This window comes from Lepidochelys kempii, chromosome 1 (genome assembly GCF_965140265.1).
Source record: "Lepidochelys kempii isolate rLepKem1 chromosome 1, rLepKem1.hap2, whole genome shotgun sequence".
NCBI lineage: Eukaryota > Metazoa > Chordata > Testudines > Cheloniidae > Lepidochelys > Lepidochelys kempii.
In genome coordinates this window covers 153,843,139-154,131,496 of record NC_133256.1, presented here as the reverse complement: position 1 = coordinate 154,131,496, position 288,358 = coordinate 153,843,139, and the positions used below count along the sequence as shown (strand labels likewise).

Sequence of the window (288,358 nt, the reverse complement as noted above, 5' to 3'; positions counted from 1 at the left end):
TCCCAGTGTCCTGAAAGCTTCATGAGACAACAGGCTGGGTATGTCTCTACTGCCGCTGGGACTGTGTTTCCCAATGTGGATAGACAGATATGTGCTAACTCTGCATGAGCTATCATGTAGCCAGGGGTTGCTTGCCTGGCAGCTTGGGCTAACTACCAGAGTATGTACCCTGGGGTCTGGCCTGGGTGAGTTTATAATCAGGAGGCTAGCCCGAGCTGCCCCCCATGCTACCCCTGCCTCCACTGCTATTTTAGTGCAGACATAGCCCTAGAGTTAAATGTTGTCTAAAATTTTCCTCTTTAAAGAATTGCTCTTAGTTTCTGAATGCCTTTGGGGGACAAAAGTCCCCCACAACATAGTTGACGTAACTTTTTTCTCAATACTCAATGAAAGTGCTGCTTAAGGTGGCTTATAACTTTGTCATCTTTAACTGTTTGGGCTGAAATACTCCACTCTAGATATCTACTTCTGGCTGAATAATTTGGGAAAATGTCAGTGAAAAATGGTGAAGCCATTTCTGAGAATGCAGTAAGGAAAATAGGGATGGTTAAAATCTCCCTCCCCCACCTCCAGTCATGTCTTCAAAGAACTCTGATATCTCCAGGGGTTAAAGCAGAGACTTGAAATGAGTCTGGGGGAGTAGTCCTGGCTCAGAGAAATGTATTTTGTTGTCACCATAAAAAATCCACCATCATTTGGCCAAGTTCTGAGCCTCTGAAAATCATAGAATCATAGAATATCAGGGTTGGAAGGGACCTCAGGAGGTCATCTAGTCCAAAATGGCCATTTGTGAATGCCCAGAGCTTGTTAGAGACATGATGCTATGTTACCGGAACATTCCCTCAGCACTAACCATGCTCCTGCTCAAGGGCTTCCTATGTGCCACTGTAACCCATACACCTCCTGGGTGTGGTGTTCTGTCCCCGCTAGTGGCATCAATACCACTTAGGGATTAATGAGTCTGCTACAGCCTTAGCAAACAGCTAGGGGACTTTTAGCTCACACTGTAGAGACTCATGCATTTAGCTCCAGAGGTCCCAGGTTCACTTCTGCCCACCAACAACCGGGGTCTGTTGGTGTTACACCATCAGCGCTGAGTGTGCTTCTAGCCCCCCATGAAAATGCCTATTTGGTACGCACAAAGCTGGAGTGCTAAATAAAGTGAATTATGGTGATTGATTGGTGCTCTTCCCACCACTACTTTCCTCCTCTGGCAGAAGGAAAGGGTACTGACTTTGGAGCCAGAGGCAATCATGAGTTCTAAGTTCAGCTCTTCCACTTCTTGTTGTTAATAAGGAGGACATTATATTAGATTACAAGAACATAAGAGTGACCATACTGGGTCAGACCAAAGGTCCACCTATCCCAGTATCCTGTCTTCTGACAGTGGCATTCAAGAATATTAAGAATGCAAAGTTAAGCATTCAAAAGTTAGGAAATACCAAAATTAAGATTGTCCATGCAATGTTAATTTGGCTAGTCTTTAACTAAACAATTATGTAGTATTTGTTCTAGAGGGCCCCTGCCTCATTCAGGGCTTGACTCCTTAAAGTCAGTGGCAAAGCTCCCATTCACTTTAATGGTGCAGCTTCAGAGCCTCAGTGGACAAGATGGGCAGTGAATGAGGCAGAAGATTGCATGAAGGAAAAGGCTATTATGTGTTAAAGACTCTGTACTGGAACCCAGGACAGCTGAGATCTTCGAGTCCTGGCACTGCGCCAGACTCCCATTATGATGTTGGGCAAGACTTTCATAATGCATATGCATGCAAAAGGGGGTTAAATTAAGTTGTTTTTGTATGTAAACTATTCCAAGACTATTAAGGAAAAGAAGAACAGGAGAAACTCTTGCTACCCTTGAGAAGATTTGTGTGGTCTCTAACAAAAGTAGATCTTCACATCAGCACTAGCCCTATCTTTCTTGAAGGGTACTTTGAAGAGACCTAGGGCCTTTTGTACTTTGTGGATCTGCAGCTTACAACTTGCTTTGCATTGGCTTGACCTTTTTTATTATATAATACAACCTTGAAGAAAGAAAAGCAAGCCTGAATCCTATGATTTATAGCTGGATATTTAGTTATTCTATCTGGGAGCAAGACCTAGTCCAAGAAACAAAATGATATTGTGTGCCCAGAACAAAAGACACACACTTAAGCACTAAATGTGTTTTTCTTGGAGCTCTCTCCCCACTGGCTTTAATTGGAAAACTGACCGTTTGCTCACCCCGTGGGTGTTTCCAAGCTCACGTGCTTTTCCTTTTAAATTTCTCTCTTGGAAAGTTATTTCCACTTTTATCTCGTGGAGCTAACTCACTGTCCCTGCTGCTCTGTGCTAGTGAGAACCACACTGCTCCCATTTATGCTGAAGAAAAAAACACCTCTTCAATAAATTAAGACAGAACTATGTGATGCAGGAGCATCTGGTGTTCCCTGGTCTGATTTATTTCTGCAGCAACACACACAACCCCAAGTGATAAATGATTCAAGGTAGATGGGCCCTTGGAGAGTAGGGCCATGATGAATAGTCAGCAGTTGGCATCCTACATAACACTATCTCCCTGTGGGCTCCCTAGGGAGGCAATAGGGGGAAAAAAGGGGTAAAGCCTTTGAAGGAAACAGCTGGTTGGAATGTCTTCCTTTGAGTAAAAGATTATTTTGATTTTAATGCCTTATTTCAATAATGAGAAATTGGATGAGTAATCAGTTTGTGATAAATAGTGAATACGAAGCTCACTTTCACCTGCAGGCTAATCTGAGATGGGATGGCAACAAAGCAGAAAATTGACACATTTTTCACTAAAAAGGATGGTAGCTTCCTTATGGGATATCTGTGTTATCAGACCAATGTACTGTGGTTTCCAGGACGTGGACATTTACAATATGTCTTTCCCCAGAACATAAAATATAGAATATGCTTTGTTATTTTCCTTAAGAAAGTCAGAAGTCCTTTTGAAGTATTTTAAGAATTGATGTTTGATGACATTGGGAGCACAGCTCAGAAAGGGCAAATGTGAACACAGTCTCTCAATTATTCTGGCTACTTAGGATTTTCACTGCTCGTATTTTTGATGCCCAATAAATGAAGGGGAAAATATAGTGGTGACAAGCCACGCAAATGTAAGTTCTTTAATTGATTCTGAAGCTTGTAGCGATGGTGAAGATCTTGCACTTTAGTGAATCTGATCGTCATATTCATTACCGCTGGCATCCCAGTTCTGGGTATGGAATATAGGTCCATCAATGGTTATTAGCCAGGACTGGCAGGGATGCAACCCCATGTGCTGACTGAACCTAGCCTCTGTTTGCCAGAAGCTGGGAGTGGATAACAGGGGATGGATCACTCACTGATTGCCTGTTCTGTTCATTCCCTCTGAAGCACCTGGCACTGGCCACTGTCGGAAGACAGGCTACTGGGTTGGGGGAACATTGGTCTGACCCAGTATGGCCATTCTTATGTATTGAATTCTTAGTGCGATCACGACATATAATCTTACATTGTACATCTTCAAGTATGAAACAACTTGGGAGGAGGAGGGAAGTAAAGGATGCAAGATGTAGACTATGTGATGGATGTATGCTTTGAAATAGTAGTTTCACTGAGGGCTTAGAATGTCACAAAGTTTGCTGTAAATCAAACAAATTATTGTAGCAGTTTTTTCTAAGTCTGCATCTACAGTGAAATTTTCAACAGTAGCCTCTGAGGTGATGTATTCCTATATCCTGCGAACAGCAGTGTGGGAGCTAAAATGAGACCTGCGTCTCCAGAACTGACAAACTAGGCCCAAGATGGATGCCCAAAGTTAGGCTCCTAAGTCTGTCCTTCTGCACACAAATATAAATTACCTGATTTTGAAAAGTCCACATGCAGGTGTTTTAATTTTTATTATAAATGGCTCAAGAAGCCACTTTTGGCCACTTTAGTTTGTTTTGAAAATAATGGTGGAGATAGCAAAACTCCATGTGTGAAATTGGACTGGCTGACTGCAGGGACTGGGAATAGCATATGGTGCCTGTCACCTCTATGTCACTGCTTCAGATCAAGCCCAGATCAGTATGACTTAAAGTTGTCACAAGGTGATGGCTGTTCAGTTGGCTGTATGAAATGGTCTCAACCGGGTTCCTGGGATATTCTCAGCAGCAAGGCCAAGGACTGGCTGAATCATCAAAACTGAACTATCTTCTTTGCCTTAGAGGTAAGTCTGCCTGCTTTACGGTATATTCATAGATTGGAAGGTGTCGTTATAGTCATCGAGTCTGACCGCCTTCATAACACAGGCCATAGAACCTCAGCCAATTACATGAGAACTTTGCCTGGTGGTTATTATGGCAGGGAGTGGGGAGAAGATGGCACAGCAATTGTACCTGCTCTAATGATGGAGGAGTTCAGTATTAAGGATGCCGAGCTAACATTTTCACTCCTGCAGTACATTTTAGCCCCATGCCACCCTCCCACATGTGATTTACAAACATCTAATTTCAGATAAATCTAATGCTGAGCCATATAAATATCAGCTTTATTGTATGGTGTGAATCAAACATTTGGTCTTTTTAATTGCATTTTATTCCCCCTCTTGATAAGAAGAGTGGCATATTATTGCCATTTCCACTCCTGACGTGCTTCATGTTCCCTGTGTGATTCCCAGTCAGGCCTCTAGTTTATTTAATCTCCTGTCCTGCTGGGGTCAGTTTAATGTATCAAAAATCGACCTGACTTACATCTGTTTTGCAAATCATCAGTGGCATACTTTTAAAATGGTTAAATGTCTATAACGACTTCTTCCTTGCCTCCCCCTTCACCCCCACCCCCCAATAATGGCAAGATTTATTGAATCTGAAAGTCCAACAATGACCTTGGCTCTCACTCACTAAATCTGAACCTCTTGGGTCTACAAATCTTTATGCATGGTTCAATTCATAGATGCAAACATCTGCTTATCATACAATATTTAGGTCGCAGGTGTATTCCGCTAGTAAAATAAACACATGAATTCACAACCATGTAGGCGCAGCACATTAGACAGATGTTAAAGAGAACACAATGGTATCATCAGTGAGAAAACACTTAAGATGTCTAGATGAACACACACCATCGACAAAGCTGATGTGCAGTGGTGGGAGAGAGGCATTGTGTGATGCACAGTACCAAGAAACAAAAGCGGCATAGCATTATCCCAAGGCCCCAGATTAACCATCTCACTGCGTGGAGATTGATTGCTCGTTGAGTGATACACAAACAATTTAAGTGAAAAATGCCATGCCCTCCTCCTCATACATCCTGAATTTGGTTTGGAAAACTCTTGTATGTGTGATGAATATTTACTACCTCCATATGAAGGTCAATAAGACGCACAAGCTTAAAACAACTTCAGCTATTTACTTACATGCTAAGAAATACAGCATGTGAGATAACTCTGATCACCCAGATGCAGAAGAGTTACTGCTCAGCAAAATGTGTGAAAGGCAATAAGGAAGAAATCAGCCAATGAAGGAGCTCAAGAGGAAGGCATTCCTGGGTGATTGACAGATTCAACTACAGCGTCTCTACTTGGACTGGTGAATGACTGAAAATGAGAGCTGGTTGGTGGGCTGTGTGTTTCTAGGGCAATGTATTTCCTGTTTGCGGGATGAGAAAGCAGCCAGAGGCTCTAAATGAGGAAGTTAGAATGTTATGGATTTCTGATATCAGTTACCATGTGTGATTTGAACTCCACATAGAAAGGAATGGGTTTATGGAACAGAGTAGTAGAAAGATGACACTTCAGGAGGACAAGTGTCAGCAAATTAAGAAATATACTGTGATGAATGTGGTGCAGTGGGAAAGAGAGGGCATTCAGATACCGTGGTGATGGGCACAATATAAGAACCTAAATAGACAGTGAGAGATATATTACAATCCATGCATGAGGAAGGAGGCTGGAGAATCCTACCCCACAGCATAATTAATGTGCTACAGACTACAGTCTGACTCAAAAAGAAAAATGGAAGGAATGAAAAGCAGCTGATACCTTTACTGGGAAGCAAAAAAAGGGACATAACCAAAGAAGAATAGCCAGAGATAGTTCGGACTCACCAGGAAATATAAGGCAGCACAAAAGTAGCATGAGGTAATAAGCCAGAGGAGTTAATAGGAGCAAGAGAGCACTTACAATAAAACTAGGAAAGAAAAATCCAAGAGGTATAGCAATTTCATGACTAAATGAGGCAAGAGATTAAATGAATGACTCTAACATGGCAGAGATTTTGAACTACTTTTGAAAACCTACACTTTAGAAGAAAAATAAAGGAACTGTATTTGGATAATTAGGCCCGAATTCAGGATGGTACTTAAGTGAGTGAGTAGTCCCACTGGGGTCAATTGCTGATGTTAGTTCTTAGACAGAAACAAAGACGTAAAAGAGTGGGAGGATGGTCTTGTGGACTGGGATGTGGGGAGCAAGTTTCAATTCCTGGCTCTCCTACATATATATTTTGTGACCTTGGGCAAATCCCTTAATTTCTCTGTCTCTTGATCCTCCGTCTGTAAAATGGTGATAATACTTCCTGTTTCCCACCTCTACTCTGTTTTGTCTATTTAGATAGTCCATGCTGTAAGGGCTTACAATCTCTTACTATGTGCAGTGCATAGCACAATGGGACATTGTTCTCAGCTGGGGCCTCTAACCACTACCAGAGTACATATAACAATAGTAAAAAAGCAGGCAAAGGAATACTTGGAAAATGTGAATATATTCTGATAAGTGTATCTAGGTACCTTGCATCTTCTGGTGTTGAGGGAACTAGATAATTATTGTTCAAAGCCAACAACCATTATTTTTTAAGAAGCCTAGAGAACTGGAGAGGTGCTAGAGGGGTAAGGAAGAGCAGTGATGACACTGATGTTCCAAAAAAAGAAAGGAGTGTGATACTGACAAATATTGTCAAATTGCAATCTCTAATGAAATAATGAAACAAATATTGAAAAACACCATACCTCTCCATCTCTGTCCACAGACGATCAAGGAATCATGGACAATAAACAGCCTAGGTTATTATACAACAGGCCAGATGTCTGCTGTTTCTAGCTTCTACTGTAGTAAATATCGCCAGACAAACAATGCATTTTTCAACGAGAATTACAAAATTAGGCCCTAATCCTGCAAGCATTTATGCACAAGTGTTTAAAGGGTTGGGTTATATTTGACAAAAGGAAAGAAGTCAATGTCTTATAGCTGTACCTCAGACAAGGATTTGTCACTGTTAGAACTGGGTGAAAACTTTTGCCTGAAACTTTTTTTGGTGAAAAATGCAGATTTAGTGACTCCAAAATGTTTTGTGATTTAGCTCCAAATTGTTCATGTTGAAAACAAAGAAAGAAACAAACAAAATTCTGAAAAAGTCCAAATGTTTCATTCAGATATTTTCAAAACAAAATGTTTTGATTATTTGATTCAAAATGACTTTGTTTCAAAATGGCCTTAATATTTTTTAAAGTAAACAACATTAAATGTTCTAAATTGAAACAAAATATTTTGTTTTGGGTCAAACTAAATGAAACATTTGACCCAAAACAATTTGTTTTTTTACTTTTCAATTCACCAAAAATTTCAAAAATTTCATTTTCAGTTTAACCAAAAATAATTTTTTCTCAATTTTTCAGAATTGCCATTGAACCAAAAAAAGAGAAAAAAGAAAAAAAATCTTGTTATTCACAGTTATTCCCATTTCCATTGCATTCAGTAATTTATACTTCACATGTGTGGAAAATTGGTATCAGTATATCTAACCACATCATAAAAGATTGCCCCTCTGACAGAGCGGCTACATGAGAGGTGTGATCAGCTGGGGAATTTTTGCAACTGTGTCCAGATTTTAACAACTGGGGACTGATGGCAAGGCCTTTGGCCTTGTCTACATTAGAAAGTTGCACCACTTTAACTATTCTGGTATAATTAAAGCAGTACACCTCTCCTAGTGTGAACGTAGTTGTATCAGTATAAAGGTGCTTTATATTGGTATAGCTATTTCTATACAGGAAGGTGGAATTTAGCTGTGTTAGGTCGATTTAAAAATGACTGCGTCCACACAACCAACCCTGTTCTGTTGACCTAAAGGGCTCTTAAAATCGACTTCTGTACTCCTCTCTGAAAAGGGGAGTAGCGCTACAATTGACCTTGCTGGGTTGAATTTGGGGTAGTGCGGCCGCAAATCAACGGTATAGGCCTCCGGGAGCTATCCCAGGGTGCTCCATTGTGACCGCTCTGGACAGCACTTTGAACTACGATGCACTAGCCAGGTACACAGGAAAAGCCCCGGGAACTTCTGAATTTCAATTCCTGTTTGGTCAGCGTGGCGAACTCAGCAGCACAGGTGACCATGCAGTCCCCCAAGAATCGCAAATGAACTCCAGCATGGACCAAAAGGGAGACACTGGATCTGATTGCTGTATGGGGAGAAGCATCTGTGCAGGCCGAACTCCGATCAAAAAGAAGAAATGCAAATATATAGGCCAAAATCTCACAGGGCATGGTGGAGAGAGGCTACAACAGGGACACACAGCAGTGTCACGTGAAAGTTAAGGGGCTCAGGCAAGCCTACCAAAAGACAAAGGAGGCAAATAGTTGCTCTGGGTCAGAGCCCCATACATGCTGCTTCTATGATCAGCTGCATGGCATTCTAGGGGGGGACCTACACTACCCCATCACTGTCTGTGGACACCTGCAAGGGGGGAGTCTCATGCAACAGGGAGGAGGATTTTGTGGAGGAGGAGGAGAATGCGCAGCAGGCAAGCAGTGAATCCATTCTCCCCGGCAGCCAGGACCTTTTAATCACCCTGGAGCTAATACCCTCCCAAGGCGGGATCCCTGACCCTGAAGCCGGAGAAGGCAGCTCTGGTGAGTGCACATTTGTAACTATAGTACAGGGTTTAAAAGCAATAGTGTTTAATGTTTGATTTGCCCTGAAGAATTGGGATGCATTTGCAGCCAGTACAGCTCCTGGAAAAGTCTGTTCACATGTCTGGGGATGGAGTGGGAATCCTCCAGGAACATCTCCATGAAGCTCTCCTGGAGGTGCTCTGAAAGCCTTTGCAGAAGGTTTCTGGGGAGGGCTGCCTTATTTCGTCCTCCACAGTAGGACACTTTACCACTCCAAGCCAGTAGCAAGTAGGCTGGAATCATTGCAGCACAAAGCTTGGCAGCGAATGGTCCTGGGTTTTGGTCACATTCAAGCAATGTTCAGTCTATATCTTTCTGTGTTAGCCTCAGTAGAGTGATATCATTCATGCTCATCTGGTTGAAATAGGGGAATTTTTGTATGGGAACAGTAAAAGGACCCTGTTCATGCTGGGCTGTTTGCGCTTGGCTAAAAGGGATCATCCCAGAGAATAGCCATGTGGCGGGAGGGGGGGGGGGTTAAAGGGATCATCCTGGAGAATAGCCACGCGGTAGGGTGAGGGGAGGTGTGTGCTGCACATCCACCCAAAAACGCAACCCATTGCTTGCTCTGGGAAACCCAACCCATTGCTTGCTCTGGGAAAGGAGGGTGCTACAGTTTGAAACCATTCCCATGTTACAAAGACGTAAGAAGCCAACCCCATGTACCAATAGGCTTACCATGGCTGCCTGGAAACAGAATTCTGTTGCCCAGCCATGTGTGATGTGTCACCATACCAGCAGGCACTCAATATAAAAGGCAAAATGCGACCTTGTACCTAAAGCACATGTGCTGTCTGCTGTGAATTGCTTGATTCACTGTGAAAGAGTCTCCCTTTTGTTCTCAGAAATGTATCATCTTAAATTTTACTCTCCCTTTTTATCTCCCCCCAGGTGCAAATGTTTCTACGCTCCCCCTATCATCTCCATCCCTGAGGTCATCGCAGACTAGAAGGCGAAAAAAACGCACTCGTGATTACGTTTCCAAGCTCACTCAGTCTTCCTTCACTGATAGGGCACAGCTTAATGCATGGAGGCATTCTGTGGCAGAGGCCAGGAAAGAATTAAATAAGCGCGAAGAGAGGAGGCAGGACGCAATGCTGAGGCTAATGGGGGAGCAAACGGACATGATGAAGCATCTGTTGGAGCTGCAGGAAAGCCAACAAGAGCACAGACCCCTGCTGCATCCATTGTATAACTGCATGCCCTCCTCCCCAAGTTCCATATCCGCCTCACCCAGACACCCAAGAACGCGGGGGGCGAGGCTCCAGGCACCCAGCCACTCCACTCCAGAGGATAGCCCAAGCAACAGAAGTCTGTCATTCAAACAGTTTGATTTTTAGTGTGGCTACAATAAACAATGTGGCCCTGTCCTTCCCTCCTCCCCACCCCACCCGGGCTACCTAGTCGGTTATCTTATTTTTTTTAATTAATAAAGAAAGAATGCATGGTTTCAAAACAATAGTTACTTTATTTCGAATGGGGGAGGGTGACACAACTGTCATCAATCATGAAACTGGTTTTCAAAGCCTCTCTGATGCGCAGCGAGCCCTGCTGGGCTCTTCTAATCACCCTGGTTTCTGGCTGCTTAAAATCAGATGCCAGGTGATTTGCCTCAACCTCCCACCCCGCCATAAATGTCTCCCCCTTACTCTCACAGATAGTATAGAGCACACAGCAAGCAGCAATAACAATGGGAATGTTGGTTGCGCTGAGGTTTGACCTAGTCAGCAAACAGCACCAATGAGCTTTTAAACGTCCAAAGGCACATTCTACCACAATTCTGCACTTGCTCAGCCTATAGTTGAACTGCTCCATACTACTGTCCAGGCTGCCTGTGTATGGCTTCATGAGCCATGGCAGCAAGGGGTAGGCTGGGTCCCCAAGGATAACTATTGGCATTTCAACATCCCCAACAGTAATTTTCTGGTCTGGGAAGTAAGTCCCTTCTTGCAGCTGCTTGAATAGCCTGGAGTTCCAAAATATGCGAGCGTCATGCACCTTTCCCGGCCATCCCACGTTGATGTCAGTGAAATGTCCCCTGTGATTCACCAGTGCTTGCAGCACCATTGAGAAGTACCCCTTGCGGTTTATATACTGGTTGGCAAGGTGGTCCTGTGCCAAGATAGGGCTATGTGTTCTGTCTGTCGCCCCACCACATTTAGGGAATCCTATTGCAGCAAAGCCATCCAGTATGACCTGCACATATCCCAGAGTCACTACCCTTGACAACAGAACGTCAGTGATTGCATTGGCTACTTGGATCACAGCAGCCCCCACAGTAGACTTGCCCACTCCAAATTGATTACTAACTGACCGGTTGCAGTCAGGTGTTGCAAGCTTCCACATGGCTATCGCCACTTACTTCTCAACTGTCAGGGCAGCTTTCATCTTGATATTCCTGTGCTTCAGGGTGGGAGAAAGCAACTCACAGAGTTCCAGGAAAGTGGTCTTACGCATGCGAAAGTTTCGCAGCCACTGGGAATCATCCCATACTTGCAACACTATGCGGTCCCACCAGTCTGTGCTTGTTTGCCTGGCCCAGAATCAGCATTCCACTTTATCAACCAGCCCCACTGCCACCATGATGTCCCAATTGCCACAGCCCGTGCTTTCAGGAACGTCTGTGTCCATGTCCTCATCAAAATCCTCCTCATGCTGGCGTCTCTTAGCCCGGTTCTGCACATACTCCAGGATAATGCGCAAGGTGTTTACAATGCTCACAACAGCAGCGGTGACGGTGAGCTGAGCTGGCTCCATGCCCGTGGTATGGCGTCTGCACGGATAACCCAGGAAAAAAGGTGCGAAACAATTGTCTGCCGTTGCTTTTACGGGGGGGGGGGGCAACTGACGACATGTACCCAAAACCAACCGTGACAATGTTTTTGCCCCCATCAGGCACTGGGAGCTTAACCCAAAATTCCAATGGGCAGCGGAGACAGCAGGAACTGTGGGATAGCTACCCACAGTGCACCGCTCTGTAAGTTGATGCTAGCCACGGTAGTGAGGACGCACTCTGCCGACTTAATGCGCTTAGTGGGGACATATGCAATCGACTGTATAAAATTGATTTCTAAAAATCGACTTCTATAAAATCAACCTAATTTCATAGTGTAGACATACTCAAAGGGTAATAAATTATACCAGAATAAATCACCTTTACACTGGTATAACTATGTCTACACTAGTAGTTGAACCAGTATGACTCTATTGGTAACCCCTCCAACCCATCTAATTGAAATAGTTATACTGGTACAACTTTCAAACGGAGACCAGGCCTTAGTGATGGGGTTTTGGCATTGGAATTTGCTTCCCCTGTTGGTCTGACAGATGCCTTCTTTGTTGACTTCCATGTTGTGGTTTAATGTCCATTGCCTGTGGGTGTGATGTGGCTTCCACTGAAGGAGGGAAAGGTATTTGAGGTTGATGGTCAGTAAGCTGCGCATCTTGGTTTTAAACGAATGCCTATCTGCTTAGAGAATGTCCAGGAGGATAATTTTCTCAATGTAAAATTAAATGCTGAACAAATAAAAGAAAGTCTTTTAAAAATTGAATGGTGCAGTGCCAGTGCACTCCTGGTGAGAGACGGACACACAGGGATGTCCTGGACATTGCTCTCCTGGTGAGACTCGTGACCCAACTTGCCCAGTTAGACTTCAGCTGGGGCATGTGTCATTAGCAATAAGTGATGCTCCAGGCAGAGCTGTAGGAAGCCGAGCTTTATTAAATACGCTGAGAGGCCTCTGTTACATGCTTAGGCTCTAGAGTTTCGGAGGTAGCAGCCTGGATCTGGCTAGCATTGCTGAGCCCTCTGGTGCCACACCAAGCTATGTCCTTCTGCAACTGACCCTCTTATTGCAGTTCCACTCATCATACTACTGGGTTCTTTAATTTGCCCTAGCTCTACCCTTGCTGATTAACTAAATGAAAGTGCCTCTCAGCACTTCACAGTGTCTGAGACGCTGTTCTGTAAAGATCTACTGCTGCTGTGAAGCCCCCTACAGGAATGTGCTGATTGCTTATGGATGCTCCTCAGTGCTCTGCTGGAGCTGTTAGGATGCCCAGTTAGACCCAACAGCTCTTGATTCAATATCCCCGCCCCGCCCCGCCCCGCTGGAGTGTGCACATGTTCACTGGGTAGCTAGTGACACCAGCATCGCTGCCCCCCAATCACTGCTTTGGGAGGGCAATTCTGGTCAGTGGAACAGCTGTGTATGCTGCAAAGCTTCTGGATGTGTAACAGGACACGGCTTCACTCCTATCGTCCTGCAGAAACTGCGCAGGCTCCACTAGTTGTGCATTCACAGGGCCATTTATTTTGAGTTCCCTCCACCCATACCGCTACGGTCTCCAGGCAGCAGTCTATTTACAATCTCTTTTATGCTTTTGGTCCTCTCATCAGAAGCTGAGGACCAACAGCGGTCTCCCTTCCCAGACGCCTCTGTGTGAGTGGGCTCAGCCAACCCTTTCCCTTTGTTTCTTTTTTTCTCTCTCTTCCCCAACCAGCACTTTCTTGCTGTGACTCTTTACCAGACGTGGGCTGTTGGGCTAACTGGCTCTTTATCCCACCCAACCCACTGGTCTGATTGTCTAATTACCTCAGGTGGTTTTCTCTGGGGAACTAATTGGCATCTAAGTGATCAGAGTGCAGGCTCATCTATCCACTCCCTGCACTCTGTGTCACAATGTGCATGTTATTTTACTTGAATTTTATTTTTACATTTGTCTGCATGGGGCAATGTCCATATGGTAAAGCTCTCTCCCCAGTATTTTGGAGGAAAGGTTACTGTACTCTCACACCAGTTCACAGATTGGGAAAGAATGGGGGAGCTTAATATATATAATCGGATGTGCCTGAAAAAAGGGGTGTGAGAGTTTATGGCTTTACTTAGTTTGTAACATCCATTAACTTCCATAGTTGCTTCTCCCTCTCCCTCCAGGTTAGCCACCCCCAGCCATGATTTAGCATGAGGCATGAACATCCTCACTTATTTTATCCATAAAAGAAGAAAATTGGGAATTTGTTCAGATTGCCAGGAATCTGGAATTTGTTGATGAATGGACATTTGGCTGAACACAGTGAATTCCCAGCTAATTGAAAGCAGATAACAAAAGTAATGCATTCACCTCGAAAAACATGACTTTCCTAATAAATAATTGAAAATGGCTATTTTCTGACATATGAACTAGGAAAAAAAACCTAAATAAATTCAGGACTAATTCCTGTCATATATATTATACTGTACTTAACAGTTGTAGTACATGAGAAGATTAAAAGCCATAAATCTTTTTGTAGCATAGTCTAGACACCACTGCAAATCCAGAAAGGGCAAAGAGCTGTAGTGGTGTCTGGCTTCAAAGATCTTCAGTCTGCTTTTATATCTGCACTTACTTTATTTATGCAAAGTAATATAGGCTTAAGGGGAAAATCCTAATTAAATAACATGAGTTGTAAATGAAGAATATAAATGGGTCTGAATTAAAACACTGATCCAAATAGTGTGAATTTTTTGTGCTTGGAATTTGAGGACACAGTAGGTCCTGACCTTAGCATCTGGTTCCTCCTGTCTTTATAGTGGGCCAAAATATAATTCCAGATCTGAGCCCCACTGAAGGTTAGAGTTTTCAGAACTGAGTTTTATGGCATGGGCCTATCTCTAATGAAACATTTCAGGCAAATTAATTCACTATTTGAGCCAAGCAAAATGTTCACAATGAGATTTGAAACCTCACAATTTTTTACTCTGTCTAAACCTCAAACTTGGCCATGTTCACTGGAAGGGTTGTCAATCCCGCTTAATTTCTGATCAAGCTTTGAATGAATTTGGAGCAAATTGTGATTTTGAGTAAACACCATGGGAGACTTGATAGTTTCACACAGTTTTAATGAGAAAACAGAAAATTCTTGGCTATTTTGAATGAGTTAGGATTTAAGCTTTTGGACTTGTTCAACCTCAAAGAGAATTCATGGGTTGCAAAGCCATGTGAACTACAATGGAAGAGTCACTGCAAACTGAAACTCTGCAAATGAAAGCTGCGAGATTGCATTAAGATATGTTCCAAATCAGTTCTGCATCCATTAAACCAGAAGAGGTATAATCCCCTTCTTCATAAAATCATCTTGCAAGAAATATACACAGGGCCACCAAAGGGAACTGAACAGTGAGAAGGGCCTTGATGAAAGGCTTGTTATGTGTGGCCCCTTTACTGTTAAACTCACATCAAAGCATAAAATCCATAACTGCCACTAGAGCTGAGGAATTGAGATGTGCTCAAAGCAGAGGTGAAATAAATGAATGGAAGAAGGTTTAATAATGATCGAAAAGACATAACACAGACATATATTGCATATTTGCATTCATCCTTCCTAGCAGTGTCAGTCTAGACCATGCAAACTAATGATAACATATGGGAATGTTACAGTGTCCTTTGTGTGCACAGATGTCCTGTTGAGCTTCTTGGATTGAGAGGCAAAGTTGTGCCTTATGTGAGACACAAATGGCTAAAACCTGGTTTGTCCCTGGTTATCTTTTACATAGATTTTAAGGTCAGAAGGCACAATTGTGATAATCTAGTCTGACCTCCTGCATAACACAGGCTATAGGACTTCCCTAAATTAATTCCTGTTTCAAGTCCAATAGCTATGGTTAATCAAGGATATCCTCTAGAAGAAACATCCAATCTTGATTTTAAAATTTCCAGTGACGGAGAATCCACCACAATCCGTGGTAAATTGTTGCAATAGTTAATTACCCTCCGTGTTCAAAAAATCTTCCTTATTTCTAGCCTGAATTTGTCTAACTTCAACTTCAAGACACTGGATCTTGTAGTACCTTTGTCTTCTAGATTGAAGAGCCCTCTATTACCAAAATTTTGTTTCCCATGTAGGTATTTATGGACTGTGATCAAGTCACTCCTTAACATTCTCTTTGATACAGAGCTCTTGAGCCTATCACTATAGGGCATGTTTTCAAATCTTTTAATCATTCTTGTGGCTCTTCTCTGATTTCCCACTTCAATTTCTCAACATCCTCTTGAACTGTGGACACCAGAACTGGAGACAGTATTCCAGTAGCAGTCACACCAGTGCCAAATACAACGATACTGTAATCTTCCTACTCCTACTCAATATTCCCATTTATGAATCTATGAATCTCATTAGCCTTTTAAGTCACAGAATTGTACCTGGAGCTCATGTTCAGCTGATTATCCACCATGATCCCCAAATCTTTTTCAGAGTTACTGCTTCCCAAGAAAGAGTCCCCCATCCCATAAGCATGCCCTACATTCTTTGTCCCTAAATGCATGACCTAAAGTTTGGTCATATTGAAATGGTATTGTTTGCTTGAGCCCAGCTTACCAAGTTATCCAATTTGCTTTTTATCGGCGACCTGTTTATCCCTCTCCCAATTTTTGTGTCATCTGCAAACATTATCAGTTGTGATTTTATGTTTTCTACCAGATCATTAATAAAAATAGCTTAGGGACAAGGAACAATCCTTGTGGGATCTCACTAGCTGCAAGCCACTCAATGATGATTCCCTGTTTTAAATTACATTTTGAGACCTAGAGACACAAGGTGGGTGAGGTAATATCTTTATTGGATCAACTTCTGGTGGTGAAAGAGACAAACTTTTGAGCTACACAGAGCTCTTCCTTAGCTCAGGGAAAGGTACTCAGAGTGTCACAGCTAATACAAGATTGAACAGATAGAAAAGCAAAAGTAATTAGCACATATTCTAAGGGACTGTTCAAGGTGCTTGTCTCTCTCACCAACAGAAGTTGGTCCAATAAAAGTTATTACTTCACCCACCTTGTCCCGCCAATATCCTGGGACCGACACAGCTACACCAACACTGCATACATTTTGAGACCTATCAGTTAGCTAGCTTTTAATCCATTTAATATGTGCCATATTGATTTTGTATCATTTTACCTTCTTGATCAAAATGGCCTGTGGTACCAAGTCAAATGCCTTACGTAAGTCTACCAGTACCTCTCTCAACACCAATACCTTTATTAACCAAAAGTGTAATCCCATAGAAAGAGGATATCAAGTTAGTTTGACAAGATCTATTTTCCATAAGCTCATGTTGATTGTCATGAATTATATTAACCTCTGTATCAGCAGTTCCATTCTTTTAACCAGGGTCTGTGTCAGCCTGACAGACATAATTATTTGGGTTGTTCTATCTATCCTTTTAAAAATTTGGCACAACATTAGCTTTCTTCTAGTCCTTTGGCACTTCCCCAGTTTTCCTAGACATTAAAACAGGTGCATAAGAAATTGGTCATTCTGTTCTCTGATGTTATCTGGTGGTCTGTAGCAGACACCCACTAATGCCCCATCCTATGCTGTATCTGTTAAGAACATTGGTCCATAACCATTCAAAACCATTTGCTTCCAAGTTGCCAATGACTTGGAAAGACGGAATGCCATTTTTGAGGTACACTGGCACTCTCCCACTTTTTTGCCCACTTGATTATTTCTAAAGAGGGTGTAACCAGTGATTTAACATTACAAACATGGAAATCTTCCCACCATTTTTCAGTAATTCCAACTAGGTCAAATTTATTTTTGTAAATGGGCAATTCCAATTCCTCTTATTTGTTACCCAGGCTCCTACCATTGGTGCATAGGCAATTAAAGAATTTCTTCTCTTTGTGTCCCTTCATTAATTTTGTTCTTGACATCTTGATTTATTGCTAAGTGAATGCTCATTTGTCCCACCCTTTTACTCCACCTCACTCCTCTTTTTTTTTAAATTTAACACCCTCCTAACTAATCTAGTCAGCCTGTCCCTAGAAGATTGGTTTCCCCTACTGAGATGGAGGTCATGTTGTATACAGAACCCTCTCTCCATAGAAGGTGGCCAGTGTTCCACAATCTGTGGATTATTACATTTGACATTTTAAATAGTAAGTGGTAATGCTGCCAATAAGACAAAACATCTCTTTGCTTTCCATATTATAAATCAATTCATTAGCAAATTACTACAATACAGTGATCATTGTTTTACCACTTATAAAAATCAGTCCATAATATAAACTATATCAAATGATAAACATAGACATTTGCAAGTAAAACTAAGATACAACACCTTCTCCCTCAAAAGGCATTAAGGTCATGAGTCTTAACACAGCCATACGGAAATAGAGTGCTTTGAAAATGTATGATAAAATAGCCAAACATAAAGTCATTCCTACTTCTTTGAATGTCTAATTCATGCATTTGATTTATTGTGCTAGCCTGGCTGGTTTTCATGAGCATTTAATAGAAATATTTCCAGTGAAGTTCAGATTCTTACACCAAGATGGTGGAGCAATGCTTATATCCTTGTTGATATTTATTTCTATACAAAAAAGTGAATTAAATTACCCTCCATATCAGCTGCTCCATTATTTTACTCAGCATCTGTGTCAGACTGCTTTATCAGTTTCTTTATATTACCAAGTTTGAGAGAGATACTAAACCTCTGGCAGCTATTCCCCTCAAGCTGTCCTGATTGATTGAAATGTTCTCCAGCCCTATGCACTGTACACTAACAATGAGATCATTGAGAGAACCGGCCTACAGTCTATGCAGACTATGCTGGATGCTCACAGGATTCACTGGCTGGGACACGTGGAGCATTTGCCTGAAGATTGTCTGCCGAAGGCTGTGCTCTGTGGCCAATTCAAGGACTGCCTGTGATGCAGAGGAAGGCCAAAGCTCTGATACAGCAACAAGATCAAGCAAGGTCTCAAGAAATTCAGCATTCCCACTGACAACTGGGAGAATCCTGCCCACAACTGCTCAGTCTGGAGAAGCCGGGTTAAGGCTGGTGCAGTCACCACGGAGAGCCATCAGAGAGTCCAGGCTGAGGCCCGAAGGTAAGGTAGGAAGCAGAGTGTGCTCCAACCTCCATACAGTGAGTGGACCTGTAGCCACTGTGAGAAGGTTTGCCACTCACACATCGGGCTCTTTCCTCACACTACTGTCAAGCACCATTGACTGACTGACTTAGTCATGTTTCTTTTCATCTGTCACGATGTTGGATGGTCATAGACAAAAAAGTGCAGAAGAAATAAGTTAACTGAAAACTACATAGTGATCTAATGGGTGAAGAGGGTGCTCTGTCCACAGTCTGTTAAAGGTGCTCATTCTGTCTACCAAAAGCCCCAACTGATGTGTTTATTAGGAGATAATTACAAGACCACACTGTGCCACTCATTTTTAAACAGACATCTCCATTGGAGATGTGAGTTCCAATTGAGAATGGTGGCATGATATAGCTTCTGTGTTGGAATCTTTTTCAACTAATCAGATCACAGCTTTCATCCACACCATTTGTATACTACACATATACTTGTTTGTCCAATTATAGAGTGGAATTCATCAGTATTTTTCTTATCTATAATGTGCCATCAATACTCCGCTGATTGCCAAGATCCTGATTCAGTGGCCTTGCAGAAGTGTATTCATACTGGGCCCAATCTTTAGCCCTTTGAAATCAGTGCTGAAACCCCCTTTCCATAACCAAAACCAGGACCAGGCTCATAATGTGCTTCTAGTTCCCATTTCCCCGGAGGCATGCTCAGCTCACTCAAGGGTTTGCATAACAAGAGGACATTGAAAATCAGATTGACCGAAGGCCAAGAGGAACTTAGCAGGCTCCAAGCCCTGGCTTATGCAGCACACTTGGTGTATTAACTCTTGTTGTTCCATTTTCTAGGTGGAACTGGTTGTGTGTGCAGTCTTCCAGGGGCTACCCATAAGACTAATGGCCTGATTCTGATCTCACTAATACCATTGTAAAACTGGTGTAACTCTATTAACTTCCATGGTCTTACTCCTAATTTACACCAGTGTCAGTGGGGTTAGGATCAGCCTATGAGGAGGGCTGGGTGCTGCTCCTTCCATAGTCTGTTAACACTGCTCATGCTGTCTCCCAAAAGGCGATTGCCAGAGAGTGGAAGGAAATGCTCCAACCCCTATTTACCTAGGGAATGAAGGACTAAAGAAGGCACACAAACTTGAATCCCTCATGTATGGCCATTAGACTATTCTGGTTTCACATAATCTTACTGTTTAGGGACCCATCCTTACTCATGTTGAGTAGTGCCATAATCGGTGAGTAGTGCCATCATTTTAATGAGACTGCTAATGGAATAAGGTCCTATTTGGGGTAGCAGACGGTAGCTGTAACCGGGCATATTTCAGAATGAGTGCAAGGTTGCTTTACCTGTTTCTTTATATTACCAAGTTTGAGAGAGAATACTAAAACTCTGCCAGCTGTTGCCCTCAAGCTGTCCTGATTGAATGGAATGTTCTTCAGCCATTTGGGAAACGGTTATTCTGAAATTAAAAGAATGATTACTTTGACTTTGGCATTCTGGTTAGGGCCCTCACTCAAAATCTGCATTATTATCACAGCTGGGTTTACCTTCCCTTAAATGTGGCTGATAAGTGAAGTGTTAGATGGGTCTTTTATAAAGCACATTCTCTTATTAAAACACATTTAAAGGGCCTTGTAAACCCTGGAGATTAACCCCAACATTTATAGAGAATTTGAGGATACTAATTCTTGCATACTTGTCATTCCAGAGCATGGCCTGGTGGTGAACAGTCCTTTTCTTCACAAGAGCATGTGCATCAGCAGGATCTGTCCATGCTCTGATGTCTTAGGGGAATGAAATGAGATGATGGGAGGGTGAGGAACATAGGAATTGCCTTTCTGGGTTGAACCAGTGGTCCATTTAGTCCAGTATCCTGTCTCTGACAGTGGCCAGGACCAGATGCTTTAAAGGAAGTATCAGGTAACCCCATAATGAACAGTTATGGAATAATCTTCCATATGGTAAATTTCTGGTTAAAACCTGTCAGAGGTTGGCTTATACCCAGAAGCAAGAGGGGTTTTATTCTTTCAAAACAATTTAAAAATATTATTTAATGTAATTGTGGATGTTCTTATCCATACATATTCATAGCTCGTCTTTACTCCCAATCCTACTAAGTACTTGACTTCAGTGATATCTGGTGGCAATGAGTTCCACATACCCTCAGCTTCCTCATCAACTAAACATCTATTACCTCACTGGATCTATTGCCAATTTTTTCTCCTCCAGGATTAGTAGATTGTATCATCTGTTAGAATACTTTTGTTCATACCTCAGAGAAATAGAAGTCTTGGCCAATGCACTTTGTAGGTCTCTGCAGAGTCAGTCCTCCCAATTTTCGGAAGAGGTGTGAGAAACGCCTCTGGGGGCAGCACTTCATTGGTAAAGGGCAGATACGCTAATTAAAATGCCCAACAAACATACACAAAATCCCCACCCTTCACTGTACACACCAGAGTCTTCCATCACCTCACATCACCCTCTCTACCATGCGTACCCCTCAGTCTCCTTCACTACACAGTTACATTCACACAAGCCACAGTTTTCGCTGCTTTTTCTTCTTCTTCCAGGTTGCTGGTGCTATTGCTGCCCAGGTCTCCTTTAGCTTCCTCCATGTGATGTTCCTCACTGCTGTGCCTTTCTTTCCTCAGGCGCCAGGTGATGGCTTGTGCTGCTCCTCACGGCCCACTCTGAGCCTCTTCTCTGCCAGTGGTTACCAGTCCGGGGATGTCCTTTTCTGTTTTCTCCTCACTTCTGTAAGTCTGGGTGCAGCAACAGCACCAGCGACTCCAGACCTCCCTGTGGCTCAAGTTGTGCTGTGCTGCTCTTGGTCTTCACTGTCCTGTCCTGTTCATGCTCACATTCCTGTCTTCTGGCTCTCCTTCAGAAACTGCACACAGCACGTGACCTCTGTGAAGCACCAAAAGCAGGACTGGCTCTGGGTCTATGACTTAAGATATTACTTCCTTGGTCAAGCTTTTGGGGAAAAACTTACAACTTCTGAGAGTACCTTTTAATTTTTTCCACAGCTAAGATTTATATGTCATCTTCTTCCTGCTCCTCCTAGAGGCAGTAAGTCATGTCCAGATCACGGTAGTGGGGAATGAAGTAGATGTCTCACAGCAGCATCTACAATGTGAAAGGCTGAAAGGCCATTGATTTACATGAAAAGCCAGCTAAACCTTCTACCCTGAGCTGAAACGGCAAGGCACTGTGGCCCAGTGGGATCTCTCTATTATATCTGGCTCCTGCTTCCTGGCTCCTCAGGTCTGGAAGCAACAGAGAGTCAGGAACAATCATGGTGCAGAGATGCTGAATGAGAGGGGATGCTAATAACACTTTGCTGACCTGAACTAGAGAATTTCGGTTGCAAGCAGTGCTGTTGTGTCTGATACAGGAAACGGGTTCAGAGGGTTGTGCTTTGCCAAGCTGCAGTGATCCCTGGTAGACGGGGATGAAAAAAGCATGAAAATTATGGACTGTCTGGAAGCTGCAAAGAGCCTTGGCCTGATCCCTGTTGTCTAGAGCCTGTCTTGGGATGGCTGATTGTTTTTATTGACACAACCACCCATTCTATTTGCTTATTATTAGGGCTGACCTTTTACTTGCTGTTCCTACTGAACAGTGGCGGCCACCACAGCTGTTTGCATTTGAAGTGGCTGTGCCGAATGTTACAAAGTGCCATGGCAAAGGGACAAGTTGGTCTTGGTGAATGTCAGAACAATAGCAAGCCGTGGATGAAATACACTGTAGTCTGACCAAAGGAAGACTGGCAGATGAGTGACATTTCATTAAACTGAATGGAGAAGCTTTCAAAAATAAGGGAATACATTTGCAGGACTGGGGCATTACAGCTGTGGAAAGTGGGTGTGAAAAACTGCCATTCTGATATGGCAATTTTTGCACTAACTCTGCACGGGTATAACAGACTGACTGAGATGACAGCCAGCGGAGACTTGGGCTCTCAGCATCCAGGGAAAATAATGAGGCTTCTAAATTTAATCAGAATAATAAAATAAGTCACATCAGGTTGTTAGGGACAGTATTTTCCAGCTGAAATCTTCACCCATCACCACTAAGAAGGGGAAAAGCACTCACTGTCCATATTTAAGGTCTGACTTATTTCCCTCCTAGTCAAAAAAATTAAAAGATAGTGATAACTCACTATAAAACATGTGGCCAGGGAAACTCACTGGTAGTACAGGTGGCTCATCATAATGTCATGGGAGACATTGAATTTTAGGGAACAATAGGCTCTCTCACTTCCATGGTTGGCCGCTCAGCCTCCTGGGAAGCATGAGGGAATGCAGCACCTGCTCACCAGTTACCAGTTTAGAGATTTACGCTGCCCTCAGTGCCGTACTGGGTCTCTTTTCAGATAAGTGAAGCAAGACAGCTGATTAAACCCCAAATCATATTTTCTTGTTTGGATGAATACTAGACAACAAGGGACGCGGATCATGAGAAAGCAGAGTGAGCCTCCCAGAATGAGCAAATTACTCTGATTTCTCTCTTTGATTGTGTAAGGTTCCTTCAAACTTCAATATATACTATTAGCAGCCTAATTTTAAGTCATATTGTGGGAAGCCTTCAAACATATCACACTTTAGCTGTAGTTTCCCACTTATTTTCCTGCCATGTTTGACACTTGTTTTTAAGCAAGCACAACTCTCCCCCTTGGGCATTCTTCCAATGAAACATTAACGTGCAGTTCTGCTCTGAAAAGTGACTGTCTGCTCCCTGTGTTCATTCAAAGTCATGCTGGCTGAGATTAGTGACAAATATAAGTTTTTACCACTTTTTCCTCCTGTTAATTCTGAAATGCCAGCACAGCTCTGTGAGAGTGAGCTGGAGTCTATTCTGGTTTGTACATCATCCAAATAATTGTTAACAAAATTCCATTTGCAGAACCAGCTGTGCAACCCCATTGAAGATGATGGCTTTCCACAGGTGTAAGTGAGCACAATTCGGCTTATAGACTCTTGAGCTGTTGATGATGACTAAGCCAGAAAGAACCCAGCTTGATTTTCAAGTAAAGTTGCGTAGGAGGCAGTTTGGAAATACACACAGGGTGAAATCTTGGTACTACTAAAGTCAGTGGGAGATTTGCCATTTATGCTAATGGAACCAGGATTTCACCTGCCTTCTTTTATATATAAACCAAGCAAATTATGGGCCTGATCCAATTTCCAATGATTTCATTGGAAATTGGATTGGGCTCTTGATCTGTGAGACTATAAACACAGAACCCTCCCATGCCACTTTCAGAGAGTCACTTTTCAGAGTGGAATCACACTTACATCATTTCCATGGCAAAATTATCAAGACACAAATGCTGGATTCTTACTTCACTGTAGGATCAAATTGAAGGAGGAACTGGATTATGAAAGAACAAATTCTAGTGCTACTTACATCATCTGAAGCAATAGCAAAGGAAATGCAATTATTTGTATGCTGTGCATATACATTTTTAAAAGTTGGCAAGAAAATAGAAATCTTCCATGAAAACAAAAATTTGTGAAAAGATAAGAAAAAATGTGATATATAACCATTGCACACCCATCGCATTTTAAACCAGTCCTTTACTCTCCCTAAATTCAGTCTGTGTTACATAAGATGTGACTGGAATATCTGACGCACACAACTGCAAATATTTCTCATGTGATAATCACCATTTGTTTGATATGGTAATATTTTTCAGCACCATTAGCTGTGCATAACAGTGAATTAGTTGAATGAGAGTCTACACTGAACAGAGACAGGCTTTGAAGAATTAGAAATAAATATACAATGAGCCTGACAAATTTCTCTTAGGATATATATGCCATAGATACCACTCTCCTTTAGGGGCATGCTAGCAAGCAACACTTTACAATTGTATATATTTAACCTTTCATCCCCAAGTTCTTTTTTTACCACATACAAAATGTGCTGCACACAATATACGGACCTGAGAGGTTATAGGTTAATTGAGGAACAATCATAGTCCCTATCTCTTTTAACCATCCCCTTCCACAAAAACCCTTCTGCTGCCCTCTTTTCTAAAGCATAGTGTCTGACTTTGCTTGTAAGGTATGACTTTCGATGTGGCATGTTTTACAGCTCTCAGGACTAAAAGGCTCAGTTGGTTTCCTCACTCCTCTTTGGGGCACTAAGCTAGGTGTGTGAAGGGGACAGTGGGAGGGGCTGCGAAAGGCGTGTGGAACTGCTCTGACCAAACATTTGTGTTCTGTGGCATTCTGACTGTATAGGGCAGGCAGGGGGAATATACCCCGCATTACATGCCTTTCAGCTGCATTTGAAAAGAGCAGGCTTAGCTCCCATTAGTGCCTTCTGCCCGCTGCTAGCAGGTGTGCAGGGAGTGGCCATCAAAACCTGGCCAGGCCTTCAATCTGGAGTGATATCCTCCCCACCCGCCCCATTGTCAGGTATAGGTAACAGCTCCACTGTGGTTGGGAAAGGAAGAAGCTTCCTATACTACTCTTCTCTCCAACCCCTCACCTGTATGACTGGAGATGTAGTGAAACGGTGACATCACAACAACCAAGAGAGTGACAGCTGAGGGACTGAGAGGGGAAAGGATGCCTCATTAGAATTCTTTGGGCCATATTTTCTGATGGTATAAATGGGTTCTACTCCATGAATTTACACTTTTCACCCACGGACACCAGCAGAGAATTTAGCTTTTTGTTTTTAGTTAACTTATATTGAACTTCAATGATTACTTAACATTTTGTACAAAAGTAGCCGCTGTAAAAGAGCCAAACCTTGCACCCTTTCCAATAAGGTGTTAGAGTTCACTAAAACCATCTTTATTCCCTAAGGCCTTGAGGGTCTTCCAACAAAACCAAGGAAGACCAAATCTAACATTTCTGATATTTCTAAGGTAAGAAATAAGCAGAAAAAAATCTTCAAACTCTTTCTGGCCTTTCTTATACATCAGAAGTTAAAAGGGATAAAAGCCCAATTTAAAAAATAATCCTGTGTAAGCAGAGCCGGCCCACAACATTTTGGCACCTGAGGCGGGGAGCTCAAATGACGCCCCCATGCCCCCTCACTTGGGCCAAAACTTTGAAAGGTCTCAATTCTGCCTTCTTCCTGGTCTACTCCTCTCATGGTACTGCTCTGCTACTTACCCCAATAAAGGAGAACTAACAACTTAAAATGCCTTGTTCAAAATTTTTAAGTAACGCTTAACTTTCAAACGCCTGAAGAGCAAATGTAACTTTTCTTGTCTGCATAGTAAACACTGACATTTTTAGCTGTTTGAATAATCAAAGTGGTGCTTTCCATGCCTTCTTGGTTGCAAAGATTTGAACTGCTTCCTGCTGAAGGTCCACAGTTTGGGCCAGCCCATGCTCTACTGAGATGGTTGCAAGACTGACCAGCCTCTCCTGTGTCATTGTGGAGCGTAGATGTGTTTTTATTAACGTCAGCTTGGAGAAGCTGCGTTCTCCACTGACAACTGTTACAGGAAGTGTTAGAAGTATACGCAGAGCAACAAAAGCATTTGAAAAGAGGGTGGTCATCTTATTTGTGCACATATATTCCAGAGCAGCCTTTGGAGTTGACCCTGCTGAAATGTATCTTGAAAGGGCTTTCAGTTCATCACCTAAATCACTCGTGTAGGTCTTCTTCAGGTATAGTGAGGAGTTTTGGAATATCCTACAACATCCCAGATATACTGCTGTGTTCCTTGAGCTGCATGAAACATTCTTCAACTGACTGTATTGCACAATCTAACACCTGGTTAAAGAATTCAACTTCAAATTGTTGTTTGGGGTCTCTTATGGGATTATCCCATGCCTCGTAATCAAAATGTCGTCTTCTTCAGTGATTCTTGTATTCTTGAATGGGTGGGAAAATAGCTTCAGTGTGAAGTTCCTCTGCCAACTTCTGTGCACTCTTCAGAATGTTTTGAAATCCCTCATCTGACCAGTAAGACTGTAGGGAAGACTTTGCTTTGTCCAGTTGTTCTACTGCTCCAGATATATCAAGGTCAACACCTTGGAGTCTCTTGTTTACAACATTTATTCCAAACAGTATGTCATGCCACAACAGTAAGCTACACAGAAATTTGAAACTATGTATTATTCTGGTGATTCCATTTCCCTCTGCCACTGTTCTCCCACAAACAGTTCCTGTCATAGCATTATCCTCCATAATGGCAACTATGGCATCATCTATCATCTCAATTTGGTGTTTGATAGGCTTTATCGCCACCACTCAACTTTCCCATCGTTTGGCACTCAGTGGTTTCAGTGTCAGAGAGGATGTTCCCAGATGTTGCTTCAAAATTTGCCATCAATGAGTTGATGCAGAGAAAAATACATAGAAGCTTTGAATTACATTAAAAAATTCAGCAGCCTCACTAGAAGCTGATGCTGCATCACTGACCACCAAGTTCAATGAATGAGAACTGCATGGGACAAAAAAAGCTTGAGGGTTTAACTCACGGATCCGTGTCTGCACGCCTCTCTTCTTTCCTCTCATGTTGGCACCATTATCGTAGCCCTGACCTCTCATGTCAGCTATCGCAATTCCCGTTATCTTCCAGCTTTTTAAGAAGCACATTTGTCATACCATCTCCTGTAGTATCATCAATGTCAATACATTCTAGAAAATGCTCTCTGACAGTCACCATTGCAGGGACATTTTCACTAGGTTCTGTTGTTGTTACAAAACGCACCGTTAAAGTCATTTTTTCCATATGGCTGATGTCAGGTGTGCAGTCCAGAATAACAGAGTAATATCTTGCTGACTTCAGATCTGCCACAATCTTCTGTTTTGACTTTTGTTGCCAGTAACTGTAATGGTCTCATTTCGAATTGTTTTTCCCAGGTAGTGGTGTGTGTACATTTCTTGGGTGGTGACTCTTCTTAGATGCTCCTGGAGAACAGCATCAAACTCAGCCATCAGCTCCACAATTTTAAGAAAGCTTCCATTGTTTGGCACATACAGCTGATCTGAAGTGCCACGTAGTGCTAGGTTTTGGGTAGCAAGCATTCTCAGAATGGCAATGAGCCTTTTCAGAACATTTTGCCAATAAAGAGACTCTGATGCAATCTTCTCTTGATGCTGATCATCTATGGTGGCCTTTAACCTTAGTCTCATCTCAAGCTCTTTCCATCTATGGAATGCTCTGTGGTGATTTGCTGCCTTCTCATGGCATGCCAGATTTCTAGCCAGATTTTTCCAGTCCTTTGTTCCTGTAGAACCCAATGTGGCTGGAACATTAGACTGGAAGAGTTTGCAACAAAAACAGTATGCAGCATTTTGGGTTTTTGAGTACATAAGCCATGGACTCTCCACTTTGTCACCATTGGGGATGTCACGCCAGCAATGTGTTGGATGGAAACTTCTATTTTCACTGTCTTTGGGGAACATGAAGTTTTTCACTTGCTGTGGCCCATGCAGTACAAGGAAGTCCCTCAGGCTACTGCTCAAGTTGTCCCACAGTCCTGGATCATCTAGACTTAAGGAACTAAACTTAGCAGCAGCTGTTTCTTGCACCTCTACCACATTCCTCTCTTATCTACACTTTTCTTCAGGAATGTGCATGGTTACATCCATTTGAGAAGCAGATATGGATGCTGCAGTAGCTACCAGGTCACCTGCACTCTGACTAACTGGAAGATCAGGTATCTCCTCACTACTCACATCCTCACTGTGGCTAGAAGGCTCACTGTGAACATTCGTGTCTATGTATCTCAGGAGAACTCCTTCCTGCTTAGATAGAAAAGCTTCCTTTGCTTTCTTTCTTTTTCTGAATTGTTATGAATTATACCTCACTGGTCACGCACACAAACTGCTGCGAATTATACCTCACAGGTCACTCACACAAACTGCTGCGAATTACACCTGATAGGTCATGCACAAGAACTGCTGCGAATTATACCCGATAGGTCACGCACAGTTCGAGTCTAGGCTGAGGCACATGAACAAAGTCCACAACTGCAGAGTTCCCAAAGATACTAAGTTTATTACTCTCGAGCATGGTGCCCCCCTGCTAATCAGGAGGGGACCCCGAATGCAGGTTATACAGAGATTATATACCTTTTAGCAAAGCATGTTGGCCTCGTGCATTGGAAACCTTAGCCAATAGACAAACGCTTTCCTTATCTACCACCTATCCCTGCTAAGTGCATCCCCCGTGCTAAACCATTACTTCAACTACACAACATGGTCCTAAAGCAATGCACCAGTAGCCTTTCTTATCAGGATGGGAGGCTTGCATCAAGGCCAGGAGGCAGGGAGTTAGGAACAGACAAAGAACAGAAACTGGGAGTTGAGACAGGCTGGAAACAAGGGGGGGTGGGTTTTCACAGGAATGCAGTATCTAAGGAACACTCCTCCTGGTGCATGATGTGTTTGCTTTTAGACAATGGTGGGCCCCAAACCAAAATGAAGTCACATATGCACATATGCTAACTTTTCCTTAACAGAATGCTGCCCCAGAGGGGTGTTTTCTTCTTTCACTTATGACTGCTGTTCTGTGCCAGCTATAGTGGCTCTCAACACTCAATTGAAGGGGACAAATAAGCAGGCTGGTAGCAGGGCCTGAGTGAGGGAAGATATCCGCATCTTAAGGGCCTAACTGGCTCCTACTACTTCAGTTGACTGCCTGTTCTTCTCAAGTGGGTTCAGGGAAGCAGCAGGAAACAGGAAGCTCTCTGAGAAGCTGGTGTTAATCAGTCCAGGTTCCTGGGGTGCTAGAGAGGTACATAAAAGGCTCCTCCTCCTCTCTCTCCCTGCAGCTCCTGCTGCTTTCTGTTATTCCCTCTCACCTTTTCTCCTGCCTGCCTGTTATGTCTCTTGTGCCCTCCTTCCTCCAGCACAGCGCTCCACCATCTCTGTGCATCTAGAGCAGAGAGAATACATATGCGCCAGCACCAGACACAATTTTCTACACTGTGGGTCCTAGTGGCACCCCCCACCACAATCTGGGACCTGAGGCAGCTGCCTCCATTCGCCTTATGGTAAGGCCAGCTCTGTTTACAGGTCACCTTGAATTTAGTCATAACTGTATTTCAGTCAGGTCCTAGAGAAGAAGAAGAAGAAGAAGAAAAAAAAAGAATACACCTATGACTATGCCTTTATATGAAATGTGATATGCAATGGAAAGTTACCATACAGTTATGGGATTTTAATGAAAATTAATCAATTGGTTATTAAAAATGTATAATGCATATTGTTTTACACAATACATATTTTATTGTATAATGCATATTATACTGTAATATTTTATATATATTGTCGGGAAAAGAGCTGTGGTAGAAGGAGAAGGAAAAGATGACCTAATAGGATTTTTTTATCTGCAATTTATATTATTTTTTGATTAAAAACTAATGGCCTGACTTACAGTTTTCACAAAGATATCTGTGACACCATTTGATTTAAGCCTTTTCCTCAGACATGTAATATGGAGACAGAAGGATACCTACACTGGAGGATTAACTTATCTGTCAGCTTCATATTTCCTTTTGGTACATCAGTACATTGCACAAGCTCAGACCCTCAGCTGGTGTACATCAATGCTGCTCCACTGACTTCAGTGGAATGACTCCGGTATACAGTGAGGATCTGCCTCAGTGTGTTCTCTCTGTGCACCATTAAATGAAGCACAAGAGGAGCATAATACCACAACAAAACAAGCTCACAAAAAGGAGAGCAAGGAACAGTTGTTACATAATCCTGAATATTTAATCCACCACTTGAGTGCAGAGATGTTGCCAGGAATGTAAAAGGAATTCTGCCATACCCCAAAGGGAGTTTTATATAGCACCTTAATCAACTGGATGAAAGGACTTTATTAGAAACAGCATCTGTGTTAATTGTGACTCCTGAGCTGTTTGGCTAACCTTACTGATCTATGTCATCCCTGTTTGCTTTTGCTCAATCCAGGGTGTATCCATGGACTGTGAGGTCCACAATGCTCTCTGTTTATTGGTTCTGTCCTGTGGTAGTAGTACCCACACACAGTGGAACAGGATTCTGAGAATGCTAATCAAATCTTTGGCTTGGTCTGAAATGGTGGACAGCTATAAGAAACAAACACATAAGATGGGAGGTAGAATAAACAGATACTGTGCAATATCACATACCTCTTTTCTGTTTTGAAAAATCCTGGTAATATTTTTTATTTGGGCCTCATCTGCAGGGGCTGTTTTGTTCCTGAGGAAGAAAAAAGTGGAGGGTATTTCGATTAATTGAGGATATTTTTGCTACTTATGAGTAGAAACCTTTTAAAGGCATCCAAAGAGATGCACAACCCCAGAATTGTGTATTAGTGGTAATACATGATGCTTTATGTAACCCTTCTGCCTGTCAGAGTTGGCAGCAACAAGGGCCGGGTTCAATATCTAGGGGATCCATTCCAATAACACAATGCAAACTGGCTCGAGCCACCACCCAGTGACCTGGGACAAATATATACCACCCCCGCTGGGCGCCTCCAAGAGGCAATACTTCCCCTCTCGCAAGCACATAGTCTGAGTGTAGCAAAAAGCCTTTTAATAACAGAGAGAAATAATGTGGCATTACGTTGGGGAAACACCACCAACAGGATTCATAACACAACCCATGAGCAAAAAACCCACCCCAAGCAAATTGGGGCGTGTCCTTTCCCTTTGGTTCTTGAGTCCAGCAACCCAAAATCACCCAAAGTCCCAAAAGTCCAACGACCCAAAAGTCTCTGTCCCTGGCCAGGGCAGCCCCAGAGTTCAAAAGTTCATCTGCAGAGCTTTACCTCCCAACCTCGGTGGAGATGGGGGGAGGGGAGAGAGAGAGGTAAGGGGCACCTTACATGATCTGAAGCTGACCACCCCACAGCTCCATAGGCCTTTGCTACGCTCCGCCAGCCGCCCCACGAACTGCTTCGCTCGGCTCCGCTCCGCGGCCCACAAGCAGCTCCTGCCATCCCACAAACTGCTCCGCGTCCCACAATATATCTTCAGCCTCCCCCACTACTTAACACAACACTCAGCAATTTCAGCTCTTAGGTGAATTCAGCTTATAGTAGGGGAGCCCCAGTGCTGGTGCACCATTAGCCCAAAGTGAGCTCAGCAGCCTGTAACTAGACTCCTAATAGAATCAAAATTAGCTCTGATATTCCACAGTGGAGAGAGGGGGAAGTGCAATTAGCGTGTAAGGCCCTCACCAAGGGGCCCATGCCACCAACTATTAATACTTGTCCCCAGCCTCTCTCAATTCACAGAGTTTTGGAACCCATGACCCTTGCCTAGCGAGTGCTACTAAGTTGATGGTGAGTCCCTCCATAATAACAAAAGGCCAAGTACAGTTCCCTGTCCTTGATTCCCATAATCAGGGTAATAACAATTTATTCTTCCTGCCCCAATAACAGAGACACTGGGGATCCCACAGCAGCCAAAGTGACCATTTGGGCAGCTATGGCCTCATTCTAGGCGGGGTGGGAGTGCCTAGGCAAATGAGATTGGCCCCTGAAGTTCTTTTCCACAACTTGCCACACCTCACCACCAGATGTCAGGGTGGAGCCCATCCTGACACTGCTTACATTTACATAGCTTAGAAGTGCAGATGATCTGTGGAGCCAGTCATTTCCTTTGATGGGAATGACATGTTCATCCAATGTAGGATCACATCTTTGGCCATACAGATTTACAGCAGAATCCTGGTGGTTTCTAGGAAAAACCGAGCTTGGCTACATGTGAAACAGTACAGTGGGACAACTACAGTAGTGCTTCAATGTAGACACTACCTACGTTGATGGGAGAGGTTCTTCTGTCGGCAGAGGTAATCCACCTCCCTGAGAGCTGGTTGCTAGTTCGATGGAAGAATTTTTCCATTAACCAAGCGCTGTCTACTCCAGGGGTTGGGTCAGCTTTTTTTCACACCTGTGAGTGATGTAGCTGGGTCGACCTAACTTTTTAGTGTAGACCAGTCCTGAGAATTCTGAGAAGGTCTGCACTTGCCTCGGGCTATAGCAATATCTGAGTGAGATGATATTCTGCAGTCTGACTCCATTCTAGAATAAAGAATAGAGCTGCCCAGAAAATGGCAATGAAAACAATATTTTGATATAAATCAGAAACAAAACAAATGCCATTTCTTTTCCATTTTCAGACCAACTGTTCTGAGTGCCTTCTGAAGCTCAGTCCTTCTACATTATTATTTCTATGACGGCAGCATCTAGACACCCCACTCTGGGATCAGAGGTCCATTGTACGAGGCAAATATAATGAAAAGACAGTTCCTGCCCCCCAAATCTTACAGTCTAAACAAGACAAGAGACGACAGAAGGATGCATCAAAGAGATGCAGAGAGCACATGGTATCTGTAAGACAGTTATGATTAATCAGCTGCAGTCCCAGTTATATTAAGTTCCTACTATCCCATCGTAAAATAGAACTTTAGTTCATGGTATATAGCTGTAGTGCTTGCCTCAAGTCTGGAGACTGGATAAGGAAGAGAAATATTCTCACAACATGGCATAGGAAAACTGTTTACCCTTTCATGGATACCTTTTATGCAAAATAAGGTCCTGATCCTGGACCCTTGTTCCTGGACACTACCACACTGAAATCAATCAGGCTCCACAGTCCACCTGCATGAAGCTCTTTGTAGGATCAGGACCTGAGTGAGGACTCAGAAATGGCTGAAATATTGAACTTTTAAAAATCTGTCTTCCTCCAGAATAACAGAGACAAGAAATTTAGCTATTTAGTCAGTGTGAAAGACTTTATAAAATAGCAAATGATAAAGTATATAAATTTTTGAACATGTACAATATGTCCAGTCCAGATACTATACATCCTAGATTAACAGATGTAGCAAACAAATTCATTGTGTGGTTGAAAATTATTTTTGCAAAGTCATGGAAAACTGAAAAAGTAATGGAAGGCTGGAGCTAAGCAGATGAAATACCAATCTTCAAAAATAAAATAAAGAGGGAAGTGTGATCCTGGCAATTACCATAATATAAATTGAATTTCTATCCCAGTAAATTAATGGATCAAACATTAACAGAAAAAATAATTTAAAATCTAGAGAATAATAGTACCTTGAACAATAAGGATCATGGGTTTATAAAGAACATACTTTAACAGACTAATCTGATTACTTAATTACAGAGTTAATATGGTTCCCTCCCTGCTTGCTTTCAGAGAGAGGTAATCAGCTCCTGCCCTTTACCAGTAAGCAGACTACTTGTCCCCCTGCACCAGCTCAGCTGTGCTGGTTGGTACTTTGAGGGGCAAAATCAAGTCTCTATCTTATCTGTGTGCCTATCCGCCTATGCTCTCTCCACCTGAATGGGGGATGGAATGGGTCTCCTGAACTTGTTGTGCCCCCTCTGAGTGGTGAACTTGGGAAGCCACATTGGGGGAGTGTAGAGGATGTGTCTTAGTCTCTCCCACACTCTTAGAAAGCTATATAATAAACCCAGGCCATCGTCTTTGCTCTAAAAGAGTGGATGAAGGGAAAGCAACAAATATAAAGTATTTGGATTTCAATTTTAAAACTGCATGAAATCTCACTCTCAAAATTAATTCACATCTGTCTAGATATGTGCACTGTCCTGTCAACTGGAAACCTGCTAAAGGACAATAAGCAATACCTAATGAATAAGTACAGGATCCTTTCTTGTGGGCAGACCTCAGGCAACTGTGTGTTCCTAAACCGGACTATGTTTCCCTTCAACACACAGCAGATAGGCTCTCTTAGAAAGGAGGACTGCTCTGAATCTTATTCTTTCTTCCTCTCCTACACCCCCAGATTCTGCTATTTATTTCAGTCTTGTGTTTGGATGTTCAGACTTTGAGAGTCATGTTGATGGATTTGGCTTCTTTCTCTATTGTTCTACATAAAGTTTCTCTAGGTTTTCTCTTTCCAAGTGGTGTCCATATTACCACTTGCCACAGAAGTCATGTTGGCAGCAACCTTAAAGCGTATCCTAAATATGTTATTCATCATCGTCTTACCATATTTAATATTTTAGATTGGTTTGCTCTGCTTAGAATTTCTGATGTTGCAAGAAACTCTTTCCAATGGACTCTGAAGATCTTCCAAAGGCATTTACTTTGGAATGAGTTGATCTTCTTACCAATTTCCATTCTAGTTTTTCATTACTCTGCTCCATAAATAGAATAGACATGATGCTGGGTTAAACATTCATATTTTTATGTCAGGGCCAATCATGCTGCTTTTCCAAATCTTTTCACGTTTATGAAAGTTGTTTGCTGCTTTTGATATTAATTGCTTGACATCTAGCCTGGTGTCACCATTGTTGCACATCTCACTCTCTAAACAGGTAAAATGATTGACTTCTATTAATGTTTCTCTGTCCACGCTAATGGTTACTTTGCGGCTATTGATAGCCATATAGTTTGTCTTCCTCTTGTTGATGAAAAAACCAGAATATTGCTACAGAATATTGGAGTCAAGTTCCAGTACATAAATCTGAGTGCTGAATTTTTCTAATTAGGGCTGGATCAGTACAGGATAAAGTGTAATGCTTTGATATTGGAATAATTTCCATGCTGATCAGTCAAACTGCAGGAGAACGCTACACTTTGTCGAAAAATGTCACAGGGACTTGACTCTCCTAAAACGTTTATGCAATATCCTTCCCTTCACCACTGGTGGAATTAGCCTGGTTCACTTGAAACTTATTTCTGAATTTGAGAGAGTGTAATTTACTTGATGTTATCCTGGTTCCCTCAGCTTCCTAATCCATCACCCACCTTACTGTAGTTTTATGTGCTATATCTATACAACTGCTATTTTAAAAGACAAACATATGTTATAATAATAATAATAAAACACCACATTACTCTCAAAGGCATTCACACTCATTAACACTCATCTGGATCTAGGCAAACTCATTTTATACCTAGGATTTGATTTCCAAAAATGCTAAATTTTTACCTGTGCTCTGGAATTTACCCAGAGGTAAAGTTTTTCTATATGAATTGGACCATTGGTAAACTTACCATAGTGCATAATACAAGGTGCAACAGAAACATTTTTTGTCAGGGCTCTATGCTAAAAATATACAGTACTGACATAATGCCCCTTGTCCTATGCAATGACACAATTGACATACTAATATTAGATCACAGAATAAATATTGACTATTGGTTGTGCCCATTTCTTTGGTAATTGGAAATTTTATTCTATCAATTACTTTTTTTAAAAAGTGATTAAATGACATTGTAATGTAATAAGAAACAGACTAACACGGCTGTTACTCTGAAATTGTAATGTAATGTGAATTTGACACTTCTAAAATTTGCTGCATTGGCAGTACTAAAATTGATTCCTCTGTCTTTCTTAAGAGAAAGTTGAGTATGGACATCTATGGTGCAAGGCTCTCTGCATAGGCTTCTGTCATAATTTATTTGTTCAGCATTAATAAAGAAGAATGATCATTTCCTGTCTTAGTCTATTAATGTCTGTATTTATTTAGCCCAAAATCACTGTTATTGCCAGATAACATTTGTTATTATTATCAGTTCATAGCTTTAGGAAAGGTAAGTGCTCAGTAGACAATCACAGAGGGGCAAGTGGACAATGGAGAAAGAACACTCCCTCAGAAGAGTGAGTTTTCAGGAGCTTTTAAAGTGCAGTGAAGGAGGATGCTTTTCACCCATTAATGGGAAGATTGTTCTCGGGGCAGGCCTGTGCCAGCGTGACAGAAATTGTGAAATTATGAGGGGGTGAAAATGATGAAGGTGAGAGGTTGGGGCAGGCATGTCAAAGCAGGGAAAGGCATGGGATGAGACAAGAGCCAAGTCTAGCCTGATTTTTAATATCTGTGGCAATAATCCTGGGGTCACTTCCCTTAATGCTACCCAGCTGAACGTTCAGAGAAGAACATTTTCATAGCTTCTTATCTAGGTTTCCTTTCTTAACCATTGTGTCTTGTTGTGCCACCTTCAGAGACGGAAGCATTCCTTTTCTGTGTGTATGTTTCCTGAAGGTATGTATAGATTCAGCTCAAGTCCCCATTGCGCCTTACCTTTCCTAGATTATAGACATTTAGTTCCCTCAGGCTCTTATTGTCTGTCTTACATTCTAATCACCGTATCATTTTGTAATTTCTTTGTAATTTCTCAACGTTTTTCTATACCCTTATTAAACTGTAGGGACCAGAAACTGTGTATGGTATTGTCTGTGCTGTTGCACAAGAGCTATGTAGAGTGATGCTATTAAAATGTTTATCTATATTCAAATAGCATTGTTTGCCATGACATTGTACTGCACGTTCATACACTGATGGCTATCTTCTATCACGTCCCAATCTGTCTTGAACTCACTGCATGAGGGCAGGACTGAAAAAAGTCCAGCATTGTCAGCTCCTTAAAGAAAGAAACTGCATCTTTAGTGAATTTTAGTATTCACCTAGGGCATGCTCATCTTCTCTGTGGGTCTCTATCAGCACCCCAAAGGGTTAAATCTCTCATTGTCTGGTCCGGGCCCATACTTCTTGGTCTCGTCTCTCTCAGAGAAGCAGCCTTTAACCATTCTCTGGGTTTAGAGACTTGAAAGCTGGCTCACTGCCCACAGCTTTTTGTTAGAAACCGGAATCTTTTCTCCTTTCTGAAAGCATCAGTAGAAGAGCTGCAAGTGTGCCTTGCCTGACAATGTACCAGCTGGATGGTGGTATATCTGTTGTTCAGAAATGTTTCTGGTCTGGTGATTTGCTGCTTATCTGGTGAAAGCACTCAAGATCCAAGATATGACATTTTTTATTGGAGTCCAAGCAGATACAAATCTTTTACTAGTGGCTCATTAAGTAAAATGTGTTCTTAACTAAGAAGTGATTCCCCACAGATCTACTTACACGGGATACAGAGTCTGAGAGCATGTAACCTATCTCCAAGTGGTTTGTATATCTAAAACAGCCCTTTTGATTCTGATTTATAAACCAGTGCACTTTCTGGGCCAAATTCTCTGCTGGCATAATTCTATTATCTACCATAGACCTAGTAAAGTTCAAAATAGCTGTAAGCTTGCAAACGAGAGCAACACCTAGCAGACTAGTCAGACCACTTGTCCCATGGAGATTAGGCACAAGGGTGGGGGGACGACACACTGAGCCAACAGAGAATTTGGCCATCTCTGTCCGCCCCCTTTTTCCCATTCTCCACAGGGGAACGTGAAAATGAGTCCTTCAAGCTTACAGATTTGCTTTGGACTTGGCAGGTCTAGTATTGGCATACGGACAGGTTAGAGGCAGGCATGCCTATGCAAACATTAATACAGATGCAAATTCAGATTACTTTTTCTTTTTTTGCTTCATCCGGGATAGAGGCTCATTCCTAAGAGTAACTGGAGCACCACATTCTCCATACATTTCAATCAATCTACTGCAATCAAGACTGTGTGGATGCAAAAATGTCATCTCTCTAGAGGGAATGTGCCCCAAAATACTGATTATTATTAATATGTTATTGTGTTCCTTATATAATGTCGAGGTGTGCCTGATGCTTTCAATATAGATTATAGACCTTATTCATCACGGCATTACTCCATCTTTCAGCCAGGGGAACTCTATTGACATCAACACCGTGGTGAATCAGGCCCAATTTTTGGTGCAGCTCCCATATATTAATGATTCACATGTCTAGACTTGCCAACATTGTTTTTTTTATGGACAGGCCTGTGGACCCTTCTATGAAAACTGCAGTGTTCTTGGCTAATGTACTTAGAAAACAGATCTGTTGATAAAAATTAGGCAATTGACTTGTTTTCCGATCCCTTACGTGCGAGCGAATTGTTGAGAGCTGGTATTTCACTGACCACAATACTAAATCAGGGGACAGTGAGGATTGTTGCTATTTGCATTTCCTCCATTCTTCCACAGTCAGAATAGGCTTTTTTGTTGTTGTTTTTTTACAGGTCATGAGCCACGTAAGGCACCAGCGCAGGGTTGTTCAGAGGCCCCATCATCACACAGTGCATGGAGTTGGCCGGGAGAGCAGCCACTGCTGGCAAGCTCCTTTCCTTCCTGTGCAAGAGGGAAGGCAAATGTGGGGAATGGGTGGAATTTTGGGTCTGTCCCCATCTGCACCAGCCAGTCTTGCTTGGCTAGCAGGAGCAGGGGAGAATGCAGTGTCAGCAAAGGGCTAGGCCAAGTTCTTCCCCCTGGAGCCAGGGCTGGAAGCAGGGACCAGATTCACAATTTGGTCCCTGTTCTGCTCTGGGAGGAGTGTAACTATTTTTTTTTTTTTTGCAAGGTGCCCATCCATCCCTATAAGATTAAATCACACCTGCCTTTTCTACAGAACATAACACTGTTTATCCACAGCTGCTCAGTTTGACACTGGGCCTCGTAGCAAAGCTCATGTGTGGCTGAGTTTTTCAGCAACAGGCCAAGATGAGCTGTCATGGTATGAAGGGTATATACACAAAGGGTGTGAAGTACAGTATTCCAAATGCATTACTGTATTGGTATTTTTTTCTGTCAGGGGAAACCTCATTGACTATGTGGCTTCCATAACCCCGTGCAATTGAGCAGCTGGCTGACATCCTTCAGGAACCAAAATCCAAGAACTAAACAGCGTGTGTGTGTGTGCACGTGCACAGAACCGGGTGTCGGGTCTTTGGCCTCGCAGCTTCATTTGACATGCTGCATTTCTCCTTCTTTACGCTCATCCTCCACCCCCTCTAGAGAAAGTCTACTGAGGGCTCCCTGCCCAGAAGTGGTGCTGAAACAATGTCCTTCAGCTGAAAGGAGGAACCATTTTGAGCACAGCTTCCTACTAACTTGGTTAGGAGATGTCATCATGGTAGTGGACAAAGGTCTCTCCCCCACCCCCCACCTGGCAGAGAGGGTAACCTTTGCCGTGTTCAAATCCACATGGCACCGGAAGTAAAAACGACGTGCTACCATCAACTGAACATTATTACGCTCTCTATGCCTGCGGCAGTGAGACGTGCAAATGAACCCCTGATTTGCACCAGGCAATCTAGAACTTACTTGAAAGGGCAGCACTTGTTCTCATTTATTTAAGAGCAACCAAAGAAAGCTTCAGTGCGTTAAGTGTCTTGGCACAATGAAGCTGTGACTAGTGCTCCTGGGCCTCCCTTGCAGCAGAGCAGATCTGTGCCGTAGGCCTGATGGGGGAGATATTTCCAATGATCAGACTCCAAGGTGTGGATGAGTCTGTTTATCACAGAATATATGCAATGGTTTTGCAAACACCCTAGAGTTACTCTCAGAAACTCTAGGAAGAAGCTGCAGCTGGGTACTATTGATTACTGAATACTGTGGCGTTTCTGTCTGTGTGCCCCTTTACTCCCCTAAAACAGAGTGTATTCCTTTATAATCCAGTGACTGAGGAGTGAGCACTGACACACAGACAGAGGACGTTATGCTTGAATCTGCTATTTAAAATCCCATTTAGTTAATTGTTGCTGTAAACAAGGAATGCATCTGTTAGTTAATGAGACCCAAGGGTAAGACAGTAAAACACTGTATCAGCCATCATACACAACTAACCAATCTGCCCTGGCTCATTCAGTCACCTCCACCCATTGCTGACTTCTTGTTTGTTTTCCTTTTGTCCAGCATTTGTATCCGCCCAGGGAGGGGCTGCAGTCATCTTTCCTGTAGCATCTGGACAAACTGAAGAAATGGTCTGAAGGAAATAGGATGAAATTCAATAAGGACAAATGCAAAGTACTCCACTTAGGAAGGAACAATCAGTTGCACACGTACAAAATGGGAAATGACTGCCTAGGAAGGAGGACTGCAGAAAGGGATCTGGGGGTTAGACTGGATCACAAGCTGAATATGAGACAACAGTGTAACACTTGCAAAAAAAGGGAACATCATTCTGGGATGTATTCGCAGGAGTGTTGTAAGCAAGACAAAAGAAATAATTCTTCCGCTGTACTCTGCGCTGAATAGGCCTCAACTAATCCAGTTCTGGGCACCACATTTCAGGAAAGATGTGGGCAAATTGGAGAAAGTCTAGAGAGGAGCAACAAAAATGATTAAAGGTCTAGGAAACATGACTTATGAGGGAAGACTGAAAAAAATGGGTTTGTTTCGTCTGGAAAAGAGAAGACTGAGTGGGGACATGATAACAGTTTTCAAGTACATAAAAGGTTGTTACAAGGAAGAGGGTGAAAAATTGTTTTTCTTAACCTGTGAGGATAGGACAAGAAGCAATGGGCTTACATTGCAGCGAGGGTGGTTTAGGCTGGACATTAGGAAAAACTTCCTCACTGTCAAGGTGGTTAAGCAGTGGAATAAATTCTCTAGGGAGGTTGTGGAATCTCCATCATTGGAGATTTTTAAGAGCAGGTTAGACAAACACTTGTCAGGGATGGTCTAGATAATACTTAATTCTGCCATGAGTGCAGGGGACTGGACTAGATGACCTCTCGAGGTCCCTTCCAGTCCTATGATGAATGGAACTAGAGAAAGAGAGCAAGGTGTCAGGAGGGATCTACTGTGGTGTGGAACCAGAGGACTCAAGTGTGCAGAGGCCTGACTGCCTGCTCTCAAACTCTATTACATGAGCATATGATATTGGCCACTCAGCATGCCTAGTAAAGAGCTTTTTCCAACAGCTCTGCCTGTCACATCACTTGTTGCTTATGAATAGTCTTGGAAGGACTGGATTTTTGTTAGCGTTTGATTCAAGGATATTTATCTTATATATATTTGACATGTGGTATTTACAGCCATTAAAGCACCAGTTGTCAAGCTTTAACTTTTTAAATCTCAGTGGATGCTGTCATTAAATAATTATTGTCTGACCAGCCTCCCAGGATTCTGTACAACCATGAAAATTGAAATGGATAAAAATAGAGAAAAATGCTTAAAAATAAACATCAATGTCTGTCAAAATGATAAAAATAATAATTTTCCAATTTTATGAAACTCTTCTGCCCATGCACAGAAGATGCTCCTCTACACTGTATGCCTCGATTCTAATATGCCTGCCTCCTGGGATCTCTCGTTCAGCTGTAGACTAATGGGTTGCTTTCCTGTGTCTTGTCCTTGGTACTTACAGAATGTGTTCCTCATCTCCACAGCTTTACTATCTATGCTGTTGTGCCAGGGTTTCTGGCAATCTGATGGGGGAGAGAACATGATACAGGGAGTTGCGTGTTCCTTGCAGCCTTTAGGTTTGCACCTTTCTGCTGTGCCTGCTGCTGCATTACCAGGTGGGCCAGTGTCTTTACGTTCAAACATCTTTAAACCCCTCTGCTCCATTTTAGATCCTGGTGCAGAGGACTCCGCTAATTTCCCATGACTATAATAGAAAAATATGATGAAAGACCAAAATATATTTTAAAATAGACCATGAGGAGTAGAAAGCAGGAACAGTGTACGTTCCTAATTCGTGCCAAGGGAGGGAGAATGCAATGGAGTAGTTGATAATCTGCCTACACCTGATTTTTCCCTTGGCTACCGCTAAATTTTCTGAGTGCTGAAGTGAAGCTCTGTGCAATTACCATGCTGGTGACTCTTCAGGGTATACAGAAGATGCATAACAACACTCCTATGTAGTGTTCAGGCACCTTGCCTATCTTTACTTAAAACATGGTGCAAGGCGCCCCTCAGTAGACACTTGTGCAGAATATATGGCCAAGGTGAATAAAGAGCCAACCTTTGGCAGTGCTACAGCCAATACCCTGATCTCCCAGCAGGTATGATCACATATAGATTGTAATAGTACTGATGTTCTTTTTCTTACTTGGTTCCCAGCATCTTTTTTAGTGCATTTAGTATTGCACCACTCGCGTCTTAGAAACGTCCGATATGCTATTTCTCTCTCATTTGTCTTGCATTTTACAACATAAGACTTAAGAGAGAGGTAATAATAGTAAGGAATAGTAATCAACCTCTCTCTCTCCCCACTCTTTGTTCCTGCATCCCAGCTCTGGGAGTTCCCTCCAAAAAAGCCATCTGGTAGCAAATCCAAAATCAAACACCTGTATGCCAGATGTAAACCGCTGTCAGTGTAGCATTCATGATCTAGCCACAGTAAAAGCTACATGTTGGTGGTTCTGCTTAGGATAGAAATGGTTAAGAATGGACCCATTAAAGAGACAAAGTCAACTGCAAGTTAAGTGCATTTTCTACCCCTCTCCTTTCCTGTTTATTGTCGGAAGGAAGCGTGTATGTGATTGGGCGAATAGGAGCTGGGTGTTGTTAACCTGGCCCCAGTTCATTAAAGCACTTATGCCTATGCTTAACTTAAACACATGTTGAAATGGTTTCTTGAGGAGGGATGCTTTCCTGCCTAAGGGCCCTGTTACTTGTCTTTAGTAATACTAGTGGGTAGCCTGCCAGGTTGGATATTTCCGACATGCCCCCGCACTTATGTTTATCCAGTCATGTATAATATTACATACTATGAGAGTTTTTGATAGGGAATTAGGCTAATCAGCTGCAATTTGCAGGCACCACAGGTTTCGTAAGGGCATTGCCTTCCGGCAATATTACCTGTGTAGGCTCTACTGTCTGTAGATTGAGATGTGTTAAAGGCAAAAGGTACCAAAGTATAACAGACCAAATCTGCCTTTCGTTATCCTTATAGATTAACTGACTTTTTGATGTTTGTTTCCCTTAACATTTTGCATATTCAGAATATTGCGGATTCATATAATAAGTTTTGGTGGTGGTGTTTTGTTTTTATTTTTAGCCTGCAACTTCTTGTCCTGTCCAAAGGGCACCACATGGAATGCCCTTTCCAATAGTCTGTGTTTACATGCCTCTTCTTGATTTAATCAACAACCCCCGACCCTTTGCTGACAAATTCAACAAATATATGAATTTCAATATGGATCATGGGTTTTTTATATAATTCTCGCATTCCACTAGACAGTTTACAGTTTGACAATACTGCTATCATTGCTTTCTATTTGTATTTTTAGCAAGCTACTAAACAGTTTAAGCTATATCAGATCACCGTGGTCTCTCTGTAGTTCTCTTATTATAAGCCCCCAAGGCTTGGCTCAGGTTTGATGTTAAATCTAGGTTATAATAAAAACAACCTGTGCTTTTTTAAAAAATTAAAGTGTGACATATATTTGTTCTTATTTGTCATGTACTATAGGAATTTTGAGTTAAAAGAAAGCTGCAAAGATGTTTTCATGCAGGTAATGTATAGTCTAATCAGTTTGCTGCAATGCATTCATAGCCACAGGCAGCAGGATAAAAATGTAAATGAATAAATAGAAGTAAACAGTCATCTGTTGCTTTTGCAAGTGAAAATTGAGTGAATCTCAGAGACAGTTGTAGAGTGAAATATTTTTTGTTTTTTTTTTCCAGTAAATTTTTTTGTTTTTTTTTCCAGTAAAGCTGCAGCTGAGTATTATGGGTCAGATTCCTCAAAAGGGTGGATCTAATTGTTGCCTTTTAATTTTTTAAACAAATAAATGGCATCTGTAATTGTATCCCTGTTAAAATGTGAGAGTAAACAAAATCATAAATAGTTCCAAGAATAATGGTTAAATGTCTATTTTATCCATCCCATACACATAGAAACCTAATACAAATACAAAACAATAATAATTAAGCAACTACACATGGGCCCCATTAAATCAGTTGCTCACTTGAAATAGTCTTCTTATATTGACTGAGAATATTTTGAGTCTCTTGCTTAAAACAGGAGATTACCTAATAACTGTAGTCTCTTGTACATATGTATATTCCATGCCATATTTCCAATATATTGCTATGGTTTTGCTTATAGTGACAAGTCCTAAGAAGGGGTGGATTGGCTGGTGTCTGGTGTCTCTTGGTCCCGTCTAATTTAAATATCACTTACTTAATCTTCAAATGTCAAAAGAAAATGTCAAGCTGGGCTGGTAATGACAATTTGACATTGGATGCTTGAGAATTAGGGATCCAATAAATAAAATTCTGTGTTTTTTTCCCCCTGCAAAACAGTTCATTCTCAGAACCCCAGGAACAAGATAAACCATTCTGAGGTTGCCCGAAGGCATTCTCACAGCAAATTTCAAACTTGAACGTCAGAAATCGGAAATCTGAGAAAAGTGGACAAATGAAATATATTAGCTTGGAATTTTGTCTTGTGAAGAAATCTGGATTTGGATAATGTAATTTACAAGAAAAATCAGAGAAACAGAAGATGACATTTAAGCATGTTAGTGCCTGGACAATTTCCTAACATGCAAAAATGACTCTGATTTCAGATGAAATCTGCTGCATCAACTCTGGAGCCCAGCACCAGAAAAAATAAACAACAATAGGTAGGTTGGGCTTCCCAGCAGAAAGGACTAAAAAAGCAATATCTACTGGAAAAAGCAGCTGACTTGGCACGGTTGAGTAATCTCCATTAATGGTTACTGACACTGTGCTTTAGTGTAATTTAGAAGTGTCTGATGTATTGTTCTGTGTGAAAATATCACAGCATGCAGGAAGGGAGGGAAGGAGAAGTTAGCCTCTCTTTTTATTTGATCTAGGGGGCAGCTTGAATGGAAACAGAAGTGAAGTGGTTGAACACAGACCAAGTTTTTCAAAAATAGATGTCCAAAACTGGTCTCCTAAATACATATTTAGATAACTAAATAAGTGACCTAATTTTCAGAAGCACTGAGAGACTTACTAGCTTTCACTGAAGTGACTGGGAGTACTGAATGCTCAGCACCTCTGCTCAATGGGGTGTTTGGACCTCCATTGGAAGGGATGGTCACTGAAGTCATTCCATTGGAAATGTTAAAACATGAAGTAATTCCATTTACTCACCCTTTCCTGGATGGCAGGAAGAGCAATCATTTGAACAGGCCATACAGGTCACATCACAAGTGGGAGCCTATCTGATTAATTTTTAAAACTGCATATTCTTTTCAGTTAGTGGATCTGGACATCAGAATCGCATTCACTATTTTGTTGGTGATAACAGTCCTGATGAACGGCCTGGGGGAGAGCAGTTGAAGCTGTTTTTTTACTGGTACGTTCAATCATGGGGGAGAGAGCAGTTGGCTGATACACCTGGTTAACAGTGCCAGATTTTCATCAACTTGTACTGGTCTAACATTGTGGGGCCCTGATCAGATTTTTCAGCATGATGGCTGGATCAGTCCTGAGAAGACTTTTTTTCCCCTTGTACAAAGCAGAGGAGAGGAGATACCTCTGGAGAGACTTTAAATTAGATTCACAAGCTGTTGCCATGTCTCCTACTACTGCTACTACTAGAGGAGATCTGGAACCAAGCATGGGCCTGCTATTTGAAGACAGGACGTCATGTCATAAGCCCAGATATAAAAGCACAGACCGTGCAGCACAGAACAGGAATGAAGAGAAGCCCAGAACATACAGACTACTACTATTTCTGCAGTTACTAAGATTACCTCTGAGGTTCTCTACAGCAAAACCCCACCTCATAAAGAACGGCATGGTGCCTGCACCAGTTGGAACCAAACAGGTACTGCTGGGCAGCATTGAAGGACACTCCCCTCTCGTGCACTACACACCAAGACAAGTTACAGTATTACAGCGCGAAGTTTGGAAGGGCATGAGGACACCAGGTGTTGCAGTGGAACCTGAATGTTATGAGTTGCCCCCGACTAAATCCTAATATGACAGCTGCTTCTTCCATTGTGAAGAGAAGTTGAAAACTCCCTCGTGATTCAGATTTGGGGAGGAAGTGAGAAAAGTGCTCTAAACCTACAAGACGATCCATGTTCTAGCGTGGCAGCTTGCCTTGCTTGTGCAGAGATCTGCAGGGAGTTAGGAGGTCTGAGGTCAGATTTCTCTGAGAGGAAGATTTAGCCCTCCAGGGCAAATCCTGTTTGCACTCCCCACATCAGGTATAGAGGATCCTGACAGCAGCAGACCATCTGACTGCAGCAAAGTTGAGCTGAGGTCAACAATGCCTGCGCACCAAGTTAAAAAGCTGCTATTTGCAGGGTTGCTCAGAAGCTGTGCAATGGCTATCTTTCTCACTCCCATCGCCTCTCCACTGCAGCCTATGCAAGTCCCAGAGATGGAGGGTGCTGAGCTCATAACATTTGGCTTCCCCTTCCCCAGCACCAGCCACTGCTTTTCCTACTTCCTGTCTAATCTGGCCCCTGCCTGTCTTGACATTGGTGAAGGAAAACAGGTTTTATCTTTTAGAACTTATTACTAATTGAGTGGCAACTGTAACTGAGGAGTTAGAGAGAGAGACTGTTATGAGCTGTGCATATGAATGAGCGCTGCAGCTTGCTTTCTGTTGTTTCTGATGTTTCACCTGCCTGTTCTCTTGTGTTTGGAGAGATTGTGCTGGCTGTGTTTGAAGACCTGTGTCTTTTGTACATGAACAAATTGCTAGCTTTATTTGCTTTATTTTTCACTCTCTGATTTCTAGTCTTAGGTGGATCTTATAGCTGTTTATCAGAGTTTGTAATCTTTCTTTTCCTACCATTTTAACTGTCATCCTGGCTTGTCAACCTCAACAAGTCCTTGTCTTTTGAGCTTTAGAAATAAAGGCACTCTCGAGGTCCTGGGAACAACAGTTGTTATGGAAGAAGTAATTTCTCCTTGTTAAATCCCCTTCATAACTGAGATTTTTTTTATGCCTCCTATGAAAATATTCTCTGATTCCACTCCTGTGATACTCTGATTGGCTCTCTTTTCTTTTAGAAAATATCTGCATAAAGAAAACTTCAGATGATCTTCACAACATCAAAGCTAGTGGCACGACTTCCCACAAGCCCTTGTTGATGGAATACTTTTTGATTCAGAAATCCATAGGTTTGAAGGCCAGAAGGGACTTGTCTGACCTCCTGTATAACACAAGCCATGAAACTTCCCAAAATAATTCCTAGAGAACATCTTTTTAAAAAACATCCAATCTTGATTTTAAAATTGTCAGTGATGGAGAATCTACCATGACCCTTGGAAAGTTGTTCCAATGGTAAATTACTCTCACCATTAACAATTTACACCTTATTTCCAGACTGAATTTGTCTAGTTCCAATTTCCAATCATTTCTCTGCTAGATTGAAGAGCCCATTATTAAATATTTGTTCCCTCCCTGTGTAGGTACTTATAGACTGTAGCCAAGTTAGCTCTTAACCTTCTCTTTAGTAAGATAAACCGATTGAGCTCCTGCAATCGATCACTATATAGCATGTTTTCTAATCCTGTAATTATTCTCGTGGCTCTTCTCTGAATCCTCTCCAGGTTATCAACAACCTTCTTGATCAGTGTGCATCTCCTTGTGCAAGGAATTATGCTTCAACAGGTTTATAGTCGCTTACATTGGGCCGTCATAATGCCGGCATCACAAATGACATACATGTTTTAGCAAGGTGGCTGCCTTTGCTGGAAATCAGAACTGGCAATTTTAATTAATGCAATTTTAGAGATGTGTTAATGCTCATGCATGGTAAGGAGTTTGAGGCTGCTATGCTTAATGAAAATAGGACAGCTTTTCTTTAATATGTAAACAATTGACATGGAAATGTGATTTGGATACGCCTGTGAATATGGAGCCAGATTCTCAGCTGCTGTAAACTGGCCCATTGAAGTAAATGGAACTGTGCTGATTTGCATCAGCTGGAGATCTGACTTGTAGTTTTGTTATCACAAAACATTAGAGTTGGTCAATACTTTTTATGTGAACAGTTTTCCATCAGAAAATGCAGTTTTATTGAAATCGAAACATTTTGCAGGAATGTGTCAATTTCAAAGAAATTTTTGATAGGAAAGAGTTGCAATGATTTGGAATTTCTTATTTTGTTTTGGCAATGCTGAAATATTTTGTTTCAATAAGATAAAATGTTAGCTTTAGCTTTTTGTCATTGTAATTAATTACATCTTGACTTTTATATTATATTAAAATATCCTATTTCATGTTTAATATTATAATGTTTCAACATTATTGAAACAAAGCATTTTTCATGGTCAATAGAAACTTTTCAGAATATGAACCTCACAGGAATTTTGAAACTTTGGCTTTTTGCTCTGATTTGGAAAGTACTTTTTTTTTTTCCCCCAAAATATCGGAATGTAACCATGGAACAAAATTTCATTTTCCAACCAGCTGTACAAAACATGTGAATGAGTTTCCATATCTATTATTAGGATGCCCATGGCTTCTGAACTTTTTGAAGAAACCTAGATCTTGCTATGATTTCCTCTCAAATCTGCCATGATAAACCTCATCTTACATGGTAAATCTGGGTCTGTCTTACCCAAAGAGTATAACTGCTCCTTTCCTTTCATTCTGATTTATTAGGCAAATTTATATTGAAAATACCATCATTCAGTGGATCTGTGTATAGACAAAGGGTCAGATTCTCAGCTGGTGTATTTGGCAAAGTTCCACTGACTTGTGTAGCCCCACTCATAAAGTGTGGCTCAAACCTCCTGCCTGGTCCTTGCTCTTTGGAGTGACTTCTCCCCTCTCCTCACAAGGGATGGGTCCTGGGTTCGTTTTTGTGCAGCCTGATGCCTCCTCTCAAGGTGACTCCTCACGGTGCACGAGGGTGCATGAACAATGCTATCACTGCTGGCAAGAAGTATAAAACCCAGTACCCGGGAAACAACAAAGTACTTCAACACAAACCCTAGCAAAGAAATGACACACCCAAAATAACAGCATAACAAAGCGGGGACTTTAGTGGGAGCAGGAAAATAGGGTCTGGGAAAGGTTTAGGTTAACTAATAAATACTAAACCATCAACAAATCAACCAATTCCTCTTCTCCCACCACTCACACCTCTCCCCAACCCCCAGCTCCCTCCTTTCTACCTTCCCAGGTCGGTGCTACACTGAGGATGATTCCGGAGATGAATGCTGCAGCCCTGTGAATGTTGGCCGGCTTAAACAAAAAAGGGTCCTCTGACAGAGTCTTCACCCTGGGACGGGCAGGGTCCTCTCCTGTATCTCTGGTCTGGAGTCCTGTGGCAGTCTCAACCGGTTCTCAGTAGCTGGTGCCAGGTCAGATCTCTGCTACTGTGGCCGCTGGTCTCCACAGGGCTGGAACTGCCTGACCCATGCACTAGATCCCACAGCCATTCAAAGTCACCTTTTGTGGGGAGGGGAGTTAATCAGAGACTCCCTGAGCTGTTCTGCTTCCCCCTCAGCTCCCAAACTCAAAGCTGAAACTAACATTAGTGGCTTTGTCTCTGAGTCTGGCTGTTTCCTGCCACTGAAGGGCTGAGTAGCCCTGGCTCATCTCTGGCCCAGCAAACTGCTTGTCCGTATCACACCAGGCAGAAACATCCCCATTGGCCTCAGCAGGAGTTTCATAGACTCATAGACTTTAAGGCCAGAAGGGATCATCATGATCATCTAGTCTGACCTCCTGCGCGTCGCAGGCCACAGAACCTCACCCACCCAGCCCTGTAATAGACCCTCTAGCCTCTGGGTGAGTTACTGAAGTCCTCAAATCATGTTTAAAGACTTCAAGTTACAAAACTCCCCCCACTATTTACACTAGTTTAAACCAGCAAGTGCCCCGTTCCCCGTGCTGTAGAGGCACGTGAAAAAGAAACCTGGGTTGCTGACCTGAGGGAAAATTCCTTCCCGACCCCAAATATGGCGATCAGTTAGACCCTGAGCGCCAGCCCGACACCTGGGAAAGAATTCGCTGTAGAGAGCCCTCCCCATGTAGGGTCCCATCACCGGCTGTTGGGGCTATTGGTACGAGCAGCCGCAGATGAGCCTCACGCCATGATAGGCAGTCTCATCATACCATCCCTCGAGAAACTTATCAAACTCATTCTTGAAGCCAGTTAAGTTTTTGCCCCCACGGCTCCCCTAGGAAGGTTGTTTCACTTCACTGCTCTGATGGTTAGAAACCTTCATCTAATTTCAAGCCTAAACTTGTTGATGACCAGATTATATTCATTTGTTCTTGTGCCAACACTGGCACTTAACTTAAATAACTCCTCTCCCTCCCTGGTATTTATCCCTCTGATGTATTTATAGAGAGCGATCATATCTCCCCTCAGCCTTTGTTTTGTTAGGCTAAATAAGCCTTCTTAAGTCTCCTCTTGTAAGGTAGGTTCTCCATTCCTCTGGTCATCCTTCTTTGCACCTGTTCCAGTTTGAATTCAACTTTCTTAAACATGGGAGACTGGAATTGCACACAGTATTCCAGGTGAGGGCTCACCAGTGCCTTGTCCCTACTGGAAATAGCACTTCCCTGTCCCTACTGGAAATACCTCGCCTGATGCATCCCAGGATGCCATTAGCCTTTTTTTCATATTTGCATCACATCAGCAGCTCAGAGTTAGCCTGTGATCGACCAATACACCTAGTCTTTCTACTCCTTTTTTGCTTCCAACTGATATGTCCCCAGCTTGTAGCAAAAATTCTTGTTGTTAGTCCCTACATGCATGGCCTTGCCCTTTGCACAATTACATTTCACTCCATTTCTACTACTCCAGTTTTCAAGGTCATCCAGCTATCTTGTATGATAGTCCAGTCCTCCACCGTACTGGCAATACCTCTCATCTTTGTGTCATCTGCAGATTTTATTAGCACACTCCAACTTTTTGTGCCAAGGTCATTAATGAAAATGTTAAATAAGATTGGTCCCAAGACCCATCCCTAGTCCATTCTGCCCCCACCCATGACTACAAGCCTGCTGGGAAATGGTGTCAAACAGCTGTGGTAGCCATTATTTTTTGTAGTCAGTAGGGTAGGGACTCCACTCAGTCCAGAGTTCCAAGAACTGGCAAATCTCAAGTGGGTATTACACTTCAACAGAGGTAAACTGATTTACACCAGATGTATATCTAGTCCTAACTGTTTTTCAGCCTTAAGGCCAAAACCTGCTCACCTTATCCTCTAGATTTCCCATTGAATAAGGAGAGCAAAATGTGGCACTTCAAAAACATTTTTTTTATATTCATCAAACTATTTGTGTTGGATGTGTAACACTTTATTCCAAGCTTTAGTCTGGTGCGAATTTTAAGATCAAGTTATAAAACTCTGAAAAATGTCATTTACTATGAAAATGCTGCTGATCTAATCTCAGACGAGGGGGTATTCGATACGTTTTTAGATACACTGGGCCAGTTTCTCAGCTGAGCCCGAGGAACAATGGGCAAATCTGAGAAGGAGCGGAGGATAACATGTGCTTTTTGCACTCCCTTTGATCTTTGGACCGGATCTGTTCTTATCCAGTCCAGGGTACAGAGCTGCTCAAAACTATGTTTAAATTAAACAGCACCCACCGGACACTGTTCAGTATCCTGGGATCACCGAGCTGCAAGGATGCCCCTGCTCTGCCCCATTTTCCCTGCACATGCCCACTACACCAGAGGCAGGAATGAGGGCTGGTGAAGGAGCTACTACGGTGGCTCCGTGCCACCAGAGGAGTCTCCTGCACTAGGTGAATCCTCCACTGAATAGCTACACTAGCTTTAGGGCAGCTTTTACCTCAACATCTCCTCTCTGGGATACTGAAAGTGTATGTATTTAGTTGTCCTTAACGGAACACTTGAAATGGGTTGTTTTCTTATGAGATTTGCGGTGCACCTCACGGAGAGAGGGATTTAGAGCTAGCTCCAGCACAGTGGTCAGCACCTTGTGGGAGATACCGAGGAGTCCTAATGTTAACTGTCATGGGGCTTGAGGGCCCCTAGAACCTCTCAAGACATGCACAGCTCCTCACAGGATTGGCCCCTTAGGAAGCCAAAAAGGATGGAAACCCACTAATTTCTTAAAGTCACAACACGTTGGTTTTTTTTAAAGCAACCATGTGGCCTTGTTTTAAAGTGCGCTTTTTTTTTTTTTTTTGAAGTTCAAAGATACCTACATTTATAGTCACGTGAGTCTTTATTCTGGTTCTCTTCCTAAAGCCTGTCTCTGATTTATGGCTGCAGTTTGAGAGGTACTCTGTGTCAAAAGGAAAGATATTCTTCCTTTTCTTTGAAAATTGAAAATTTCTCATAAAAATTGGACAAGCTGCCAAAAAAGGTCACTCACTCGAAATGAAACACAGAACAGCTTCTACATTGTTCTAGGCTTATATTATGATGTAGTAATTAAGTTCACATTTTTATTTTGACTGAATAAATTGAAATACTCCAAAAGAGTTCAATGATTTTCACCTCTATAGGTATAAGAGTATCCAGCAGTCACAGAGAAAACAATGGCCATTGTCTTCAGTTGGTGTAAAATTCCACGATTCTGTTGAAATCAATGAAGCTTTGCTGAGTCACAATGTCATCTTCTATAGTCTGAATCACTAAGGGACAGATTTGCAAGCTTGCCATTATGTGCAAATATTTGAGCATATCAAGCTCATGTGTGCAAAGGCAAGATGTACACAAATTGAGGCCCTGATCCTGCAAACAGTTATGCATGTGTTTAGTCCATTTGACCTCAGTGTTCTTCTCCCTGCATAAAGTTAATCTCTTGCATGATCATCTGCAAGATCGGAACTTTGTGAATTTGCACACATGCATAGCCAATAAGGGGTGAGTGAAAACCTGGCTGTATTAAAGTCAATGGGAATTTTGCTGTTGACTTCAGTGGGGCCAAGATTTCTCTCAGTGTGCCTTACTGGCCATATGTGTGTGTACAAGTACCTGAAGGGCAAAGGCTCAGTGTGTATTCACATGCACAGGTTACACACATATATGCCTAGTGTGATTTTGGAAGTCTGACAATTTAATTTCAATTATTTTTAATAGTCTAAATAATATTAATAAATACACTATAATATCAACTCACTTAAAGGATAGACATTTCCTTTCCTCTAATTATTTTACATTAAGTACAAGTGTGCACACTTGATATCAGCTGACAATAAAGATGTTCCCATTTAATGTCAATTAAGAATCACTGACTTCCTGCTCCAATAGCACTTCATGTCAATGATTGTAGGCAGTGCAAATGGGCTATCAATTTTAACCTGAATTATTTAACTGAGGCTGATTTTAGTTTTCTGTTGAATTGTATGGTTTTGTATGTGCAGCAACCATGTGAAACAGAGTCCTGGACAGATTGGAATGGTGATTTTACTTTCTGATACTAATGCCTCCACCATTTTGATTATTTCATGGTAACTTCAGGAAGGCGACATCAGTTGAATAGTGGAAGGGAAAACGTGGCATAGTGAGGTTGTAGAAGTCTCAGTCCCCTATTCATAGACATGCAGTACCTTTTTCTTTCCCCCATTAAATGAATAACACAACAATGATCAATGTGGGAATCGTAATCATTATATAACAGAAATATTGGCCAACATTTGAAATCTGTGTGCCTAAGATTAGGCTCCTGAATATGGCTTTAGGAACTTAACTTTAGGACCCAAGTCTTGAATTTGCAGTTGAAGAAGACTGGGAGCCAGTCAAAGATGCAGAGCCACAGGGGTGATGTGCTCATGGTGGCTAGTCCCACTGAGGAGGCAGACTGCTGCATTGAGTTCAAGCTAAAGACACTTGCTTCACCTTCAGCCCCAAATAAAGAACCTGACTTTAACAAATGGGGGACAGAGGCCTTTGATGGGAAGGGAGGTCAGCAACTTGGCTTGTTTTCCAAGACATTTTCCCCTTCTGATTAGCATGACCTCCATCTTGCCTGGTTCAGTTTGAGCCAGCAGTTCAACCTAGAAAGGCTAGGGAAGCCAGGAGCTGAGAGGAGTCTCCCTCTAGCCAAGGAGGGAGATGGGCCTAGCTGCCGGGGAAGCCTAAGGGTACCTAGAGTGAGGCGGGGCTGGGGAAAGGCCAGAGGGGTTGGTGAGCTCCAGGCCAGCAACTCCCCAGTGTGCAGGGCCTTGTTCAAGGCCCCACAGAGGTACTGGGTTCCAGAGGAAGGCAGCCGGTCCAAACCTCCCTTGCCTATGATGACTGGCTTGTACAGACTGCAGTTGGCCCCAGAGAAAGGGGGCTAGATGGTGACTGGCAGTAGCCCATAGGCTGAGGACCAGTGGGCATAGAGGATGTGGGAGGATCCCCAGGGAGGGGAGACCCAGGAAGTGTGTGGGGGTATTGCAAGGGGGCAACACCCCAAGTAAAAGGGCACTGGGGTCCGGAAGGGACACGTGGGCCAGCGATGGCAGGACACCAGCAGAGGGTGCTCCGGGGCTGGAAAGAGCTAATTCCCTGGACGACCGGCAGGCGGTGCCACAGGGTGAGTCCCGCCCCATCACATAGACATTATGGGCCTAGTGAGGAGGGTGCTCCATCTGTCTTTACACACCAACACCCAGATCTTCATTTGTATCCTTTGGCCAGCATGTCCCATGCAAGGTGTGAATAACTGACTCCCTTGTTCCTGTCTGAAACAGCAAATGAAAAGCCTCTTTCTGGAAGTGATGGAGCCTCCTTTTCAAAGGGAATCTCAGTTAGGAGATTAGTGAAAGTGGGTCTGAATTATAAGTGAGAAACAGGTGGAGTTTCCAGGTATCTGGAAAAGGTAATAGGTATTCTTGACTTTTGTAGCAATACAGGCCCCTGTACTAAGAAAGCAGTAGTAAGAACAGACCCAACTTTCACACCAGTGTCATCCAGGGCAATCTTATTCCTTGAATAATAGGAGATGTATAGACAGCTAAATAAATTCTTCAAAACACTTTCTTCTACCGAAGTTTTGAAAAGTAGACGTCTCCCCTCGGAAACTCATAGACGTTCAATGCATACCTGTGGGCCTGTACAAATAACTGAGGCCTAATTGGATACACAAAAATTCATGTGCAGTTGGGGATCTGAATATACATGCAACTATACTGCAATTTAAATGAGAGTGCAAACTGAATGATACAACTTTTACATGATTATCTAGGTTCCTAACTAGATATTTACACCTGCCAACATCTGACTTGTATACATGGTCGTAGCAGTTGCATGTACAAGTGCAGATGTGGAATGTTATTGTATTTATTTATTTGGATCTATAACAATAATAGAAAAGAGCCCATCCAAGAGCACTGCGTGCCCTGCCATTATTTAGATATACAAATTAAACAAACTTCAGAACCCTAACCCAATCCACCCTTTATCAATTCAATAACAAACCAGTATTTCACTCCACTACATGTCTTACCCGTCTATATCCTGCCATCTTCAAATGCTTGCACCAATTGTACACACATTATTTTCTGGGCATGCATTTTTTTTCTTGGCATAAGTGAATTTCTGCATTTTAAAAAACGGCTCTGTATATCTGTCCAATTCTTGGCCTTTCTACTGATGCAACCAATAAGTGTATGGATTAACAACAGTTATGATGGTGCTTTGGATGCTGTAGAGATCTGCTGTTCTCTAACGAAAGAAAACACCAACAATATACTGATTCCATATATTCCACCTTGGGAAAAACTTTGAGTCAGTATTGACCTAGGATGGATTTGAATTAGTGATTTAGAGTTGAAAGGCTCCTCAACTGATAACTAGTTATCTGAATCCTTCCATTCTCTGGGCTCTAAAACCTATGGCTGTAGACTAGTCATCAATTGCTAGAGAGAATTGTTTGCCTCCCCCCACCCCGCATCCTCCACAGTCTGATTTTGATCCTTCCATAATGGCATGAAGGTTACAGTCTAATATGATGGTGATCAATCTGACAACTTTGAAATCCACAGTGGTGTCAAACAGGCATGTCTATCAACACTCTTCATTCTTTTCTCCGCTGCTTCACCTAGCATTGAGGGTGTACATTGACATACAACATCAGGTGGAAAACTGTTCAAAATTGTACTTATCGGAGAAAAAAGCAAAGTCAAACACCTGCTGATAAGAAAGTTGGTTTTTGGTGACAATGCAGTGCTTATCGCACACAGTGAAGAGGAGTTTCAGCAACTTTGCAATAGCTTTGTGGTACTTTGTGATGAATTTGGACTTAAGCAGCAGTCTAAAGAAGACAATGATGATGGCACAAGGTGTGTTGACTGCTGCAGTGATTTCAATAGCTAACCCCATGATAGAAGTTGTGCACAAGTTCTGCTATCTATGATCAACTGTATTGGATCCCTTATCTCTAGATGACTAGCTTAATTCTCACATCAGAAAGGCAGCGACCACGTTCGGCTAACTGACCAAGTGTGTACGTGGGATAACATTGAAAACCAAGAAACAGGTCTACCAGATGTGCATTTTGAGCATTCTTCTGTATGGTGGCAAGACCTGGACTACCTGCAGCAGGCATGAGAGAAGGCTAAACACCTTCCACCTTCTTATGTTGGCTGTATTCTAAATATCAAGTGGGAAACAAAACAAAGTCCATGAGAAAGTAAAATTGCCAAGTCTAGTCCCTACTCTCAAATACAGATGTCTCTTTTGGCTTTGTCATTGGATGGACATTGGACAGATTCGAAAGGATCTCCTGTGTGGAGAACTTGCAGATGTTCCAAAGCCACTGGGTTGACCTAGCCTCAGGTTCAGGGGCATTTGCAAGAAGAAATTGAAAACTTTCAGCGTCAACACCTCAAGCTGAGAAGATGCAGCTTTGCTAGCTGGAGTGTTGCACTGTGCCAGGGAGTCAAAGAGCCTACAAGAGGAAAGCAAAGAGAGGAGAGTACAGTAGGCCTCAAACTAGTAGCATGCAGGTTTCATCCTCTGGCCTTGAGCCTTGTGCCTGAGCTATTTGTGGCAAGAACGGTTGCTCGAGAACTGGACTTTTTAGCCACTCGTGATACTGCAGCATGACAGAGTAACTGAATTGCTCCGGCGCTTACACCAGCGTCTTTCAAGATGAATGGTTGCCATCTGAGCACACCTGGTATTAGTTCTGAGAAATAATTCCATAACTAAAAAGAGATGTTACAGCTGAGAGAGGAAAATTGCCACAGGAAAGGGTTTGGAATGGCAACGTAGGAGACTACTTGACATTAAAAACAAATTGATTTGTCTGTAGAAGTCTGAATGCATACCACAATAAATCTGTGGCACAGAAGGTGAAATCCTGGCCCTGTTGATATCAGTGGGGACCAGGATTTCACCCTACTGTACTATAGGCAATTCTGAAATAATGACTTTCTATAGGTTAATATGAGTTGTTTATTACAAGTACAAGAATATGCCACAGAAGAATGTACCGGAACAGAAAATAAGGCCCTGATCCTGCAAGAAACTCCGGGTAGACAGAATCCTTTCAGTCAGTGGGACTGCGTATGGATGCAGCGTCCACCACCAGAATGTTTATTGCAGGATCAGGACTTAAATTGCCAATTTTTTCAGATAGATTTCAATGGGCATTAGGCATTTAACCTACTTAAGTGCTTTTGAAAATCTTACTAGCCATCCATCTGCATCTTAGGTGCCTAAATACCCTTAGAAATGCATCCCCAAGTCCTTGAGGCTTCCTTTTTAATTTGTTTCCTCCTCATTTCCTTTTTTATATGGTAGGACTAGCACCAATGATTGATGGTCATGAAGAGCTAGGAGTTGTAAACAAATATGGACCATATTTTTAAAGGGGATTCTAATTTTGTGCTACTAATTTTGTCCCTGCAATCATCTAGAAATGCAATTCTGGGATGGCAAATTATCATATACTGAGTCTTAACCACATGATTTTCAAGGTCAGGTAGGTAGGTAAATGTCAATATGTTCTCATTTGCGCCCAGAAATAGATGCTAAATTGGAGGTGAAAAATTAGAAACTTTTTTTAAAAATTAGGTGAAAAATGTCAGCAATACTGACACCCCTATTATTATTTACTTAATACCATAAGTGTGCATGGCACTTAATAGACAACTATCAGTCAATGTAGATAGGCTCTGCTATAGGATACATGAAGGTTCCATACCAAGATAACATCAATCTAGGAAACAAGAATCTAGGAAAAGTTATTTTTAGTAATGATTGTCTCATGAGTTTCTGATGTCTCATGAAAGATTTCATTCTTATAATATTTAAATAGTTTCTCATCTTCCATATTGCAATTCCTTTGTGGCAAGCAGCCAGAGCATGGAAACTTGTACCACTCTCTTTCCATTGGAAAACTGAAGAGACCTGAATTTGTATTATAGATCTGACAACAATAACAAGAAAAATCTTTGAGTACATTTAGTTTTACAAGTTTATAAGAACTATATTAAATAAAAATGGTAGGTTTAGAAAACAACATAATCTATTCTAGTCAGGTTAATTGAGGTACCTGAGCATCACTGAAGTACCAGCACTCATATAAAACGAAAGGTGCTCTAGATAGAGATTCTAGGGTATGTTTTCCATCTTCCCATACTGAGGTAATCAATGGAACTATATTGGCGACAGCTGGGAGGGAGTCACAGAGTTTGTTCACACATGTTAATTGTCAAGAAGGCATCAGAGAGAAATGATGGGCTGATGTAGAGAAAGGAACAAATAAGAAACAAAAAGCAGGCTGAAATTCAAATTCTGAGGATATAAAGCTAAAGTCATTTGTTGTTTAACCTCCAGCCAAATCTGACTCCAAGGAAAATCAAGCCAAATACTGTTTATTGTTGCCATGATGCTTATTCATACATCAATCATCCCCCTTTTAGATTATTCTATTTTTAAGGCATAACTTCCATCTGCTGTTTGATCTTCTACAGCATAAGACATTTAGCTAATAACAACATCCATCAAATCCCAACTTTCCTTTAGTGTTTAAACACTATCAACTCAGGACTCCATCCATCTTATCGTCATTGATTCTGATCAGGTACATCTTGTGAATGGTTAGGTGTGCTCCGGAACCATAGCCAAAGTTATCAATTTATTTTTAATTAGCAAGATAGCTTTGTTGTTATTGTGCATTGTTGTACTTCTGTAATGTCATAGGATTAATAATAGGGAACCTAACATTCTGTGGCAGTGGAATGAAACATATATTTTACCTTAGGGGAAGGCAAGACAATGATTTCACAACTACTGAAATGAGTGTAACTAGACAAATTTATGATGCGTTTGTTATTTGTGTCATTTTTTCAGTAGTTTGGATCTGTCTTCAGTCTCTCAGGGAATGAATGGTTATGTTTGCATGTCTCAGACAGAATGCCTAAACAAAACAGACTGAAGAATCACCATTTAACAAAGGTTTCAGAGTAGCAGCCATATTAGTCTGTATCCACAAAAAGAAAAGGAGTACTTGTGGCACCTTAGAGACTAACCAATTTATTTGAGCATAGCTGTAGCTCACGAAAGCTTATGCTCAAATAAATGTGTTAGTCTCTAAGGTGCCACAAGTACTCCTTTTCATTTAACAAAGGTTACACTCTTCAGAAGAGGGTGAATAATGGAAAATTTAAAAAAATGAAAATATTTGTTTGCAATTTTAAATAAATTCACTTTGGCAATGCTTATGTCCTTTATGCAAGCATTTGAGGGCAAATTTCAAAATTGCAGGGAAGATTATTTGCAGAAACTGAATTTTAGATTGGTACACACATGTATTTATTTTGGAAATACTTGCCTGCTCATTCAATCAGAGAACACAGTGTGACTTATCTGGCCAATTGCAGTAAAAACACACAGCTTGAATTTAGAATATCTGGAGTCAGTCCGTAGAATAAAAAATTCCAAAAAAAAATTTTTGGCCAAAAAAAAAAAAAAAAAGGATAATGAATAAACCCAGGGAAATTCAATTGTCTTGTGGATGTTTTCCAAACACAAACAGAGGCTTAAGTTGTCAAATTATGTATTTCAAAGCTCTAATTATCTTACACCTCATGCTCATTGTATTACCTCAGCTACTGTACGTTCATTTAGGAGGGAAGTAAATTCAGGACATTTACTGCACTCCCTTTTATGCCACAACAAGATAGCGCTTGAATTTAAATGAGAAAAAGTGCATTTACTTTTCTTTCCTGGCTCTCCAATAAGAAGTCCCCGAAGAGGCGAGCTTGGCTGGTGGTGTTCAGTGATTTCTCAGATAACAAGAGCTTCACATTTCTGTGGAATTCCCATTTGCCAGTGAGCTGCTGCTGCCGCTCGCCTGATTGATATATGACTGCAATGGCACTTTTCCATTTGACATTCTCTCTCCCTCTCTCGCTCCCTCGCTCTCGCTCAAACAACAGCCCTAACTTTTGTGTGTTGCAAATATAAAAGGCAAGCCATGTGACAGAGGGACAGAAGAACAAAAGCATTTGGAAGTAACAGGACCTCTCTTTCGCTCTCAGAAGAGTGTGAGGGAAGGAAGGAGAGGCACATTTTCCAAAGGTAAGCACACAAATAAGCACTTACTCATATTTTGGGTATTACTAAACTGAGCATTTAATTTATTTATCTGACAAATACATGTTCTCCAAATAGCATGTTTGAAATAAAGTGTATTCATTTAAAAAATGACTTCAGTTTTACTACCTACATCATCTTATTATTATTTCCTTAATTACATGTCTGTCTGAGGATGCCTATGTGAAATCTCTGGGAAGAAAAACAGGCAGTGTACTGTGGTTTTGGATAAAATGATCAAGTACATTTCTTTCTGTAACTTTGCATTGATTCTCATTTGTATGAATTTGGGAGGAAGGGAGGCACTCGATTCTGTCCTGAATTCATAGAAAGAACTATAGTATCTCCAGGACTGTCTTTGTCCCATTACAATAGAGCTCTATGGACACAGGCAAGCCTGCTAGTTTCAAATGGAACTGTTTACTTTTATTACTACTTATATATGCTGCTCTCTTGCCAGTCATCTGCCAGAGTGCTTAGAATAATTTGAAACAATAGGCAATATTTATTTCTAGCTTTGTGTGTCATGCTTTGCAGGGGCAATTTTAATTTGCACATTATTATTTAACCAAACTTCTGGGAAGCTTTGCCATGGATTGCATAGCACTGGTTATGGATTAGGATGGATTTAATGTACATATTTGATTGGCTAAAAGCGACGAGGAAATCCACAGTGTTTGTCTTGGCTGGAGCACAGAGGGGTATATTTAGTAGTCAGCTTACCCCTTCAGCACAACAAATAATGCAGTGTGGATGTGTGTTCAGTAGCTCCAATTGGAGGATGCTAAGGCAGGGCACTGCTTTCAGTGACAATCTACAAGACCTCAAAACGCTTGCCAGGAGGTATAAAGGATCTTTCAGTACACTGAAATCATTGCTTTGCAGGGTAAAATTTCTCTTTAAGAAGAGTGTTACTGTAAGAAGCATGAACATAACTGTTGTCTATGTGCTTGGGACAAAAGAAGACTATAGCTGTGAACCGAATAATATATCAGAATACAGTATAACTGGCGTCCATTGTAATGGATAAAGTCCAATTAGAACTTGATTAAAGAAAAAAATCCCACGTAGCGGCGGAGATTCAGGTGAGCGCAAGAATTCTGGGAAGGTTGAAATCAGCAGATTAAATAGCAATAATCACACTAACAGAGATGTACAGCTGAAAATGTGGAATTCCATTTTCACCTTAATTATATTAATGAAATTACCTGCAATTCATGAAGCAGCCCTGCAAAGAAAGCTTGGGTGAGAAAAGTGTTTTACGTGGGTTGACTATTCATTTTTGAGAGAAAGAGAGAGAGAGAGAGAGAGAGAGAGAGAGAGAGAGAGAGAGAGAGAGAGAGAGAGAGGTGGTTTGGCAATTAGGGCATGGGACATGGGGCCAGAATTCTAATCTCGTTCTGAAGCTGATTTAAACTCTCTACTTCAATTTCCTGGTCTGTAAAAAAAAGGGCATAATAGTACAGCTCTACGGTACCTACCTCATCGGGGTGTTGGGAAGGTTCATTTGTTAATATCTGTACTGCTTTTTAAAGAAGAAGAGTGTCATATGGCTGCCAAGTATTATTAGCAATTTGTAGTAACTTCCAATGCAACCTGTCATAACTGGTGCATGCAAGGGACAGTGTGTACTGGAACTAAAGAGCACATTTCAAGTGATAAATTAAAACAACAGGTTTCAGAGTAGTAAGTACAAATTCACTTCATACCAGTGCTGCATCATGTAATGATTTCCTAATGGAAGCAGCCCAGATGCCTGTTAGGGTCACTACATGTGGGTATAACAGATACTGTTCTGGCATTTGTCCTTATTTATAAGAAAAACTTGTTTTCGTGGACTCTACTTTTTTCATTGCTAGTACTACTCACTTTGCTCAGATTGTGACTCATGCTAATGAGCAGCTATGCACATGAATAGCTCCATGGACCTCAATGAAACTACTTTGGTGAGTAGCTGCTTACCAGCTTGAATTAGAGATTCACAATCTGGCCCATATGACATATAAAATGACATTCTCTTGCTGGAATAATGAAATCTTAGTTCTAGGATAAATATCTTATTGAGTATCTTTCAGATAAAACATAAAGGGGATTAAATAGATTTTGTTGCTACAAGTTTACATAATGAAAATGGAATTTTATTATTATGAAGCCAATTAACTATGGATGTCAGCCAGCTACTGTGCCACTCTTTTATGAGATCATTATTCAGATCATCGCCTGCCAGTGCTGCTTCTTAGAATTCAGTTTTTTCACACACCACTTATTTTTAAACAGATGCATGTATGTAAATTACCCTTGCTTGGATAGCATAGCAATATCACCATTCATTATATCCAGTACTGTTTACTGTTTATAGTAGTAGTTTTCCATTCAGCCATCTAAGCATGGGTAATCTGCACAGTAGCAGTCGGTCTAACCCACATAGGTTCAGATGTGCCTTAGGGGGTCAATGAAATCACCAGGTTATCCTTGCCTTCTACTTTGATTGGTGGGATTGCAACACCATTCCTTTAGGTGGGAGGGATGTAAGGCACGCTCAATGACTCATTCAACAAGAAGTGCTCATGTAGTCAACTCCATTCATTGTATCCCCTGAGGTCTGATCACATCACCTCTCTGATTTATCTGCTCTGAAAAGAACGAGGAAGTGACAAGCTCGAGATTGTTCCTGAACCTGGATGTCTCTGACACGAGCTTGCAGTGCAGTGCTGTTGTTAAGTCATCAGGCCATTTATCTTTACAAATGTTATAGTAGATTTAAAAAAACAAACATATTTTTCAAATTGAATTGAATTGAAAGTCCCTGTGCCTCTAATACCTTGCACTTTGGCCATTTTCGGGAGATAATTGGCACTCTTGGTTTTAGTACCATAGGAATGATCATTCTGGATTGGACCACTGGCCCAGTTTATTGGGTATTCTGTCTCTGGCAGAAGCTAGAGCCATCTACTTCAAAGGAAGGTATCAAAAACTCCGTAGTGAGCAGCTATGTAATAACCTGCCGACAGGGAAAGTTTCTTCCTAACTTCATCAGTTAAAGGTTGGTTTATGCCCTGAAGCATGAGGGTTTGTAATCCTTCCAAAAAGTCTTTAAAAATCTTTATTATTATAATGCTGGATGCTCACATTAGCTGTATAAATGGCCAAAACTTTCTTGAACCCTTCTTAGTTCTTGGCCTCAATGATACCTTGGGGACTCGAGTTCCACAGGCTGGTTGTATGTTGTTTGTATGCTGTAAGCGTGTTTCCTTTTCATCAGTTTTAAATTTGCTGCCTTTCAATTTCATGGAATGTCCTCCTGTTCTTGGCTCATGTGAGAGTGAATAGTAGTGCCCAATTCAAATTCTCTCTACCCTTTGTTATTTTGTTTACTGTTGTCTGACTTTTCCACTGGATGCTTATTGCATTCTAACTCATGTTAATTCCTGGATAAAAATTTGGATGCAATCAGATTAATTCATTCACATGTCTCTCTGCGGATGACCGGATTGTCCTAATTTCCCACAATTCTGTACACGCATGTTGAGAGGTGCTGTCTCCTGCTCTGACTCTGATCAGCTGTTATTTCCTTTTTATCTGTGTCAGTGTGGAACATATTAACATTTCTCAGTAATGGTATGTTTGGAATCCCTCTGATGCCCCATCTCTAACTTAGCAGAACAATAAAAGCAAGGTTGTAGTAAGCCTTTGAGCAGCTGGCAGTCTATATATTCCTTCTTTTTTCACATAATCCAATTCAAATAGAACTCGGGTAGCACTGGTACTACCACTTCTAAACACCATCAGCTCTCATCCTATTTACTGGATTTATACGGCGTGGTATATCTGACTAGAGTCCCCGTCTATTGTAGGCAACATAGTCTGTCTTCCGGTATCACACCATTTGTCTGCAAGAGTACTTAGACCAGCTGATATAAGGGAAACACAGCTATGAGAAATTCCACAAGACCAATATTATTCTAGTAACGTGTTTTTTTACATCAATCATTGTTAAGGTTTCTGCTGCTGAGATCTGCATGCGTATTATAACGGAGCTGTAAACCACTTTAGAGTGGCAATGTAGAGGCGGTGTGGGTTATGCTGCCCTTTAAGACATGGGAGTTTAGGATTGGAGTTAATGCTCCAGCTTTGGTTTGGCAAAGGTTAAACATACCAGGACAGTGATACTTGCATCACTGTCATAGCAGTGGGATTCAAATTGAGTGGGAACTAGATGGTCCTCTTATTACAATGCATGAATTGCTATCCTGAGCCAAATCCTGCAGTTCTTAATCAGTTTTTTATTCACTTGGTCAAATTCTTATGGACACTAATGGGAATTTTTCCTGAATAAGGACTGAGAGTATTAAGGAGTACAGGATTTGGACCCGAACATGTTAGGGAGAGGATAGAAGAAAAGGTGTTTCTGATGGCTGCTAATAACTAAAGATCGGAACCTAAAAATAAATAAATAAAATCACATCTTTCTGAACAGGCATCTAGCCTAATAAATACCATAGAATCAGAAATTCCCATCTCTTTGTAACACTCCAAAATAAACCATACACACGTTTGAATGCCGTCAAGCAGTGCTAGGCCTCAGGGCAACTTTTAACTCTGTCAACAGTATTTTTTCATGACATTATTATTACTATTTATTAATTGTATTACCATCACACCCAGGACCCTCGGGGCACCAGGACCCCATTGTGAGAGGCACTGTACAAATATTATGTTGAGCTGTTAGACTAAAGTAGAGGCAATTATAGAAACTAAAGCCAAAGTAAAAGTTTGGATGTGAATATTTTCACTAGGAGAACAGACACTTGTCTGAGTTATTGTAAAGAAGTGTATTCAATGCAGGGCTAGAATTCCCTATTAAAAAAAAAATCAATCCTATGCACCGAGCTTCACCCATAAATGATGCTGTTCATTTCCTCTGTACTAAAAAGTGTGAAAATGTATTCTTCCCTTTACTTTTCCTCATTGTGGGAGCTGGATCACCCTTTACTAAACTGCCCCAAATTCATTCAAAATTAGAATAATACAAGTATACAAGTTTAGTGCATCTCTATCAAAATTAGCACTTGCCTGAGGCTTTGCCACAAAGCTCGACCAGCTCCTGGGCTGTAATGGGAGTTATTGTATACAAGTCACTAGGGGAATCTATTTAAAGACTCCTGGCATCATGAAGGGAAAGGGTAAAAATACAACCCCTCTTTTGTCCACCAATGGTTTTCTTTGGGAGTATATTAAAACCCTTTCTACATTTCTGTCTGGCTCTGTCCACTGGCAGTGTGCCAGCTCATAGTACCCACTTCTGGTCACCATTTCAAGACTGCAGTCACGAAGGACTGTATCTGTTTCCCACAGCAACTAAAGGATGGGCAATACCCCTGCAAACTTAAAAAGAATGCTATTCAGCTGGTTCCAGAGCTATTCACCTTAGTTTGGCCCACTTCAGGCACTAGGCCCCAAACCTGTAAACACTTATACTTTGTCTTTGGTAGTAGTATTGTTAAATTCAATGGCACAACTCATGTTCATACAGTTATGTGTATGTGTGTTTGCAGCACGGGGATCCCTGTGCTATATTTGCTGCAAATACTGTTCACTTTTCCCTCACTCCTCTCAGTGTAATATGACAGTGTCGTTAATGTTTCTAGTCCACGTGTATGCACTGGTATTTTGAACTGCAATATTAGAATAGCAGATAAGCCTTGAATCAGAAAATGAAATCTGTGAGGTTTCTTTCAATTACTGTCATAACATTCAAGTTTCTGAATCTTCAGCATTAGAGTCCATCATTTCTTCCCATTTTTAAAAGCCCAGCATTCTACATTTACTGTTTGGTACGATGAAAATTATGGTACCGTCGCAGTACTGCTAGAAGATGTATTTCCTTTGCTAGAGGAGACGATCCTTTAGCCCATTTACCTTTCTCCTGTCTTTATTTGTCTTTCAAGCTCTTATTTTCTCTGCTCTGGCTTTTCAATTAGTGGTCTTTTCCTTATTGAGCCTTTGTGCCTTTTTCACTATTCCATTACACTGGTTTTCTGCTGGTGGCATTGAACTCAAACTGGTACAAGAGGATGGAGACTGAGGCTCTCGGTATCCCTCACTAGATTCCTAATGATACCGAGACGGACTTTCAAAAATCACAGTGCTCAAAAGGCTTTAATGTGTCTAACATTTTCATCATTCCATAGCAGGGGGCTTTAAAAAGTATTTTAAAATGAGTAGCCTCTTTTTCTACAGTTGCTGGACCTGATTCTCAGTTACGCTAAGGCCATTTTGTATTACAGGGCGTTAAAATGGAAGTAAATTATTTATACCCAACATACGGCCCTTTACATGGCTAGGGCATTGTCAGTTGTCAAGTGGCCTTAGTGCAAATGAGAATCAGGCCCACCAACTTCAATATATTAAAAACAAAATCATGGTAGGAATGTTGAAAAGCAGACTACCGAGGAAAATGAAATCTGTTTATTAAAACCGGAGCAGGGGTAGTCACAGAGAGCAGAGTGGGCAGAAATCAGCAGATATGACCTTCACATTTGGACTGTCTAAACAAATGTGCATTATTAAAAGCAGTGATACTCAGACTGAGTCTTGCAAGCTGCAAGTGCCTCTTTAATGTGTGTCCTGCCGCTCTTTGCAGCCCATGATATTAAAGCAATGTGATTTCATTATTAGCCAACTGTAGTTAATAGATACTCGGTCAGCTATTCTGCGGCGAGAATTATATATATATATATTAAATAAAACTATGAATTCACACTACTGTGGTTCTTTTGGGTAACATTGATCACTAATTTGGTTCCTGAACCACTGAGGGCTGAGTATTGCTGATTGAAATGTTGTATACAATAGGTAAAATCCTTGCTCCATGCAATAAATGGCAAAACTCCCATTGACTTCAATGAGGCAGGGATTTCAACCAAAATTTATCCTGGATTGCCATTTGTCAGTGTGGGGCCAGTATCTCAACTGATGTAAATGAGTATAGGCCTCGTGACATCAATGAAGAGATGCTGGTTTACACCAGCAAGGATCTGGCCTCAGATGTTTAATTTGGTATTTGCATACATTTCAGGTAGGGGCGAAAAACTATCTAAGTTGTGAATGGAAATCTTTTTTATACCATGTCAGTTCTATATATTCACCTGTTTCATGCTGAGTGTAGCACAGCTGATTTAAGATGACCTCATTGGGCATTTTAAAATTTGACTCCAACACAGGACAGGGGTTTTGACTGCACTGCTAGGATCACATCCCTGACCATATAGAGACTTGTAGGGCATAACAATTTGAAATGCAAAAATAAATAAATGGAAGGACAGCATCATCTATTTATAAAACTAAAAAAAACCTCTCTGGGTCCATAGAAGTCAATGGGCATTTTGCCATCAATTTAAGGGAGGGCAGGATTGAGTACAATATTTTAAAATATAAATGCATATTCACGGAAGCAGACATATGCAATGACTCCCACCTTAAGTGGATAACTACTGAAAGAATAAATCTGGTAAGGGGGAAATTCTGCTGCTGCTGCCCCCTTGTGGTGATAGAAGGACCAAGTGCAGCAGTACAGTGGTGGGAGTAAGGCTATAGAGATGCTGCAGCTGGGGACTCTGCAGCCATCACAAAGCTGAGTCCCAGTAGCTCACTGTGGGAGCATACAGGGCAGGTTGGAGTGCAGAGTTGTGGAGGGCCTTCTATAAGTCTATCAGCCGCATAGATCAACTAGCCACAAATCCAGTTTATGGGGGCTCAACGGGCTATGCCACTACTGGGGGCTAATTGACTGTAACAGCAACTGTGGAAAGGGGTATGGTTATCCCATGTCCTGCTTCTATCTATCTCAACGTCTGTATAATTTCACTCTCCCTCCAATCCCAAGCCCATTTAATTGCTCTTTGCATGGGAACTGAGAATTGCACCCTAAAAGAATGAATTATGATGCAACTTGATAATGCCTATTTAACTGGCCTCGCTCTTGAAATAATTATAGCTATATAAACTATATATTATATAATTTAGACAGCCTAACTAGTTCCATTCTCACCCAGATTTGGGGAGTTTATAACTTTCCAAAACTTTAATCTTTTTGATGTAAGCTTTTCCAGGCTTAATAAAATTGCCCGTAAGTCATTAAAAAAAAAAAAAAAAAAAGTCTGACCAAAATCAGTGCATCATTTCTGAGTATAAGAACAGTGAAAAATATATTTTTTATATAATAACGAAAATGTTGTGACATTTTTTGTTTCTGTACAGCTGTAGTGTTGACACAACTCTGAGTAGTGTCTTGTCTTTTGCTGTGTACACAACAAACTCAAAATGAAAGAACCACATGGCATGATGGGATCCAAATAACTGTGTCTACTAAATATACCCAATATGCAAGGCCTCAATATGAATACAAACTGCTGCTCTGGCTGCGTTCTGCCAGCTTCTAAAACCTAGAACACACTGAGTGCCACTAGAAGGCTCACAAACTCTTAAAAGGAATAATACCAAAGTCCTGTAATACTACAAGCAGGGAATTTAAATTTGGCAGGGAACTAGCCTTTATTGAGAAGTGCTTTTGACTGCTCCATTGAAAACTAGTTTTAATCAGATATTTTTCAGGTATGAGTTCATAGCTTTAGTTTGTTTTTTAAAATATGTACTTCTACATACATCCAAATTAAAATGTAACTTCTTGTTCCAGTGTAGCTGTGTCTCCAGGATTTCCTAAGATAGTTGCTCCCCTTTTATCACTTTATTAGAGCTATATTAATACAAACTGAGAGCTATATTACCATTTTGCATGGATAGTGTACTATGTTGGTACAAATAATGTGTAGGCCTCTTCTTCCTGTCCCCTGCCTATCCTGTCCCAGGACAGAAAGGTATGCAGGGGTCCCAAAAAGGTGGGGGTAGGGAACAGTTCCATGCAGGCTGCTGAATTTGGACACAGGAGGGCCTAGGTCTGTGTATACTGATGACTACAGGAGACTTCAGTTACAGGTAAGTGATCTCTGTGTGGACAATGTGGAGGGAGATTCTAAAATATCCTTTTATTAACAGATTTTCTCCTTTCCTGTTTTTCCCCCTTCATTCCAATCTATTACTTTCCATGATACTGGCTTACATGAGTCGTGTTTTTCTAGTTAGTCTCTGTGTCCTCCAAGCATCTCTTAAAAAACAGGGAGATGGGCCTTCACAAATCAAGTCTGGACTTTGAGTCTTAGCCATAGTTATTAACTTCAACAGTCATACCACTCTACATGCAAAGCAATGTGAAGACATGGAAGGCAGCTCGTAGGTGGGAAATGTGTTGGGACCCATATAGTGGAAATTGAGGCCCTCTGGGCATATATTTACTGGGGGTGCAAATGGGGGTGTGGGGTTAGAGGTAAATGTATTTGGGTGGAGAGGGAATTTCTGGGTGAGTAATACAAGTTAATTATTTTGGAGAGAGACCTTTCCAAGAACAATATATTGGCCAGCTTGGTTATGTTAGGTAAGCAGAGGGAGCTAAGAAGAAGAGTAAAAGACTGCGTGCTCTATTCTTTATGATAAATAATGCTCAGGGATCATCTTAATGACAAACAATGGCACATTCCTATTCTATGCAGGGATCAGCTCAATGTCTTGGATTTCGTTCATATCTTGCTAAATTCTCGGCAAATGTTTCATTGACATCAGTAGGACAGTTCACAAACAAATCTGAGTTCCTAAAGACTTTAGGGTTTTAAATTTTTTCTTTGCTTGTACAATATCTCTTTTTCAATGTCAGTTCTCGTCAGCTGAAAACCATTTGCTTGGGAAATATCTCAAGGCAAGGGAAAGAGTTGGTGTCTGTAACATATGCAAGTTTACATTAAAGTTATCCTTCCTTTTCTTTATCAGCAAGTGAACATTGCCGTGAAAGCAAAAAAGCATTTTTTCCCTTACATCTAATACAAGAATAGCCCGACTAATATTTTTCACATTTTAGAATTACATTTCTTTGTAGGTAGAGACTTCATGTGTCCAGGTTTAGCCTGAAGAACATTGGCTGCAAACTTATATAAACTCTGGAACAGCTTACCACAGCTATGCACTCGCCTTTCTTTACAAAAGTGTAAAAGCAGCCTCTAAGACTACACACAAACACTTAGTTCTGCAGTTCTTCGATGCCTTTCAATTTCATTTCATATTGAAATCTTTTTAACAACATCCTTTAAACAAAATAGTCAGCAAAGCAGAAAGGCAATAAAAACCCACGTTATATTATCAAATGGGCAACAAGCTCTGTGAGAAATATTTTTTTTATCACATCAACTATATCTGTTCAGAAAGTCCACCTATTTTAATGCTGCTTACCAGCTTCCTTTGCTATCTAAAGTTATGTTTAGTCCATCAGGTTATATCTCTAATAAATATAAAATTAAATGGCCAGCTCAAGACTATTGGCTCCATAACAGATCTTTCAAGGGATTGTGATGGAGAAGTTTAGGGAAGTGTCATACTTACCTTGTAAGGACATTGTTCCAGACAGTTTTGGTGGGGGTGCTATGTTCTCTTGTCCAGGGGATTTCTCCTATTTTCCAACATGGACCAGAAATCCAGATGACCATGTGGCTATCTGTGTGACTTCATCTGCAGATATGTATTCCCAAAGCATCACTGGGATGTACTTGGAGGTTATGCAGTTCAATGTATTTTTCAGATCTTGTTCCTTAAGTAATGGCAGGGAGAGAGTAAAGCTCAGGAAGCGCAACCAGATGAGCAAACAAGTAAAAAAAATTAAACCTTTCTGTGGGTGAATTTGGTGCTCATGAAAGTGAAGATCTAAGACCACTAACCAGAACCAGATATGTGGGTAGGTGCTCTGCAACCTTCCCTGTTGGGTATCTCTACACTGCAATTAAAAACCCCTGACTGGCCCATGCCAACTGGCTCAGGCTAAGGGGCTGTTTAATTGTGGGGTAGATGCTTGGGCTCAGGCTGGAGTTTGGGCTCTGGGACCCACACCTCCAAGAACCCTCAGCAGGGGAGGGTCCCAGGGCCTGGGATCCAGCCTGAGCCTGAACATCTACCCCACAATTAAACAGCTTCTTAGCCCAAGCCCTATGAGCCCGAGTCAGCTGGCATGGGCCAGCCAGGGGTTTTTAACTGCCGTGTAGACATACCCTGAGAGCACACTGCTAATGTAACCTCAGCTTTGACCTGCAACATCCCTCCATTCCAGTCACAGGCCTCTCTTGAATAGAGACTGACGCTTATTCCAAATTGTGTGATGGCTTGTTGATGTGGATGTCTGACCACTAGAGACGGGGATGAGACCACCAAATACATTTTCACATGCTACCTGAGCCAGAATTTCCATCTTTTAATGCAGAAGATAGATTATTTTAGTCCCTTGAAATATGCCCTTCAGCATTTTAAGTGAAGGCAGGCTCTTTCATTCGCAGAAATCCTAAATTGTGTTACAAACCATCAGTATTGAAATGAACCCACTGGAGACACTATAAAGTAAAAAGCGTTGGTATTACTTGTGATAATGAAAGTTAATATCATCATTATTAAAATGATAGAGCAGTGCTTAAAGTAACAGGGCCTTGAACTTCTCCGTCATCATCTCGTATACTGTACCTACAGTGAAAATGATGTTCATGCAGTGAAAAATATTTTGGCTAGCAGAAATCCTGTGAGCCTTATTTATGTTTGTTTTTATCTTGCAGGCTTTTGGGGGGGTCAGGATTGTAATTTATGTTGTTTTTGTTCCAGCCACATAGAAGATTCTTTGATGGATTACAACCCCAACAAAACTCCAACTTAAAAAGAACAATGACAACCAAGAGACTTAAACCAGGTTTTTCATCTGCCTTGAAAGGAACTGAGTCCCAGCATTTAGAGTTCTTTTAATACTCTACCTCCCTCTGCTGTTATTATTGAGAAGTTCTTCAGCAATGGGAAATCATGTACTAGCGGCTTCAATTTCCATGCTCTCTCTTCTTGCAATAATGGGAGACACAGACAGTAAAACGGACAGTTCATTCATGACTGACTCAGACCCAGGTCGTTGTATGAGGCATCATTATGTTGATTCCATCAGTCATCCATTGTACAAGTGTAACTCAAAGGTAAGTACCTGTTTAAAATATGATACCAGGACTTCGTTATCAAGAATATTTCTGAAACCAACTAATAATAATTATTATTCTGATGTGAAATATTAGTACCAAAAAACGTAGAGCAGGAACCTGAATGCTTAGATCAGAAGTTTTGTGCTTTCTCAACAGCATAGTATGTGAACTTGTGCAAAATAGTTATCAGATTCACTTTTAAAAGGAGCAAGATTGAAGCTGAGTTGCTTGTACAGTGCTCCTAAGGTTGGAATCTCAGATCACCTTTCAACTTTCCACTCAGAGGGAATATTTGATTCTGAAGAAATGAGAAGAAATGGTGATATGTAGACAGATACCTGAGCCACAGAATTCACATCCAGATCTGAACTGTCCTTTGGTGTTGGGACTGTACCAGGAAACTTCCTTGGGAGATCTCAAAGTACTTTATCATGGAGGGCAGCATCAATATCCCCATTTTACAGATGGGGAAACTGAGGCACAGAGCAGTGAAGTGACTTGCCCAAGGTCACCCAGCAGGCTGCTGGCAGACCCACGAATAGAATCCAGGTCTCCTGAGTCCAAGTCCAGTGCTCTGACCACTAGCTAACACTGCTCAGGATTTTGACACAGCCCATTACAGGGAGGGGTCTAGCTGTGAAGGTCATATCATCACTGTCCAAACTTCCTACAGACTCTGATCCAGTTTTGGTTTGGGTCAAGCTCAGTTAATATGGATTGCATAAAGACATGCATTTTGACAGGCTGTGCTTGAGGTAAAGAATTAAGCTATATAAAAGTAATGAAAAAGATTCTGAAAAACTTTACTCAAATTTTTTTAATATTTAGTTTCTCGTGATTTTTGCACCTCTCAATTTTGCTTTTCCACCAAATTTCAGAGGGATCACTACTTTTGGCTTAGGCTGTTTTGCATTCACTCATGTTTCTGTCTTTCATTTGAAATTTCAAGCTTGGAAAACTTTGAGCCAAAGTGTTATATTAGCCTCTGTATATAGTCTACATTAGCTTCTGACATGAATTATAAGTGAGGCACGAAGAAAGACATAGAGTGAGAGAACCATTACTGATCCCTTTCTCCCTGTCCTAATTTCCTTCGAAAAAGTTAGCACAGCGCGCATTCAAACGTGGGGCCAATGGTCTGACCATTAGAACTGCGTGACTAACTGATTTTTTTGATTCACTGACTGAACCAAAAAATTGGGGGGACGGGGAACGGGAATGATTGTGTCAAAAGAAATGTTCCATTGTGTTTTTGAGGCTTTTTTAAACCTTTTTTTGAAAAATAAAATTGCCAAAAAATTCAAAACAAGAAGTCATTTTGAATAAAACAACAGAAACGTCATGTTGAAAATGTCAGTGTTTAATTTTTTTCAGAATTGTTGTTCGTTTTTCAACTGAAACAAGTTAGCGAATTCCACACAAACTCACAAAATGTTTAGATTGACCCAGATCTGCATTTTTTGGCAAAAATTTTGTCCAAAAATTTTCACCCAGCTCTGCTGACCACCCCGCTCTCTGTTGGCTGCTTGAATGGCCTCCTCCGCTCCCTGGATCAACAAAAGAGAAGAGGCCCTTCAAGCTCTCCCCTCAGTGAATTTCCATAAATGCCCACAGTTGCTAATGAATAAGAAAGGGTTGCTTTATTAGGGCTGCCAGAAATACAAAGTGCAGTTCAAGTTACAAACAAAAGATGAGGAGTACTTGTGGCACCTTAGAGACTAACCAATTTATTAGAGCATAAGCTTTCGTGAGCTACAGCTCACTTCCTCAGATGAACACAACAGGTTCCCAACTCAGCCTGTAGGGCAATTCAGCACAGGAGTATAAAGGTGAGGCTCCGCAGGTCTCGGGCTGGGGATATTCCGATCAGGCTGTCCCTCTCCTGGAGGCAATCACATACTGGCCTGCAGATCGCCTGGAAAGAGTCTAGTCCTTTCATTCAGGCCTGTCCCCGGGTCCCCTAACCATCAGCCACAGCTTCTACTTGTCCCTCCTAGCCAGGCTGTCAGCCCTTCAACACCTAAAATGCCCAGCCTCAGCCACAGCTCCTAGGCTGCTGCTCCTGCCTACTAGTCCTGCTCATTCACAGCCTTTAATTCCCTCCTGAGCCATGTCCCCTCTGGCAGTCCTTCCCTTTCCTGTGCTGCAGGGATTTTGGAGCCCACCAGGATTAATTCCATTGCCAGTAAGGAGCCAGCAGTTTTCATTATATTATTGCTTGGGTGTCTCTTTCTGCTATGCCCTTACCCTGTGGGCATCCTGGATTGGAATGTATGAGTTTCATAATGTTGCCAGCTTTTGCAATTTTATTGTGACGTTTTTCTTAATCCCCAATGTTGGAGATGAGAGACCACACGAAAATCTCTGCTTTCACTTGAAAGCAAAAATTTCTAGTCCTCCAGGTGGCAGAGAAAAGCCAATGTGGAGTGAGTATACTGTAAAGACTCAGAAATCAAAAGGCAAATTTAGAAAAATTCATTATTTTTAAGCCAATGGCATGATTTTTTGTAGGGAGGCAGGGCTGTGACTCATGATTTTTCAATTTTTGAGGTTGACAATACTGGTTTCAGTCCAAGATCTTGCAAAGTTTATCTGATTTCTCTGATTGTAAATGGAATGTGTTCACACTAAATCCTTAGGGATACCAGCCCTTTTAATTGGATAATGCATTTACGGTCACTGGGATGATGTAGTGCTGCTTTCTTCTGGCCTCATTAATAGATTTATTATTTAACTATTAATAGAGTTGGGGGGACTATTTTGGCACAAAAAGGTTTTCTGATGAAAAATGAGTCTTCAAAAACAGAACTTCTTGCGGAACAATTGGTGACATCTTTGAAAGTTTTCATTTCGCAAAAGCTTCCATGACATCTTCATCTATTTTTTAATCAAAATTTTGTTTGCAATCGTTAAGTTCCATAATAATTTTGAAAATGGTTTTGTTAAACATTTGAATTTAAAAGTTTCTATAAAAATCTTGTGGGAACTTTCACGTAAGCTGGAAAATGGGTCCATTTCAAACCCTGCAAAATGGAATAAAAAAGAAAATTTCCTATGAAACTGGTTTTCAACCAGCTCATATTGTTAAGATATTGTAGATCCAGGACATTGCTACTGTGAGAGTGACTATTCTGAAGCTACCATACACTACTAGCACAGTATTAGATTCCCTTATGCAGATTGGCCTCAGAATCTGTCTTAAAATATGGTCTGATAAAATAGTAGTTTGAAATATATAGGTATGGTATGTTCTTTATATTTAGTGTAGAAACACTGAGTTTCTGTTGGATTAGCTGTGTGTTTTTTGTGTGTTTTTTACCCCTTGTACTGTTTCTTTGTAGAACACAGATGGATAATCTATTTCAACCATAGATTTGTGTCCTTTTTTCTGTGATGGCTTTGTTCCACTGCACACCTCCTTTTCTGCACAGTTCTGCTAATGGGCCTATATCCTGATCTGTGTTACCCTGCTACTGCATCATACAATCATCAAAATTAGAGATGGAAAATCCCTGTTAGGTTTTCTTCTCCATTCTGGGCTAATGCAGGATTATGTCCTAAAATATATCAAGTGCTTTGTTTTCACCTTCGAGGCTGCCAGTTGGGTCCATTTGGAAGGTGTTTCTGTGACACTTAATATGTCCATTGAATGCAATTCAGTTGATCAAATCCCATTTACTTGTGACCTCAACCAGATGTTGAACACAGGCCTCGGGACTGAGAAACTAACATAGTAATATGCTAAATACAGTATGTAGAAGAGACACCAAGAAGAGACACTAGAACAGGGGTGGCCAATCTGTGGCTCCAGAGCCACAAGCGGCTCTTCAGAAGTTAATATGTGGCTCGTTGTATAGGCACCGACTTCAGGGCTGGAGCTACACGTGCCAACTTTCCAATGTGCTGGGGGTTGCTCACTGCTCAACCCCTGGCTCTGCCACAGGCCCTGCCCCCACTCCACCCCTTCCCACCTCCTCCCTTGAGCCTGCTGTGCCCTCGCTCCCCCCCACCCCCCTACTAAATAGCTGATCAGGAGGTGCAGGGAGGGAGGAGGAGGCGCTGATCAGCGGGGCTGCCGGTGGCAGGAGGCTCTGGGAGAAGAGCCGGGGGGAGCTGATGCAGGGCTGCTGACATATTACGGTGGCTCTTTGGCACTGTAAGTTGGTAAATTCTGGCTCCTTCTCAGGCTCAGGTTGGCCACCCCTGCACTAGAAGGTTATTCAACCCTAAAAGACAAGGTTCTTCTATTTTGACCTAAAGCAAAGCATTTGTTTCAGCTCATAATGAATTGAATTCCCTGACCAGTCTTAGCTTCCATCTTATCTCTGCCACCAAGACTTATTGGACCCTAAGGCACGGAATCCCCAATGACTCTTAAATCAGTACCTCCTGAATTACTTTACTGTCATAAGGCACTCTTTCTGGATGTGCCAAAAGAGTGCTGCAAGTGACATCTGGGAATAATGAGGCCAGGCTGGATACAGACATACTGTAAGAAGAGTTTTTAGTGTATGGTTAAGATAATAGTGGTAGTGGAAAAAGATCCCATGAGATTTGCAGTAATCCCAGCTCGATGCCAGGCCAGAAGTACTATGGACGTAAAATTAGGACACATATTTCAGCATGTCCACCATCAGGCCCAGCCAGTCACGGGAAATGTGCAAATGAGAAATACTACCACTAATAAAAGCTTGAATTCCAAAAAGGATATGGTTTGCGTTAGGGAAAAGCTCTAGGCCCCTTTGTAATTATCTCTGAACTTGTTATAAGAACTACTCCCGCTCCTTGCAACCAACCTTCAGAATAGTTGAGTTCTGCTGACTGTAAGTTAGGATGGGGTTTTTGCTTAGCTCATCCAATCCCAGTACAGAGGGGCAATCATGATCCTCCCCGTCATTCCTATATTGCATTAGAAAAGTGGTACTGTACTTCCTAGGGTGACCAGACGTCCTGTTTTTAAAGGGCCAGTCCTGTATTTAAGCCCTCCTGCAGGTGTCCTGAGTTGTTCTTAAAAACGGGCAAATTGTCCCATATTTTCTGTCTCCCCCCCCCCTATCAGTACTACTGGCCAGATCCAGTTGTCCAGTGGGCAACGATGGGGGTGGGTATGCAAGGCTGGTGGCGGGGCAAAGCTGCAGCGCGAGGGGATGGCCACTCCCCCTGCTCGTCCTTCAGCACAGTCCCTCTGCGTGCCAGCTCTTGGCCAGCTGGGCTCCCCCTCATCCCATTTCTGGCCAGCGCTGGCTGCACGCTGCAGTGGCTGTTGTGTGTGGGCAGGCGCCAGGCAGCAGCCAGTTACGTGTCGCCTTGGCTGCCCACCCATCGGCCCTTTATGTGCTTCCCCTCTTGCTGTCCTCTCCCTGCTTTGCCCCTTCACCCCCGCCCCCGCTCTGCTGCTCCTCCATATTTCCCACCCCCCCAGCGGGGCGCGTCCCATTCCCAGTGCTGTGTGGGGAACCAGCCCCCGTTTAGAGCGCTGAGCTCACCAACAGCCTGGCCAGCAGGCTCCTTCCTTCCCCCACTGCCTCTGGCTGGGCCGGCACCCCAGGAAAACCCAAGACCCTCTGGCCCAGGGCACTGGCCAGGAGGAGTCGAGCCCTGTGTGTGCCAAAGCCCCGCACAGCGCTGGCACGGGGAAGCCTCTCCGCCCCTCAGCTAAGCTCTGGAGTGGCGGGGGTGGGTGGGGGGAGCAATTTCAGGCTCCACAGCAGCCACTGGGGCAGGGGTTTAGCACTTCAGCCCCCACCCTGGGTCCTGCCTCCATGGAACATGGGGCTGCACCATCCCCTAGGCACCCTCCCCTGCTGAGCCACCTTTCTGGCCGGGTTCACTGAAGCCCCTTCAGTCAGGTTCCCTGGGCCCTGGTGCACAGTGCAGCCTTCCTGCCCACACTGTAGTTGGATTAAGCTAGGTTATGTCGGTGGCCAGCAGCAGCCTGGAGGTATTAGCTGCCTTTCGACACTGTGAGGGCAGGAAGGGACAAGCTGCTTCCAGCCACACAGAGGGTGGGGGGAGGGAAGAGATGAGCTCTGCAAAGATACATACTAGGTTATCCCTTCCCCCTGTCCTCCTCCCCTGCGGCAGGAAGCAGCTCCAGTCCCTTCCATCCCACACAGTGCTGAAAGGCTGCTGCTGGCCACATTCTGGTGTGAACCTTGCAGAAATCCGGGGGCAGGGGGCATGTGACCCTGTGTGCCCCCTCCCCCCCACGTGTTGCCTCAGGAAGACATGGCACCAGGCACCAGGAGAAACGGGTCCGTCCAGGGGGCCCAGCCAGGTGTGGACGGCAGGGAGCACCAGGCAGGGAGGTTTGGGTTGGTCGATCACCCCCTTCCCCCCATGTGAGAGAGGTGTACAGGAGTGTGTGTATGTCTCCTCTCCTCATGTGTGTGTGGGGCATTTAAGGGGTGTATGTCACTCCTCCTCGTGTGAACCCTAAAGCCTTAAAGATAAGAAGGTAAATAAAAAGAATCCAACTACACAGTATTTCTTTTTAACAGGGGCTCAGTCAACTTGATTTTAATTTGAATGTTTGTACTGTGTAGTTCTGATTGATTGCCACTGAACTCACTTGAATACGAGTCATTTTTATTTATTTATTTATTTATTTACAGGTGTCCCATATTCAGCATAGGGAAATATGGTCACCCCAGTACTTCTGGAATAGCATTAAAATATGACATGTACATGGTTATGTAGGGGAGGAGGAGAACTCACACCTGGATATTGGGTTATAAAACACCCATATATTTCTACTAAATATATACTTACTCTATTAGTGTGCTGTGCCATCATATCATTACTAATTATTTAATGGAGTAATAATCTCTATTTCACTATAGTATACAGTGCAATAAACAGCTGCTGCAATTGATTAAATGGCAAAGCAAAGCTTCTGAAGTACATGCTATTTCCAGCTCATTTGCACACCTGCCAAAATATACTGGTGCTGTTTGGGAATTTAAGAGGAGTCGGTTAAGTTACAGGTTAGTCCAAGAGTTTAAAAGGCCATCTAAATGTGAATTCTGATTACTTTTTTTTCCAGCAAAGTTTATGATTCCCATGATGCAGTGCCACTCTTAAAATGTACACTGTAATCTATAAATAGGGGCTGTAAGGAAAAACATAGTTTTTAAAATTACCATGCACTAGGAAGTCTATCTTTCCATTGATACCTGAGCAAAATTTTGCAATGGTAAGATCTGCAAAGTGTGATGTGATGCTTTGTTTTAAAATCACTATGTTAAATGTATTAAGCTAACTAAACAATTACAATGCAGTTTTATTGAAAAAAAGTGTCTTTTTTGTGGAAGACTAGTATTAGTGTCAGCTCTGAATAGATTTCTTGCGAGCACATGAAAAATTCTGATTTGCAGTTATGTTGTGTAATCTTTATCCTGTCCCCAGTTCCGTTCCCCAGTTCCATTGTTTTCTGGTGCTTCTGGTGACACCGGCAGGATTAGGCAGAGAGAGGTGAGATTAAAGATTTTGTTTTTTAGGACAGTGGAGCCAAAAATGTATAAACATTCCCATGCTAAGAACACCATCATTTGCAGCTATTCTTCACCACATGGTAATGTATCCCATGATGGATCATGTAACATTTCAGTTGAAATGCTTTTGTATTAATCATTGAAAAAGAATTCTTGCAATCAGATAAAAGATATAGTGGCACAATTAGGCATTCTCAGGATTCTGGGGAAAAAATTAAACTTAAAATGTTAATTGGAGAGGGTTCAGAAAAAGAGCAACAAGAATGAATAAAGAATTGGAAAACGTGCCTCAGGGAGCTCAATCTGTTTCGAATCAAAGAGAATGTTAGGGAGTGATTTTATCGCAGTCTATAAATACCTACGTGGGAAACAAACATTTGATAACAGAAGGCTCTTCAGTCTAGTAGAGAAAGGTATAACACAGTCTGGTGGCTGGAAGTTGGAGCTAGACAAAGTTAGGAATTTTTGGGAAGTTCAATGGCTTGTGTTAGACTAGATGACCACGATGGTCCCTTCTGGCCTTGGAATCTATGAATCTGTCTTGGCTAACTGAAGTTTGCTGATCTAGTTTGAAACACCTCGTGTAAGCATAGCAATTACCAGCTGTAAAATCATGCTGGTTGGCCATGGTATAGGTTTAAAGTTGTTAAATACTGACTGTGTCTACACAAACTGTTAACTACTGTACTGTGGTTTGAAATAACCCTTAACTCGAGTTAGCTAACATGCTTTTTAAAAGCACCCTTTTTTTGTCCTTTAGACAGGGCCTAACACAGTTTCTACTCTTCTCCACAGCTGGACAGCAGATTGTTTGGAAGGGAAATAAATGGGTAATCACCATGGAAGCTCTTTAGTTCTTTCCAGGTCTGTAACATGTCTTCGTCTATTCACAGTTCATCCAGTGGAAGAAGAGAAAGACCAGTGGGCCTTTAATATTGTTAGGAAAAGTCAGTGATAAGCTTTCAAACCCAGCAAAGAGTTCATATTGGTTTATATTTTCATTACATTATATCTTCATTACATTATATTGATTTACCTCTTTAAGGAGATCTTTGCAAAGAAAAGGTCTGGAAACTTACTTTAAAAAATAAGAAAGTTGAAATTCTTCTTTATTTTTCTAAGGGATGCACAGACCATAAAAGCTAGCTGTGGTGACCACCTGTTTTATTAACTAGAAATGCTAAATATTAGCCAACTAAGAGTCACGACCTGATTGGTCAGTTATGATTTCAGGGCTTGATTTTCAGAGAGCTCAGGCCAAGGCACAGTTGCAGTAATTGCACATACAACTGTATTTGAAACACAAGCCCTGGCTTTCTGAAGACCAGGCCCCAATCCCCAATGGATGATGATGTCCAGAACTCAAGGACGCTGATGATGCTTTCTTCTAAACAACTGTACATAAAATACAACTTAACATTGAACAATCTGGACTGGACATAGTCCATTATTACTGTTCTGCATCATACTAGGTAGTCAAGAGCCACCACCAGGTGTTTCCCAGTTAATCCTGAGACACTTCAATTCAATTACATTTGATTGAACTTCATGTCTGTATTCCCTGGCCACACACTAACACAGTGTGTACGTTTCCTAACTCTTCTCTGTTCTAACTTGCAGATGGTGCTGCTGGCTCGCTGCGAGGGACGCTGCAGTCAGACATCACGCTCTGAGCCGATGGTCTCCTTCAGCACAGTCCTAAAACAACCATTCCATTCTACCTGCCACTGTTGCCGGCCCCAGACCTCCAAGCTGAAAGCAATGAGGTTGCGCTGCTCAGGTGGCATGAGGCTCACTGCTACGTACCGTTACATCCTATCCTGCCATTGTGAAGAGTGCAACTCCTAGGGGGACACCAGTTGCAATGAGGAGAGGGGGGGACACTGCTCCCAGAAAGCAATCGCAGCCACTGAGAGCTCACCAGCACACTATTAAAGTATTCCTACAACCAGGACTCATCAAGCTGGGTTGGATTTGAGAAGCAGAAAATGAAAGACACCAGGGCCCTGGATTGTGCTGATTGTGAAAACAAAGACATCCATCTGCTGGTCTGTGCTGAAGACAAAACCCTGGAGACATGAACCCTTTTTTCCCCCTGAAAGGATACTTTGGGGGGTATATTTTCAGGCTCAGCCTTTCTTCTGCTCTGGGAGTTTTGAATAAGGACTGATGGGAGGTTTTTTTTTTTTTGCCAGTGAACAATAAAGACACAGAGAGAGAACAACGGGGGTCCATCTGCTGGAGGTACTATATTCTACAAAAGTTGACATTTGGAAGCAGAATCGCTCCATTCCTGCATATGACTGCTTATTGTGTCATTTTATTCTCCGTCTCTTAGTTATATTGCCCTTTAAAATGAACTGCGTTGATGGTAAGGGATATATGTTACTTGATCTGGCAGACAAGTTCTGGACAATTTTAACTGTGGTTTAGCTGAAATTATGAATAAATAATTGAAAAGTAAACTGGATAGCGAATGAGGCATGGGAATTGTCCATCTCTAGACGGTTCAAATGATTATTTGTAGTGGATTGCCTCACAACTTGGTGGCTGAGTGACGTTTAGGAAGAAAAAGGTCATGCAGTTCATTCTTTCTCCTCTAATATCCCAGGGGTGATCATTATAGCCAGACTGTAGCTGTCACAAAATGCACTAATTAAAAACTAGAAACTAAGTACTGGTTTACAATTTAAAAATGGAGCCTCTTAAACAGAATCTCTTCTTAAACTGGGCTGGCCTCAGGAGGAACAGATCCCAGAGCTGCCAGAATAATAACAATATGTAGGAATAATTTGTATCCATAGATCTCAAAGTACTTCATCCAAAGTGAGTAAGTATCACTATCCCTGTTTTAAAGATAAAGAATCTGAGGCACAGGGGAGTTAACTGATCTGCCTACAACAAGGCCTTGGCAGAGCCTGAATCCCAGCTGTGTACTAATTACTGGATCATGCTGCTTCTCTGCAAGGGAGGATCCGACCACCAGTTGCCTTCCCCTCTAGGACCACTGTTGGACAAGGAAATAGGCCTAGCCCATGAGTTAGGAGGTTGCCTGGCATGTAAAAAGAGATGATGTGTGTGTGTGTGGGGGGGTCACATGGCCCCCCAATTTGCTGCTTGGCTTGTACTGAGCAAATGAGCATGCTTACATGGACTGAGCATGCTCAGTAACATCTGCTGAAGCCACTGCCCTCACTGTACCTCCCTCCCCCCGCATCGGAAGGCATGGGTCATCTCTGCAAAGTTTCAAAAACGGTGCCCCTAAGGTACAGATTACTTTATTTGTAGTTAAAGCTGGCCCTGCTCTTAAACATTTAGCTTTTGGGAGGGTCAGTTGAACAATAAATACCCATAGCCTTCCACAACATGGAAACTACATAAATTTATTTGGATCTTGGCTCCTTTTAATGGCGATATACTGAGTAGGATAGTCAACCTGCTACAGAATCTCTTCCCTGAACCCAGATCAACCTAAACAGGTGTTCCATGTGAGATAGTCAAACCAAAGAAGTAGAGAGCTCATGGCTCATAATGCCATGATTCAGTCCAGCTTCAAATCCACACTGACACCCACATGGAATATGCATAAAGTCCAGTGTTACTCCAGCAGTAATCTGAACGTCATTGCACAATAATGAATAGGAAGGGCAGAGGTTGGGAGTGGGTAGACAAGTCCAGAATACAGCCCATCTGTTGTATGCCATCTAATCTGTCTTGAACAATTGCCATATATAGCAACCAGGCTTTTGGCAATTACATCACAGGAATTCCATTGAGCATGCTCAAGGACTCCCCAAGGTCTTTCTCTAATATAAAGAAACAGATTAAGTGGCCTGAAATTGGGAAGTGAGCATTTCCATGGATTACATATGCATTATTGTGGTTGACCAGGCAGATCCAATGTCCTTGACCATTACCGTCCCAGGAGCACTATGGGAAGTAGAGACAAATGGCAGGCATATACTCAGCTGAATATTGGAGCAGGATGTAATTCAGTAAAAATAGAAAATGATTGGGGCCAAATGTACACAGACACTTATAGATATTAGTGATAGATAGATGGTATAGACTGAAAAGAGTATCCCCTGTCTGCTGGAGAGTATCTTGTCATTGATGGCCAGTTTAAAATAAGAACTCTTAGAGCTGTGGATGAAGCGTGAATCAAATTGTTATGAGCTGTGTAGCTCATAGTCAAATGCCAGGACCATGCCTGAAGGACCACAATGAGATCATTAGATGTGATTCATTATTTCATTCTGATGGTGATTCTTTTCATATCTGATGAATAGTTTGAACATGACAGATAGGAGTGTGTACGGAGTATTATCACTTAACTAGTTTGTACAAGACCCCCCCTCCTCCTTCAGGAACATTTTTGTGTGTCCAAGCTTCATTACCTAAAACGCTTCATTATCCAAAACAGGACCGTGTCTCCATATTAATTATGTAGAAAATCCCCTTGATTATCTGAACCATTAATAATCTAAAACTATAGTGGTTGCCCTAATACATTTTCAGTTTTGTCTTTGATAACTACATACTATTACCTCAAAATATACAAAGTATCCCTGTACTTAAGATAGAGAATTCTGCATGAGCTGAAGTCATGTTATTTAGTTATCAAAGGTATTGGAAAAATTTTAAGGGCAGCTGCTGGTATTCAGTGTCTCTCCCCTTTCCCCCACCACATGACATCAAGGGGCAGATCCTTAGCTCCACTGAAGACACTAGAGCTCTGACAATTTACACAGGCTGGGGATCTGCTGCTTGGAGCTTTTACTGTACAGTAGCCAATGTCTCAAGCTAGACAGGACTGGATTGATGAATAATACCTCATTGAAAAAGTCATTGGTTGTGCTGTTGCTCTCTCTCTCTTTGGTAAGAAGGGGGCAGGGGGAAGGATTTAAAGAAAGACTTTCACACCAGAGCCAACTTAGAAAAAAGAGAATATTTATAGTGAGAGAAAAAATTGGGATATATTTAGTCCTGTGTCCCTTTTCCATCACAATGCAAGAGCTATTATTGCGACAGTTGGTCTCAGAAGATATTTGTGGTTTAACAAAAGCTTTCTCTCACACCCAAAATTCCTTCCCCTTCTCTTGATCCTATAGTGAAGTCATCTCCTTGTGACCTCAAAATCTGTTGCCAGGCAAATAATTGTGAGTCAATTCAAGTTTTTTTTACTTAATTACAGAGTCAGATAAATATAACAGAGTTGGGACTTGAAGGCGCCAACCCTATTTGCAAGCAAGTTGAATTGGTAAATAACAAACTCTGAGCAAAATCTTTAAGTTCTTACTCAGTTTTTGCTTAGCCCTTCCTCAGGTAAAACTCGTATTGACTTCAGAAGATAAGGGCCGAAGGCCCAGTTTTCATGTAGCATGGGAATTGTCCAGTCCTAGACAATTGAAATGATTATTAATAGTGGACTTCATGACAACTCAGTGGCTGAATGATGTTTAGAAAGAAAAAGGTCATACAGTTCATTCTTCCTCCTCTAACATCCCTGGGGGTTATCATTACAGCCAGACTGTAGCTGTCACTAAATGAGTGCCTAAAATTTAGCACCTAAATCCATATTTTGACACCTATATATCCATTTTAGGCAACTAAACAAAGTACACAAATCATCAGTTATGTGCAACAATATGGATTCAAGTGCCCCATATAGAGCAACCATCTTTGAACATGAAGGACCACAGGATTTGACTCGTGTGAGAAAATATGAAAATTAAATGACTTTTCCTTAGCATGAGATTGTACTTGATACATCTCTGATATGTTCTGAAGGTTTGACTACACTCTAAGTACCTCTATAATAATGTTGTTCCTTGAGAACAGAAAGGGAAAGGGACAATTGTCTAGATAATGCTGAGGGGCAGGAGGAGGGGCAGGTTCTTTGCAATAGTGTCCTCTCCTCAGCATCTGAATGTGTGTGTCTGTGTGGTTTTTCTTTTTCCACTGAGGTTGACCCTTACTGAAGAAGGATCCACCAGACTTGCAGGATGGGCAGCTTCCTCCAAGAACATTCTGTGGTTTGCCCAACAAGTGATGCTCCTACAACCAAAGGCCATCATCACCTCTCTCTGCTTTCCTGTCTCATCCTCCCCTTTCTTCCTTTCTCTTCATCATGTTCCTAATGTGTGGGCCACAAAATCAGACCCCCAACAATCTCTTCTGTATCCACATCTACCATGGTGCAGTACACAGCATCATGCTAGTTTACTTTTTAAAACCATATACTACTGTATCAGCAGTGCTATAGTTCAATTTGAATTGGGCTAATTGCATTAAAATGATTTACTAATGGAGCCCAGACAGAGAAAGACACAAACTTGAAGCATGGAAAAGAACTATAGTAAAGAGCTTCATCAGGATTTTTTATGTGTAAGAAGTGCATTATAAGCCAATGTTGTATATCAGAGACCCCGTTAAAAAGAAGTTGTAACGTGTCAGAATAAAAATACCATAATCTAGCATATGTTGAGTACTATGGCCCCACTTCAATGGGACCACTCGTTTGCTTAAAGTAACATGCATGTTTAAGTGCTTTGGATGGGTCAGTCCCTATAAAAATAATAACAATTAACTTAAGAGCTCACTGTTTTCCTGAAGATGTCCACAGGGACATTAATTACACTTTTCCTTGGCTTGTGAGCATGGAGAACTTTTACAAATAAGAGCCCTTGAGCCTGTCTGTCTCTGCTTGGCATAATCAAGTGCCTGTGTCTGCTGTTTGTCCAATGCTAAGTACAATAAAGGGGCCTGATATGAAGTTCATTGACATTAAGGGGCTTCAGATCAGGACCTAAATGAGCACTTCTTACTATCCATCAAATAACAAATTAAAACATTTTATAATCTCAGAGACAGGTGTGCGACAGGGCAACTCTAGCAGATTTGCACTGACACACAGACGGAGGTGTATAATTTTCAGTTAAATGTGTTTTTGTGAACAGGCAAGAAGAATAAAAAATAGAAGTTACCGCAGCAATGGAATATTCCAGTCTCCTGCTCTTGTGTGTGTCTTTCGTCAGTACTACTTCTGCTTTTTAGAATCTGATTTGGGAAGAAGAGCTACTTAGAATGCTGGTGTGTCCTTTTCTGGTGTATTTCAGTGCCGTTTTCCTATGCTACTAAAGTCAATGGAAGGTTTGCAATGCAGTTTGAGAGGAATGGGATTAGGCCCTAAAGAAAAGAGAGCTCTGCGTAGCAGGGAACTTGCCCTCTAGCTCTGTGCATAGGTATTTTTCAGAAAATCCAAACAGCTTAAAAAATTCAGAGTACCAGCAGGAGACTGAAACAGATCACCATGAGCATATTGAGCTCCTGTATTTTTCTTACCTTTTTTGACTCGATAGATGTTTGAAACACAAAGGTTGAAACAAAAAACTTAGTGCAGCACAAGTGATTGACAACTTTACTAGAGATATTACACTACTACAGATGTAACAGGTGCCCTTACAAATATGCTATACAGAGTGTTTTAAACTAGCTGTAGGTCAGCTTCTTATATGGTGCAAGTGCAAAAAGGGGTGGTCGGAAATGTGAATAATGAGTCTATCCCTGGTATTCTGTGAGGAATGGGTCAAAATCTTTACATGTGGCTCAAAGAAATTCTGGACAGGTAATCAACAGCCTCCAAATTACTTAGCCAGGCAGGGTGTTGTACAGATATGGGCCCTTCAGTGATTTGTGCTAGGAGAAAGCTGCTTTACATAAATCAGAAGACAGTACTCCAGCATTCAAGGGTCTTATTGGTAGGAATAAGCATTCCTATTGGGGCGTCACAGAGAAATGCATCTTCCAGAAATACCAATGTTGATAACAGACCATTTTGGAACATTGTGAGGAATTTAAAAGGGATTTCAAAGAAACACCATAAATCTTTTACCTGTGACAAAAATCAACCCTTCCTTTAGCCAGCTGACCAAAATTAACCAATAACAACATGGCTCATTTAAAAAACAAAATTTAAAAAAAATATAAAACTCCCTGAGTAATTTACTAACCAGAGCATCATTTGCTAGGGGACTCAGGGGCAGTTGCCCCCTCAACTTTCATAGGTCTATTTGCTTCATTATGTTTTCCATTTCCCGCCCCCCCCCCCAGCCCCAGCTTTGCAGGGTATAACATAATCACATAGAATGCCTCCCACCAGAATTTTGCTGAAATGATGCCCCTGTTTACAAATATTCTTCTTCTAGGAAGAGTTAAAGAGCTAGTCTATAGATAGATCAGTTTGCCTTTATCTGTAACCATGAGCGCTACATGGATTTTATGATTTTCTAATTTTCCATCAGGACTAGGCTCTTTTGTCTGCACTCTACTTTCAAATAGAAAAAGCATCTGAAAACATAAAAGCATCCATTCCTTTAATATGAAATCAATATGTGGTTTTCAATATTGTAATTTTGCAGCAGTAGTAAGATTCTTAAGAACAATCAGCCTCAGTTCACTGTTTTATGTAGAAGCAATTTGGTAACATTAAAAATGAGACTTGCTATATGTAATACTGAATTTTTTAGATGGTTGAGTCTGTTCTTTCGAGGCGTCTCTCGGCAGCTCCCTCTTAGCTCTATCAATACTTTGCTTCAATGACCAGCGGGTGTCACTGTTGAGCAACATGAGGCTCAGATTCTCATGATCTGGGAGCAATACAACCTCAGGCAGCTCAAACCCTTTTGGTTTAGGGAGCAAGAGGTTAATGTTGATGCTCATTCGTAAAATACTTAGATCCATATAAACACAATGCTCTAAATGCTTTGGAAAGAGGGATGTTTACATACGCCAATAAGGTTAATGGATCTATGTGCATAACACATTTACATGTATATACTGTATTGCTATCTGCCAGATATGTTGCAAAGCTATAACAACATGTGACAATTAAGGAGCTTTTGCAAAAAGAATAATTACACTTTTGTGAGTTATAAATGCTGCATGAGCAAAATGACTTGCCACGACCAAAACCACCTGCCAGATTGGGTCACCTGGAGGTGGCTTTGTGCATAATACTATCCTGTCAGGAGCATCACTGTTTGGCACTGAGGTTTCAAATATGGGAAATCTCGCAGGCTATAAAGTTTGAATTTCACAGTTGCCATAGCAAGATGGCTGCAGCATAATGTACATGTAGCAGGGTACAGGAGGGCAGGCCTGAGCACGCAGTCACTGAGATGATAGTATTTATTTCAATAGACCAGTAAATGTTTTGTGTGCTCTGTTGACAATTTGTAAAAGTAGAAAACCTGTTTTGTGATTTTTTTTGTGATGGAAGGTGTTTGTATGTTAAACTATTATAGATAAAGGAAGGCCTCCAACTATTTTTCAAATATGTTGTTATTTTAGTTTCTTACCGTCTCCTGTGGCTACACAAGAGCTGCCGCTGCAGGTTTTTTTTGGCGGCTCACTGGGTCTGGATTCTGGTCTCACTCATACTGCTTTTAAACCGCATAACTCCACTGATTTTAATCCAGTTACTTCTGATGTTTGAGAGGAGACGCAGGCTCTTTGTGTGCCCATCAGTGTAGAAGCCATTCTTCTGATCCATCGAATTTCAGTATGGGCCAAATCCGGGCAACCTTGCTCCCGTTCTCTAGTACCTAACTTATTGAACGGTCTCAATGAAAGCAGGTGAGTTGTTCAAGAAGTAAGGCACTACTTACTGTGAGAAAAGGAGTTAGACTCTTACCCTGTAGGAAGTCTCATGTCCCTAGTGGGTACACTCACAATCTATATTTTCTCTAGTTCACTTCCTTATAGTCAATTCACAGATATTTTTGTTTTAATAACTTCAGGATGTTTGCATGGTTTATTGCTTCTGTAATAAAATTATTGCTCTGGGCATTTGGAAACCGTGCCTCATCTAAACTCCTGTGTGATATTAAAAAGTGCAGCTCTTTCCCCATTGACTATAACCATAGGAAGGCAAAGATGGCACAGGAGGAACAGTGATCTCTAATTCCTTTAGTTTATTATTAATGGCTGTGTATTTGGGGACAATAAGAGTGTGTTCTGTGTTCTATTGAACATGGAGTATGGGACTTGTCCCAAGAAGATTCCTTAATTAACACTAAGGGCTTTTCTAGAGGAACAGTTCATGTGTGGCAGACTGGGGTGTAAATCTACCTTACACTAGTGTGCTGCATACTAACTGCCCACGTGGATGTTGCTGCCCCGTACTAACAGTACCCTAGTGTGCTTTGATCTACTCCCATTTCAAAGCAGGGTAGATCAAAGTGCACTAGGAAACTTTTACTCTGGAGCAGTCGGTTCCACATGGATAGTCATTGCGCGGTGTAAATTTATACCCCAGTCTGTCCTGCACTAACTGTAAACCTAGACAAGCCCTAACTGAATTAACACTAAGGGCCTGGCTACATGGAGGCATTCAGGAAAGCTAATCTGAATTAACTTTCAAAGTGGATTAGTTAAACTATATTAAACCCCTTTATGGAAGATCCTATTTAGGATTAAAGTGCTCTTAATTCACTTTCGCTTAATTCACTTTGGACCCCTGTGTGGACACTCTTATTTAGAATTAAAGTGGCTTTAACTCAGTTTGTATGTCTCAATGTATGTCTACACTGTCAGAGTTACATCACTGAAAGTTACAGTGCCGCTCAGAGAGCGCAGAAGGGAAACCGCTGTTGTGTGTTCACACTGTCAGCTGTCTACACAATAGCATGGCACTTGTGGCACTTGCAGTGGTATTCGGAGCGGTGCACTCTGGGCAGCTACCCCACAGAGCATCTCTTCCTCTTCCACCGCTAAGAGTTGTGGGAAGGTGGAGGGGGTCGCGGGACATCCTGGGTCCTGTCCCAATACCCCATGATGCATTGCTTCGTGTCCCAGCAATCTCTGTGCTTCCATCTGCATTTGGTGACATCTTTCAACGGTTTGTGTACTGCGTGCTCTGCCTCTTCGGTCTGCAGGAATGGATCCCGCACTGTTGACCAGTATGCTGCTCGCTCTGACTAACGTGTCATGAGAGGCAGTGGAGTTATTCCTTAAACTACAGAGGCAAGAGGAGTTCGACATTGATCTCACCACTTGTAGTAGCTACCATAGGCGCTGACTCCGTGGGTGCTCCGGGGCTGGAGCACCCACGGGAAAAAATTTGTGGATGCTCTGCACCCACTGGAAGCCAAGCTCCCCTCACCCCCCCTCCTCCTCATCCTCTGAGCGTGCCGCGTCCCTGCTCTTCCGCCTACCTCCTAGTGCTTCCCACCCGGCTGCTGCCAACAGCATCTCTGGGGGGCGCAGAGGGGAGGAGTAGGAACGTGGCATGCTCAGAGGACGAGGAGGAGGGGAAGAGGCAGGGTGAGAGTGGGGATTTGGGGAAGGAGTTGGAATAGGGGCAGGGAAGGGGCGGAGTTGGGGCGGGGACAGGTGGGCAGGGGCATGGCTTCATGGAAGGGGTGGAGTGGGGGTGGGACCCGGGGCGGGGGGGGGGGGGGGTCGAGCACCCAGGGGAAAGTGGGGAAGTTGGCGCCTATGGTAGCTACGACACAAGATTGCTTGTGGCATTCACGGAGGTGCTGACCACAGTAGAACGCTGCTTTTGGGCTTGGGAAACAAGCACTGAGTGGTGGGATCACAGCATCATGCATGTGTGGGATGACGAGCAGTGGCTGCAGAACTTTCGCATGAGGAAAGCCACATTCATGGGTCCTTGTGATGAGCTCGCCCCAGCCCTGCGACACAAGGACATGAAAATGAGAGCTGCCCTGCCATTGGAGAAGTGTGTGGCAATTGCACTGTGGAAGCTGGCTACTCCAGACTGCTACCAATCAGTCGCTAACCAGTTCAGAGTGGGAAAGTCTACTGTTGGACGCGTGTTCAAGGAAGTGTGTAGGGCCATTAATTGCATCCTGCTCCGAAAGACCATGACTCTGGGCAACGTGTGTGACATTGTGGATGGTGTTGTCAGTTGCCACAGGTGTGGTGTGCTCTTGCTCGATATTGATATCAGTTAGCTGCATGCGTATGGTCCCTCTGTGTGCTGCCCCGGCTCTGCAGATTGCTATCACAGCAGACTCTGACAGAGCCCCCAATGACCACAAACTCTAGTAAGGTACAAAGGCACATTGGCCAGGTTTATTATCGAAGAGAAACACAATCTCTAACTCCCCGATTCATATAACTTATATACAGTTTGTTGCTTGTCCCTATGTGCTCCCTGACAATGGACACAGCTTAGTCAGTGGCAGGATTTTCCACTGCCCCCTAGGCCGGACAAAAGACACTGCCCCAGCGATGTATTCTTATACACAGGTAGAACCAAGTTACATAACACTCCTGACGTATTGAGGTACAACCCCTTTATGTAACAATGCACCACCCTTCTACGCAGTAAGGTGCTGCCTCTCACCTTGTACATGGTAGGTCGAACAAAACAACTCTATCCATCATACTAGCCTTTTGCCCCTGTCCTTGTTATCTATGTGGACGGTAGAAGAATGTTCTTGTACCATTTGTGTACGGCTCTGATATCTAATCCACTTTAGGCATTTGTTTGTGCAACAGCATATGTTTATGGAACATCAGCCCTTTCCTTGCCAGCTTCTGTGAGCAGGGCCTGCCTCTGGCTCACAGCTTAACTTTGCTTTATGTTAGCAACGTCTTGACCATTACTTTAGCTCAGGCCTTAGGTCCCATAGCGGGGCTTTGATATCAAGGGTTTATGTTTCAGGGCCTCATCTTACTACAGATGGCTTTGCACAAATGGGCTTCCCTAACTGCAGAGGGGCGATAGATGGCACGCATATTCCAATTCTGGCACCAGACCACATAGCCACCAAGTACATTAATTGGAAGGGGTATTTCTCTATGGTTCTCCAGGTGCTTGTGGATCACTGTGGGTGTTTCACTGACATTAAGGCAGACTGGCCAGGAAAGATGCATGACGCATGCATCTTTCGGAACACTGGCCTGTTCAAGAAGCTGCAAGCCGGGACTTTCTTCCTGGACCAGAAGATCACTATAGGGGAAGTTGAAATGCCCATTGTGATCACGGGAGACCCTGCCTACCCCTTAATGTCGTGGCTTATGAAGCCACACACAAGGCACCTTGACAGCAGCAAAGAGCTGTTCAACAACAGGCTGAGCAAGTGCAGAATGGCTGTTGAGTGTGCTTTTGGCTGTTTAAAGGCCCACAGGTACTGCCTATATAGGAGGTGGGACCTGGCCCATGACAATACTCCTATACTTACAGCCACATGCTGTACGCTCCATGATATTTGTGAAGGGAAGGGTGAAAGCTTCACTCAGGGCTGGACCGCTGAGGCTCAGCACCTGGAGGTTGAATTTGAACAGTCGGAGACCAGGGCTATTCAAGGGGTGCAACGTGGGGCCATAAGGATCAGGGATGCCTTGAGGCAGCAATTTGAAGCTGAAAGCCACTAATATTTGTGGCTATGCTTGGGAGTGCAGTGCTTGTAATGCTGGGAGGTGATTGTGACTGGTGCAGACGATGCACTGTGAAGGTTTAAGAAAATTGCCTGTTGCTTTGCTGGGCTCTGTTTGCTTTCAGTTAATGGAATAGAGTGCTTTAGAACCAACACAATTCTTTTGTTAAAAAACAACAACCAGAGGAGCGAGACAAACAAAAAACACACCAGCACTGAGAGGGATGGGGGAAGGTTGGGTCCCATGAAGAGGGAAGGTCCCGGGATGATTAAAAATTTCTGTATGTCCAGGTATCATATCCAGCTTTCTCCTTCGGAGTACAGGGCAGCGGGTACTGTACTTCAGCAGGGCTAAACTGCAGAGGGACGGGTGTTGAGTGCAGTGGCTACTGGGAGTCTATGGTGGGGGAGGAGCGGAATGCAGCGGGTACAGACTGGAGCCAGGAGGTTGATAAGAGTGTGTTGGCGGGGTCTGGGGGGCGCATGGGAAAGAGGTTTGCAACAGCAGCTGCAGAGAAAGGCTTAACTTTCCTTGCTTGGTTTCAGTGCTAGTAGCAGTACCTGGAATGTGACCTCTTGGAGCTCCATAAAGTTTAAAAGCTGCTCTGTGACTTCGTTCTGGCATGCCCCGTTCTCCTTTCGGTCCCTCTTCTTGCTGTCCCACCACTCCTTCAATTCCTGTTTCTCGGTGGCGGCGTGCATCATGACCTCATACAGAAAGTCCTCGTTAGTTCTTCACGGCCATTTTCTAATTCTGTGCAGCCGTTCAGCCGGCGATAACGAAGAGGGAGGCTGGGCTCCCAAGGTCACATCTGTGAAGCCAAAATGCAACATTTTACAGAAGCAGTATTGTTTGCAACACACAGACCACTGATTCAGTGATTTAACACACAGCCACTCTTCACATACCTGTCACTAACTGGCTGACCCCAGGCAAGCACACATGAGCCACAAGACTCCCAAAATGGTGAGTAGCCGCAGGAGATGGGGAAATCAGTGTTCCAGGACCCGACTGTACGCTGGGCACAGGGCTCTTGGGGAGAGCCAGTACTGTAGGAGGGGGCCTTATAATCATTCCTGTCCCCACATTTTCCACAGGCTGTGTTCATTATGGAAGATATCTCACTGCTGAGGGTGAGCAGAGAATCAAGGGAGGGTCTTCTCCAAGACCTCAGCTTCCACCTTGGCCCTTATGCGGCTCACCTGTGTGCAACAATGATTCTCCCCTCCCCCCGCAGTGATGGCAGAGTGGCATGGGAAAGTTACCCTTAATGAGGCAAGAATCTGCACCAGCGGATTGCCCAATATCTCCATGAGAGTTTCCTGGAGATCTCTGAGGCAGATTCCCATTAAATGAGGGAGTCAATCAACACCCTGTTCTGCTGCTCAGATAGGCATGTGGTGTAATGACCACATATCATACAGACACAAGCCTGCTTTCTGCAACCCTCCTGCCCTCAACAACTCGCTTCAGCGATTCCCAAAATCAAAGCCACTTACCAGGGGCCTCCTCTCCTGTTTGTGCTTTGCCAAGCTCTGACCGCTGTTATTTTATTAATAAAGCTTTAAAATTTAGTCACTTGGTGTGTTCCTTCGTCTCCTCCCCTAACGATCCTGCTGCCTCAGCCTGATCACCTGACACCTCAGGCAGATTGGTAACAGCAATCTGTCACACTCTCCGAGCTTTTGAAAATCCCTCTCTTGGGGCCCAATCCTGAGATGGGTCTAGTCCAGGGGTGGGTCAGCCCTCAAGTTCCCACCGGGGAGCAGGGTTGGGAGCTTTCCGTGCTTCAGCTGGGGAGCGGGGTCAGAGGCTTGCCTTGCTTTGCTCTGCTCTGTGCATGCAGCAGCTCTGCACGGCTCCTGGAAGCAGGGGCAGCCCAGAGGCTCCGCACACTGCCCCTGCCCCAAGCACTTGCTCTGCAGCTCCCATTGGCCAGGAACCACCAGGAGATGCTTCAGGTAAACGCCACCTGGATCCTGCACCCCTGAGCCCCCCTGTGCCCCTGAGCCCCCCAACCCCAGCCCTGATTGCCCTCCACACCCTTTGATCCCAGCCTGGAGCACCCTCCTGTACCCCAAACCCCTCATCCCCAGCCCCACCCCAGAGTCTGCACCTCCAGCTGGAGCCCTCATCCCCCCCATGTGCCCCAATCCCCTGCCCCAGCTGGCCCTCCATACAATTTCCATACCGACATGTGGCCCTCAGGCCAAAAAGTGTGCCCACCCCGGTCTAGTCGTATTAATAATGGTTATTCAAAGGGGTAGATGGCTGTAGTCCTCAGCATTTTAAGTTCAAAATTCAGTTAACATTAATTTAGGTAAGTTCAGACTTTAGTTCATTCAGCTTTTCTTCCTCTCTGTTTTTCTGTCCCCTCACTCCTACCACATCAGCCCTATTCAGGTTTTGAGAGAGAGTTGCTAATACTTCACACATCTGGGGGCCTTCACATATAAAACTGTGGCTGAAAATGCAGTTTGGGAAATGAGGGGGGTCCTGTAAGATGTTGCCGCAAACATATGAGGACTGAAATTTGACTCTAGTTTTGCATTAAATCTTTGAGCTCAAATATTAAATATCCATGAATAATGCCAGTGCTGGCTTCACACATTTAGGACTGGTCTACACTAAAGCTGTAACTCGACCGAAGTTACTCTTCTTCAGTTATGTAAGTGAAGTCGACGAAACGTAGGTTGACTTACTGTGGTGTCTACACCATGCTATGTCAATGGAAGATGCTCTCCTGCCAACTTACCTTATGCTTCTTGGGGAGCTGGAGTACAGACATTGATGGGAGAGCACTCTGCCATCGACTTAGCGGGTCTTCACCAGGCCCATTAAATTGACATTGCTGCATCGATCGCAGCAGTGCCGATTTAGCCATAAACGTAGACAAGCTGTTAGTTCCCTTTGAAGAAATACAGTGAGATTCTCCACAATGGGCAGGGGATATTAAATCCCAGTGAGCTGCCATCTAAGCACATCAGTATTGCAACCATGCTGTTTTTTTGTTTGAGTTTCCCTTGTTTCTTTCTCTCCTGTCCTGTGCTGGGGAGATTGCTGCCCAGCCTTCCGCTTATAAAATGTGCAGATGACATCAAGCTGGGAGGAGCTGCAAGCACTTCAGAGGACAGGATTAAAATTCAAAAGGATTTTGAGAAAGCAGAGAATTAGTCTGAAATTGACAAGATGAAATTCAATAAAGACAAGTGCAAAGTATGTCACTTAAGAAGGAAAAAAAATCAATGCATAGCTACAAAATGGGGAATAACTGGCTAGGCAGTAATTCTGCAGAAAAGGATATGGGGGTTGTAGTGGATCATAAATTGAATATGAGGCCAACAATGTAATGCAGTTGTAATATCATTTTGGGACGTATTAACAGGACTGTCATTTGTAAGGCAAGGGAGGTAATTGTCCCACTCCACTCAGCACTTGTGAGAACTCAGCTGGAGTACTTGGCTCAGTTTTGGGTGAGAAAAATGTGAACAAATTAGACAGTGTCCAAGGGAGAGAAACAAAAATGACAGAAAATTTAGAAAAAAGTGGGTATATTTTGGCTTGAGAAAAAGATGACTCAAAAAGGGGGCCCTAATAATAGTCTCCAAATACATTAAGGGCTGTTAAAAAGAGGACAGTGATCAATTGTTCTCCCTGACTGTTGAAGTTAGGACAAGAAGTTATTGGAGATTTAGATTAGATATCAGGAACAACTTTCTAGCTGTAAAGATAGGTAAGTACTGGAATAGGTCACCAAGGGATGTTATAGAATTCCCATCACTGGATATTTTTACGAGCAGATTAGACAAACACCTGTCAGGGATGGCATAGGTATGTTTGGTCCTGCCCCAGCACAGGGGGCCATAGGTACTGGAACTAGGGGTGCTGTGGGTGCGACAGCAACCCCTGGCTTGAAGTGGTTTCCATCGTATACAAGATTTACAGTTTGGCTCAATGGCTCCCAGCACCCCCCCTACACAAATTGTTCCAGTGGCCCTGCAGGCGGCTGGACTAAATGATCACTTGAGGTCCCTTCCAGCCCTATATTTTTATGATTCTGTGATTCATTATAACCCTGTCAGTTTTAAGATAGATACAAGAGAAAAAAAGACTTGTATATCCTCTTAATTTATTCTTGACAATACTTTCAAGCACTGAATAATAATGCTGTAATTCAGACTTTATATTCACAGGTATTACAGAGTTTTGGATCCTCTGGATAATCTGGCTTCTGCTGAAACATTTAGAAAACACTGTCTGTTTTTTCCCTCTTACGGTTAGGCTTGCATTTTAAATTTAGAGCAACAGAAAAATATCCTGTTTATTGTCAAATGCTGGTTTCCAGCCATGACTTGAGTAACAGCAGCTTGAAGGAAATGGTTTGCAACCTTTCAGCAAGAGGTTAAAAATTTACAGAGGGGTTTTAAACTTTATTATTACTACTATTGCTTACAGATAAAATAGCTGCATGAATGATAGCCTGACCTTGAGCAATTCAGAGTTTAAAAAAAGAAAGCAGTAAGGCAAACACAAAAATCCTTTTGATCTGAGATGCTTTCTGGGATGACGGAGTACAGAAATTCCACATCTGCTTATTTCTGTCTGCATGTAATATGCCCTTCTCCAGGGAATCGGCACATAATCGCAGCCACAGACAATGACATTCCTACTGTTTGTTCATCCATTTCTGATGAGAACTGAAGAGAACTGGAGTTAAGTATGTAGCCTGTAGGTGGTGCTCCTATATCAGTGTACTCTGGGAATAGCAGTAAAGGTCAGTCCTGCTGGACACAGCTCACTTTCTTATCCTCTGCACACAGAGACATCTGGGAATATAGAACCACTGTCCTTATTTTCACACTTTGCGTTAACTGGAGCACTCCTCATAAACTGAAATATTGTCTCTGTGGAAGACAATGTTAATGAGACTTTTGTTCTGAGTTGTAGCATTGACTGTGTGGGGCTTGTGGCATAAATTTGCTTGTGAATTCATCCTGATTAGGCTTTACTGCCCCTAGAGCAGGGGTCAGCAACCTATGGCATGCGTGCCAAAGACGGCACGGGAGCCGATTTTTAATGGCATGCTGCTGCCTGCCGGGTCCCAGCTGCCAGCCCCGCTCAGCCCGCTGCCGAACCCAGGCCTCTGCCCTGATCCCTGCACCCCTCCCACACACCCCAGCCCCCTGCCCTGACTCCTGCACCCCCTCACACTCCCCCAGCCCCCTGCCCTGACTCCTGCACCCTCCTCACACTCCCCCAGCCCCCTGCCCTGACTCCTGCACCCTCCTCACACTCCCCCAGCCCCCCCACACCCCTGCACCCCCCACACATACCCAGCCCCCCCATACCCCATGTCCTGACTTTTGCACCCCCCACATTCCCATCCCCACCCCTTGCACCAAATGGGAGCTGCCCAGGTAAGCACTCCACCCCCAAACCTCCTGCCCCAACCCTGAGCCCCCTCCCTCATTCTAGCTCCTGGCCAGACCTTACACCCCAACCCCCAGCCTGCTCCTTCACCCCCAGCCCTGTGTTCAGTGCATTCCCACCCTCAGCTCAGTGCAGAGAGAGAGAGAGAGAGAGGAAGAGAATGGGCTAGAACCAGGCAGAAGGTAGGTACCCACTCTATGTGGGCAGGGCTGGGATCCCAGACCGGCAGCGGGCTGAGTGGGGCCAACAGCTGGGATCCTGGCTGGCAGGAGCCGGCGGATGGAATCCCAGACCGGCAGCGGGCTGAGCCGCTCAGCTCACTGCTGGTCTGGGGTTCTGGCTGCCAGACTCTTGCCAGCCGGGGTCCCAGCCGCAGGCCCTGCTCAGCCCACTGCCGGCCTAGGTAACACTGGAATGCGTTACCTAGGAAGGTGGTAGAATCTCCTTCCTTAGAAGTTTTTAAGGTCAGGCTTGACAAAGCCCTGGCTGGGATGATTTAATTGGGGGTTGGTCCTGCTTTGAGCAGGGGGTTGGACTAGATGACCTTCTGGGGTCCCTTCCAACCCGATATTCTATGATTCTATGATTCTAACGGAACCCCAGGCTGGCAGCAGGCTGAACGGGCCGGCGACATAAGTTCAGCATTTTAATTTAATTTTAAATGAAGCTTCTTAAACATTTTGAAAACCTTGTTTACTTTACATATGACAATAGTTTAGTTATATAATATATAGACTTCTAGAGAGAGACCTTCTAAAACATGTTAAAATGTATTACTGGTACGCGAAACCTTAAATTAAAGTGAATAAATGGAGACTCGGCACACCACTTCTGAAAGGTTGCTGACCCCTGCCCTAGAGGGTGATACATACTTTGTAGCTTCTATAGGCAGAGCTCATAGGACATACCCAGAACCCCTTGTGTCCCTCCATTCCTCCCACACGCTCCCTGCGTGCTACCCTCCCATCCCCCTCTATTTCAGGGACTCCCGGCAAGCCCCTCACCTTCTCCCTCCTTTGCCAAGGGCTCTGTGTGCTCCCTATTTCCTCCTTCTACTTCATACCAGAGGTGCTCCATACCCACTACCACCCATAGCAGGCTGTCCCTTCTCCCTCTAGGCCAGGGGCTCTTTGTGCCCTCCCATTCTCACGTCACACACCCCACCAGAGTCTCCCACTCTTCCCCTCAGGGGCTATGTGTTTCCCCCTCTTTTTCCCTCTGTACCAGGGGTGCCTATTGCCTCCATGCCAGGGTCCCCCATTTTTCTCCTCATGCCAGGGGCTCTGTATGCCCCCCGTCCCACTTTACCCACCATTTTAAATTCTATTGGGAAGATAAACTCAACTGGGCAGGAAATGCTCTGCAGGGCACAGGGGTCAGAGGACAGGGGACTACAGTATACAAGTAGAAACTCACTGTTCAAACCCTGGCATGTTGTTATTACTAAATAAAACACCCAGTAAAAAAAATACCAGGCTAAGTCAGCACTGATCTCTTTGAGACTGGATTCCCAATAGGTTTGGACAAGAATGAAGAATGTTATTGGGCTTTTTTATTCCTAGATAGCACCTATAATGAGAAGTAGCCAAGAGTTGTACTACGGTATTCAAACCTATAGAATCCAACTGTCAATGAGCAAAATCAATAGTGTCCCACCCTCTTATGCCAACTGATTTAAAACAGCCAACAACAATTCAGCAGTGTCCAGGGAAAAGCTTGAGCATGGTCTGACACTTGTCATTCTCTGGCTCAGCTGAACAGTCAGGAGAGCAAGTTTCAAAAGCAGGAGCCTTACACTGAAAATATCATGCTGCCAGCCATGGACAGTTGAGACGCATGAAATGACAGCGGAGAAGCCTCAGCAGATGTCACACAGCATGGCAGGACGCATGTGAGGCTTTAGTGATTGTCACTAGCACCTTGACCTGTACCTGAACTGAGAAGCCAGTCACGCGAGACACCATAGCACCAAAGTTATTTTCTGGAATACCCCATGTAACGGAGGCACCAGGGCGATGCTCTGGAACTACTCCATATGAAGCCAGTCAGGACTCTGGGGGAGCCTCCTCTCTTTGAGCATACTGTCTCCAGGGTAAGAAGCTTACACAGCTTCAACCTTCCTGGGTCTGACCTCAGAGCATTCAGCATCCCCTTCCACACCGTGCGTTCCTGGGGAAGCCAGAGGGCCCTGCACCCCAACTCTGCAGTCAGCAGTGACTCTCAGCCAGCCGGTAAAACAGAAGGTTTATTAGTTGACAGGAACACAGCATAGAACAGAACTTGTTAGCACAGAAATCAGTGACTTTCAGCCAAGTCCATCTTGGGGGGAGGGGAGCCCAGAGCCAGAGCTCTGGTCGTCCCCCTGCAGCCCAAGCCAGAGGAGATTGACTCACTTCCAGCTGCCTGGCCCCTGCCCTACCCGTTGCTCCTCCTCCAGCCTTTGTCTCGCTTCCCGGGCCAAAAGTCACCTGGTCGTATCCCTCTCCTGGGTCTCAGGTTACGAGGGGGCAGCCATAGCATCCATGCAGGCAGCTAGAGCAGCCCCAAAAAAGTCACACATCCTTATTCCCACCACCTAGACATTGGTGCAATACTCAGGGAAACTGAGGCACACACAGCATTCATGCAAAACCGTAAGACTCACATGCCACAAAACAAAGGAAAATACCCACTTTGTCACACTTAACTACAATCTGCTTCCATAGCGGTGAAACGTGTCAATGAAGTGATTGTCATAATGCTGTTGTTATAATTTAATATAATGAATATATAAATTATCATGTCTTTAAGCTACTGCACTTACTGTAACCTGATATGAAATCTTGTTCTGGGCCAAATGACACTGTGATTGTGACAGCTGTCAGTCAAGGAGACTTCTATTCACAACAGCCTTATTTACATGACTGGACAACTCTAGTGGGGAGCAGAGTTCAAATAAGCAATTGGCAGCAAATATTTATAAAGAACAAATCTCGCCGGACAGATTTGATTGTTTTTTACGATAGAATTAGAAAATGAGTGACAGAAGGCAATGGAACAGATGTAATAGACCCGGTTTGTAGTCAAGTATTTGACAGAGTGTCTCATGAAGTCTGACTTGGGAAAATAACTCAAAATGGCTTGGAAATGAACGCTGCCTTCTGAACTGATAATGGGTGGAAAGACCAAAGATAAAGAGTTACAATATAGAGCAATGCATTGACTTTTTTGCAGGGGGTGGGAATTTGTTCAGTGTAATATCTCCATGACTGACCTGGAAAAGGACTAAATGTTCACAAATGACTGTAAACAAGGTGTGTACCCCACTGAGGACAGAGAAATAATAAAAAGACACCAAAGGAGAGCAGAATAATAGCAGGGATTCTGAACCACCAGCTGTTTCCATAAGGGGGAAGAAGGGGACTGGAAAAGGGCTTACAGTATCAATACAGTGCTCAAGTGAAAGTCTTCACTTACAGATGTGGTAGCCTAAAGAAGGAATTACAACAGCATTATGTAGTTCCTAGACACTGTTTAGCTGTGAATATCCATGCATAAAGTAAACAGTTGCTTCTGAGGGAGAGAGCTGCCATTTTACAAAATACTGTCCTAGCCCTTTAAAATTCCTTCTGACGTGATGGAAGTGTGTTGTTTTTTTCCAAACAGGAACTCAGCATTGTTCCATGAAGTTCATACAACAGCCCAGGGCAGGAAATGCTTTGCAGGGCAGGAGGATTTTAAAGAGCTAAGACAGGACTACATTATATAACTAGAAACATGCTATTCAGACCCTACACATTTATTATTACTAATTAAAAAATAAAATAAAAAAAATTAGAAGTCTAATTCAACATTGACCACTTTGGGAATGGAGTGTTGCGGAAACTCATATGAGCTTCCTGAAAATTAGCCATGACTCACAGAACGTTGGAATGGTACACCACCCACACCTGTAAAGTAAGGGGCATGCATAGGAATTGACATTCCCCAGCTTTTGGAGGGGCATGTTTTGTGGCCCCGGGACGGAGCTGACTCTCCCCATAGCAGCCCTAGGCTGGAGGAGTTCTGTGCCCCCGCTGATTATTTGGGGGGACGTGCCCCTGCTTGCCCCACCTTTCGCATGCCCCTGTGTAAAGTAAAAACTTTCTCTGCCACAAGACACCATAAGAATGGTTTCCTTATTCATATTATTCTTTCTTAGACAAACATCAGGGTTAATTGTGCTCATCTCAGTGCTGCATGGCTCCCAGACTATGAATTCTATTATTTTCATATGTAAAATGTATCCTCTTAGGTTACCCAGGATGGATTTTCTTTATGATGCATTTTGCCTGTTCCTTTCCAGAACAGTCACGATGTAACACAGTTTCTACAACATATATATATATATATATATATATATGGTGAAAGCACACATATCTTTGTGCAATTTAGATGGGATGTTTTATTCACAGAACTATGCATATGGAGCCAAGGGTAGCATTTTCAAAGGTGCCTAAGGCATTGTCTACACTGGGTGTGGCGTGTAGGGTAGATGTAGCTACACACCACAGGCTGCCTCAATGCTGTGGCGTGTAGCTAAAAGCGTTAGCGAAAGGCTCTGAGAGCTCCCCTATGCCAGAGCCTTTTCCCACTGCTGTAGTCTTTCCCTGTGGCGGGGAAAGGCTACAGCAGTAGGGAGCTAAGATGTCCTAATATTCTGGCATGTCTTTCCTCAACTCACCTAAGCAATGCCTCACCACCTACACGGCTATTTATACCCATGCTAAGAAGGGCATGTGCAGTGCATGTACTCACACCCCGCCATCAGTGAATGTGCGGTATAGACACCAAAAGGGGGATTTGGGAGATTGTTGCTTTTGAAAATGACCTTAGGCTTCTAAATCTTAAGGGCTTGTCAACATGGTACCGTAGTGTTCTCTACAGGGGTGTTAACTGTATGTGTTGCACTCTAACTGCCCTGTGGAGACCCTGCTGGCATGACCCTAAAGGTACCCAGTTTGCGCTGATGTCGTCCCTTTTCAAGCAGGACTACATTAACATGCACCAGGTGCCTCTTGGTTTGTGCCAGCAGAGTCTAAACGGGGCAGTTAGAGTGCAACATGTTAGAGCACTCTACGCCCCTGTAGAGTAACCTGCAGTGCTGTGTAGACAAGCCCTAAGGTGCTTTGGAAATGGTACCAAAAGATTCTTTGCAAGTTTCTATATCAGACACAACCCTCCTCCCAATGGCTTCTATTTTAAACCATCATGGTAGAACTTATTTCCTCAGAAAGTCTACATAGGCCTCCGAAGGAAGGACCTGGGTTTGTCCCCTGGCTCCCTAGCCCACTTTATCCATAGCTACTTGGTCCCTCTGGGCCCCACACTTCCCCCGTACGTAAGAGAGATCCAAGCCTTTAACTCTACCCTGACACTGTTCTTATCATCCCACTATTTTCCATATGCCCCAACACAGCTCTAGTTTTGTTGCTCTTCTCCCCTATTTGAGAAAACTCTGGGCCCCCCGCATCCCTTCCAACCCCCCTCCCCCAGCTCCACTTTTTTTAAATCTCCCAAACACAAGTGAATTTATCTATACAATAACTCTGAGAAATAAGGAACTAGAGTTATCACCATTTTATAGAGAGGAGATTGAGACACAGAGGTGAAAGCCAAAGATAGCGGCCACATCAAAAGTTCTAGTTAAAGTGACATACCCAAGATCACACAGGAGAGCTGCAGCAAAGCCAAGGATAGAACCCAGTTCTCCTTGCTCCTAGTCCTTTATATTAACCATGTGACTATTCTTTGTTTTCCCCTTATAGTGACCTCCTCATTCAACTATTTTCAGGGGGATCCTGGACCTTGCTTTTTCTCTGCCTGTAGGCAAAAAAGCATTGTAAGAATATTGATTTTTTAAAATTAGGACATACTTTGAAGAGTCATATCTCAAATAAACCTTGATCAAATAGAATAAAATATGCACCACAAATTCTACTCCAATCCCTGAACTGACACACTAATTTCCAAGCCTACCTGACCACACAGATTGATTTTAAAGAGGGTGCAAAATTCATATTTAAATAAAAACCATCCTGCAAACTTAACTGTGGTATATCTGTTGCTGGCCGATAATTAAAGAGCATGCTTTTTCATGCCATTTTTTCTTATTATTTTCCTTTCCACATTTTCCCCTTAATTTGAGTAAAACTCAATAATTATACAAATAAGGAGCAATATTAAATAAAGATGTCACAGGAATGTTAGCAAAAAACTAAACTTCATTTTCTGGTACCACTCACCATACATGAGCCAGGACTACAACAGTTAATGCCCTTTCACATGAGAGGGGTCACTGACAGTATTTATCATTACAGTAAATAATGACAGATTCTGTTGTTACCATATTATTCCTATTTGCATTAAATCATATTTATTGCTTTCAGCTGCTCTCTCCCAATCTCTAAAAACATGTGTCAAGCATGAATAAAATAGTGAACACAGCACATTAACCTTGCCATTGGCTTGTGATCTGTTACTATACATTGAGTATAATGAGATATTACATTAGTAATTATTATTTGTATTGCAGTAGCACCTAGCACCCCCAGTCATGGACCAGGACCCCATTGTGCTAGGCGCTGTAGAGAAACAGGCTGAAAAGGCAGTGTCCGCCCCAAAGAGCTTACAATCATAATATAACATGACCCAGATCTTCTGAGGTATGTAGGTGCTTAAGTCCCATGAGAGTTAGCAGCTTCAATTCTTTCAGGGCCTGGGGTCATATGCATAACACCACATCATGATGGTTTCTTAATCTGTGTCACAAGTAGTGCAGGCTGAGCAGTGAAAGGGTCAGATAAACATTCAGACAGAAGCATGCTTTGTTATACGGTGTATAGACCATGGCTCAGCTTTGACGAGGAGAAGGTCAGAGAAACCAGTCCTTGAGCACAAGGGAGTTACAGGTGTCTTGCTTCACTGCAGGGATTGCAGAGAAACTACTACTGAATGGGGATGAGCCCAGGTGATGATGATTCCTATATCAGGAAGCAGGAATCTGTATAAGAAGGGAGATCCAGTAGTGAATCAGTTTCTGATTAAGCTGAGCTAAAAGGATGGTAGAGACTTGCTTTGTAGATACCTTGCACCTTTTGCTTGTTTGCTTTGCTAGTAAATGGACACTGAGAAGCTGTCTATTTGATATTATATTTTGGCCACAGGAGGCCTGATTTGAGCCTGCAGCTTCTGGGCAGTGAGCATGAGCCCTCCGTTTCTGCTGTAGCTAGACAGCGGGTTGCCTAGCCTATAATATGCTTAATGCATACTCTTTCAGGATCTTTAATCATGTCTTCTTGCACCTGCTCTTACTTGATTTTCCTTCTATCTTCTGACAGATGCTTGATTCTGTTCCAACTGACCTACATTTCCTTCTTCAGGCCTTTGGCTGTGTCCTGCACATTTTTCAAAGGTCTACAACACTCCCATCACATGCTGAGCAGGCTTAGGAGTCTCTGAAGGCTTGACATAAGGGTTTCCAATTGCCCCAGAAGTTCTTGCTGCAATCAGTCACAATGATAGCACGTTTTTACAACAGGGCCTAAGTATAACATAGGCCATCTGTTTACTACGGTAACAATGCAGGAGGGAAAAAATAAGACTGGTAACTGTGTTCCTGAAGAAAGGTATCCATGCTAATAACTGAATAATAGCTGAAAATACTTTGAACCCTCAGAAACAGAACAAATAATGTTTTGAGGTTGTAAGGCACAGGCCAGGCCTGTGACTCGTAACCACACAATTCAAAGAAGAGGGAATGCTGGTTCAGTGGAGGATAGATAAATGGAATTACATGCAAAGTCAGGTTGCTTGTTTTCTGGGGGTCTAGTGAAAAAGAGTTTTGGATAAATAAAGCAGTATTATGGAGCATTACCTCCTTCAAGACTGGGCCCTTAGTGGAATTTTGGTCTAAGTACATGTTTACAAAAATATTATAGCTATGAGATTGTGGTTGCATAATCCTCTGAGGAACACAAATACCATCCTAAGGGCTTGTCTACATGTACACAGGTGTAGCTGCACCGCTGTAGTGCTTTAGTGAAGACGCTACTACACCGATGGGAGAGCTTCTCCTTGAGCATAGTTAATCCACCTCTGCAAGAGGCGGCAGCTATGTCAACGGGAGAAGTGTTTTTACAATTATTAATACGATATTGGGATCTGAACAAATCATGACAAAGGGTTAGGATGAGATCACAAAGTCACTTTCACTTACAACCTAATTTAGGATTTGAACCTGCCAACTTTGTTTTTTTATGTAGTTTTTTTTTAAAAAGATGCACCAGGCAATGAAATACATTTGCCTTATTTCTTTTAATTGCTATGTTGTACTTTTTAAATCCTATACTGAAGATTACTGTGTACTGAGACCTAACTGTTGGACACCTATATAAACACTGTAGCTTTGTGGGCCTGCAATTAAAATCTGAGCTTCAGTTTTTATTACAATCTTAGATCTTACAATCTTAAATCTTACAATCTCTGATTTCACTCAGGTGAAAATTATTGTTGAATAATGTTACCAGACAACACTACTACCACTAGAATTGTGAGGAAAAAATATCTCTCTTTGGGCAAAGCTGCTGAGATTTACCCTATTGTTTCTTTTTGAAGTACGGTGGACAATTCACTTAATCCAGCTGGTTGCATCAGTTTCATTATAAGTAATAATCAGTCTGTCAGCAATTATAACATGTGTGCATCTCACCAGGGGAATTTTACTTCAATGGAAGAAGGATTAGACATTGGCAGAGGAACAGAAGTCTTGATTACCTATAACTAAAGTCAAGAGAATATAATAGAAGACTGGCCCAGTCAGAATGAGGAAAAGGAGCAGGTGTTAATACAGATGAGATTAATCTACTTTTTACTATTCTGCCAGAAAACAAAATGAAAATACTATGTCTCACAATGAATGCAGATTAAAATAATTTGATAACACAATAAGATAACCAGATCAGGCAATCAAATAATAAAAGCTATCATAAAATATTTTGCAGTGTTTCTAAATCTTTTAACATTCTAGTTAATGTTAATTTTTCAACTGTTAGGTAATTCTAAATAGAAAAATCCATTTTATAGCCCTAATGCTATTAATTAAAGCATAACTAAATAATACCATTAATTAGTAATAAATACTGTTAGTAATATTACACAATTTTATATAGGTATATGCATAATTACATCTGTGACCCTTTGAAATAGACCCATTAACATGGTGTGAGGGCACGTGGGTAAAGATCTGTGGAAAGACAATGAAAGCAAGCTCCCATCCAGATGTGCTGATAAGATCTCATGGCAAGATATGCAAGCTAAGCTCCTCATTAAAATCAGTGGAAGCAGGGCCAGCTCTAGGTTTTTTGCCTCCCCAAGCAAAAAATTTTTTGGCCCCCCCCCCTTTTTTTTGGTTTTTACACACGTTTTCACTTTGCAATGGTTTTTTTTTTTTGACTGTTTAAAATTTTTAAAAAAATGAAAACAGAGAATTTGTAGTTAGTGAAATAAAACAAATTTCCTACTAGTGTACTCATTTAATTTTAACAAAATCACAATTACAAACAATTTGGGTTCAACTACACACTGTAATGAAAAATGTTAATGTCTTCCGGTGCACCCAGTTTCTCATAAATTAAAAGAACTATAATTGAGTAATATTTGACATGTTTCAAATCTGATAAAATTTCATTACGCATGCCATTAGAAATTAATTGTATTATCATGTTTTGATAATGAGATTTTTACCCAAATAATGGGTGTAAATCTCTCCATCTTTCACTCTTTATACATGCTTAGCCATAACACTATCAAATTTTGCCAATAACTCAACCAATTTCAAGAAATTTCCATTGTTGTTCTCATATAAAATATCCGAGGATCCACAGAATGCGAGGCACTGTTCGGCTAGGAAATTAATGATTGCCAGTAAACGTTCCAACACAGCTTGACAATGTAGAATTTCTGAATTTAGTAGACGTTGCTGTACCGCATTGATTGTTGTACTGGAACATAATCTGTATGACAGCTCAATCCAATTTGTCAACAAGCGTAAATGATTTTTTGATGTTTCATGTTCTTTCAAATGCTGATGCAAATTTCGCCAGTCATTAAAACCTCAGTTGCCAGAAGAATGTCCGAGTTACAGAACAGTTTGCAGCAAAACCAAAAACTACATCTTTGGTCTGTGAATACACTAACCACGATCTATTAATTTGTTCCCCATTTTTCATTTTTTCTTCATACTGGATGGCATAAATCGACAATTCGACTCATTAAGTGGATATTCAAATGTAGGATCTAGTTTTGAAGGACCTTTTTTCACAATAATCATTAGCATTGCATCAGTAATGATTGTCGGCCATGTACTTGGATCCGAACCTATGTCAGTCTCTCCACCTTCCAATAATTGTTCTTCAGTTTTAGATTTGGATAACAGTTCTTCATTTCTGGACTCTTCAGCTGAAGAAGTAAATCTTTGGATAGATTATGATTGTCCGTCTTTATCAGTTAGCGAAGATAATCTTTGGTTGGATTGTTGTTCATCTTTATCAGTTGATAAAGATAATCTTTGGTTCGATTGGTCTTCATCAGTTGATGAATAATCACTTTCAATGCATTGCTTAGAGCTTTCTCCTTGAGTGTCCACTTTTTTAAAATACTTATTTGAAGTACGAGATTCTGTTTCTAATTCTTTTTGCCGTTTCTCTCTTTGTTGCCGGTAGGCAGCACCGGAAAGTCGTTTTCATTTTTGTCCCGGCATTTTAGCCCTATAACCACTGGCACTGACGTGACACAGAAATTGGCATGAATGGTGCCGATAGGGCGGCACAAGTAATCGTGATTCCTGATTTAATTAATCAATAACTGTTAACGTTTACACATTTATGCACATTCACATTATGAGTGACCGTGTCACAACATGACATGATATTTTTCACTTCATGCTCCTATCGCACTACTGGAGATTGTTTTGATCTTCATGTATTATTTTTTTTTGTACATTGGTGGATTTTTCCGAAAAAAAAAAGGATGGCCGGAATGCCGCCCCTGGAAATGGGCCACCCCAAGCATGTGCTTGCTTTGCTGGTGCCTAGAGCCAGTCCTGAGTGGGAGTGATGCACCTAAATAGGGTTAAGGGTCTGAGGCACAAACCTTGTGCTGTCTCTGTACTGAGATAAAACTGAAAAATGCTGAGATAAAACATTCGTGGCCAGAAAATCCTCTCTCACCTGTAAACATGTCTGACCATATCACAGGGTGGCACTGGCCTGTTAAGAGGGCAGAGGCTAGTGAACTTGTGACTCATCATCTCACTTAGTCCAAGTGGTCTTAAAAGAGGGCACCCGAGCCCTAGAAGGGAGGGAGCCCTGGTGCCCAATCAGGAAAAGAGCAGGTGAGAGCTGCCTGAGTGAGACAAGATTTTGGCAGGTGAGTGCTGCCAGAGATCAGAGGACTGTGGGAGGTCCCTGCTGGAAGCTGTAGGCGGTTCCTGGGAGAAGGCTAAAGGCAAGAGCGCACCAGGAGAAGTTTGCTGCTCCCCAAGCTTAACCTTCCCCAGCAGAGAGCCAGGGCTGGAGAGGGCTGAAGGCTCAGAGCAGTAAAGGAAGATGTCTGCTGGCTCTCTGAGCAGGAGGCAGAGGGCTGGAGAGGCTAACAGAGAGATGGCTGCTCCCCTGGTGGTGATGCCCTCCCAGCAGAGGAACTGTAGGGATTCCTGCTAGAAAGAGGGGGTTACACTCCAGCTGTCCTGGCAATAGGGCAGGAGAGGAATGAAGAACTACCCAGGTGTGGAAGAAGTTGCTGGAGTGTGGCATATGCTATGTCAATCGGCTAGACGAGGGAGGGTTTTAAGGACATTATATGTGAGAAATGGGCTCTGACTGGGACTTCTGTTATGGATTATTTGAACTATATTATGGTAAAAAATTGGCCCCCAAGGAGGGTTTAGAGAGTCAAGAACACATGTGTGGAATTAGGGGGATACTGAAGGAGGACCTGATCCATTACGGCTGTCTTATGACAGCCCATAATCAAAACAATCAGCCTAATAAAGAATGTTACTCTGAGCCCTAAAAATTATGGCATCACATAGAAGGATAATTGTACCATCTACCATGATACATTACACAAACACAAATATTAATCCTTACTCTCCAAACCCTACAAAAGGACATAATATGATCCCATGTGTCCTTTGGCACTGCAAACATTTACAAGACACTCAGGGACATTTTTCTACTCAAAATGATGTTAATGGGTGTTTAATAAGTACCTACAATGACCATGGTACAGGTGCTTGTTTAGGATGTACTTCATAATAGTGTCTCCCGACATAGCCAGGCAGATGGTGAAAGCGGCATGGCTGTACTGCAGTTGGGAGAGACCTCTCAGTCTGGTTAGATGTCAGAGTAGCAGTCGCGTTAGTCTGTATTCGCAAAAAGAAAAGGAGGACTTGTGGCACCTTAGAGACTAACCAATTTATCTAAGCATGAGCTTTCGTGAGCTACAGCTCACTTCATCGGATGCATCGGATGCTTATGCTCAAATAAATTTGGCAGTCTGGTTAGAAAGACTCATCTGGCAGGGCTTGAGCTAGCACATGAAAAATAGTGGTGTAGACGTTGCAGCTCTGGCAGAGACTCGGGCTAGCTGCCCCAGCTCAGATGCAGAGAGTCAGGTGAGCTTGAGAGCCCGAGCTGCCACTCTAACTGCAACATCCACACTGCTATTTTTAGTGCGCTAGCTTGAGATGAGCAAGTGAGAGTCTCTTTGACTGGACAGGGAGGCACCCTCACAGTTGCAGTGTAGACATTATTTTACAAAGATTATTACGTTGCTTCCCATAGGGCCTTACCACCCAACTTTCATTTCTAGAGGCAGAGATGATTCCAATGAACTGTGCACAGAGTTGCACACTTTTCCTTGTCAGGATCTTCCCGAATAGTATGCTATACTGGCCAGCAAATGGGGTAGCATAACCTGATTTATAACCTGTTTCTATGGTTATAAGTCAACCCTAGTTTGTTTGCAGCTCAGGAGATCCCTATATGGGCCACTGACCATTAATACTTATTAGAAGTGGGTATAGTCATGAACATGACTGAGAACACATTCATCATACAACATACAGCTACCACAACAACATGCTACATCCAGATCAATGTAATATTCTTCCACTAGCTCTCCTCAGACATCACAGATCCTCATCTCCCATATGTCTAGGTCTTCTCTTCCACCTCACTGTGTGGGGTTTTATTGATATTATCTCTTGTAACAGTAAGCCAGTAGTTACTTTTAGACATAGCAAGCCACGACATTATTAGAGATTACAACAATGACAGGAGACTGGAGTAGCAGGAGATGATACACCAGGACAGCAGGTCACTACATTGTATGATTTCGCCAATTTATCATATGAGATTTACTTTTCTTTACCTACAGTACATTACTTTTACTGGGCAATCAATCCCAGATATATTAGAGGCAAACAATAATTACTGTTCTAATGAGTTCAGGGTATTTGAAATCACTAGATAATATTCAAAAGGCCATTTCTTCCTGCCATGGTCTCTAATTTAAATAAGTTTACAGAGCTACTTTTGAGCACAAAACTTCACATATCATAAGGGAAAAATAAAAGCTTCCAAAACATGAAACGGCACAAACATAGTGTTTTTTTTAAATACTGTAAAAACTTAGATAAATGCTAAGGCTTGTATAGCTGTGAATTCAGAAGACTCGACTGCTCATGTGAAATGTATATAATGGAAATATAGCAAGAGTTACAACATTTCTTTGCTAGAAACCCAGATGGTTCAGATTAGTCACGCGCATGTTTATTCTACCTTGTAGTACTTAACTACCCATCCAGTTCTGGACTCCTGCAGTTTTTTGCCCAAAAGAAAATGTAAGTGTCTATTCCAGTAAATTCTTCCACTGCATTACACCTGTTGTGACCTAACAAATCAGCTTATCAAAACAGTGATTTCAAAACAACAGTTAAGAACACACAGTCTGAACCTGACAACCAAAATTACACTGCACAGTATGAGCAGAATTACTGGACTTATCAATGAGCGATGTGACAAAATCAGTCCACTGAATACTCCGCCTTCTAAGGGTAACTTCTGACACGTTGGTTGTATGACTCCCATTGAAGTCCATGAGAGATGTTTTATTCCAGAGAACCTCAGACATCTAGCTGAAATCTCACTGTAATGGGAGACTAAAGGGACAACAGCAAAACCACCACACTTAGACAGTGAGGGTCCATAGCGCCGAATGTCCTTGGCACGTTGTACAGCTGTACTCACGGTATCATTGTAAGGAGAGTGATCACTTTACATAAGCTATTACCAGCAGGAGAGTGGGGTGGGGGGAGAAAAACCTTTTGTAGTGATAATCACCCATTTTTTCATGGTTTGTGTGTATAAAAACATCTTCTGTACTTTCCACAGTATGCATCCGATGAAGTGAGCTGTAGCTCACGAAAGCTTATGCTCAAATAAATTGGTTAGTCTCTAAGGTGCCACAAGTACTCCTTTTCTTTTTGCAAATACAGACTAACATGGCTGTTACTCTGACACCTGTCACGGTATCAGAGGCTCCACAGGTTTATTACAGGTCAGGTGCAACTAGATTAATCATGCATGATTGTGTTGCTGTTGCCAGTCCGTAGCTGGGCAATGTCCCCTCCTGACAACAAGTCCAATCTTCAGGGCTCCACATGCAAGGACTTTGTCTCCAAGGTGGGCTATCTGACCAAAAAGTGCCAGCCCAAGGTGACCAGTGATTTGATTTCAATCTTCTCAAGGCCAGTTCTCAATAATACACAGAGGTGAAAGTAAGCCGGGCAAGAGCCCGTGAGCTGTACCTGGGTGGATCGGCTTCCCCAGGTGGCAATTTAAAGGGCCTGGGGCTCCCAGGAGCACCCCGAACCCTTTAAATTGCCGTCCGAAGCCTGGGGAAGCGGCGGCGGGGCTCAGGTGGTGATTTAAAGGGCCCAGGGCTCCTGCCGCAGCTACCGACCCGGGCTCTTTCAATAGCCGCCAGAGTGGCAGCAGGGCTCCGGGGACAATTTAAAGAGTCTGGGGCTCTGGAAGCTGCTACCATCCTGGGTCCTTTAAATCGTTCCCGAAGAGCTCCAGAGTACCGGTAAGTCCTTTAAGTAACTTTCACCCCTGATAATATATCTGTATTACTGATAAAATCAAACCAATTTATGCCCAGTAGTCACTATGACCAATGCATATGAAATGCCTCCAGTCTTCTGATGTCTTGTTCAAGCAACATTCATATTTCAGATCCATATAAGAGGATTCGAAGTACACAGGTTTGATAAATCCATACTTTTATATATCATTTCCTTTTTTTTTTCTCTCCGGACACTATGCAGATCCTTCATAGCTGATGTTGCCAAATGATTCTCCTTAGGATGTCTGTCTGGCTGTACCTATTGGATAGATGAAATCACCCACTACTCCCACCATTTGTCTGGCAGCATAGATGTCTTCTATCACAACTTTTGTGCCAACATTCTGGATCTTTGTTCTTGCCCAAGAAACCCTTAGCCCAAGGGCAGCTGCCATGTGCTTCTAGTGTGTCTTCAAGGTTGTTTGTCTCATCACTGAAGAGGACAACATCATCCACATAATGCAGGTCAAGTAAATGAAATTGAACTGATACTTACACCAGTATTTGTGGAAATATGTTCAAGAAGCCAATCCTTTCCAGGGCAGAAAAAGACTGGGGGAAGGACGCAAACCTACTTTACTCTGGATCTAGTGTAAAACCTGCCAGACCTGTGTCCCCTCCCCACAATTGCACCCATGCCCCTGACATCTTGAATTAATCTTATGAGGGATGTCGGAAACAGAACATACTTTCACTTGAGTCTTATTGGTCAATGTCTGTATGCAATGGCAAGTGGTGCTTTAGCAATACCTAAGTTAAATATGTTGATTTTTATTGAAGATAGGGAGAAGATCTGATTTAAGATCTGATTTTAAATGTAAACTCTGCAACATAATTTTGCAGTAAGCAAGGAGACAGATGGCTGATCCTGCCTGCACTGTAGAAAAATGTTAAGAAAAAAACAACAAAAACACGTTGCAAGTTAGGGTTATATTGTTTCAAGAAAAGCAGGATTTAAAAATTAAGGACAGTAATGTGAAGGCAAAATTATATGTTTGGAAAGAGCAGATCTCATCATAAAGGTAAGACAAAGAAAAGGCCCTAATGGACTTTGAAATCCGGGTCCTGAATTTTTAAGCTACAGTACAGCCAGTAAATAAAAACATGCTTATTTGGTTTCAGCTTTATTTTTTTCAGATGAGGGTTCTCTTTATTACAGCTCAGTTTAAGGGAGGGTACAAAGAAAAGTCAACAAGAAGACTAATTTGTGAGTGTAGAGGGTAATTAAAGACTATAAAGAAAGACTAGCTCTTAAAAGGAAGGTAAACAGAGTATTCAATGGAAAGAAGTCGCCCCACCCCTCCCCGCTCTTTAGAGGTTGGAGCCCCGGCGGTGGCGGCGGCTCGCGGGCGAAGCAGTGCGGGGTCTGCGGGCGGGCGCGCGCTCACCTGCCCTTTGCAGCCTGACTCAGCTCCCCAGCCCCGTTGCGCCCCCGCGCTGCCATCGGCGGGCGGGGCCGGGAGCGCCGCGGTCAGACTCCGGCCGGCAGCGAGGCAGGCGCGAGCGGCAGCTGCTCCGGGAGCCGAGGCAGAGCCATGAGCGAGAAATGCGACGTGATCGTTGTTGGGGGCGGCATCTCAGGTCAGTGCGGCCCCCCGCTCCGGACACGCACCGCGGGGGGGGGGGGGGGTCCCAGCCTGCTCCCTTTGCGCGCCTGGGGTAGCTGGGGAGCAGGGCGGCTAAACCCGTCCCTGTCTGCCCTGGCCGCAGGGGAGGCAGGTGCCGTTTGCAGCAGCCTGTGGCTGGGAGTCTGCTCTCCCCGGGGCCAGCCCTGCAGGGAGAGCTGGGGCAGGGGGCAGGAAACTCTGCTTCCGTCGGTGTCTGGACACTGCCTCTTCCAGCCGCTCCTCTCGGTCGAGCTGACATTTGTCAGCTGGAGGAGCCGCTGCCTTCATCCCCACGGCTCTGGCCTAGCGCCGCTCCACAAGTGCGGGGGGTGGGGTGGGTTTTCAATGCTTGGTAGTAGGACCCCTTGTTTAATGGCCCAACACACCCCTTAGTACACACAAGCTCATTACCCAAACGAATGCTCTCCAACTTAGCTGGTTATATGCACATCATCTGAGCACCCAAACCAGCGACAAGCCCTTTCTTCATAGCTCAGCTCTTTCCATGGACTAAATAGTGCCCTTTGCACAGAAACAAACCCCACTGTGTAGGAATTGCATTTCTGACACTGGAAAGGCTTATTATTCAGGTAGGCTAGGAAAAAAAACAAGCAGGGAAATCTGTCACCAAATGTTTTCTTGTCACAGGTGCATGCTGCAGCAGTGCATTCTGTCAGCAAACCGAGAATACTTCTTACAGTTTATCACTGATTATTAGCTCACTAGAGCTGAGTTAATGGAAATAATACTTTTTGCAAGAACTAATACCGGTGTAACTAAGAGTATGCTCACTTTCTTCATGAAAGAAGTAGAAGATTCACTGCCCCTGAAATGTGGCTTGGGTTGAGGGTGAAGCATGGGTGAAGGGAGGGGATTGCTTCTAGGTTTGCTCTGTTTCAGAGTAACAGCTGTGTTAGTCTGTATTCGCAAAAAGAAAAGGAGTACTTGTGACACCTTAGAGACTAACCAATTTATTTGAGCATAAGGTTTGCTCTGTTACTGAATTTCAGTTAATACTGCATTAAAAAGGAAATGAAGCATCCATGAGTGAGATGATGATGATGTCTAATATAGGGGCTAATCTGGTATTTATGCAGCTTTTAGTCAAGCACACTCTTACTGCAGTTGATGTAAGAGTAAAGTCCTAGCAAGGCCAGAAGGATTGAGAGATCTGCTCTGCCACCGGTTTCATAATCAAATTGTTTCTTAACCCTATTATCAAGTTCTGGTTACATTTTGAATCAAAATAGCACTCTCCTGTGGTCGCACTCTGTAGAACTCAATAAATACTTGAGAGCTGCCCTGAAAACCACATAATACTTATTTCTACAAGCTGTCTAGGGATGGTGACCATCAACTATTCTACCCTCTACCTTCCCACCCCTTCCAGGACTGCATGCTAGTGCTTCCTCATGGATCTCTAATGTGCTACATACATTTTATTTCAGACATTACCTATGCATTTTTCTAAAAGCAGCTGATGGATGCCCCTATTATCAAGTTGATTGAAGAGGATTGGAGAGCTGTAGGCATGGATCTTATGGATTAATGAAAAATCCATGAAAAAAAACTGAAGTTGAAAGTAGAGATGGACAAACTAGCTCTTATGAAATACAGAGCTGGCTCAAAGCTTCTCGTGTTTTCTGAGTCAGACACTTCAGACGTTAATATGTGGCTCGTTGTATAGGCACCAGCTACAGGCGCCAACTTTCCAGTGTGCCGGGGGTTGCTCACTGCTCAACCCCTGGCTCTGCCACAGGCCCTGCCCCCAGTCCACCCCTTCCCGCCCCCTCCCCTGAGCCGGCCCTGCCCTCGCTTACCTTCCCCTGAGCCTCCTGCATGCCACGAAACAACTGATCAGGTGCGGGGAGGGAGGAGGAGGCACTGATCTGTGGGGCTGCTGGTGGGCGGGAGATGCGGGGCGGGGGGAGCTGATGGGGGACTGCTGACATATTACTGTGGCTCTTTGGCAATGTACATTGGTAAATTCTGGCTCCTTCTCAGGTTCAGGTTGGCCACCCCTGACATACGCTATTGCTGCCTTCTTTGTTTGTTTTACTACCCAGTCATGCTTTTGTTGCACATGCAAAACTCCCATGTTGTCCATGGAAGTTTTACCTACACAAGGAACGCAGGATTTGTCTCTCATCCACTGATTTCAGTATTGTTGTGAGGGAGCGCAAGTCAGACAGTGCTAATTTTGAAACTTCTGGGATTTTACCTGTTTGGAGGAGGAAGAGGGGTGGGAGGAGTGAAAGGGAAAGTGAAAATGTGAATTGAAAGTGCTGAAAATGGGCTAAATTATTTTAAGATATTCTAAGCATTTGTCCAGAAAAGCCACTCATAGTCCCATTAAAATCAATCGGCTTCCTCATGTGCTGAAAGTTAAGCCCATGCTTAAGTCCTCAAATCAACCAGGAACTTATTCCATAACTAGGAACAAACAAATAAATCCATGCACTTTTCACAAAACAAATGACAAAATCTAACTTTTTGCATGACATTTTTATTTCTACTATTTGCTTTTTATATTTTACCCACTTAGGATTTTTTTAACCATCATATTTAAGGGGTGTAATTTACAAATTGGGCTTCTTCCATATGCAGTGTCAGTTTCAGAGGCCTTCCTAAGTAGTGTTCAATTAACTTAAAAGTATCTATTTGTGCAGACTAGTTTTTTATGGCACTTGATACTAGATTCACTGACAAAATTATCCAAAACCAGTTCTGTGATGACTAAATTTTATTAATTATTAAAAGTTCCAAATACTTGATATGTCTGCAGTTTTGTTAGTTGATTTTTTTAAACTGTCAGCAAAAAAGAAACCACTAGTATTTTGTAAACTAAGAATGATTCTGAGAATTTGGCTAATTTTTAACTCATACATTATTTCACACTGAAAGGCTATTATAGTAAATGTTACTGTAGTTTCAGATCATGTCTTCTAAATGAAACAGATTTCAGTTGCATGTTTTTAGACAGCATCAGTACTATGGGTCCCTTCTGCTTAATGAGTGGAGTCAGAGAGTCCGGCACGACATAAATAGGTATTTTTTGTATAACCTTGTTTTTTCATTGTTGCCATGGGAACATTTGTGTGGAATTCCTGTACAGCTTCTGTAATAAATTCTGAAAAAATGGCCAAAACCCAGGCAGAGACGAGGTGGTTTATGCTGTTCAAGCAATGGCTTCATTCTTTGCTACCTGCAGATGGAAGTGAATAACGGGGGTTGCAAGGAATCACTTTGCTTTGTCATTGTAAGGATTAAGTCAGCACCTGTCCAAAACACTTTACCTTCTGTTGGCCTAGTAATGCTAGTCCTGTGCTCCAAGAGATGTTAGCAAAATAACACATCCACAAAGAAAGTGGAACCAAGCAAGATATTAAACACCTCCACTTGCTCATTTATCTTCAGTTATTTCCTACCAGCCATCCTCCACCTGGGAGTTGTCTGTCTAGTTTTTAAAATCCTTGGGGCAGTGACCTTGTATTTATACTTGTTTGGGAAGCACCGACCGTACGTTTGAATGATAAAATAATAGTTACGTCTCCATGCTCCTGGTGAGAACACCAAGTAGAGTGTAGGTGACAGTTGCTGTGTGGTTGTGTTGGTTCCACTGGGAAATGGAACAGATCAACTTTAATGCAACTCATATTACTGAGTCCAGATTTGTCCCCAGTCCAGACTGGATGGGTCATTCCTCCACAAAGCGTCATGCCTTCACGCTACAGGAATATCAGTCAAGTCTCTTGTGCTTCAGTTTTTTCATGTCTTCTGGCATAGGGCGACCAGATAGCAACTGTGAAAAATCAGGACGGGGGTGGGGAGTAATAGGAGCCTATATAAGAAAAAGACCCCAAAATTGGGATTATCCCTATAAAATCAGGACATCTGGTCACCCTATTCTGTGAGACAGGCATCGTTAGACCCCCTGAGGCAAAATGCTCAGGAAATGGTCAGTAAAAGTTTGAACTATCCTTGATTTAGCAGTTACAGAAACCAGCAAAAAAGAAGGCAAAATACAGGTGGAAATGCATCATTTGCAGTGCTAATCTAGCAATATGAGCAAACATACAAAACAGATTCCTTCCAACGATGTTTGTTATTTAGATGCATACAAATGCTTTAAAAGTATGCCTATCCATAGTGCTCTGGCCACCCTTGACAAGCAGCTCCATCCATTGTGGCCTCTTTACATCCAGATTTAGATAGGAGATTTTCAACCTTTAGGGATGGAAAGGATCTATTAGATCTTTGCCAGTTTCTTTGCCAGTTTCTTATCATTCAGAGCCATCACAGTCAGTGTCCTCTTAGTAAGGTGAGGAGACTCCAACCCAAGCTGCTACTCCCCCAGTTTAATCATTTTTAGGCTCTTTTAGTATAGAAGTTTGTTGAAAAACAAAGAATAAAATTTAACAGTTTGATTCAGCTCCTAACTCAGTAATGAAAATCTGCTCTTCTCCATATCCTTCAGGTATAAGTACAGTGCAGTGGGGAGCAACCCTCCCAGCCAGGGTAGACAGACTTGCACTAGCTCTGCCTGAGCTACTGCATTACAAAGAACAGCACGATGTGGTGGCACAGGTGGTGGCTTGGGCTAGCCACCCAAGTCCAAGCCTGCCTGACACCCTGGGTCTGAGTTCGGGTGGCTAGCCTGGGCCACCGCCTGTGCCACAATGTCCACGCTGCTATTTTTAGTGTGCTAGTTTGAGCGAAACTAGCCTGAGTCTGTCTTCCTGAGCTGGGAGGCTCGTTCCCAACTGTAGTGTGGACATACCCTTAGAGGCTAAAGAACCTATTGTTGTGGCTTGTTTGAAGATTTCAGGTCATCTCTTAATGCAATTATTAAGCCAACTAAGGAAGCAGAGGAACAGGAAGCATTAGCTCTCTTCCTGTGGGAAGAAGTAACAACCAAAATGCTATGGTTGTTCATCTTGTAGTTTTTAAGGGTCAGATTCTATTCTGAGGGTAGAACTTCTGCCGAAGTCACTGGAGTTTCTGTGCATGGAGTGACTGAAGAAATGGGCTCTATTCAGGAAGAAACTCTCCTGATTTAAAAATGTCCTTGTGAAAGCACCAGGCCGTACATTATATAATGCCATTTGATGCTAAACAAAAATTTAGCACGGGATGTGTAAGAAAGCTTAAAATCTCTTGGTGATAGATTTGTCTTTTACTTTAGAATCAGCTGTTTGCTCCTGAAGAGATTCCTAGACAGAAAGATGGAGACAACTATGAAAAAAGAGGGGGAGGGATAGCTCAGTGGTTTAAGCATTGGCCTGCTAAATCCAGGCTTGTGAGTTCAATCCTTGAGGGGGCCATTTGGGATCTGGGGCAAAAATTGGGGATTGGTCCTGCTTTGAGCAGGGGGTTGGACTAGATGACTTCCTGAGGTCCCTTCCAACCCTGATATTCTATGAAAAGCAATGGGGCTCCCACCATACCAGCTGAGAGCCTTGATTTATGTGATACCAGTGGCAATAGCTACTTTACATGGATTTTTTGGAATCCCTTCAGAGTGTAACAGTTTCTCTAAATTTCCCAGTTGTGTTTTCAGAACAGCCTGCCTTTGCCATCTCTTGCTGTTCAGATTGGCTTTAAGAATGAAATGTAGGTGATTTCTTGGCTTTAAAAGAGGCTGTGTTAAAAGAGACAATAAATCTTTAAGCTAACGTCATGGCAGAGGCATCTTTTCTTTCTCAGCATGAGAAACCTGACATGTCCACTTTGTTTAAACCAAAATCTACTGGAAGAAAAAAAAATCCAACCGAAATTTTGGCTCTATAAAATAATTCTAGATATTTAGAGCATGATGATACCATGAGACTATCCTCCTCTTTCTCCTAAGATTTGTTTACTGTTTATATGATGCTTGAATGCACTGCATACTTGCTATAGCTCTCACTATATCTATGAGCCAATAAAAATATACTTTATGAAAGCAGGTCAGATGTAGTAGAGGTAATATATGATGATGTTCATCCCATTTCTCAGAAGACCTCAGTAGAGGACAACCTGTCACTGTTCAAGGATAAACTGGTGTATGTTGCAGTGGGACTATAGGTGATCAAAGCTTATTTACCTCTTTTGTCCTGGAAGTAATTTAGACTTTCCTGATATCCCAGTTAGCGGGGGGCAGGACGATGACAATTTTTGTCATAATTAAATATCTTTGAGAGCAGTATTAACGTAAGTATCTCCAAAGTTTTTTAAATTATACGATATTTATGCCAGATATTTCACTGTTTAAAAATATTAGGGTGGATGAAACAACCTTAAATGGGTGAAGCAGTCCCTGTGAGTGTAGTCCTTCAGAATGTCAATTAGTCCCTCAGAATGCCAATTATGTCTGCTCTAATACCCATTGATCCAGGGAGTTTCTAGCATCATTAGATTTAATGGTCCTCTACATTCACATTCCCGCTGCTCTCTTTCATCAAAGGTTTTTTTTTTTTTGTCCCCAATTACCTTCATTTTCACTATAAAGTAAAATGAGACTAAATATCTGGAACCTGACATTTGGCCTCTCGATGGTTCCTTGTATATTCACAAATATGATGATAGTAACCAGCAATAAACCTTGTATGGCAAACAGGTCTATTATGGTTTCAGAGTAACAGCCGTGTTAGTCTGTCTTTGCAAAAAGAAAAGGAGTACTTGTGGCACCTTAGAGACTAACCAATTTATTTGAGCATGAGCTTTCGTGAGCTACAGCTCACTTCATTGGATGCATGAAGTGAACTGTATGTTGTATCAGGATGGTTTGGTAACCAATGCACATGTCAAACAGGCAAAATGTCTGGGCCTGTTTTAATCAATGGGCCTGACAGTGGATTTTGAAAAAGTCTTCCACTATAATTGCAAAAGATGTAATGTCTGGAGGCTCAGATAGATGCATCAGCAGGAAAAGCTTTTACATTATCATGATCATGAGAAAGCATTCACAATATACAACATTATTAGCAAACAATGTTCATTGACTCTGCACATAGAAATAACTTCATTTATGATATATTTGGCTTCTATGTACTATGGTGATTGTCACTTTAAAAAAAAAAAGATAGAAGACCTACTCTTTGTATGAAGAATTCACTGGTGACTCTTTTGGATACACATACTGGAAGAATCCACATCTTTTGTCTATAGTGACTGATGCCAGTGTTATGGACTGCAAAAGTGCATAAAGGTAGAGAGATTACACATGTGAATTTCCCAAGAAGGCTTCACATCATCAGCCTGCCTAGGCTAAAAGCTATTAATCAGTCTCACTTCACTTTCAAGGATCAGATAATAGAACATTTTATTAAGAATGGACAGCTCATCAGTGGTGTCTAACATTTTATGAAATAGTGGATGAAGCACTATGTGGAATAATCATTCACTGACAGTGGGATAGATTAGATGACATAATAATTTTTAAATCTCTGTGGTTTTATGCTACTGTGTGGCAGAAAGACCTTGCATTTATCAGGTTTAAAGCACCTGTCTGCATTTTTACGTATGCTTGACTAGCCAAGTCAACATTACTAATCTGATCCAGATTTGCTAACAGAGCAGGATGGATGGATTTAAATCAATCACCAATTTTAATTGTGATTTAAATAAGCAAGCAGGAAACATTGATATCAACAGTTGCTTTTAATGTTGTTTTGCATCTGCACTTTTTACTAATGTTCCTAAAGAAAGGTTCATTCTCTTTGGTTGGTATAATCATTAAAACATGTTTAATTGCAACTCAATTTAGCCTTTACACTATATTTGGCACTTCTTTTTACTTACCAAGAAGTTACATTATATTTATACACATTTATTTAAGGAATTATATTGTCTAATATACATTTTATTCAGAGTCAGAATTTTTACATTTCTTACTAAGTTAGAAAATGGTGACTGTTACATTTCTTATTCATTAGATTTTTTTTAATTACTTTGGATTTTTGTCAAGCTGCATTTGGATGGAAATTGGTATTCAACTAAAAATGGAGAAAAACAGCATTTTAAAATTGTTTTCTATTAGTTAAATAAAGCTAGCTTAAATGTGTTGGATCATTGAGAAAAATGTTTATCATAATAGATTTTGCATTTAAAATTAACTGATTTATTAAACAAAGGAAGTATTAATTGTAGTTGGTGAATCGATGGATTGTTTCTGGTCACCATGGGCCAGATTTTTCAGAGGTTTTTGGGTGCCTAAAGATGTAGATGCCTAGTGGGATTTTTAAAAACACCTAGGCAGGGTAGGTGCCTAATTCTCATTGATTTCAGTGGGAGTAACTGATTTTTATCCACATTGAACAGAGGTCATGTGGGTTCAGTAAGACTTCTGGTGGGCCATGTGGTCTTTATATCCAATTTCTCCCTTTCCTTCATCCCAATATCTACTCACCACTACAAAGTTAGTATCTCAGTGTACCTATGGTTTTTATACCATATACTCAACTTGTTACCCTTTGGACAACAGTCTCATTCAAATCCAGTCAAGAACTAACCAGTAATATTTATTCACGAGGTTATAAGGACACTGATCACTAGACAGAGTTTAGTTTTAATATTTTCTGAAAGGACATTTTCCTTACGCAGCAAGATAGCTTGCAACATGGTACTCTAATATAATATTAAAGACACAGGGTGAAATCCTTACCATATTGAAGTCAATGGGAGCTTTGCCATTAGCTTCAATGGAAGAGGATTTCACCCACGGTGTTGAACAGTGGTCTCCAAACTTTTTTGATCGCGCACCCCTATCAGTAAAAATTTTTTAAGCATGCACCCCCAATATATGTATTTATGTATAAATTATAAACGTACTACTGTACTACTATATTATGTACATTATAAAGCATACACAAAAAATAGAAATTAAAAAATGATGAGATAAAGATGAAATAAACAATATTTTAAAAAAATATTAACAGTACAAAAAACCTTTTTGCTCTCACTAAATATTATTGTTAATAATAGTATTTTTAGTGAGAGCAGTGTGATTGACTATGGTTTATTATTTTTGAAAATCTTGGTTGAACACTCTGTGATACAGCCGGTGCTCAGGGTGGGGTGCGGGGTCTGGGAGGGTGCTCAGGGCTGGGGCAGGCAGGAGGTGCAGAGCACTTACCTGGGGCAGCTCCTGTTTGGTGCAGGGGGTGTGCAGGGGGCTCTGCTCAGCGCAGCACCACCCCGATGGCCACGATTCTGGGATCTGCCCCCCCCCCCGCAGGCAGGGCCACCCGGAATGCAGGGGCTTGAGGGACTTCAGGGCCCCGGCCTGCAGCTCTAAAGCCCTGCGAGCCCGGGCCGGAGGACTCAGGGGGAGCCGCGCAGCCAGCGGCCGGAGAGAAGCGGCTTTGAAGGGAAAGCGCCGCTTCTTTCCGGCCGCTGGCTGCGCGGCTGCCCCTGCTCCTCCGCGGGCTGGAGGACTCAGGGCCACCCCTCTTTCTCGTCCCCCCGCGTCCCTCCGGCGGTGCTCCTCCTGCCGCGCCGCCCAATCCATCGTCTTGTGCGCCCCCCACTTTGGAGACCACTGGTGTAGAAGCATAAACGTCTGCATCTTTCTAATGACCTACACTGTTTTAAATAACACTTTTAACTGGGTCTCTGCTCTGCAGTAGGCAACTATGTATTAAAAATGTGTATGTATACATACACTGAGCATGTGCTGCAAAACTGGGGAAAGCTAAAACCCACTTATTGGGAAAGTTATCAGTTAGCCTTCAGACTATAAAAGGGCAAAGGTAAGCAAGATGCTTTCCAAATTCTAGAGCTGAGTTTTCTTAGGGTATGTCTACACTACGGAATAAGGTCGAATTTATAGAAGTCGGTTTTTTAGAAATCGGTTTTATATATTCGAGTGTGTGTCCCCACAGAAAATGCTCTAAGTGCATTAACTCGGCAGAGTGCTTCCACAGTACCGAGGCTAGAGTCGACTTCCGGAGCGTTGCACTGTGGGTAGCTATCCCACAGTTCCCGCAGTCTCCGCTGCCCATTGGAATTCTGGGTTGAGATCCCAATGCCTGATGGGGCTAAAACATTGTCGCGGGTGGTTCTGGGTACATATCGTCAGGCCCCCGTTCCCTCCCTCCCTCCGTGAAAGCAAAAGCAGATTTCGCGCCTTTTTTCCTGAGTTACCTGTGCAGACGCCATACCACGGCAAGCATGGAGCCCGCTCAGGTAACTGTCACCCTATGTCTCCTGGGTGCTGGCAGACGCAGTACGGCATTGCTGCACAGTAGCAGCAACCCATTGCCTTCTGGCAGCAGATGGTGCAATACGACTGGTAGTCGTCCTCGTTGTGTCCGAGGTGCTCCTGGCCACGTCGGCTGGGAGCGCCTGGGCAGACATGGGCGCAGGGACTAAATTTGGAGTGACTTGATCAGGTCATTCTCTTTAGTCCTGCAGTCAGTCCTATTGAACCGTCTTATGGTGAGCGGGCAGGCGATACGGACTGCTAGTAGTCGTATTGTACCATCTTCTGCCAGGCAGGCAAGAGATGAGGATGGCTAGCAGTCGTACTGTACCATCTTCTGCCGAGCAGCCATGAGATGTGGATGGCATGCAGTCCTTCTGCACCGTCTGCTGCCAGCCAAAGATGTAAAAGATAGATGGAGTGGGTCAAAACAAGAAATAGACCAGATTTGTTTTGTACTCATTTGCCTCCTCCCCTGTCTAGGGGACTCATTCCTCTAGGTCACACTGCAGTCACTCACAGAGAAGGTGCAGCGAGGTAAATCTAGCCATGTATCAATCAGAGGCCAGGCTAACCTCCTTGTTCCAATGAGAACGATAACTTAGGTGCACCATTTCTTATTGGAACCCTCCGTGAAGTCCTGCCTGAAATACTCCTTGATGTACAGGCACCCCCTTTGTTGATTTTAGCTCCCTGAAGCCAACCCTGTAAGCCGTGTCGTCAGTCGCCCCTCCCTCCGTCAGAGCAACGGCAGACAATCGTTCCGCGCCTTTTTTCTGTGCGGACGCCATACCAAGGCAAGCATGGAGGCCGCTCAGCTCACTTTGGCAATTAGGAGCACATTAACCACCACACGCATTATCCAGCAGTATATGCAGCACCAGAACCTGGCAAAGCGATACCGGGCGAGGAGGCGACGTCAGCGCGGTCCCGTGAGTGATCAGGACATGGACACAGATTTCTTTGAAAGCATGGGCCCTGCCAATGCATGCATCATGGTGCTAATGGGGCAGGTTCATGCTGTGGAACGCCGATTCTGGGCTCGGGAAACAAGCACAGACTGGTGGGACCGCATAGTGTTGCAGGTCTGGGACGTTCCGCAGCCACTGGGAATCTTTCGCATGCGTAAGGGCACTTTCATGGAACTTTGTGACTTGCTTTCCCCTGCCCTGAGGCGCATGAATACCAAGATGAGAGCAGCCCTCACAGTTGAGAAGCGAGTGACGATAGCCCTGTGGAAGCTTGCAACGCCAGACAGCTACCGGTCAGTTGGGAATCAATTTGGAGTGGGCAAATCTACTGTGGGGGCTGCTGTGATGCAAGTAGCCCACGCAATCAAAGATCTGCTGATATCAAGGGTAGTGACCCTGGGAAATGTGCAGGTCATAGTGGATGGCTTTGCTGCAATGGGATTCCCTAACTGTGGTGGGGCTAGAGACGGAACCCATATCCCTATCTTGGCACTGGAGCACCAAGCCACCGAGTACATAAACCGCAAGGGGTACTTTTCGATAGTGCTGCAAGCTCTGGTGGATCACAAGGGACGTTTCACCAACATCAACGTGGGATGGCCGGGAAAGGTGCATGATGCTCGCATCTTCAGGAACTCTGCTCTGTTTCAAAAGCTGCAGGAAGGGACTTTATTCCCAGACCAGAAAATAACTGTTGGGGATGTTGAAATGCCTATATGTATCCTTGGGGACCCAGCCTACCCCTTAATGCCATGGCTCATGAAGCCGTACACAGGCAGCCTGGACAGTAGTCAGGAGCTGTTCAACTACAGGCTGAGCAAGTGCGGAATGGTGGTAGAATGTGCATTTGGACGTTTAAAGGCGCGCTGGCGCAGTTTACTGACTCGCTTAGACCTCAGCGAAACCAATATTCCCACTGTTATTACTGCTTGCTGTGTGCTCCACAATATCTGTGAGAGTAAGGGGGAGACGTTTATGGCGGGGTGGGAGGTTGAGGCAAATCGCCTGGCTGCTGGTTACGCGCAGCCAGACACCAGGACGGTTAGAAGAGCACAGGAGGGCGTGGTACGCATCAGAGAAGCTTTGAAAACCAGTTTCATGACTGGCCAGGCTATGGTGTGAAAGTTCTGTTTGTTTCTCCTTGATGAAACCCCCTGCCCCTTGGTTCACTCTACTTCCCTGTAAGCTAACCACCCGCCCCTCCTCCCTTCAATCACCGCTTGCAGAGGCAATAAAGTCATTGTTGCTTCACATTCATGCATTCTTTATTCATTCATCACACAAATAGGGGGATGACTACCAAGGTAGCCCAGGAGGGGTGGTGGAGGAGGGAAGGAAAATGCCACACAGCACTTTAAGCACAGCACTTTAAAAGTTTACAACTTTAAAATTTATTGAATGACAGCCTTCTTTTTTTTGGGCAATCCTCTGTGGTGGAGTGGCTGGTTGGCCAGAGGCCCCCCCACCGCGTTCTTGGGCGTCTGGGTGTGGAGGCTATGGAACTTGGGGAGGAGGGCGGTTGGTTACAGAGGGGCTGCAGTGGCAGTCTGTGCTCCAGCTGCCTTTGCTGCAGCTCAACCATACACTGGAGCATACTGGCTTGGTCCTGCAGCAGCCTCAGCATTGAATCCTGCCTCCTCTCATCACGCTGCCGCCACATTTGAGCTTCAGCCCTGTCTTCAGCCCACCACCTCTCCTCCCGGTCATTTTGTGCTTTCCTGCACTCTGACATTATTTGCCTCCACGCATTCGTCTGTGCTCTGTCAGTGTGGGAGGACAGCATGAGCTCGGAGAACATTTCATCGCGAGTGCGTTTTTTTTTCTTTCTAAGCTTCACTAGCCTCTGGGAAGGAGAAGATCCTGTGATCATTGAAACACATGCAGCTGGTGGAGAAAAAAAAAGGGACAGCGGTATTTAAAAAGACACATTTTATAAAACAGTGGCTACACTCTTTCAGGGTAAACCTTGCTGTTAACATTACATACATAGCACATGTGCTTTCGTTACAAGGTCGCATTTTGCCTCCTCCCACCGCGTGACTACCCCCTCAACCTTCCCCCCTCCCTGTGGCTAACAGCGGGGAACATTTCTGTTTAGCCACAGGCAAACAGCCCAGCAGGAATGGGCTCCTCTGAGTGTCCCCTGAAGAAAAGCACTGTATTTCAACCAGGTGACCATGAATTATATCTCACTCTCCTGAGGATAACACAGAGAGATAAAGAACGGATGTTGTTTGAATGCCAGCAAACATACACTGCAATGCTTTGTTCTACAATGATTCCCGAGTACGTGTTACTGGCCTGGAGTGGTAAAGTGTCCTACCATGAAGGACGCAATAAGGCTGCCCTCCCCAGAAACCTTTTGCAAAGGCTTTAGGACTACATCTAGGAGAACCGCAAATGCCAGGGCAAAGTAATCCTTTCACATGCTTGCTTTTAAACCATGTATAGTATTTTAAAAGGTACACTCACCAGAGGTCCCTTCTCCGCCTGCTGGGTCCAGGAGGCAGCCTTGGGTGGGTTCGGGGGGTACTGGCTCCAGGTCTAGGGTGAGAAACAGTTCCTGGCTGTTGGGAAAACCGGTTTCTCCGCTCGCTTGCTGTGAGCTATCTACAACCTCCTCCTCATCATCATCATCTTCGTCCCCAAAACCTGCTTCCGTATTGCCTCCATCTCCATTGAAGGAGTCAAACAACACGGCTGGGGTAGTGGTGGCTGAACCCCCTAAAATGGCATGCAGCTCATCATAGAAGCAGCATGTTTGGGGCTCTGACCCAGAGCGGCTGTTCGCCTCTCTGGTTTTCTGGTAGGCTTGCCTCAGCTCCTTCAGTTTCACGTGGCACTGCTTCGGGTCCCTGTTATGGCCTCTGTCCTTCATGCCCTGGGAGATTTTGACAAAGGTTTTGGCATTTCGAAAACTGGAACGGAGTTCTGATAGCACGGATTCCTCTCCCCAAACAGCGATCAGATCCCGTACCTCCCGTTTGGTCCATGCTGGAGCTCTTTTGCGATTCTGGGACTCCATCATGGTCACCTGTGCTGATGAGCTCTGCATGGTCACCTGCAGCTTGCCACGCTGGCCAAACAGGAAATGAGATTCAAAAGTTCGCGGTTCTTTTCCTGTCTACCTGGCCAGTGCGTCTGAGTTGAGAGTGCTGTCCAGAGCGGTCATAATGGAGCACTCTGGGATAGCTCCCGGAGGCCAATACCATCGAATTGTGTCCACAGTACCCCAAATTCGAGCCGGCAACGTCGATTTAAGCGCTAATCCACTTGTCAGGGGTGGAGTAAGGAAATCGATTTTAAGAGCCCTTTAAGTCGAAATAAAGGGCTTCATTGTGTGGACGGGTGCAGGTTTACATCGATTTAACGCTGCTAAATTCGACCTAAAGTCCTAGTGTAGACCAGGGCTTAGAAAGTCACGTTGGGCAGAGGAAAGGCTGTCTCAACTTTGTCTTAAAGTTCAGCTCGTTATTTATTTAAGACACAAATTGCAAACCTAATTTTATTTCAGTAGATTTTTCAGACTCTCTGATTCAGCTCTAATTCTGGGATTTGATATTGAAGGTCTCCATTTGATCAAATGGTCAGCAAGTTTGGATTCTCAGTAAAACTGCCTTTATTATGGCATGTCTGTGCACAAACATCTTGCATATTTGCAGCTAGTCATTCGAAATTCTAATTGTATCAGAGCTGACACTATTCTAAACGTTTTGGGGATTTTTTTGGGGGGGGGGGGTTTCAGAGATAGAGGTAAATAGTAACAAATCTGAATGCTATGTTTCCAGTGAGGTACATGTAAAGGCAGTTTACTTTGCCATCTTGGGCACAATTGAGTTGCAACATGGTCCTGTTTCCCTTTCAACTTTCTTTCTCCTCTCTGTTTTCTCTTTTTCTCTTCTCTTAGTTATTATCAAAACTGCAAAAGTCAAGAGGTCACCAACAGATCCAATTCTGTGCCTCTGGGAACACTGATCTCTCTTTAATTTCTGGTTACAGCAAAAGCAACAATAATGCTAGGGACATACTTTTCCCTGTGCAGCTATCAACCCCACTCTTAGCTCCCAGGCACTTAAGCACTGTGGTTCTTTATGATGTCTTCTCGTTGCGTACAGTTTTAAGGGATTGCCTTGTTGTTATGACAGCTGCAGACACCAAGTGCCATATTTTATGATTATTATTTATATCTGGATTGTAGTAAAGTCTAGAGTTCCTAGTCGAGGTAAGGGCTCCATTTTGCTAGGCACTGTACAAACACATAGTAAAAGGTTCTATTCTACCCTTGCTAGGATTGCCAAAACAGATCTTGTTAGTTTGATAGTCCCCAAGATACAGCTGGTAAGTGGATAGGATGCAGTCCAAAGAGTGGAATTGTGGCCAGAAGCTGAAATGGCTTGTTTGTTGTGCACATATAGAAAAGAAAACCTGAGCACTGCAGGTTCATACTGCAATGATGTCGCAGCAGAAATAAGCTGACAATACTTTTGGTACAATAAACCATTCAGGAGTTAGCTAAGGATGTGTTTGCATAATTTCAAGCATGAGGTAATGATGGACTTGTCACATCTTCAGGGTAACTGCACCTCTCCCTTGCTCCATGATACCCACTTAGGTCTCAAGCCCCCAGCCATCATCACCTCTCTATAGGCAGAGTCCTGTGACTCTTCTTCCAAGTGGGAGGTTTGCAGCCTCCCTTTTATTCACTCTGATTATCCCAACAGATCTGAACTAGCTCAGCACTTGCAGTATCATTCTCTCTCTCAAAGGTTAAGACAGTGGTTTACCAGAGACCAAATATCCTTACACAGGGCACAGTAGATTTATTTTGGGACAAAAGCATTATGCAGAAAAACATACGATAAAACAATAAAACGTCTAACTGCATGCTAAGCTTACCAAAGGTCCTCCCCTCTTCCGCATGGAAACACTAGCAAATTCAGTCCTTCACACCCCTCAGCAGGGTTTGCTTCCTCTCCCCTTTGGTCAAAGGGGAATGTCAGTTGGATGAAAATGAGGGCCTCTTGGTGAGTTTAAGCTGATACTTTATACCAAAAATCTTTCTGTGGTCCCTGTGTCTCTTGAACCAGTCTGAAGTAGCATATGCAGTTCATCCCAGGGGCTAGTATTTCTTTGGAGTTGGCTACCTGTCCTATGGTCTGCAGTAATTACCCCTCTCCTCCACTGATTTTAGTTCCTGGAAGGAGCTTGGTAACCTTCCCCAAGCAGACAGCATACAACACCTGGCAAACAGAGATACAGATAATATTTACAAAATTTTTATATTAGTCCCAAAGCTAAGCCTGTGTTCATCATATCTGGCTTAGGATTTGCGAGTGGTTTCATCATAAGGTCAAAGTTTCTTCTTATAAAACTGTCAGAGTTTAGTTAAGCTGGGTGGTATTGGTCAAATTCCCATTGTCTGTTGTAGTAAAGCTGATAGCTGTAATTTAATATCTCTATTACTTAAAGATAAGGTAGTGGTATTGTTCTTGTTGCTGGTTCTCTGTGTTATAAGAATACATTTGTCCTAGTATTTCATCATAGTTTTATAGTAGTTACTGTACTGAACTTTGATTTTAATGGCAAAATTCCATGTTGTGTACAAAACCATTACTCAGTAACGTTACAGAACTTAAAAGTGGGCTTGACAGATGTGAGACATTGGAAGCATGGAAATTTCAAAGACTATTATTTTGAGATGTGCCAGACACTAGGGGCACATGCAATATTCATGGACTCTTGTATCAGTAAGTATTATACATGTCTTTGTTTTCCTGGCTCATCAGGTGGGTTTCCCGTGGAATCTGGAATAAATAGGGGGTGACTAATGAAAAGTCCCATTGCTGATTATGCAGCTACCCAGCCTTTGAAGTTTTATCCCTGGGGAAAGGGGCATTGACTGGTTTTACCTGTTTTAAGAGCCTGGGGATCAAAGGCCCAAAAGTTTATAAAAGTCCAAGATGGGTCTTCATTTGATCCACAAATTGACACGAAACTTTAACAAAGAGGGTAAAACCCTGTTGGAGGGGGTTAAAGGATTTCAGAAACTTGCCAGGGTCTCCCTGTGGAAGATGGGTGACACCTGATAGGCTTAGCATTTGTGTAGACTGTTTATTTTATTATTGTAATGTTTTTGTCCAAAAAGCTAGCTGGTCGCTGGTAACCCTGTCATAGCCCCTGGGTGTTGGAGGTGGGGGCAGAACTGCAGGCACTGGACTCAGGTCCGATCTCAGTGGGATATGCACAGTGAATCGCACAGGGACTGCAACCCTAAAATTCTGGTATGGAGCGGGAGGGAGAGGAATGCAGGTACCTGCCCACAGAAAGGTGAAGTCTGGAGGCCTGAGGCCTAAAGGGGCACCTTTGAGCAGACCATGGAAGGGGCAGAGGTGTAGTTAACTCCAGAACTGTTGACAGTATGTGAAAAGTTTCCTTCAAATTTACGTTGCACAGAATGTATCCTGGTGCACTCACAAGCACACAGTTAAGTTATTTGTATTGTCAGTGAGGATGTGCAGTGTGCGCTGATAATGATCTAGCTGTGCTGCTAAACTGATCATACAGTGTATTGTGCTTCCTTTGGAGTAAAGTGGATTTTCATGTGGTGTAGACTTTTGTGCAAAACCAATAAAAAGCCAAATAGCCCTGAGGCCAGTGGGATTGTTGAGTAAGGACTGAAGGATTTAGACCTTTGTGATTTAAACTGTGAACATAAAGGATTCTTTTAAATAAATTGTCCAAATTTTTGTACTTCAGTGGTCACAGACCATGTTGCCCCAGATCTGAATCATTTGTGTGGAAATTCTGCATGTGGCTCAGTGAAATGTAGCAGATTTAGCTGGGCCACTTGTAAAGACATCCTAATGTCTAGAAGTTATGGTTGAGATTTTAAAAGAGCCTAAGGGAGTTAGGGCCCAAATCTTATTCACTGGAATTTTGGTGCCTTAATCTCTTAGCCCATGTCTCGATTAGGAGTGCTTTACTGGTATAAGAATGCTATTATACGATACCAGCAGAGCGCTCCTAGTGTGCATGCAGGTACACTGGCAAAGCTGTGCTTTGTAATGCTTTAGTAAAACTACCCCCCACAAGAGAGACAAAGTACACTGGTAAAAGAACAGCATTGCTAATTTAACTGTGTGTGCCCTAGGGGCCTCTGCTGGCACAACTATATCAGTTGGGGATCACATCTCTTCCCATCCCTGACTAAGGTAGCTATGCTTGCAGGTGGCTGCAGTGTAGACATAGGATGTGGTTCTTTTGACAAATTGAAAACATTTAGCAAGACAGCTCAGGTAGTCCCATATATCTTCACAAAGGCAGTACAAGCCTTTTTTGTGATGTCCGTTCAGACAGCTTGCTTGATAATAACGTTAGTGTGTAGTCCCTGCAAAAATTGTGTTTGCTCAACAAAATTGTATCATGACTGTTTGGCACAGAATGCATTGAAGGGCAGGAAAAAAAAGACATGGCCTCAATAGTACTTGGTTGTCCAGAACCTGAAATCTAGCTGAGTAACCAGAAAAGGAACTTCTGAAGCCATGAAGGACCATTGTAAAGAAACAGACATGTTATCACTGGTGAAATAGAGGCAAAGAATGACAAACCACTTCATCATTATCCAGTTACTATTTGTAACTGTTGCATGTGGCTACCCACACCTTTGATGTTCTGACCTTCAACTTTGGCATGTATAAGGATGTTGCTTCTCAGGGTATGTCTACGCTGCAAGTAAAGGTGTGACTGTAGCATGGTGTTAGCTTTGATCTAGAAAGCACAGGTAACTGTAGCAGTGATGACATGGTGGTGCGAGTCAGCAACTTGAGTACATTCCCAAGGTACCCAATGGGCTTGTATTCAGGCAGCTAGCCTGTGTTGAAACCCATGCCGCCATGTCTTCACTATTGTTGTTACCCATGCTTGTAAGATTAAAGCTAGCATAAGTATGTCTACCCATGCGAGAATTGCATCTCCACTTGGACTGTAGATCATAGAAATCATAGAATCATAGAGTTGGAAGGGACCTCGAGAGTCCAGTCCCCTGCACTCAAGGCAGGACTAAGTATTATCTGGACCATCCCTGACAAATGTTTGTCCAACCTGCTCTTCAAAATTCCCAATGATGGAGATTCCACAACCTCCCTAGACAATTTGATCCAGTGCTTAACCACCCTGACAGTTAGGACGTTTTTCCTAATGTCCAACCTAAACTGCCGTTGCTGCAATTTAAGCCCATTGCTTCTTGTCCTATCCTCAGAGGTTAAGAAGAACAATTTTTCTCCCTCCTCCTTGTAACAACCTTTTATGTACTTGACATGTACCCATAGAGGCTGCAGTAGAGGCCAGCAGCAAAGGGCTTAAGAAACCTGCAGTGCATTTGACCCCCAGCTCTCTTCTTGAGAGAAGGGGTGTGATCTAGTAGTTTGAGCTCAGAAATGGGGGACAGCAATTCCTGATTTTCTAATCATAGCTGGACACTGCTTGCCTCTGTGGCTTTGGGCAACTTATTGATCCTGTCTACCTCAGCCACCTGATTTGAAAAACAGACATGAGATGGAGCTTGAGCCAGCACTCTGGTCACTTTTAGCACCAATTAGGTCCTGTCCAGTTCATTCCCCTCCCACCCCCCGCACCTCACAGAAAAGGCCTAAGCAATCAGGGGTATGCCTGATTACTAGGACAGCCTTGGGTTAGGAAGTTAATGTGCTAATTATCCCATTAACAGGCAAGTGATTTTAAAAGAGCACTGGAAGGAAGGGCTCAGGGAGGGAAAGAAGGAGTGAGAAAGGCTAGGGTAAAGGAAGATCTTTGTACGGAGGGCTCTCTTTCCACTCTTCTTTCTGGCAAAAGGGGATGATGATTGTATGAGACTGTAATAGAATTGCTGCATGGGAATGTAAGAGAGTCGTGGTTGGTAATAACACTAATACACACCAGTGGTTACAAACCGGAGGCATCAGAGCCATTTGTTCAGGATGTCAGGAGTGGAGGGCCAACACCCTGTCACAAGGTATAACTTTGGTGAATATTTTTGATGTCTGATTCTCCCCTGCCTTTTGCCACGTGTGATATTTAATACTTGGGCAAAGTGGCTGGAAAAATCAAACATTCTGATGAGGGAATACTTTGCACCCACTTTGCACAGTATAACAATGATTATGAATGATTGATTGCTATTTGATGATTCATGTTCTTATAATTGGGCAAAAAGTTCTGATAAGTTTTAACCAACTCGAACCCTTCTGCTCATAATACAAATAATGTATTTCTTCCTCTGCTAGACAAACTTCTTCCGTTATGTTGTTTAGCTCCTACCTTGTAATTCAGTTGGGAGAGAGAAAAAAGATGTCTTTGTAACCTCCTTGTCAGCCGGATGCTCTTTATATGCTGTTTAGACCATTGAGATCAAACATTGAATGCAGTCTGTTTAGTCCACCACACACTGTGACAGCTGATCAAACAGGTAGTTCATGCTGTACATTCTGACTACATAGCTTGCATATAAACCATATGTTATGTTTGGTTTGGGGTAGGTAGCTGGTTGGAACACATTAAATATTGAAGCAAGATACCTCTTTTGTACATTGGACTCATTTTGTAAAGCAGAATAAACTAACAATTTAACTGGTGACTTAATCAGTGGGGTATGGTACATATTGGATGTAAATGAAGCGGGAAAGGTGTATAAATAGTGTTGGTTTACACGTTTCTGTTAGTTGCTTCTCCTGCTACATCCTATCTACTCCCTTGCTTTTGCACACCAATACCAAATTGATGCAAACTATGCTGTAACAGGTTTGATTCCATCTTTTATCCGGGGGCTCCACCTGAGCTTTGCTGGCTGACAGGTCTGTTTTTGGAATGATCAGTTTTAAGACACAAAGCCCTATCTCAGCTAGGGAGCAACTCATCCCCACTTCTACATCAAAAACCTCTCCTCTTCTGAAGTAAACACTGTTTAATTGTGTAAATGCATTCCCCACCCAAAACACCTCTATGTTTTTCCCCATGATCCTGTGTGAGAGTGGGAAAAACTCACCAACAAAATTAATCAAACCGTAACTTTATCTACCTTTAAATCCCTCTTTAAAATTAATCTCATAGGTGATGCTTTCAGAAAACTACTCTCTGACAATGACATGGCAGGTGGCAAGCTACAACTAATGCTAGCACATGCCTGTGGAACTCCTTGGCAGAGGATGTTGTGAAGGCGAAGACCATAACAGGGTTCAAAAAAGAACTAGATAAATTAATGGAGGACAGGTGCATCAATGGCTATTAGCCAGGATGGGCAGGGATGGTGTCCGTAGCCTCTGTTTGCCAGAAGCTGGGAATGGGCGACAGGGGATGGATCACTTGATAATTACCTGTTCTGTTCATTCCCTTTAGGGCACCTGGCATTGGCCGGTGTCGGAAGACAGGATACTGGGCTAGATGGACCTTTGGTCTGACCCAGTATGGCTGTTCTTATGTAATGCTCATTGTGCTAAAATATGCTTGTTTTACTGACACCTCATCTGCCACTTCTCTTCCCTCCACCCTCTCATTTGTTTGTTTCATCCACCTGTTCTGTTCTGATGCAACCTAGATTGTGAGCTATTAGGAGGAGGGATTGTCTCTCTTTTTTAAATAGGTGCTTGTAGGGTTCCTAGCAAAACAGGGTCCTGGTTGGAGCCCTCAGGCAGTACTACTGCTAGTACAAATGCATCTTGTTTTCCCAATAGATCCTTGGGGCTCTGTTCATGAGATCTAAATAGAGAGCATTCAAACCCCATTGGTGTTGTTTTTTTTTTTTTTTTTTACCCCAACCGATTGTGTTTGAAAAAACTGAAAATAAAAATATTCTCCTGACGCCTTGAAGGCCCAGTTTTAGCCATTGAAAATTTGCACCTGAAAATAGAAAACACAGTGGAACCAATAGGAAGCCTTTACTTCACTATGGGGCACTCCCAGAGTAACTAGATGGTCCAGTTCTGCCCTCAGCTACCACCGCCTTGATTTTGAGGGGAATTGTACCCATGTAACTGGAATGAAACTGTACCCTAAGCCCTGATCTGGACATGTGTGCATGGTTGCATCATGTAGAGACTCACTGAAGTTAATGGAGCTCCTCACAGGTGTAGTGAACTGCTTGCACACCACAATTTGCAGGATTAGGGCCTAAGATACTATAGCTGTACTTAAAACTGTCCAGGTTCCATATAACCTAGCAGATATCGTGCTTGGAACAAATTCAACTGGAATAAGTTCAATGACAGCTCTTATCTTTTCTTTTCAATACTGCAGTCTGTGCAGTATATGAATTGCATAAAAAGTATTGCACTAGGAGAAAGGTCATTGATAACTATGGGCCAGATTCTATAACCCTGTCTCATGTTAAGCAATATTAACTCATAGAAGTACTCCCATTGAGGTCAATGGAAGGGTTATAGGATCAGGTCTGCTCTGGAGCAGACTCAGTATATGCACTAGTCTGAAATGTCAGGAAAAAACAAATTGTGCTTGCATATCCCAAGAAGAAATTCTTTATCCCTGTACAAATATTTTAAACAAACAAGCATATTGACAGTCTACGCACCTTAGAGTTTCTGAAATTGTCACTTCTTGGAAGCGTTCATGTTGTTACACAGTGATATTCATCTTAATGGCATTCAAAACTGCATCCAGTGCATGCACCATAGCGATCAAAAGTATTGCTCTACTTCTACAAAGCTATTTCCTGCAGAGAAGTTTGTCTGCCCTAACATTTTCTCGGGTGACTTTGACTGTAGTAACCGCCTGCTAAAGCCATTGCACTGCGCCTGCGGGAGGTTGCCGTGAACTGCGCCATCCCCAGTACTGACAGCCAGTTGCGACCTGATGTGGTAGTCACCAACGAGGCCCAGAAAAAGATCACCTTGTCGATGTCACGGTCTCCTTTGAGAACAGGACCCTGGCCTTCCGTGAAGCCCAAGCTTGTAAGCTGGAAAAATATGCCCCCCCGGCCGACACCCTGAGAGTGAAGGGCTACGAGGTGCAGATGGATGCCCTGATCGTCGGAGCCCTGGGCGCCTGGGACCCCTGCAACGAGTGTGTGCTGTGGACCTGTGGGATCGGTCGATGCTATGCACGGCTCATACGGCACCTCATGGTCTCGGACACCATCTGATGGTCCAGGGACATCTACATCGAACATATCACCAGCCACCGACAGTACCAGGAGGTGTCAGCGGAATGACATTGTGCATCAACTATGAGAAAGGGACCGAGAGACTTTTTCCATTGGACCATATGAACTGGAACCATAAACTCAGTGAACATTAAATCTCCCCAAATGAGCGTAAATCCATCCTCATCATCGTATCCACTCATTATACTCCACACCTGAACATAGCCATTATATGAACAACATACCCTCATATCTCAATGTCTGTTCTTTGACCCGTTAACCTTTTACCCCCAATCGGGGATATTGCAGATTATGTATTCCTTACACCACCTGATCCTAAACTGAACTTTGCACCCCTTGATAATCTATATGTTATTCCCTGATAACCAGAAACTTCTATGCTTAAACTCTGTACTGTTTTCTTTTTATTTTATCATCTTAATAAAATTATTAAATCTAACCGCTAACCTCTAAGGTATTTAATATAATGCAGATTTCCTGAAGAATTAAGGCTAACAAGCTAGCTAACATGGACCTCTTCTATTTAATTGAACCATCATATAAAATGCCATGGTGAAAGGACTATCCTCTTCCTGAAAGCTTATGTATTATGTATGTGTTAGTTCAATAAATGGCATCAGATAGTTCATGGCTTCTCAGCCTCATAAGTATCCAGGCCATGCTGTAGCACATCATAGAAGTTCTCAATAGCATCCTGGCTGAGAGCGTACCTCCATGATTGCACTTTTGAGCAATACTGTCACCTAGAAATGCAGGAGCAACTTGGATGTTGAAACGTCCCCAAGATGCAAGCCTCTCTCTTCAGGGGTAAAAGGTGGGACTATCTATTATGTCCTCATTTGCCTTAGCCACATCACTGTCGTGTGAACCGATTTTCAGCCAGTTAACTCTCCTCCATCACTGTTGCTTGTGTACAGATCACAGTGTGTCTACTGAAAACATAATGCACACTTGTCATCTTCTTTGAAAGAGCAAAAAACCTCAACCTTTCAGTAAAGTCAATAAAAATTAAAAAATGCCTGCATAACCCACCTCTCCCATCAAATTGAAACTGGGCCAAGGTTAGGGCTTTAAAAACGAATATATGATCTTGCCAGCGATGGTGTCACAAGCCATTATTTCCATGAAAACATTTCTGTTGACTAACAGCGAGCAAGCACAGAGGTAAAGGTGGTCAGTGCCAGGTTCAATCTCTCAGTTGCTGAGTGGTAATCAGGTTGTGTTCATTAGAGCAGTCAGCAACATAAAAACAATGTTATTAAATACCAGTTTCTAGCACAGTAATGCAATAAAGACCATCTGGGGCATTGCAAAGAAAAACAAAACATGGGAAATTGCTGCTTAGCTGTGAACAAAAGATGAGTGTCCTCTCCACTTCTCTGCCCTAAGGTCTGTTGCTTTCAGTCTTGTAGTCAGCTGCACCATATATCATGCTTCTGAGATTAAACTTGGAGGGTGTTTTAAAAAAAATGCTAAAAAGTAGGTCAGGGAGCCAAAAGTGTAACCAGACAGGCTTTGTATTTTAATTTTAGAGTAATGAGGTCTGAAAAAAAGCTAACATATTGTCCATTAACAGAGCTAGTTTTTGTAGCCTGTGAAATTGGCACAGGGGGTTGGTTCCCCTGATTCATGGAGCCATGACTGTTTTTCCCACCACCCCCACTTCGCCTCTTTGGGGTATGTTCTTCTTTCTTTCCCTCTGTGCTTTCCATAGAACCTTGTAATTGTCTCAACCAAAAATACATGGATTCTCCTTGGAAGTTCTTCTGAAGTGTTAAGATAGCTGTATTGCATTATGCTCTGCAACTTCAATTTTAATCAAATTAATGTATTCATATTGCATTTATTGACTCTGTTGTCTGCTGTTAGCTCCAGACTGAGAAGTAGAGCATCAGAGATTATAGATAGTGACTATTGTGGTGAAGAAGTGTAGTCCTCATTGCAGTTTATTTCCCCGCGTGCTCTCCTCCCTCTCCCCAGCAGTGTTGACAACCCCAAATATGAGATTTACCATAAAATTAGGATTTTTTTCTGAAAGCTTCAGCTCTTGAAGTCGGTTGATTTTGTGGGAATGTCAGCTTTCATTTGAAAAAAGAAAGTAAATTTCTAGCCCTCTTGACTATAGAAAATAACATGAAAATGTGACTGCTACAGCTCAGAAACCACAAGGCGAACAAAAAGAGCCCCAAATGTATTATTTTAAAATCTCATGCTTTTAAGTGAGTCTCGTGGTTTAGTGGGGCTTGACTTGTGATTTTTTTTAATACTTGGGGTAGGCAATGCCTCTCTACTTTTCTTAGCCATCTCAGTTAATCTCCCTGGATTTAACCAGTAATTGTATGAAGGAGATGCATTCATTATGCCATTTCTCCGCTCTTCCTCCCCCAAGTTTTGTGAAGCTTTCAGTTACATTACTCAAATTCTCTCCTACTCTTGAAAGGATGTACAGGTCCAATAGACTGAGTTTGTCATGCCACTTTCTAAGTGTGTTTTGTGCTAAAGGCTCATACTGAGTTTGTTTCATGGCATGGAGCGCACCTGAAATTCTGAGCCTCAAAGTATTTGTTTTTTTCAGTACTGATTTAATTCTGGCTACTCTGTCAGCAGCCTCCAAAGTAAGTGAGAATCTGTTATCTCACATCCTAGCATATAGTAGATTAGAAATAGTTTGAGAATGAAGGAAGAATCCACAGGTAACATGGCAGATGTTTCTTGGTTTCAAGTAGACTGATGTTATTCCTCTCTCCTTCTCCAACAAGTGGTAATGGTTCTAACATAATCAAACTTGTTTTTCCTTGTGTAGTTGCCTGGCAAATGCATTGCATAACAAAATAAAGAGAAGTGAAATGATGCGGGTAAAATTGAACATAATAAAGCAGGCATTACCTGTAGTTTTCCATTTTAAAGTTTAAGAGAATTATGAAACAGAATTCTCACAGGTGTGTTGCCTGAGATTGTAGCAATAATCCTCTGATTATTGTAGTTCTTTATAATGACTGGATTAAGCAGCAGATATTCAATTCTTGTAATTATATTTGTTTTACTTGAAAATACTTCAGTGAAAGGCTTCTCTAGTCTTGGACCCTAAGATATGTCCAGATCAACTATTTTCCTCTCACAACAGAGAGAGGGGAGAGGGAAAGAGAAAGCCAGACCTCCTCACTTTTTATTGTACGATACGTTGAACTGTTTTTTACTTGTTTTAAGGTATACTGAGGTAGATCATGGAGATTAGTTATAGGCTCCTTGGGGTAGCTCAGGGAAGACATGTCATGTAGGGAGCTGTAATTTTCTTTAGCCAGCTTTGTTGTATTCTTGGGGGCAGCAGCTTTAGGAAGAAATCACTTGAGACACAGAGAGCTGTGAGCCATGAAAGCAGCCATTTATTTTCCACACACTGAACTAACCAACCAGCCAAAACTGGCTGGGCTATCCCCTAATAATCGAACTCAGTTGCCATAGCAACAAGGTGCTATTACCATGACAACCAATTACACAACATATTCCTCCCCCTTTAATAAGAACATCCCCTAAATAAAACAAACACTAAACTAGAGAAGGATGGTAGACTGCCTCCATTCCTGGATAACCCCTGGGGACTATGTTGCCCCATAATCATGGGTTTGCCTTAGCTAAAGATCCAGCCATTGAGGAGGTCTTCTGTCTCTAGGTGGATTATGGCGAACTTCTGGTGTTGCTGCACCCGAAAGTACCTTGGGCGCAGGCCTGACAACGGGCTCAGGGTTCATAGCGCAAACAGGTGAGGAGGTGGTATCAGCTTGTTCCGGGCAAGGGCGTATCTCAGCTGCCGGCAGTAATGGAGGAGAACAGTCAGGAACAGGCGATTCTTGATTCAATGTCTCACCAGAAGAGGTGAAGTCAGACAACTCAACTGAAGACGTGTCCTGAGGACTGGCGTGACCTGGCAACAGCTGATCTACATGTTGCTGCCAGATGAGATTCTCTGCAGTCTGGACTGTGTAGGAAACAGGTCTTGTTTGAGCGATGATCGTGGCAGGGACCCATTTAGTTCCAGAAGTATAATTCCGAGCCAAAACTGGCTGTCCCGAGCTAAAGGTTCGGTCTTTTGCTCTGGGTGCACGTCTGATGACTTGCTATTGCTGCTGACATTGCACAGTTTGTCTGCATTCAGAAGGTTTCAGCAGATCAAAGCAAGTGCGCAGCTGTCATCCCATCATTAGAAAGGCCAGGGATGCCTTGGTTGTTGCATGAGGTGTGTTTCTGTAGGAAAATAAGAAGGTGTCCAGACGCTTTTGAATGAAGTGGTGTTCCCTTGCTGATTTCAAAGCTTGTTTCATTGTCTGTACAAATCTTTCAGCTGATCCATTGGTGGATGGATGATATGGTGCTGAAGTGATTTGGTGTATCCCATTTGCCTTCATAAAATTTTGAAACTCCTGAGAGATGAACTGCAGTCCGTTGTCGCTCACAGGTTGTTCTGGCAGACCGAAACGACTAAAGAGTCCCCGTAGTTGTTGGATAGTACTCTCTGCAGTAGTGGACTGCATTATAGAGACTTCTGGCCATTTAGAATGGGCATCCACCACCACCAAGAACATGCTTCCTTCAAGGGGGCCAGCAAAGTCAACATGAATACGTTGCCACGGGTTTTCAGGCCAGTCCCATGGGTGTAGGGGCACGCACGGGGGTGCATTCCTGACACCCTGACATGACATACAAGCTCTTGCTTTCTCTTCAATAGCACTGTCCAATCCAGGCCACCAAAAATAGCTTCATGCAATTTCCTTCATGCGCACTATTCCACAGTGACCAGAATGTAGCTGTTCTAACATCTGTGATCTCAGTGGTGGTGGGATAATGACATATCTCCCCCACAACAAACAACCAGATCGGATCAATAACTCCGTCCTCCTGGACATGTAGGTAACAAGGTCGGGTGAGACTGGAGAAGTTCATCGAGATTTTCCATGCATCACCAGGTCCATGACTTGGGACAATACTGGGTCAACGTGAGTTGCCTTCTTTATCTGAGTAGCAGTGATGGGTGTATTCTCTGTGTTCAAAGTAGAAGATTTCCTTTTGGGCAGTATCTTGATGTTTGACTGGCAAAGGCAACCTTGAGAGACCATCTGCATTGCCGTGCAGAGTGGATTTCCGATATTTGATTTCATATGTGTGCACTGAAAGTAACAATGCCCAACATTGCATACAACTAGCAGCTAATGGGGGAATGCCTGCGTAGGGTCCAAAAATTGACGTCAGAGGTCGATGGTCTGTAAGAAGAGTAAACTTCCGCCCAAACAGGTACTGATGAAACTTCCGAATTCCAAAAATGATTCCCAATGCCTCACGTTTGATTTGGGCATAGTTAGTTTCTGCTTTGCTTAGAGTGTGTGAAGCAAAAGCAATAGGTCTCTCTTCTCCCGAAGGCATAATGTGTGATACGACTGCACCCACTCCATAAGGGGAGGCATCACAGGCCAATTGTAAGGGTAAGGATGGATCAAAGTGCGTTAGAACTTCAGAATTTAGCAATGCATCTTTAGCTTTGTTAAATGCAACATTACAGGCTTCAGTCCACTTCCAGGTCTTGTTCTACTCAAGGAGTTCGTGAAGTGGTTTTAGCAGTGCGGCTAACTGTGAGATGAACTTTCCATGGAGACTGCAATATCAACAGCCTTCTGTAAGGTAAGCTGAGCCTCTGTCAATAGGCGCTTCCGTATAGCTTCACTGTACAGGCCACACACTAACCTGTCACACAGGGCATCATTTAACATCTCCTTAAATTCACAGTGTTCTGCTAGCCTTTATAAAGTTGCTACAAATTGTACAACTGTTTCATCTTCTTTTCGGTCTCTTTTGTGGAACCTATATCTTTCAGCAATTACCAGTGGTCTTGGGGGGAAATGGGACCCCAGGATTTCCACAATGTCACTGTAAGATTTGGTCTCTGGCTTAACAGGGTGTAGTAAGCTGCGTAGCAGGGAGTAGGTTTTAGCCCCCACAACAGTTAGGAATATTGGCACCTTCTTCTCTGCTGTAATGTCATTTGCAATAACAAAAAGCTCAAAATGCTCAGTATACACATGCCATTGCACTATTTTCTCTTCAAAAGGTTCCAGTGGCCCTGTAAGTGTAGCCATGGTTTTAGTTTCAGGTTTCACAGTCAGTGCCAACAAGCCAGTTCTCACCCGCCCTTCCAACAGCTAAAAGATTTTGGTAGGTTTTTTTTTTTTCTACCTTGACTTCTACTTCCTTCTGTTGCTGGGGCAGCACAGGGATCCCACCCTCGTCGCCACTTTGTTGTATCCTTGGGGGCAGCAGTTTTAGGAAGAAATCACTTGAGACACAGAGAGCTCTGAGCCATGAAAGCAGTCATTTATTTTCCACACACTGAACTGACCAAACCAGCCAAAACTGGCTGGGCTATCCCCTAATAATCGAACTCAGTTGCCATAGCAACAACAAGGTGCTATTACTATGACAACCAAATACACAACCAGCTTGTTCCCCTGCCCAGAGATCAGCGGTAAATAGAGTAGCTCTGCTGCACGGGTTTTACCATCTTCACCAGTAGAACCCTAGCCTGTGCATCAGTGGGAGTGATATCTGGGGTGAGGTCTTTGAAAGCACTAGCTCCTTTGAGAGGATTTCCTCAATTTACCTTTACAAACATTATGATGGGTTTTTGGTTTTACTGTTATCAATACCTGTTGTGTGTACAGTACCGGGACTAACCCTTGGAAGCAGTGTGAAAACTGTCAGGGTTTTCCTTGCTGGATTCCTAGATTTTTTTTCTTTTTCCCAATTGTAATCTTTGCTGTTTATTCATTAAAATCCATACTTCTTTTTTATTTAGGGGAGGAAAAGATCTAGGGAGATCCAACTGCAGAGATCTATGCATCTATGTATGATGAGCTTCCGGTGATTTCAGGGAATAGTACAGGACAAGTATGACCAGTGCATTTTCCTCACTCTCAACATGCCATTTTAGATTGGCCTGGGAAGTTGTTAAAGATGCATTTGATGTTTATTACCTTTGGCTGGTATTTATGAGGCAATAAGAACATCTGATTGACTGGCATTTATTCTTTCTCCTGTTATTGTGGTTCTTATTTATTAATCATAAAGAAGTACGGGCTGGATGAATGCACTATAAGGTGGGTAGAAAGTTGGCTAGATTGTCGGGCTCAACGGCTAGTGATCAATGGCTCCATGTCTAGTTGGCAGCCGGTGTCAAGTGGAGTGCCCCAGGGGTCGGTCCTGGGGCCGGTTTTGTTCAATATCTTCATAAATGATCTGGAGGATGGTTTGGATTGCACTCTCAGCAAATTTGCGGATGATACTAAATTGGGAGGAGTGGTAGATACGCTGGAGGGCAGGGATAGAATACAGAGGGACCTAGACAAATTGGAGGATTGGGCCAAAAGAAATCTGATGAGGTTCAATAAGGATAAGTGCAGGGTCCTGCACTTAGGACGGAAGAACCCAATGCACAACTACAGACTAGGGACCGAATGGCTAGGCAACAGTTCTGCGGAAAAGGACCTAGGGGTGACAGTGGACGAGAAGCTGGATATGGGTCAGCAGTGTGCCCTTGTTGCCAAGAAGGCCAATGGCATTTTGGGATGTATAAGTAGGGGCATAGTGAGCAGATCGAGGGACGTGATCGTCCCCCTCTATTCGACATTGGTGAGGCCTCATCTGGAGTACTGTGTCCAGTTTTGGTCCCCACACTACAAGAAGGATGTGGATAAATTGGAAAGAGTCCAGCGAAGGGCAACAAAAATGATTAGGGGTCTGGAACACATGACTTATGAGGAGAGGCTGAGGGAACTGGGATTGTTTAGTCTGCAGAAGAGAAGAATGAGGGGGGATTTGATAGCTGCTTTCAACTACCTGAGAGGTGGTTCCAGAGAGGATGGTTCTAGACTATTCTCAGTGGTAGAAGAGGACAGGACAAGGAGTAATGGTCTCAAGTTGCAGTGGGGGAGGTTTAGGTTGGATATTAGGAAAACCTTTTTCACTAGGAGGGTGGTGAAACACTGGAATGCATTGCCTAGGGAGGTGGTGGAATCTCCTTCCTTAGAAGTTTTTAAGGTCAGGCTTGACAAAGGCCTGGCTGGGATGATTTAATTGGGGATTGGTCCTGCTTTTGAGCAGGGGGTTGGACTAGATGACCTCCTGAGGTCCCTTCCAGCCCTGATATTCTATGATTCATGTTTATTACAGTTGTGCTTGAGGGTCAACCAAGAACAGGATCTCATTGTGCGAGGCACTGTACAAACTCAGAGTAGCAGACAGTTCCTGCCCCAAAGAGCTTCAAATCTAAATAGACAAGACAGAACACAAGGTGGGGGAAGGGGTAGAACATACAAGCAGAGTAAACTCTGTGGTGGCAGCAAATGACATGCTAGTTCCTCTTTTGGGCGGCGGGGTTACTTAAGGCTGGGTCAGCTAAAGGGAAGGAAGAGGGGACATTCAAGGGAAAGGAGTGAGGGGACAAGAAGGAAGAGGGGCATGTGTGGAGTGAAGCTGAATTGAAGAGACTTTGGGGGAGGGTTGAAGTAAGGACAGAGAAAGTCCAATCATAACTGTAGAAAGTTCTCCAAATGTCCAGAGTTCCAGAGAGTCCTCCTTTGGCTGCTTCTGCTCCTACTGGCTGGAATCTCTGGCTGGCTTCTTGCTGCAGATTTCCCCCCAGCACCCATGGCAGGAAGCAGGGGCAGCACTACTTAGGTCCCAGAAGAATTAAAACTGAGGAATTTGTTGATAATTTTCAAGTTACAGACATTAGAGATTGTTTACCTTAGAAAGGAGACTGATGATAGGACATGATAAAATAAAGAAAGGTATAAAGAAGATAGATCAGGAACGCTAAATATTAGAGATCAGGGTGAGACCTAATGTGGGAGCCAGATTATCCTACATTCTCTGAAGCATCTTGTACTGGCCACAGCCAGAGACAGAACAGTGGATTAGATGGACCACTGGTATGATCCAGTCTTGCAGTTCCTATGTTCCTATTAATTAACAACCATGAAAATGCTAAATCTTTAGAAGACTGTGTGAGAGACAGAAGGGAAAGATGATCTTGTGGCTAAGGTATTGGACTGGAATTTGAGAAATGTGGCTTCTGTTGCCACCTCTAATAGGCACACTTTGCATGGTGAACGGCAAATCACTTAATCTTTCTTTGCCTTACTTCCCCATCTATGACATGGGGATGATAATCCGTCATCATTTTGTCTGTTTAGATTGTAAAATCTTCAAGGGAGGGCCTGTCTCTGTGTAGTGCCTAGCACAACGGGGCCCTGATCTTGGGTGTGGCCTCTAGGTGTTACTGTTGTGTGTGTGTGTGTGTGTGTGGCCTTCATGCCATGAAAAGATTACTGATTCCAGAAAACACACTTACCTGGAAGAATTGACTGTTGAAAAAACAACTCTCACATTAAAAACTTGTGGTATGGATATTACTGGAAGGAATGGAAGGAGATTATCATATTCCTGAAATCCTTGTGCTGTTGGAAGAAGAGGAGAGCCAAGGGAAGGACTGTGGGGTTGATGTCCCAAACCTCAAAGGTCTGTCGAGTATCAGAGAAGAAGGATGGGCAAGTGGTTAAGGCAGTAGTCTGGGACTCTGGAGACAGGGGTTCAAGTTTCTGCTCTGTGACTGTGGGCTAGTCACTTAGGCTCTGTGTGCTTTAGTTCCCCATCTTACAGATAGAGATACTAACACTTCCTTACCTCGCAAGGGATTTGTGAGGATAAATACCTTACAGCTTGTGCCATGCTCAGGTAATATGACAATGGGGGCCATCAAAGAGCTTAAAATAGAATCCATGGTCCTCCATGTTTCAGAACTCCCCCATCTTGTGGGCTGCTATGGCAAATGAAATCTTGGTAGCCGAAGAGCTGATGTTGATGGACACAAGGGCTTCATGCAGGTGGCCTTGTTTTCCTGTGGATTCCCTGATAATCCTCAGGATCTGAAGAGATAATCCACTGTTTGGTTTGTGGGGGAAGAATGTGTGCATGTTGACCCCTCTTCAAATTATTTGTCAAAGTGTCCCTGTAGGAAGATATTTTTGCTTCCCCCAGGAACCCATTTCCATGTGATTTTCTGCAGAAAGAGATAAATGAACCTGAAGAGAGATTTTAAAAAATGATCCATTTACTCCTTCATAGACAATGGTAGTATTGGAGACTTAGTATGCTGCAGAGTTGTTGAGCTTAGTTTGAGGGAGAAGGAAAGTCATGACTGACCTGTTGTATGCAGCTTTAACAATCCAAGGAACAACAATAGGCTTTCCTCAATACACAGAAACTATACGGAAATGCCGTAAATATCATTTAGAAAGTACTGGAGGTTCAACTTATCCTGTGTTTTGCAATACAATTCTCATAGGAATACTAAGGTTTAAAATTGAAAGAGTTTTACAATCCTAATGAAATGTATACTGGCTCTGGATAAAGTTGGATCTGAGCTCTAAAATTTGGATCCACTTTAGAACACCCCAAAGTTCAGGTGTGCTTGTCTCTGGGGCTTCTTTTTATCTCAGACAGAGTGGGGGGCAGTGGAAAAATTTGAATCAGATCTGAGTTTGGATTCTGCATTGGACAAAGTTTGAACCTATCTCTATGCTTTGAACAACTGACAAAAGATCACCACTTTTGTTGTCTCACTTGTCAGTCTTATTTGTCTTATTTTAAGGAAGCTGGTAGGAGGAGTCTGAGGCTTCAGATAAGACCTGTCCTCTTTGCTTCTTTATTGTGTGTATTAATTTTCTAGGTATTGATCCTCATGGAGGAATCAGAGTTAAGGCTACTGCATTACCATGGCAGCACTCAGTATGTCTTTTTCATTATGTGAATTGGATGTAGAAAAACTCTTTTCTTTTGAACTAAGCAAGTCTGTAATGGAAGCTGCACTAAATTATTGTCCTCTGAATTGGTGAAAAAAGATAGCTGGTGCTTTTTTTCTTAGGTGAAATCTGCACTGTTCCTTACATAACAATGAGTATGTAGAAATCTCTCTGGAAAAAATACCATTTTAATATAAAATATCCTGCAGAAGAAATCTGAACAATAAGGGCATTAGTCATATTTTTAGACCCGTTCCTTTATGTTGATCTGTTTGTCTAAACTCTAAAATCTTAGGCAAAGTTAAAGGGATGGTGTTTTGTTTGCACTCCAAGAAAAAATGACCGGTAAACCAGCAGCTGTGCTGAAATGTGTACAGTTCTGAACAGCTAACAAGATTTCACACCACATAAGAGATTTTTTCCTGGACTTTGCTTTATGGAGTCAATACTTGCTCACTCTGTTCATAGGAGTTTAAAAAATAACCCCTGAGTCCACACAAAAGGTAAAATTCTGAATTTGGTCCAGAAACAGGGTTACCGTTTGTATGTTTTCCCCATTGCAACTCTTATTGCATTTTAAAACAGCTTTCTCACACCCCCCCCCCCCCGCAAAATGTAGCTAACTAAATGATGCCATGTTAATTTATTTCGAAGTTATATCATTGTCCCCAACCTTTTGGCTGTATGTGTATCGTTTAGGTTCTAAGTTCTCTGGGCAAAAGATTGTCTCTTCATTCAGCATTATCATTATTAATAAAATCTGGGTAATTATATTTACCTTCTTTTGTAAAGTGCTTTGAAATCTATTAATGAAAAGTGATATATAAGAGCTAGGTATAATTATTATTTATTACAGTGGCATCTAGTGGCTCCCATCATGGATTTGGGTCGTGTTGTGCTAGGTGCTGTACAGACACATGACAAAAAGATGATTCCTGCCCCAAAGAACTTAGAATCTATGTATGAGATGAGAGACAACAGGGTGGATGCAACAAGTAGCTGGGGAGAGAGCAGAAGACAACAACAGACAATACTGACACTACATCAGCATGATAAGCAGATTAAGCCCCATTCCTAATTGGAGCCTTTGGATGCTATTGTAATATAAATGATTAATAATATCATTGATTCTTGTTTTGGCAGATTTAATAATGGTCTGTTATGATGGACACTGCATTTTTCAGAGCTCCAATCTGTTTGTTTCCAGAGGGATCTTTAGACCGTAAAAACAACGAGGTGTCTGGTGGCACCAGACCCACCGCGTTGTTTTTGTGGATACAGACTAACCCGTCTGCCCCTCTGATACTAGGCCTGTATAAACTTGACTCCGTCCATTTTACCTGGCGGGTTTAAAAAAAAAGACAACACTTTCAGAAATTAAAGAACAGAATTAGAGAATAAAATGCTTTCCCCCCCTGCAGAGAACTGCACATGTATGTGTGTTCCGTGTACAACAAAATGACTGTTTCTCTCATTTTCACCCAGCTAGAGCTGCCTTTCAGAGGGGCTAAGCTCACTCTGCCCCAGTTGAAGCCACTGGGAGCTGAAGGTGCTTGGAACATGTGAAAATGTGACCACTATCTTATTTTATATACACCTTTAGTTGCCTTTTGGGATTTTTTCCCCCCCCTTACAAGCTCTTTATAGTCAAAATTCATGACACCTCTTACTAAATGGCTGGGGGTGCTGACTACTGACTGTCTAGAAGCCATGCAGGCTACAGAATCCACTGTGCGGAGTTGTTCAGTGTTGTTTCTCATTTGTCCTTTAGGTCTGTCAGCAGCCAAGTTGCTGACTGAGTCAGGGCTGAGTGTTGTGGTGTTGGAAGCCCGTGACAGAGTTGGAGGAAGAACTTTCACTGCAAGGGTAATTATCCCCACACATATTATCTAAATTATTGCACTGATTATTTGAGCAGAGCCTCCTGCATACTGAAGAACCCCTCATGAGGGTAGAATTCCAGGGCAGTGGCAGGTAGGAAAGTCCTTGACAGTGCAGAACCAGGGGCGAGAAAAAGTATGGGGTTTCTGTGGCGACAGAATTTTCCAGGATATTTGCAGGTTCTGGGGTTATCACACCTCCCCTCCCACCTGTTCTGCATGGAAGGAAAAGATGACTATGTATGTAGCAAAATATCCCCTTGGAGAGATGCGCTGGAGAAATGTCTCTGAAGAGAACCAATGCAGAGTTTTCACCTCTGTGGCTTCCTCTTGCAGGTTTTTTCCTGGTCAGGGGCAGAGGGCAGGGAATCTGGCCTCAAATACTCAATTAACATAAATAGTTCCTCTGGATTACATTGTTTATCTCATGATTGATTGCAAAGGGCTTATCTTCCTTCTTTTGTTTTTTTTGGGAAACCAGAATAAGCAAGTCCAGTATGTGGACCTTGGAGGAGCATACGTGGGGCCAACACAAAATCGCATCCTGCGGTTGTCTAAGGAGCTAGGAATAGAGACATATAAAGTGAATGAAGTAGAACATCTTATTCACCATGTCAAGGTAAGATAGAATGCATCTCTAAACCACACCAACGTTGATTGGTGTAGATTGTTGTAAGTTGCTTTTTTTTTATTTCTGTGGGGATGTCACCAGTTTAGAAGTAGGTTTCAGAGTAACAGCCGTGTTAGTCTGTATTCGCAAAAAGAAAAGGAGTACTTGTGGCATCTTAGAGACTAACCAATTTATTTGAGCATAAGCTTTCGTGAGCTACAGCTCACTTCATCGGATGCATACTGTGGAAACTGCAGAAGACATTATATACACAGAGACCATGAAACAATACCTCCTCCCACCCCACTCTCCTGCTGGTAATATCTTATCTAAAGTGATCACTCTCCTTACAATGTGTATGATAACCAAGTTGGGCCATTTCCAGCACAAATCCAGGTTTTCTCACCCTCCGCGCCCCCCCCCCCACACAAACTCACTCTCCTGCTGGTAATAGCCCATCCAAAGTGACCACTCTCCCTACAATGTGCATGATAATCAAGGTGGGCCATTTCCAGCATAAATCCAAGTTTAACCAGAACGTCTGGGGAGGGGGGGTAGGAAAAAACAAGGGGAAATAGGCTACCTTGCATAATGACTTAGCCACTCCCAGTCTCTATTTAAGCCTAAATTAATAGTATCCAATTTGCAAATGAATTCCAATTCAGCAGTTTCTCGCTGGAGTCTGGATTTGAAGTTTTTTTTGTTGTAAGATAGTGACCTTCATGTCTGTAATTGTGTGACCAGAGAGATTGAAGCATTCTCCAACTGGTTTATGAATGTTATAATTCTTGACATCTGATTTGTGTCCATTTATTCTTTTACGTAGAGACTGTCCAGTTTGACCAATGTACATGGCAGAGGGGCATTGCTGGCACATGATGGCATATATCACATTGGTGGATGTGCAGGTGAACAAGCCTCTGATAGTGTGGCTGATGTTATTAGGCCCTGTGATGGTGTCCCCTGAATAGATATGTGGGCACAGTTGGCAACGGGGCTTTGTTGCAAGGATAGGTTCCTGAGTTAGTGGTTCTGTTGTGTGGTATGTGATTGTTGGTGAGTATTTGCTTCAGGTTGGGGGGCTGTCTGTAGGCAAGGACTGACCTGTCTCCCAAGATTTGTGAGAGTGTTGGGTCATCCTTCAGAATAGGTTGTAGATCCTTAATAATGCGTTGGAGGGGTTTTAGTTGGGGGCTGAAGGTGACGGCTAGTGGCGTTCTGTTATTTTCTTTGTTAGGCCTGTCCTGTAGTAGGTGACTTCTGGGAACTCTTCTGGCTCTATCAATCTGTTTCTTCACTTCCGCAGGTGGGTATTGTAGTTGTAAGAATGCTTGATAGAGATCTTGTAGGTGTTTGCCTCTGTCTGAGGGGTTGGAGCAAATGCGGTTGTATTGCAGAGCTTGGCTGTAGACGATGGATCGTGTGGTGTGGTCAGGGTGAAAGCTGGAGGCATGTAGGTAGGAATAGCGGTCAGTAGGTTTCCGGTATAGGGTGGTGGTTATGTGACCATTGTTTATTAGCACTGTAGTGTCCAGGAAGTGGATCTCTTGTGTGGACTGGACCAGGCTGAGGTTGATGGTGGGATGGAAATTGTTGAAATCATGGTGGAATTCCTCAAGGGCTTCTTTTCCATAGGTCCAGATGATGAAGATGTCATCAATATAGCGCAAGTAGAGTAGGGGCGTTAGGGGACGGTAGCTGAGGAAGCGTTGTTCTAAATCAGCCATAAAAATGTTGGCATACTGTGGGGCCATGCGGGTACCCATAGCAGTGCCGCTGATTTGAAGGTATACATTGTCCCCAAATGTAAAATAGTTATGGGTAAGGACAAAGTCACAAAGTTCAGCCACCAGGTTAGCTGTGACATTATCGGGGATAGTGTTCTTGACGGCTTGTAGTCCATCTTTGTGTGGAATGTTGGTGTAGAGGGCTTCTACATCCATAGTGGCCAGTATGGTGTTATCAGGAAGATCACCGATGGATTGTAGTTTCCTCAGGAAGTCAGTGGTGTCTCGAAGGTAGCTGGGAGTGCTGGTAGCGTAGGGCCTGAGGAGGGAGTCTACATAGCCAGACGATCCTGCTGTCAGGGTGCCAATGCCTGAGATGATGTGGCGCCCAGGATTTCCGGTTTATGGATCTTGGGTAGTAGATAGAATATCCCAGGTCGGGGTTCCAGGGGTGTGTCTGTGCGGATTTGATCTTGTGCTTTTTCAGGAAGTTTGTTGAGCAAATGCTGTAGTTGCTTTTGGTAACTCTCAGTGGGATCATAGGGTAATGGCTTGTAGAAAGTGGTGTTGGAGAGCTGCCGAGCAGCCTCTTGTTCATATTCCTACCTATTCATGATGACAACAGCACCTCCTTTGTCAGCCTTTTTGATTATGATGTCAGAGTTGTTTCTGAGGCTGTGGATGGCATTGTGTTCTCCACGGCTGAGGTTATGGGGCAAGTGATGCTGTTTTTCCACAATTTCAGCCCGTGCACATTGGCGGACGCACTCTATGTAGAAGTCCAGTCTGCTGTCTCAACCTTCAGGAGGAGTCCACCTAGAAGCCTTCTTTTTGTAATGTTGGAAGGGAGGCCTCTGTGGATTAGTATGTTGTTCAGAGGTATTTTGGAAATATTCTTTGAGTCGGAGACGTCGAAAATAGGATTCTAGGTCACCACAGAACTGTATCATGTTCGTGGGGGTGGAGGGGCAGAAGGAGAGGCCCCGAGATAGGACAGCTGCTTCTGCTGGGCTGAGAGTATAGATGGACAGGTAAACAATATTGCTGGGTGGGTTGAGGGAACCATTGCTGTGGCCCCTTGTAGCATGTAGTAGTTTAGAAGTACTATCTCCTGTATTGCCTCTTAAAAAAAAAAAAAAATTGGTAGCAAAGTACTATAAACATGTCCTGCTAATTAACCCACTTACGAAGTTTTAAGTAACGATTTGTGCTTACATATCGTGCCTTCAATTAAAAGATCTCAAAATGGGTCAAACTCTAAAGTCAACTTTTTTGACAGTGATCACTGACTCCAGGTGACTTTTTTTTTTTTTTTTTGGTGCACTGCTTGAGCTGCCTGGGGCCTGACTTTCAGAAGTGCTGAACACTCACAACTGCCGCTGAAGTTAGGAGAAGCTGTGGATGCTCAGCACTCATGAAAATCAGGCCCAAGGTGTCTCAAGTTGGGCACAACTAAGACAGTGGCCACTTCAGAAAATTTTGGACTAAGAATTAAACTTTACGAGTCAAATATTAGGCCAGTTTTACCAATGGGGGAACTATAATACAGAGTAGGTAATGCTCTGATCTCACGAGGTGCTGAGTGCCCTGGGACTTGAGGGTGCTCAAAAGCTTGTGCAACCAGGTTCCAAATGACTTGTCCAAGATCTGAAACAAGACATCTGTGTGGCAGATCTGGTAAAAGCACAGATTTTCTGAGTCCTTGTCCTATGCTCTGACCCAAAAGAGCATCCTTCCACCTGTTAAACATGGAACCATGGTGCATCTTCCCAGAGGAGAGACTTTCCAAGTTTTGCAGCTGCTCCTGTGGAAATGAGCTTCAAATTTAATGTTACGCACATGAGTAAAACACTGTGAAAAGCTATTGTTATATGCTCTTGTGAACAGGTGAAATGTGTCAGCCAGTCAAGTTTCAGGATTTCTGATGCTAATCAAAGTTTAAACAAAAATTCAAGGGACTTAAGCAGTAACTGCAACAAAAGATCTGCACTCATAGATTTTTCTCAACTGTTTTTCCTCCTTGATTCTTATGAAAAATAAGCCTGTTCTCAAAGCCAGTGATGCAGCTTTTTATGCTGACGCTGAACAGTTGTTACTGCTGAATTAGCATCCATGAGACCATAGGACAGAATGTACATAATGAATCTTTTATATTATAAGAAAAATAAAATTGATGAGATATCAAATGCTGTATTGGGTTAAATAATTTTTTCTTTAAAAGTAAATGTTTTTATTTCACCATGATTATTTTTTTCCATTCACCTCTACATTTATCCAGCAATGGGAAAATATTGTTATAATATTATTGTCACAGAGCCACAGGGCTGCACCTGCCGCTGGTCTTTAAACAGTTTTTCTGGAAGTGTCTCTCTCTTGGTGATAGGCCCCGGGCTTCCACTTTTCTCAAGGAAGGGCCCTGTGATTCTGCTACTTTGAGATTGGGTCTGTGGCTTCAGCACCTCTGTGTCTCACTGTGGCTTTTTCAGCAGATCTAAAGTAGCTTGGAACCCTGTGGGAGACTTTCTCTCCCTTGGAGGTATGCAACCAGCAGATATTTTCGGTGACACAGGACGACCTTTTCAAAACAAGCCATTATTAATTAGAAAACAGGAGTATGATATTTAGGTGTGTTGGATCAAGAAAGTAAATCAAAGCCAAAATGACAGGTTTCAGAGTAACAGCCGTGTTAGTCTGTATTCGCAAAAAGAAAAGGAGTACTTGTGGCACCTTAGAGACTAACCAATTTATTTGACACAAGTACTCCTTTTCTTTTTGCAAAGCCAAAATGTATAAGTCTTGCCTGACTTGGTGGTTGATCGTTGTTTAGTGTGGAGGTCCCTCTTTGCCCTTGCAGCTAACCTCCCTCTGTCTCTGTGATTGCCAACCTGTCATCTTTTCACTGACACCCTGGGAAGTCCCTTGCAGCTCACCCAGACCCCCTCCTTTTTCTAAGGTCTTTGAGGTTTTCTAGTGTTATAGTGTTCCTTTTGATTTTTCTGTTCTCAGCTTTGGCATAACAGCTATGTTTCCAGGATTCAGCAGAGGAGTTGCCTCTTCAAAGCTTTGAACCTGGCTGTTGTGTTTGAATTTTTGCTGGGATGTTACTTATTTAGACCATTGTTGTACATCTTCTGCTCAGTTTCTGTAACAACTCCTCTTGATCTGACTCCATAGCAAGTAACCCAGCATAAACGCACACAGAGGCATGCATCATACTCATAAAAATAAAACCGTTTGTCACAGTGTATTATAAATAAACACCTTATTACAATTAAATAGGTTGGATCTTGTACGTGAGACAGAAAGCACATGCACTGGCCAGTAGCTTCTCTGGTGCAGCTAAATCTATTTCATAATCTTGGCTTCCTGCAATTGGATTTCTTGGTTCTTATTTATACAGTGCCTAAGTATACTTCTCACAGATCTCTTGTCTTTTACCATACAACCTCCCAAAGCTTTTTCCCGCATTATTCCAGAAGCAATGCAAGCATTGGAGGCCAGTCTAGATGGTGACAAATGGAAAATATACTCGTCTGCGCCCTGGAATCTAGGTGATACTGAAACTTTTTTGATTGAAGTTCTGTCCTGTAAGCTGAACTCCAAAAGTTCAAAATGTCCAAAAGTCTGTCAGCTCTAAGTGGGTTCAGATCCAAATACTAACCCAAACTTTGTAGTGCAAGCCAAACCTACTCAAATTCTGGAAGATGTGTTCCTTGAGAAATGGAAGAAATCTAATTTTTTCCATTCCCTTTCCAGTATTCTAGCAAGGATCCCTGTGCATGTTTTAAAATCAGCTACTGCCTTTACATGTGCCCAAGAGCAAAATCAAGCCTTTTAAAGTCAATTTAATTCATTTCAGAGGCTTTTTAAATTCGAATAATGTATGGGTCTTCCTTTGTACTTCAAAACTAAAAGACTAGGTTTTGTTTATCTCTGAGTGAGTCCCTCCTCATTAGGCTTTGCCATCTAGATTGGGTTCTGTGTTTATTTCTCTTTAATCTTTTTTAAGTGCCCAGTTCTACCGCAGGATTTTTTTTTCCACCTTACTTTTGCATTGCTTATGATACCTTCATAGAAGTTTGAAAATAATAATTCTTTCCCTGCATGTTTTGTTTTGGTGACAAGTGACCTCTCTCTTCGCTAGTCTTCTAAAGGACATTATATCAACATACTGAGAAAAATAATTACAGCTCTGGGACTAGTTTTTGTTAGTTTAACTGCTGCAAAAAGCCAGCAAAAGCAATGTGTACTTGTAGGCCAAAATTTTCAAACATGCATGCCTAATATTAGGCTCCTAAATACATGCTTTTTATTTAGTTGTTTAAATAACTGAATTTTCAAAGGTTCTAAGTGCATGCAGATACCATTGACTTGAGTTGTGGGTGTTAAGCACTTCTTAAAATCAAACCATTTTTATTTAGGAGCCTAAATATGAATTCAAGAAAATTTTGTCCAAAGGTTTTACTTGCCTTACCAAAATGTTGGCTGTTGTGTTCTACTGGTGGTCAGTTGTTGGGTTTTTTTTAAACAAACAGAAAAGATATTTAAAATCCAGGTAATATTTGCCACCTGATTACATCACTGTTAATTTATATCAAATATGGGACCTAAACCATTTAAGTGTCCCTTTAAACAAATGTATTGAAATATGGGTGTGGGTTTACCATTTGTCAGGATCAAATTATCAACAGATCTGCCTATTTATTTAACTAATATTGTATCTCAAACTTGGTCTAATCCCATTATCGATGCCCATATGATCAGGAAGATTTGATGTTTAAAACACAGATCTGCAATTTTTTATCATGTACAAAATAGAAATTGTTTTGCCAAGTGTAATGACTGGAATTAGGAGGCTGGGCTACATAAAATCTGTGTATAGAAAAGTTTTGTGTGTTTGAAAGTAATGATCCTCCAACTTTGAATTTAAAAATGTGCTTCTTTCCTGTAGGAAGAGAACAGTCTACCCTTGCACCAACACATTTCACACCAGCTGCACTTGGTCATGTCTGTGGCCTTGTCTTTCCCATTCTCACCTGCAGTGAATTTCCAGATGTACTCACCAACATCACAACATTCCATTTACACCCGGGTTTCAGCAGCCTGACAGAGCTCACTTCTCTAAGTCCATCCATGAGACTGGGGTGGACTCACTAGTGCTATTTTTATGGTACATTTCTTCATTATATCTCAAACTCCTACTCCTTGCCACCATCAGAACTTTTCATAATATCGTGTTTCTCATGTTGCCCCAGACCAGGACATCATCAATATAAGTGGAACAACACATCTATTCCTTTTAAACTCCCTACTGTCTTATTTTGGTGCACTGAAAACAGCAAGCAGTAACCACTGAAAATGATATCTGTCTCTCTGTTCTGAAATATACTGTACCTGGAACTTTCCTCATGGAGTGACAATTGCCAAAATCCCACTAGATGTTTGCAAAACACTAAAGGCCAGACTGGCCAGGTCCTACACAGGTTCATGGAAGGCCATCAATGGAACAAGGAGCATCCCCATCACAGGGTTGGGACAGATTCTTGACAGCAAGTACAGTTCCTGTTCCCCCCTTAGTACCCTCACAGGAGCTATGTGCCTGACAGAGGAAGGTGGAGCTCTGTCCCCACCTATGTATTAGCCAACAGTGCTGTCCGGTTGTGGGTGAGGTTGTGTGTTGCACCCTATTCAAGACTGAGCCAGCAATAACACTAGTGTGCACAGCCTGGGAACTCCTAGGAGGAATTCCAGGTGAGCCAAATTATCTGGCATGTCACTGAAATTACTTTCTGTTGATAGATGTTGATAGAATCTTTACTCCTGTCTACATAAAATCTTTCACTGAAACTACCAATCTGCATTAATGAGAATGCTCTCTGTATCTGTGTAGAAAATCTTTGCAGTCCTCCTGGCTGTCCTTCATTTTTGATATTACCGTGGAATCATAGAATCATAGAATATCAGGGTTGGAAGGGACCCCAGAAGGTCATCTAGTCCAACCCCCTGCTCAAAGCAGGACCAATTTCCAGTTAAATCATCCCAGCCAGGGCTTTGTCAAGCCTGACCTTAAAAACCTCTAAGGAAGGAGATTCTACCACCTCCCTAGGTAACGCATTCCAGTGTTTCACCACCCTCTTAGTGAAAAAGTTTTTCCTAATATCCAATCTAAACCTCCCCCACTGCAACTTGAGACCATTACTCCTCGTTCTGTCATCTGCTACCATTGAGAACAGTCTAGAGCCATCCTCTTTGGAACCCCCTTTCAGGTAGTTTAAAGCAGCTATCAAATCCCCCCTCATTCTTCTCTTCTGCAGACTAAACAATCCCAGCTCCCTCAGCCTCTCCTCATAACTCATGTGTTCCAGTCCCCTAATCATTTTTGTTGCCCTTCGCTGGACTCTCTCCAATTTATCCACATCCTTCTTGAAGTGTGGGGCCCAAAACTGGACACAGTACTCCAGATGAGGCCTCACCAATGTTGAATAGAGGGGAACGATCACGTCCCTCAATCTGCTCGCTATGCCCCTACTTATACATCCCAAAATGCCATTGGCCTTCTTGGCAACAAGGGCACACTGCTGACTCATATCCAGCTTCTCGTCCACTGTCACCCCTAGGTCCTTTTCCGCAGAACTGCTGCCTAGCCATTCGGTCCCTAGTCTGTAGCTGTGCATTGGGTTCTTCCGTCCTAAGTGCAGGACCCTACACTTATCCTTATTGAACCTCATCAGATTCCTTTTGGCCCAATCTTCCAATTGGTCTAGGTCCTTCTGTATCCTATCCCTCCCCTCCAGCGTATCTACCACTCCTCCCAGTTTAGTATCATCCGCAAATTTGCTGAGAGTGCAATCCACACCATCCTCCAGATCATTTATGAAGATATTGAATAAAACCGGCCCCAGGACCGACCCTTGGGGCACTCCACTTGATACCGGCTGCCAACTAGACATGGAGCCATTGATCACTACCCGTTGAGCCCGACAATCTAGCCAGCTTTCTACCCACCTTATAGTGCATTCATCCAGCCCATACTTCCTTAACTTGCTGACAAGAATACTATGGGAGACCGTGTCAAAAGCTTTGCTAAAGTCAAGAAACAATACATCCACTGCTTTCCCTTCATCCACAGAACCAGTAATCTCATCGTAAAAGGCAATTAGATTAGTCAGGCATGACCTTCCCTTGGTGAATCCATGCTGGCTGTTCCTGATCACTTTCCTCTCATGCAAGTGCTTCAGGATTGATTCTTTGAGGACCTGCTCCATGATTTTTCCAGGGACTGAGGTGAGGCTGACTGGCCTGTAGTTCCCAGGATCTTCCTTCTTCCCTTTTTTAAAGATTGGCACTACATTAGCCTTTTTCCAGTCATCCGGGACTTCCCCAGTTCGCCACGAGTTTTCAAAGATAATGGCCAGTGGCTCTGCAGTGGCACTGAATGCATCCGATGAAGTGAGCTGTAGCTCACGAAAGCTTATGCTCAAATAAATTGGTTAGTCTCTAAGGTGCCAAAAGTACTCCTTTTCTTATTGATGGAAATGTGTAGGAAGCTTGCTCTTGTGCTGTCTGCTTTGGCCCTGCCCTGTGGATAAATGGACATCTTCACTTTCGAGTGCCGGCCATCTGGCAACGATTGCAAAGAGTGAATTTACAGTTAGATTTTTTTTTAACAAATAAAAGTATTATAGCAGGGGTAAAAGATGCTACATGATGTACAGACAAAATTGCAAAAGCAAAGTTGTAGCGTACGTGGTCGCTTCTCTCAGCGCTGTCTGTAGAGCAGGTCTGGTCAGAGATGCTAAATATCAGTGAAGTTCACTTGAACTCTGGCAACTGTGCCCTTATGGTTTGTGTGTGGATGGAAGGAATAAGAAAAAATTACATGATCAAACAAGGCTTTTTGATTAATTAGAATTGGCAGATGAATGGAAGGAACCTTTCTGAGTCCTTTCCTTCTGTTTCCTAGGAGATCAGGATAAGCAGCCATAGTACCCACTCAGCTTGTTTAATCTAGGCTGCTTGGAGCAAAGCCTAAATTGCACTTTATTGTAATAACTGTTTTTTTCCTTATATTGCTGATTGAGCATCATCATAAAAACGGAGACGAGACAAATGCTTATTTCAAACAGGAGCTGCTGCTTGATTCCTGGGGGTTTCACACATGCCTGTTGGAGCCGATCTGGTGTCATGCATCGCTTTTAACCAACAAATTTCAGAGCCTGGAGCATCATAAAAATTTGACTGATCCCAACATTCTCTTCTGTTTTTAATAAACTGTATTATCTGGTTTTGCACAGGGGCCCTGTCTCTTTACCAGCAAGTCAACCGAGGGTGATATTTTTCCCAAACTGAAACGCCTCTCCCCCACATTTTTTTCTTTAAAAGAAAAGGAAAGAGAAAAAAAAATCCAGAAACACCCACAAAAGGGTTTTATGGAATGAAATAGGAAACATTTTCAATGGGTTTAATTTTGTAAGCATTTTTATTCAAGCATAGAAAGGTTTGCGATTCCAGATGCAATGATTTCTAGTAACACTTCTTCCACTGATTGGTATTAATTCTGTGCACTTCAAAAAGCTTATTATAAAGCAAGGCCCCATAATCCTACTGTAGGAGGCAGGCAAGTATCCTTTCCCCTACTCTACCTTTTGTAGATGAGATAACCAAGGATCTGAGAGCTTGTACAAGGTCATTTGTTGGCAGAACAGGGAATGGAACTCAGGTCTATAATATGACAGACCCCAGTTTTAGCCACTTAGCTCCACTGCCTTTCAGAATGATTGTTCCAAGTGTATGTGCTTGGTTATGTTGCATGTAAAATGGAGATACTCCTGCATATCACCATTTACAAAACACTGACAATCATAGTGGACTAGAATTAATATCATTTGATCAAGTAATTAAAAGCTGTTCTAATGCATATGTGCAAGAGGGCCAAGTTAAGGTTGCATAGACAACCATATTTCCTAACTGAATTCTTGACTTTGCAACTTCAGTGGTCTTTTTGGTTCATATTTTTATATGGAATTAATATATATATAATAGATTGATTACTCCAGCTGTATATTTATAGCATACAGATGACTATGGTAACTAATTATCTCAACATATGGAGTCCTGAACAACAAGAAGAGATAGAGAATGGAGCTTGTAGGTCAAACTGGCCTTTTTCTAATTAGAAATAAAATTCTTTGACAACTCTAATACAATTTTATGTGTAGGTCTAGTTGTTCATCACAGCGGCAGGAGTGTTGCTTGGCTTGGTTTGCTAGCCAGCATGCTTTAATAAGAGTTATGTTTGCACAGGAATTAAGTGACAAATTCTGCACAATTTTAGGTGTCTTACTCACTGTGTGAGTGAAAATTTCCAGATATATTCTGTAGAGCTGCAGCTGAGAAACAGTGTGGTTTCTACATAGATTGAATTTCATACTGACCTGGCTCTTTACCATGTCTCTGTAGTATCTTGTTCCTTGCTGTATCAGACATCACTCATGGTATCACTCATTTTTAAGCAGGGAAGAAAACTGGTATGATTATGCACATGCTGTAAATCAGTACAGGGCACCACATACTTACAAACATACATAGCAATGAATCAATTTATAGGGTGACATTTGTGGTGGGATTAGCACCTATGTCTCCAGGGTTGAGACAGTTTAGCTAAAAGAATAACTATGGTAGCATGATGCAGAGAATGCTTTGCGCATTACATGCAATTTCTTAGAGCAGTGGTTTTCAACCTTTTTTCATTTGTGAACCCCTAAAAAATTCAAATGGAGGAACAGACCCCTTTGGAAATCTTAGAGAGAGTCTGTGGACCCCCCAGGGTCCTCAGACCACAGGTTGAAAGCCACTGTCTTGAAATAAGAACAGATTATTTTTATTTAGGATAAATGGGTATGGTGTTTTACAGACAAATGGGACACAGTGCTTCCACGTCTAATATTTTACAGACAAAGGGCTGCTTCATCATTCTTCAACACTCTATTAATGGTAGGGGGTGGTGCATAAGCATCAGGAGGCATTGTGCCTCAGAGATGCATAGTTTCATTTGGGCTCCCCTAGGTGCTGGAAGGGAACAGTAATAGGCAACACCGCTTTGTGGAGGGCAGCAGAGAACCCTCCCATTACTCTCCCTTGTAACCAGCAAGCTCTACTGTGGGGGAAAGGGCAGAATTCTGGCTTCCTTCTTCCTACTCCATGCTCACTCTGTCTGTTTGCTCCCCAAAGAAAGTACCTGGAGCACAACCTCCATCCCCAGTTCAGGCAATCCCTATTGTGGCTGTGCTACATTTCTATGATTCTCTCATGACTACACTTTTCTCTTTTTGTGCCACAGCACTGGCTTAATATAATCTAAGAATGGGTGTGCACAGGAGACTGGCACCCATAGCCCTTATATTAGCTAAGCAAGGCATTATTTGTAATGCTGTTTTCCAAAGCAGATGAATGGAATAATTTCCTTTTAGAGCCCCGGTTGGGGGTGTAATAGCCGGTGAGACTTTACCTTAAGTTCTTTGGTTCTCTTTTCGTTTGTGTCTAAGTTTGATGGTTTGCCTGGTTTTGTTACATTTGCCCTTTGTACTGTCAGCCTCTTCAACATCCTCTGTTACAGTATAACATGGCATCAACCTTTCAAAGCAGCTGAGAGTCCTATACTGAAGCAGGTCCAGCTTCCGCTGTTCTCACCGAGGCTCTATTTTTGGCAAAATCACAAGTTTATGAATAAAATGCCTTTGAAAATCCATGCCTTTGGGCATTGGGTACTGATGTTGAGAAGTGAAATTAAATATGCAGTTGGAGTAACATTTATAGTTATATTTCCGAGGCCAGTCTGACTTGATCACATGGTTATATATAAAGAAATGAAAAGAGGTAAAAAGTTTGCACATCCTGGCACATTATTTTCATCTGTGGGCCTGGCCTTTCTTTGGAAAGCTTTTGGCATCAGTAGTCATGGCCCTACATGGTAAGCTAAAACTAGAATGATTATAGCAGTGCATATGTAATGCTGACACCCCTGGGTGAGTTGTTGGCAGCAGGAGTCAAACCTAGGACCTCTTGATATTAATGCATAAGCCTCTACTGCCAGAGTAAAAGATGCATTTCTCTTAGCCAGGGCTGTAACAGGCTCATCAGTTCCTCTAGCTGGCCTCGCCACTACTATATGGGGACAGAGTGCCACACTGAGCAGGCATGGCTTACACATACTTGTACATAGCTTGCATCCAAGGCATCTTTAGTTCTAGAATTGTTGTTCTTTATCCAGACTGAAATACCCTTGTGCTATATGAGAAATCAGGCATCACAGTTTTCTGCACAGGAGACACGTCTGAGTTCTCCCTTTCTGCAGTTCAAATGCCATAAAAGAGTAAGAAGAATACCAAAACAAGAATATTTTAAGTGTAGTGTTAGTCAGCAGAAGCATAGGGAACTCATGAGACTTGAGTTAATTCAGAGGGGATAACTCAGACAGAAGTGCCTCAGGTGGAGAAGGAAGCGCAGAACAAAATCAATAATTAGAATAAAGAGAATGCTGTCTGCTTTTGTCTTGGTTTTTCTTGAGCACAGCATGCATGTGTGTTTCATGCTTGTAGGCCTGGAAAATGTAAGGTACTTGAAACAGAACAGTTTTACACTTTCTTAGGGAAGACTGGTACAAGATTTACACTTCTGAAATGTAGTTCCACCATTCCAAAATCGTTTAGGCTCACAGTCAAGTTTGTCTTCACTGCTGTAAAAATTATTTATTAATAGCCATAATGCTTGGCATTAGCCTTTCCTGAGAGGCTAAAAGAAATTGCCAACATGTTTCAAATGCAGCTTCTTTGGATGAAAAGTGTTATTTAGTGTCACTGGGCACCCTTCCTGGAACGCCCTCCTGCTGCAGGCTGCGGCATAAATGCACCTGCCTCAGTTTCTCTCCTTCAGATTCCCCAGAAATAATACAAAGCATCTTCCCAAGTATAAATATAGTCCTTGTTGCAAGTTCATTTGTTACAAGAGTCCTGTGCACACAAGTCGTAACAAAAGTCCCACAGTCCAGAATTCCCCCAGCATAAGCCAAACAATACATGCAACATATCGCCTTGGCATCTCTCACCATGCCCTGGCTCTTCAGTACACTCCTCTCCTGTCCTTGTCCCATAACAACTACCCCAGCCATCCAGCTGGAGTGCAGCCCTGCTCTTTCCAGCAGGAACTTGCCAGGGGAGCATCCCTTACTCCCCCAGATCCTCTTATGGTTCCTATGGGTCCCGCTCTCCAAACCTGGCGATATCAGCGGGTGAGCGCCTCTGCTGCTCCCCTGCCTTCAGAACTCTCTGGCCCTTGGCTCTGGGTTAGAGCCAGCGGGCAGTTCCCGTCCCTCTTCCTGCCTTCATTCCTCTGGCCCTGGCTCGGGGATGCCAGCCAGCAAACCCCTCTTGCTGCCTTCAGCCTTCTCCCAGCAACCGCCTTCTGCTTCTTTCTGGGACTCCTCCAGTCCCCTACTCTCTGGCAACTCTCACCTGCCCCTGACTGAACCAGTCTGCTCTGAGTCACTGGGATGTCCTCTTGTTGCATCTCTTCCTCATCCTTCATAGCCCACAGCGGCTGCCCCACCCTCTCAATTGGCCAAACGGGGAATACTTGTTCTGGCACAAGGGAGCTGGACCTACTTCATTTACAGGGGCCAGCCACCCTGTGACACCTAGTCTATGTAATAGTGCAACTTTCTTGTAGTTATGTTAATTTTCCGGCAAAACTTGGAGATATATCCCACCTCAGAGGAACAGTTAACAATTGTAGCAATTTAGACTAAAGGTCCATCTAATCCAGGATCTTGTGTCTGGCCAATGTTGGATTTTTTAAAGAAATGCAGAAACTTACTGTGATGCTCTGTACAAGGGGGGGGGAACACCCTACACCCCCATGTTCATCTTTATAAAATGATTGTGTGGTATCCAATGCAAAGTTTGTCATGTTGGGTGTCTTCAGAAGGCTCATAATGCACTGAGCATGGTTGTTTTAGTAATGTTATAGTAATTGTTACGGTAATGTTATAGTAAGGTTATAGATTATAATTTCAGGTATATAGTTAGGAGGCTGAAAATGTATCCTCGTGGCTTAAAGCAAGCCCATGCAAAAAAACCCAAAACACTTTCTGGAGAACATACTTCTCAGCAGTCTCCTCTGTTAAATTTGCAGGAGGACTGATTGCAACTGCAACATTTTACAATGGGATAGGAGCCTCCCTAAATCATGGAAAGATTTGATAATCTAAGGGCAGACTCCTTCAATGAAGGGCAAGGTGATAGTAGGAGTTAGATCTTCCAAGTGTTTCCCTCTTGAGCATCATCTCACTCTTGCCCAGGTTCATCTTCAGCCAATTACAGTGCAGAAAGAAAACAAATGTTGAAACCTCAAAGGTTTCCACACAATGGAATTGTTGTTCTCCAGTCACCATCAAAAATTTGTATTTTGTTCCCCTTTGGAATAAAATCAAAACCTTTCAAATGTTTTCATGAAACAAAACGGTGTTGAAACAGCAGTTTTCAGGTTGAAAAGATCAAGTTTTCCATCAGAGTCTCTCTCTTTCTCTCTGGAAGTGACTGGACAGTCCACCCTGGAGCTCGGAAAACTTTTTAACAAAAAATTCATCAAAATTGACATGTCTTTGCAAAAGGCTTTGGCTTTGATGAAACACCATATTTTGACGACAAATTCCCCACATGGCAAGTTACTGTGAAAGGACATGTTGTTCTCAGGCATCCCTAGTAATAACTGTTATGTCCGTATGTAAAATAAAATAAAAAAACCCCAAACTCCTTCCACTGTTTTCCTCCTATTTGTACTGCTTTGGTTTTACTTACAGGCCTTCCCAGCTGCCTTCCAGTAGGCTCCCTGTGTCCTTACAAACAGTGTACCGAAAACAGTCTTTCTTTCATTTTGTCCAAAATGGCATTGTATGTTTTGTTGGTCTATCTCATTACAAATTGATTTGCAATTTGCTATTACTATCATCCTTCAGTTTGTTTTTGACATTACTGCTTTCTAAGTAGTTCCCTCCCTTTGAATTAGATTTCCTCAAATGTTGTTAGCTTGGGTTTTTCAAGGTTGTATTTCACTTTATTTCTGTCCCACTTTTCTAATCTCTCAGGGTCCCGTTGTGTAGTGTTGCTGCACTCTCTGGTGTCTGCAACACCTGCAGATTTAACTAATGTTCACCTTATCCCCTCTTCTGGATTGCTGATAAAGAGGTTAAATAAAACCAGGCCTAACATTGCTCCATACAACAGTCCAATAGACACTTCTCAACATGATATATTGTTGTTTATTGTTATCCATTTCTTAACATTTTAATTGTGTTATAATGCTTATATACAAGTCCATTTGAATTTGTTTCCAGTCATCATTTTGTGGGACACTGTATGAAATGTTTATTAAAATTTAATATTATATCCATTGTATTCCTATTGCTGCAATACCATCTTAAATGCATGTGTGATTTTTTTTTCACCAAGGCTGTGTATTCCTTGCAACATTAAATAACCTGTAGTGTTCTTACCAGAGAATATTCTCAGTAGGCCCTGGAATGTGTTTTTTGGGAAAGGGATAACTAAGGTCAGTGACTTTTAGTAGCGTCACAAAACTATCCAGTCAGCCATCCACAAAAACAACTAGGTAAATCCCCTACAAACAAAATAGTATCTACAAATTAGCCATCTTCCCACTCCTTCCATGAAGCCAGACTTCCTTAATTCATAGTAATAACTATATGTAAAATCTAATTATTAAATATTTATGCAGCCAATGTAATAATGACTTCCATACTTGTTACCGTATCTCAATGAAACTTATATATCAACTGTGGCAAATAATGAATGGCTAATAAAGATTAATGATTCACAAACGCTAACTTTTTATTTAGTCTTTTTGAAACTATAAATTTTCAAATAAATAGATGTTTGTTTCAGGAAAACCCCTGGGCTATGGCCAAGATAGTCTTCGTATCACAGTCACTTTGCTTTGATTTTGAAGGAAACTAATATTGTACCTTTAAAATGAATAACATAATATTTTTCAATCTCATTTAGGAAAGAAAATGTAATCAAACATAAATATACAGTACAAAACTGATCACCCCAAATAAATGCCAACACTCCAAAGCTGCCTGCTTTTTGTGCTGGGCTTAACAACCTTACTTTTTGTCTTGGTTGGAGGTGTCAGTCTAAAACCTACTGACTCAGCCTTTAAAGATACAAGGTTAGAGCATTCTTATCGTTTGTTCTTCCTGTTAATTCTACTCTGATGTGCAGCAGATTAACTAACCTGTCAAATGATTACTACTATGTATACTGGTTGGAGCTGTTTGGTGACTGTTTAAGTCTTCGGTACTAACTTATGTACATTGAGGTTGAGGTCATTCAAGTGAATTAAAAATTGTATTCTGATTATGCTTTTTTTTTCTTTTAGGGTAAAAGTTATCCCTTTAAGGGTGCATTTCCTACTATGTGGAACCCTTTTGTCATCTTAGATTTCAACAATCTGTGGAGGACGATGGATGAAATGGGAAAGGAGGTGTGTAGAGGCTCAGCTATCCAATGCAGTTAGCCCTTGTATGGGATTCAAAGATGTGATGTTAGCACATGTTAAATGACACATACTAACTAGCATGTCCTGATAGCCTAGTGTAGGCAAGGCACACTGCCTTTAACATATGCTAAACTCCTTCCTCAGAGTCTTTATCCTAACTTGATCAGCTAAGTACATATTAAAGGTGATGTACACTGGTTCTCACTATACTGTTGAGCTAGGAGTGTTTAAAAAGGAAAGCGCAGGTGCTTTGAAACATAAACAGGGGAGCTATAGAATTGCATACTTCTCTCCAGCACAGCATTTTACCTCACTAGGCAACATTTTAGTCTATTTTTTTTAAATCTTCTGCTAAGCCCACTTTATTTCTGTTTAGAACTTGTGCAAATTTCCAGCAAGAACATTTAACAGAATTCTGTAGTGCAGGTGAGCTTGTGACTGTGGTCTTGCATTGTTATGATTGAAACTGAATTAGTGCGCCCAAAATAATACATTTTCTATTACTCAGCTTCTGATACTGACTCTCTTCTCAGATATTTTTCTATCCATAAGAGTTGCTCTCTTGCCTTTGAAAACCGCCTCAATTTTTATAGAATAAATAATACTAAAAATAATAGCAAAAATATATACTGATCAGAGAAAACTATTCAACTATGTCTTTTCTTTAAAGAGTTTGTTTGAAAAAAAAAAGTCTTAAATCACAGTCTGTATCTTCTAATTTAAATGTGAAATCAATTGACTCAGTTAAAAATTAGTCTGTGTTAAGAGACAAGTTTACTATTGTAAAAGGGAGAAAGGCTGGTGTTTTTCAGAAAAGCAGAATTTTGTGCTAAGTGTTTTCACTGAAAATGTACCTAAGAATTCTGCCTATAAAGTAAAAATAGAGAGAGTCTTATCTGGAATAGAAAGCTAAGGTAAATGCTGAGAAAAAACCTTTTGTCCCCCAAAAAAATGATTGGTATAAATCTGGGAAAGCATAATTTCTGGATCACTTTTCTAGTCCCATCCTTTATACCATTAAGCCAATTCCTGAAAACAAATTAGAGTGTGTTGATGGAAGAATGCTTCCGTTGACCTAGCTAACTAGGTTCAGGAAGGTGGTGTTCCTGCACAAACAGAAAAATCCTTTCTGTCTGTGTATGCTGTGTCTACCCTATCGGGTTGTGCCAGCATAGCTGCACAATGTAGCTGTGCCAGTCCACTGTATGTAGTGAAGACAGATCCACAGTGTGCAATGTTGTTACTGAACATTCGCTGTTCTTCTGTTGTCCTAGATTCCTAATGAAGCCCCATGGAAGGCACCACATGCAGAAGAATGGGACAAAATGTCTATGCAAGATTTCATAGACAAAGTTTGTTGGACAAAGTAAGAATCACTTTAATTTTAAAATGTATAACAGGTTATAGTTGGATAGTGCTGCAGGCCAACTGTGAAGAGCAACATCTAAGCACAGGAAGTGAGGAGTACAATGTCCCATTGAAAGTGCCCGGAGTAATTGGAGTGGGCAGATTCTAATTATCCTCACTGAAATTTGATCACAGCTAACACTACTTTTGCTGAAATACGCTAAGAGGTTTAATGACCACAAACGAACAGGATATTGGTTTTACATCTTAATCTGAAAGACAAAACTTCCAGACATACAGTGTTCACTGACATTATGATGGGGCATTGAATCACCTACCAAATCACCAACAGCACTTCTTGCAGCACTTGATTTTTTTCTCTGGAGGCGTCCCATCCAAATACTGCCTTGGCTTGACGCTGATGCTTGAACATCCATGGCTCATCCTCATTAATATGACCTTCACTTCAGAAGGTCATATTAATGACCTTCTGAAGAGCAGAGGGTTCTAAATGGAGATCAGGTTTGATAACTATAATAACTGAGCAAATACACAGGGCATCCCGTTATTTTCCATGTTATTTTAACTCAAATAAAGATCAGATGAAAATGTCATGTTTGCTAGCATTGAAACCATGGGTAACATCTCTGCTTGTTATACACTCTTTTATTTCATTTGCTGATGATCTGCTTATAACTGGATTCAGCTGGCTCTGTATCAGGCCTGTTTGGATGAACTGAAAAATATCTGCTTGCCTCATGCACTAAACTTGGAAATTTATGTTGTATGTATCTTGGGCATTCCAGAAATCAGAGAGAGTTAAGTTTTCAGATACGTAGTTTTTAGACATCTGTTGATAGCTAGCAGCACCCTTAAATCCTGGAATTTAATCTGACAGCATAGCATTAAGGGATACTGTAGTTTTAAGAGCAAACAAACAGCACAAAGCAATTACAGACTTGAATCTTCATAGTGGTATTGCTTCATGGTGGCAAATTTGCAGCTTTTCTGTTTTTGTAAATATTTTTTATGCACAAAAAGATTATTTTCTTTTGCTTTTTGGTTAGTCTAGTGTAATGCTTCCAGGTCAGATGACAGGAGATTTAACAATACTCCGATTTTGTAATTAGTTTAATCAGAAGTTCTGAATGTTTGGCAATAAAAGAGAGTTGCTCTGGTGTAGCCAGGTTCCTGTATAGAACTTTGGATGAGATATTGCTTTCAATTATTTAGTGTTAGGAGAGCTGATTTTCTACAATTGCTGTAAGAATTCAGTATACAGTCCTGAGACTGAATTACCTTAACACCCAAGTGTCCCCTTTTGTTACCACTGTACAGCACTGTATAGCACGGAGATACTGACAGTACTGCTTGTTGTTATGCAAACATCACATTAATTTTTATTTCACCTGTAACTCAAGAACAGTTTGACTAGACTTTGTCATACATAAGAAAATTATAGCATGGTGTTGCTCTAAAGCAGACCCATTTCTAGAAGTACACTATCAGAATTACTAAATAAACTACACCCAGGAGCTAGAACCAGGATAAGCCTACAGCTCTAGAAACACAGACCTGTGCCTGCTTAAGCTAAAGGAAGTTATTTGCTATCTTTCAGCTAGAAAATGCACACTTACTATTATTTCTAAGCTTCAACCAGCCACTAGTGGCCACATACTCACTCTGAATGGGTGTCCTCCACACAATACAGTTGCAACAGGCATTTGTCCAAAACCTTCCTATGGTTTTTGCCTTTATTTGTGCCTTTGGAAATGTAACATAAATAACAAAATCCTAAGGCATCTAATTGTACTGCAATCAGTTATCCATAGACCTTGCCGAAGGAAGTCCCGAAGGGGAAGATCCCTGGGAATAAACCATTTTAGACAAATTCTAAGGAGAACAAGTTTGAGCAACAATAGTAAATGCTATTGACTTAAGTAAGTGTATGTACTGTCTGTAAGAAAACCATTCAGGTATCCACTAGAGTATACTATGACATAAAGGCCTTCAGAGAGTTTCTCATTGGTATCATTATCCATGACAACTGAAACAGAATAAGAATGAATGAAATGTTTCTTGAATTGGGCAATGTGCATTTTCAAAATCTTTGGTAGGTAACTTCAGCATAGTGTTTGTTAATGCATGGTGTAGCTCAGCCATCTTTCATATACATGGTTACAGGTGATCCAGCCTCTTAAATTGGAAAAGAGGCCCTGTACAATCTTGCACAATATCGTACAGCACCAGGCAAGGAGAGTCACATCTTTCTAATCTGTGATGGACTATGACTTGACATTTTACCTGAATTTTGACGTAATTGTCCGCCTGTTTTAATTCCAAGATGCTTTTCAGATTTTATATGTACATCTAAACTTGATCTGCCATGTGCAATCAAAAATTAGGTTACATGCCATAGCAGTTTTTCTATCCCTAGAATTCAATCGTCCAGAAGGGTAATCCTCCATTCTTTCCTTTTGTCTGACAGATTATGCAGATTTGCTTCAGTTTGACATTTCATGCTGAAATAGCATTGTGTGCTAATGATTGAAACCAAACAGCCACTTCCATGTGAAATAATAGATGAAATTGTGGAGCTAAAATACCAAAAATAATGGGAAAGTGGCAAAATATTATGGAAAAATTAGATCATTGTCTAAAAGTATTATATGTCTGTAAAATATTAATACATGTATTTATTCCTCCACTAAATATAATAAAACATCTTTCAGAGCTGATCATATTTACAATATATGTAAATAAGAACTAAATAAATGCCTGTTTAATCATAACCTTTTTATGGTGCTAAAGGAAGAGAGGTAGAATCTTTATAGACACAGATTGCATGCAATTTCTCAGTGACTAACAGAGAGGAAATAGCATGAAGCCACTAAACATGCACACATGTGGAAGTATCACATTAGCATTGGTGATCAATCACTACTTCAAAGAGCTTCAGAGCCCAGCACTCCCAGTTTACACCTAATCTTCTCAAAGGTATATAGTAACTGATTATAATAAAGGATTGTAAGAAAACTGGCACAAGGAATCTTTCTACTAAACTGAAATGCTGGGTTTCATCTTTGTTGAATTGCTGCCTCCAGAAATGCTTTTCTTCTCAATGACATGGATATATCATGGACAAGTATCTAATCACTACCTTAAAATATCACCTAGCACTAAAAAAAATCCCCCACTAGTCCCTACAGGATTACTTCTTTTATTGCTTATTTTATTGGTGAGCGCTGGGCATCTAGTTAAGATGCTGATGAATAGCTGAAATATGGTGGTCAAAACATGCAAACGATCCTGCTTATCAAATTGTAGTGTTGCTATTGCGGTTGCCCATAGACAAATATTCCCGGGCTGTCAAGGACATTCATAAAAGCAGATCAAAGGTCAAGCCTACTTGGAGGGCAACTCCGCTCTTGGCCTTTTGCTTCAGTGGAAATGTCTGTTCATTAAGCAGACAAAGAAGATGCTGTTACTGTGAAGAATTGAATTTAAACTTGCTTAAATGCATTAATTTTTTTTAAAAGCCTTTTTGCTTTAAAAAATGTTTGACTAAACAAAAGACAAAATAGTTTAAAACCAGGATTTTTGACTGGCTTTGGAGGTTATTTGCTGGGTTGCAGTTGACAAAGGCAGTAACTGCAGAGCCCCATGTGGTGTTACACGGCTGAAATGAGCATCTTCTGCTCAGAAGACATAGGACTTCCTTCACATGGCTTTAATACACCTATACAAATGTGCAATGTGAGGAGAGAGCAAGTAACTGAAGTTCAGTGAAAGAATGTTTACTCCTGCCTGTATTCACACATCTTTTAACCCATCCTGAAAACTTGTACAGATCTTTCATCTGTAATAATTCTCAGTAGATTTGTCATCTCTTAAATCAAAGCACAAACAGTAAGAGAGCAAACAAAGATCAAATTTCACAGCCCACTTTTTTCTACATGTATGGTCATCGGCAGAGGCCATTGCACATGCCCAGGGTCCAATGCACAACATAGTTACATGGCTGTGCAAATAGCATCACGATTTCTCCTTTATTGTCAGTCTGCCTCATAAATCTGTAACGATTCCACTCAAGGCCTACTCGCCATTCTGCTTTTTTCCTGACTCCCCCAAGGCTGTTTCTTTGTTCTGTGTGTCCCCACAAAGGGGAATTCTGACTGATTACCTGCACGCTACTACTCTTAAAAGGACAGAGGAGGAGGCAGCTGGATGGCAATCCATCCAAAATGTGGACAGAACAAGGATGAGAATGATCACTACCCACCTGGAGCTTCTCTCAGTCTCTGCTGAGCTTTACTGTCCTCGTAGACTCCCATATTCCTGAAGGGTTCAGGAGGTTATACAGCGGAGGAGACTGTGGCTGGCTGAAGGAGTGGGGAGACAGGTACAATCAGCAGCAGAAAGGACTGCAGGTCTCATGGGTGACATGGGGGGATTGGAGGGGTAGGTAGCTGACGTGCAGAGCTTCAAAGCCCATTAGAGCTGTCTGGCCTTGCTTCATTGTTCCCTGAATCTTGAATGACTGACAATTGTCTCCAGATGTAGGCAGAAGACAATATAATCTCCCACAGAGTGTGTCACCCAGTAAAGGTCACTTAGCCACTTTAAAACAGGGATAATACTTACTAACCTCACTGGAATGTTGTAGGGCTTAATTAATTTTTGGCAAGCTCTTTTGAAATTCTCCTGTGTAAAGCACTATATAAGAACAATTATTTTAATTACCACGGGCCATTCCTGGTCCCATTGACGTTGAGGGCAAAATACCTGTTAACATCACTGGTAGAGGAGGGTTGTGAGGCTCCTTTCTTTCATTGTTGCTAGAGAATAGGACTAGGCGATGGATATCATCTTACTGCTTTTATAGTAACATACCAACTTTACTTTGATTCCATGTGCAGTGCTAGCAAGAGGTTTGCAACGCTGTTTGTGAATGTGGATGTCACCTCTGAGCCTCATGAGGTCTCTGCTCTTTGGTTCCTGTGGTACGTGAAGCAGTGCGGGGGGACAGGCAGGATATTCTCAACCACCAATGGTGGGCAGGTACAGTAAACCGTCCGCTCTTATCTTTGGAAGAACACCGCATGCCTCTTGGCAGAAGCCCTTTAAACTTGTTTGTTTTGTTTGTTTTTAAAAGGAAGGACAAGAATGACGAAGACTGTTCACTGCTGCATTAGCAGGGCAGCCAAACTCCCATAGTTTTTACTTTACATAGAGACAATAGCTGCCATTGATTTCAGTATTAATAGGGTTCAGGTTGTATCAATGTGGAAGGCCATTCTTGTGGTTCAGGCACTGGACTGGGGATCAGGAGATTTGGGTTCAATTCCTGATTCCAACTTTGGGCAGATCACCCGCTTTCTCTTAGCTCATCCTCTTTGAAAAATGAGAATATTAGTAATACTTCCTGTCCTCACAGGCTAAATATATGAGAGGTACTTAAGTAGTGTAAGGTGATGGGAACTGCAAAAGTGCCTAGATAGATGCAGACTAATATTTGAATCACAACCACCAATAGCTAGGTAACTAAAATCAAATCTTTCCAATGTTCATAGTTCATAAGACTGTCAGACCAATCTGATGAAGATAAATGCCTGTATTTATGTATTATATAACCCTAAAATGTGTGCGAAGCGGTGTATTTAATGCAAGTAACACACATGAAGAAAGGGAAGAATCGGCTAATGTTCTTGCACGAAATGAATGTATGTTTAATTGCACTCTACTATATTGAAATGAACCTATTTGGCTCACCTCTGATATATGTGAGAGAAGGTTTTTAAAAAAATTCTAGTTATAATTAATACTACTGGACAGATTTTGGGAGCATGCTACTTGCTTTTTGTAGCCTGTTTATGTATAATTATGGCAATCATTGTTACTATTACTGATGGGCAGACCTCCAACAAGGATGACTGACTTCAGCTGAGCATTCACAAGTTTGAATGCTTATCCAAACCTTAGCTGGACCTCTGGGATCTCCAGAATTGGTTCGGAAGTTACATGAGAACAGCTTTGTCATGAGATTTCTGGCACTTTCAGTCCCATTGGTGAACAGACCCAGCAAGCTCAGAGGTGTACACAAAAGGGTAAAATAATAGCCATAAGCTTTCCAAACTGTCACCTGACTTTCCAAAAGGTCAAAAAGGAGTTGGGTTTATTTTGAGGGTTGAGAACAAATGTTCTGTATGATTCTTATTTTATCCAAATCGGTTTGTCCATCTCACATTATTGTTGAACTGTCTCTTTTTCTCTTCCAGGAGAGGAAGTTTGTTGGTGGCTCTGGTCAGATTAGTGAGAAGCTAATGGAACGCCTGGGAGGCCGAGTGAAGCTAGAGAAACCTGTAGTCTGCATTGATCAGTCAGGTGAAAATGTCATTGTGGAGACCTTAGACCATGAATTATACGAGGTAATTCATTACCTTACATTAGAGCAAATATTTGTAGGGATTTAAAATCTTTCATTGCTCCACTTGTCTTCTCAATAAGCCTGTAACACAGGGGCACAGTGTAGCAAAGAAGAAAGTCACAATAACCAGGAGTCACATTTTCTGGTATTCCCTAAGAAATACCAATAACACAGCTTGGGATGGGCACCGGAGAAGCAGAGAATTCTAGAATGTGTATTTGTGCCATTCCTTTACTATTTCTACTCCTTTGCATTCAGTTAGCTTCAGAATAAAAGAATATCTCCAGGATGATAATAGCAATGCAGTGCAAGAGAAACATTCTCCAGAAACATTTCAGAGTTAGCTTCCAAGCCAGAAAATGAAAGGTCAATTGAAAAGGAGCCCAGTGAACCTTTTGTAAGAGGAATAGTCTTTCAACCAGTTAGAAAGGAATAGCTGCCCAATTGGATAGTCATTTGTACAGTACTTGTTATCATTTTAGAGTTTCTATAACCAAGACATCCTGAGTGGTCTATTTTATAACTTGCATGCTGTGGGGCAAACTTTCTTTTGCTTTGGAAGATATTACCGTCAACAAACATACTGTAAAGCTTCCCCAGCTGTAATAGAGAGAGGCTCAAACATTGGATAATGTGTTTCGTTTACTTACTATTTCTTTTCCAGGCCAAGTATGTTATTAGTGCCATTCCCCCAATTCTTGATTTGAAGATTCATTTCAACCCACCATTACCACCAATGAGAAACCAGCTGATCAGCCGGGTTCCCATGGGCTCAGTCATCAAGTGCATGATATACTACAAAGAACCTTTCTGGAGGAAACAGGGTATTACATTTTAATCAGGGGGTTTCTTTTGTATTATATTATGCTAATACAAGAGTCCACATTAGAAGGGGATTTCATCTCTCTTCAGCTACTTCTCTGAGTCCTAAAAAGAGACGGGGGGAGAGAGTATAAAGGACATGAGGGAAGAAGTTGGGATAACTAACTCTTGTTCCTTGTTGTTCTCCTTACCCCCATCCCACATTTTTCTTCAGTGACATCTTGGAGTGAGACATATCTCTGCCATTAGTTACCTAAACATAATCGTGCAGTTGGGGCATAATGGAGAGCGATTTCATGCCATATACTGCATGACTGCGACAATTTTGTCTTGAGAATAGTTTGTAGCTAAAAACGTATAGCCATATGTCTTGGCCAGCTAGAGATCCTAAGAGTGTGGAAGTTGAAATATTGCCCAAACCATTTAAAGTGACAGCGCTGAGCACAATGCCTCTTTAATTCTTGCAGGAATACACCATACAGTCTTTGTTTGCCTTTAAGCTTTTGGGTAGATTTACAATAGGTGTCTGTAAAGATGTCCATAGTGCTCTGGAAAACTGGTGCTTTGAGAGCCATGTTTTTAATAACAATTATATTCTGTATTTCCAGAACATTTAGTACAAGCATCCTGAAATCTCTTGTATCTGGCATATGCCAGTCAGAAAAACCTAGTGTGCTAGCCAAATTGTTGGACACAAACACCGGCAATGCTCGAGAACAGTGTGTTTCTGTGCAATTAATTGGTACCCCAGTCATGTCGGTTATAACACCATCTTTTTGGTCATAAATTCAGTTATATGAATATCCTTATGTTGTTCCTGCTTTTTAAAGATGTCCGGAACTGGTTCCTAAGAGTCTCAGGATCCCATATCTAAAATATCTCACCTAGGTAGAAAATAGTACTTCTCAGAGCCCCAGGAACAGCACACAATCTCTGGCAGAACAATCCTGTGGAGCCAGACATATTCTTTGTCACACCACACTGGTGGTTTCACCTCCTTCTCTGTCATAGTTCTCCAGATTACCTGGATTAATAAAATCTGTTTTTTTCTCCTCTCTGGTTTCTAGACTACTGTGGCACCATGCTCATTGAAGATGAGGAAGCTGTGATTGGAATGACACTTGATGATACCAAACCCAATTGCAGTGTTCCTGCCATAATGGGGTAAAAGAGAAGAGGGCCATTACCCGTTAATTTTTGTGGGCCTGGGGTTTGAGGAGACGTGGAAACCTACCACTGGAGGAAAATATCTGAAAATATTAACAAAAAAGTAGAGCTGGTTGAAAAGTGGTGAATTATTTTATTTCACAAAATATATTCAGTATTTTGCTCCCAAAATTTTGTCTTTAAAAATTTTTCACTTTTTTTTTTTTAATTTTCAATTTTTTTGGTGGGGAAAAAACTGGAAAAAGATGTTTGTTTTATTTCTGTTTCCCTCCCTGCCCCTGTTCCTTTTGCCTCTGGCCTCCCCACTATCAAAATGGAAAAAGGATAAGGAGAGAGAAAGGAGGCAAAAAAGTAAAGCGAGTTGGTGGTGGCAGGGGGAAAACCTCCAAAATCAAACATTAAAAAAAAAAACAGCCCTAAAATTTTCTACAATCCTTCCCCCCCCCCGTTTTTTTTATGAAAATTTTCAGCCAACCCTATTAAAAGGGATTTCTTTCCAATAAATGTGGTTTTCCTCCCTGACCCCAATAATCAAAAATGAAATGGAACATTTCCTTATATAAGGCTATTGAACTATACCACCTAATTCTACTCTAGCCTTCGTAATTTGCCATTACCATATCAAATCCTACAGCTGTCATGAGTGGGTTTACTATGCCATGAAACCGCTCCTATGGATCGTCTGACCCTGACCAGAGTGTGGTTCCCTGCAGGCAGGGGCCAAAGCAAGAGGTCTGTACATCGCCAATGCCGTGGCACACACCTGTGGAGGAGGTGTTTGGGGCTGAGCCTGGAGTTGTGCTTAATTTATAATGAAAGAGGTGCTGGGGCTCAACCAAATAGGTGCTGGGGGCTAAACCAATTTTTTTACATTCATAACTGATATAGAAAGCCCAGAGGTGCTGGGGCTATGAACTGCCAAGCTAGAGGTGCCACGGCTCAGCCCTGGCAAGCCCCAGCACAAATTAAGCCTTGGCCTGGAGAAATATGACTTCATAGATCCACCAGCCAGTCTGTCCCCCATGCCCTCCCCACAGGAGGAAGAGTGCACCAGATGCACTGGCTACTGTTGCCCTGTGGTTACTTTCCCCTCTGCTGCCTGGGGAAGGACGTTTCCTCTCTTCCCATTACTGTAGCCCTAGTAAATTTCTCCAGCAGACAGCCTGAGATAAAGATTTGACCTTTAGAAACTTTCTGAAAGCTGAGCTTAAATCCTGCAGAACTGAAGAAAAGTTTATAGCCACATTTCTCAGTAAGAATTGAAAGGGTTGGGAAGTGGCCACCAGGTAAAGACTAAAGACCTAAAGATAAAAGACAAATGTTGGAAGCCTGCATCATCAAGCCACCAGCTGATAGCATTTTAAAGGGCACTGTGTAGATAATGGATGCCATCATTCCTTTTTTGTGTGTGTGGTTTTCTTTTTTTAGTTTTATTCTCGCTCGAAAGTGTAGAAGATTGACACATCTCACAAAGGAAGAAAGGTAAGAACAAAGTGCCATAGTTTTACACAGGATCTGATTTAAGTTTTTGTTTTAAATTTTCAGAGTCTCTCTCCTCCCCACACCCCTATAGCAGACAAAACATTTTCTGCATGCAATAATTACAGGGATGTTGGCTATTAACTAAGCACAGTTCGCAGTGCTGTCACTTCAAAAGTGCAACACTTAAATTTTGTTCCCTTAGGAGCCATGTGAAGTCTTTATCCAAAATGGCAGTAAGCATGGCAGCGTCTACCTGTCCTTTGTTAAAGCCAAGTCTTCAGGCTCCCATTTGACTGCTTTGAGCTGTTTGGGCAGTGGAAAGCGGCCAGAAAGCTTCACTTAGTGGCCAACTGGGGATTCCTCTTGTATTCGGGAGTGCCTGGGTAGCATAAAGCCAGAATAGCCAGCTCCATGCCCCCACTGCTGCTCTTCTGTCCCCACACAGAGGAGTGGGTGTGCCAGGAGTGGGAAGGGCTGAGCCAGAGTGCTCAGCGCTCTAGTGATCTTGGATCAGACTCTAGAGGGCCATTTCAGCCTTTGTAAGTTAGCGCAGCCTTGAGGCTGCTCCAGTTTGTCATGGGACGAACCAGCTCTAAGGATTAGGGGGTAGAAAGGTGACAGAAAGCTACCGTTGACCCTCTGTCTTCAGGTGTGCCAGGCAGAGCTCAACACACTTGAAGATCTAGTCCACTATCTTGTTACAGCAGTCTCCTCCCTGCTATTGTTTAAAAATAAATAAAAATAGGTTTTAAAGGGTAGCAGTTTTTTGCCCTCAAAAATATCCCTAGCATTTCACTGGACTAATCAACAAAGCTAAAGTTATATGGCAGGGTTGCGGGGGAGACCTTTATTTAAGCGTGGACAGGGTATGTTCAAACTTAAAAACGTGGGATGTTCTGTGTCCAAGTACACATTTTAACAGTAAAGGTCAGCCCAATTAGAGACAATATTGGTGTCCTCAAATCAGCAATATGTGAACTCTCGCAGCTTTTGTAAAGTGGGATCATGTGGAGCATTATTCCACCAGCTCTTAGAGCAATAGCACTGTTCCACTGAGCCTCGTTCATTTTTTCAGGAATAGACCAGATATTCTCCATCTACATTTCAGCTTTGGGCTGGAACTACAATAGGTGATTGTCAGAACAAAAGCTGGGCAAGCACCTTGAAATCCATTGTGTTCAGCATTTCAGGCTATCATTAACACCAAATGCCTGTTTCACCATGTGTCAGTATATTAAGTGCAATCGAACATATGCAGTACTTGATAACAGTTTACATTTCTATGCAATAAAAGGACACTTTTGTGATTTATAAGAGTGCCATGAAAGACAGACCAATTTATCAATTGGCGTCAAAAGCGTTCACATGTTTATCTGACTCTGAGATTAATTTTTAAACAATGGGACTTTGAATATTTACTGAGTGAACATTAAACTATTGATGACTCTCAGTGGTAAAGAATGGTTCTAACGTACACTGTGCTTAATGTAGTATATTACTTACAATGAGAAATCCATCCCATGCACACAATTTAAGCCTCACTTTAGTTCTACACAGGGAAAAGAGGCAGACTGAGTGGCTGGCCAGGAGGCATCTCCACACCCACCTGTAAACTATGTAGTGGGGCTCCCCCAAATGGAGTCACTGAAGTTGGGACTGGGTTTCCAAGGATCCAGAAACCATGTGTTCCAGGGGTTGCATGTAGGCTATGGCCACTACACTAGCCCATTGGCTGGAACAGGAGTCAGTGCAACAGTGCTGCAGCCTGCCCACCTGTTGTGGGAGTGAAACCCCTCTCCACCTACTACCCCGAGACTCCCCTAGACAAAGACCAGTCACTAATGACAGTGGGCTAGATTGTGGCCCAGCTTGCAGAGCCACTCAAGAGGGCATCTGGTGCTCCCTTGTGCCAGCTGCCCAGACTGTGAGTATTAGTGCAGGGAGGAGAATAGCCGCCATTGGCTGCAACAGTGCCACCCCCATCTCCTGCGCAGTGCAACAGGGACAATACAATATCTGCTGGCTAGCAGAGCTACACAGGGCACTGGGGAAGTACCCTGCCCCAGGTACTTCCTCCACAGAGCAGAGGGAATCCAGGAGGTAGATTTCGATGCTTAGAGTCACCATATGCTTCCTCGGCTGCTTCTGGAGCAACGCAGTGACATGTTCCCTTTGCTCAAGGCTTGTGGGAAGCCGTGATTGAGCCCAGGGCCTGGAGATGAGGATTTTGCCCACAGCGCATGTAGATGTATGGTACGCTCTGGACAGAGTGTTAGCAATAGGCCATTTAAATAAAATACTAAACCATTCCAGGGGAAAAGGCACAGCTGTGTGAGCAGCAGGCACATCTGCAAAGATTCGCCCTCGCTGTGGGGACCACTCAGATAAGTCTCTTCGATAAAATGTTGTCACCGACCCCATTCAACCCTTTTGAAACACCTATTTGTTATTGAGAATTAAAGCTATATAATGCCCTCCTATGCATTTGTTTGCTTGGCTGTCTGAAAATGCCGTTTTCAGGTTAATATTTACTTTTGCTTTTGCAAAGTCATTTTGTCTTTGCAATTTAGTTGGCAAATAGCAGTGGAGCTTACAGCTTCTTGGAGCCTAGTTGCTCTCTTCCCACAAGGACCTCCATCTGCCCGCAGGAAAGTTGGTTACCTCTGCTATGCAGTTCACCTTCCTAGGACCCTGCAATGGGATCTTCTGGAGGTTCTGTGATCCACATCGGGGAAGAGGGCAGACCAGGGCTGGGTTTGGAGGGAGGCTAATTATTCCTGCCACAGCTCTGTGAGGAGGAGTCAGGACAGTTAATACAGCCTGAGATTGTATTAACTTTTCGGTGGCACTCCTGTGTGTGATGGAGCCACCCAGGATGACTCCAGGAACATCTGTAGGATGGGCTGTCAATGGCCATATGGCTCCAATGGACTGTGGTGTTAGAGAGCTGGGTGGGTGGCGGTGGGGGGAGAAGCAGAGTGTCCTAGGCGTGGTCCAGTGGCTGTGGCTTTGGGGGATTCCTGAGAACCCCGGGCTTTCAGGGCTGATCCCCTGCTGTTTTTGCAAGGTTGGAAACCCGGCCTCCAGTGGAAGAATGCAGAGTCCCCTGGCACTTTTCTGTTAATTGCCTTGCTAGAGCACCTAAGCTGGGCCTTTGTCTGAGATGGATAGAAGGGACTTCCTTTAGGGAGGATAAAGAAAGAGCTAGTGAAGAGGTCTTCTTCTAATCATTATCACTGGCTCCCTTTCCTTGCTGACTGCAGTGTGACTCCCTCATTGAGGTATTGCAGCTCTCTGAGCTCCCCCTAGTGTTACTTAGGGCTGCTCGGTATGTCTGTGGAATTGAATTGACAAGGGTTTGGAAGAGCTTGTGTTTTGGCTCATGGCAGGTGACAGCACGCTATTAAACTGTATCAGCACAGTCAGTGTGTCTGTGTCACACACACACACACACACACACACAGTGTAATGGGCACAGATCCAGCAAGTCTCCAGAAGCCCCATGCACTTACCTGAACCCATTGGCTCTGAAAATCCTGTGAGAACAGTGAATCTCGCAGTCTGTCACATTAAGCATTTCTGCTTCCAGAACAGGTGATTCCTCAAAGGGCAGAAAGGAGAAGAAATATAACAAAGGACCAAATCTTTCCTCCCTGTCAGAAGCCCTGGTAGCTGGGCTTGGCATGGGTCCTGCGAAGGTGGAGCGGGAAAGAAGTCCTCCTCTGGGCACAGACCAATGGCCCAGTCACTCCATGGCTGCTACTGTAACTCTGAATGTGTAGTAGCCTCCACTCTTACTGTCTCCACATTATGCAGCGTGGAATAGGCTTTGGAGCTGCATAGTGGGGCATCCTCTATCTCCACTTTTCCCCAGCCCATTGCTGCACCACCCCTGAAACCTGCTGCACTGGGAAGTAGCTGAACCGCCACAAAGCTGGGCTCCCTAATACATGGGGGATGTGGATCCCACTTGTGTAGATTCCCTATATACTCTGCCCTCCTGTATTTGTGCTGTGTCTGGCAGCCTACATTTCTTCTATGAATGGGACAGGATTTGCATCAAAAATGGATTGAGCATGGGTCTGTTTTTCTTTTTTGGTTCTTAACTGGTGTACTTGTCTCATTTTGATCTTTTTCCTTTTGGGAAACGGTGGGCTATGTCTAGTACCAGACAACAAGGGCCAGAAAATGACTGGGAAGTGGGAACAGACTCCATTGCTATTGCTTTGTTACAGAAGGAAGTACAGCCCTATACAAATAAAGAAGTGAAAAAGGAAGAGGGATTTTTAAATTTCAAACTGGTTCCCTGAGATCACAAGCCAGCAGTGTCTTGTTTCCCTTATCAAAATTCAGCACAGGCTGTCAGCCAGGAGACAAAAGTACAAACCCTCACTTCTCTCTTTCTCTGGCAGATTAAATGACTTTTGGATAATATATAAATTTGAAAAAAGAAAAGGAGTACTTGTGGCACCTTAGAGACTAACCAATTTATTAGAGCAAAAGCTTTCCGAAAGCTTATGCTCTAATAAATTGGTTAGTCTCTAAGGTGCCACAAGTACTCCTTTTCTTTTTGCGAATACAGACTAACACGGCTGTTACTCTGAAACATATAAATTTGAGATGATTGGGATCAGGGTCTTAGGGAGTGATTTGCAAAACTGCTTGTTAAGTTGACTCATATAAAACAGAATGTCAGTACATCAGTCAACTTTATTGACTCATTTCTGAAGTACAACTCCCAGCCTCCAAACTCTCAGTAATCAGAATAAAACCAAAAGAATTGAAACCTCCAATTTAGACGCAGAATAATCTTTGTTCTCTCAAAGTAAGAACGTGTCAGCAGTGGATTATTTTCTTCCTTGTGTTTAAATCTTTGTTGCATTTCTCCCATAGGAAGAGGAGGATCTGCGAGCTCTATGCAAAGGTTTTGGGATCAGAGGAAGCCTTACATGTAAGAACAAAACACATCCTGTCGATCTCATTATTGTAGTTGGAAGGCACAGGGTGAAGTTGGAAAGTAGCAATAAAATCAGTATTCTTGGCACTGTATCCTACGTTTAATCAGGATTAGTGTTCTTCCCCATGCTTATTAGTTTGTACAGAAGAGATGGAAAATACTGACAAACTTTACATCCCATTTGAGAGTGATTAACGTGTTCATGTGAAGCAGTTAAAAATACAGGAGCTCATTTTAAAATGAGCCACTAACGCCTCAGTGCGGAGTGTTAACTTCATTATTATTATTATATGCTAAATCTCAGCCGTTTTCAGCTGCTGCACCACGGCTTGCCTCCTCATCCAGCCCGTGCCCTGCATAGTGTTCCTTTTTGTCTCATGATTGCTCCCTCCCATAGCAACATCTGCTTTTGTTTCTTTCTGTTTTTCCCTTCCTAGTAAGGGAAACTAACTGTTAGGGTTTGTATGCTCTCCCAGTTTCTGAAAACTCATTTGCTTTATATTATAAACATCCTTTATTTTATTGAAGGCAATTTTAGGTGGTTGAAATGTTTAGATATGAATCACAATAGCATGCCATTTTACACATAACTCCCATATACTGTATTGCTACAAAAGTGGCACACTTTGCATAATCACTGTATAAGCGCATAAGAACGGCCATACGGGGTCAGACCAAAGGTCCATCTAGCCCAGGATCCTGTCTTCTGACAGTGGCCAATGCCAGGTGCCCCAGAGGGAATGAACAGAACAGAGCAATTATTGAGTAATGTATATAAGTAAGGATAGCTTACGGGGATCCTTTCCAGTCCTAAGAAATCTGTGATTTTGGGGCCTTAGGCAACCTGAGAGTAAGCAGGTGCAATTATACTGAATACAATGGGAATTACACCTGCTTACACCCAGGCTGAATTTGACTCCATGTTGCCTCTGCTGCTTGAAGCACAAGTCTACATAAACAAGAGAATTAGGAGGATCCAATTCTACAATGTCCAATTTAACCAGTAAAAAAGGCCTGCAGTGTCTGAAGTTAAGGCGTATGTCTCATCCACATTGCATTAAGAGACTTGTTAAATGGGCTCATCTCTAGTCAGGCATTGTAAGGTGATACAACAAATCATAAGCTATTCTTCACTGCTGCCTTCTCAGTTCTTGTAACAGCTTTGTCCTTACGGGTTTTTCCCCCTTCTGAGGTTTCATTAACTCTGTTTTACAGCCAGTGCATTATGAAGAGAAGAACTGGTGTGAGGAGCAGTATTCTGGCGGGTGTTACACCGCTTACTTCCCACCAGGGATAATGACACAGTTTGGAAGGTACAATGTCTCACTAAGGGACTCAAGAACAGAAAGATAAAAATGAACAGCTAAATATCCTCTGTAAGGCCCTTAAGTCCTCTGTGAACAAATTTTCTTTGTACCTGGAGTATTGCTTAGGGAATACTTCAAACAGCCTTGTAAAATTTTACTTCCCCACTTGCCTGGATTAGGTTTTTTTGATGGACGAGTCTCATTATTAGTATTTTCATGTTCATCATTGACTACAGGGAAGAGTAGATGAGTAGATTGTTGGAGGTGGGGGGGATTGGTTTTTGTGTGTGTGTGCACGTGCCCAAATTGGTAAATTTTCATGACAGTTTTGCTTTTCAGATTTGGGATTGGCTTTACCATTTCCTTTGTGTTTTTAATATATTTTATTGGTATTTTAAAAATAAAGTAAAAAGGCCTGGATCCTGTAAATATTTATGAACATGAGTGACTTCAGTGGACTGTTCCTATTAGCAGACAGAGTCTATTGCAGTAACTACTGTGCCACCATGTATTTTGTCCTCCCTGATTCAGGTTTTTGAATAAAAACAGGAGTGACCCCAAAAAGCAGCAGTGGCCAACCTGGCTGTTGCCATTCAGTTGTGCAGTTATGTTCAGTTAAGTGCTCTGGATCCTTTTTGAAATGTAAATTTCTGCAATTCTAAAGTAACTAAGAGCACTAAAGAAATCCTGATTTATGACCATATAGTGCCTTCAATTTTTAAAGTAGACTGAACTTAAAGTGCCTTAAAGTAGATGATTGCAGATCCCAGCAAAGCTATGTGACCCAGGAAAAACAAACCACTGTCTCTTTCTTCTTAAGTGTTATGGGGGCTACAGTATGCTATTCAGAGTGCTAGCAACTCCATCTTTCATCTCTAGAGTCTTGGCTATGATAACAAGTGACAACAAGCCTTGTCTCAGTCTAGTTCTCTTTTGGACTTCCATGAGCCCCAGAATCACACTCAAAAATAGCATTAGGAGGATTGCAGTAATACTTTCTGAGCCTTTAGAAAACATAAGGAGCACCAGGAAGCGTCTAATGTAAGAAATGAAATGAAAGGCTGACTAGCCAAATAGCGTGCTGCATTGCTAACTCTTAAGTGTTGATTGATATTTAAAGCACCCTTCTCCTGTTTTTTACCCAAGGAATTTTGTCATGCTTTCCTGATCTGGCTGATACAACCTATTTTTGTCCATTTTAAAGGATCATTCGCCAGCCAGTTGGTAGGATCTACTTTGCTGGCACAGAGACGGCTACAGAATGGAGTGGGTACATGGACGGGGCTGTGCAGGCTGGAGAGAGAGCAGCTAGAGAGGTACAGCTCCATACTTATGGCATGCTGCATGGGGAGAACTTTTAAGTGTGTTTTGCAAAATCAAGGCTGAGATTTTCAAAGCCATGTAAGGGATTGAGATGCCCAGTGGGAATTAATTTTAAGGAAAATTCAGCATTACCAGTCTCAAGCATTTAAAAATCATGAGATTGGATTAAAAATGAGATTTGAAAAAAAATTAAAATTGGGTTCTTTTTGTTTGCAAGTCCATTTCTGAGCCTTTCGGGGGCACCCACGTCATACTTTCCTCTGCAACCATGAGGGCTAGACATTTAATTTTTTAAAGCTGAGATTCTTACCTAATCATGTGTCTCTAGGAACTGAAGCTGTAAGCTAGACATCAGATACTGTCAGACTTGCAATAAAAGGACAGGAATGGGCAACGATGGTGTCCAAATCCCATAGGCAGCTTTGAAAAGCTCAGCCCCAAAGTTTATTTTCAAGAACGATAGTTGTGCTGCAGTCCTGTAGAAGAAGTTTGGCCCTGTGCTTGGTTGATCCTGAATGATGATGATTTATAGGAACATACACACTTCATTGTATGTAAAAATGACATCTTCCCAGCTATTTTTGTAAACGTTGTGGTTTATGGGCAGATCCACTTCAACAAAAGAAATCTCCTATTTGTTTCATAAGAGGTTAAGGGGTCAGCTTTGGGATCTCATATGAGGGAGGTAATCAATAAAGTATCGTCATGTGTCGTGATGAAAGCATTAAAGCAGAACCTCTAAAGGCTCCTGCTCAGGATAAAGCTGAAGAGCTTAGATGTTGGGCAACAGGAAAGAACTGTATCCTGGGAGTGATGTATACTTAAGAACTAATCCCCATAACACTGTTAATTGTGCAAAACGATAGACCTGCCAATCATCTGATGTGTGTCTGAAATGGGACCACATCTCAGGAGACGTCAGATGTTGTTAACTCTGCAAAGGACTGGGATAGAATATCAAGAAATTAAGATATCCACATTATATTTTGGAAATGTGCGCATTAAAAAAATAATGTTCACCTTCCTGTCATACTCTCCTCCTTGTTTCATGTAATCCTAGCACTTTTTCATGCCCACCAATAGATACTAACTATTTTTTTTTTTTTGGGAATAAATTTTGCTTTTCTGGCACTGAACCCTAGGCTCTCCCTCCCTCACATGACCTCAATCCTATTCCTGTGTTGGGTCAACTTTTTTCAAAATTAGCTTCCGATACATTTTGCATGTACCTGTTTTACATCTACATGTCTTGCGTGCACTACTTCGATGTCAGTTTGATAGAATATGGGCCACAGATTTGTGGTTAATATGAGGCCCTAGTTCAACAAGATTTTTAAGCATGTGCTTAATTTTCAGCCTGGCTGACTTCAGCGGGACTACTCACATACTAAATTAGAGATGTGCTGCTGAAGTACCTTGCTGAATGAGGATCTGGATGAGTTAAGGAGGCTTCTTCTACTCCTTCATCCTGAACCAATATCTTTCTTTCCTAGAAAAACCACCACCACTCTCACTGGAGTGATTACACAGCTAGGAAAGAGGTGCTTCTCTGGGAGTATGTCAGTAAATAACAGCCCCTCCCAGCAATCTGATGTGCAAGTATCAGATTTTCTGTTAAATCTGAATACATACAATCTTATTTGCTAAACCCTTATCTTGATTATAGCAGCATCAGCTTAGAGCAAAAACTGAAAGCCAAATGTTTTGCCCTTTAAAAGAACGAATGGAACTGATCAGTTCTTTATTTTCAGATACTGTGTTCGATGGGGAAAATCTCAGAAGGTGAAATTTGGAAGTCAGAACCAGAATCAGTTGTAAGTTTTCCTTCAGTTCCTGTGAACTTTCCTTTGATATTAATGATGAGATAAAATATGTTTCAGAGTAGCAGCCATGTTACTCTTTATTCGCAAAAAGAAGGAGTACTAGTGGCACCTCAGAGACTAACCAATACCTTCATAGGCTATAGCTACAATTACTATTCTGCTGGCTGCCAAAACTGTCCCTGGATAACTGGGAACATGACAGGTACCCAGCAAGGGGTGGAGGTGTCTAAATACTCTGTAAACATGGTACAGGAAAGAGTATTCAACTTTTAATAAGGCAAAAAATCCATACAGGTATCTTTTACAATGCTTATCTTAAATTGACGAGAATGCTTTGGGCCTCATATTTCTTCACAACCTATTGTTGTCGTTTCGGAAGCTTTTCAAGCTCAGACATATTCATTGCTCACAGCCACCTTTAATACCGCTGGTTGATTTTTTTTTTTAAATTTGGATAAAACATTTTGCTAAGAAAAGCAAGGAACAATTTTGAGTAAATTTTGGCAAAAAATGTTTCCTGCCTTTTAAACAGCTCTTCTTTTTATTGAAGTGAGTACAAGGGAATGCAAATGGCCAGTCTTGGGCTCTTTCTTTAAAATATGTTAATTTCAGATTTTAGGGGCCCTCAACAAACATGTTGTGTTTAATTCCTTTTCTCAAGTAGATGCTATCTACCCTGTTCTGGTTGTTTCCTGATTCATCAGCAGGGCATGGGATAAGCATTAATAGCAACAGAGTGCCAGATCTTGCCTGAATATAATATACTTCTGTTTAAAAGAGAAAGTACACCTAAACAGATTCAACCTATCTCTGTTTCTGCTGAGATATACTTGATATTTATACTCTCCCTTTCATAGCAGAGGTGATCCTGCACTAATACTGAATGTTCTCCCATGCAGGATGTCCCAGCCCGGCCAATCACTACTACTTTTTGGGAGAGAAACTTGCCGTCTGTACCAGGACTGCTGAGGCTGGTTGGATTTTCCACTTTCTTCACTTCAGTGGCTGCTGTTGGGCTATTTGCCTACAAAAAGGGGCTGCTAGTTCGAAACTGAGAAAGGTGCCAGCACAAAGCTGCATACTTGCTGTGTTCTTTGTCCAAAGGTTTTTTTGACGTGCACTTATCTGTCTTCAAAAGCAGATCAGGACTGGTAAGGGGAGTGGGGGGAAGTAGAGATGCAACTTTAGAGTGAGGATGAGTGAAGGAGTTCAGATAAAGTAAGGACCCCTTGAACAGTGACCTATTTTTTAGCACCATCATTTGAGGTTCTGAGACAGTGGTGGGCAACCTGTGACACGCGACCCATCAGGGTAATCCGCTGGTGGGCCGCCAGACAGTTTGTTTACATTTGCACAGCTGCCCACAGCTCCTAGTGGCTGCAGTTCACCATTCCCGGCCAATGGGAGCTGTGGGAAGCAGTGGCCAGTACGTCTCTGCAGCCCACGCCACTTCCTGCAGCTCCCATTGGCCGGGAACGGCGAACCGCGGCCACTGGAGCTGCAGGTGGCTGTGCAAATGTAAACAAACTGTCTGGCGGCCCACCAGCGGATTACCCTGATGGGCCCACGTGTGGCCCACAGTCTGCAGGTTGTCCACCACTATTCTGAGATGTTCCACTATGTGGAACTTTGAATTTCTATTCAGGTCTGCAAATGAAAATGCCAAGATACCGTGAGAAGGCTGTTCTTATATTTTCAGCCTTTTGCACACTTGTATCTGACCCAACCTGAACTCTGAACATTTAAAGGCCACGCCCATCCCTAGTTATAGGGGGAGTATTGCCACACTCGTGTTCCGGAGATCTAGAAGACTTCAGTTGTAGCTTAAAATAACTTTTGAATACATGCAAATTGCAGGTGAGGGTCTTTTAATGTATTTTTTCCCAAAACACCTTGAGCCCAAACAGCACTTACAAAAAAATGTAAGGCTAAATTTTGAAATTGTTGTTCCAAACTATGCAAGTGCTCATGAGTTTGTCAAGGGTATAATTCCTCACTTTACGTTTTCAATCGCATGATATGGACTATGGACCCAGTGGCACAAAAGAGGCTATAAAGCTGGCTTAAGTGGCCTCCTGAGCATTCCCCCAGTCTAGTGGCTCTACAGCACTCCTATCCTATCTGGGTTCCATGGGGCTGCTAGAGGTAGTGCCAGGGGTCAGATTAACCCCCCCTGTTCACCCCACGGAGCCATGAAGTAACTTTTACAGTACTTACTTTTCTGCACCCTTGTCTAAGCTTTTTGGGGTAGGGACTCTCTCTCACCTTGTGTTTTTAGAGTACAGTGGGCCCTAGATCTCAGCTGGAGCCTACAGGCACTGCCGTAATAAGTAATAACTTTGTCTAGTGTTGAACACAGCTTATCTGGGCCAGAGAATCTGAGCTAACATCTACACATTTTTCCAACAATTAGTCCTTGAAATATAAATGGAAATCTCTAAACAACATTTCCATTTGTATTTCTTAGAATTTATGTTGTGTTGAGGGGTGCACCTGGAATTGCGAGGGTGATTTCTCTTATGTTCTTCTGCTCTACAAAAATAAAAAAAATTCCCTGCTCAGCTTTGCTTCTTGATTCATATCACTCTAAATTGGACTCTTTTATATACACAGTTAATAGTTTTCTCCATCACACATATAGTCATCCAAGATGTGACCTGCTTTCCAGTCCTCTGTATTTCACTTAGGAGGAAAGGTTATTGCGGTTCTGCTCTTTCTAATATAATTTCCAGAAGAAAGGAATCTTACTACTTTACCTTAGTATCCTCAGACTTCATTATTTTTTGTAAAAAAGCAAGACCAGGCAAGAGAAGAGCTTGAAAATCCTTCCAAAACACTATAAAGCTCTGTATTAGTGAAAAGTACCCAATCTTTGTATGTACCAAAGGCCCAGGACAATGGAATTCAGTGTGAGTGACAGCAGCATGGTTTGCAGGGCTGAGATCATCATCTTCTCCCTCAGTTCATTTCTGGACTGTAATTGCTTCCAAGGAGAAGTAGTTTCTACTTCCTGAGAGTGAGAGCAGCCAAACTGTGCTTGTTAGTCACCATTCTTTGACGAGATCTTGTCTTAAGCTTTCGGGTCTGTGATTCCCTGAGTTTCAGCCTGCTAGCAAAATGGAGTGCAATTGTTTTTCCAGCACATCTCTAGTCAGATCTAGTTTTCACCTTCTGTGTACTTTTGAAAACTATATTATTAAGAAACGTACAATCCTGTAGTGGGAGTTTTGGAAATCCTATGAGCAAATTCTCTGCTGGTGTAAACGGACACAGCACTACTGACATAAGTGAAACACTGAGCTACCAACATTGCAATATTTTCAATTGTCCTTTTCTATTCAACCTTCAGTTAAAGGCTTTCTGGCATTACATTAATTAATATGAAGCTATTATTCCATGCTACATTGAATGCCATTCTAACTACGCTCCATAAAATCTTCTCTTGATGACATTTCACACTGCTTGGCTCGCAGTTTTATGAGAAGATGTGAATGATTAAGCACAAGATCATTGCTTGCCCTACATGCTTGCACAAGGGAATGAGGGGGCATAAAATGTCTTGCACAGCTACCTGCATCGCAGCTCTCAGTGCAGAAAGGAGAGCAGCCTCTGAGGAGTCACTCCTTCTCCTCCCGCTCAGATGTGCAGCATGGGGTTGCAAAAGGTGGAGCCTTGACTAAGCCCCACAGCAAACCAGTCAGCATAGCTGAGGCAACATGAAGAGAGGGAAGAAATCTGTGTGTGGTAAAGGACTGGGGACCTTCCCACTGGAGTAAGGGAGAGCAGGGGCCTGAATTGTGACTTTCAACGTCTGCTCCTGGGGCAGTGCAGCTATGCACTGCCCCTTGCGCAGGGTAGACTGCTAAGCAACTACCTAGTCCTGTGGTATCAGCTCCAAATCCATATGTCTGGTGGGAGACTTCATGATCTAGATAGTCAAGATTTTGTAGGATCTTTAAAACAACCCCCCTGAAATCAAGATTAGGAGGACAGTTCATCAGCAGGGTGTTAACTGTAAAAGGATCAATTGCTAAACTATGCAAAATGCAATAAGCACTTCCACATCAGTAGTTAGAAATGCAGTACAAGTCCGACTGACGTTCCCAAGCTCTTAGTAACTATTCAGGGGGTTGAATCCTGAAGAGATCAAATGGAGCCCTGGAAAGCTTAAGCATGTACCGGTGTTTCTGTCCTCCCTGCATTGGGGCCTTTGAAACAACGTACACAAGAATAAAAAAATTAGCTGTCCACTATATGCGGAGTGTCACAGTTTGGGTCCGCTGCACCTCTGTTTCCTCTTATTGGTTCAGTAAGTCAACCCACTCTTAGCAATGGCTAGGGGGAAGGAAGCTATGTCTCTCTCCCTCCTGACTGGGGTATTTCCAGGTTGAACTGTTCCCTGCCTTCACTGATATTCCCAGCAAAAGGCAGTCTGCCCAAATAGGCCTGCTTGCTTTCTCTTCAGAGACTAATAATAGAGTGATTGCCAACAGCTATAAGTAACTACACAGAACGTCCTATGCAAGCCTCTTTTACTCTTAAGGTAAAAGCACTTCAGAAAAAACACATTAAAACAATACTAATCTCCATGCATGCTACATGATCTTACCAGAGATCCCCTCCTCCAGTTGTCTCCAGCATGTTTTCTGGCAAGTGAATCCTTCAAACCCCTCAAAGGAGTCTCTTCTGTGGGCACAAATTCACAACAGCCTCAGCTCAGAACTAGCACACTCATGAAAAGTTTAGTCCCTCCTTTATGCAGGTTGGAGGTCTTTGAACTGGAGTTTTCAGAAGCAGGTAATCAGTATACAATTGGTTTCTCTCCCCAGGGCATAGTTTCAAAAGGATGGATTTGAGGTGGATCATTTGCATTCCCCTCGCCCCCCAAGTATTTCCTAGGAAATCCACTTCACACGTATTGTCCCCAAAATCATTTGAAGTTCCTCCTGATATCTCCAAGAGATTACATTAATCACGTTTTCCTGCTAAAGAAGTTCCATACAACTCACAATAGTACACAAACATTTTCATTTTTAATAGAATGAACTCCAGAAGTGTTGAATTTAATTCAGTAGGGTTTAGCTTAATTCAGTTAAGTTTGTCCAGGACATCGCCAAAAGTGTCCCACAGAGTACACTGCACCAAATTCTTCTCTCCTTCTACACTGGGGCAACCTCAATAGAAAGTTGTAGGTGTAATTGAGAGCACAATTTAGTCCAGCGCACATAGAATTCGAAGAGATCTAAACTGGTCAGCCAGCTGGAACTATTTTGAGCCTATTTGCACTTTTTGCTCCAGTTGATGATGTTTTAAACTAACTGCAATTGCACTGCAGTAAAACATGGAGTGAGGCAAGAAAACAATGACTCCAATCAGCAGCTGGGGCATACATAAGGCAGAGAAATTGTATAGTCCGCTTCATATAGATCTTCAAGGCCAGAGTCTGATGCTCCGGGCTCACGCTTAGTAGTACTTTATTCTGCTCATGGTCCCATTGAATTACTCGTGGAGTTGTTGTCATTGTGAATAAGGGTGTCAGAATCTGGCTCTTAGATTTCATTCTGTGTCTTTGAATTGGATGCACCAGATAGTAAGCCTCTTGTGATAAAATCCAAGCAGCTGCTACAAGTGTGTGTTCTCACATCAGCCTTTAAACTAAATAGAAGAATTCTTCAGATGTCAAGATCTTGAAGTCAGAGGAACAGGGTACAGTGTAGTAGATGTGACCTTTCTCACCTTGTCACACAGAGAAGCAGTTAGACAGGGTACTTCTAAGACCTATTCTTGATTGATTTGTAATCTATCCCATGACTCCCATTCTTTGACCACTTCGTGTCTCTGGGAATTGATGGGGGTATCATCTACCAAAATGAAATGATGTTGATTGGCCTTTGGCTTGATAGCTTTTTCTGGCTCCTCCTGCTTTAGTTTCTAATCTGCTTTACCTGGGCACCCTGGCCTGGTTTTTCATTCTTGACAGTCAGACTCCCTGGAAAGCACAGCAGAGAGCAAGATTGTTTTTGTTTTTTCTTCTTGGCTTTTAACATCTATCTAGTCACAAGTCTGTCCTGGCAACCAGTGACCTTTCAATACCTCTTACGCGTTTACTCATATCAGTCTCTCTCTTTCTCCCCACCCTAAAGTTGGCAGTCCTCTCAGGCTCACAGGCAGCTCACTGGAAGATTTTTTTCCCTAAAAAGGACAGGACTGTAAGAGGAGCTGAGCAATGTGAGCCTTGCAGACACAGCAAGCAGAAGAGAAAATTACATCAATGAGAGCAGTTTGCTGTAAATAGCTTCTCTTCCGTGTTATACAATGTGAATGAGGCTCAACCCAGTTGTACTTTGTTTACTAAACTTTTTAGTAACTGATGGCTTAGATTTGTTTTTCCAAAGGGAGTAGTGGGATGCTCAGCACTTGTGAAAATCAGACTTCTTATGTAGGAGCCTAAATACAGACAGACAAGCTTTACTTTAGGCACCCAGTTTTAAAAATCTTGGCCTGATACTTATAAGTTTGACAGTGAAAACATATTTAACACACAGTGTACTGCTACATTTGTGGAATAATAACAACAGTGCCCCATTCTTTCCATCAGTAGATCTCAAAGTGCTTTACAAAGGTCAGTAATCAGTAGGTCTGAATGATTTTGTTGACAAAGGTGTTTGGGTTATGAGTGTTGGTGCTGTCCTAGAAACATTTGGAAGGCCTGGATAGGGGAACTACTGGTGAGGCTCATAAAGGCAAATAGCTTTTCTTCATGTCCAAAAGTTATCCAGCTTTTTCTCATGTGCCAGCTAGAAATTTTCCAGTCAAACCAGCATGTGTTGTGTGTCTCATAGAACCATAGCAGTCAAGTGAGGGAGAACTGACTTGGATAAAATTAGAACTGGTCTGAACCATCACCAACACTTCAACCCAGTTCTGACTTTTCATGAGCGTGATTAACTTTTTATAAAGAATTCTTTTTCACTGCTCTTAAATTCTGGGTTTCAATGGTGAGTAGAAAGTGAAATACTAGAAGAAAGGCAACTCTCCTGATCCTTCTGGCCCAATCAGAAATGGGAAGCACTTGATATCTCATAATAAAACTGGATCTCATGAGATTTCCTCCCCCATTTTGCAGACTTATGATGTTTAAAAAGAAATGTTTGTATAAACACTTGAAGTTTTTGAGTGTTTTTTTTTCATACTCAAACCTCTCAGGCTTTTGAAATATACTAATTGCTGCTCCAAATTATTCTTGTTGCAAATAAGTTGTGAATCCTAAGAACACAATGTGATTTAAGATAAGTGCAGTCAGTTGTTCTTTTGTTTATTAAATATTTTATGAAAAAAATTAGAAGTGACATTGTGTATGTATGTACATCATGATGTTGTCAATAAATTGATCAGATGTGGTTACAGAATCCATCCCCCTTTGCACACATGGAAGGAACTTAGCACTAATTTACCTCTTTACACTCATTCTAACTGATTGGTAAAGGAAAGAAGTTTGAAAATCAGGTTTCAAATGTGATTTCAGTATAGTATTCTTAACTGATTGATTGAAGTCTAATGGGAAATATGCCCCCATGAGAAATCCTTCACTGTACTGATCTAGTCAAATGTATTGTGTAAACTGTGATGGTCATAATTTGTATTCTCACATATATTTTTGATGATCTGAGGGTCTGTTTTTAAAGACAGTGTACTTGTTTGTATACTGTATCTATAACTATGTATTAATGTGACTGATGTCAAAACATGATATGTAAATTTGTTCATGGCAACAATAGTATTTGGTAGTGATAAAATTAAAAGCCAATCATACATGTTGTTCAACAGTACAGTAAAGTGAACAGTGAGAGAAAGCACAAGATGTCAGTTCTTTAACTGATTCATTTCTTGAATCGGGGTCTGTGTTGAGAAGTAAGCACCCTATTCAGGATAGCACTTAAGGTTAAGGAAGTGTTTTCCTGATTTACAGCCTAAAAGCTGGAGGATAAGCTAATTACTTTTATTACACTAATCATGGTATTTCCTAAATGGGACAGTGATGTTAATTAAGGCAGAAATTATAAAGGTCCAAAATTCTTACCATTTTGTTTTCTCAGATGAAAGTAAATATTTACATCTGATTTATGCTCAAAAGGGAATTGGAAAGAAATCGCAGCAGAAGTGCCAGTACCTCTAGGCAACAATCAACAATGCAGTTAAAATGTAGAGTACAATGCCCACAAAATAGACTGGGCCTGTGGCTAAACAGAATAGCATTCCCTCTAGCATCTCCACCTCAAGACCATCTTGATTCTGCAACCCTCTCTCCAATGAAGCTAAAAGTGAAATAGCCAAAGTAATTTTGTTTTGAGAGTATCCTCACAGTCAAATAGTTTGTCTCCCGTGGTCACATGCAGGACAGCATTAGCCGTGTCTGTCTCTGGTTTGAAAATAAAAATGACTTCTTTTTATAAGAATATGGATTCAGTGCGTGTGATTCATTTGTGCCTTAACTAATGGTAGCATTTTCTAAAGTGACTCTGTGTTGGCTAGCTCACTTGGTTCCCTTCTTAAGTTCCCTTTTCAGTAGGCTCTTCAGATATTTTTATCTATCAGCTGTGAACCTTTTTTTAAACATAATCTAGAATCAATAAAGATTGTTCATGTCAAACTTGTGTGTGTGCGTTTCTTTTGTGAATCCAGAAACCTGCTTTTGATCTCTGTGTTATCTTGATTATTATTTTGTGATAACACAATATTTCATACTAATTTCATCTATGAGAACTTTGACATTTGAGAACTTTGTAACGCTTGGCAAAAAAAAGCAAACATCTGTCTGGGATGTATTAGCAGGAGTGCTGTAAGCAAGACACGAGAAGTAATTCTTCTGCTCTACTCAATGCTGATTAGGCCTCCACTGGAGTATTGTGTCCAATTCTGGGTGCCACATTTCAGGAGCAACAAAAATGATTAAAGGTCTCGAAAACATGACCTGTGAGGGACGATTGAAAAAAATTGGGTTTGTTTAGTTTGGAGGAGAGAAGACTGAGGGGACATGATAACCGTTTTCAGGTACATAAACGGTTCTTACAAGGAGGAGGGAGAAAAATTGTTCTTAACCTCCGATGATAGGACAAGAAGCAATGGCCTTAAATTGCAGCAAGGGCAGTTTAGGATGGACATTAGGAAAAACTTCCCAACTGTCAGGGTGGTTAAGCTCTGGAATAAATTGCCTAGGGAGGTTGTAGAATCTCCGTCATTGGGGATTTTTAAGAGCAGGTTGGACAAACACCTGTCAAGGATGGTCTAGATCAGTCTCTCTTACCATGTGCAAAACAGAGTCCTGATATCAGTAGGCCCCTCTAAACACAGCCATAATAAAAATAAATAAATATTAATAATACTAAAATAATGAATACAAATATTTGAAATATTCCTAGGAATTTTGACCATTTCTTAATTTTTTAAAAATAGGTCACCTCCTTTTTCAGAGCAAGTCTTCCCACATGCTATTTTCTGCCCTACACTGCTGCATTTTGTTAGAAATCATAGAATCATAGAATGGGAAGGGATCTCGAGAGGTCATCTAGTCCAGTCCCCTGCACTCAAGGCAGGACTAAGTTTTATGTAGACCAGGGATTGGCAACCTTTGGCACGCGGCCTGTCAAGGAAATCTGCTGGAGGGCCGGGATGGTTTGTTTACCTGCAGCGTCCGCAAGTTCAGCCAATCGCAGCTCCCACTGGCCGCGGTTCACCATTCCAGGTCAATGGGGGCTGCAGGAAGTGGCGCAGGCTGAGGGATGTGTTGGCTGCCACTTCCTGCGGCTCCCATTGGCCTGAAACAGCGAACCGCGGCCAGTGGGAGTTGCGATTGGCAGTCAGTAAATATATAATGAATTCAGACACAATTTTTACCAAATAATAAAACCTTGCTTTAACCATGTAAAAATACTTCAACTTGTCATAATAGACATCGATTCTCTTTCTATCCCCTGCTTTAATTTAAGTATTAAAAACTTTATTTATAAAAAAAGAAACATTTGCTTTATCTTGCTGAAATTCCATTTATGACAAACTGACGAGAGCTTTAGTGTTTTCTCTCAAATTACTGCACTCTGGTTTTTTTGCCCTATCCCATCTGTAACAAAATACATTTTACTGGCTCTTGCTATCATGGCAGAGGGTCCTGTGGGTTCCCTGGGATCCCAGTCCTGCTGCAGGGCTTTACAGTAGAACTCTATTTTGTATAGTGTCAGTAGAAGGATAACTAATTAATAACAATCCATTTCCTGAGAAACCAATTAACGAGCCTTTGCAAGGTTGAGGGGGGGCTGGAACATCTGCATGTTTTGTAAAATATGCTAGTAAAGACCCCTATAAACCTATCTGGAGAGTGAGAATGAAGGTCATTCTCCACCTTGTTGGTCATACTTATCCCAAGTTTCCAAAGTTACACCTTTTAAGCAAATTCCTAAAACGTGTAGGGGGCTGATTCTGTTCTTAGGATTGATTCCCCTGAAGCAAGTGGAGTTAGACCAGTATAAAAGCTGGGTAAATGAGAAGGGAAATTGGCCCATAGTTTTAGAGAAAGCAGTGTAAACCAAAACATTGGACAGAGACAGAACAAAGGCATAAGCAAAAGTCAATTGAAGTCAATGGGTGACTTTCCATGCATTTCAATTGCTTTTGAATCAACCACTTAGAGAGAGAGCCTAGTAAGAACCTGGCGCCCAATCCTACAAACCCTTATTCGTCTGCTTAATGTTAATTATATGAGAAGTCCAGTTTTGAACTGGGACAAGAAGGAGAACTAGGCTCCTTTGGACCCCTAACAATTACTCAGTAGACCACGGTTTGAGAACAGTTGATTTAAGGAGGCATGGTCTTATTTTAAATTTATGATTTTTTACTTGATAGTGGCCCTTTAAAAAAATACCCCCAAATGCTTCTATAAGTGCCACAAAATTAATAGTAGAATAATTTCAGTAATTGACCTTCAAGTTGTGTTATGTAGTGTGCCTTCCATGAGGATATGCTAGTGTTGTACAGTGCATCTTCTCTGATGGAAGACATTTCTGTGCTATACATCGGGCCCTACCAAATTCACAGTCCATTTTGGTCAATTTCATGGTCATAGGATTTTTAAAATCATAAATTTCATGATTTCAGCTATTTAAACCTGAAATGTCACAGTGTTGTAACTGTAGGAGTTGTTGGGGGGGGGGGGGGGTGTCGCAAGTTTATTGTAGGGGGGTCGCGGTGCTGCTACCCTCATTTCTGCGCTGCTGCTGGCGGCGGTGCTGCCTTCAGAGCTGGGCAGCCGGAGGGCGATGGCTGCTGGCCAGGAGCCCAGCTCTAAAGGCAGAGCCCTGCCAGCAGCAACACAGAAGCAAGGATGGCATGGTATGGTATTGCCACCCTTGCTTCCATGCTGCTGCCTGCAGAGCCAGGCCATCAGGCAGCAGCCGCCACTCTTCAGCCACCCAGCTCTGAAGGCAGCACAGAAGTAAGGGGGACAATACCACAACCCCCCTAAAATAAATTTGCAACATCCCCACAACTCCCTTTTCGGTCAGGACCCCCAACTTGAGAAACACTGGTCTCCCCCGGTGAAATCTGGGTAAAAGCACACAAAAGACCAGATTTCACGGGGGAAGGCCAGATTTTATGGTCCATGAAGTGTTTTTTTATGGCTGGGAATTTGGTAGGGCCTTAGCTATATAGTGTATCTACTCTGTGGGAGGATATCTCTGGACTATATACCATACCTGCTCTGAGGGAGGGCACGTCAGTGCTATATAAAATACTTGTTCTGATGGAGGATATGTCTGTGCTGCATAGCGTAACCGTGGGAGGCGGTGTCGGTGCTATTTAGTACATTTGCTGTGAGGATAAGTAGCTGTCTGTGAGCCCTTCAGTCTCCAGAGCTGTCATGCTGGAAGTTTTAGCCACTCTTAAAATCTTTCATTCTTTCTTTCGTTATTTTGTAAAGACCATGGGAAGATTTTCACACACTGTGTTTTATTAACTTCTTGTCCTCAAATATTTTAATAACAACAACTGGGATTTTCAAAGGGACCTGAGGAAGATAGCTACCCAATTCCCAGTGAATTTCACTGAGATTTAGCCCCTAAATCCCTTTGGTCATCAATGTCATTTCATTTTAGATGAGTAGACCCTTGTTTTTACAAAGAGTGACGCATTTGTCTGACCTATGCCAAGAAACAGTTTGAGTGAATAAATGTCAACTTCATTTGCTTAGAAACTTTATTTCATTGAACTTTAATATTAACTCTGTGTGTGGGCTGGTAAACACAATTTCCACACAGCAAATGAAAAGCTGTTAAAGAAATAATGGAGCCAGGGAATGGCTATGCAGCAGGATACACAACTTCCAGGTGATTAGGTGTGTCAAGTGGATCTGCAAGTCCCGTGTTCTGATACCATTAGGTGCTGCACCTTGGATGTAGTTTAATGGTAAGAGGGGAAAAAATCTAAGCATATTAATAATGCACTAAGACAATCCTGTCAGCTGTCATGCTGTTGGCTTTCAATTTTCATGGCTCTAATTTGTAAAGAAAACACTTTTCACAGCAGTGGTGCACTTAGCAGAAATGACATTATAATTTTAGATGTGGAAGCTAACATTGCAAAGCTGAAGCATTCAAATGTCCCAATGGATTGTACAGTCATTATTCTAAACACTTGAAATGCATGCTCATGCTTAAACAAAATCAAGTGTGACAGCTATTCTAGCTTATGCTTCCCAGTTCAGTCCAGAAGATAATGAAAATATTAAACCAAAATAGAAAGCATGTTATTTCCTACACATTTCTTTAATAAGTAGCACAGAGCGGAAGCTGGGAGAATCCCAGTTTTGTAAGAGGTGGTGTATTCAAGCAGAAACGTCTTTCTGTTCCTGTAACTCAAACATGACAGCAGAAGATTTTCCCCCTCTCCCCCCAAGGGTGCACTTAATACATATGAAGGGCCTGATGCTCACTTCCATTCTGGTTGTTTTACATTGCTCCAGTGGCCTAAAGCAGTTAGAGAACTAGCTTAATGTCTACAGGTGGATTCCTCTGATGTAAGGGGAATCCTTGAGTGGCATAGAGATGGCACAGCAGCCTTTGAGCTGCTCTAACTTGCACCAGAGACCAGCTGGTCCCAGAACTCAAAGGTTGCAAAAGTGGTGTACAGCTACCCTTTTCCTCCTCGATTTACCCAGGCTGTACTGAGTGCACCTTGGACACAGCTCTGATTTAGGGCCTGAGATGCCAGTCCAGCTCTCCTGCTTCCACCAATTTGCTGCTTTGCACTTACAGTTTCTGTTTGTTCTAATTTTATAGGTAGATATTTTAGGCACGCAGGAAGGCTGTGAGAACGAGCTTCCAAGAAGTCAGTGGGGGGTCACTGTTCTGGTCATCTGAGCTCTCAGCCTTGCCGGGTTTTTGTGTGTGAGCTGGTGAGATGATATTGTCAATTAGCCAGGACATGGTACTTTTATTTCTGTGTTAGACTCAGCTGTGCTGTGTTTTTATAAAGAAGTGGGTCTGCAAGAACTGTTTAGTCACAGCTGCTGTAACTGTGACTAGCATATAAAGAACAGGCTCTTTTGAAGTTTAGGCGCTGCCTTTTATTATTCAGCTGGACAGCACAGGTTTAATCAATATTTGTGACCAGGCTGACTATGCCTGAGCTATAATCCAAGGAAATAGGCCCCAAGGTGAGGGTCTGACCGTCCAGGTCCAAGCCCTAGCAACAGCAATAATTAAATCCATTGCTCCACTTTCAATACTATTCTGAATGGAAGCCACAGTAACACATTATGAGTGAATCAGCTGGGGTCACCGTCTGTATTTTAAGAAAATAAAGGACAGCGGTGTGAAAACTACAGGCCAAAGCTTATATTTATGGGAGAGCATCCCACATGCTTTATGCTTGATAAAAATAATATAAAATGCAAAATTATACATCTGCATGCCAGTGTAGTCTCATTTGCACGCTTACTGCTGGAATACTAGACAGAGTGCATCCCATAGCACCAAATAAGGGAATCCCATTAAATCAGAGGATGGGTGGTCATTTTAAGACATGGATGACCTTGTCAATGACTCAGTAAGTTGGAGGTTGACCCTGCTTGAAGCTACCTGCCAGTATCATCATGTTCTCTTACTCATTAATAAAAAACTCCAGCTTTTGATGACCTTTCTCTCTTACTCTGCCTGTGTTAGATGTGGGTAGGAAAACATGAAGTAGAACAGAAACTAGAAGAGAGAAGTGCTATGAATAACAGAGCAGAATGGCGGATACAACCAAAGGCAGGAAAGCCAAGATAAATTGTGTAAAGTTGAGGAGCTGTGTGCAAAAAAACCCACCCACCCACACACCAACCAACCAACCAAAAAATCACAGGGGATCACATTCACGCGCCCTTCTTATTTTCCACTAAATTGAAACTTGGCTTTTGCAGGCAGAAGATAATCATTTTTGCATCAAGTATTTACAAAGTCAAAGCTCGTAATTCTGTACAGCTGAACAGAGGAGAAACAGGGGGGAAAAATGCCACCACAAAACCAAAGTTGATTCCTGTTGCCCTCACTTGTATATTTTTGCTGCTGTTATATAGCTTTATTTATTTTGTCCTCTCCTCCAGGATCCAGGTAATGGAAAATGACAGCAGCAATAGAAATACTCCAGGCCACACACACTTTATTCTTGGCATGGTTTCCTGGCTGCTACTACTTACATGGTAGTGGCTCGAGCATAGGAATCAGGAGCCTTGAGTTCTAGCCTTAGGTCTGTCACTGACCTGCTGGGTGACTTAGGTCAAGTCCCTCCATCCTTGTTTCTTCTTTCCAAACGTGGGAACATCTCCACTGTGGCCAGAGGTGTGATTGCAGCTTGTGTGGCCCTGTGTGAGCTAGCGGTGATCTAGCTAGCGCAAGTACCAATAGCAGTGAAGCTGGAGTAGCATGGACTTCAGTGTGGGATAGCCACCCATGTAAGTATCCAGGGTCATGGGTGGGTTTGTCTGAAGTGGAACAGAAACTAGAAGAGAGAAGTGCTATGAATAACAGAGCAGAATGGCAGATACAACCAAAGGCAGGAAAGCCAAGAAGCCCATGCTGAAGCAGCTTCTCTGCTATTGGTACTCATGCTACCTAGATTAAATTTAGTTCACATCTGGGCAACCCACACATCTGCATGTGTTGCAATCATGCCTCTGATGTACAGATATGCTCACTGGCATTTTTGAAAGCTCTCCAGGGCAGGGACTGTTTCTCTCAATGTATTCACACAGTGCCTAGCTCATTGGGGCTCTGAAGTAAATGGGTTTATGATAAGGATGAATTTGACCCTTTGGGAAGTGTCACCCACCCATCCCAGTTGTTATTATTAAAATATATCAAATAGTAAAGTGAAATTAAAAATTAGAGAGCATAACCTGGAAAACATTAATAAAGTTTGGAAAAAATAATAGATAAAAATACTTAAACACAAATAGTTAACAAGATGCTAATAAACAACTCAATATGTTTGTGTTAATCAGCCTATAGTATTTGGGGTGAACTTGGCCATATGTCTATATTGCGCAATGGAAATTAAACAATATAAGATGGATGTGATGATTTGGGGAATCTATGTACAGTTTATGACGTCTGTTTGAGATTATGAACGCTCTGTATATGTCTTTATGAAGCTGCAAACTCCAATTTGATTGTAAGGCTGGTCTTTGTTTTCCTGCATCCTTTATCTCCATCTTGGACTAAAAATGCCAAGGTTTGGTGGCACAGGGCTAACAATGGAATGTCATTCAACTTTGATGATCATCCATTTAAATGGAGTACCTTGGACAAAAAGAGCTGGCTGCCATGCAGGGAAAAGCAATTTTTCAAGTCTCAAGTTGGCCAGGGGTGGTGACTAAGCAACAGGTCCCCTATTAGGGGATTTTGATCACCTGTCGAGGCTGATCAGGGAGTCAGCTGACAAGGGGGATGGTGGTTATAAAATTATGGGGCTCTCACCAGCCATTTTACTTTTTACAAAAAGCTTGAACAGGCAAGAGATGGAGAAAAGACCAGAGCGATGCCGTGTGCTGAAGGAGGAGCCATGTGCAGGAGAGCCAGAAGGATCCTGAACTCTTTAGAGGACTCAAACTGAAGTCCAAAGAATACGTCAGAATGGTGAGGAAACTGAGGCAGGGAAATGCATGTAGGTGTTTTTATGATGTTTTTCTGGCTACTTGTAGCTACTGTGCTATCTGAGAAAAGAGTAATGTGTTTAGAAACCTTTGTAAAGCCTACAGGTGTGTCTGCTTGCGTCACATATTATGTGTCCCTGAAGAGCTAAACTGTAAACCTAGATTATCCATAAAGTTGGAGCTGTGGAAAAGGGTGTGCTTAAGCCACTGGGCAATCTGAGGGGTCAGCACAGGTCCAGGGGATTGTGGGGCTCTGCTTCTGTGAAGGGGTTACAGACAGTCCCTGCTTAGGAAATGTGGCAGAGAGATCAAGGAGAGAGAGACAATACTGCAGCCTACTCAGACCTAGGGAAGCTTATGAGCACATGGGGCTAGTGAATTGGTACCCAAACACAACAGCCTGGTGAGTGTCAAGGAGAGGGCTGTGTGTGACAGGTGGCTATCCCTTGTACAGGGGTGCTGTTTGCCCCTCCAGGCTTTAATTAGGGCTGAATTTTAATTAATGTCTGGGCTCTGTCAGGTGCAACCCAACAGCCAGAGGTTCAAACCTCTGAGCAGAGGCTAATCTCTGAACCCTTTATGCCAAATAAAAGTGAAGGTTACAGCAATAGCTTGGAAGCCATAGGCCCCCTGGTGTGCCACAGACTGCCTGTGAGACTTCAGGAAAGTCACTTCGCCTCTTGGGCCCTCAATGCCCCACCTATAAAATGGGGCTAATAGCCCTTTCCTACCCCGCAGGGGTGTTGTGAGGATAAAACCATTAAAGGTTGTGAGGGTCTCAGGTCCTGTGGGTGTGGTCTCTGAGACAGACAATAAAATAGATGTTAGAGGGCTGCAGCACATATTCTTCTCTTTGTATTGTCTGGATATTTTGACAACTTTTCTTTGTTGTTTGTTTTATGTCATTGATAATATGTAGCTTTTTCTTCTCGCATTTGTTCCCTCAATCCGTGCTTCCTCTGATCTCTGTTTTACTTCAACACATCAGATATCAGTCTTTCCCCTTGAGTTCCCTCCCCCATACTTTTAAATGGGATTTTAACCCTAACTGTTCCCTCTTTGGAGATTTTATTTCCCCTTTTTCTCTCCTTCACTAGCCCTTATTTTCCTGTGGCGAGCCCATAGCATTCCCCACCTTTACAAGAGTCCGGGGGCTTGTTCCATCATCTGCCACAGGTGGCTGGACCGGGTGGTATGTGGTCCGAGCTAAGCGATGATGCAGAGGGACACTTGGCCTTTGCGACTGAGCCAGCTCAGTCTTCTACAAAGACAAACCTCACGCCAGCCATTCTGAGGGGCCTAGTGTAGGGCGTAGTGTAGTCACTCCATGCTGGTAACTTGATACTGTACATCTCCTTACCGACAGCACACCAGGGGACCATCTGTGAGGATAATTGTTCAGTGTGTCCTTGGGCTTTCCCAGTGGGCTAGAACATCGTCTCCTTTCTTTTAATCAGGAGATGATGTCCCTGGAGAACTGCAGGTCACTCCTGTTACCCGTGCATCCCCCGAGTCAGGACAATAACAACCGCTTTCCACCCCCTCCTTGTTGCAGTGCTTCCTGGGCCAGGGAGTGTTCTGGGGTGGCCTGAGGGAAAGGCATTGGAGGGAGTGTGGCTGTTCCGAGGCCCTGCATTAGACCTGGGATGCAAAGTCGGGCAGCTCTAAGGCTGCTGTAGTCTTTGCTGTGGGACCAGCTAGCACCTGGCAGTCCCTGACTAGAGGAGGCACAATCCATTTCCCTCCTGTTGTAGTACTGATGCTTGCGTTAGAGCAGGGATGAATCTGGCTCAGTCTGTCCAGGGGTTTGGGCCTGCAAGATGCTGAGCACTCCAGCTAAATCCAGTGCAGACCTTAAGCACATGCTTAACTTTAAGCATCCATTGACTTCCTAGCCTTAAAGTCAAGCACGTGCTTAAGTACATTACTGAAATGGGCCAGGATGCTCAGCAAGAGCCTCCGGTGAGCAGAGAGTTGCACAGGTGGGGCAGTGCAAGGACGCCGGCGTTGCTACTGCTTGCCCGTGCTTATCTACTCCTCTTGGCAAACTGACAGCCCTGAAGAGTGAGGGCCTCTTTTGACACATCTTTCATGAGTGCTAAAGTCATGTGTCAAAATAGCAACAAGACATAACTTAATAGGCCCGGCCAACTTCTGCTAAAAGGCTCTCAGTGGAAGGAAGTGCTTCTACTTTTGTTTTAACAGCAGCACTTTGACGATGGGAATGGCTCCATTTGAGCCCAGGCAGAGATGATGATAAACTCCACCCTGTTTTATCTTCAAATTGGTTTCAGAAAGAACTTGGCTGTTTAATAGTAAAACCAAATGTTTAAACAGTAAAGTTGTTCTGATTGTCAAAAGGGTATTTTACCAGTTTCCCTTCTGCTTTATAATCTCTGCCAGAATCACAACTGCTGTCCTTTTTCTGCAGCAGCATGGTGCCTTCAAGGCAGCAAGAGATTCTAAAATGCCAATTTTAATCAAACACTTTTATTTCAAATACCATTTACAGTCTCCACAGTAGTGAGGAGCACTTGTCACTGTGCTGTTTAGGAGCACTCGCTGGGCGATGTTAAATTATTCAGGACAGGTTCAGCTGAATTATTCCATCACTGTAGCACTGAAGTACGTTGCAAGCATTGCCTGTGTTTAACCGGAAAAACTAGAAAAGAAAAATGTCCACCACTAATAATACTGGTGTCTCTTTGCTTTAGTCCCACTTTAGCTATGGATATTGTTGGGTTATTTCCTTTCACTTCCAATACGTGCATAAAAGCTGTCTTAGAAGCAAAACGTAGAAATCAATTTCAAATGAACACAGACAGATGTCCTATATACACAAACCGGTGAATGTATTTGAGTGGCTAGATATATAATGTATTAAGTTAGTGAAATATTCAAGCCCTGGTGCAACTTAGAGCAGCTCAGAGGTGCTTTAAGTTATGCCTGTCTGCAGTGGCCCATAGGGCCATTCCTGCAGCCAGGGATTGCCAAAGTGTGGCACCACTCAGGCCATCTTCCCTTCCCCTGGCCGTGCCCCTGACATGTTGCCCTGTGAGGCGTGGTGGCATAGGATTTCTTCACTGCGTCTGTACTAACTCTGCATTGCTGGAGGATTCCCCAGTGCATGGGAATCCTCAGCTGGCCACTGTTGGAGTGGTGTAAAGAAGACTTAAAGGGGTGGCCATTTGTCTGGCAAATAACATGGGTAGCTGCTGTTCTTCCTTTGTCAAACTAAGCAGAACTGAATTCCCAAATGCTCCATTTTAAACTACTTTCTGCAGGGAGTCTGCCACAAACTCTCTTTCAATAAAGTTTGGCGCTGCCACTGAGAACATAAGAAGTGCCATACTGGGTCAGACCAAACGTCCATCTAACCCAGTATCCGGTCTTCCGACAGTGCCAGGTGCCCCAGAGGGAATGAACAGGTGATCATCAAGTGATCCATCTCCTGTTGCTCATTCCCAGCTTCTGGCAAACAGACGCTAGGGACACCATCCCTGCCCATCTTGGCTAATAGCCACTGATGGACCTATCCACCATGAACTTCTCCAGTTCTTTTTTGAGTATATTAAAAATCCAACATTTCCAAGGGGCTTCCCTGCTGGTATTATTATGTCCTTTCCCAACAATTAAATTCAAGAGAGAATGTGTGCACGTACCAAATGGGTAAGGAAGTTGAAAACTCTCCAGATTATCTTATAAATAATGGTGCAGCCTGGATGATTCTCATGCAGTGGCTTTGAGTGAAGATGTAAATAGTTTGGAGCTCTCTACTGGTTGAAGTACAGTAACTCCTCACTTAAAGTTATAGTTATGGTCCTGAAAAATGCGACTTTAAGTGAAACCATGTTAAGCGAATCCAATTTCCCCATAAGAAGTAATGTAAAAGGGGGGTGGGGAGGTTAAGTTCCAAGGAAATTTTTCACAAACACGCACTCTCTCTCTCCTTTTTTAAACAAACAATTTAATACTGGTACACAGTGACGATGTTTGTGAGGCTTGGTTGAGGTGGTGAAGTCAGAGGGTGGGATATTTCCCAGGGGATGCCCAACTGCTAAATGATGAACTAGCAATCATCTGAGCCCTCAAGGATTAACACGTTGTTGTTAACGTAGCCTCACACTCTACAAGGCAGCACGAATGGAGGGAGGGGAGACAACATGGCAGAGAGACACAGAGTGCGTGTGTGAGAGAGAGAGAGAGACGCGCATTGCCCCTTTCAGTACGCTGACCCCACTCTAAGTACACTCTAAGTAGATCAGCAAGTTGAGACAGAAGCTGCTGCCAGAAGCTCCCTCTGTCCTGAGCCCTGTCCTGTCCATTTCCCCCCCCCCCCCGCACTCAATGGAAATGGGGTAAGTGGGGTGCAGGAGTAGGGGGACACTCTGACATTAGCCTCCTCCCTCCCGCCCATGCACAGCAAGCAGGAGGCTCCCAGGAGCAGCTCCAAGGCAGAGGGCAGGAGCAGCACACGGCAGTGGGGGGAGGGACACCTGAACTGCCCAGCAATTGATAGTCTGCTGGGCGGCTGCTGCACAGGGAACTTAGGGGAGCTGATGGGGGGCCGCGGGCCCACCCTGGTTCCAAGCCCCCACCAGCTGGCTCCACCGGGCTGCTCTTCCTGCAAGCCGTGGACAAAGCAGGTGGCTGCCAAACGACATTATAAGGGAGCATTGCACAACTTTAAACGAGCATGTTCCCTAATTGATCAGCAGCATAACAATGAAACAATATTAACTGGGATGACTTTAAGTGAGCAGTTACTGTACCTTTCTGCCTGTGGTAGTTGTGATCATCTGAGTGCTGGCACTAACTGTGCCCAGTTTTTATTGGAAGCGGACTGGTGACAAGCTGTCTCAGTGAAAAGTCCTTTGCTTTGGAAGTAGCATCCTGTCTTGGTTCACCAGAGCCTACAGAGTTTACTCCAGAAGGACCTGCATTCATGTGTTCTCTAAGGCACAGAGGGTGAGTAAAGGGAGGGGTTAGGAGAGAGGTCACATGGGTTGAGAAGACTTCTCTTTCTGTGTCTGGTGATTAAGATCCATTGGATGTGTTTCGGTTTTATTGTATGTGATGTATCACGAGCTTTAACACAGGTGCAGATGGCAAAGTCTAAAATAAGTAGAACACTGGGCAAACTCACAAAAAAGATGCAAGTGAAAGAATCTGAAGAAAGCTTTACAAAATGGATCCTTTTATCAAGATTTGAGGACTATTGAAAGGCACATTTCACAACTGTTGAATTACAATGGAATTCCTGGACTTACATACAATATCCACATTCTTAAAAGCAGTTCATAACAATGGCACATTTTGAAATGTATATATTCCATTTCAGTTAATAACAGTGATTATTTGGTTAATACTTTTGGAGAACATACCACACCAACTATAGCCCAGCACCTGCAGAAAACAAGTTGTAAACACCACATTAATTTAATCGGTAGACACACTCTGGCTTCTCTGAGCTCATCGTTTAGCATAAGAGAACTGCAGAAAGCAGTAGAGTGGTTTTAGGCATCCTAGTGTAGAAGACGACAGCCTTGATTCAGTTTTTCCAAGAGGTGCAGATTAATGTTCATTCAGGGCCTGCATCTGCTCCCCTGGATATAAGTGGCTTCCGTGATGTCAGGATCAGGCCTTAAGCACTATTAAATCATTCTGTTTGTACTCTAAATTAACACGCTGAAAAGTGTTTATTTGGAAAACAAAACACTCTAAAGTTCCAAGTGCATGAAGCATTGTTGGAATGTAGCAATAAATGTCTCCTGTACAACAGTGGGATGGCCAGAAGCATCCAATTACTGGCATTTACAAGGCAGTAATTCCAGCCCCACATATATTTCCCCTGAAAGTAAGAAGGCAGTACAGATTATATGTGAAGGGAAACAGCAAATTAATAGGGAGCCAGGAAACTGCTGACACTGTGAAAATAATGTCTTTAGTATCCTAGGTCAGTTGGTCTATAACTTCGCTAATTCACTTCTGTCAATTTTAATAGTAGGCCAAGCAGCATTACAGGTGTATAGGACAGAAGGTAACAGATCCATAATGTGTCCACATAATCCATAGCAAATGGACAACTGAGATACAGATCTCCACTGTTAGACAAGTGTGGCCATTTATTCAATAACATACAGTCAAAAAGTTCATCTGTATTCTTTTTCTGGCTGTATTGAACTGGGGGGTGGGAGTAGAATGCTAATTATCTTCATTCAGCTCATGGCTAAGTTCTATATCTCTATGTAATAATTACTCAAATATGTTTTTAATTAATTGTTGCTATTGTAAGTCAATTGGCTTGTCAGTCTTATGTGCAGCAGGGATTTTACAGAAGAGCCCTCTAACCTACTCAACCTCTGCACAGAGATGGATTTAGAAACAAAAAGATATATATTAATTTTACTTTAAAAAAAACAAACACAACAGCAAATGGAAGAAAATATATTATCCAAGGGCATCTTGCCCTTTGCAAAGTTTCTGCTCTGGATTGTCCCCTCCAGATATTAGGAAATATATGCAATTGATTTTATGCTGTCAATCAAGCCAAATTAATGTAGAAGGAAACTAGAAATGCCACTTCTTTCACCACAATAGATCTTTTTGTTGTTGAACTGACACTGATCTGAATGGTTTTGGTGTGTTAATGTAGACGTTCTTTTGAACACCTAAAAAAGGTCTCTTGCCCTTTCCAGCCTTCCGTGTGACTCCTCTCCAAAGATAACCCTTGGATTGGGAAGGGGAAAACAGCAAGTGTGCAATTTCCCATGGACACTCTTTAGTTTTGAGCTTGCAGCCCCTTTTTGTAGGCAAACAGCCCAATGGCAGCCACTGAAGTGAAGAAAGTGGAAAATCCAACGAGCTTCAGCAGTCCTGGTACAGATGGCAAGTTTCTCTCCCAAAAGGTAGTAGTGATTGGCCGGGCTGGGACATCCTGGAGGAGGAAACATTCAGTATTAGTGCAGGGTCACCTCTGCCATGAGAGGGAGAGTACAGAGCTCACGAATGTATTATATAAATCATAGGCTTCTCTTTCTTTTTAACTAAATGGGGGGCAGGAAGGGGTCCCAAAACACCTCCTGTTGTAACTTGGTCACAATATGGAAAAGGCCGAGAACCACGGATATAAATCAGACAACAGGTTAGGCAAGAAGGGTGGCCTTGTGGTTAAGGACCTAGACTGGGAGTCAGCAGAATCAGGTTCATTTCCTGGCTATTCCAAGACTCCCAGGAGTACCCTGAGCAATGAAATCATTCTCTCTGGGCCTTAGTTCCCCATCTGCAAAATAACAAACAATATTTCCCTCCCTCACAGGGGTGCTGGGAAGATGAATTCATTCATAATGTTAGGTGATCAGAAGCACTCAATTGGCCCCATTGCTATAAGAACTTAGCTAGGGCTAGCAACCAGAACACTGGGTTTAGCTATTGCTCTATCAATGCATAGGATATAAAGCTTGCCTCTGACTCTGGTTCAGGCATCCAGATTTCACCCTTTGAGATCTTTCCCATATTGAACAATATCTGGAAGAAAAATAATGACACCACATGAACATTCATGTTTTATTTAATAATCATAGGCTGGTAATATATTAAGTAATGAAGAAAATGAAAAACTTTTTTCATAAGCTAAAAGTCAGAGCAACTTGTGCAGCTTTCCCACTTGAGACCGTTGTCATAGGTTTCATCCCACCAGGCACAGGCGAAAAGGTTACCTGACAGTCTATTACCCAACCTGAGAAATATTAAAGTAAGTTTAACCTTGTGTCACTCATGAGATTGAACATCTACTGGCAGTGATGCTGGTTGGATTGCCAATCACAGGGACAGGGGTGTAAATTTGTGCCTCTGAAGGTTCAATTGTGGAGTTATCCCTTGGCTTTTTGGGGAGTATAAAAATCAGTGTTTCTAAAACAACAAAAAACCATAGTGCTGTAACAAGGGCAGAGGTTTGCAAGGGCATAAAATGTCTGCAGCACAAATAGGTAAATGTCTCTGTAGCTACCACTGTTGTGGTGTGTAGAGGGAAAGAGAAGGAGGGGTGATCTGAAACACTTATGATTATTAAAATAATATACTATCGTATCAAATGGAAGCCCTGGACCCGATTCTCAGTCCCACTAAGCCTCCTTTACACTGCTCTGCCAGAGTAAAGGAACAGTGGCGGGGGTAAAATATAGTCTGTGCCCACTTGCAGGTCCTTTTATCCTGGGTACATCCACACTGCTGCTGAAAGCCAGCCTTCCAGTCTGGGGAGACAGACTCATGCTAGCTCTGCTCTAGCTATCACACTAAAAAAGCAGTGAGGACAGTGCGACAGGGATGGTGGCCTGGGCTCTCTAGCTGAGCCCAGACCCAGGAGGTCAGGCGGACTGGGGACTCGAATGGCTAGTCTGTGCTGCCACCCATGCTGCAGTGTCCACACTGCTACTGTTAGCATGCCAGCTCAAGCGGCGTGAGCACGAGTCCGTCTGTCTGGGCTTGGAGCAAGCCTCCCAGCTGCTGTGCAGACATCCCCAGTCTGACTGAGAAGCAAGCCCTGTATGTGCTATTTGTTTGCTCTTTTTATTTTTTTTTAAACAGACTCTTCGTTGCCTATGATGGATCGACAGACCTCAGCTACATGCTCTCTGTCAGAGAGAAGCAGAAGGGAGTGACCACTTGTCGTAGAAAGGTCAGATTTTAAGGGTCTAACTGGAAATAAAAGCTAGTGCAAGAAATACATAATGAGCTAAAACAAATAATGGACTCTGAGGGAAGTTGCATGGGTAGATCTGAGGGCAGAACTGGGTTTGAGGTGTTTATTTTTAGGCACAGGATACATTGCACTGGCTTGGATTTAATATTTCAGTGATGAATTTGATAACATTCAGATTTGTCTGAGACTTTAACTTGTAATGCCTCAAAGGGTTTAATAATATACAGAATATAGTTAAACTTTGGCTCGTGGTGTTTTGGAATCTTGCCACTGTTCATTCTAGGAGCCCTCTTTCATTAGTACAGTTACAGTAGCTAATGAACCCAGAGTATGTCTACACTTTGAGCGGGGCATATGATTCCCAACTCAAGGAGACCCACTTGTGGTAGCTCTCAGTGAGGGAGTAGGCTAAAAATCAAATGTAGCTGCAACAATGGGAGTGGTGGGAGGGGCTGCTAGCCCTGAGTACGTACCTAGAGTCTCTGACCGGCACCTACTTGGGGTGGCCCCGTCACTCATGCGAGGACAGCTACATTCTAGTTTTAGTGATTAGCCCCATGACGGCTAGTATGGATATGTCTCCTCTGGCTGGGAATCACAGCCCCAGCTCCAAATGCAGACATACTCCATGTCAGAAACAAAGATCAAAATCTCCATGAAACATCTGGCCTCTTTTGGTCTTCAATAGCCATGATCAAGGAAAAGTGGCTATCCGTACCTCTCTTGCTGCTCTCTCTCCTGCCTGCACAGCCCCCTCCATGTACCCACTCCATTGGGTAGCAGTCTCTGTGCCCGCAAAGTAGATCTTGCCAACGGGCTGGCGAATGATCCTTTAAAACAAATGTAAAATGTCAAAGACCACTAACAGAAGGCTGACGATCATTTTAAAAGCAATTATTGCCCTTGACACTAGAGCCTGTTAAGTTTCTCAAGAATTCCTAAAGAGTTGGTATGGAAAGGGAAAGAAATACATTAGGTTTTCCCTTCGGTTAGCATCTTACCTGCTCCTATTTACAACATGTTAACTTTAGTCAAGACACAGAAAATCAGAGAAAATCCAAGACACAAACTGATCTCTCAGAAGATGTCTCATTTTAGTGCTTGGATAGGGAACAATCCTAAGAGGCACCAGAAATGCACTGTGGTTAAATGGATTTATTTCCCCTGTATGGCCGCTTTGCTTTTATTCTTCCATTACAACTGGATACGAAGGATGCCTTTGCAGGGATGGGTTGCTCTTATATTTTGAGATTCAGCAGAACTTGCCCATTTGTATGGCTGCATGCTAAAGGGGAAGAGAGAGAGATGCTTCTGTGTGCAGAAGAGAAAGCTGCATCTCCCCCTTTAGGACCCTGCGCTGCTCTAGTTCAGATGCTAGCTGCACAAACTCCATAAGCTTCCTGGTCCACACAGCCACAGGAATTTCACTTCCTTTTCATAGAGGGAGAGTCTCTACTGGTCACAGAGAAAACACTGGGTTAGACTTTAAACAGCTGCCAGAAACTAGCTCGGCCTCTGGGCAAAGCCATAAACCTCACCCATCACTCCATGGCACTCAGGCTAATAAAATATAGCACCCACATGTTCAGGGAATCCCCAGCATCCTGAAACATGGACAGGATATTCCCCAGCTGACTGGCAGCCAGCTTGAGAAAAATCTTAAAAGGGCCATAGTGTGCCCCTGCCAAGGACGTATGGGTTGAGTTGTTCCCATTGTGTGCAGGAAGGAGTATCATGTTCACCGCAAGTACTTCAGTACTAGAACTAGACTTCTGATCACTAGTAGCTGAAGTGGGCCATATGAACAAAGCAATTTTCCTATGCTCCTAGTTAGATGTAAGAACTGTATGTCATTGTTTGTGGGTTTGGGTTTATGTTATAAGAATTTTACTTATTTGTTCCTTCCCTGTGACTAAATGAATTAGCTCTGCCTGAGCCTGACCTTGCCGGTATTGAGTTAATGGCAACTCTCCCATTGACTTCAGTGGTCACAACATCACTCTTCTAGAAAGCACTGAAGGAACATATTAAACATTTTAAGCAGCAAAAATGGTCAGTGACCTAGTGGGAAGAGGTCTTGTATTGCTGACATAGGTCCATTAGCCAGTGTGTTCTGTTTCACTGAAGATTATGGGTGAAATCCTGGTTCCACTGTAGTCAACAGCAAAACTCACGTTGACTTCAGTGGGGCCAGGATTTCACCCTATGCTGTATGTTCAATGTGTTTTGTATAGAAAGAATATTGTAACAATTACAAAGAAGTTACTTAAAAAAAAAAGCACAATGTTATCTTGTTTACCTTCCATATTGAGACATGATGCCTGGTGGGAAGTAGGCTGTATAACATCCCCCTGAATACTGTTCTTCACTCCAGTTCTTTTCTTCATAATGCACTGGCTGTAACAGTTAACAAGATGTGAAAGAAAGAACAAGCCCTTGGCTAGGATATTGGAAATAAAATAAGTAAATGTTCGGCTTTTAGGAAACAAAACTAGAATTTTTTTTTTTACAATGCTGATGCAGGACTCACACTGCATGCTGTTAATACTATCCAACAGCACAAAATGAGCAGGTTTGTACTTCTATGGAGAAGTAATCTCCCATATAATATAGACGACTTTGACAATTCTTATCCTCTTTTCTGGTATAGAGTCAGAGTTCTTGACTCCTGCTAGTGTTTGGGGTTCACCAGCAGCTGGGGAAGCGGGTATCATATGGCGTAACCTGCATTGCTTTTGAGAACTAAAATGTAAATGTTGTCCTTGCTTCACCATTCAGAAGAAACAAGTAGCACTACTACAATGTAAATGAAAGAACAGGCCATGGTTTCTCACATGTAAAGCCTCTTCTGAGCCCATCACTTTGGCATACAGCTCACAGATTTTTCTCTTCCTAAACACAAATATAAACAGCGATCAGAAAACAAGTGAAAGAACCTCATTCTTTGCTGCTGTTCTTAACATTAAAATCTGTTTCAATACACGGTAAGGTTATTTTTGCACGTGCAACAGATTCCAAGTTCATACTCTTAGGCCAAATTTTCAAACGCTGATGCCTAAGTGCTAAATCCTGATATCACATTTGGGAGGCTCATGTTGGACTGAGTGCCAATAAATGAATGTTTGTACAGTTATCTGAGGATGCAGGGTCAAATTATACTCAGATTCACTGGTATAAGTCTGGAATAGCTCCAATGAAGTCAATGGAATCACTCCAGATTTACAACAGGGTAGCTGAGAGCAAATTTCGACCTGTAAAATGCTCAATGGTATTTTATTTATTATGAATAACAAAATAAGCTTCAAACTGGACTCTTTTTTCATACATGGTTGTGGAAATAGTACTGTTGTAGACACGGATGTTTATACATGTATGTAAATAATAATAAATGTCAGAATATTTTTGTCTGGCCCTTAGGGGAAGGACACCGAAGGTTATGTACCTCAGCACTCCCTTCATGTCATTAATGGACCAACTATGTGAAAATGGTCAGGAAGGAAGCAAGCATTTTGGAATCTTTGCAATAACCAGCAGTTGTCGCAGACCAAAAGAGTGCCCCAGGACTATCTATGAAAGACAATGTGCTAGTGATAACATGAAAAAGCAGATAGCATGTGGACCCTTTAAAATATCCTTAAAATGGATTCCCTGGGTGCTGTGCCTGCTTACGCAAGCTGAGTTTGGCCCTTGGCGTTTAGGAAATACTATTATCTGTAGTTGCTCTATGGGTATATAAAATTACTTGGTGAAGCATCCTAAAGAACAACTCTTTGAAATTTGTAAGTTCTTACCTCTCTTCTTTGCTGACCCGTGCAAGTCTATAGGCCTTTCTTGTAAGGATAAAACTAAAGACAAGAGGACATAAGTATTGTGCAGTGTCAATACACAGGCTGATTTACAGAGCACACGTATAAAGTCTTTGGTTTAAAAGACTTTACAATGAGTGAGGCAAACATACTCCGGTAAGTCTCATTCTTTTACCAGATAAATAGCTTAATCATCACAGAATACATTTATCCATATTCAATAGTTTTTTGCATTATATCCAGAAATGATCAGCTTGTACAGAGATCACAGAGCACAGGAGTAAAGTGCTACTTGCAGGAAGCTAACAAAACTGATTACCACGTGCTGTGCTAGCTGAAGCTTCCTAATGGGTTGAAGGTGTAGCCCCAGGTACAGCATAGTACAGCAATTCAAGGTGAAGGTGACGGAGGCATGGACTACTGACAAGGGAGAGTCTGGGGGAGATCTCAGAAAGGGGCCGAGTCCTTTGAAAGCAACTCCATCTACTCCTGCTAGGATCTGCACAGGGGTCAATAGTACCCTGTGGTAACTGGTATCAAAGAGAGCTCACAGTTCTGGAAGAATCAATAGACACCCCTATGGTGGAATGTTCAAAATTGCTCAGCATTGGCCTAATTCTCCTCTCACTGAAGTGAGCGGTGCAATGCCCATTGACTTCAGTGGGAACGGAATTAGGCAACACCCTGATCTTCCTCCAGTGTGAGGAGATAATCAACCAATACAAGACGTGCAGCCTCTCTTTCCATATCGAGATCTAAATTCGAATTGGCTAAGATCAAGACCTGAGTTTCCTTGAACTGGGCTCTAGTTTTCTTGTCCCTCTAAATTCCCAGGTAGCTGCCCCTCCTACAAGGCCAATAACACTTTTATTAAAAGATCCATGATTAGGTCAGCTGCAGGGCAATTGCAGGAGAGTGAGGCTACAGTATACACAACATATATTTTATGACAAGCAGTTTAGAAGGCTAGTCACATTCCTAACAGTAATTGCTCTAAGATGTTTTCAGCTAGAGTCAAATTGATTCCTGGAATAATTCCATTGACCTCAGATGAATTTGGCTCCTGGAATCCTTCATAAAGTTGTGCATATTAGCAAAGAGATGATTCCGACATTGATTTTAGTAGCAAGAAAAAATATTTACATTCCTGTTGTTGACAGTAACTTGAGAGGAATGTTAGGGGGTTTCATGGAGTTCAGAACAAGGACATTTTAAAACTGTGTGTCCATAACGTTACACAATTCAATAGGAGTGTTAGGCTCTCTCTGTATGGTACTGTACATGCAATTATTTGGTATATATACACAAGTGTTTTTTCAGTTTGGAAGGTTCGCCTTGGATTTAAAATGGAAACATTTAGTAAACTTTTCTTTAATTTATATTCACTTAATTCACTCTTTTCAAAAGCCACTAAGTGCTGTTACACATTTTCCAGCTCTCCTTCCAAAATAAAATGCTAAATACTTGGCAGTTTCTCCAGAATTCCAAATCTGTCACTGAGCAGCTGTGCTTCAACCGAATTACAAGATGCTGTGAGGAACAGTCCTTCATCTCTCTTCAATGCATTGCAGATTCAAGACAAACAATGGCTTCTGTCAACTGCATTTTCAGTATTCAGCATGGCCAAAAGAGAAGGCCCAGTATAGCCAGAGCAAGATGCTTGGTAAATTTGAGTAAGAGAGGTTTAATTTCTATGGACCCAATTCAGCAAAACCCTTAAATGTGTGCTTAACTTCAACCATAGGAATAGGCACATTGGACAATGTACCTCCCTTCCCACCAGCCTCCTCACAGCTGGTGAAAAGCCTCTCTCCAAGGAATCCAGAGGCTTGAAGGGGCTGCATAACTACTTTATCCCACACAAGAGGATGCCCAAAGACTGCAGCTGGCCCAGTGTGCCTTCCATGCATCCTTACAATGTATGAATATCACCTATAGTGATTTGCATGCTTTCCAATCCCCTCCGTAAGTCCTTTAAAAAGCATCTAAAAATCTAGGAATATGGACTAGGGGCTCCTTACCCTATAATGGCAGGCACAGATCCATCAGGTTTGGAATCATCTAAGGTTATTGAAATTGGAGCTTCTTCGTCCTCAATAAGCATGCAGCCACAGTAATCTGACAGGAGAAAGGAAACATATAATAACTGCTGGGTGTTATTCACTAGTAGTAATGAAAAAAATTCCATAAAAAGTAAATGTAGAGCTGTTCTTCATTCACTGATAATACCAAGAAATCTGGAACCTCCTTCTAGCATTCTCTCTCTCCCTGTCAGTACAGTTTCCCAAACTGCGTGTACATACACATCCTAATTTGTTTTTAAATGGGGATTTTGTTGCTTTGCATGAATTTATTTGTGACTCACAGAAAGTTATGGAGACTTACTCTTATCAAATAACAGAAACTGAAAAAAAAAATATTCAGACTTAGTAGAAATATATTTTATTTGTTCCTCAAGTAGCTTGCCCAAAACAACACCAGAACCCTATTCTTGGCAAGCCTCCTCAGTGGAAACTCAATCTTGTACTCCTTGTGGAACTCTCAAAGGGGATTACACAGAAGTAGGGTAGAAACAGCAGGGGTAGGACATAACATAGGAATTGCCATAGTGGATCGGACCCCTGGTCCTCCCAGTCTAGTATCTCGCCTCTGATAGTAATCAGATGCTTCAGAGGCAGGTGCAAGAAACCCTGTAGTGGACAACAGTGGAATGACTTGGTGGCTGGTTGAAGAGATATAAATCCTCATAACATAAAAAAAATCCACCTGTTTAATGCAACGGTGGCTGTTCTGATATTGGAAATGAAGCATCCTCACACACAGTTCTGGAAACTTTTTTTTTTGCCCATTCTCCAACACTTAAAGATGATAAAACCGTGGCTTTAAAATTAGTGTAACACTAAACTCCCAAGTTCTTCATTTTTCCCTGGAGTTGATACCCACATACCCATCTTCTTCCAGAAGGCCTCTTTATAGTACACCATGCATTTAATGACAGAACCCATAGGAAGACGCTGAATTAACTGGTTTCTCTCTGACGGTAGTTCTGGGTTGAAATGGATCTTTGTAGTCAGGCCTGGGGGGATGGCACTAATCACATAACTGCCCTGAAACACAAGGAATTGATATATCACACACTCCCCTTCAATCTTAGATATGAACCTAAATATTATTTTCCTTTATTTAAGATGACCTTTGTGGCACTATAATATAAAATGACACAATACAACAAAGCAGATAGAAGGTAGACTAATGTCAGGAGCCAACTAACAATACATTAATATGAGACCCAGTCATAAATAAATCAGTAAAGCAGATTTCAAAGACTTTCAGGGGAGTCTGAGAAGCAGAGACACACAAATGTGTGGTGCTGATTACATTTGGCTAAGAGCTGCAGTGGACATTTCCCCTCACACACACACACTCTAAATGCAAATTACTATTATTTTTATTGAATTACCTCATATATCTCATGGTTTAGAGTCTCCACGATGACACTATCACCTGACTGATCAATGCAAACTACAGGCCTCTCCAGTTTAACTCTGCCTTTGAGGAGTTCCATTATCTTTTCTGTAATCTGACCAGAACCCCCAACAAACTTCCGCTCCTGGAAAAAAAAAAACCCACCAAGAAATCATCTTCAGAGTAGAGTCTATCATAAATTCTGTTAACACATGAGAAGATCAGGGTGAGATTTTCAAGTACACAGAGCGCACAAACAAGGCCAGATTTTCAAGAGTTGTTTTGAGTTAACTAATCAAGTTATCCAAGTACACTTTTTACTACACTTGTATTTAGTTTGAACTACACTTGCTTTGTATGCTTGAAGGACACTCATACATTCAGTAATAAGTGGCCATGGAAACCAAAATGGCAGCTATTACAACAGCAGCAAAAAAACCTATGTTGAAGGGATGTGGGGAGGGAAGTTAAATAAATTGTCCTGCTTTAACTTGAGGCCTAGATTGATTAGATGCCACATTGTACAGAGCTCCCATAGATGATAATTTGACACTTTCAAACACATATTGAACTCTTGCACTGTGTAAATTATTGATTGATTATTCATCTTTTCATTAACTGCAGAGAACTTGTTAAGTTTGTGCAATGGAAAAGGACCACCACACTTGTTCATTATGATCTCAAGAAAGGAAACATTTATGACATTCTGTACCTGCCCCCCATTGGTTACGGAAAATATCCTGGTTGTCCCCCCACACAGCTTCACGTACCACAGGAACCAGAGAGCAGAGACCTCATGTGGCTCAGAGGTGACATTGATATTCACAAAGAGAGTAGCAAACTCTCTGGCAGTTCTGTATGCAAAACAAAAGCAAAGACAACGGGGTTAGGAAGTAGATATTAGAGCTGGGTAAAAGTTTTTGGATAATTAGTACATTCACCAAAAATGCATTTTTCAGGGCCCTGAAACAAAATCACAAATTCAGGTTGAACTTAAATAGTTTCAGCTGAAAAAAACTGGGGAAGTTTTATTTTTTTTTTTTGGCAATATCAAAATGTTTTGGTTTTGACATTTTGTTTTGAAACTACACTTTCAAAATGAAATATGATTTCAAAACAATATTTAAAATATTTCACTGCACCTGAACAAAATGTTTGTTTTGGTGAGAAAAACCATAACAATTCTGTTTTGGTTCAAAACAGGTTTTTGTTGTTGTTAACCACTGAACTTAAATTCAATTAGTCACTAAGCAATAATAAATATTACTTTGCTGTTGGCTATTATTAGTTTTTCTTTATTATCTTTGAACAAGGTTATTTCCCGAAAGCGCACAGATCATTTTTGCTCAATTCAATTTTTTTGGCCTGTAGAAAGGGCTATTTGAATATGTTTATAAGAAGCTCCCTATCATTTACCCATTCTTATTTACCCTGCTTCTTAACTAGTTTCCCAGTTGCCACTACTGCCACAAAACAAATATTTTCTCAACAGGAGATGCATTTGATAGCCAGTTAGTGGAGGTCTTCTGCCTTTCTCCTCCATGGGGAGCTCATCAAGTAGACCACTCCCACGGTTTGATACATCCCTGGTAGCTTAAGGAGTACATTTCCAAGGCCACTTCTTACTCTCCCACATGTCACTGCAATAAATTTTATTGCCTCATCAAATTTAAGTACTACAATGTACAGCAATGACAGCAATCATAGTAAATATATATACAGAGGGCCAAATTCCCTGCTGGTGTAACTCCACTCAACACAACAGTGTTACACCACCAGAGAATTAGGCCCAGAGTATTCACCTATATTTCACTTGTGATTTGTTAATTAGCATACTAAGTTAGATCATTTATGAAAGACAGTCAAAGTGCTTCCAGATAAAGTTTCATTAACAGAGAGAATCTCTATTCATCTGCTGAGGTAACCAACTTAGCAAGCTATCTCTGATGGAATATGTAACTTGTGAACTTTTACAGCCCTTTCTTACTTTGGCTCTGAGGGTAGATTTAATTTACTTAGGCATGCGCTTTACTTGCCTTTGCAAGTTACTGGTGTGGCTCTGAAAGTACCCAGCATGCAGAAAGATGAGTTTCCTACTTATAATACTACCATTCTGAGCAGTGGCTCAGAAACTTTGATTGGTTTGAAGGGAATAAAGCAGAGAGAGTTTTGAGTTTTTGAACATATCTCAGCTCAACATCCTCATTAAAATTACAAGAATCAGCAATAGAATCAGTTTTGTTCACAATGCACAGAAGCACTGTAGCATACAGCTTATTATAAATCTAGTACTGCTTATACATCTGTGAGTTACTGACTTAGAAGAAAGTCCATTGGGTGTAGAAAGGACTGCTCACAATTACTTTTATAGACTACAACAGTGATTCTCAACCTATTACCATCGTGGGCTACATAAGCAGCTCTCTATGTGTTATGTGGGCCGCATCCAGACCTGTATATATGCTACCTGTATGGCCCTGAGCATGTTACATGGGCCACAGCTGTGTGCTGACTGGGCTCCAGGTTGATAACCACTGGACTACAGGCATGGGCAGACAAGTGGCTTATAAAATTAACTGTATGGAAAATATCATGCAATAACGATCAGGACAGAAACCTAGTGGCCATATTCTGTAAGCCTCAGAGCAGGAGAAGGATTCAGAGAAGCACAATACCTTGAGGGAGAAAGTAGTCTGAAATCTTTGATATAGTGCTAAAAACTAGTAAGAAAGAAAAGGCAAACAGTGCTGACCTGCCTAAATAAAAGGTATTGTACTAAGTATAGAGGTGGAAGCTATTCTAGTACAGTGTAAGGGAATGGCACAGCAAAGTGGGATAGGTTTAATACAGTCTACCTGGTTCTGTTTGCCTCCTTATAGGGCGGATGCTATGAAATGAGGAAGGAAGAGCAGACCACAACTGGAGCTGCTGACTCCACATCCAGGCAGTGGTGTTTTATTCAGATAGCACCTGGAAGTGCATGGCACTTTACAGACAAGGAAAAGACAATGCCCATTCCCACAAAAGCTTACAATCTAAGACCCTGGTGCTGCCAGGTGCCGAACACTGGGAGTTGAGGCGCTCAGCTCCTTGCATGTTCAACTCTCTTTACCTGCCCTCATAGACCAACTGCTGTAAAACCCATATATCATTTTTATTTATTTATGATGTTTGGGCTTGCTCTAATTAGTCAATTTTTTATACACTGCACCACCAAAAACTACTCTAGTTGTTGCCTCACTAATGCTGAGCAAAAAGAAACAATCACTTAACTCGTTTTACATGGGTACTTCTGTTGAGACAATCTAGTATCACATTTGCTGCCTTTGTGACAGCACAGTACTGTTAATGCATTCAATTTATCATCCACTATACCTTTACAACCTTCCCTCTTCCTACTGTCTACCCAATTATCTTCTATTCTTTGCTGGAGCATTCAATTATTCTTCATACATTAGCCACCTTGCCTCTGTCCTTATTGAATCTCATTTCAGTGATTTCAGAAACATCTAATTTGTCAGGCTCATTCTATATTTTTAACTCTCTCCTCCTAAGTCATTACAATCCCTTTTCCCTTTGCATCATCTGCAAAATTGAAGTCTGACCTGACCCACTTGAAGTCAATAAGAGCGTGATGAAGACCTCAGTAAGTGCACTTTACACCCCATCATATAACGTGCCAAGGAAGCTAGAGGATTTTAAAGTGAATAAAATGTTATCTACTTGGTCCAGCAAATTTTGTCGGTGAGCTCTTTCATTGTCATTTTGTCCCATTCTGCAGCATGCGGGGCCGCCCAGGGTGCATCAGCAGGGATCTACAAATGAAGGCAAAATATTAAACTTAGTGCATAGTATATTACTACCTAGTCATATTTGGTTGGCAGCCCCAGGCCTGCTAATATAGTGGGTCAAATTTGCTCCCACCTACTGGTACACTGGTGTAAATCTGGACTCTCTCTGTTTCATCAATAGATACACTCATGCAAACCCAGAGTAAAACTGAGGGCAGAATCTGGCCTTTTATTCACACTGTAAAACTGAACTACACATTTAATGCTGATCTGCTGCCTACAAGTCTCAACACAGGAATGCACTACTGTTTGAGTCTTGTCGAAAGAAAGGTATTATCAGAGATTTCTGGGAGAAAGCATGTAGTGTAGGTACATCATAATGCAAAACCTTACACATATGAGTAACTTGTCCTTGTGTGAGTGAAGTTATTGAGGTGTGTGAGTCTTTGCCAGATTGGCCTTCAGTTCAGTAGAAAGGTTATGGAACAGTTGACAGATACCTGAAAGTTTGGAATCCTCTGCAGGGATTTTTTTGCACAGTGGATGGTCAAGAATGTTAAAAGTTCCATTTCTGAAGCATTTACAAATTTTGGTTTTAAAAATAATGGCACTCTGAACTAGCCTCTAGTCCATCTTACGGAGCTGCCCACAAACATCATCATCATCATAACAGTAAGCACCCCCGCAACTCCTATGCTGTCCTTTCTGGACCTACAGCAGGGGTAAGCAAGTGCTAAGCACATCCGCTGCTTTGCCCCATCCTTGAGCACGTTGGCAGAATCTTGACTTTGCCTCTTTCCCAATACACTGGACAGCACAGCTGCGCCACCACAGGAGGTAATACTCCCCTACTGGTCTGGATTAGTAACGTATTGCTATTCTCCCCAAGCAAGGCAGGAATCTTACCTCTGTGACGTACAGTGCTTTTCCTGGGGCCCTGCAGCTATATCCTTTATAAAGGGTAGACTGTCTAAACACAGTCTAGTCTTCCATGGTCCAGGGTTTGACATTTTTAAAAGTCCTTTAGTAAAATAGCACATTTTAGCCTCCAATCTTTAGCCATAAAAATCACTTCTACCCTTTCAGTGCATGTGCCCTGATATCGTTCAGTGTTTGTGGTTGTTGTCTGACACTCCATATTGGAATTCTGAAAGGGTTTTTCTGAACCTTCATATAAAAAAGCCTATTCCCTGTGACACCAAGACTGATGGTATAATCTCATGATAGATTTATATGCAGTCCGCATTTACATCATACCTCTTTCCCCATTTCATTCATTGTCCTCCACAGATTGTTATAATCCAGGTAAATTATGGGATTCCATATGGGAGGGAATGCACCCTGGAATGGGTAGGACTTCCCCTGAAATGCACAAATAAAGGTAACCAACTGAGATACAACAGAAAACAGATCAAGGCTTCACGGCAGCACAAATTAAACAGAAATTGCAGTTACCAAAGCAATATTATAATTAACTTTCAATCCAAAAAGTCTTTGTAAATGAACCCTGGGTAAATTTCTGCTGTGAGAAATGCTGATCAACAAGTAGGCCAGGTGACAAACTGTTAAGAAAACCAAGTTGTCTTAATAGGATCCAAAAATTCAGTTTTTGTAGCATCTGGTTTTAGATAATAGATTTCAGACATGTCTGAGGGCTTGTATACACATAAAAATAATCTGGAATAAAGTGGGGTGTGACTTTAAAATAGATTAGTGATTTCTGATTAACTCCATGTACGGATGCTCTTATTCCAGAATAAGAATGTCTTAATGCACAAAATATTCACACACAGGAAATAGCTATTCTGGAATAACTCCTCAGGAAGACAAGTTCTAAATGTTAAGTATTCCTTGCTGCTAAGCCTGTTACTGATGGCTGAAACTGAGACAATTTGGTGGCTCACACTGAATAAGCAACGAAAAATTTGGATAAACTCTCAATAAGCATCAGAACGACCTGAATATCTTTGACTGCAGTCACTGATCATCAGTCACTAGGCTTAGAAATTTGGCCACATTCCTTTGTGATATGACGCATCCTGAGACAACACTAGCATCTAAAAAATTCTATACTAAAAACAAACCAATTAAAAAAACCCTCCAGATGTTTTTGGCTTCAGAAAATAATTCTCGTTATGAATACATACAAAAATGGATCTGCCAGGAAACTGCTGCAGCTATACAGGCTACTTCCGATGACCTTGGGAAATCATTAAAAGGAAAGCAATCCAACGACACACATTTGAGCAACTGGTTCTCTTGACAGCTCTTATCTGAAGGAGGAGCTGGATCAACAGTCACCATATTTTCCTCACCAAATCATTCTGAACCTGCTCCTCTTGAAATCAATGTCAAAATTCCCATTGACTTTGTGCTGTGTGTGCGCGTGCGCGCCCTATTGATTCTCTTCTGACTGGCTTTCTACAGAGATCCTAACACCAAAACCCTACACCAGGGCATTTCACCACCCGAGTTGGTGAGACTAGTAAAGAAGGCAAACCTCAAGATTTAGGGTCAAATTATGGATGTTCTAGAGCAGAGGTGCGGAGATGAGAGGACACAGGAGGCAGGTATAGTACTGCAGCGGGAGGGTGGGTGGCGTCACCTGGCATAGCCAGTAGTATTTGATCCCTCAGCAAGATGTAGCCATGATCCTTCTATCTCCACACAATGACCTGAGGCCAAAGGGCTGCTCTGGGATGGGATGGGGAATGTGGGCTAGACCTTTGTCCCAACTGTAGCAAGAGCTGGTAGCGAACGGGCTCTCACAGCAGATCTAGGAGGTACAGTGCCAGCTTGTGGCCCAGCTAGGTATAATGCCGTGAGCCACTGTCACCTCCTCCCACTCTCAGTGCTGCTTAGGCTCCCAAAGTCCTTACGGGTTGTTTTTTTTTTTTCAAATTATGTTGAGCACTTGAAACAGGGTACTCCCTCTGGGTACTGGGTACTTGTTTAGCTCAGAGTTCTTTTGTAGCCACTCTCAACCATCGGGGCCACAGTTTCTCCCCCATCTTTTTTAGGAGAGGGTGGGGTGGGAATTGCTGCCCATAAGCTCTTCTCCACATCCCTCCAACGTGGCTGCAGTACGTGCACTTGCTGCTACTAGAACAGAACGAACGCTCCCATGAACCAGCTGCAAGGTAGTTATTCAGATCAAGACAAACTGCTTCCTCCTTCGCTTTGGGCAGCAGCTCTGAAGTGGAATTTGGAAGAGAACAAACTGTGCTGTAGGGTGGAGCAGATACGACTGGATGGATGCTGAATCATGATGTACTGGCTAGTACAGCAGAAGTCCTAGCTTGGTAAACTGATACTATTCATAAGGGATAAATGCTATAGGAAGGAGCAAATTATTTGGTTTTTAAAAATCTTTCTTACTGCTTTGTTTAAAAAAAAATCATATTCTGTATTTGTGGAGCTTAACTATTATTAATCAGGACTCTAGATGCATCTGAAATATCAGCACACACTCTCTCATCATAAAACAAAGCGAATGCCACTGAAAGGCAAAGGGCAAGGTCTAAGTTCACCATCTCATTGCCTTAAAGATTAATTATTACTGAGGCTACAAAGCCAGGTGTTGCAATGCACAGGTGACATTGAGGGAATGGGCAGAAATAAACTCTCCCTTCAGAATGAATGACAATATGAAAACTTCCCACATCTCTATCTCCTGCATGAATAGAAGATGGAACAAGCCTCACCCAACTCTTAGCTACAGAAAGCCAAGATGGATACAAGGAGGTACTTTCTCTTTCAAAGAAGCTCAGTTTCTTTTTACTGTGTAATAAAGACCCTTCTTCACACAAACTGGCAATAGGGATACTGAACTTCCATTGGGAATGGAATAGCTAACACACACCACCTCACATTTTAAGTCTTTTACTCAATCCCAGAAAGTGTTTATTTTTTTTAAAAAAAGTGGTAGAGTCACTTTTGTGACTGTAGGTTCAAAATAAATCCCTCCCATCCCTCCCCTCCCTTATTCAAACCAAGGCACTCCTTTATCAGTGCCCACAGCAAGAGCCAGATAATAACAGCTGACAGTAACTCTGTAGGCCTTCTTCCAAAGCAGCTCTGCCAATGTTAGCTATTGATTAAACTGATTTAGGCAGCAAAATGCTCAGATACTCCAAAAACTCTTCTCTGATTTACTGCAGTTGGAACTCCGAATGTGACAGACAGAATCTGCACACTCTCTAGCCATACTGGCTGCGTCTACACTAGTGTTCTCCTGCACATTTCCCACTGCTGCACTAGCCCCAGTTCAGCTCCACTGCTAGTGCAGACCGGCTGCCAATATTTTAACCACCATGTAATCTAAGCCTACTCGGAGCAAGTTTAGAAACATTTAGCATTACTTCTGACACTCATTTCTTCTTTTATTATTTACTATTATTGGTATTGCAGTATAGCGCCTAGGAGCCCCAGTCTCAGACCAGGACCCCATTGTGCTAGTTACTATATAAACACAGAACAAAAGAGCTTACAATCCAAACACTGAAATTATTGTGCTTTTATTTATTTTCTTTTGCTAAACTGAGGCAATAGCACTGGCTTGGTACGTAACAGCTTTCAGTAACTGACTGGAATTTTAATGGTATTTGGAGGGCCAAATCCTGGGCCCTAAAAAGTCAGTGACAAAATTTCTATTGACATTGGTGGACTGAGAATTAGGCCTTGGATGAGGTGTTCGATCCGCGGCTCTGAAGACTAAATTTCTTCTGCTGACCTACAGCACTGAAAGCCTGAGCAGGGAGGACCAGCTGCATCAGCACAACTAACACCTAGCCAGAGCTCTGGCACAGAAGGAATGCTTCCAGGCCCTTTCATGCCCCACCCTGGATGTGACAAACTGGCTCTCTAAAGAAAGTAGCAGAAAGGATCACTGGGGTCCCTTTATTTCATAGAATCATAAAATATGAGGGTTGAAGGGACCTCAGGAGGTCATCTAGTCCAACCCCCTGCTCAAAGCAGGACCAATCCCCAACTAAATCATCCCAGCCAGGCCTTTGTCAAGCCTGACCTTAAAAACTTCTAAGGAAGGAGATTCCACCACCTCCCTAGGTAACCCATTCCAGTGCTTCACCACCCTCCTAGTGAAAAAGTTTTTCCTAATATCCAACCTAAACCTCCCCCACTGCAACTTGAGACCATTACTCCTTGTTCTGTCACCTGCTACCACTGAGAACAGTCTAGATCCATTCTCTTTGGAACCCCCTTTCAGGTAGTTGAAAGCAGCTATCAAATCCCCCCTCATTCTTCTCTTCTGCAGACTAAACAATCCCAGTTCCCTCAGCCTCTCCTCATAAGTCATGTGTTCCAGTCCCCTAATCATTTTTGTTGCCCTCCGCTGGACTCTTTCCAATTTTTCCACATCCTTCTCGTAGTTTGGGGCCCAAAACTGGACACAGTACTCCAGATGAGGCCTCACCAATCTCAAATAGAGTGGAACGATCACGTCCCTCGATCTGCTGGCAATGCCCCTATTTATACAGCCCAAAATGCCATTGGCCTTCTTGGCAACAAGGGCACACTGTTGACTCATATCCAGCTTCTCACCCACTGTAACCCCCAGGTCCTTTTCTGCAGAACTGCTGCCTAGCCATTCGATCCCTAGTCTGTAGTGGTGAATGGGATTCTTCCGTCCTAAGTGCAGGACTCTGCACTTGTCCTTCTTGAACCTTATCAGATTTCTTTTGGCCCAATCCTCTAATTTGTCTAGGGCCCTCTGTATCCTATCCCTATCTGCCACCGTATCTACCTCTCCTCCCAGTTTAGTGTCATCTGCAAACTTGCTGAGGGTGCAATCCACACCATCCTCCAGATCATTTATGAAGATACTGAACAAAACCGTACCGAGGACCGATCCCTGATTTACTTCCTTTCACCTGCTAAACTCTAGCGATTCTAACCGCAGGGGCTGAATCTTTCCCTCAGAATTACTCCCTTGTCCCCCACAAGGGAAGGTAGAGGTGTGGTGGGGTATGTGTGGTGCTGGTGACTTCTACAACAATAACCTTCCTGGCCGGCCTGGACCCTGTGGAGAGACCTCAGTGAAGTCTGGGATCTGTAGATGGCGAAATGATGCGCTGCATACAGAAGGGGGAAGAGTCAAGCGGGATGCACCTTTTACTCCCCTCAAACCAGTGAATTAGAACAGTGGACAATTAATACAGCGTGAGGCTGTGTTAACTTCTGTGTAGTTCTTCTGTGCCAGGGAAGGCAACTTCAGGAGGAGTGGGATCCTGGAGGAAGCAGCAACTGGGGAAGTCCTTGACTACATGGCTCCAATGGAGCCACACTGCCAGGGAGATGATGGGGCTGAGATTAGAGGTCCCCAAATCTAGCATGTAGACACAGGACCTCCATGCAGATAGCCTGGGCCTGCTGGAGACCTCAGGAGATCTGTGGAGCATGCGGGGCAGGGAAGCTGCTACTTCAACCCAAAGGACTGATACAAGGAAAGCTCCAAGGGGGAAATCATTGATCTATCTATGCAGATGCTTATCCTGGTGCCCATCACTGTAGTTTCTGACCATCTTCCATCCCCATGCCACCTTCTTGCATGGGTGTTTCCAGGGGAGGGGGAAATCCAGGCCAAGTGGTTATTGGCCCAAAAGTTTATATAACTGCTTTTAAAAGTTGCCACATCCCAAGCAGGGCATCAGTGGCGTCTTTGTTCTTTACAGAGGGGTTCATTGCGGTGAGCAAGGGTTGAAATTATCTCATTTTTATGCTAGTTGTAACGTTCTGGGTGGATTACCTTGAACTACTGTTTCCTTAACTGAAAAGCAAATAACCTCCTGGCTTGGTTCCCATGCTAATAGCCAGGCTGCCTGACTAACCCACAGAGTTTATTTAATTTTTCTTTCCCTAGGGTGTTGAGTACTTTCCTACAGACTTTAATCCTGCTGCCTGCCTGACTTAGTTACCTCACACCAAACAAAAGAAAACAATCTGATGCTCCACAGCTCAGTGCTTAGCAAAAGCAATTTGGAGAGAAGGCTTCTGTTAGAGCTGCACTGTGCACACACAGGGCTAAACGGTGGCATTTAGTCCATGGTAGGATGCACTTCGGAGCCATCCCACCCCAAGCAAAGTTCAGGGAGATGCAATCCCACCCTAAGCTTCAAGATGTGCAAGGGAAGTGCACAGCTGCACCCACCTTGAGGATGGCACAGCCTACTCCTCTCTGCTGATCTGGGGGCTGGGGGAGGGAGGGCAGAGGTGTGTGTTTTGAAACCTGTCTCTTCTCCCACGCCTCCTTTGGGGCAATGTGCACCACGGTGGTTCCTAGAAGAAGCAGCCCCTGTGTTCCGCTGAATGCAGGACTGAGACTGCCCTTGGGCCTTGCACAATGCACACAGGTTGGGCTGGAGCGGTGGCTCCTTATGCCATCATGCCCTTCTTCCCAAGTGCTCATGCATAAGGAACAAGAACATTCAGGTTCAGAATGTCTGTCGTTCCCCTTATTGGATCTGATTCTGCAGTTCACAAATCTCTACACAGACTTGCTCACACCTTCGCCAGCTGCACCTTCATCCCCGTGTATGTAGACGGACGTGCTAATTCTGCTTGAGCTCCTGTACTAAAAGGTACCTAGGGGCAGTTTGGGCCGCAGTTTAGGCTAGCTACCGAAGTATATACCCAAAAGGTCTGGGAGGGTTTGTATTAAGGCAGTTAGCCTGAGCTGCCACCCATGTTACCCCCAGCTACAACGCTATTTTTCATGTGCTAGCTTGAGGAGAGCTAGTGTGTGTCTGCGTACCTGAGCTGGAAAGCATGCTCCCAGCTGCAGTATAGATGTACCCTTTGCGTGGAAGAAATCATTCTATATAAGACACCATGCTTTACATGCAAACGACTGCCATTTGCCAGAAGTTCATATGCTTTGAAAATGCTGAGTGAATGCAGCACAACCAAAATTAAAAAAAAAAAAAAAAAATCCCTTATCTACCCATTGATTTTGTGTATCAGTGTGAATGCTGCAGACAGACACCAACAGGCTGCACATTTTGTAAGAGGAGCTTCATTTAACACCACAGCAAGGTACCAACAGCTATGGTTTCTAGAAGCTTCTGTTCAACTGACATGAAAGTGAAAATGGAGGGACTTTCAATGAAAGTAACATATCAGACAGAAAAAACAACAACCCCCCCACTGTCAACCAGATCTGTGAAGGAAGAAGTCCTCCCTTTCCCCCTCATTCCTAACACACTCTTACTGGGCTTGGGGGGGGGCAATAAATAAAGAACAGTCTTGCTGGAGAGATAGCCTAATAGCTAAGCAAAATCTACATGCCAAAACCAAATATATTTAGTGTTTCAGAATATGAACTAGCTTTTGATTCATGTTGGTTGACATGGTAACAAGTGGAGTTCTTTCTATAGAAAAAGGGAGAACAAAAAATGCGAAAAGACAGATAGTAGGTTTGGGTTTGGATTTGGATTTTTTAGATACACAGTGGCTGCAAAGGAAATCTACCTACCAGTGAAAGCTCATGGTTCTTTAAAAGCAGAGCTTTGGAGCTGTGCTCTGGCTCCGCTCCAGCTCCAGGCAAAAACCTGCAGCTCCACTGCTCCGGAGCTGCTCCGCGCTCCAGCTCCGGGCTCCACTCCAAAGCCCCGTTTAAAAGTGCAATTAGTATAATACACTTTAAAAATTCCTTCCCCAGATAGAAGTTCACAGAATGTCTTGGAGTACTCTAAATCTCTTTAGTTGCTTCCTAGCTAAATTTCCTTGCTTCTAAATTAAATGTTTCTAAGCAGTATCCTAGAGCAAAGCCTCCTGACTCATGTGGGAAACTGCCGAACAAAAAATCTCTGTGAATCTGTGGTGGGGCATGAATGGTTGAAACTGTCATAGCAAAGTCTAAAGCTGGCTTGGGCTTCCTGAACAATCTGTCCATTCACCTCTCTGACCTCAGCACAGTTGGAATGTGAACCTCAGAGACAAGCACTTGGGAATGGAGCTCCCTGTTTAACCACAGCTAAACAAACTATGACAAGCCTTAGCTGAGAGAGATACTGTATTATAGTTAAATAGAAATGTTTTAAATCTTGCCCCTGAGTGCTTTCCGTTCAAATGTGGAACTTGGTAGCAAATCCACAACTTACAATTAATTAACCTGGTAATTTAAATAGCAAATATTTTCCAGATCAATAAAGGAATTTCATGCCCATAATTCCACGTATCAAATAGTCTGCTGACTAACTCTACATTTTCTGGGAAGTACTATTGTTGTTGTTTAGATTCCAGTAGCATCTAGAATGTACTAGGCATGCTTCCACCCATGAAGACACAACCCCTACCCTAAAGGGTTTATAATTTAAGAAGCCAAGAAACATATGAACGGGAGGGAAAGGGATAAAACATACAAGCAATTATATATATATAGCCTTGAATGCCCCTTAATATACTCAGTATTAAGTAGCTAACTTCTTGTACGCATCACAGTAGAAATGGATCTTGAGAATGGATTAAAAGGGAGATAGTGTAGTTGCCATCTGAGAATGTGATATAACACAACATCTCAAGGGAAAGAAGAAAGAGTAATGGAGATCCGAGGGGAAGAAAGCAAGTAGTTTAGGGCTGGAATTCGTGGGAGGGAGAGAGAAATAGACCATGCTGTCAGGTTCTGTCCTAGTGTTTATGTGCCTCCCACAAAGGGGGATATCTGAGATTGATGTGTCTACTCTTGCAGCTTGGGGTACAAGGAGGAGACATACCTGCACTAGCAGTCATTGAGCTTGTGCACTAAAAATAGAATGTAATCACCACAGTGCAAGTGGCAGGAGGGGCTAGCCACCCCGATTACATACCTGTCAGAGACCCCTAATATGTACTCGCGGTAACTAGTCCATCTTGCTGCTCTCACAGCCACTGCTACGTTCTATAGCTAGCATGCTAGTTTGATCAGAGCTAGTGCAAGTACGTCTCCTTGAGCTGGGAATCGCACTCCCAGCTCCAAGTGTAGATGAACCCAATGTTACATTAGACAACCAGTGATGGGTGGGATCTTTGTGCTATAGTGCAACACAGAACGATGATACACTGAAGAAGGAAGAGGAGGAAGGGGAACAGCTGACAGTGAAAGAAGGCAGCTTCTGATCATTTTGCCTTCCAGCCCCTGGAATAGCAGGCCTACTGGAGAAAGGGAGGCATTATTTAGCACCTACGGCAGTCAGCATGTTAAGAACTTAATCTGCTTTCTGTTGCTCTGATCTGAGATTTCAGAAGCCCTACACATAGAAGAAAGGTAGCTCAGCAGGATTGCAAGGCCAAATCCAGGACTAGCCCATGGCATGTAGGATAGTTGACAAGCTTGTAATTCTGCTTCTTATTCAGGAACACACTTCTACACCAAAGAAAGCTTATGGGAGAAGCACGGTCATTACCTAAAGCACACATAATGAAACCTGGGACAAAGAAACGTGGATCTACAGTGTCAAAATGGATTTAGGGTATGAATTCATGTATCCTATTAGAGGCTTCTAGCACACAGGACAGGCAGAGTCATTAAGGAGGAAAGGGGCCCACATTTGAGTTTAAATTAAATACAGTAGGCTAGATGTTCAAATAGTGCAAACCAGCATAGCTTGATTGAAGTCACTGGAGCTATAACAATTTACAGAGACTGAAAACCTGGTCCAATTTATTTTGTAAGCATTGTAACAGAAGTAGAGCTGCTAAGTAATAACCTAAGAATATTGAGATGTAATACTGCTATAAATACTGTAGGAACTGATACCTAATAATCTAAGAATGTTGAGATGACAATTTTAGGAACATGGTATGTGATCTGTTCAGTGAGGGGAAGTAATTGTGTAATTGGGTTAAGACTTTCCTGTATGAACGTACTGATCTAGCTTAAGTGGGGACTGGGGGAAAAAACAAATAGGAAGATGACAATGGACTAGATATGGACACCTCAGCACACATTTGCAAGGCAATGGGCAAAGCTATCTACTTCAAGGATTTTTAATCCTGTATCCAACAAAGTTGTAAGCCTTTTTCTGCCATGACTAGGAACGAATAAAACAAAGGGCTACAAATTGTTGGGGATTGGTCCTGCTTTGAGCAGGGGACTGGACTAGATGACCTCCGAGGTCCCTTCCAACCCTGATATTCTATGAAACAGTTAAAAGATGACTAGTCTCTGGGACACAGGGTGATCACAAAGACTAAGCAGCTTTTAAAAGGAGACTCCTTGTGAAGCAGGGGGAAAGAAATGGTTTGTGAGTTAAGAGAACAAATTATGCAAACCCTAGAGGTCTCAGGGGGGCCTTTAGGAAGCTTAGAACCACTAGCGTCCCCATGTGAAAAATGGTAAATGCCTAATAGGCTAGACATACATGTAGTATGTTTTCTAGTTTTTAAGATCTGTTTTCTCTTAAATGCTTTGGTTCTAAATAAGTAATATTTTGCTTTAAGGAAGCTGCCTGGTCATTGTTTACTACTGTCACTGCTCCTGGAGGGAACAGAACTGCAAGGTCTGAGCCTAAGTCAGGCCTGCTGAATAAATCATGGTGCATCACTGGGGACTGCAGCTAAGGCCTGGCCTGAGAATGAAGGAATCACATGATTCCACCCCAAGAGAGAGGTGATGGCTAAAGGCTTGAGACCTGAGAGGAGGTGAGCGCACAGAGATCAGAAGGGGTCAGAGGTGTAGTTAGCCTTGTTACTGTGAAAAGTATGTCATATCTGGTATTATCCTACATGTTCTTTATAGGATTTTATTTATAAAACAATGTTAGGCAAATAATTTACATGTAAATATTTTCATAAATGGCATATTTTGAGTGTTAGAAAAAATAAAACGTGTTTTAAAAATAGTTTAAACTACAAAACTGTTTTTTTGCTTCTATGACTGGGTCTTCCTGGTATTTCATATCAGAAACTGTTTCTCAAGGCCCACTTCCAATTTTCAGCTGTTCATTGTTTTTCTTCAGCGAGGAAAAAATAACATTCCATGGAACTGCTGTTTGTTCAATGAAAATGGCCACTTGCCCAAGCAGCAGGCAACTTGCAGAACTGATCAGCTATTATCTTGATGTCACTTCATTTAAAGGGAAGAATGTATGGAGAATTTTAAGGAAATAAAAAAGCAAGTAGTGTGGCCAAGCAGGCATGGGAACTGTCATTTTATTTAGATGTGGTCATAGCTAAAAATGTAAATTGTTGCCAGAGAAGTAGCTCTTTGTTTGGCATTTACTCCTTGTGGGGCTCAAAACCTATATGGGTGTTTTCCCCCCCCCCATTTTACAAGGTTATATTAGAAAATAAAAAAATTAAAGAGCAAAGAACTTTCACACAGAGCTGCTTACAGCTTCTATAAATGCTTCTGATTAAAGTCATATGAGTTTTCGAAAGCAGGATGCAAAAGACTGGACAGCCATCCAGAAATATTGAAGCTCTACAAAGCATATTTTCAAAAATAATTAGGTACCAAATTTGTCCTGTCTTAAAATTGTAACAGTCTAACTGAATCATGGGTGCTGGAAGGACTGCAAAAGTGGGGAGGAAACACGGGGTCACAACGCCACTCAAATTTGTCCTGCCCACCCCACTATCATGACAACAGAGGAGGGGTGCTGCCGTTACTACACCCATCTTCAGTCAGGAGCCAAAAGGGGTTGGTGGAGCCCCTGAGCCCTTTCTGAGTTCCGGTTCTCAAAAGTGTGTGGTGGCGGGGGGGTGGGGTGGGGGGCTGGTTCCCCCTTGTTTAAAGGGGGAGGGTGGAATGACCATTTGCTCCCCCCAGCACCTGTGGACTGAATATATTTTACACACTTTAAAAAAGAAAATCTTTGTTTCAATTGCCAATAAATCAAAATGGAAAAGCAGTATCTACTACAGATAAATGCATAAGGAGGCACTTTACACAGGACTCTTTTCACAAATGCCAGTACTTTTCAACATTCAACAGTCTCATTAGCTGTCTGTGCAGAAAAGAAGATTTAAATCTTACCTTCACGTAATGGATAAGACGCTCTTTTATATTGACTTTATAGGTCTCTATACCCAGTTCCTTGGCCAATCGGAGGATTCGGTTTTGAGTAGGTCCTATATATGCTCCACCTACATCTACATAATTAACTTTCTTGTTCTGTCAAAAGAAAAATTGCAAGAATCAGAAAGGCTAGAGGATGGCCTGCAGCAGAAAGCTCTAGGAACTGGAAGGTGGTCTTAGATATTGCAGAATCTCTACAATGACCTCTGTCCTACACCCATTGTGGTCAATGACAAAACTCTCATTGACTCAAGCAGGTATAGGGTTGAGTCCTTTAACTACAGAATTCAAGAAGCTCTATTGTCTCACTGTTCATTTCCTGATAGAGCAAAGAAAGTTAGCGCTGGATTCTCCACTGAGGTCTAAGTTATGTAGTTATTTACACTTGTGCAAAACTGGTGCAAAGTGAGTGTCAAACACTGCTAGATGCATCCGACGAAGTGAGCTGTACCTCATGAAAGCTTATGCTCAAATAAATTTGTGCCACAAGTACTCCTTTTCTTTTTGCGGATACAGACTAACACGGCTGCTACTTTGAAAACTGCTAGATTAGAATTCTCCACGCCTTAATGCAGTCATGCCCACATGTCAATGAGTAGATGAGGTGCAAAGCAGTGGAGAACCAAGCACACAGTTCTGATAAGGAGGGTTATGAGAGACATGGAGGACTATTACACATGGTAATGCTATCATGACAGTTTGATAATTATTTTCAGTATTTCAATATAGTTTCCCCTATTGTCTTTTTAATCATTTGAGGTCCTTAGCATACAAGATGCAATGTTAAAATCTAAATAAATGGCCGTTAAAAAAAAAACAAAAAAACTATCCCTACCTTTTCAGAATCCATATTGTACTGTGTTTCTGTACTGAAAGAGAGGCCCCCCCACAATCCTTGCAGAAGGTTTCCTTTATTAATATTTACAAACTGAAAATAGATCTGATATTAAAGCTTGCCGTTTCTATCTAGGTACTTACATGGCCCCTAGCTCTGCTGTGTCTGAGCACCTGTATTTGAAAACAATAATCCTGTGTCTGAGCACCTCTAGTCTGAGCAAGAGTATTTGAAAACAATAATCCCCTCTCCAGCACCACGGGACTGGGATGTAATACAGTGTGAACATGTAACACTGCTGCATTAGTGCCTGGCAGTGAAGGAGCTCCATGCAGAACTTTGAACAGCATCAGATACACTTGGGAAGACACACATACTATTGTTAGCAGGCTGATTTCCCAAGACAATAATTCTGTTCGATTTTGTTTATAGCAAGAGTTTTAAATCAAGTATTTTTAATGTCATAGAAGGATGTTGTTTATGTGCTGGGATTTGAAGTACAATGGTTGCTATTGAATATTAATATTTATCCCCAGTTACCACACAGTGGTGTCTGACATAATTAAGCATCTCTCTATATTTAGATTCAGAAATAGCTGCAATATTTGTACATCACAGTGTGGTATCTCAGGTAAATGCTTATTTTGTTAATGACAACCAATGTAGTTGGGAAACAAAGTAAGTGAGCTGTAGTTCACGAAAGCTTATGCTCAAATAAATTTGTTAGTCTCTAAGGTGCCACAAGCACTCCTTTTCTTTTTGCTGAGACAGACTAACACGGCTGCTACTCTGAAAAAAGTACAGTACATTTTTGTAATAGTTTTGTTACAGACAGCCTTATAGGGAAATGGCATTAAAAGAAACCTCTGAGCTGTAATGACAGAGCCTTATGTCATATTAATATTCAAGAGCCTTGATTGCTTCTTATCACAGATCTGTGAAAGTTTTCAGTCTTCTACTGGATTGTACCCATGTAGAAAGAGTGGCCATTTGCCCTAAAACACCACCTTTGGTCCTTCCAAACATACATCTTTCTACAATATGATCCTGGCTGTATACGGCATCTACAGTGACCCTGTATTTTCTGACATCATAACAATACCCAAAGAGAACTAGCTATTATCATATTGGTCTGGCAACTTCCTTCCACCGGCACATGTATATAAAGTAATAATGATTTGGACTCTCCTCTGCAATGGACAGAAGTCTAACTTGTATCTGAAGGAGGAAGGGAATAGTTTCAAATTCAGTGTCTGATATACATTAAGCGCACTGGCAACCACTGTACATGCCACGTAATCCAAATGAGATGTAGTTTTTAATAAGCAACCTTTACATTTATACCCATTTTAAAGGTCCGCATCATTCAGAACCTCTTCCCATCCTTAGCCCTATGCGCCCACAAAATCAAGTGTTACTGCTGTCAAAAAGCACTTACCTTAACCGTGAAAGTCCTTCCTCCAACTCTGTCACGGGCCTCTAAAACCACAACACTAAGCCCAGATTCAGCCAGCAGCTTGGCTGCTGACATACCTACAGGAAAAAGAGAAAGTATCATTTTAAAGTATAAGACCTATAAGTAGTATAAGACCTATTCAGAGCAAGAAGAGCTTTTTAAAAACAACAAAACCGTGTGGTCAGAACTTTCCATGCTGTCTCCAGAAGCCGTGAAAAGCTTTAGCACCCTATTAAATGTGAAATGCAATTTCACTACAGAACCATCTGGTTAACATTAACTTTGAGTTCTCTGTGTAAAAAACACTGGGACAGATAAAATCCCAAAGACTCAAGCTTCAATCTCCAAGGTTTTAAAAACGTATTAAGATTTTAGACAACAAAATATCTGCTATTCAGTGCAGGGACTGTTTCTTTCTATGTGTTTGTACAATGCCTGAAGAGATAGGCCCCCCGTGTTGATTGTAGCCACTAGGTGCTACAAATAATATATGATGATATATAGAATGACATCTCCGGAAAGCAACCTTTCCTAGTTCTTCTCTCTCCCATCAACTCCCTGTCTCACTCCCTGCCACTATCCCTGTCCACAGTCAGAAGTACAGTACATTTGATATAGGGATTTATTTTAATACAGCAGGGTTTGGCCCTGGCAATCAAATTGGCTGAATGTGGATGCTTTGCAAGATAAATGATTTTCTCTTCCAGATGATCTAATTATGAGAGCATATGATGGAGATCAGAGACACCGAAAAACCATTAGGATAGCAATCCTCTTTATTTTTATGAATGTGAACCAAGATTGTGAAAAACAATCACAAGTTTGTCATTAACCCATTGTTCCTTAGGCCAATTTGGCATAGAGCAGCTTCTTTGTTTTGTTTTGAAGTATCGGAAAGACAGTCTTACGTTTCCAATAAGATACCCTGCAGTAAGGAACAATAATTTAATATTCATGCTGATCATACTCCTTAGAAATGTGATTTAAAAACCACTGCTTTTACACACACACACCTCAAAAGGCCAGATCATATATCATTCTAATGCTATGGACAGTGTAACTGTGTGTTTGCATTTGTTCTGAAGACAAAAATGGAGTAATCCCTATAGCCCTTGTCCAGGTGGTACTTTATTTCATAGGTAGGAAAAACATTCATAAGAAAAAAAAATCATTCTCAGAAACCGAGAAAGTTAAAATGCCCTGTTGTTGCACAAATGAAATACGTGATTATGTGCAGCTGTGCTGGTAGAAGTTTGAAATACTGTACTGAAAAAAATAATTGCTAGTGAGAAGCTTGCGAAAGTGTCTAACTTGGGTGTCTCCAGTTTTTCCCTTTACATTCCACTTTCACCACACAGTTTCTCATTACTGCTTATAATTTGGTGCATTTTAGAAAATGATGAGAAATGCTAGCCCATTAAAGAGGATACATTTGAGCAACAACAACATTTATTGTAAAAAGAAAAGGAGTACTTGTGGCACAAGTACTCCTTTTCTTTTTGCGAATACAGACTAACACGGCTGTTACTCTGAAACATTTATTGTATCAGGAAAGTGGTGATATCTGAGTTAAGGAAGAGAAAGAATATTCCCATCTGGTGCTTCCATTGTATGGTCTCTAAATGTCAGCTGTGCTGTGAGGTTCATTGACCCATAAGGTTCCTTTCTCCCAGTCAGTGTCAGAATTATGCAGGTTTAGCTCAGTATAAAGGGAAAGAAAAAGGGGAGACCCTACATAGGTGACAGCTGAATAAAAGGTATCATAGAGCTAAACTATACCTTTAATGCATAGCTCTGCAACAGGGGCAGCACAGAGACTCTGCCTCACAGGGAGCACTAAGAGAGGGATCTCAGAGATACAGATGTCTCCTTGAGCAGCTTGGAGTATGCCTACTGCTAACACCCTTAAACTGGCACAGCACACTCTGCACTAGTTCTACCCTGTCAGCAGGGGAGGGAGGGAGGGAGGGGGAAGACCTTTGGGGTGCTGTGCTTGGCCCTGTATGTAAATTGTGTATAATCTAGCTCATAATGACATTCCAACAAGACAGGGTAAAGAACAGGGAAATGGGGCACACTGTTTCAGAGTCTGATTCTCCAAGCCTTAATCACGCTGGGTAGCACCTTCCTCGCACACAAACAGCCTCGTAGACTTCAGTGGAAGCACTCCCGTGACTAAGGTACTAGGCTTCCTTCCTTTTGCGCCCTGTAGTAGCTGGTGGCCAGTACTGTGGGGAACACATGCTGTACCTTTTCCAGGAGGATAGTAGTTACTGCATCAGGGTGTTCTCCCAACACCCTTGCAGGGATTCTCTCTGCTTCTCTCCGCCACAAAGAGAATGCCTCCAGCAGCTGGTGCTGGAGCAGTGCACCACTGCATTCTCTATCCCCACTAAACATAGCTGAGACTATAAAAGCCACAACAGAGACCATAATTTGGACCATGTTTTCCTATATACCACTTTTTGGGGGGTGCCAAGTTTAGAAATTAGCGGTGCATTAGCTGGTCTAGTGAGCCTGCCAAGAACGTGCCTTGTTTATTCTCAAGCTGTAGAAGTCCACTTGTTATTAAATCAGGATAAACAAGGCAAGACAATTTGTACAGCCTCCATAGGGGTTTCCATGGCAACCTGAAATCAAGCTCCATCCATTTGAAGACACTACAAGAAAACTGTATTCCAGTTAATTTTTGTCATGCTACTGGAGGCCCTAAATGACTCCTGTCACTGCCTTCATTTCAGAAGAAATAGCAATAATATCAACCAAAGCAGTCATCAGACGTAAAACACAAGATGTACAGTGTGCACTAAACAGTAAAATTAGATAAGAGGAAGATAAATTAATGTCAGCCTGCAGAACACAAACCAAGTCTAACTGGTGAAAAATACAGCTGCTTAGAAAGTATACAGCTGTCAAGTAACACTATTTGGCTTGCAGATAGAAGTCCAGAAAAAGCTATTTGCAAGCACAATAAAATTAACCAGGCCTTTTAGCTCATAGGGTAGGAAGAATGATCTCGTAGATAGGGTATAAGACTCAGACTCAAGAGATCTGAGTTCAATCCTGGCTTAGCCACAGACTCCCTGTGTGAGTTTGGGCAAGTTGCTTAGTTTAGTGCACTTTGTGCTTCCACTCTCTGTCTGTAAAATGGAGGTAATATTTTCCTACCTCACAGGATTGTTGTGATGATAAAAATTCATTAATGACTGCAAACTGCTCAGATGCTATTCTGATGAGGTCCATGTAAGTAGACTATTCAGTGTAGCTCTCTAAGGAAGTATTCATTTTATCTGAAATTTGTATTAGACTGCCAAAATCAGTATATATTGTGGACATTCCTTTAATACCTGACCTTCAGAGTTGCTGGTGCAGCGAAGAGTTATGCCATAACCAGAAGGTTAGAGTTATGCCATAACCAGAGTAATTATTGTTTTACTTACAGATAGCACTTTCCATCCCGAGAGACCCAAAGCATATCCCAAATGATATACACAGAAGATCACAAGAATGCAGCCACAGCGAGACCAGAAAGCAGCACCTTGGTGGACTATTAGCACACAGCACACTGCAAAAGTTTGAGGAACAGTGCGGTGCAGAGGTAACTATATTTCTATCTCTGATATCACAGCACCAGGCAAAGAATATGTCTGAAACCACACTATCAGATCCAGAATTACTGGATGAAATCCTGACCCTACTGAAATCAATAGGAGTTTTACCATTGACATGAATGGGGCCAGAATTTCACCCAGTGTTTTCAAAGTTACTTACATCAGGAACAACCGTAAGCCTGGAGACCAGCTATTTGACGTTAAAGACCTTTAACCTGAAAGAGCAGGCGTTGCAAGTGCCTAGCCTCATGCAATGGGTAGCCAAACTTACTGGCCTTTCAAGACACATATGACAACCTTCAGAAGTTCAAGAGACAGAAGCCAGGGCTCAGGGCTTCAGCCCCACTCCTCCCGAAGCCCCAAGCCCCAGCAGGTGCGCCCTGCAGGGCTGAAGCCCCAAGCCCCCCTCCCTGCTGGAAAGAAGCCCCTATCCCACCACCTCACTGCAAGGTAGAGGTCCTGAGCTCTCCCCCACCCCAAGTCTGGTAGGTCAAGAAGAGGGGGCTGCGTGGGAGGCTTGCAAGCTGCACTTTAATGGTGAAAGAGCCGCATGTGGCTTGCGAGTCAGTTTGGCCACCCCTGTAATAGGCTGAGAAGCAAAGTCTTGTCTCAGTCATGAATCTCTTTCTTTCCAATGGCAGCGCAATGGCCTATTGCTATACATCCCTGTGTCAGACTATTTGCAGCCTAGCTTCTCTGCAACCTCTATGACTGTGAGATTACATCTTGGGAAATCTTTTTAAAAACATTACGGCAACGCAAGAAGTTAAACTACTGTATTGGGCGGGGAGGGGCATATGGTTATGGATGTAAATTTTCAAATAATACTCATGACTTTAGGTGCCAGGCTTGAGGAACTTTAAACAAGAGTGGTTTTCAGAAAATGCTGAGCATCCAACCCTCCCAAATCAGGTCACTTTAAGGCTTCCCAAGCTGGGAACCTAAAAATTAAGACACCCAAAATAAATTTTTTCTACTGCGTGCATCCGACGAAGTGAGCTGTAGCTCACGAAAGCTTATGCTCAGATAAATTTCCTAGTCTCTAAGGTGCCACAAGTCCTCCTCGTTCTTTTTGCGGATACAGACTAACATGGCTCTTACTCTGAAACCAAAATCAATAGTCACTTTTCAAAATTAAGGCTATCTTTTTGTTTTTTAAATACACAGAGATAAATATCTTTCACCTGTCAACCTCTTTCTCTGTTCATTTGTTTACTATAGGCAACAAAGAGACCAGCTTTAAAAAAAACACTGTAGGCTATTATTTCTTAAAGTATTATGGCAATTCACATATTCCACATAAAATTAGCTACTAACCCATTGTAGCAGTAAGTTTGGCTGAGTCTGAATGAGCAATAAAAGGAAAAAAAACTCTTTAGGGGGTTGTCTGCAATTTTTCCTGACCTTAAGGTGTGAATATTTTTCTTTTTTTATTCTCCTAAGATTTATCAGTTAGCAGTAAAGTAAGGCAATTATCAATAAATCTTTATTACATTAAAGTTCTACTATAACAACATGCTAGTGCTGTGATTACTTTTACTGCTTCAATGATGGCAAATCTAATTATTTCCACACACAATTGAGAAATTAAATCTGGCAATGGTCACCTTAAACTCAGCTCTCATTAGTCTAACAGAAATCTTTGCCAAGCAAATGTGGATGTGCCAATCTGAGCTACAACACATTTCCACCATATCCTGAGGGAGAAACTCTCTCCTCTCTTCCCACTCCCATTTCCCTTTTAATGGAGATTGGTTAGGTACCACAAATACACGTTTAAGTGAGTTGTGCCTGATTTTCTTCTCCGTTACACTGGTGTAATTTGAGAGTTACTTCACTGACATCAGCGTGGTTACACCTGGTATAAAAGATTGCAAATGAGAGGAGAATCAGGCCCATTTTTTCTTTTCAGACTGTAAAAGGATCCATCTGAGATCACTGAAGAAAAACAACAAACAAGAATGAAATGAATAAATACATTAATTTCAACCACTATCTTTTTTCACAAGACAGCAAAGCCATTTAGGAGCTGAAAAAAAATGCTAACTACCATAACTAGGCTAAGTTCATTTCCTCTTTTCAATCTCCCTTCACCCAGAGTGCTACTAGCTTTCTATTTGTCTGAAACTTTACTTGTTCTTCCTTATATCCACTGACAGTTTAGGCAATATTAAGTATGAGGGTTCATTTAGTTTGTGATTTTAAGATCACTGGTTTCTGTGTTTGTCAGTGTTAGTTTTCTTGATCAACTCATTTCTCTCAATCAAAAAACCCACCCTCTAATTGATTCATGGCATAGTTTTCAGAACAATGCAGAATAAGTGATCTCCATTTCAGGATACACTTTAACTGGAAAAAAGAAAAGGAGTAATTGTGGCACCTTAGAGACTAACAAAGGTGCCACAAGTACTCCTTCCCTCGGCCCCCCCCCCCCCCCGCTGGTAATAGCTCACCTAACCTGATCACTCTCCTTACAGTGTGTATGGTAACACCCATTGTTTCATGTTCTCTGTGTATATAAATCTCCCCATGGGATTTTCCACTGCATGCATTCAATGAAGTGGGCTGTAGCTCACAAAAGCTTATGCTCAAATAAATTTGTTAGTCTCTAAGGTGCCACCAAGTTCTCCTTTTCCTTTTACAGTGTATGTGGAAATCTTTGTTAGTGGTTTGAGGAAAGAGGTCATTTTCAGTGCAGCAACTCAGTGAGTCAGTTATCAACTGTGCCAACAGGCTGACCACAACCATCGGTTGATTTTAAGTGGGGAACCCTTTTCATAGAATTGTAAAGTTACAGCAGTGTCAATATTAGTAAATAATGTAGCACCCTAGTTAGGTACAATGTAATGAAATGGCGTGTAAACCCCACTGTACAATGAAACTGAATGGAGCCAGGAGATAAAAGTTTTGGCTTGGTATTCTTGCTTTTGAAACAGACTAGAATCGTAGGCATGGGGAGAGTTTGTCTTTCACTTCTGAGAAGTTACAAGAGAAGTAGAAAGTGCCCTTATTGTCATTTCAGATGTTTCTTAATGCATAGCTCGTTCTTGCACTTTGTTACTGCTGTTTTGCCAGTAAGAAAACGGTGTGTGTGTGAACTAGATTGCTCTTGTTTAATGTTATTGTTTTCACATGTGTAGGCCAAGGTTTAGGATAGGTTCAATTCAATCTGTCATTCAACTGTGACAGAAACACTATTTTTAAATGATTGCAGCACAGATGTAGTTTATATTTTCTTGATTAACATTGATCTTTCCAAATTACAGTGCGACAGTTAAAACGGGGTTTTTTTCTTTGAGAAAAGATGTCCTTGCTAGAAGCCTGGGTCCCTCAGAAATTCTGGGCTTTTCACATTTCACCTGCTACAATATTCTGACCACATACTTTTTTATACGATAAAGAAAATTCTTGCTCCATGTACCTGTGAATGACTCCCATTTACTTTAGTGAGAGCTGCACAGGAATGCCAGAGATCAGAATTAAACACTGTTTTAGAATGTTTGGGTTTACTTTGCATAAATCCTTTAAGCCTGGCTAATATGCCTAATAAAGTACTCCCCTCCCCGTTCCTCAGACATTCTTGTTAACTGCTGGAAATGGCACACCTTGATTATCACTACAAAAGGTCCTCCCCCCCCCCCCTGCTGGTAATAGCTCACCTTACCTGATCACTCTCCTTACAGTGTGTATGGTAACACCCACTGTTTCATGTTCTCTGTGTATATAAATCTCCCCACTGTATTTTCCACTACATACATCTGATGAAGTGAGCTGTAGCTCACGAAAGTTTATGCTCAAATAAATTGGTTAGTCTCTAAGCTGCCACAAGTACTCCTTTTCTTTTTGCAGATACAGACTAACACAGCTGCTACTCTGAAACCTGTCACATGCACTGGGGCAATCTTCCAAACAGCAGCGTGACAGTGCCAAGGGAGACTGTTCCGCTTCTGAGGAAAGGGGACAACAGGGTTATTGCTGCTGAGAGGGGAATGGTTGAGACCCTAAAGAAGGAAATATGAGCCCAAAATGAGAACTGTAGAGAAAATGAATAAAGCATCCTGCTCAGACAATCTATTATCAGAGATACTTATTCAAAATAGGTCACAAGAGTGCTTTACCCTACACTTCTTATAAGATCAGTTAAGTAAAGGGAAGCCTAACCTGGGCTGATTATTGCAACGGACACCTATGCAACACATCAGTATCAATAGAGTTCAGCCGGGGAAAACATAACTCCTGACATTGCAACAGTTATAGCTGTTGCAGCATGATAGAGGCAGTTACAGTTTCCTTGCCACCCGGCTCACCGGACTGCGATGGGGCAAGGCTTTCACCCATTGCCTTGGGGGGGGGGGGGGGGCGCATCACATTTCAGCTTGCATACAAAACTCAAGACCACCCGCAGTGCAGCTGCACCTTTTGCTTCTCCGCTGTGCCAGGTCTGAATCAGGGTCAAGGGGCCTGTGACAATTTTGCCTCGGGTTTGCACTTTCGCGGGGGCTAAACAAGGGCACCCATCAGGCACACAACCCGTTGCCATCCCCAGGGTGTGGAGCTCAGAGGCGGAGGGGGGTGTAAATTACAGCCCCCTCCTCTGTAAAGGATGAGTTACAAAGGCAGCGAGCCCCCAGCCGTGACACGCCAGGGGCCGCACTGACCTGAGATGCCGCCCCCAACAACGATCACGTCGCATTTCTCGCTCATGGCTATGGCTCTGCCTCGGCTCCCGGAGCAGCTGCCGCTCGCGCCTGCCTCGCTGCCGGCCGGAGTCTGACCGCGGCGCTCCCGGCCCCGCCCCGCCAATCAGGGCCCCCGCTGGGGAGCGGCCGGCTGGAGGCGGGGAGCCGGCCGCGGGGGTGCGGGGAGGGAGCGCGCAGCGCCGCGTGTCAATCAGGTCCTGGGAAAAGCGGGGCGAGCCCCCCCCCTCCGAAGCGCCCCCTCCCGGACTGTCGTGGGAAGGGAAGACACAGGCGGCCGGTCTCGCGTCCTCTTCTTCCCTGTGGGGCGCGGCTCGGGTCTCCTGGGGATGAAAAGTTCCTTCTTGCATGGGCCAGGGGAGCGCGCCCCCAGGACAGCGCCCTCAGAGCAGCAGTGCTTGTGAACTCCTCAGCCCCTCAGGCAGGGCTGGATTACCCAGGAGGCAGACCAAGCACCTGCTTAGGGCACCAGCAAAGTAGCAGGCACCAAAAAAAAAAAAGAGTTTTTTTTTTTAAATTTGATATTTCCAAAAAAGCACCAAAGTAGTCATCATGGGAAAAATCAGAACTTTGTTAGACTTCCTTACACTCCACTATACACTCTTCCCCCCTTTTTCTGTCCTTTTTTATTACTTATCCCCACCTAAACCGGGGGGGGGGGGGGGGGGAGACACGACATCCTACTGAGGTAGATCGGAATAATGCGGGGAAATCAGATCCTGTCATGTATTGCAATAAAGTTATGTTTTATTATTGATACATTCTTCCAAGTATAGCTGAAGACCAATCACAAAAGGGAGAAACTATACAAGAGGCAGAAAACATTGCAAACAAGATGCAAGGACTAGAGTCTGTATTCATGTTGACCGTGTGGAATGAAATTTTACAACACTTTTACCACACAAGTTAAGCTCTCCAAGAAAAAGAATTGGATTTGAAAACATGTGCAGACCTCTGTCAATCATTAGCAGACCATTTACACACTTTGAGGAATGATTTCGAAAGATTTGAAGACATATCAAAAGATAGGTTGCCTGATACTAACTACAAAGAAGCCCAGTCCTGCAAGCGAATCAGGAAAAAACAAGCAAATGATAGCAGTGCAACAGAAACAGCATTGAATCCTAGAGACAAATTTCACGTATCTACTTACTATACTATAATTGATACACTTGAAGCTCATATGAAGAGGAGAGGTGAAGTGTACAAAGTAGTATCAAGGAGATTTTATTTCTAAACGATATGGATTTATCTGACGAACAATATTCACATGGTTCCCAAAAGCTAGTTGACTCATACCCTCTTGACTTGAACATGAATCTCTGAGGATAAGTACGGCAGTTCCACTGTTATATGTGCAAAAAGTTTAACGAAACAGGAAAAATGAAATTCAGTCACATTGATCTTCATGACACAATATTGAAAGACGGAATACAATGTGTATTTCCAAACGTAGAGATCGTGCTACGTATTTTTCTATCATTGATGGTTACTAACTGCTCCGCAGAACGCTCTTTTTCTCAGCTGAAAAGAATAAAAAACCCTCAGAGAACAACATTGTGTCAGGACAGTCTTGATTCACTTTCCCTATTGTTTATGGAAGCAGACATGCTTTGTCGAGTCAGCTTCGATGAACTTATCCAGAATTTTGCAATCAGAAAATCTAGAAAGAAGCTATTTTAATTTCAGCATGTACATGTAAGTAAGTTTTGTGTCATTTCAAAAAAGAAAATTTTATTTTACGGTATAGTATTGTTTTTATTTTGAATTATGTAATGGGGGGGGCACCATAATCTTTTCAGTGCTTAGGGCCCCTAAAGGTCTTAATCCAGCCCTGCCCTCAGGTGATCCCCAGTCACTGTACAGCCCAAGGACCTAGATCGGGGTGGCCAAATTTACTGACTCTCCCAACCACATATGACAATCTTCAGAAGTTCCAGAGCCGGGAGGCACCTGCCAGGACTCTGGGCTTACGTGCCGCCGCCCCAGATTTTTGCCAGGGTTTGCTGGCCCTGCTTGGTTACATGGTTACATGGCAGCTGCTGGAGCCCACAAGCTGGGAGCTACAGCCATGGGGAGAGGCAGCAGCAAACAGCTGGGAGCTGCAGGGAGAGCTGCTGCTTTTGCTGCTGCCTCTCCCCAGGGAGCTAAGGCAGCAGCAGCAACTCCCTGCAGCTTGCCACTACCCTGCCCTGCGGTGCTAACACCTGGGAGCTGGAGGGAGGGGCTGCTGAGGGCAACGGGGGCATGTCTGGAGGGGTGGTGCAAGTTGTTGTGGGGCAGCAAACCTTTAAATTGTGCCACCCACCTCTCAGTGGGTACCAGTTGTCTCTGGCAGAAGCGCATAGTCGCACCACAGGATAGAAGCCCAGAGCTTCCCCTCTACCCGCAATTTGCTAAGGGGCGGAGGGGAGCGGGGAGGTGTTCTGCGAGCCGCACTTTAACTCTACAAGAGCCACATGTGGCTCACGAGCTGCAGTTTAGCCATCCCTGACTAAGAGGCACAGATATTTTGATGTCTTTTCCCTGATAGGTAACTGGGACTGTGCTGCTAATAATCTACTGTTTGGGGGGAAAGATGGTTCTACCTGGATCCTGCTCACTCTTTCCTTCCCCTCTCCCCCCACCTGCTCAAAAAAAATCTCTGTAATTTGAATGGCCTATCAAAATAGTCCAGTTTTTTTTTAAAAAATAGTTCCTGATGTCCTCCTACAGCATCACAAACATCTAGATCCAGTACTGGGAACCTACCCACATCCAGACAAATTCTGGCTCTGATCCTCCAAATTCCACTGTCTAAAGGGAGAACCAATACGGCTACTTTGAGTCCAACAACAGAAACAAAAAATCAAGATTCCAGTGTAAAAACACCAGAAAAACCTGGATTATCTCATGGTGTAAGAGGGAAGGTCCTCTCATGGATTGGTAACTGGTTAAAAGATAGGAAACAAAGTGTAGGAATAAATGGTCAGTTTTCAGAATGGAGAGAGGTAAATAGTGGTGTCCCCCAGGGGTCTGTACTTGGACCAGTCCTATTCAACATATTCATAAATGATCTGGAAAAAGGGGTAAACAGTGAGGTGGCAAAATTTGCAGATGATACAAAACTATTCAAGATAGTTAAGTCCCAAGCAGACTGCAAAGAGCTACAAAAGGATCTCACAAAACGGAGTGACTGGGCAACTAAATGGCAGATGAAATTCAATGTTGATTATTGCAAAGTAATGGACATTGGAAAACATAATCTCAATTATACCTATAAAATGATGGGGTCTAAATTAGCTGTTACCACTCAAGAAAGAGATCTTGGAGTCATTGTGGATAGTTCTCTGAAATCATCCACTGAATGTGCAGTGGCAGTCAAAAATGTGAACTGAATGTTGGGAATCATTAAGAAAGGGATAGATAATAAGACAGAAAATATCATGTTGCCTCTATATAAATCCATGGTACGCCCACATCTTGAATACTGCATGCAGATGTGGTCGCCTCCTCTCAAAAAAGATATGTTGGAATTGGAAAAGGTTCAGAAAAGGGCAACAAAAATTATTAGGGGTATGGAGTGGCTTTCATATGATGAAAGATTAATAAAACTGGGACTTTTCAGCTTGGAAAAGAGACTAAGGGGGGATATGATAGAGGTTTATAAAATCATGACTGATGCGGAGAAAGTAAATAAGGAAATATTATTTACTACTTCTCATAACACACAAACTAGGGGTCATCAAATGAAATTAAGAGGCTGCAGGTTTAAAACAAACAATAGGAAGTATTTTTTCATACAACGCACAGTTAACCTGTGAAACTCCTTGCCAGAGGATGTTGTGAAGGCCAAGACTATAACAGGGCTCAACAAAGAAATAGATAAATTCATGGAGGATAGGTCCATTAATGGCTATTAGCCAGGATGGGCAGGGCTGTTGTTCCTAGCCTCTGTTTGCCAGAAGCTGGGAGTGTGCAACCGGGGATGGATCACTTGATGATTACCTGTTCTGTTCATTCCCTCTGGGGCACCTGGCATTGGCCACTGCTGGAAGACAGGATACTGGGCTAGATGGACCTTTGGTCTGACCCAGTATGGCCGTTCTCATGTTCTTATGATTCTGCATCTGTTTTTGTTAAAAATAACTGGTTGTTTGTTTTTGTTAGTTTGTTTTTGGAATACACTGTAACGCAGATTTAGGGCAGAAAAAGGATTTATGCCTTAATTTGAAAAAAAAAAACTTAATTGTATTGACATTTGCAGTGTTGCATAGTATCTTTGTGCATCATGGTCTCTGTGGTAGTAAAATTACAGACCAAGCTTTATTAGCCTTTTTATTTAGCTAACTTTTGTTTTCTGTAAGATGTTATATAAACCAGTTGGTTAGCCTGACCTTTCTAGTGATATAAGTGCATATGAAAAGGACTCAGCTGGGACTGGGTGAACCAGTGACACACAGATACTGCTCACATCCCCATCAACGTTCCTCCACACCCACCTAGGGAGCTGGGCTGGGGTGGGGGGAGCGAGGAGCAACATGAAGTGCTCCGTGCATCCAGGTCATTTTCCCCACCTGTGCTGTGCTGTGAGGGGAGCAGCAGCTCCTGATGCCGAATGCAGGGAGCCCTGAGGTTGCTCTTCACTCTCTCCCTCACAGCCTCCTGGGTGGCGGGGGAAAGGGGGAGGGAGAAATGCCAATGTGCATCCAGGTCAGTTTCCCCACATGGGTGCAGGAGAGGGGTGGGGGTGCAGGGGTTATAGATGGGTTTGACGGGACTTATATCTTCAGCAGCTGAACCTGCTGGGTCTTGGAGTTTTGAAGTTCAGACCTAGAAAGCAGCACTTCATTCTCTTCTTCACTCCACTTCTAAAGGGAAACAAAGGGTCTCCCCTGCCAGCTGCCAAAACGACCTCAGAACAGAGATTGCACCTCCCATAACCTCTCTATGCCTTTTAAAACAAATTTCAGTGTGGACTACAACATTTTATCAGATCAGCAAATCTAGTTGGTTGGATTTCAGCATTCAAATCTAACTGGCAAATTCCGAAATCTGACCCTCATTCACACTTACGCTGGTCTGGCTTCCTACAAGGGCAACCAGATAAACCATGTGATGGCACTGATTGCTACGAACTCTGACTACTCACAGTTCCATCCCCAATGTGAGACAACACACACAATGGCAAGAACTGCACACTTATTGTATGTAACAGGACTGGGGGCCAGCAGCCAGGAAAATGGTCACAGATGGCAAATATCTGTACAGTGCAGTACCACAGCCGCTTGATTAACACTCATACAGGGAGCCCTGGCAATGCCATATCTCATCCACACACACACAGCCAGAATCTATGGAAGGCAGGCAGATGTTTAGAAGGGGTTTGTACGATATAGCCAGATCAAGATAATTAAGTTCAGTCCACAGAATTAGGGAAACAGAGGGTAAGGCCTGGAACATTGCTGTAAAGTGTGAAATTCTGTTTGTCTCTCTCTGGTGCTTTTTAACCTAAGAGCCACAGTGCCATGCCCAGAACTAAACATAATGTACAGCAGGAAGAGGCAGTTTTCTTGGGCCTTTTGAGCACAAAGGAATGTGGTCTATGTGCCCTTTCAGTGTGGCTATGCGGTCCAGCCTTGGCTCTTTCAGTGGGGCTATGCCCCTTTTGGCATTTCTGCATGACCAAATCATGCAGCTGGTGTGCAACAATGCCCTGCTGCTTTGGAAATAAGAAGCAAAGCAGCACAGGGTTTGGCAGGTTAACTTGTACCTGTTTGTCCCTAAAAGAGAGCATTGTACACGGTTTCTTCTGCTTTATGCAGCATGCAAGAAATGGGACAATCTCAGTTTGTATACTGTGATTTTGAAATTATTCTTAAAAATTATTTCAGCACTCACACTCTGTATTATGACATAAAACCCTTAATTACCCTAATGAAATCCCATGCAGATTATGTAAGGAGGATTAGAAGAAAACTACCATGACAACGTAAATTCACTTTTGCTTGCAACTGTAAACAAAAATCTCATAAATCTAGTCTGTGGGACAGCAATAGGAATGGTTTGACCAGCTATAGCAGCTGGCTGTAGTTCTGGAGGAAAGGGCTATGTATGTTTTTTCTTACAGGTAGAATTCTCTGCCCATAAAATTAAATCAAAAACTGTTAATATGAGAGTCAGTGTGGATAGGACACTGTACTGGGTGTCTGAAGATCTGGGCTCTAGTCCTTGCTCTGCCACTTGGACAATCATTTCATTTCTCTGTGCCTTTTCCCTCTTTACCCTGCTTCTAACCACAAGTTGATAGTGTGCTTAGTACAATGGTACCCTAATCTCAGCTGGGGCCTTAAGGTGTTACCATTATAAATCATCATGTGATTGTACTTTTTCCTCTTATTGTCTAAAATACCTTATTAAAGTAGAGTGTATAGCATGGATAAAAACAGGAATTTGTCACAATAAATAACTGTGTGTGTGGTTTAATATGTAGTTCTGTTCTCAGAACCCTGGGAACCCCCACGAATGTGAGATATTACACCTAACTGGGGCTCTTTTACCTGAAAACCTAGTTCTTGTGCTCAAGAGGTTACAAGACGGGCAGCTTTAAATCATCCATTCTATTCAAAAAGGAGAATTTTCTCTAAAATACAAAGGAACAGGTTTGCAAAGGTCTATAGGAAGCTAGTATCCAGTTATAAAATGATTCCTGGAAAAACATTTCTCTGATGGAGGCAGCTGTCTGTCCTCCAGAAGAGAGTAAGTAAATTGGATTACATGAAAGCACTAAAGATAAAGGCAGATACAGTACTCCTAACTTGCATTTATGGTTAATATCTTTGTCTTTGACTACTCACAGTCAGAGCTATGGGCTTTTCCATGTACCTTTCTGAGAATATTTAGTCATCACTATGCCTGAATGTTTTTATGCCAGCTGCAATGTTGTTATGGAAGCAAGTTTGGTTTCACCTTAGTAAACACTCTTCTCTAGCTCATGTTTGTGTCTCCAGAGACCTTTTGTCTCTCTGGGGTGTGTAGTTCATATTCTGATCCCTTAGTGAGTAATCTGATTAGAAATAATCCCATTTACTGTATATCCTTCCAACAGAACTCTCCTAGCAATACCCTTTTCCCTCTCTCCCATCCACCTTCCTAAGGAATAATTTTTTTAAACAAAAATCTCAATTTTCTGTATTGGACCCAATTAATTATTGTGGTGATTTGCGGAGCTTATGTACAATTTATGAATTCTGGCTGATATTAAGGAGCTGTTACTATGAAAATGCTTTATTTTGAATACCTGTTGATGTGTATATTCACCATAAGTGGGCAGGGCTGTGTCATGTCTCTGCCAGACTAGGGACAAGAACAGGTCCTTAGAACTCAATGACCATTGATTCAAGGTAAAGTGCCAGTGGCCAATGGGTTTGCTTGAGCTGACAGAAGATACTTCCTCCTCCTGGCTGAAGGGACAGGGGGAAGTGGAGAGAGGTAGAAAGTTACCAAGCAAGATAAAGTGACAGGTGTCCAAAGTAAAAAGTTATAAAAGGACTCACATTGGAAGATGCATGGAGATACACAAAAGGAGTTTTGGAAGGAGAGATTCCATGTCCATGTTTCAGAAGAGCAGTTATGCAGCTGTGCTGGAAGTATCCTGGATCCCACAGAGCACTCTGATGCAAGCCCAAAGAATGCTCTGGAGTGGTGAAGAAACTGAGGCAGGGAAATGCTTGTTAGTTAGCTTAGTTAGTACACATTACACCTCTGGCATTTAGGGCAGCGACGAAGCCAGCTGTGCCCCAGATTTTTCAGCTCAGCTTCCACAGCTCTTCATCATGTTGTTTTCGGGCAGTCTCGTTTTTGCTTACCTTCAGGTGTCCATCTTATTGCTACTCTGGTGATGGAATAATTTTTCATCCAAACCACATGGCCAATCCATCTCCAATGCCTCCTGGCAATGATGGTGCTCGTATTTTCTGGGCTACACTGTGCGAATAAGTCTTGGTTTGAGATTGTTCTGGGCCAAAAGATACAGAGGATTTTTCTGAGGCAGGTTATCTGGAATGAAGACAGTTTGGACATGTCATACTTTGTCATTCCACAGCATTCTGCACTATAAAGTAGTAGTGAAAGTACGCAGCTCTGATAAATCTTGAGTTTGGTTTTGGTGTTGAATTTTGATGATTTCCAGACTGTATTGGCAAGTCTTCTCTTGTATGCCACATTACCCAGTCGATGGCAATGCTGAAGAGGATTGCAGACATGATACACCCCTGACATACTCCTGTTTTGACTTCAAAACTCAGCTCACTGTGGTCAACTTCTGAAGTCTCTGTCACAGCTAACTGCTGCAGGTTTCTGTATTAAGAGGTACCATAGATGTTAATAAAAATTCAGAAATCAGTGACTTCTGAAAAATAAAATCACCTTTTAATGGAATGCTGAGCAGTTGCTCAAATTTTTTTATGTCTTGTACTTTATATTTTTTTAACACCACCATTGCTGCAATCTCAGATAAGAGAAAAAATTCCTCTTTTATATATATAAATATTAAAGGTACTACAAGGATTCTGCTGCTTTATATTACATATCTTTGCTAGGTACTCAGAAAATACACTTGTTATTTGGGTGACAATTTTCCCCTTGATGAACTAGTTTATTTTTAATAGATTTTCTCCTCCTTTCCCATTAGAAGTATACACTGGAAAAGGCTTCCAAGGTTCAGGTTTGGGGCATGGCAAATGAATTCTTGGCACGTGGGATTTTGGTTAAATAGATTCTATTGAATCTGTACAGTTTTTTTTAATGTGGGGTTGAAAACTTGTGTGTGTGTGTGTGTGTAGGTAAGTGTGTGTGTTTTTATGTGCATGTAGTTCCTCTGCTGAAAAGCAACCTGGAAAGTAACAAGATTGCTCTGAAGAGGTTTGGGAGCAGACATCATCACTGTTAAGAGTCTTATAGGACTGATACCTTATCTGAAACGCTGTGCTGAGGCAGCTGTGCTGAGGCAGCTATATATCTTTGATGGGTGACAGTGTAAAAGTGCAGGTCAGGTAAGTACCCAAAAGTCTGGATGGTTATCTGAACCATCCAAATCTCTCAGGTCTGCAAAACTAGACTCTGATCCTGTAGTCCTTTCTCAGACGAGTATTGGGTTCAGTGGGAATGTGTCCTGAGTAAGGACAGTAAGATCAGGAAATCTTGCTGAAAATATCACAATAACAGACTTTCTCCTCCTGGTATCTTGGCATTTTCTCATGCAACTTACAATACTCAGTGCATATTATGGGGTTATGTTTACAGTATAAATGTAAACCAAGGCCCAGATCCTGAAGTGGGATCTTCTAGCTCCTTATACCACATTGTAGCTGTGCGGAGTTATAAGGATCCGTTCTAACAGATACTATGCTGGAGTCATATTAAAACAGTATTACAAGGGGTTGCAGCAGCCCCTCGCTCTCAGGATCCCCGTGCCATGGCCTCATCAGCCCTGCTTAGAACTCAGGGACAGACTCCCACAGCAGTGGGGTTCCCTGTATCATTGTGCTCTTGTGGTTTGGAGGTGGGCCAGGGAAGGGGAAACAGGAGAAATGCCTTTAGGAAAGAAGGCCAGGAGATGGGATGCTTGAAGCTGCCAAGATGCTCTGGATCATCAAGGTGGAACCCTAACAACACAATTTCTGAACTTTTGGTTTGTGAGTGGCAGAGTATGACTGCTTACTGCAGTTACTGGGCCATTCCTCTGACTCCTTACTCATAATGACATTCTTAATCTACTCCAGCTTGTTGGTTACACTGGGCATCATACTAGGTAACTCGTGAGGGTGGAAGGCCACGAGTGCCGAGGAAGCCCCCCCGCGCTAGGCCCAGACAAACCAAAGCCTCTCAATTCTGTGAACTTTCTGTAATCCTGCCAGACTATGAGGAAGCTAGTATAAAAACAGAGATAGAAAGCTGCAAAAACAGTTTAGAGCGGACAGCCTGCTCTCAGAGGCAGCCTTCAGACAGCTCTGGCCAGGGTAAGCGTATAGATAAGAAAGGAATGTTTTGCACTAGCTTTCTGCAACACAGGAACGGATACAACCAAATAAGGCAGGGCTTACATAATGCTAATGAGGAAACATCTAATTGGCCGCTTTGGCTGTATTATTGTACAGGGCAATAGGTAATTGGTTGTATATGCTTCTGTAGCTAAATTGGGAAAAAGGGTACAAATTATATGATGTAATCTGCAGTCGGGGCTGCAGGATTTGAGACAGCTGTGTCTCCCTGGGCCTGTTTGCAGCTGCAAATAAACTGTCTGCTTCTCCACCCTGTTGTGATTATTGGGTGATGCATACCGGGCAAGGAACCCCTACTGTTGCTTGCCTTGGACACTCTGTGCCGGCAACAAGCTCAATGGTGTATAATTGAAACTTTTTGAAAACAGGGGGATGAACAAGAATATGGCACACTGAGTCCTCAAATATGCTGGAAAGTGATAGTCATTACAGAGATTTAAAGAAGACACAGCCGTTGCTCTGAAGAACTGACAACCTATATGACACAAGCACAAAACATAAAGAGAGACAAAGGAACATGTGTTTATGTGACAGCAACAGCTGGGAGCTATAACAACTCATATCTTCTGTGGATTGGCACAGCGGGGGGACATGTAGCACACTCCCATTAGTGGGTTATACTTATTTCTCACAAACTAATAAAAATACTGTTTTCAAGATAGTCTAAGTAAACATTTGTTGCTTCCTATGTCCCTAGGAAATAGTGAAAACCTCAGTAATAGTTAGTAACTAAAAGCAGGTAAAGGGATAGCTGAGGCAAAATTGAATATGTACAAACCAACAGGTCCTGGCAATAATGCATTCAATAAATTTTAAGGGAATTTATTAATAAACCTACCAGTAATCATTTTTTAAAATTCAAGGAGACACGGGGGACTCCTCAAGGACAAAAAGAAAAGAAAAAAATAGGCCACAAATTTTTACAAAGGGGAGCATCTGCATCCGGGTAGAACCATGTCCATATGTTGCTCCCTTTATACAAATACAGATATATAATATCCTCAAAGGCATCTTAAGTTTGGTCCCTGAGGCTGGCACACTGAGGACAGACTGTGCCTCCCCTACTTAGGCTGAATAGTAGTTTACTCTGCAAGTAGCCCCTTTGAATTCAATGGGATTATTAGAGTAAGGTATCACTCATGTGAGCAAAGATGGCACAATCTGATCCTTAAAGAGAAAGGCAGCTTCCATGATGTTCTGTAGGTTCTGACTACATGCTGGATGGAGTGGCCTTTTTGCAGAAAAAGTAAAGATTCAGCATTTTAGCTAGCTTCTATAGAGCAGAATGCAACTAAGCTCAGTTCTACTATTGACTAGTGCTACTAGCCAAGGGCAAGAATGGAGATGTTTGCTTTCCAGATGAATCACTTCTCAGCTGTAAACGGTTCATTCTGGCATTAGAGTACACAGCACCTTGATAAAGAAAAAGTCTTCATAGTAAGACATTTAAAGAGCCTATCACTCACGGTTGCCAGCACACTCTTAGCTACATAAAGTCTTACTTTAAGTTTCCAGGAGATAAAAAACTCTGATCTGCCAAAAGCTTCTGATGTGGTTCATAAAAGAGTTACCGTGTCTTTTTGTGGTTGAATGACGGCCAGAAAAGCAGGACTTTACAATTGTTCAGGATCTTTAACGATAGTGATTATCTTGATTCTCTGAGTGATATTTTTATCATTAGCAAGCATAAAATAAAAATAATTCTTTTAATTTCTTCCTTGGGTCATTTTTTAATGATATCCTCTGTTAATTCACTGACACGTCTTCATTGCCTACAGAGGTTCTCCCATCCACCACACCAGAGCCACAAAGAGAAACACAAAAGATCAACAGATCTTTGGAAAACAACACTAACATCCAAAGACTGAAATACTTTCCTCATGGCACAAGTCTCCAGGAACCTACAGTGTGTAGCTCCTATAGAATATAGTCCCACGTCAAAATAGTCAAGACTGCAAAAGACATTATCTACTAGCATGGGGTAGTATAGTTTCCCACTTGGATTGTGGCTTAACTTGCAGCATCACTAGTAATAATTTGGCTGCAAAGAATCAACTTCTGTAGCCCTTAATGCATGGACTCAACTGTACTTCATACTAATCAAATCTTTCTTTTCAGTAGAAAAAATGTTTTTGTACACTAGGCATTATTTTGGATGTGTGCATAGTGTTATGTTGATGTGTTTTAAGAATATACAGTCAAAGCATGTTTAACACTAGTCTGAAAAGTGTCCTCTGTGTTTACACACTCAGAATATACACTCCAGTCAAACTGCATTGTTTTTCCAAGAGCTGCTGTTGTAGCAGAGGAGAATCAATAACAGACATTCAGTTGGCATGTGGTTTACCATTGTTTCCAAATACTTGTCTGCACCTGGGCATTGTGGGATATTAATGGCTACTCCAGGAGGGAGGACAGAAGTCTTTTACAGGTTCCTATATTTAGGGAGGAGGTAGGGCCTTTTATTCAGTGAAGATTAGATTTAATGAAAAGGGTTTTAAGGGAATAGGAGCCTCCTGTTTTATTTTATACGAAGCATTGGAAATGCTTGCTCTTCCAATCTTGCAAGTTCTTATTTCACATACAGTAACTCCTCGCTTAACGTTGTAGTTCTGTTCCTGAAAAATGCTACTTTAGGCGAAACGATGTTAAGCGAATCCAACTTCCCCATAAGTCTTAATGTAAATGCGGCGGGTGGGGTTAGGTTCCAGGGAAATTTTTTTCACCAGACAAAAGACTATATTTTATACACACACACATATACACAGTATAAGTTTTAAACAAACAATTAAATACTGCACACAATGGTGATTGTGAAGCTTGGTTGAGGTGGTGGAATCAGAGGGTGGGATATTTCCCAGGGAATGCTTTACTGCTTAATGATGAACTAGCACTTGGCTGAGCCCTTAAGGGTTAATGCATTGTTGTTTATGTAGCCTCACACTCTACAAGGCAGCACAAATGGAGGGAGGGGAGACAACATGGCAGAGAGAGACAGGGACACACACCATATGTCAGAGAGAGAGAGATACACATTGCCCCTTTAAGTACGCTGACCACACTCTAAATACATTGCCTTTTTTAAATAGATCAGCAATTTGAGACAGCAGCTGCTGCCAGCTAGCTCCCTCAGTCCTGAGTCCTGTTGTGTCCTCCGCCGCTCTGTGGAGATGGGGTAAAGGAGCAGGGAGCAGGAGTGGGGGTGGGACACGACTGACATTAGAACCCCTCTCCCCCGCCACCCCCGCAGAGCAAGCAGGAGGCTCCCGGGAGCAGCTCCAAGGCAGAGGGCAGGAGCAGCACATGGCAATGGGGGAGGAACAGCTGAACTGCCTGGCAATCGATAGCTTGCTGGGCAGATGCCACACAGGGACCTGAGGGGAGTGGAGTGCTGATGGGGGGCTGCTGGCCCACGCTGGTTCCACCAGCTAGCTCCAACGCCCGCTCTTCCTGCAAGCAGTGGACAAAGCAGGTGGCTGACAAGCAATGTTATAAGGGAGCATTGCGCAACTTCAAACAAGCATGTTCCCTAATTGATCATCAACGAAACAACATTAACTGGGACGACATTAAGTGAGGAGTTACTGTAACTGTGAAGCAGCTGAATGAAACAGAAGCGTGACTATCCCTGTGGGTACTCCTGACCCTGCCATCTTTGCATTACATGGTGATCAGCAGGGCATGCCAGGTTATTGTTCTTCAGTACAATTGGTAACGGAGGAGAAGTAAAGTTTGATGCTAGGGCTTTGACTGAGAGAGGTACCAAAGCATAGTGACCTGCTTGGATCTTGGAGGGAGAAGCGCGGGTTGCAGAAGGAAGTGTTTGCTGAAGGCAGCGGAAATTAGTCTGTGTACACCTAGCTGGCATGCTAGGGGCAGTTGGAGCAGCTCTATAAAATAGTTATTTTAATAAAGAACCAGTTTAAATAAGAACATAGTTCTCTCATGTTATTACCCAGCAAGTGGTGCATGAAACAATGTGCCTAACTTTAAGCGTGTGTGCAGTCCCTTGGGGAGGGGAGTGTAGGTGGACTCAGTCCTTTGCACTGACCAGCAACACAGTAAGTTTCCAATGTTTTTTACTTAAAAGTCCACAGTGTAGCGAAGGTGGAGTATGAGCAAGTCTCAGATGACCTGGATTAAATACAATCTGCATCAAGGAGTAACATGACACTGGCTGAGTAATGTCCTTATTAATGCGGGATCAGGTTTGTCTTGAATTTTTTGCCCCGCTCAGCACTTTTACTTTGTGCTTATATATGAGCTTATATACACCCCACACCTGTGCTCCGCAGAATAAAACCCTGACAGAATTCATTTTACCACCTCCACAAGAAGTTAACTGATTGCTTTAATGAAGAATACCTAATGTACCTTGTGCTATATCCTAACTGCAGCTAACAAACTGCACAACTAAAAAAGGTTTAAGTCCACAAATTGGCTCGATGGAACTTTTAATTAATCAGTGGACATCGTTGATGATTGGAAGCTTCATTAGGTATGAAATTGCACTGCTAACCCTTATTTCTCATGCATGTCTTCGACTGCAAAAGAAGGGAGTAGTGAAGAGTGGGCACCATCTCTCATTGAAAAGCTCAAGAATCCTTGTGATAAATTAATGCAGAGAACAATGAGATTTCCAAACCCAGATAATAGTTTTTACCTTAATGGTCCTTATTTAAGTTTGCCTTCATGACCTATTGTCAAGGTTACTCCCCCACTCTGAACTCTACGGTACAGATGTGGGGATGTGCATGAAAACCACCTAAGCTTACTTTTACCAGCTTAGATTAAAACTTCCCCAAGGTACAAAATTATTTTACCCTTGGATTTCCCCTGCCACCAACAAACTTTATCTGGGTTTACTGGGAAACGTAGTTTGGACATGTCTTTCCCCCAAAAATCCTCCCAACCCTTGCAAGCCACTTCCTGGGGAAGGTTTGGTAAAAATCCTCACCAATTTGCATAGGTGACCACAGAAGCAAACCCTTGGATCTTAGAACAATGAAAAAGCATTCAGTTTTCTTACAAGAAGACTTTTAATAGAAGTAAAGGAATCACCTCTGTAAAATCAGGATGGTAGATACCTTACAGGGTAATTCGATTCAAAACAGAGGATCCCTCTAGGCAAAACCTTAAGTCACAAAAAAGACACACAGACAGGAATAGTCATTCTATTCAGCACAATTCTTTTCTCAGCCATTTAAAGAAATCATGATCTAACACATACCTAGCTAGATTACTTACTAAAAGTTCTAAGACTCCATTCCTGTTCTGTCCCCAGCAAAAGCATCATACAGACAGACACAGACCCTTTGTTTTTCTCCCTCCTCCCAGCTTTTGAAAGTATCTTGTCTCCTCATTGGTCATTTTGGTCAGGTGCCAGCGAGGTTACCTTTAGCTTCTTAACCCTTTACAGGTGAGAGGATTTTTCCTCTGGCCAGGAGGGATTTTAAAGGGGTTTACCCTTCCCTTTATATTTATGACACCTTGTCATAAATATAAAAAGGGTCTGAACCAAGCTGAAGAGGGTACATTTTGGATGAGATATAAAACCAAGCTTCTAGATGTTTGTGGCCATTAAAAAAAACCATGGCCTTTTTATTTTTACAAGTGTAGGTATATTAGCTCTAGCGTCCTAGGCAACGTCCAATGTGGGTAAATCTGCAAACCTATTCTACATTTCCCCTGCAACTTCACTGCTGTGTGTATTTACACAGTTCCTGCATTTCACCCTATGGGCAGCCATGATTTGTAGTGGGTGAATTGATTCCTCTGTATGCTAGTTTGTCAAGCACTTTGGTATACATTGGGGATGAAAAGCAGGATCTAATTATTATTCACAGCTTTTTTATTTTCTGGATGACTGAGGGAGCGGCAGGCTACTAACTAACAATTTCTTATTTGAATCCTTATATTCTACTTGCCCTGTGTCAGCCCCTTCTGCTATGTGCTTTCTTTCCCTTTCTGCTGTTGCTCGATATACTGAATAAGCACTAAACACTCTTGCAGGCCCCAGTTCAGCAAATCGCTTTAACACAGTGTAACTTTAAGTACATCAGTAGTCCAATTGACTTCAAAGCCATAGGGAAGACATTCCAGAGGCTAATAGAAGACATGATGAAGACAAAGAAGTTCCCAAAGAATGACTGTTTCCTAACTAAAAAGAAAAGGAGTACTAGTGGCACCTTAGAGACTAACCAATTTATTTGAGCATAAGCTTTCGTGAGCTACAGCTCACTTCATCGGATGCATTTAGTGGAAAATACAGTGGGGAGATTTATATACACACAGAACATGAAAAAAATGGGTGTTATCATACACACTGTAAGGAGAGTGATCACTTAAGATGAGCTATTACCAGCAGGAGAGTGGTGGGGCAGGGGGGGGGGGGGGGAAATCTTTTGTAGTGGTAATCAAGGTGGGCCATTTCCAGCAGTTAACAGGAAGGTCCGAGGAGCAGTGGGGGGGGGGCGGAAATAAACATGGGGAAATAGTTTTACTTTGTGTAATGACACATCCATTCCCAGTCTCTATTCAAGCCTAAGTTAATTGTATCCAGTTTGCAAATTAATTCCAATTCAGCAGTCTCTCGTTGGAGTCTGTTTTTGAAGTCTTTTTGTTTTAATATTGCGACCTTTAGGTCTGAGATCGAGTGACCAGAGAGACTGAAGTGTTCTCCGACTGGTTTATGAATGTTATAATTCTTGACATCTGATTTGTGTCCATTTATATAGAGATTGTCCAGTTTGACCAATGTACATGGCAGAGGGGCATTGCTGGCATATGATGGTGTAACCCTTCTGCCCGTCAGAGTTGGCAGCAATAAGGGCTGGGTTCAATATCTAGGGGATCCATTCCAATAACACAATGCAAACCTGCTCGAGCCCCCACCCAGTGACCTGGGACAGATATATACCACTCCCGCTGGGCGCCTCCAAGAGGCAATACTTCCCCTCTCGCAAGCACATAGTCTGAGTGTAGCAAAAAGCCTTTTAATAACAGAGAGAAACAATGTGGCATTATGTTGGGGAAACACCACCAACAGGATTCATAACACAACCCATGAGCAAAAAAAACCCACCCCAAGCAAATTGGGGCATGCCCCTTTCCCTTTGGTTCTTGAGTCCAGCAACCCCAAATCACCCAAAGTCCCAAAAGTCCAATGACCCCAAAGTCTCTGTCCCTGGTCAGGGCAGCCCCAGAGTTCGAAAGTTTATCTGCGGAGCTTTACCTCCCAACCTGGGTGGAGATGGGACGGGGGTAAGAGGCACCTTACATGATCTGAAGCTGACCGCCCCACAGCTCCATAGGCCTTCGCTTCACTCCGCTCCGCCAGCCGCCCCACAAACTCCTTCGCTCAGCTCCGCTCCGCGGCCCACAAGCAGCTCCCGCTGTCCTACGAACTGCTCCACCAGCCTGTCCACAAGGCACTCCAGCCGTCCCGCAAACTGCTCCACAATATATCTTCAGGCTCCCCCACTACTTAACACAACACTCAGTGATTTCAGCTCTTAGGTGAATTCAGCTTGTAGTAGGGGAGCCTCAGTGCTGGTGCACTATTAGCCCAAAGTGAGCTCAGCAGCCTGTAACTAGACTCCTAATGGAATCAAAATTAGCTCTGATATTCCACAAGGGAGAGAGGGGGAAGTGCAATTAGCATGTAAGGCCCTCACCAAGGGGCCCATGCCACCAAGTATTAATACTTGTTCCTAGCCTCTCTCAATTCACAGAGTTTTGGAACCCATGTCCCTTGCCTAGTGAGTGCTACTAAGTTGATGGTGAGTCCCTCCATAATAACAAAAGGCCAAGTACAGTTCCCTGTCCTTGATTCCCATAATCAGGGTAATAACAATTTATTCTTCCTGCCCCAATAACAGAGACACTGGGGATCCTACAGCAGCCAAAGTGACCATTTGGGCAGCTATGGCCTCATTCTAGGCGGGGTGGGTGTGCCTATGCAAATGTGATCGGCCCCTGAAGTTCTTTTCCACAGCTTGCCACACCTCACCACCAGATGTCAGGGTGGAGCTCATCCTGACACTGCTTACATCGGCATATATCACATTGGTAGATGTGCAGGTGAACAAGCCTCTGATAGTGTGGCTGATGTGATTAGGCCCTATGATGGTGTCCCCTGAATAGATATGTGGACACAGTTGGCAACGGGCTTTGTTGCAAGGATAGGTTCCTGGGTTAGTGGTTCTGTTGTGTGGTGTGTGGTTGCTGGTGAGTATTTGCTTCAGGTTGGGGGGCTGTCTGTAGGCAAGGACTGACCTGCCTCCCAAGATTTGTGAGAGTGATGGGTCATCCTTCAGGATAGGTTGTAGATCCTTGATGATGTGTTGGAGAGGTTTTAGTTGGGGGCTGAAGGTGATGGCTAGTGGCATTCTGTTATTATCTTTGTTGGGCCTGTCCTGTAGTAGGTGACTTCTGGGTACTCTTCTGGCTCTGTCAATTTGTTTCTTCACTTCAGAAGGTGGGTATTGTAGTTGTAAGAATGCTTGATAGAGATCTTGTAGGTGTTTGTCTCTGTCGGAGGGGTTGGAGCAAATGCGGTTGTATCGCAGAGCTTGGCTGTAGACGATGGACCGTGTGGTGTGGTCTGGGTGAAAGCTGGAGGCATGTAGATAGTAATAGCGGTCAGTAGGTTTCCGGTATAGGGTGGTGTTTATGTGACCATCGCTTATTAGCACCGTAGTGTCCAGGAAGTGGATCTCTTGTGTGGACTGGTCCAGGCTGAGGTTGATGTTGGGATGGAAATTGCTCATCTTAAGTGATCACTCTCCTTACAGTGTGTATGATAACACCCATCTTTTCATGTTCTGTGTGTATATAAATCTCCTCATTGTATTTTCCACTAAATGCATCCGATGAAGTGAGCTGTAGCTCACGAAAGCTTATGCTCAAATAAATTGGTTAGTCTCTAAGGTGCCACTAGTACTCCCTTTCTTTTTAGTTAGGAAACAGTCATTCTCTGGGAACTTCTTTGTCTTCATCATGTCTTCTATTAGCCTCTGGAATGTCTTCCTGATGGCTTTGAAGTCAATTGGACTACTGATGTGCTTAAAGTTGCACTGTATTAAGGTGATTTGCTGAACTGGGGCCTGCAAGAGTGTTTAGTGCTTATTCAGTATATCGAGCAACAGCAGAAAGGGAAAGAAAGCACATAGCAGAAGGGGCTGACACAGGGCAAGTAGAATATAAGGATTCAAATAAGAAATTGTTAGTTAGTAGCCTGCCGCTTCCTCAGTCATCCAGAAAATAAAAAAGCTGTGAATAATAATTAGATCCTGCTTTTCATCCCCAATGTATACCAAAGTGCTTGACAAACTAGCATACACAGGAATCAATTCACCCACTACAAATCATGGCTGCCCATAGGGTGAAATGCAGGAACTGTGTAAATACACACAGCAGTGAAGTTGCAGGGGAAATGTAGAATAGGTTTGCAGATTTACCCACATTGGACGTTGCCTAGGACGCTAGAGCTAATATACCTACACTTGTAAAAATAAAAAGGCCATGGTTTTTTTTAATGGCCACAAACATCTAGAAGCTTGGTTTTATATCTCATCCAAAATGTACCCTCTTCAGCTTGGTTCAGACCCTTTTTATATTTATGACAAGGTGTCATAAATATAAAGGGAAGGGTAAACCCCTTTAAAATCCCTCCTGGCCAGAGGAAAAATCCTCTCACCTGTAAAGGGTTAAGAAGCTAAAGGTAACCTCGCTGGCACCTGACCAAAATGACCAATGAGGAGACAAGATACTTTCTTGGGAGGAGGGAGAAAAATAAAGGGTCTGTGTCTGTTTGTATGATGCTTTTGCTGGAGACAGAACAGGAATGGAGTCTTAGAACTTAGTAAGTAATCTAGCTAGGTATGTGTTAGATCATGATTTCTTTAAATGGCTGAGAAAGTAGCTGTGCTGAATAGAATGAATATTCCTGTCGGTGTGTCTTTTTTGTAACTTAAGGTTTTGCCTAGAGGGATTCTCTATGTTTTGAATCGAATTACCCTGTAAGGTATCTACCATCCTGATTTTACAGAGGTGATTCCTTTACTTCTATTAAAAGTCTTCTTGTAAGAAAACTGAATGCTTTTTCATTGTTCTAAGATCCAAGGGTTTGCGTCTGTGGTCACCGATGCAAATTGGTGAGGATTTTTACCAAACCTTCCCCAGGAAGTGGCTTGCAAGGGTTGGGAGGATTTTTGGGGGAAAGACATGTCCAAACTACGTTTCCCAGTAAACCCAGATAAAGTTTGGTGGTGGCAGGGGAAATCCAAGGGTAAAATAATTTTGTACCTTGGGGAAGTTTTAACCTAAGCTGGTAAAAGTAAGCTTAGGAGGTTTTCATGCACGTCCCCACATCTGTACCGCAGAGTTCAGAGTGGGGAAGGAACCATGACAGGGCCCTATTCACTTTTTATTATGTGTTGTATGTGGGGGCCCCCAAAGGGGTAGCACAGCCTTAAGGGCACGTGCACTGCTGCCCCACTCTAGGGATCCAGATGCCTGTCTCCCACATAAGCCTCAGAGCAATTCACGAACTGGGTGAAGATAGGCGTTTGACCTCCTAAGTTGTGGGAGGGGCCTGGTATAGTAACCCCTGAGCATGCCTACCAGACTGGGTCCCATTCAAAATGCAGCCAGAGGAGGAGGTTGTGGTACCCGCCTTATGTGCCTATCATGCTTGCTTTTGTGGATCACATTCTGAAGTGCCCATCTCTGCCTGTTCATTGTACCGGAAGCTTGGGGCCTAAGTCAACTTTGTGGATTGCAGTATAATTCCTATGATTGTCTAGGCACCCAAAAGTTAGGCAGTGCTATGCTCAGCATTGCAAAACCTAAGTCCCTTTGTGGATCCCACCCTATGTGTTTTTAGTTCCCTGTGGCATTTGTTGGACTGAGCAAAATAAAGGTATAAAGATTTCCAACCCTATGAAAAAGTGAAATTACTGATGTTGTCAAGGATCTTAAAATTTGAGACGCAACAGTTCTAGGCCCTGGCAGAGCTGTTGGATAAGCCACATGAAAACACTGCTAAACTTCAACACTGTAAATGATCTATTTATGGAAATGCACAGTTTATAGCAGCACTGATGATTCATTCTTCAGTGGGGGCTGGTTATATAAAGACTAGAAAAAGCATGAAGCTTCAACCTCAGTGTCAAGTGGGGTCTTGGTTGCTTCTATTTGGTTGTTGAGCATAATGGTAAAAACACTGTAATGAGTCATTATTATTGCTAATAGTAAATAATAAACTGTTTGAAAACCACCAACTGAATACATTGATATTTGTGGGGAGTTTTCAGCATTGGCAAGTGAGCTTGTTTGTACCCAGAAAGGGGCTGTGTGAAAGACCTGTGGACAGGCTGAGGCAGCAGGGAGCCCTGAATAGGCAGATTTGGTCTGCTTACTACATAATTCCTGGGCTGGAACCCAGAGAAGGAGGGCCTGGGTTCCTCTGCCAGCCACTGGAAAAAAAATGGTGCAAAGATCCTGGAGAGCAGGGGTGGAAGGACTAGTGAGTCAGGACTTGAGTCAGAGTCTTGGCTTGAGGCCACAGGACTATTGTTTGTTGGCCTTCTGGTTACTCTGGAAGGGGTTTGACTCTAAAGTGATCCAGCCAGAGGGCTGAGTCATGGGAGAAACAGACCACCCCAAGGCTGGTTTGGTGGTTGGTAGAGGGCTTTGCATGAAGAGAGCTTTCCATGCCATGTACAGCCATGAAGGCCAGTGGTGAGTCTATTCCTCTACCAATGTATAATTAAATCTCTTTACCCTAATAGTATAGATGTGGCTGGCCATGCCATGGTATGAGACTTTATTAAATGTGACCTGTGTGCTGGAGGGCACCTATGTGGCTTTTAAGAATCTCAAACTTCTTTACAGTGGGGTCCGATTCTCTACTTATTTAAACCAGTTGGACACCAGAGTTGCTCTGTTGATGCCAATGGACTTACTCCTGCGTTATTCCAGGGTGAGTGGAAAATCAGGTGCTTGTGTTTTCTTGGAGTCCAGGACTTACAGAATACGTCTCTTGGGCAAGTCTAAATGATGATATTTCTAGGGATGGGCTGGGGAGCCGCAGGGAAGAACTTTGACAGACTGGTAGTTTTGGGATCAGTGGCTCAGCCGAAATGATTGTGCACACTTTCTGTAGATGTGACTGCAGGATCGGACTGAAAATGGCGATCAAGAGAGCGAGCGATATTGCTGCCCAAGATGTTTCACAAACATGGAGATAATTGTACATGCTCATGTATTTCTTGTCAATGCTCAGGTTGCTTTCTTAGTGTCTATCAGCTGAGGATATAAATGGAAGTGAAGTTGCTGAGAAAGGGGGTAAGGTGGAAGCACAGGAAGGAAAGGGCAGAAGCTGTGTCTGCTGTAATTTTTTTTTTTTTAATTTATGTCCATCTCAGGCAAAATAGTCAGCAGTCCAGGATATCATACTCAGTCTGCAATCCCAGACAATGGTAATGGTTCTTGTGTCACAGTCCGTTTAAGGCTGATCAGGAAAATGTAACACCCCCCCACACACACACACACACACACTCTCTGGGGCAGACCTGGCCACAATGATCTATGCCTCTTGATGCAAACTGACAGAGAGGATGCATGGAGATTTATGGGGATCCCCTGGGTCGGGTATACACATGATAATTCACCAAAGGGTGGCAAAGTAAGATCTCTACAAGAACCAGTAGCCCACTGGTCATCATAATCATTACGAAGTGTATGTACAGGTAATATTTAAGGAGTTATGTATCTATACTGAAATTGTTCTTAAAGCCTTGACGTTAAAGGCAGGTCACTAGGCGGTGACATGCTTTGGAGAGGTTTCGTCCAGGCAGAGGGTATCAGACATTTCTCTCCTTCTATCTGATCATGTGTATATTGTATGTATCACAGTGGAGGCCTGTTTGCATTACTGAGCCTGATGCTAATTGAGAGATTGCAAAAATTACAAGAGAGGAGTGTTGCAGGAAAAAAAAAACAGCGGGGAGGGAGAGGATCCTGTTTACAAGTAAAGACATAGATTTTGGGGGTATTACTGGGGGCCCTGAAGTACACCCTGGATCTTTCACCAAGGAGATGAATTGTTAGCTTGTTCTGCCTTATGAAACAAGGATCACAGACAACCTGTCTGGAAAATGCTGCAAAAGCTTTGGGTGAGCTAAACTTCATTAGATAAGAAAGTATCTTGTTAGTTAAGGCTAGGGTCTAGTATGTGTGCTATGATTTTATTTTACATGTAACCATTTGTTTCCAATACTATTACTTAAGAACATAAGAATGGCCACATTGGATCAGGCCAATAGTCTGTCTAGCCCAGTATCCTGTCTTCCGACAGTAACTGGTACCAGATGCTTCCGAGAGAATGAACAGAACAGGGCAATTATCAAGTGCTCCATCCCCTGTCATCCAGTCCCAGCTTCTGGCAGTCACAGGCTTATCGACCCCTATGTCATGGGGTTGCATCCCTTACTATCTTGGCTAATAACCCTTGATGGACCTATCCTCCAGGAACTTATCTAATTCTTTTTTTGAACTCAGCTACACTTTTGGCCTTCACAACACCCCTTTGCAACAAGTTCCACAGGTTGACTACACATTATGTGAAGAAGTACTTGCTTGTTTTAGTTTTAAACTAGCTGCCTGTTAATTTCATTGTGTGCCCCCATTTTCTTGGACTATGTGAAGGGGTACATAACACTTCCCTGTTCACTTTCTCCACACTAGTCATGATTTTATAGACCTCTCTCATATCCTCCCTTAGTCACCTCTTTTCCAAGCTGAAGAGTCCCAGTCTTTGTAATCTCTCTTCAGATGGAAGCTATTTCATACCCCCAATCACTTTTGTTGCTCTTCTCTGTACCTTTTCTCATTCAAATATATCTGTTTTGAGATGGGGCTGACCAGACCTGCACTCAGTATTCAAGGTGTAGTCATACCATGAACTTAATATAGTGGCATCAAGATATCTCCTGTCCTATCTATCCCTTTCCTAATGGTTCCTAACATTCTGTTTCCTTTTTTTGACTGCCCCTGGACATTGAAATATTTTCAGAGAACTATCCACAATGACTTCACAATCTCTTCAGGAGTGCTGTCACAGGGTAAGTACACCCCGTCACGGGGTGTCAAGATGACATCAAGGTGGCTACCCTCTGATTCAGGGCAGCATTGTCTAGTGTCCAGAGCCAATAGGGTGGCCCTTTGGTGTCTGGACCATGCAGCCTGGTGGCCACAGCCAATAGGGTGGGGCAGGCAGCCCTCGCTGTCTAGGGTCCCACAGCTTCCTGCGAGAGTCAGCAATAAGCTTGGGCCTTGTGTCCAGAGGGGATCAGGCCGCCACCCACTGGTGGGGCCCTCCTTATTCCACTGGGTCCCAGCCCAAGGCCCTATCAGTGGCAAGTGGTCTCATCACTGGGTCCGCAGGGATCCCACTGAAACACACTGACTCTGTTCTCGGTACCACAACTGGATCAATGTCTGGTTCCCTGTGGCTACTTCCTATCCTGTCTCTGCATTCTGTAGTCTGCAGGTCCTCCATCTCCTTGGGGCACTTGGCAGGTGAGGTTTCCAGGGACTCCTTCCCCCTGTGGTCCTCACTGGACATCTGGGTACTCACCGGGGTCTTGGCATGGTGCTCTGTCAGCTTCTGGGCAGGCGCCTGCAACTCACATCTGCTCTCCTCCACAGTCAGCCCAGAATGAGCTGGGCTACCCTCTTTTATAATCTGCCTCCAGTTGGAGCATTCCCAGCAAGTTCAAGGGGTGTGGCCTCTTTGGCCTATGGGTGTGGTTAACCCCTGCAGGACTAGTGTGCGGTAAGTACACCCTATCACAAGTGCTAAGAGCTAAATTTAGGCCCCATAGTTTTGTATGTGTTGTTGGGATCATGTTTTCCAATGTGCATTATTTTGCATTTATCAACATCAAATTTTATATGCTATTTTGTTGTCCAGTCATTCAGTTTTGTGAGATCCCTTTATAACTCTTTGCAGTCAGCTTTGGACTTACCTATCATGAGTAATTTAATATCTTTAGCAAACTTTGCCATCTCACTGTTCATCCCCTTTTCCAGATGACTTATGAATATGTTGTACAGTACAGGTCCCAGTACAGGTCCTTGGGGGACCCTGTTGTTTACCTCTTTCCCTTGTGAAAGCTAAACTTTTGTTCTTACCTTTTGTTTCTTGTCTTTTAACCAGTTACTGAAACATGAGAAGACGTTCCCTCTTATCCCATGACTGCTTATTTTGCTTAAGAGCCTTTGGTGTGGGACCTTGTCAAAGGCCTTCTGAAAGTCAAAATATACAAGATTAACTGGATCACCCTTGTCGGACACACTTGAAGAATTCTAGTAGATTGGTGAGGCATGATTTCCCATAACAAAAGTTTTGTTCATCTATCTGTGTGATAATTCTATTTTTTAGTATAGTTTCAACCAATTTGCCTGATACTGAAGATAGGCTTACTGGCCTCTAATTGCCAGGGTCACCTCTGGAGCCTTTTTAAGAAATCGTCATTCCATTAGCTACCCTCAGTCATCTGCTACAGAGGCTAATTTAAGCAATCCTTGCTACTTCTTGATTCTGTTCTCTTTGTTAGGGTTTTACTTATTTTCACTATAAAATATCTAAATTCTGTTTAAGGGCAGCTGTGATCTAAGGTATAACCAGTAAGCTGGGGGGTACTGTTCCTTTGGGAGCAGTGAATCTGAGAAATTGTAAGTGTCCAATGGACCAGGGACTGGACACTCCCGAGGGATGTTCAAGGGTTGGAGCATGCCTTTTGCTAAGCTGCAGAGGGACAGCAGAGCCTGTGTAGGCTAGGAGGGGAATGCTTGTGGTGCCTGTGACTGGTGGAGTCAGGGAGCTCATACACTACAGGCATAGACAAGGCTTCCTCATGCTAAGGCAGGTGGCAATGAGATGCTTCATAAGCCTGGGTGCTCCTGGGAAGTGTCATAGTCACATCGAAGCTGTAGTATTGAAAGGGGCCATGAAGAAGACCCTTAAGTTACAGCTAGTGCTGAAAACAGTGAATTACCCCCCAAATGGGATGAATAATTGTGAGTACCATCAGGGCTCTCCACAAGCTGTGTATTTGTTTCTGGATTCAATTGAAGGTGCTGTTTGTGACCTTTAAAGATCTATCTATTGTTAACATCGATATAGCCCCCATTACATGGTATCTGAACACCTCACAATCTTTAACGTAATGCAATGCCCCCGGGAGGTAGGGAAGTGCTATTATTCTCATTTTACAGATGGGCAACTGAGGAATGCAAAAATAAATGGACTTGCTTGGGGTCATATAAAAAGTCTGTGGTAGAGCAAAGAATGCATCCAGGTCTCCCAAGTTCCAGACAAGTCCCCTTACCATTGGGCTGTCCTTCTTCTAGGGCTGAGCCGCCTGAGAGATCCCCTCAGTCTATCATGACTGCTAAGGTTTGTTGCGTTGCTCTTGCTGACGCTTCTTGAGGTAGCAAAGCCTTCTCATTGGAATGCTCCCATAGGCGGACCTCCCTCTCACTCAGTCAGTTTCACACAGCCTGTGCTTGGTAAACATTTGGTGGCAATGGAAAAGGTGTTTGTTCATGCAGGCCTTTAATTAAACTTCATGGCAAAGTAAATGAAAAAACAACCAAACACCTGTACACTGCTTGTGTCTGACAGAGACTTTTTAATCTCCTGTAAGAGTGGTTCTGACACTCCAGGTCAGGGGAGGTGCATACAAATATGCTTGTAAATATATGAATAAGTGCATAAAAAGGAAGGGAGTAAGATTACACCAAATCCTCAAGCACTAGCCCTTAATATTTTGTTCAGTAAGTGTAGTGCATGCCAGGCTGTTGCTCTTTGGTAAAGATAGACAATGGTACAAAGTAAATATAAGCGTGTCTTCAGCAACCTATTTGTACATTGGGAAATTAATTATTAATGCATGCTTTGCAGATGTGCATACAGTAAATTCCACCAGAGGGCAGTAAAGGTTTATAAAAGTTTGACTGCAGCTTCTCACACAATGAAAGTTCAACGGGGGGTGGGGGTGGGGGTGGGGGGGGAGAGAGAGTTAGCATTTTTAAACTAGCTATAATGGAGATCTACAGAATTTCTAATTCCACATGGCACATGCCCAGTGATCACACTGACAGATTTTTTTTTTTAAGTCTGTCACTAGCATACATGAATAAACAATTATGTAAAAAGCAAATGATTGTATAAGGAATGTATTAAAATGACAAATGAGCCATATTGATCTAATTTACACAGAACACTGAAGGTTTCTGTAGAAAGAAATAATTTCAGGACTAAAGGGTCTAATCTCCTCACGACATGCATGCAGAACTCCTATTAATGTCTATAAGAGTTCCACACTTTTTTGGAGAGAAGGTCATACTGCTAAGTGCAACATTAGAGTTAAGACTGTAAACCTACCAAAGCAACCTCAATTTTCTTATTGAGATATACCGTAAAGTCTCTTATTGCATAATCACAATGTGTAAAGCAATATGATATATGCTTTTATGCAAATACCCATATTCTGGTTTGTAAGAGGCTGCAGCTGAGAGCTGGCCCGACCCAGCAGGCCCTTTAAAGCGTCTTCACCCAGCTGCATCCCAGGCTAGTGATGAAGTCTAATCGAAACAAAACTTGCACTAAAACTGAATAAACTCAAACGTCTCTTTGCTGGAACCCCTTCACCTAAGGACTCCCTGCTGGGTGGGTGTGTTTTGACTTTCCTTTGTGGCAGGGAAGTAGCATCCAAAGAAGTCCATTCTCTCTCATTCTCATTCTCATTCTCTCTTTCTCTGGAAGAGAAAAACAGCCAGTCCTCTTCCTACAATCATCTCGCTAGCCTTCACTAGGAAAAAAGGTGTGCTCTTAGCTTGAATTCCCTAATAACTTGAGTTAAAATCCTAGTGAAGACAAGGCAATTTGTAGTTTTCACGAGCTATTAGTGTGAGTTAAGGTCTGTGGGGGAGCCCAGTCTGCAACCCAAACTGCCTTGTCCTTATTACGATTTTAACTCAAGTTAGTTAATGCTAGTAAAGATCACCCTCTTTCCTCCACACCAGCTGAAGACCAGTGGGGAAGGAGGCAGATTATTAGCTGCCCTCCTTCCCAGTGCCACCACTAGTTGGCTGGCAGAGAGGGGAACCCTGCCCCAATTTACTCTACAAGGCTCCTGATCTTGAGCTCTATACAGAACAATAGGCTGGAGTTTTTCCAGACACCAGCTGCTGCCCTTTGACCACTTCATCTCTGTCATTCTGTGGGCCCCAAACTCCTGGAACAAGGTAACCTGGCTTCCGAAACCTTCTCCTCTGACAAATATGAGTCAATGCTGAGGTGCTCTGTAAAGTCTGTAAAGTCCATAAAGCCCTGTTTTTTTCCTTCCGTTCTGCTTTTGGCCCAAACCATGTCCCAACCAAATATAAAAATAATTCACTTCTAGGGTCAGACAAAAAACATGTGTGATCCTGCTGCAAGGTGTTGCTGTCTCCTTTACATACCTGATATTGTGCTCTGTGCATCATGAGCTTGGAGGGAAGCATTGCAGGTGATCCAAACACTGGGCTCTGTAGGCTTTCCAGGTTGTTCTTAGGACTTGTTACATTAGGCATTGACTTGGAGGTATGTGTATTGTAGAAGAACTTGGATGGCTCCACCATAGCTAAAGTGTCAACATTAAAAAGTGTCACAAGTGGGAAGATTAATAGATTCCAAGGCCAGAAGGGACCATTGTGACCATCTAGTTTGTATAATACAGGCCACAAGACTTCCCCCAAATAAAACTAGAACATGTCTTTTTTTAAAAAAAAAAATGCAATTTTGCTTTAAAAATTGTCAGCAGCATAGTTATACTGATATAGTCTGTAGCGCATACCTGGCCTGATTGTGTGGTGTTGGAATCAGATCCTTCAGTGGAATAACTGAGTTCATGTGAAGCATGCTGGATTGTCCTTTGAAGGAAGATCAAAAAGCAGGACACGCTTGTTGGATGTTGTATTTTATATGAGTGATATTAAGCATGCTGTGCATTGGGAAAACTGTTTGTTTCAGAGGCCATTATGAGAATTTCAGGCCATCTCCATGGTCACCATCTTTTAAATGTCCCACCATCATGCTCTCTGATCAACAGGTGACTGAGCTTTTGCTGTGGGGAGCTCTAGGATAGAACTCACTCCTCCTGGATACTTGTCTCAGGCCAAGCATCCCCACTTAAAAAAAAAAAATCTAAAATAATTTACTCTTCCAGAGGTGTTTTCAGTTTAAAACCCTGACAGCCGTATGTAAGATCCCCACACATTTTTAATGTTACCAATGAATTGGGATTTTTGATGCTTTTTCAATGTTTATATCTTTATTATTTAAATAGTATTCTATTTTAAATATGCATGCAGTGCCCTGAATATCTTGGAAGGCACAATTGGGTCTCAATATGCTTTTTCCACTAGATTAAAAGAGCCATCTACTACCAAAAAATCTCTTCCCCATGCAAGCACTTGTAGACAGTGATCAATTCACTTGTTAATTTATTCAAGAGAAAGCTGAGCTCCTCAGTCTTTCACTGTAAGGCATGTTTTCCAGACCTCTAATCATTCTTTGAGTTCTTTTCTAAATCCTTTCAATTTTTCAACATCCTTTGTTTAGTGTAGTCAACAGAAGTAGATACAGTGTTCTAATGCTGCATACAGAAGTAATATTACTCCTGCTTGGTATTTCTCTTCATGTATATTAAAAAATCGTGTTCACCCTTTTTAGCTGCAGCATTGCACTGGAAACTTATATTCAATTGTCTATCAGCCATGATCCCTCATTTTTTTTTTAGAGTCACTGCTTTCCATAATATAACCATCCATCTTATAAGTGTGACATTCTTTATCCCTACATGTATGTCCTTCCCTTTGGTTTTATTAAAACACATGTTCAAATTAGCCTAGTTTATCAAGTGATCCAAATGAGTCTTTATCAAGTCCAGTGATGGCTTTATATTTAATAACGATGGACCCCATTGGAGGATGAGTCCCCATTTACAATTACTTTTTCTAATCTACCAGTTAACCAGTTTTTAATTCATTTAATTTGGGCTCCATTGATTTTTCTATAATGTAATTACTAATGGTTTTTTATCGGAATGTCATGCAAACTAGGTCAAATGCCTGACAACCAAACTTAAGTTAGCACAAAAAAAAAAGATTTGACCAGACCTATTGTCTGTAAACCACATTGATTGGCATTATTTATGCTACCATCTTTTAAACTTTACTGATTGCATCACCACACTAGTTTTTTCCATTATCTTGCTCAGGATTGATGTCAGGCCAACTAGCTTATAGCTTTGCAGCTCATCCCAGAGATGCACTCTTTAAATACTGGCACAACATTAGTACACTAGCTTTTTTGTAGTCCTAAACTTCCTCAATGTTTCAACATTTATTACAAATCAACATGAATGGTTCAGAATGCTCCTTGGTCACTTCTTTTAATGCTCCTGAGTGCAAGTTATCTGCTGCTGAGGGCTTAAAAATGTTTTACTTCCTCTCTAGCTACTGATGAAATAGAAAGTATTTCATTATAATTGTGAGATATGAATACATCATCTTGTTGCTTTCAAAATGCAGAACAAATATATCTATTGAATATATTTCTGCCTTTTCTGCATCATGATTGATAACTTCACCATTCTTGTTGGTGGCATGGATCAGTGTTCATGTCACACTCCCCATCAGTACCTGGCCCAAGCTGGGGAAGCTAAAGATCCAACCAGTGGACCAAATTCCATGATGAATCCTGGTCACATGCTGCCTGAGGCATGTTGCACATATGCTAAGAAAAATCATTCTTGTCTAGTATCAGGCCAATAACAGGCTGGAAATTAAGGTTTCTAACAACCTCCTAACAGGAGGTATGGTAGCAAACAATGTAATTAGTTTTAAGAGAGAGCTGAACAAACTTATGAGTGCAGTTGTATGACAGGGTTGCTTGTGATGGTGGGGGGCAGGACTCAACAACTCTGGGGCTCACTTATGGTTTGTCTTGTGTTCCTAAATCTCAAACTTCAGGGTTTCAGCTGCCCACCTGCAGGGGTCAAGAAAGGATCTTTTTTCTTCCTAGTGTATTCTGGGAGGTTTATTTTTTAATTTCCATCCTCTGAAGTTATCAGGGATGGCCACATCTGGAAATGGGGCACTAGGTGGGGTAGGCCAGAGATCTGAGGTGGCATTGAACTTTCTCTCTCTCTCAGGTGCTTGGCTGGGTGGTTCTTGCTCACATGCTCAGGGGTCTCAAACATGCAGCCCGCGGAGTTATTTCCTGTGGCCTGCCATAGGCACCGACTCCACCGGCAATCAAGCTCCCCTCCCGCCCCACACCACCTCCTCCCCCGCCGAGCACACTGGGTCCCCACTCCTCCAGCCACCTCCCAGTGCTTCCCGCCACCAAACAGCTGTTTGGCAGTGCTTAGGACTTTCCAGGAGGGAGGGGGGAGAAGCGGGGACATGGTCCACTCAGGGGAGGAGGTGGGGAAGAGGCAGGGGCGGGGCGGGGATTTGGGGAAGGGGTTGGAATAGGGGCAGGGAGGGGGCGGAGTTGTGGCAGGGACTTTGGGGAAAGGGTTGGAATGGGGGCGGGGAAGGGGTGGGAACAGGTGGGGCAGGGGCAGGGCCAGGGGCAGAGTGGGGGGCTTTAACCGAAATAATTCTAAAAGTAAATGCGTGTTTTGTCATCTGAGTGAGGTGCATTACTGAGTGTTTATATTTTATTAAACACCCTCTTCACATTATAGTTTTTAAAAAGTTAATACACTGACTTTTAATAGCATACTATATTACTCTTCATTTTTTACTACACTTTGGTATCATTGTATAAAAAGGTTTCAGTGATATGGCCCTTGGGCCAATGTACTAGTCCTCATGTGGCCCTTGCATTGATTTGAGTGTGAAATCCCTGGTCTAACTGATCATCTAATGTGGGGTTGGGAAGGAATTTTCCTCCCCACCGGGCAGATTGGTAGTGACCGTGGGGGTTTTTCATCCTCTGAGCATTGGCTGTGGGTTGCTTGCCAGGGTTATCTGGGCATATCCCGTTTAACTTCCCTGCCATAACAGGGGCCTCAAGCACTGGTACAACTCGGTCCCGCCTAGTCTGTGCCTGTGACACACAATAGTTTAGTCTTCTGTGGGCTGTAATACTTAGGTCTAATTTTGGTTGCTGGTTTTAGGTGCTGGGTGGGGCAGGTGGCCTGTGGCATATAGGAGGTCAGACTGGATGATCTAGAGTGGTCCCTTCTGGCCTTAACCTCTGAGTCTAATCTTCCAATAGTTCTGCACTTGATATATCATGTGCCAGAATGTATGTATGTGTGTGTATATATATATATATATATACACACACACATACAGAGAGAGAGAGAGAGCGCATCTGCCAGAGTAAGAGGACCTATCTTTTTTACAGACCAATGGTGTTTGCCATTGGCCCAGTTTGCTAATCCACAGATCACATAATTTTGTACTGTCTGAATTATCAAGTGACGTTTCATCAGCAAGGTTTTGTCTGCTCCTGGGTGCCACTGCAAGGCAGAGGCGTCTGTCTCCTCCGCTGGCTCCAGCCCAAATGAGCTGCAGAGCCTTCCTTTTATACGTTGGGCAGGGTGGGTTTGGCTCCACCCACCAAGAGGAGTGTAGTGCTTCCTCGCTTTCCTGTCCAGAGGGAGGCCACTCTGCCTCACTACAGACTGCTTTAAATTTCTATTTCATCTGAACATTTTCAAGTGTAAAAGCAACTAAAGCCCTGATCTTGCTCCCATGGTAGCGAGTGGTAAAATTCTCATTGACTTTAATGGATTGGGGCCAAAACAGCCCTTTGAATGGTTTACATTTCTCTTATCTCCAAACTGTATCACACAGATGATAATGAGGGAGAAGTGCAGTTGCACCAAAACATTGCCATGCTGAAATGCCTGCAATGAAATGTACTGAAATTACATAGATAATTGCTAGTACTGATATTGATTTTAATTGAACTAATTCTGCACTGCAATGAAAGTTGTAGTGTAAACCGTCTATCCAAATCTTTTGGGATACCACCAAACAGAGATAATTAAACTCTTGTATTTTTGAGGTCATCTGAATTCCTACATCGTTTTTGTAATTTTTAGTGAAGTTTATCACATTTAGTTATGCTCAAGAAAAAATATAAAGCTAACACCACCAATGCAGAACCGGCATACGGTGCCAGACTCTGGTCTTGGGTATGCTAGTGTAACCCAGTGTAATTCCTCAGGAGTCAATAAAATTAATTCAGACTTGTGCTAGTGTAACTGAGAGCAGTGAATATATACAGGTAAGATTAAAGAATCTCTGACATTTTTAAATGATGTTATATTGCTACATATCCCATATTTGGTGCTGGTATCTGTGTAATAAACTGCCAGGGCATCGTGAGAATTTACAGTGCACCTTTAATCACCTCACACGCACGCTACCTTCCAATTCATTCTTGTGGAGACAACTTCTAGCATGTCCAACCTCTAAGCAGCTTCTCAGTGACATTTAAACAACCTGGCAGAAAAAAATGTTTTCTTCTTTCTCCTCAAAGTTTGGATATTCTCCACTAAACTTGCACTGACTGGTTCAAGGCTCAGAATTGGCAATATTTAGTCCCATGCAAATGACAAGTTTAAATTGTGATATCTCAGGACCCATTGAAAGCTCTCTAGCATTAGAAAGCCAGGAGTCCCCCTCTTCTTCAGCATTTTTTACTAACCAAAATAGATCATGAGATATCAGACGTTTAAAATATGATATTGGATATGGAAAAGCCATTTTATGTCATCTTTTAGACAAATTTAAAATGCAATAGTTGTTTTTCTTCTCCCTCTGAGTCCTGTGCAGCTGGATCATAATACTAAGCTAGGCTGGCAATACAGATGAAGAGATAGAGAGAAAAATGATACATACATAACTTAAAACATTGTGTCTCAGTTAAACAGGTTCTCTAACGCCAAATCTATTTCTAAGCACACAAATCATTTTGTTGGGCTATTCAGTCATTCACTACCAATTTCAAATTCTTATTATAAAATACTTTGGGATCACTGAATAACATAACTCCAGTATGAAAGCCATTATAAATAACCAAATTATAATTTGAACATATACAAGCTTCTATCTGGATACAATTCTCTAAATGTTTCTTGTCCTCCCTCTCCCTTTTGTGGAGGTGAGATTATAAATTTCTGCACCTACTTCACTAGCTGTGGAGGGAAGACACAATCCTGTAAGTAAACTTAGGGGGAAAAGGGCCTAAACTCTGTTTTATAGAAACTAATAGACTATTTAGATAAAGAAATAATGGAAACCACTTTACCCAGGTGCTACAGCGATATTTCCTTTCATCTCTGAATATTTGCTTTCCTTTGTGCATGCCCGTAATTCCCATCTTGTTGTGAATTTTGGTCAGTTTGGCAACTGCTTTTAACATAAAAGAACCTACATTCTGCAGATATGTGTTAAACCGAATGGTCTTACAGAGAGCTTTCATTTCCCTGCAAATTTGTGCTTCTCATTGTCTTCAGATCTCAATGCTTCAAATGATGGATTATACAAATGAGTTGAATGATGCTGGTATGAAAATCAAAGATGGCTTGTGTTTGTGTACTTTTAAGTGATTCTCTCATTCTTGAAGTATTCAAGTATTTCATGGATTTCTGGTGGCGATTTCATTTGCCAATCACTGTGGTCTAGATTGAGCCTCTCGGCTCAGCACTTACTATGGGCTGGTGTGTGGCTGCATTGCTCCAGGATGGAATTGTGACTTCCCTCTCATGCTTTTCACAAGTAGTAACGGGTGGAACTTGCTTCCCATCTTGTGCCTGACATGGGATCTGTGAAGCCATGGCTCTGTTCTCTCCCACTGTTCGGTCACTTGGGAGGTGGGGAGCACGCTGCTGATGTAGCCCCTGCTTTCTCCCTACTGAACCCAAGCAACCTTTAATGAACCTGTACAGATAGGAGTGAGGTTTTACTCCCCCTTACTCACTGCATAGTCACACTATGGCTAATCAGTCTGGCCCTGTGTCAATTATAAAAATCACATTCAAATTAAATTTCTTGACCACAGGTCAAGTCCTTTTCTTGAACCACCTTAAGTTGTCTTTCACGTTAAAGTAAATTGTAACACTGGCAAAATGTCTTGCATTGCTTGTACTATAGCCTGAATGCCTCCATTTATTCACACTGCAAGCAGCGCTTCCTCATGCTGCCCTGCCAAGTAGACTCAACTATTGTCCATAAGAACCAGGGCCTGGGAAACAAATTTTTCACTGCGGCCCTGCCTCCAAATGTAACTGATTGCCATCCACCATGATCACGCCACTATGCACAGGGCAGAAGCAAGGAGTTTAGGGTGGGTCCCTGAGATGAATCTTTAGGATACAGTCCATGCTATCTGACTCATTTTGCTTAAATATAATTGGTGGGGGGAGGTGAATCTTGAGGTCCTCCTGTGGCATAACTGGTTCCCAGCTGGTTAAGCCCTAGATACCTGCTTATATGAGTTTATATTGGTTTATATTTCAAGGTTATTTTTGCAATGTAAAGAGCTAGAAAATTAGGACTGGATGCTGCCATCTGTGCTCACGCTGAGAAGTACCTGCTGCCTTGAGTAGTTCCATCCCTCTTGGTGACACTACACAAGGAGTAAGATACTACATAATGTGAATGAAAGAGACAGAGGGCTTGTCTTCACTACCAGGGAGATAGACGCTGCTGAAATCGACGCAGTGGGTGTCGATTTAGTAGGCCTAATGAAGACCTGCTAAATCGACAGCAGAGCGCTCTCCGGTCGACTCTGATACTCCAGTTCCCCGAGAAGAGTAAGGTAAGTCAACGGGAGAACATTTCCCGTCGACGCAGCACAGTGAAGACACCGGGGTAAGTCGACCTAGACTACGTTGACTCCAGCTATGTGAATAACATAGCTGGAGTTGACGTAGCTTAGGTCGATTTACCCCAGTAGTGAAGACAAGCCCAGAGTCTGGCCCTTTTGTGTGTTAAACAGGGAAAGTGCGACTGCCCTCCAAGTGTGTAGTTCCCTCAAATGAGGAAGGCTCAGAACCCGGGCTCAAAGACTGATTCTATGAGGGACTATCTCTAGGACTGGGAGCACAGTCAAGTCTGTTTTTCCATCTCAAGAAAAATTACTTGGATCAACTTATTAATGGTGAAGAATGCTTTTTTTCACCCTAGCTGGTAAGCTTTCTTCTCTCAACTCTGCTGTCCTAATATATAAAACAGATAGATGGAAGTTCAAATGCCAACGTTAACAGTGAATAGCAATGATGTGTACAGCAGACTCGGATTTCATTACCTTGACCTTATCAGGCAGAGGAGAGCAAGTGAGTATGTATGTGCCTCTCAACTGTAGGAAAATAGGAGATACACAGAATAAGTAACACCAGCATGTCACTTTCACAAACTTTTTTCTTTAAGATTTTATAAAAGAAATGTATCTAAACGAACGAAAAGTCAGATTTTCAAACAGATGCCTCATCTGGGAAACATAACATTTTGTGAATGCAAATACTTGCATACTTTTCAAGAATTCTGTCACTTCTACAGGAATGTTATTTTCATATGCAAAACCAATTTGGATAAATCAGTTTGGCCTCTGACTGTTAGCTGTACACAGGGGTGTTAGTGGTCAAAGAGTGCATACACAAATATGGGGTCTGGAGAGCTCTGCCACACTCAGACTTTTAATGCCAGTGGCAGAGTATTCATTCACAACTGACACCCATTTCAACTCCACAATCTGAGAGCCATTTAGACTAAAGCAACATTATTTCCAAAATAAACTACTGTCTCCCCTGCCAGCTTGGACCCTATTCACTTCTTGAAAACATTACTGCCAAGGCCAAGAGTTGGATCATTAACTGGAACACTGGGGCTTCATAAGTGCTGCTTTATCAGAAGTTCCCATTTCTCTTCAGTGCACAAGGAATGTACATTATTTGTTTATTTGCATGGGGGAAAGATGATGTGGTGAAGAAACTTGACTGGGTGTCAGGAGACCTAGGTTCTATTCCTGGCTCTGCCACATCTTCTAATATGTGACCTTAGCCAAGTCATTTACAGTGATCGTTCTGCCTTAGGTTTCCTGTCTGTAAACTGGAGAGAAGTATTATCTCCCTACTGAAACAAAGACATGAATGTTTATGTTGCACATTCAGATCCCGAGATGAAAGATGCTATACGAATTAGAATGTATTACATTTTTTTGAGCTAATGCATTCAAATGAATCAGCACATAATTCAGCAAAATGTACTCATGCTGGACACTGTGGAACTACTGTGGGCAGGATGTTACAGTCTGAGGAAGGGTTGCAGAATTTGTCCTAAATTTAAAAATAATAATAATAAAAAATTGCCATCAGACAGGGATAGGGAACCTCAGCCCAAATGGCAAACTTCTGAACACAAGGGCTTTGTGGCATCAGAGCATGAGTCTAAAGCATTTTTTGCACTTCAATGATTTAGTTTATTCTTATATTTCATGTTTTAAAATAGGTGTAGGATTTTTTATGTATTGTGACTATAATCATAGAAAGACAAGGCTGCAAGGGACCTCAAGAGGTCACCTAGTCTGTCCCTCATGTACTGGCAGGGTTAGAGTGGATATAATCTTGCAGAAAATAAAAGCTATGAGATCTTTCCAACAAAAATACCTTATGTCATATACTATTTTTTTATATTGTATTACTCTAAAATATACCTTCTGTGTAAACATCCTTATATGAAATGGTGCTTCACACTGATAAGGCTACACAGGCCCTGAAAAGAGCGATGGTTTTAGGCATGTGTCTAATGTTACTTCTGCACTTAAGTGCTCTGCTGAGTTGGGGCCTAAGGGAAGAGGCCTACTCTGGGCTAAATTTAGACCGGGTGGAACACAGTACAACTCGTTTGACTTAAATGGTATCTTATGCATTTATACCAAGTCTAAGCTTGGCCTC

At 42.5% G+C, this 288,358-nt stretch overlaps 3 protein-coding genes across 4 annotated transcripts; 2 read left to right on the top strand and 1 right to left on the bottom strand.

Annotated features, from left to right (window-relative positions):
* Positions 1–60,763: 60,763 nt before the first annotated feature.
* Positions 60,764–87,439, top strand: NDP (norrin cystine knot growth factor NDP). The gene is made up of 3 exons (XM_073358869.1): positions 60,764–60,831; positions 72,589–72,944; positions 82,061–87,439. The coding sequence occupies exons 2-3, from the start codon at positions 72,771–72,773 to the stop codon at positions 82,286–82,288; spliced, it is 402 nt and encodes a 133-aa protein (XP_073214970.1). The 5' UTR covers positions 60,764–60,831; positions 72,589–72,770; the 3' UTR covers positions 82,289–87,439.
* Positions 87,440–115,829: 28,390 nt separating this feature from the next.
* Positions 115,830–192,226, top strand: LOC140916959 (amine oxidase [flavin-containing] B-like). The gene is made up of 15 exons (XM_073358858.1): positions 115,830–116,074; positions 152,042–152,136; positions 152,632–152,769; positions 169,944–170,048; positions 171,338–171,429; positions 176,330–176,471; positions 177,689–177,838; positions 178,502–178,661; positions 179,727–179,823; positions 181,255–181,308; positions 186,202–186,259; positions 187,481–187,578; positions 188,777–188,888; positions 190,647–190,709; positions 191,618–192,226. The coding sequence occupies exons 1-15, from the start codon at positions 116,029–116,031 to the stop codon at positions 191,771–191,773; spliced, it is 1,566 nt and encodes a 521-aa protein (XP_073214959.1). The 5' UTR covers positions 115,830–116,028; the 3' UTR covers positions 191,774–192,226.
* A 19,850-nt stretch (positions 192,227–212,076) lies between these two features.
* On the bottom strand, positions 212,077–275,033 carry MAOA (monoamine oxidase A). 2 transcript variants are annotated; one of them, XM_073358850.1, is made up of 15 exons: positions 274,963–275,033; positions 241,953–242,047; positions 239,638–239,775; positions 227,922–228,026; positions 226,597–226,688; positions 223,586–223,727; positions 222,869–223,018; positions 222,356–222,515; positions 221,430–221,526; positions 219,394–219,447; positions 218,437–218,494; positions 217,902–217,999; positions 216,321–216,432; positions 214,366–214,428; positions 212,077–213,838 (listed from the first exon to the last, which is right to left on the bottom strand). In XM_073358850.1, exons 2-15 carry the CDS (start codon positions 242,043–242,045, stop codon positions 213,683–213,685), a joined length of 1,518 nt encoding a protein of 505 aa, XP_073214951.1. In that variant the 5' UTR covers positions 242,046–242,047; positions 274,963–275,033; the 3' UTR covers positions 212,077–213,682. The 2 variants fall into 2 exon arrangements, with proteins under 2 accessions (XP_073214951.1, XP_073214943.1); XM_073358842.1 differs by lacking the exon at positions 274,963–275,033 and adding an exon at positions 250,240–250,508.
* Between the last annotated feature and the right edge of the window lie 13,325 nt (positions 275,034–288,358).

Bases quoted from the DNA above. Each gene is read 5' to 3' on its own strand.
- LOC140916959 (XM_073358858.1), top strand. From the start codon at position 116,029: ATGAGCGAGAAATGCGACGTGATCGTTGTTGGGGGCGGCATCTCAG. The intron at 179,824-181,254 runs GTAAAAGAGAAG...TTCTTTTTTTAG, and splicing joins AGTGTTCCTGCCATAATGGG to TTTTATTCTCGCTCGAAAGT. The intron at 187,579-188,776 runs GTACAATGTCTC...TCCATTTTAAAG, and splicing joins ATAATGACACAGTTTGGAAG to GATCATTCGCCAGCCAGTTG.
- NDP (XM_073358869.1), top strand. From the start codon at position 72,771: ATGGGAAATCATGTACTAGCGGCTTCAATTTCCATGCTCTCTCTTCTT. The intron at 72,945-82,060 runs GTAAGTACCTGT...TCTAACTTGCAG, and splicing joins TGTACAAGTGTAACTCAAAG to ATGGTGCTGCTGGCTCGCTG.
- MAOA (XM_073358842.1), bottom strand. From the start codon at position 250,285: ATGAGCGAGAAATGCGACGTGATCGTTGTTGGGGGCGGCATCTCAG. The intron at 218,495-219,393 runs GTAAGAACTTAC...ATTTGTGTTTAG, and splicing joins CGGGTCAGCAAAGAAGAGAG to GAAGAGAAAAATCTGTGAGC. The intron at 213,839-214,365 runs GCAAGCTTTATA...TTCCTCCTCCAG, and splicing joins TGCCTGAACCAGAGTCAGAG to GATGTCCCAGCCCGGCCAAT.